This window comes from Ictidomys tridecemlineatus, chromosome 2, assembly GCF_052094955.1.
Source record: "Ictidomys tridecemlineatus isolate mIctTri1 chromosome 2, mIctTri1.hap1, whole genome shotgun sequence".
Taxonomy (NCBI): Eukaryota; Metazoa; Chordata; class Mammalia; order Rodentia; family Sciuridae; genus Ictidomys; species Ictidomys tridecemlineatus.
Window position 1 is genome coordinate 24,367,386 of NC_135478.1, and position 202,889 is coordinate 24,570,274.

Below are 202,889 nucleotides of genomic sequence, written 5' to 3' on the forward strand. Positions count from 1 at the left end.
GTTAGGCTCTGTGAGATCCAGGTCACTGCGGGAGATGGGGAAGGGGGCCACAGCTCTCTCTAGGTAACTCTGTTCTCTCCACCCCCATCTCTGAATTTGGGCTGGCTGCCCGGCACAGCCCTCCCCAGGGAATCTGATACCCATCGTGGGAGAGGCCATTCCAGCCCTTGCAGAGAAGTCGGCTCTCCCATACCTCAGGCCACACCTCCCCTGCTTTCCCACTGATGGTGGGGTGCAGGAGGTGCTGGAAATAGTGCCTTCCAGAAACTCCTAAGGCACCACCTACCCTTACCTGAGGCTACAGGCCTCAGTCCCAGCCAAGGCCCCGCCAGTGTAGGCGGCCCCTTCAAGGACATGCACTGGCCCCAAGACAAGGTTTCCTGTGCCCACTCTTCATCCTACTAAGGTTCCTGTCGTAGGGGTGAGGGGATCCAGGAACTCTGGGCCAGTCTGTGCCTAGTAGGACCACATCCAGAGCAGGCCTGAGCTTAACAAACGCAGCATCCCTGGGTCCCTATGTGTGAAGGATGCCTATGCCACAGGGTGGTCCCTGTTTCTCAGTGTGTCTGTATAATACCCACATGTGACAATACGCCTGTCTGTCCCTGGACCTGACAGTGAGCTTTTGGCCCCATCTGTCCCTACCTGACTGCCTGTCTTTGGTTTTAGCAAAATTCCGTGTCCTCACTCTCCCCACTTCCTGATTCCTCCTTGATACCCCATTGGTCTCTGTTCCCACATTCCCTGGAAGTGACTTTTTTCTAGATCACCAGTGGTGGCTGGTCCTGTCACCATCGCCCCCTCCCTCTCATTCCATCTCTTTCCTTTGGGCTTCTAAATGTCAGGGGGCACAGAGTTCCAGCCGTAGCTCCTGTCTCTTTCTACTTGCAGTCCCCAGGTGGTAAGTACCACGACCACACTGGTGTCTCTCCTCTCCCCCTCCTACTCCCAGCCTCTGTCCCGTCACATCTCTCGGGCACATAGACCCCAGGCCTCTCAGACCTACCTTCGCTGAGCCTGAGGAACATGTTCGATGGACATCCAGAGGATGGTTCAGCCCCAAACCTGGAGCTGTCCCAGGGTTCTTTCCCCTCACACCCACCCACAGGGCAGCCCCTGGACAGTTGGTTGCTGGTTCTGCATGGACCCTGTTCCAGGAGCCAGCCTCCACCAATAGGTAGCACGAGCTGCCCTCTCTGTTTCTGTCCCCCCTGGCATGATGTTCATTGTCTCACAGTAGCCAGGGGGATGTTTTTTCCAGACTTATAAAAATCATGGTAAAATAAGTCATTCCTTGGTATCCACAGGAAGATTGCTCCTGGATTCAATGGGAATACCATAACCTGTGGAGGCTTAAAACCCTTAGGTAAAATGCAGTCATAGCTGCCCATAACCTGCACAGTCTTCCCATGTAATTTCCGTGTCTCTAGACTACTTATACCTCATGTAATGTCAACATCACGGAAACACTTGTTATCCTATATGGTTTACAGAATAATGACAAGAAAAAGGCCTGTACAAGTTCAGTACAAATTTTTTTTTTTCTCAATTATTTTCTATCCAGGTTTGGTTGACTCCCTAGATGAGGAATCCATGGGCTTGGACCGCCAGATGTGTGCTTAGTAAATGATTGTTGCCATGTTCCTGTGGCTTGTGTGGCCCAGTGTGTGTGTGAGTGTGCGTATGTGTGCGTGTGTGTGCGTGCGTGCACTTTGCAGCAGGGCCTACAGTTGAGTCAGAGCTGTGATGTGGAGTCTTGTCTGCAGTCGGGCTCCTGTCCCTGCCCTGGCACCTACTGGCCGAGTGACTTTGGAGACATTTCTCAGACTCTTTGAGCTATTTCCTCCTCTGAGAGGCCACAGAGACGACACCACTGCAAACCCCATTCTGGGCAGGACATCCCACCTTGCATAGTCCCAGCAGCTTAAGGAAGGCACTAGGACCTCTCCAAGTCCCCTCCCCTCAGAATTATCTGGACCCTGGCACCCAGGGGACACCGCCTGGACAGACCTACCCCATCCCAGAATCACATCAGTAGACCACCTGTGAGCCCAGCCCAAGAGAGATAGCAGGAGGCCAGAGGGCCTGGTCTTTTGTGTCTGCCCTGAGTCATCTCTGTCTCCATCACACCTTGGCACAGAGGGGAAAACTGAGACTCAGAGTAGGCTCATAAGCAGAACGAGAGGGACGGGGCCCTAGCCTCTCCCTTTTCCCTTTCCCAGAGGAAGAAGAGGGTCCTACCGCTCTTCCCCTTGCTTGCTCACCGTCCCACGGACATCCTCCCCTATCCCAACCTCCCCTATGGAAATGAACTGGCACTGAGTACCTAGTCTCCCGACCTCTTCCTGTCTATGGTGCTTAGGGATCTACCACCAACCTCACCTGGCAGGTTCCCAGAGCTACTTTGTTCCTGCCAAGTCCAACCTGCTCTGTGTCAATATTGACCCAGGTGGGGGAGTGGTCCTGGGAAAACCCACCCCTCCCAGCCTCCCTCGGGTACCCTGGGTCCCACTCCCTAGTGGTGTCCTGGTCTTATCCCAGCCCTCCCAAGGTACTTCCCCCCCAGGAGACCCTCCTGAGGGACAGGGATGGGGAGCGGGAACTGCTGACTGGGGTTCTGGAGCCGGCTGCCTGCGGATGTCCTGGGCCCTAGCTCTGCAGTGGAGCAGCAAGGGGCCCACTGGAGGGGGGCTGCACATTGTGGGAGGAGCAGTGACTCAGTCCCCAGAGCGGGACCACCAAGGAGCAAAACTGTGGGAATCCCAGGGTGTTCAGAACAGTCCAAAGGCTGGCCCTTGGCCCCTGCAAGGGGGTGTCACTCACTTGCCCATGTGACAAGGGGTGTGTGGTATTGCCTGGCAGCATACCCAACAGACAGGCTTGGGTCAGTACAGTCACCCGCCCTTGTACAGGAGGTTCCACAGCTGGGTTCTGTTCCTGGGCAGTGTGACCAGGGCTCAGATGTGCAGTGGAAATCTGCCCTGCTATCCATCTCGTGTGACGGCACAGTGTTGTCAGAACCAGGGCTCTCATCAGGCCCCTTCCTCATTCTCACTTTGGGAGCAGCTCCGGGTGCCCAGGTGAGGCTTTCTCTACTTTTCTGGATTTCCCTAATTATTAGCAATGAACATGTATGACCTTTTAGGGAAAGCAACCCAGGCCGTTCCCCATGCCCATAGATCCTTTGCCATAGCTGGGCATCAGGCCTGGAAGTTTTAGGCAACTTGCTTTTCCTCCATATCATTACTGCAACTCTGGATGCATGATCTGGTCCTCTGAGGGGCTTAAAATAAGCACAGTGCAAGTGCTGGCCCTGGCCCTCAGAAATTTGAATTTAAGTGGTTGGGATCTGAATTTTTAAGAGCTCCAGTGATTGTGTGTGTGTGTGTGTGTGTGTGTGTGTGTGTGTGTGAGAGAGAGAGAGAGAGAGAGAGAGAGAGAGAGAGAGAGAGAGAGAGAGAGAGAGAGAGATATGCTAGGGATGGAGAGAGAGAGAGAAATATGATAGAGATGGAGAGAGAGAGAGAGAGAGAGAGAGAGAGAGAGAGAGAGAGAGAGAGAGAGAGAGAGATATGCTAGGATGGAACCCACTGTCTGGCGATTCTAACATGCAGCCAGAGCTAGAGTTTTAAAGGAGGTTTGGGTGGAAAGCTCTGGGGCCCATTTCCATTTGTCCTCCATCTGACAGCTTGGGGTCCAGTCTGTTCTGAGATCAGGCTGGCTGTACCAGTGGGTGGCCCTGGGTCTCCAGCGGCCTGTTGATCCACAGCTGTCTATGGCACGGGATTTACCACACAAGCATCCCTGATGAACCTGGGAGCTCTGCCACTAGCCCCAGTGTATTACTTATCCGTAGGTTCAACAGACTGTTGCTCAGCTAACCTGATGTCACGGCTCTTTTCCATCCTCCCCGGCTTCCTCTCATTCCTTGGTCCTATTTACAGATGAGCCGTGTTTAGTCTGGAAAATTTCAGAAGGGGACATCTAGTGTGCCCCAGTGCCAAATAAGTGCCCTCTTGTGACCTTTGATGCTTACTAGGTCATGCAGCCTGGGGCTGCCACCACTCTCAGCCATTTATCTGCTTGCATGCTAAGTCATGAACCCACCCTGGGGATGGAGCTGATGGCAGAGAAGTCGAGAGGAGGGAAAGAGAAGGCTAGGGAGCAGAGTGAAGGAAAGACATAGGACAAGGGACCCAGCCAAGGAGTTGTAACCAGAAGTGACTTCTCTCTGGCTGCCCCGCTGTGAAGACTGAAGAAGGACACAGCACAGACTAGCAGTGGGATATTTGCCGTAGTCTCTAGGAACATATTGGATTGTCTCCTGGACCTGACACACACTGGTATGGTCTAGATCTGGATGTCCTCAAAGGCTCATGTGTTGAGGGCTTGGTCCCCAGTGCAGCAGTGTGCAGTGGTGGATCGTGAGGGCTCCTACTTCCTCCATGGATTAACCCAGTGAGGGACTCATAATGGGAATGGACTACTGGGAGGTAGTGGAAACTGCAGAAGGTGGAAGGGAGGGAGTTGAACCTAGGGAGTGCTCTTGGGGACTGTATCTTGTCCCCAGCTCCTTCATCTCTGCTTCCTTGTATGGGGTAAGCAGCCTTTCCTCTGCCAAAGCCCTCTGGCCATGATGTTCTGCCTCCATTCAGCCCAAAGCAATGAAGACAGTGACCACAGAATGAAACCACTGAAACCATGAGCCAAAATAATTTTTTTTCTCCTTTCTTTTTTCTCAGGTACTCTGTTCCAGAGAGAGAAAGCTGACCAACACACATACTGTGCCTGGGTTGTCAGGGATGAAGAGAGCCATCTCTCTGTATCTGCAGGGGATTGGTATTAGGACTCCCCTTGGGTACCCAAATCAAGCCCCTTAAATAAAGTGGAATTTTTGCAAGTAACCTATGCACATCCTTGTGTATACTTTAAATCATCCCTTGATTACACCTAATATAAATGCTATGTAAATAGTTGTTATTTAGGAAATCATGAGACCTGTACAAGTTCCATACTGGTGCAGTTTTCTGAATCTTTCTGATGTCTGGTCGGCTGAACGAGGATACAACAGCCCATGGTTGTGAGGGCTGACTGGATGTGTCTGGCAGAACCTAGTATCCTGTGACAGAGCAGAGACTGCCGAGCTTTGTCTCAGTGGCTTATCTGATGAGATGGTGGACACTGGTGTTGTTTTCTGAATTAAATATCATTATGAAGAAACAAGGTCCTGAGAGTGATGAGGCCATACCAGGAGTCCTGAGAGAGAGAGAGGCCCTTGCTGCTTCTCTCACCTTCACACAGAGAAGGGCTGAGCTGAGGGTAAATCTGCAGGATGTCTCACTGTGAGCAAATTGTCTGCTACATCCCTGCTTTTCTGACTCCTCGCCATTCTTCTTCTAGTAAGCACAGTATCTCAGCTAGTGTCCTCGAGGAGTATGTGTCTGTGTATATATACAACGCCTGTGGCTCTTATGGCACAGGGGGTGGGGGACTACAAATCTCTCATGTTGTATCTAGAAGCCTCTTGGTGGTGCTGGAGTCCTTGTGGGAGGATGGTGAGCCAGACTGCTTCCATCTGGGGAGAGGAAGCCAGGAGGCCAAACAGCTGTCACTTTTTGGATGACAGGCAATTTGGTTTTCTAGCTTCCCCTGGGGTCAAGGCCTGTGGTTCCCTGGGGTCTTGCAGCCTGGCTCCCATCCACCCTGCTCTCCAGTAAGTAGCGACACTAGGAGACTAAGGCACTGGCATGAGGCTGTGCAGGGGGCAGCATGGAGGGAGGAGAGGCGCTGCCACTGGAGAAGGAGTCCATCCACAAGAGAGTGTAGTTTCACATGTTTATTTTTGGCAGGAAGGAAATCATTGCAAACCTCTTGATTGACAACACTCGCCCCTGGAAACGTGCACAGTCCAAAGTAATGCTGGATTGTTCATCACGTTCAAATGTCCATCAGAAACCCATGACTACCCAGACACCAACATCTCTGCTGCTTGCGGGGGTGGGGGGTTAGTCTGCAGAGAAGCTCCTGGGAGAATGGACCTGGAACAGACACCATCAGATTTACAGTAAAATAGGAACAGAGGCAGCCAGTCCATTTTGTACAGGTAACTGCAAATGCATCAAGCCATCTGTTCTTCTCAACCCCTGGCATGCCAACTGTCCAGCACAGCACCTTTAGAAGCAGAGGCATAAACATCACGAGTGTTTGACCATAGGGCTGTGTGTTTCTGGATTTTATTAGAAAGCCATCTTTAAAATACAGGGTTGTAAATTGTTGCCAACACATAGACTTACAGACTTCTCCTTTACACCCAAAGTTCAAATGCTGCAACCGTGACAAGTCAGTGTCATTGGGGCACCATGTCCCCAAAGTCGTCTCATCAAAATTGCACCATGTCAAAGGAGATTCCCCACCAATCATCAACCATGACAGGTGGTGTTTATTATTAGTATACAAATGCATTGTTTAAAAACAGCTAGTGTGTGAAACCACAGACCAACACATAGGATTCCAGAGCAATGGAAGACGGAGCCTTAACGTTATCAGGAGTGCCTGGGCACCCCCAGCTCTAGGCCTGGCCAGAGATGTCGTAACATCACAGTGGGCGGGAGTCCACAAACCCAAGGAATCCTGTCCCAGATCTTAATGTAAAAAATACTTGCCCAGGAGGCTACATTGTAATCTGGTACTGAGAGGACCATGGAAACTGGAGGTCAGACTTCATTGTAGCTAAAAAAAGTCTGAGCATTTGGTAACGTGGGAAATATATGGCACAGAGAAGTAGATAATAGATTTCATTAAGTTTTAAAGCCCACAATTTAATAAAAGGTAATAATTAAAAACAATACCCGTATTTACCTTTAAAAACCATAAACCCCATTTGCCTCATTTCTTGGCCTTGTTAGAATTCTATTGCTTCATTTACATGTAGATGATTAAAAATATATATATATAGATATAGATAATTTGATTATGTACACAGAGCAGAATCAAGGATTAAAATAAAAACGGAATTTTGGAGTGTGGTCAAATAAGGTGCACAGATTCCAGAACCCTCAGAGGTTTTGGTCGCCCTCTCATGACATTCTGGGTCTGTGGTGGCAGGAACTGGGCTCCCTTCCCAATAGCTCCACACTGGATTAGTGCAACGGCATGAACTGCCCTCCCAGGTGCAGGAGCTGGGAGGTGAAGGGTTTGGCTCAAGCCTGACATGTGTTTAACTCCACTTGCCAGAAGGGGAGCACTCCCCTGAAATATTCTGGAATTTTAATCCTCTCTGCCCCTCTTCTAAGTGAGGCCCTGTGCTGCCAACATGGAAGGGGGCATGGTGGAGGGCTAAGGCTCCTTAGGGCCTAGTTCTGGGTGGATATCAACACCTGACAGACACTTGACTGGAACATTCAAGACATTTAAGGCAGTGGGGTCATTTAATGACTGTTTTTCTAAATGAAGGTTTATGACATGGACAGATCTGCCATGTAACTGTCATTATCTGTGGCAATGTCTAGCAAGGGGCTGTTTCTATTTTAATTGGCATATGGATTACTGGGTTTGGAACACTTTGAATGTCAGGAGACCCGGTTGCCCCTGAATATTCTCTCCTGAATGCACAGCACTCAACAGACCAAAGTGCTGTGGGGAGGATATGACTGGCAGCTGGCTTCATTATTTTCTGAGTGGAAAGCACAAGAAGAATCTTACTCAGACCCCTAGTTTTGCGCCTTGCTAGAGCCAGTCACTCCCACCAGCACTCTGGCTGAGGACAACCCACAGAGGACTAAGGCAATGGTGCCAAAACAAAAGGGTTCTTTTTAATTATTTTGAAAAGCAATACTTTATAGACTATCTTGTTGTCAAACAAGGAACATGGCACTGCTTAAACACCAAACTGGGAGAGGCTGAGAAGAGAACCTGGCTCAGAGGAGGAGCCCTTCTTCTCCCTGGTTTGGAGTGGGTCTCCCAGCTAGACAGGCTTCCCCACTTTTGGCTCAAAATAGCTGTGCTTCCAAGGAGACCAAGAGATGGACTCGGGCCATATAAAACTGGTGGCTGGTTGAGGCCACTGGTTCTCCAGTGAAAACAGTCAGCTCATCAGAGGACCTGATGTTGACTGCAGTTCAAAGTTAAATGTTACAGCTGTGTGGTGCTCTGGCCCTTGTGCCTCTGTACACTTCTGTATTCCTGGCGGCCAGTGCCAGGGAAGGGACACAGTTGGTGCAGTCTGCCATGGGGTGGGACACCCGTTTTTGACCCTGTCCAAGTTTGCAGCTTAGCAGTGAGCATGTTCTGAGCATAGGCACAGTGGCAAAGAACAGTGTAACAGCCGCTGGTCAATTCCATTTGGTGGCAGCACGGTAGCAGCAAAGAAAATTCCCAAACAGCTCCATGTATATCCAGCTTTTAGAAAGGAAAGGAATTAAAATTCAATAAACAGGCTTTTTTTTTTGTATCCAAGGGTTTCAGAGTTTCTCGTAACTGTTCTACCAAAACCAATAACAGCAGAACAGCAAAAAACACACAGAAGATATGGCAGTAGTGTAAAAGCAGAAGTGACGTGATGTCACTTTTCAAGGGTGTGATGTCACTTTTCAATGGGAAAATGTAACCTCGAGACAAAATTTGTCATCATCAGAAATCATAATATAAAAGAATATTGTTTCCTAAAATGTTGAGCCACACAATTGCAGATACATTTCAAACTGGGTCAGAAATGAGTGGAGACAATGACATAATCACAAAAAACTCCTGTCAATGGGAGCCTGACCCTGCAGCATGCCACGGGTCATCAGAGCAAAGTCACACCTGTTGGGAAACAGGCATCAATGACTCTCCCTCCCTCACCCCCCACCCCATTATACACACACTACCAGGTTCTAGAAAATCGTCATGTTCATCTTCTCAAAGTATCTAAGACAATAAAAGGCTAAAAGATGTCTGGAAATATGTTTGTGTAGAAAAATTAACTCTCAGCTTAAAATAACATTCAAAAAGGCACTTCATCCTGTAGGAAAGAGATTCTGAGTTGGGTCAGCTGCTCTGAGCTGGGACAGAAGGGGACAGGTTGTCTGTTTGGAGGGGAGAATAGTTGAAAGGAAGTCTGATAGATATCAAGCTTTTTTACCCCCCATTTTTTTTTTCCTTTTTGGTATGTTTTAAGAAAAGCAAATCCAGTAAAATGCATGTCGCTTTATGAAATTTGTTAAAAGAGTTCTTTTTAAAATAGTTGTTTCTGTTCTTAAAAAACAAACAGGTAGGCGTGGCCATATTCACCCTGTGGCCTGGAGCATGGAGTCTCCTCACTTTCAGCTCCAGGGAGCTGAGGCCAGGCAGGTCCCCTGAGGCCAGAGGTTCCAGAGTGCAGAGGCAGGAGGCTGGCTGAGGCCGGGGCTACCTATTGCAGAGCCTCTGCAGCATGCTGTACACGTCGTCCTCACGGCTCAGGCCCTCGAAGAAGGGGATGAGGTCCAGCAGCTCCGTGTCCGTCATGTCATCGAACCAGGACTGCACAGGCACCTGGAAGACAGTGGGTGGGGCAGGTAGCACAACTGTACCCAGGGGCTGGGGCTGCTCCCAACCCGACTGGGTCCCTAGACTTTTATCATATTTTTTGGTAAAGAGGATTAGTATCTAGAAATCATCATCATCAACTTCATGACCATCATTCTGCTTGTTCCCCTGTTCAAGGTCGTCCAGAGCTATGTGGCTTCAGGATCACTCAAGAGGCAAAGTGTACCCAGTCCGTGTGCGTTTGCCTGTTTTATTCTCCTGCCACAGGAGAGGCAGCCAAAGCACTAGGCTTGCTACTTGCAGTTTCATAAAGCTCTTTATATGGCACCAAGTCAGCTCCTTGCACCTGGGAGCAAGCGGATCCAGAGGTGATGTGCCAATTCCTGAAACCAGGAGGCGCTGTCCAAGCACAGGAGGCTTCTACTTGAAGTTGTGTTGTGCTGCATGGCAAAGACAAGGGTGCATTTCCCCCATGCTTAGCAATGAAAAGGTAAAAGTGGAAGCATAAGATTCCAGGGCATTCTGAAGGATGGGCAAAGGCAGGATTTCTCCTTAATTTTAGGCTGAGAAGTAGAGGGGGGTGGTGGTTGGTGGCAGCCAGGGGTGTAGAGAAAAGATTTAAAAAGAAATTTAAGAAAACTGAAAAGGTGTACAAGCCACATTTTGACCTTTTTACAAATCAAATTTTATAAACAGAAACATAAAAATTCATGTAATTTTGAAAAAAACAATATAAGAATAGAAAAATGAACACTTCTAGGAGGAAGAGAGAGAATGGAGGAGGGCAGAAAAAACGACTTCTCTAAATGGAAGATTCTCTAGATCTTCACTGATAGTTTTGATGACAGAATCATGTAAATGTGTTACATAATTAAAAGAAAATCAAACCATTAGGAGAAAGGCAATTAACAAATGAACCTAAGTTATATAAGGCTAGTGGGTGACATGATCACACAGAGAATTACTTCAAGTGATTTTTTTTGTTCCCCAAGTGCTGGGGATCAACTGCAGAGCCTTGTAGATGCCAGGAGAGTGTCCTACTACTGAGTATATCCCAGTGATTTCAAACATGGTGTCTGACTGTACATCTCTCCCAAAACCCCTAAGCTGCATTCAATTTTTACTATCCGTAATTAATATCAGAACTGCTATTTTGACTTAAATATATAGTATAGAAAAAATCAAACACGTAATTATGTTAATATCCTTAGAAATCAAGCATTTCAGCATGAGAGAGATTCACATACAAAAACAAAGAAGTAAAATAAAAGTTCTGTAATCTTAATGTTGAATTGGAAAAACCAGTATGAATTTATAATTTATTTTTCTTTCTAAGAAATAAGTATTTTGGTTCTTTTTTTTTTTTAAAGCTCTGATTTGTAGTATGATTAAAAGTAAAGGACATGCCATCCCAATTGTGACCTCTAAACACCATTTCCACTAACGGGGACCAAGATTCACAGAAAACTGGCTGATTTCAAGACTGAACTAAGAAATGTTCAAGAACAGCCTGGAACGTCTCTTCTTCTTTTTGTGCTGGGGATGGAACCCAGAGCCTTGTGAATGTTAAGTACACAATCTACTAAGGAACTACACTCCCAGTCCCTGGCCTGGAATATCTGGTATCAGAAAGCAAAGCAGGCTATCAAATATTATTGTTATTTGGAGGAGTCTCCGTTGGTCAAAGGCAAAAATGTGAGCATCCAAAATAATAATAAACAGATTGGACTGAAACAATAAAAAAAAATCTATGAGCACATATAATACTAAAATTCACTGGCTACTTCTGGAGATTATTAGAGCTCATTACTCTAATACATACACACGTGTGTGTGTGCACATACACACATAAACTTATTAGCCTAAAACTGCAAAATTAAAGGAGAAAAACTAAGGCTTTATACTGCTTTCCCTATTCAAACATTCAAACTGTATTTTAGGGAAAGCAAACAGACAACATGGCCAGTTCTATTTTATTTTTTTAGAAGATGTCTGGCCAAAAAAGGCATAAGGAATGATAAGATTTAGAAATCAAACATTTTGCAATTCTTAATGAAATAGTGGATTTACACAACAACTGCTATGATTATGAGGTGAAAGATTAATAGGGAACTTTATAATGGATGAACCCAATGACCAACTTTAAATCTTTAGGGGCAATCTGACATTATATGCCTCCTGGTATGATTTCATAGGAAGTATGCAATATCACCTATGATGTATTTGTATTTGTAGACAAAAAAAAAAAAAGAGAGAGAGAAAAGAAATGAGCCTGAATCTAACCAAATAGTATACAGAGATCTATCTTCTTGTTTAAAGGATATAGGGCAGCTGGGAAAATATACTTAACACCACCAAACCACAGCAAATAGGCAGACTCAGAATGTAGAAAATTTCTATAAGAAAAATAACCAAACCTTCAACAAACCAATGGCATAGAAGAATGAGACAGAAAGGAAGAGATGTTCAAATTACAAAAGAATTAACCAATGCAATGCATGGGCCTTTTTTGGATCCTGATTCAAACAATTCAGATGAAATAAAACATTTTGTGATGATGGGACACAATGAATATAGTGTGAATAGTAGATAATGTAAGAAGCTACTGTGTTGGATCACAAGTTGAAGGCCAGACTGGGAAACTTAGCAAGACACTGCCTCAAAATAAAAATAAAAAGGAAGGGCTAGAGAAGCAGCTCTGTCCATCCCCAGTACTAAAGAAGAAAAAAAAATGCCTTTTTAAAAAATCTTATCTATTATCTCTTTTCAAAATCTATCTTTTATCCCTTATCTGACATATCCAAATGTACTATGTTGAATTTGATTTACTTGTTAAAGTATTATATGTAAAACAATACATTTTGAGTAAGTATTCAAACAACAATATCACACCAACTAAGTGAATCATTTGAATTTTTTTTTTGTTACTAAGTGTGGCTAGAGTTCTGGACCTGAGGAGGGGACCTCTGTAAGCCTGGATGAGTCTGAGAGGCGTGTGTGTGTGTATGTGTGTGTGTGTGTGTGTGTGTGTGTGTGTAGATTCCCCAGGGGAATCACCGGAGCAGAAGGGCTGGTTGTTGCAGGCACTGCTGAGAGGCCTGCAGTGGCTGATTTCTGTTCCTCTGGAAGAGCACTGGGCAGGTGAAGGGAGGCTGTCCCCTACTGAGGAGGCACTGGGAGCTGCTGTGCTCCAGGGGGTTTATGTAAGAACTGTTCCCACGGGGTGCTTCTCAGACATCATTATGAGGTATAAGCCGACAGTCTTATCTGAAGACCTTATTGAAGTGTTTTATTCATTCTTGTTTAAGGTATACTTGTGCTTTAGGGGTCACCCAGCCTGTTGAATCTGCTGCAGAGGTCACGAAGTGCCGGGCAGCAGCCAGCTGCATGAGGTTAACAGCAGACAACCCTCCACAAGTACCCTCCCCGGAGTACTAAGGAGAAACGGGTAGGTGGAGAGCTTACCAGGGCAAGCCCTGCTCTAGCCACTGCGTTTCACCTACTGCCCACCAAATCCCCTATCAACCCTACAAGATTGGCATTCCCAGAATTCCCACTTGACAGGTGATGCAACTGAGGCTCAGTGAGGTGAGATAACTTGACTGATGTCCTGCAACTGCTAAGAGGCTGAGCTGGGATTTAACTAAGAAAAGGCTCCCAGACCTTCTCGTGGGGGTGCTCGCCTGCCAAGACAGCTCAGATGCAGCCCTGCCATCTTGTTCTCTAGGGCTACTTACTGCATTCTCAGGATGGAAGATGTAGGAGGCAGGAGAATTGTCCACGATGATCACTTTGCTCAGCTCCCGACCCAGGCGACTCAGGTCCTTCACGTAGTTCCCACGATGGAAAACACAGGACTCTCTGAAGAGCCGGGCCCGGAACACACCCCAGCGGTCTAGGAGGTCAGCCACAGGGTCTGCATACTAGAAAGAAGGTGTCGCGAATTAAGGCTGGGTGCCCAGAAGAGCCAGAGACCCTGGCCTACTGCAGCAATACCCTATTTTTTTTAAAAGATGATTTAATAACTGGAAGTGTTTTAGGATCCCGGTTATTTTTCTCTCCATGTATTAAGATGCATTGGACTCTTCCATTTCTTATATCTAATCCACAGAATATCTTTAGCAGTTTTACCTTCAAAAATATCAGGACTCCACCTGCATCTCTCTAGTTTTACTGCTACCACCCTAGGCCAGGCTCTACTCTCTGGCCTGGGAGATGTTTTTCCTGCTGGACCTCCCTTCCTAGCCCATTTACCTCAAAGCTGTTAGAATAGTCAATGGAAAACATACTTCCCATCACATCAGCCCCTTGCTTAGCATTCTTCACTTTCTATTGCTGCATCTCCTGGAGTGAGGCCCATGTCCTCTAGGATGATGTGAGGACAGGCCTCACCATCAAGACCAAAGTGAGGGCACAGCCAGGCATTGCTGGGGATCTGTAACTTTGCCAGGGACACTGGAGTACATGCAGCTGTTGGGAAGGCCAGCAGTGAGATGCATAGCATGTGAGTCCATGGGCAAGTCTTTTCCTCTCCAAGAGGAGGCAGAGTCCAGGAACAGCTCTATCTCTTACTAACCAAGTGGGATGAGAGTTCAGCGCATTGTTCCAAAGCGGCCAAACAAGCATCAGTGGGTGGACTACTAGGGGTTGGCTCTGGATGGGAAAAGATGGTTAACTGCCTCATAATCATTGCTGCTGATGGTGTTGGCACTCATCTTTCAGGGAAGTGAATGAATCCAGGGACCACAGGCCTGAGAGATGAATGTGAAGAATGTAGGTCTCAGGAGGTCAGGGACTGTGTCTCCTTGTTCTTTGCTACATTCACAGTGCCTAGTACTGTTTGGCATACAATAAGTACTGAGTATATATGCTCTGGGGGAATAAATGGTTGTGTGACAAGGATGCGGGTCCTAGAGGGCACTGACAGCCAGTGGGGGGCCTCTGAGGCTGTACACCAATGCTTCCAGCAGGGAGCTGAACTGAGCCCAGAGCCCAGAGCTGAAGCAATGACCACCATAGTGGAACTTGGACATCAGGGAGGAAAGGAGCTGTAAGGATGCCCTTGGGAACTGATTCCGCTCAGGCAGCCTGGAGTAGCAGCGACAAAAGGACTGGAGAGACAGATGGAGGGGCAGGAAGAGAAGCCCAACAAGGATGTTTAAGCAAATACTGGGGACAATGCCAAGGAAATGTTTTCAATTTTGCCAAAGAAAAAAACAACTCCTGGTCTAGGGCATTGGTGCAAGCTTCCTGTTTGTTATTTCTGTGGTTATTACTTCAGGTTCCTCAGCACCCCAGAGCACTGTCAGAAGAGCCATCGAAGCTGCAGATGCAATTAGTCTTGGTACCTCTCATCTGAAAGATTACCCACTAGGGAAGACTTTGCCTTCCCCGAGGCCTCGCTCTCTTCTTGGTATGCAAAACTAAAGCCCACGTTTTAGATTCCCTCTCCAGAGGTGCAGGCTCTGTGCTGAGATGAGACTGGCAGAATGCTGTGCAGGTGGGGCTCTCTCTCACCTCACTCAGCACAGAGATGGATCTGGCCAGGAATGCCTAGGCTGGCAAAGCAGAGTGCCCAGGATCTGGAGTCAGAAGCTCCAACACACAGAGCAGGAGCATGGGCACCAGGGTACGGGGAGCCATCCAGAGGCTGGCCACATTGGGGCAAGCTACTGTGTGTGTTTCCCTGGAGCAGGTCTGCACACAGGCAGATGGCTAACCTAGGCCCCACAAAATGCATCTTAGGGGACACTCAAGAGTCCCCAGGAAGACACTGGTAGTGCCACCAAGTGGATGGCACTGGTCTCACGAGAATCAGGGTTTGAAAGATGGTCACGGTAAGGACCTTGGAGGAGGAGCAAGGGCCCACCCTGCCTGCCCTAGAAACAGCACAGCACCTTGTTTCATCTGTGAAGGGGGAATTGAAACCTGACCGGGGGTCTTGAGAACCCATTTAATTCCTTAAATAGTGGAAGAGGACAAAGAAACCTCTTTGGTCAGATGAAGGTAGCTGATGGGTAAGAGATTCAAACTAAGTTGTAAGATCAAAATATGTCTGAATGATTTTATCACCATTAACACTTAAGATGCTAAATACTGACCATCAGGAGCACCACACTGTGACAATGACCAGCATAGTACGTGGAGCCCAGCCAAGTGCTTGCTGAGTACTTGCCCAGCATGTCAGGTGCCCTGCTAAGCCCTTTACACAGGCAGTTTAATTTAATCCTCCCTATGAGGCAGAAGGAATTATCCCCACTTATAGAGGAGAAAACCAAGATGCCAAAAGTGAAGTGACTTACCTGAGATCACACAGCAACTTAGGGCAGAGCCAGAACTTTCACCAGCCCATGTCTCTGGGTGACTGTCCACATGTCTCTCTCATTTGTCCCTCTCCTAAGCCAGTGTAACCCAAACTCAAGGTGTGGGTTCTCTATCATTTGGATGCCAGTCAGTGGACGAGAAGGCACCAATGTGCCTGCAGCAGGCGGCCATCCTTTCACAGCCACACTGGACATTTGTGATTTTCTCATCCGTGGACAACCAGCTTCAGGCGGCTGTGTACAGCAACTTCATGGAGCATTTGTTCTAAGTGCTCCCTGTTACCATGGTAACCAGAAGCCTTTCAGCCTGGCGGTGTGCACATGGCCTGTGTCTGTCCCATCTGGGTGGGAACCTGTCACCATAAAAACAGCTTTCCCCACCTTAACAAAGGCTTGTGACAGATCAGAGTTAGAGGTGGGGGAGGGGAGTGGAAAGCTAGGGCTGGGAGTTGGGTGAGGAATAGGACGCACCTTGGCCAAGCTGGCAGTAAAGAGCACACACTCAAAGAGCTGCCCCATCCTCTGGAGGAATTCGTCCACATGTGGCCGCTTCAGCACGTACACCTGCAACGGCAGGAAGCAGCAAGCTGGTCAGTCATGGCAGCTGCTGGGATGCCTGGGCCCAAGCGCCCACTGTAGGAAGAACTGCCTCAAGGGTGTCTGCCTCCCATCACCATGTCCATGTGTGGCCTGCAGAGGCCCAGACTACAGCATCAGAGGGCACACTCCCCAGGTGGGGGTCTAGGTCTAAGTTCATTGTAGATGACCCTCTTAAGGGGGAAAGGGAAGCTGACCATAGAATGGAGGGGCTTGGGGATTTTTCAGAGCCAGTGAGTAGAATGCAGGTCCCATGTCTGTGTAAACCACTCATTCATTTCACATGTGTTTCTTGGCACCTGTTGTGGGATAGGCCCCATGTGGATAAAGGCCATGGTCTGGGTGCTGTCCTTTTGGAAACGAATGGCAGATCTAGGATTGCTCCAGCTGCCACCTTACTCTGAACAGAACCCTTCCCCTCAATAGAAGGTGAGGGGCAAAAAGGGTCTTCCTTATCAGCATGCGAGCTGCCTACTTGAAACTACAGGGTTGCTCTGCTGGGCGTGATATAGAAATACATTTTGGGAGATGTGAAGCCAGCTTCAGGGACTCATAAACAAGCCACTTTGGGGGCCTCTGAGTAAAGAGTAGCCTTTTCTAGAATGGCTGGGCTCTGGGCAGCCTTTTGGCCAGGCAGGCTGGGTGGGGCTGCACAGCAGCGAGGCTTCAGCTCACACATGAGCTCTGGACTAGGGAGCTTGAAGAAATCAGAAGAAATTGGGAGATGGGAGAGAAGGCCAAGCTGGTGAGAGGACAAAGGAAATGGAGGAACCCATTAAAACCTGAATAAATTTCTTTTGAAATTAGCCACTTCACTAAATAAATCAAACTCTTCAAAATTCAATTCAACATATTTACCGAGCTGCAGCTCTGTGCTCAGCTTGATGTGGTTACAAAGACGAATCAAACACAGGCCTTGCCCTTGAAGGGCTCACAGTCTACAGCAGATGCATGCAAAAGTATGAAAGAAAAATGGCATAATGAAAGTCACAGCAGGGGGATAAATTAGAGAGAGTTAACTCCCCATTCCGGGGAGGGAATCACAGAAGGCAACATTTGGCCCAGATCCTAAAGGATGAATATGCATTCACCAGGCCTGTAAGAATGAGAAGAAGCAAGTTTTCAGGCAGAGGAAAGTATAAGCCAGAGACCTGAAATACTTAATGTGTCAGATGATGCCCAGCTCAGCGAGGTTATGAGAGAAGACGGGGAAGTGGGCAGGAGGTGGCTGAAGACTGAGAGGCAGGTCACAGCACATGTAAGGCCTTAAATGACAGATGGAACAGGGTGGATAAACTGCAGATGTAGCAGAAGTGAGGCAGGGGGCTCTGTACTCCACGTTGGACACACTGCTGGCAAGGAATTCTACCTAGAACCGAGTAACTTTCAATATGCCAGATACAGGGACTGGGGAGGACCAGGACTTGATGGGAAACTCATGACTAACACAGTAGGGTGGACACGGGTCTGTGGCTCAGGGTCACAGCAGGGCACAGAGGAACAGGGTGGCCTAGACACAGGGTGCCAACACAGCTCTGAGGAGCTGGGAGGCTGGGGTGGGGAGTTGAGAACAGGGCTTGTGGCTGTAGTGATCCATGCCCCACAGTGCCCAGGAGATTCCTTGGTACCAGTGCCAGCGACAGACTGCAGCCTGTGGTTCTGTGTCCTTGGGAGTACTGCTTGAACAGCAAGCTGTATTACATGCAAAGGATTGATTTGGGAACTCTGGCGTTGGTGCCTCTGGCAGAGAGGAGGGTCCTGGGCCTGGATGCCGGCGTCCAGGCTCGCGTCCCCGTGCAAGTAACCAAGAATAGGCCCATTGGGACCTGCACAGCCTATCCTGGATTACTTGAACGAGGCCACGGCCTTCGCCAAGGCCTTGGTCCTCCTGCTCTTGGCGCCTGTGGCTTCCTTCCCTCAGGAGAGTTTCTGACCCCAGCCCAGGGACCCTGGGGTGTCTACTGCCAAGCAAGTCAAAGCACGGACAGGAGGGAGGCTAGGGGTGGCTCCTGTAGGTCAGGCATGCTCACAGTCACATGGTGTGAAGGATTAATTCCTCTCCTAAAGCTTGCATGCCATTGGGCAGCTCTCCTTTGTCTTATCACGAGCACTCTGCAACACGAGCCAAGATGCAGAAGTCTTAACTGCTTCTAAGATGCTGAGTTAATTCAGTTGATTTTTTTTTGCAAATGTTAAATGCCCAGGTGCTTGCAGTTTTGGCCCCATGATGACTTTTACAAGCATGAAGTGTAGAGGCAGTCCCTATCCACCCTTCCCAGGGATTGTTTCCTGGCAGGATCTCCTGGAGAACAGGCCAGAAAGCAAGGAGTGGGTGGGGAGGGGAGGGGAACCCGAGTATGAGGCAAGAACCCTGGGCCAGGAGGCAGGAGACTGGAATTCTCATTTTAGTTCTTCCCATTGCATATAACCTTGAACCAACATTCTCCTTGGCTAAATCTCAATCTCCCCATCTGGGCAATGAGGTGGCTGGGCCAGCTGGTTTCCAAGGCTGCAACAGTTTTAATACCTGCACTTGAGAGCCGGAGAGCACTGACATTGTTAAGGAAAGACATCCTGTTGTGGCCTGTGGCCCAGGTACCAAGAGAGATTTTCCTTCCTGCAATACGAGGCCAGAAACTCTCCCTTTAAGACCCTGGAGCTCGCAAGGAAGATGGTCAGATCATCCCTGTAGAAAACCTGACAAAAGTCACCCCCTTCAACCTTCAAGGCCAGTTTTCCTGCAATGTTTCCAATATGTTCACAAATGAAGCTATTTCCGGAAGAGCTTTATGCAGATAAGGGAAAAAATTACAAAGAATGAAGATGACATGCATGCCAACTGACTATGGCATCTTTATTCATAGCAGCCTGCTGATCCAAAAACCTTCTCCCTTTTTCTTTAGGGTTGGGTATTTGCTAAAGATCCACTGGAGAATGCAGGAGTGACAAGATCAGTCTGGAGCAGCTGGTATTGGAAAAGAACACCTTTCCCCAAGAATTCACTGTCAGTGGGTACCTGGTGATTTTCCTGTTGCCTGCTAGGAGAGTAGCCAAAAGCAATTACATGAGGAAGTTAATTAGATTATCAAGCTAGGCCAGTGGGGGAGATGGAAACTTCTGAAAGTCTGCATCAAATCAAAGAACTATTTGAACTTGCAGGCACATCAAATATTTATGAAATAGATATAGTTTTCCTTATAAAATCGGTACAAACAAATTCAAGTGAGTAGGAAAGAAAAGCAGAAAAATCATTGTATTTATTATTCAAAGTCTGTTTGTTTTGTATTGAATAATATTATCACTGAAATAGAAATTAAGAAATAAAGTTCATAGGGAATATAATTAAAAGAAATGCTCACTGAAACTCAAATTTAGCTTTGATTTTCTTACCTGATGTATAGTTCCATCGATTTCAACCGGAACAATAAAATCAGCATTACTAATAGGCTAGAGAGAAAAGAGACTATAATTAATATATCTGAAAGAACAAGATAAAATTGGAAATTTTAGCAAGAAAAAAGCTTGCCTGGACCAACGTTTTGATAATTGGAAAAAACAGTTCAGGAGAAGGATGTTGAAGCATGCCTTGGTTCCTTGAAATAAGCACAAGCAGGAAAGCACATTCTTTTCTGTTCTGAATGTCGTGACGTTTCCAGCATCCTGGTCCAACCTCTGGATCACCTGCCTGGCCTCAACCACAAAGGGTGGCACAGCCTGGCGAGAGAATGGGGTTCCTCAGACACTCCAGCCCTTACCCAGAGCCCTGCCAGGATGAGGGGACCACTGATGGCCACCAGGGGGAGAAGATGAGAGCCCGACGGCCAGTAGCCAGGGCCACCAGGGAAACAACTTGGACTTAAGACCCACAGTGCTGAGTGGCTAGACAGGAGATGTTCAGCACACAGACCCACAACAGGGCCAGGGACATGCGGGGCAAAGTCAGAGGCCACAAACCACAACCTTGGGCAGGTTCTTCCCCTCTCTGGACTTCAGTGTCTCCTCTCTTCCATAGCTATAGTGACAGGTTTGATGAATAACTGAGGCTCCATCCAGTCCTGAGAATCAGTGATCTCAGGCCCTGCCTGGTAGTCTGGCACAGTCTCCTGTCCTGGGGGTAGAAGTGAGGGCAGCCCTCCCTCAGTTGTTCTAAGGAACACAATACCCAGCATATCCACAAACTTCTAGATATTTAATATAACTCTTGGACAATACTAATGACACTTAAAAATCAAATACAACTCTTCAGCAGTCATTACATTCTCAATGACGAACTTATACACAGTTCTAAATGGAATTCCACAAACTAGGTAGAAATGAAGAGGCCAAAAGAATCCTCAGCCAACAGACTCTTAGGACAAGACGAGACAGAGGGAAGGGGAAGGTGTATGGGGTGGTTGCTGGATGGGGTGCAGGGTATGAAGACTCTCATAGAGCCTGAACTGAGGTCTGCCTTTAAGTCCATCACTGTACACATAAACATTTTGATTTGTAAATTGAAAAAAAAAAATGTGAAAAATGCTTGGTTGTAGCACCATTAATAAGCATGCAGTTGTTCAGAGTGCTACTGAAACTTAAGATCACAGTTTACTCCCGGTTACAAGGCCAAGGATGAGCATGGTATTTTATAATTTCACAACTGAAGTACAGAATTATACTAAAACACCAAAAAGACAAGGAAAAAACTCTCACAAGGAATTGGATGTGAAAGCCTATTTCATAGAACATATAAAAATGAGGCAACCCATTCCCAGCCCCCACAAGCATGGTCCTTAATCTCTAAGCACTGGTGTAAAGGGAGCCATAAAGCCAGGGCTCTTATCTGGGGTCCAGAGTCTGTGTGTCACATTTTCTATTGTTGTCTATTTTCTAGGGAGGGGCTCACAGCTTTCAGATTCTAAAAAAGTCTCTGATCCACCCAGAATGTTAAAAACTTTATGCTAAAGAACATGCTGCTTGCAAATAAAAAGGCAGGACTGAGGAGGAAGAACCAGGAAATGCTGACTACAGCTGGTGGTTATCAAAGCCCTCTGGGCAAGCTCTGGGGACGCCAGGGGCTGCCAAGGCTCTGCCTCTGGAGCCCAGAACCCTCAGGAACCTGCGGCAGTCTGATCAGTGTTACCCCACTCCCAGAGCTGCTTGGGAAGATGCTCTCTGTGGTGCCACAGTAACTGACCCCTGCTCTGAAGGACTTTTCCCCAGAGGGACTGAAAAGTCCTGAACATGCCCACAGGGGAGAAAATGCTTCCACTGATGTTCAGAGCACAGCTGGGACACAAGGCCATGGTGGCCCCAGAACCAACCCAGGCCCCAGCCCTCAGGGTGCTGTAGAATGAGGAGGTCCCTGCATGTGCCACTTGCCAGAAGGAGGCCATTTCTCACTGCTAGAAGCCAGTGTGGTCCTTCCTCCACTCTCTGAAGGACTCAAAGACAACCTTCTGGCCTTGTCCTATCTATCACATTAGAAACAGGCAGAAGGATGAATGTTTCTGGCAGGAAGATGTTCAGGCAAAATTTGATGGCTCTTCTGCTTGCCATGCAACCAGCCAGGACCAACAACAGTTCATGTGAGATATGAAGCCTCTCGTAGATGCTGCCTTTCATATCTCTCAGCAAAGTAAAGGGAGTCCCAGGCTGGGGGCAAGAAGAGAAATGGAGTAGCACTGGCCAGCAAAAGAGCAGTTCCTTTGCCAGAAATAACCCAAGGCAAAAAGGACCATAACTTTAAAGACCTGCTGTTTCTTCTCAACACATCAACTTCTTGCTTCACTTTTTTCATCATTTGCCTCTTTTTAAAAACAATTTATTCCATTTAAAAAATGGTTAATTATCTTTTTTTTTTTTTAAATATAAGGGATTGAACTAGGGGTACTTAACCACTGAGCCACATCCCCCAGTCCTTCTTGAGACTGGGTCTTGCTAAGTTTCTCATGGCCTTACTAAGTTGCTGAGGCTGGCCTTGAACTTTCAATCCTCCTGCCTCAGCCTCCTAAGTCAATGAGATTACACTATGTGCCACCATGCCTGGCTGGGTATCTCATTTCTTAATAGGGTAGTCACTAGTATCCTGCATAGAGGCCTTTTGGTGAACTGTCATTTTTGCTGGGGAGATGGAGAGTGAGAAAGATAACAAGAAAGACTTTCTGCACTCCATTTTGATATCACTGCAGCTCTGCACCCTTCATGAGGGTGGGTGCTCATTTATTTAGCCCACCCTCCAAATCCTAGCAACCTCCTGCCATGAAAATGGTCAGAATAAATGGCTGAATTTGTTCAGAGGCTGTTAACTTTAAAAGAGCTTCTTCAGAGTTGGATATCTTTCAAGAATGGATCCAGGAGCATTCTAGGAGAGCAAGGTGCCTGACAGCTTGCAAGAGTGCCTCCCACATCCCTCCCAATACGACACAGAGCGCTCGCTTGGTTACCTTGAGGAGTCTAGAATCCTGGGGCATAACGCGCTGACTGCCTGTGCCACCTTAAAGTACTCTTGCAGGGGTTAGTGTTGGAAAACTCCAACCTCCTAAGTACAAGGAGGCCTTGGTGGTGTTGGCAACCCAGTGCTTTCTTTTCCTAACTGATGTTAATATTCAACTACTTTAGCTAATGTTTACCTGAGTTAGTGAGCAGCTGTTGGGATTTCTGGAGAAAGAATAAAGTCATACACTAACAACCACGAGCTTCCATTCTCTTTATTTTTCCTTTCCAATACAATTGTGTCTAAATCACAAAGACCATAAAAGGTTTTTTATGTTGATTTACCTTAAATGAACTGTGCACCAAGGTTTCATCTAAATCAATGACCACACATTTCTTTCCATAGTCAAGCACCGTCACCTCTGGAAGGAGGTATTTAGCTGGTGGCTAAAGGGAAAACAAAAATTGCAATTATTACTTTTATGTAAGAGAAAAGTCAATTCCCTTATTCTTGCAGTATACTTTGTTAATGAGGGCATAAGTGAAGGCAAATATTTATATGTCTGGTCAAGTATATCATTTAATTTTATTAAGAACAACAGTAATAAGAAGTCCACAAGGTGAGTTTTACCAAACCCAACTGCCATGATATGACTAACTACTGTAAGGCTTTGGCACCAGAAAACTCTGGGTCTAAACATCAAGGAACTTTCTTGGCCATAAGTTTGGATAATAATACTTATGTGAAAGGCTGCTGTCATTGTTATAAAGGCAGTGAAATGCCCAACATTTTGACTGCAAGTGTAATGTGGCTACTGTTGTTATTAACACAGATTACACAAGAATGAGTATTTAATTAAAACAGCTACTCCGACTACACGTATTTTGCCTGAAATTTACTGTGGCATTTAAGACCTGTGTTGAATCCAGTTTTTTTTTTTTCTCCTCCTTCTTTTTTTTTTTTTTTTTTTTTGTGTGTGTGACTGACATTTTCATATATATGAAGAGAATTACCAGCAAAATTCAACCTAAAGTTACCTTTAAGACAAGGAAACAAATAAAACTGGTCCAAATACAGTGCCTGCCCCACTGTGGTATAATATTGAGCAAATGTGACATTTTTTGCCCCTTGGGGTCTTAGAGAAAGAGAAAGTTACATTTCAACCCACAGGCTATGCATTCACCAGAATCGGTTTAGATATCACTGTAGTAGCTGTCTTGTAATAAAGAAGCCATAGAGTGTTAATAAAATCTGGGTATCTTCAGCCAACCCCGCACAGTTTGGAGTACATATTTTTTTGGGCCTTGCCTCATTCCAGAAATTATTTGAAGTATTTCAGTCTACTTGGTGGCATTTTCGGTGTCCAATGTTAAATGGTTAATTTTCTGTCCTGCAGGGTCAAACTCTGTTTAATATTTGATGCAAAACAAAACACAAGAAAATATACCTAATCACTGAAGAGTGGAGAAATTACCAAGTAAGAAAACATGAAATCAAGAGGTATTCTCTTTTAAGTGGCTGGTCCCTCCCCCCTTTTTTTTTTTTTGGTTTAAATGAACATTAGTCAATGATCAAGAGCTTATTTTGAACTTTGGCTGGTTCAATAGTGAATGTAAACAGGCAGTCAACAGGGCAGGTGAATTTGCAAGAAAGTGGCTACCTGTGGGGACCAAGCACTGCAGTATCCTTTTCCAAAATCACCCAGAGGAAAAAGTCTTTAATGTTTCTCATTCTCTTGACTCTAAGTAAAACCAGGAAAGCAGTCCTTCCTGATCTTGGCAATACTGGAAAGAAAGGTGGCATGTGCCTTAGAGACTGGCATGAAATTTGGGGACCTAGAAAGGACTCCCTCACTATACATTAGTGAGTCAGTAGGTTATTTTTTAAAAATGAAACTTGCAAGAAGTTTTTAATCAAAAAGTGTTTTAAAAAGGCTGGGTATAATCTTTCTAAAGCTCTGCAAGTGACCACAACAGAGAGGGCTAGAATTATTTGTTTTCTGGGCAACAGCAAAAAGCATGTGCATGACCAGCGCAAAATTTATTTTAATTTTTATTACACAATTAAGTTAGAAAAACACATTCTCGCTGTAAAGAATACAGACACAAGACAGTAAAACACAATTATTCTCTTGTTTGTGTCCTTTCTTTTTTAGTCTAGCATTTATCCATCCAGTTCCTCCCCCATGTATTTATGTTCTACCAAAACAACATTTTAACTTAGTAATTTAATTGCTAGCATGGAAAATAAGGACGTAGAAATTCTATCCCTGGTATATCTGAAAACATCAAAGATTTGCTAAAAGATGTTCAGTTTTTTTCCTAGCCCAAGAATAAAAATTACTTTCTTAGCATATTTAACCCACACTTTACTAGCATTCTTTGAGTTAAATGTAAGTAAAAGACATCCCTAACTGTACTGTCCAACAGAGAAAAGATCAGAAAGCAAGAGACTCCTATTAGGCAAGCTATTGATTTTGCGTTTGTGCTGCAGAGAACAGGCCAGGCTGGAGGGCAATGGGCAAGGAGTTTTCTATTAATCCTCTGCCCATTTCCAAAATGCACACAGCTTTTCTGAGAGCCAGATGTTAGATAAACACAAATTCCTCAGTCCACTGGTGAGAGTTCTGAACAGCAAGGATGTCTTCAGCCAAATTTTCTCTGAGGCCATCATGAGGCTCAAGAATGAAAAATACAAGTTTTATTAAGAAGGGTCTTTTCTATACAAAGTTGCTTGGCAAATGCATGTAGGGAGCATGGCCAGCGGGTTGGGGGGCAGAAATCTATGGTGTGTGTGGGTTGGGGAGAGGAAGGTACCATGGCTTACCACCCAAGGTTTGGGAATGGTGTTCATTCCAGTTCTCTTTCTGGGAGTAAATCTGAAATTTCCTCTCCCTGGTGATAACCTAGCAGCCATAAATAGTTAACACTGAGGTTATTTCCTGGGGAGTACCTGCCCCACAAATCCTCATAAACCTTCCAGAGTTAGTACCTCTTCTTAGTACATTAGATATTGTTTTCTTACTGAAGATTTCTTTGACTCAGGGTCTGCACACTGCTCCCCAAGCCACAGAGTTCTGTGCAGAGATCTCAGGGCCTGAGGCAGAGGGGAAAGCCCAGGCTGGTTTTAACCAGCACAGTCACCCTCCTGATATGTTCTTCATAATGTTTGGTGGAAAACAGTGTACTCCCACTTTATTAAAAGCCTTAGGCAAATAGCTCAGGAACCTGTTAAAATAAATTCTGCTCTCCCCTCCCTTCTCAGAACTTTCATGGCTCAGCTATATTGCCAACCCTGAGTTTGTGAGCATCATGTGATGTGTGACTTAGGCAAGTGTGGGAACAGTAGGACTCAGGCTGCAGCTCCTACAGCACTTCTTACTGATAATGCCATCTTTTGTGCACTCACCTCAAGACATGACTATTCAAACTTCAGTAATGTTGACACTTTCTATCCCTCTGCCTCATTTCCTTACCCTTCAATACCTGACTTTAACCAAACACCTCCTGAAGCTTTCCCATGAGGAAGGTTCTAAATCCCAGCCTATAGCTGGAACTTTCAATAGTCCAGGTAAAGAGGTCACCTCCAACAGGTGAGTCAAAGATGATTACTTAATAAATAAATGGTGCTGGGACATTGGAGTAACCACTTGGAAAATAAATAAGTTGGACTGCTACTCCATGTCTTCCATGAATATTTATTTCAAAAGGATTAAAGATCTAAGTGTAATGATGAAAAACATCAATATATAGAAGAAAATATGGGTCACAGAGAATGGGGAGACCATTTTAAGCTTAAAATCCAGGAGCCATGAAGAATGAGATCAATACATTCACCCTGTATAAAATTAAAACTTATTTTTGGCCAAAATAATTACAAACAAGGCCAAAAGATATATCATAAAGTGGGGTGAAAGCACTGCTTTCCTTAAACTTAAAAAAATAATAAAGAAATTACTAGGGCAGAGGAAAGACATATGGCCACTGAACTTGTGAAAAGCTGTTCATTCTCATTCACAAAGAAATGCAAATCAACGCAATAAACCTGCATCATTCTTTACTTTTGGATCAGCAAAGGTTAAAATATTTGGTAACCATTTCAGGAGAGGAACTGGGTAATTATGAGGACTCTTTCTGGGAATATAAATTAGCATGGGCTTTTGGAAGAAGATTTGTCTTTAATGTTCTCACAACATAGAACTAGCCCTTGACCTAGCAATTCCAGTTAGAAGCGATCATACAAGATTAGCACAAAAGTCCACATATGCACAGGTTCAAGGATATTCTTTTTTTCTTTAAATATTTTTTTAATTTTTTAGGTGCAGGTGGACACAACACAATGTCTTTATTTTTATGTGGTGCTGAGGATCGAACCCGGGTTCTGTCCATACTAGGTGAGTGTTCTACCGCTAAGCCACAATCCCAGCCCTCAAGGATATTCTTAAGAGGAGTGTTTGTTATAGCACAGAAGTGGAAACAAAGTAAATGCCATCTATAATGTGTAAAACAATGAGGTAGATATATACATACTAATATTTGGAAATTCAAGGTGTCTTGTTAAAAGCAGCAAGCAATTTGCAGAATGGTGGGTACAACACAATTTCATTTGTGTAAATAGTAAATATGCTTATGTTTGTCTGGAGAATTTCTGGAAGGATACATAACAAATATTAAAAGTGGTTATTCAATGTAGTGGGATTGAGAGGGAGGTATTTTCTCTTTCTAATCTTTCACCTTTTAAAAAAAAACATTGAACTTGAATTATTATTTAGCAAAAGATTTAAGATAAAACCCCACGTTCCTAGGTTTGTGAATGAATTAAAAAAGAGGTATGAAGTAAGAAGCAGAGATGGGGGACTCTGGCTTGAGCTGTGTTGGGCACTCACAATTTCCAAGGCAGCCTTCATCTTCGGGGCCTGAGAAAGCAATCAGGAGGCTCGGGAATCTGGTGTGGAGACTCAGCACCAACCTGACTGGATTTCCAATCCCATGGTATAGAGCTGAAGTTCTTGGGTGTTCCCACACTGACCAGGTCCCACTCTGGTCCAGAAAGGCTGGGATCATTCTGCTCATGTGATCTGGGGCCTTGGCAGGTGGGTGCAGATCTTGCTGGAGACCCTAAGACTTGAATCCCAGGGCTGAGCTGTTACTAGATGGACTTCAGCTCAGTCCTGCATGCGAAGCAGGCAGTGGAGATCATATGTGCCTGTCAGCAGAACTGCTTTCTGCAGGTTATCATTCAATGATGTAAGTTACTTTTAGCAAGGCTCTGCTTTTCTGCAAGACAGTTCTAGGATTTATATAGCCTGACCCGGTGTCTCACATTTAGGAGATGGTAGTAGTTTATGGATCTAACACTGAGATAATTACACAAGGAACCTTCTTTCTCCTTGTCTGTTTTATTTTGGAACTGTGGGAAAAGGGCCAGTTTCTTTAGTGGGGTTTGAACTAGCTGGCAACTGCTTTCATGTAGCACTTAATTTTATAGATGCCCTTGAATTAACACTGAGAAAAGACAATAGTGACAGTGAAGGCAGGGATGAGGGATGATGCATACAATCTCCTTAATGGAGGCACTTTTTCAGGAAAAATATATGAAATTACTATGTCAAAGAAAGTCCTCTGGTATTAACCCCACTAGATATCTCCCGCAAACACTTGGGTGAGATAATGCAGTGCCTGATCAATCTTTTTGAGCAAAGCCAGTTTCTCTAACAAAGACCAACCCCCAGGCATGCTGGCATAATCACTCCACAAATTCTTACAACTTGTTAGTTTATGGAGAATTAAAGGTCTTTGTTTTGTTTTGGGGGAGGTACTGGGGATTTAAAACAGGGGCACTCAATCACTGAGCCATGTCCCCAACCCTATTTTGTATTTTATTTAGAGATAGGGTCTCACTGAGTTGCTTAGCACCTTGAGGCTGGCTTTAAACTCACAATACTCTTGCCTCAGCCTCCCAGGCTGCTGGGATTACAGGCGTGTGCCACTGAGAATTAAAGTTTTGAGAAAAAAATTATCAAATGCTTTTTGAGCCAGTTGTAAGTGGCTAAATGTAATGCACTACCTAAGCTTCTGGTCAACTGACACTCACAAAATCCACTCCGTACAGTGTAGGAGTATGTGTCTCTTGGATGTTCCAAAGTCCAAGCAGAAAGAGATGGACAGATTTGAGCCAGGTAATCTGAACCAGATAATCTTCACAAAGTAAAATAGCCATTTATGGACCTATCTAAAAACCTAACTCCTCCCCTGAGGATACAGAATCTTTTGAAAGGTCTTTGATAGGGATATTTCTACTCAAGTTCCTCTGGGAGTCAGGCCCAGCAGCTACTGGATGCACGGCCTCTGGCTGGATGCTCTGCTGGCTGAGCAGCGGGGAGAAGACTCAGCTGGGTCAGTGGCTGGCTGAGAATACTGGCACAGTTTCTCTCCCAAATTCCAGGGCTGAAAACAGAACTGGGGTGGCCCTCAAGTGCCTGACGGAGGCAGAGTAGCAGCTCAACTGGTCTGTGGGGTGGGGCCAGTCCTTCAAATTCAGGAAGTCTAAGTAGCAAAATTTCTCTGATACCAGAGCAACTGCCAAGCTACCAACGCTATCAAACGAGGTAGAACAGTATGGTGGCCTAGGAATCTCCACAATTTATGGGGTTAGAGCTACAAGAGGGGGATGCTCCGGGCTACCTCAGGTTATAAAGGCCTAGAGGCCCTTTCCAGAGAGAAAGGAAGGTGAGAATTTAGTTAGTACAGAAGGCTGCTTGTGGTTCCCAAGAAAGAAAACTGTCTCTGTACACAACTTCCTACTCACAGTTTTAAAGTATAGCTTCATTTTCCTTCTTCCTTTGTTTTTTTTTTTTTTTTTTTTGGTAAAAGGAATTGAACCTGGGGCACTCAACCATTAAGCCACATCCCCATCCCTTTTTTATTTTTAGACAAGGTCTTACTAAGTTGCTTAGCGCCTTGCTATATTGCTAAGACTGGCTTTGAACTTGCAATCCTCCTGCCTCAGCCTCCTGAACTGCTGGGATTATAGGGTTGCTCCATAGGACCTGGATTCATTTTTCTTAACAGAACCAAGTTGTTTATACCACATGATAAAACTCAACAATATAAGAATAGTTATTTTTTTTTAATATTACTAGGCCCAAAGCCCCAAGAATCTACCAATGTTTCAATAAAATTGGATAAATATACATACACTTGGTATGGGAATGACCTGCCTCTGGTCACCCTGAGGAAAAAGGAAAAAAAAAATCATTGTCAGGTTTGAAAAGAAAGAGATCACATTATCAAAAGAAACTTCCAAACACTCAAGTACAGCTTCCCACTCTCCATACCTTGGTGGTATTTAAGGAACCCAAGGACCTTTCACAGAGTGGGCACCAGGCCCCATGCTACCAACCAGACGCTCCTCCCCCACAACAGAGTCTCCTTGTATATTTAAATAGTGCCTCCTTTATTCCCAGGAAATTAACCACTAACTTAAACATAAAAATGAAAACTCATACTTTACTTTGATTCTTGATTTCCTCTAATAATTAGTTTGTTTCGTGTTTTAAGCAAGTTTTCCCCTAAAAAGACTAAGTCAATATAACATGCAAGGAAAGGGAGACAACTTCACAGCTGACAGGGAACTTCCTGGTTACTCGGGTCCTCCTCTAGGGGGTAGACCGGGAGAGGGGACAAAGTAAAGTACAAGAAGTGTCCTCCCAGGCCATATGCACATACAATTCCTCCTTCAAAACAGGGAACAGAAACGGTATTCATGGAGAGTGTTAAGGAAGTTCAGGGGAGGGCCTCAGATATTCCTCAGCCAGGCATGCCTGCCATTTCAAACCTGGTTCACAGAAACACCTCATTTTAGACTAGCAATGCTCATAAAAGAACAAATTTATTTTCATGAAGCATTTCTACTTTCTGTGTTGCTTCTTTTTCAGATGGTCTTATAGGGAGATGTTCTGCTTCACGCCATGACATTGAGGATTTGTGAAAAGATGTGTCCATTGCTACTGAGGTGGGGTCACCAGTGATAGGGTCTTACATCAACCTTGATGGTCAGCAATGGCAGGTGGCTGGCTAAGAACCACTGAGCACCTTCCTGGGCCTCTACTCACTTGATGCCAATAGCACTGCCCAGGGCTGTGACAATCAAGTTTCCAGAGGGAAAAATCATCCTCAGTTAAGGAGTACTGCTTCATTTATTTATTTATTTATTTAATTTGGTCTTTTTAAATATACATGACAGAATATTGTATTTATAGTGTATTTTGCCACATTATACATGCATGGAGTTTCACTGTTGGTATATTCATTTATGAACATGGGAAAGTTATGTCCAATTCATTCTACTGTTTTTCCTATTTCCATCCTCCCTCCCTTCCCTTCATTTCCTTTTGTTTAATTCACTGAACTTCTACTCTTCCTTTTCCCACCCTTCTTGTGTTGCATTTGCATTTCAGAGAGAACATGTGACCTTTGATTTTTTGGGATTGGCTTAATTTCACTTAGCATGATTGTCTCTAGTTCCATCCATTTATCAGCAAGTCATAAAGTCATTCTTTTTTATGGCTGAGTAATATTCCATTGTGTATATATGCCACATTTTCTTCATTCATCTGTTAAGAGGCACCTAGGTTGATTCCATAGTTTAGCTATTGTGAATTGAGCTGCTATAAACATTGATGTGGCTGCATGCTGATATTGAGTCATTTGGTTATATACCAAGGAGTGGGATAACTGGGTCAAATGGTGGTTCCATTCCAAGTTTTCTGAGGAATCTCCATACTGCTTTCCAGAGTGGCTGTACCAATTTGCAGTCCCACCAACAATATATGAGTGTACCTTTTCCCCCATATCCTCAACAACCTTATTATTACTTGTATTCTTGACAACTGCCATTCTGACTGGAGTGAGATGAAATAGCAGTGTAATTTTAATTAGCATTTCTCTAACTGCTAGAGACGTTAAATATTTTTTCATATATTTATTTATCATTCATATTTCTTCTGTGAAGTACCTGTTCAGTTTCTCAGCCCATTTATTGATTAGGTTATTATTTTTTGGTGTTATATTTTTTGAATTCTTTATATATTCTGGAGATTAATGCTCTATCTGAGGTGCTCGTAGCAAAGGTTTTCTTCCATTCTTTAGGTTCTCTCTTCACACTCTTGATTGCTTCCTTTGATGTGAAGAAGTTTTCAGTTTGATACCATCCTATTTATTGATTCTTGAATTTTTGTGCTTTAGGAGTCTTGTGGAGGAAGTCAATTCCTAAGTTGACATGACAGAAAGTCGGGCCTGCATTTTCTTCTATTAGGTGCAGGGAGAAAGTACAGCTTTAGTGGGAGACCACAGATACTTCCTAAGAGGTGCAGCAGCTTCAGAACCACATTTCTGATGAGATGAGCAAACCAGTGATGAGAGAGACCACAAGAACACATCTGAGAGGCAAGACAAAATGATAAGCAGGCACGGTGCTGATGGAGATAGGTTCTTGGGCTTGGAGATTCCCTGAGAGGCTGGCATGCCATGCACATATGTGTGTGTGTCCATCAGGTATGCACACACTTGTGAGCACAGAAATCCATTTTTCTCTGTCCTGGCCTTCCTTATGGTCTCTGCTATTGGCATCTTCTGGGTAAGGACTCCTTTAAGCCTTTAGAGGCTACTAGTCTGCAAGTCCGGGATGCAGCAGTAATGGTAGCAAAGGTTGCTGCTTTCAAACTGCAGAAGCAATTTGAAACCAGAAGGTCCAAATCTTCATCTCTCCAAGGCTAAGTAAATGGGCAGGGTGCCTGGGTCCCTTGAGGTCACCTGTCCCATTCTGCCCATGGCCTTCCCTCTTCCTCTCGCATGCTGAGTTCCAAGAGGCAAAGATGCCTGGGGATGTGATGTAGCAGTACAGTCAGGCCTAGAATTTCTTCCACATCTATTGGGCCTGGGCTTTGTGTTCTCTGGGTGCTGATCAGGCTGAGTGCAAGGGCAGAGGGTCCTTCTCTGGGGTTTAGTTGCCCCTCTGACATGATGGTTCTTTGGGGCCTGTTCTCACAGAGGGGCTTGTTGAATGTTATGCAAATAATGGATCCCCCCCCTTTTCAGATTTAACTGTTAACTGAAATTAACTTAATTCTTTAAAAAGCCCTTTTTGACAAATGTTAATAGAAGGAAGTCATGACTGAACACTAAGCCCAAGTGAACTCAGCTCTGCCAAAGGAAGTCCCTTTAAAAGTGTTTATCCCTGATGGAGACAGCTGGCTACTCCAGGAAACTTTGGGGTGCAACATCATTTCCTCATGTCATTTCATCTAGACAATATTACTTTTTAATTAATTTTTACCATGACAGCAGAATTCTTCTCTTGTTTTCATTCTTCTACAGTCTATCTCCCCTTCACTATGGGCAATCTCTACCCTGATAATTTTTAAGTTGAGGGGGGATTTGTGGAGAGCACACTCAGAGGAGATCCCAGAATCTGGGTCTGGGGCACAGGTCACCCTGCATACCCCACTGATATATTTGTCCACATGTATGTACAGTAAAGCTTAATGTCTGTCCAGGCAGGCAAGTTGTCTCATGGTTTTCTTTCCCAAACTTTCTCAGTTGGTCTTTGCATTCTTCTTCTTTATGAACTTAGTTTCTCTATTCAGAAGCATAGCAAGTTTCTCTGTATACAAAAGCTTCTATATCAAAATCTTTTAATGATTCTAAATAGTTTTTTGTAGACCCTTTTAGGTTTTCTATGTAAATAACCATGTCATCTGCAAATATGTTTTCCATAGTTATACCAATTGTTTCAGCTTTTGGTTTTATTCCATTAGCCAAAAAGCTACCAATGATTTTCCTATGCTGTTATTTTAGACAAACCTTTTTATTTCATTTAAGCAGTTTTCTTCTTGTATCTGGCTGCACTGTTGATTATACACAAAGGCTTATGGATTATTACATACTTCATGTATTACACTGTTTATCATTTAAAATGTCCCTTTTTGTTTAATGCTTCCAACCTTTAATTGTGCTCAGACTGGTATTAATATTGCCTTGATATTAAAAGCTATTGCTTGCTTTCTGATTGATTTGTTTTACACATTGTGCCTATCTCTTCATTTTCTTCCTTCCTTTATCATGGTATCTCAGAGGCTGTGTTGGAAGTTATCAGTCACCTACCATAATAGCTATGAGTACTATTTCTAAATAATTGCAGTTTTCCTTCTGGACTTATTACATGGTAGGATTACACTTCTGTGCTTTTGAAGTTAGATATAATCATGTGGGTTGCTCTGGCCAATAAAATAATTTGAAATGAGGTGTGTTACTTCTGGGTGAAAACTTTAATAAGAGCTTTTGTGATTCATCATATACCTTTTATCCCATTGAGACAATCATGGAAGCAAAGAAATTGGGCTTTTCTCAGTCTGGGTCCATGAATAAGGATGGGTTATGCTGGCCAATACAGTAGCTCCTAGCTACACATGGCTGCTGAGCACATGAGATGTGGCAAGTCCAAATTAAGACATGGTGTAGGTGCATAATACACATCTGATTTTGATGAACTAATAAAAATAATGTAAATTATTTCAATAAGTTTTAATATTGATTACATGTTAAAACAATATTTTGGATATATCAGATTAAATAAAACACTATTAAAATTAATTTCATTTATTGAAAAAAATTTTTAAATATGGCTAATAGAAAAGTTTAAATATTACATTAAATATTACATATGTGATTCATGTTATGTTTCTACTGGATAGTGTCATAGAAAGCTGAGCCAGCCCATGATAATTAAGTAGCAGATGGGGAAAAAAACTTAAATTGTTTTAAGCCTCTTAGATTTTGAGGTTGTTACTGCAACATAACTAAATCTGTACTGACTATCACTTCTACTCATTAGTCATTCCTCTTTATTCCTTTGTGAAAGAGCTCTGATTTTGTTAAGAGCAGGAATATGCTGGGCTAGATTCTTCCCTTCCAGGGCCCCCTTGCTGCTGTTGTGTAGCCATGTGACAGAGTTCTGGCAAAAAGACAAAAGCAAAAGTCTCCTGGGGTTTCTGAAAAAGCACTGACTTTCCATAAAAGGGACACACACACACACCTATCCCCCTTTTGTTCCGATGGCTATGGATCTGATGTCTGAAGCTTGCAATTTTGAGAGAATACACAACAAGCTTGAGGATGAAGGTACGCATGTTAAGGTTAGAGAAGCAGAAAGACTCGAAGACAGAAAAAACAGGAAGAGTCTGGGTCCTGATGGCATCTTCAACTAGCCCCAACTCCTGCCTAGCTCAGGCCTTTAATGTGGGAAAATAATCCTGTTTGATGTAAGCTACTGTTTATCAGGTTTTTTTTTTTAATTTGCTCCCCAAATCATTCCTGAATGCAGGTATATTCTTAGAAATAGCATATAGCAGAATTTTTCAGACCAATCTCTGATATAGTCTTTATCTTTGGTAGCAGAAACTGGTTTGTTAAACTTGGTCTTATGTCTATTCTTTATGTTATGTTTACTATTTATCTGTTATTTGTTCTTCCCTGTCCTCAATTTTGACAACTTATCCACATTTCTGTTTATTTCTCCTGTGAATTCTGAGGATCTATTTTCCAATTGTGCTACCTGTTACAGTTCTAGTCCCAATAATTATATTTATTCCTATACTTTCTATAATTTTATGATAACTGAATATCAGTCTCATCCAGATTTTAATTTTCTGGCCTCTCTCTGAATTATGACATGTCTGACAACATACTTTTTTTTGCCTCAATAGATAAAGACTAGCTTGGTCACATAGGGGATTTTTGCTTTGTAATTTTTTTTCTCTCAGTGGCCTGCAAACATTTTTCAAAATCTTTTGGCCTTTAGTGTCACTGATGAGAAATCTGATACTAATCTAATGGTTTTCTCAAATTAATTTGTTCTGGTAGCTTGTAAAATTTTTTTCTCTATATTGCAGAATTTCAGTAGTGTATGTCTAGGCATGCACTCCATGTCCTGCCCACTCTGATCCTGGTATGGACTTGGTAGCCGCCTTCAATCTGTAGATTCAAACATTCTTTTTCAGCTCAGGAAAAAACTTCTTCTATTATTTTTTTCTTGTTCTGGAGCTCCTTCTATTTGCATGTTAGGTCTCCTAGACACCTTTCTCCTCCCCTCACAATTTCCATCTTTGTTTCTGGTCTGAATTCTAAGATACTTCTTCCATTTGCTTTTCCAGAACATTAATTCAGTTCTCAGAAGGGGCTATTCTTGTTCTCCTTTTCAAGTTTGTTTACTGAATTTTTATATTTAGAAACCTTAAGTCTTTTAAGTTCCAAAAGTAACTCATAACTGATGTCCTCTACTGTCTGTTAAACTCTCCTCTATTTCTTCTGTTTCTTGTTCCCCAGGAGGAATCTGATTCTAGTTCTTCAACTTGGACTTTCTAATTTGAGGCAACATTCTTCCTTCATTGTACAAGGCTGTGTGTTCCGCGAGTGTCCGGTCAGGTCAGTCCACTGGGATCTCTGGGAGGCAGCAGATGGGGGAAGGTGGCAAAGCCCAGCAAGGAGTGGTTTCCATAGACCAGCAGAGGCCACGCTAACAAACCACAAAGAGATGAAGAAAGCCTCAGACTACTGGCTCATCCAGGGCACAGAAAATGAAAGCCACCTGTTCACAGGTGCAGCCCTTCAGGGCCATGCACAGCAGGCTGGCAATGGAGGCCTTTTTCAAGGGGATCCATAGGCTCCTGCTGGCTGGCTGACCTCAGGGACTGTCCATTTCCAGTCCCTGTCCTAGGACTCTAGTGGAGGGCAAGCATTTTCCTCTGCTAGTGATTCCTGGCTTCTCACTGAATACCAGGAATCAATCCTGTGCCAGCTCTTTCCCCTGGGACGTCAGGAAATGTGGGGGTCTTAATGCACTTTCCAGGCTCCACCAGCAAGACCACCTGGGTCTATGCTGAGAGGGAATTTTAATGATCAAAGCCATGTTCATAGGCTGGCATTTTCCCAGAATTCCCTTTCTTACATCCAGATGTACTTTAAAACTAAATTTACTTTATAAAAAAAAGTGATTTAAGATTATTTTATGAAAATTGTGGGGAAACAAAGGAAAAGGAGAAAATCCTATATCTAATCTCACCTCTTCATATTTTGGCATACATCCTTCTAGGTTTAGAATGCTTGTGTGAGGAAGCAAGAGAGATGATATATGCTCTGAAAATATACCCCTTTGCCATATTTTAGCCTGCTTTTTAACTAAATGATACATTTAGTTAATGCAAAAACATTTCTCTATGTCAATGATATTTAAGACATGCCATTTTTTTGGCTATGTGATTTTTAATGGCTACATATTATTTGTATGGTGATTCTGAGAGTCTTTTAACCAACTGTTTATTCTCAAACATCAGATTGCTTGCAATTACACAGTATTAAAATCTATGTTGGATAGTCTCTTTTTTTATATATATATTTGTATATTGATACACATGTACACACAAAAGCACACACACACATACACAGATATACTCCTGAGATGCTTCTTCATTTCATGTTTTTTTTAATTGGTTGTTCAAAACATTACAAAGCTCCTGACATATCATATTTCATACATTAGATTCAAGTGAGTTATGAACTTCCATTTTTACCCCAAATACAGATTGCAGAATCACATCGGTTACACATCCACATTTTTACACAATGCCATATTAGTAACTGTTGTATTCTGCTACCTTTCCTATCCTCTATTATCCCCCCTCCCCTCCCCTCCCATCTTCTCTCTCTACCCCATCTACTGTAATTCATTTCTCTCCTTGTTTTTTTTCCCATTCCCCTCACAACCTCTTGAATGTAATTTTGTATAACAATGAGGGTCTCCTTCCATTTCCATGCAATTTCCCTTTTCTCTCCCTTTCCCTCCCACCTCATGTCTCTGTTTAATGTTAATCTTTTCCTCTAGCTCTTCCTCCCTGTTCTGTTCTTAGTTGCTCTCATTATATCAAAGAAGACATTTGGCATTTGTTTTTTTTTAGGGATTGGCTAGCTTCACTTAGCATAATCTGCTCTAGTGCCATCCATTTCCCTGCAAAATCCATGATTTTGTCATTTTTTGGTGCTGCGTAGTACTCCATTGTGTATAAATGCCACATTTTTTAATCCATTCATCTATTGAAGGGCATCTGGGTTGGTTCCACAGTCTAGCTATTATGAATTGTGCTGCTATGAACATCGATGTGGCAGTATCCCTGTAGTACACTCTTTTAAGGTCTTCAGGGAATAGTCCGAGAAGGGCAATAGCTGGGTCAAATGGTGGTTCCATTCCCAGCTTTCCCAGGAATCTCCATACTGCTTTCCAAATTGGCCGCACCAATTTGCAGTCCCACCAGCAATGTACAAGAGTACCCTTTTCCCCACATCCTTGCCAGCACTTGTTGTTGTTTGACTTCAGAATGGCTGCCAATCTTACTGGAGTGAGACGGTATCTTAGGGTGGTTTTGATTTGCATTTCTCTGACTGCTAGAGATGGTGAGCATTTTTTCATGTACTTGTTGATTGATTGTATGTCCTCCTCTGAGAAGTGTCTGTTCAGGTCCTTGGCCCATTTGTTGATTGGGTTATTTGTTATCTTATTGTCTAATTTTTTGAGTACTTTGTATACTCTGGATATTAAGGCTCTATCTGAAGTGTGAGGAGTAAAAATTTGTTTCCATGATGTAGGCTCCCTATTTACCTCTCTTATTGTTTCTCTTGCTGAGAAAAAACCTTTTTAGTTTAAGTAAGTCCCATTTGTTGAGTCTTGTTATTAACTCTTGTGCTATGGGTGTCCTATTAAGGAATTTGGAGCTCGACCCCACCATATGTAGATCGGAGCCAACTTTTTCTTCTATCAGATGCAGAGTCTCTGATTTGATATCAAGCTCCTTGATCCATTTTGAGTTAACTTTTGTGCATGGCGATAGGAGGGGATTCAGTTTCATTTTGTTGCATATGGATTTCCAGTTTTCCCAGCACCATTTGTTGAAGATGCTATCCTTCCTCAACTGCATGCTTTTAGCCCCTTTATCATATATAAGATAGTTGTAACTTTGTGGATTAATCTCTGTGTCCTCTATTCTGTACCATTAGTCCACCCGCCTGTTTTGGTACCAGTACCATGCTGTTTTTGTTACTATTGCTCTGTAATATAGTTTGAAATCTGGTATTGCTATACTGCCTGATTCACACTTCCTGCTTAGAGTTGCTTTTGCTATTCTGGGTCTTTTATTTTTCCATATGAATTTCATGATTGCTTTATCTATTTCTACAAGAAATGCTGTTGGGATTTTGATTGGCATTGCATTAAACCTATAGAGAACTTTTGGTAATATCGCCATATTGATGATGTTAGTTCTGCCTATCCATGAACAGGGTATATTTTTCCATCTTCTAAGATCTTCTTCTATTTCTCTCTTTAGGGTTCTGTAGTTTTCATTGTATAATCTTTCACCTCTTTTGTTAGGTTGATTCCCAAGTATGGATAGTCTCTTATGGTTAAATTTTTACATGTTTATCATTATTAATTTCACTATAAAGTAAAATTGCTTTTGTCAACAAAATGACATTTTTTCTTAGATTTCAGCATATTAAAATGTCATATTTTTAAGACTGTAGGATAATACTGCCAAATGCTCCTATAGAAAGGTGTAATAATTCATATTCTCACCAATAATCAATATAATTCCTCTACTTTCCTTAAAGACACCTTCCTCCCTACCACCCCATGACAAAGCCAAATATTATCTTTGAAGATACCTTCGACAATTTGTTAGAAAGGGACATGTCATTGTTTTAAAAATTATTATTATTTAAAAATTATTATCATTTAACATGTTGAACATTTTTCTCCAAGTATTTTGAATTTTTTCCATGTTTGACATACTGTATTTCTTAAATTGTAAATTATGTGTTCATGTCCTCTGTTCATGATAATGGGGAAATAAAGTTTTATGACTTTTGAATTCTCAATCTTTACTCTGTCTCTTTTGGTGATTTTTACCTAAAAATTCTGTTTTGACTGAGATGAATACTGTAACTTTTTTTTTCTTTTTGGTATTGGGAATTAACATGAGGCACTTAACCACTGAGTCACATCATCAGCCCTTTTTTACTTTATTTTTTAATTTTGAGACAGAGTCTTGCTAAGTTCCTGAGGCTGGCTTTGAATATGTGATCTCCTGCCTCAGCTTCCTGAGCTTCTGGGATTATAAGTATGAGCCACCATGCCTGGCATAACCTCTGTTTTTGCCTGTATTCGATGTCTCTTTGCTTATCCTTCTAACTTGTTTCAGATGTGTCTGTTAGACCTTATTTGGGTGGATTTTGGCTCCTGACCTATTGTGACAATATGACATTTAAACTTATAAAAGAATATATAAAGCATATTGTCTATTATTAAACAAGGTAGTTAACTCATTTATACTTATTGCCAGCTCTTTTTCATGTCTCTCTCACCTTTTGTCTTTGTATTTCTGTGTCTGCTACTGGTTCTTTAACTCTCTATTTCATGCATTCAATTTCCCAAGATAGAATGTCATAAAAATGGGAAGTGACTCTTAGAACTCCTATCAAATATGTTCTATAGTTGCTAAACTGGCATGCCTGAGATAGCCTTTATCAATAAAGATGTGTGTGTATATATATGTATTATATATACAACATACATATGTAATATATATATATGTATATATACATATGTATATATGTATATATATATATATATATATATATAAAATCTTAAAGTAAATGGCTGAACACATACTCTTACTAAGGCTATCTGTCAAGGATAGGATAGATATGCCACCAATGAAGTTTTATTGCACATGCAGTTCCCCAACAGTACTGACCTTCTGAAGCCCACCATTCTCCTCCACCAGTGGCGGAAGCACACTGGGACTGCTGGATGGAGGGGCCTCCACATTATAATCACGGAAGCAACAGAAAAAGGAGCTAAGGATGCTGCGGTTCCTCTGCTTCTTTAAGCTGACATTGCACTGGGAAGCTGGAAAGAGAAATAGAGCACACTGTGGCCAACTGCAACACATACTGATGAGATGTGAATACTGGAATTGTGGTTGCCCCCCAGGACCCTGATTACAGGGGTTCTGCTCAGGATAAGGAGATGAGGGGCCCCTGCAGTCCAATCCCACTGACTGACAAAATCCTTCTGACCCTAGCCCAGTAGGAGCTGCTTGCTCATTAGCTGGACCATCTGCAGGGTCACTGCCATCTGAATTCCTGAGCCCAGCAGATGAAGTATTCTCACTATACATTAAGTATTACTTCAAAATAAATGTCTTTTAAGATACACATTAGACTTGACATTTCCTGAGAAATATCTCTTCATTACCAGAAACAAAAGTGTCAACTTTGAAACTAGCTTCTTGGACACTCCCTGCTCACTATGGAAATGATCAACTTCATGGATTAAGAAATATAACATCATGTGGTGGTGCACACCTGTCATCCCAGCAACCTGGGAGGCTGAGACAAGAAGATCACAAGTTGGAGGCCAGCCTGAGGAACATAGGGAGACCCTGCCTCAAAATAATAAAAAAATTTTTTAAAAAGGGCTGGAGGGGATGGGGTTGTAGATCAGAGGTAGAGCATTGCCTCACACATATGAGGCACAGGGTTTGATCCTAAGCACAACATAAAAATTAATAAAAAAACAAAGATATTGTGTCCATCTACAACTAAGTATTAAAAAAAAAAAAGGGTTGGAGATGTAGCACAGTAGTAGAGTATGAGGCCCTGAGTTTGAACCTTAGTACCACAGGAGGAACAAAAGAAAAATATGTAAGGGCTCAAAGGAATTCCCTTCTTAAACTCAGCCATTTGTCAGAAGTTGTTGGGGGCCTGGACCCACCAAGCTCAGGGCTGAAGATTTCCATTATCTTTAATACAAAGTCAGCATAGACAATGTGTGCTTTGGTTGAACAGGATAAAGCCCATCTTTGTGAGATCCAGGGCAATAATGTGCCCTGGTCTGTCCTGGACTGAAACACCAGAGGGAGTGATGGATGCTTTCAGTTTATCCAGGGATCCAGACAAGCAGCCACAAGTCAGAAATGGAGGAGATGGAAAACACACCTCAGGGCAGGGGACTGACAACTTGGAGGGACAGGAGCATTCTGCAGGGGAATGCAGCCAGGGCCGTCCCACTGCATACCATGGTTGGGTGGGTCAGCAGAGCTCTGAGTGAGGCACAGGCAAGGGACCATGTTGAGGGTTAATGAGAAAACTGACAATGCAGGAAATGATTTGAGTCCACAAGATAACTCTTGAGGCTTATCTCTACCAAAAAACAATTGTGGCATGATTCCTTTTTTTGTGCACTTATGAGTGATTTGTGCAGTACCTTTCCTCCCAAGAGACCACAAAATCTCTGATATAAGTTTTGGGGGCTCTTGCTAGCATCAAAACCAAAAGTGCTTAGGTAGGAATTCTGAAAAATTGTTTTTTTAAGCAACTCCACAAATATGGGTGGTCTCTATCCAGGGTTTGGCCAAAGGGTCCAGGAAGTTTGAATTTAAGATCCCCCTGAAGATGTGCTTTAGTACCCTCAATCTTTGGGAAAGCTGGCTGTTTCTATTTTCCACATGAATCCTTGGGTACGTATCACAGAGTGCTAGTGGTCTCATTTTAGGATACAAACGTTTGGCCAAGCCATGGGAACCACCAGACAGGATGGTCTTTCAGGAAGCAGTGGTGAAGAGATAATGACTGCTGCTGACCAAGGGCCAACCCTCTAGGTAACAATACAAACCTCATCTCACACAATCTTCTGGCTACCCAAGGAGATGCTTACATCTCACTGGAGTAGAAGTCACTGCTTACATCTCACTGCTGAGAAAACTTTACAGTGACTGCTAATGCCAGGTTTCCAACCCAAGTGGGCCTGCTTCCAAAATGTGTGATTTCCCTGCATGTTATACTGAAGGCATTTTTTTTGTACTGGGGATTGAACTAAGGGGTGAGTTCAATGGGCTACATTTCTAGCTCTTTTTGTTTTTAATTTTGAGACAGAATCTAAGTTGCTGAGACTGGCCTCAAACTTTTGGTCCTCCTTTTTTGGCTTCCCTAGCTGCTGGGATTACAGGCATGCACCACTGTGCCCAATTCTGCTGAAAACAATCATGGAACAATTTGGATCAGATTAAGGAGGAAGCATAACAAATGGAGAGAAAAGCACTGGCATAAACTCATATTTAATATAAATGAATGGTAAATTGTTTCATTGTTACTTTGAGTGTTTTAATTTTTGTACCACACTCACATAATTTAGCCAGGGGCAAAGAATGACTTTTCCCTAGCTGAGAGCACGTTTCTCTGCAAGCAAACACACTGTTCATGTCTTGGAGATACTGAACAGTCTGAAAAAAGCACCTTCCATGATCATCATTCTTGGATAACACAATCTTCCCCATAACTAACTAATTAACAAACTAACATATACTAAAAAAAAAAAAAATTCTGAACTCAGAACCAGTAAGCAACTTAAAATTTCCACTACATGATCCAGTACTGTATAGAAGGTACAAACAGAGCTTCAGGAGTCAATAAGTGAGTTCAAGTCACGTGGAGGCCACCATGCCCTGACAGGCAAAGAGCAGCCCATGCACATTCCTCCTCCTTTGTATGAAGAAGTGAAGCCTTAGTGGTCTCCCTTCCACAACTGTGGGAGGTGCATAGACTCTTTCTGTTAAATAAGTCTAGATCTACAGTGTGGGCACCTCCAGGAGGCAAGGGCCAAATTTCTGATCATTCTTGGGCTGGTCTACCACTGGACATTAGACTAGGTGGGAAAATGGAAGGGCTCCTCAGGACCCACACAAGACCCCCACACCCTCAGCATTCACTTGTTCCTAGGGCTCGAGATAGACCGCCAGGGTCCAGAATCCCACTGCCTTCTACCTTGCTGTTACCTCTCATCCAGCTGTAATCCAGAAAGGCCTGGATTTGCTCATAAACTGGTAAAAGGGTTTTGGCTGATAATTGAAACTAAAATCTGTAGTTTTAGGCAGCTGTTTATAACATTAGCTTAAAAAAATTAGCCTTGCCTAACGTGTAAGAGCCACTGGCACCACATAAAAATAAAAACAAATAAAATAAAGGCATTGTGTCCACTACAACTAAAAAATTATTAAAAAAAATAACTAGCCTTATAATTATATAAGTATTGGATTTAGTCATAATCACACAAAACAAGCTAAAAAAGATTATAATCAGGAAAAATTAACAGTGGTTATCAGACTATGGGTGTTTTACATTTCTTCTTTCTATACTTCCCAAATGTTTTATGGTAATTGTGTAATTGGTCATAAACAATGGGGGAAATAGTAAACAGTCTTATTAAACTTCTTTTCTAGCAACTCTGAGCAGCTCAGGAAAAAACACATACTACTTTTAAACCTAAACCTTCACCTTCAGACTTATCCTGTGCTTTTCCAGCCCAAGTCTATGAGGCAAACAAACCAGGCAAGAAGTGTTTTGAGCCTTGTAAGAAGTCCATGTGGCCTGCATCAACTGCTGGTCTATGACACCAACAAAACAGAGCATAATGAGCAGCTCAAGACCAGAGAAGGCCACATGACAAGCAGTTACCACAGAAGTGTCCTTTTACCAGTAGAATGCACCCTGCCCATGCCCTCCCCGTACCCACACAAATGGGTCCCACTGCTTCTGTTTTTAAGAATCTGCCTTTTTGCCACCTTTCCCTGGGCACCCCTTTAAGTGATTCCACTAGTAAGATGTGTCTGAGAGGTGTTCGGTTGGCCCAGGTATTTAGGAACAAGGTCTTTCAGGATATTAGAGACTAATGAAGCATGAGGCTCCCTGTTTCATTGGCTTTAAGAATTATTTTAGAGGAAGAAAAGAATAGCAACTCTGAACATTAGTCTAAATCATCTCATAAAGACTTTCATCTTTATCAGACTTAGAAATCACCACCAAAAATCATTTCAAAGCTTTCTGTCACTATGCCTGACAACCTTCCTGTTCCTATCCACACCCAGCACCCGCCCACCTCACTCCAGCTTCCTCCATGCAGATTCCTCATCCTCAGCACACTAACCTCCCTCCTTCCACATGTCCACTTCCTGGAGCATCCCTGCTATGCAGCGGTAGAATCAAAGATAACCTCTCCAGTGGAAGTGATTTGTTCCTCAGCCACTGAACTCCCAAATGCGTGTTCTGGGTGATCCCTGAGCTCATACCTCCTTCCTACCTTTCAGGCCAGGTTATTTCCTGTGTGCCTCCCCCTTGGCGTGCCTAAATGGGACTCAACATCTTCCTCTTCACCCAGGGGAAGCACCAACCTCCTAGTCAAAACACCTCACCCTCTCTCTAAGATGCTGGGTATGATATGCTAAGTGGCTCTTCAATCTTTCCTCAGCAACTCCTTGCCCCTGCCCTATCCATACTGAGGCCCTCACCACTTTGTCCCGGGACCACTGCAATATCTTCCTGACTTGTCTCTCTTGCCCATTTTGTATCCCACAATGAATTCTCAACAAGACACTGATAAAGGCTGCACAAAGTTACCAGACTGCGGTGGTTGTAGATGTCTTCTCAGGAACCCAGCCTGTAAGAGGTGAAGGCTGGCTCAACCAGAAACAGTATGGGACCTGGATAAGTTAGGCGACCTCTCTGAGTCTCAGTTTCCTTATTTTTAAACTGAGGACAAAAGAGACAGCCACGTCTTACAAGTCTGTTGTGAGAATTATCTAATTATCTAATTACTCAGAACAGTGCCTCATACAGGATAAGCAGTCCATAAATGTTAGTTCTTATTATCATTAGTCTCTTAAAAGCTTCTGCTTGGTAAAGGAATAGGGGTTCTGTGGGCAAATCCTGGATCAGAGATGAATTCTATGGGCACAGATTTTTTTTTTCTCCTAGCATATGACACTGGAAGTCATATTTACCATAACAGATTTTAGTTATATAAACTGTAATTTAAAAGCAAAAAAAACTAGAAAAATATTAGGAAATAATTCCACTCAATTGCTCTAAAAATTGGATGCAGAGATGGGGAAGGAGAAGAGAGGGGTCAAGAGCCAAATGAGCTCTGCTGGATGCTGCTTTACTTAGGAAAAGAACAATGCTCTTGGCCCAGGAGAGAGAGAGGCATCCAAGCTCCGCCAACCCCTTACTCACTCCCCTCTGGGGCTACACTTAGCTCTCCTCTGCTGGGCTCTGCTCAGGTCTCAGGCATTCCTAGCCCTAAGGTGTGTGTCAGGAAAGAGCACCAAGGAGGCTGGCTGACCCAGGGTCTCCTGGCCAGTTCCCTTACTGGGCCTTTATATGAGGCCTGACAGGACCTGCTTTTTCTTCCTTAGCCCTGCCAATAAAGACATGCCCATGGCTGGTTCCAGTAGATGCCCTTTTCTCCATACAGATGGTTGGGCCATGGGCCTAAATACCCCGCAGGGTGAGTAAATGGATGAGATCATTGACAGAGGCAGATGAAGTGATAGAAAGGCTTAACTTTCTCCATTTCCCTGAATAGACCTGGGTGGAGCAGAAATTCTGGGGATGATTGTGAACACCTGGAGATGTTAGACAAAGACTGACCTGTGGTCCTTGTGTGCACAGGAAGGACAGTGTGACACTGAGGGAAAACTGGCAGTGGCTGTTTTCCTAGGTGTGCCTGGAGATAATGCTTCTACCTAGGTTCCTGGACCTGGTGTTACCCCAGTCCTGCAAATACAGACCATTTCCTACTCCTGTGTACATCCCTCTTTTTCTTACTCCAGGGCTAGGGACTTCCTATCTCCCAGCACTGGGCTTATGAAGAGTCTATGAACAACACATTGATGACTGCCTTCTTCTCAGAATAAATCAGTCCTGGATCCTAAAGACACTAGGGGAAATACCTCCCTGATCCTATGGGCAGAATGTTGACCCAGTAGCAGAAGCCTGCATCTTTAGAGCACCAATTGCAGATAGGGAATAAAGTATATATAAGACATTTCTGCTGCCAAATCCTATTACCCTTTCTGGCAAAAGTTCCTCAATTTTCCTCTGGGGAATCACTCTCACCCACTGACTTTCGGCTTACTACCAAGGCTTGGCCATGTGATTCAACTTGGGCCAAGGAGAGTCAGCCCTGGGATTCACTGGAGGACGTGGAGATGTCCTCTTTTTGCTAGGTTTTCTAAAGTGGTAGGGTGTGAGACTAGGGCCAGCAGTGGCCACCTTTGCCATCCAATGGTAAGCAACTACCTGAGAAAGAGCCAAAGCAGAGAAAGAAGCAGCTGCAATAGAGAGGGTTTTTAGACCAGAACTTTTTGGAATTTTTTGTTCTGTAAAACCACAAATTCTCTTTGTAGGCTCCAACGCTCGGCAGAGCAGAACACAGGCATGACCCCACTGCATGAGGCCCATGTCTGGAGGAACAGACATTAGAAACGTGTAATCTGGAGAGGAAATGAATCTTGTTTTGAGGGGGTTGTGCCTGGCCCTGTTGAGGCCCAAAGAAGAGCACATGGTCCTCACTGGGGTTCAGAAGGTACAGGCATGGCTTCCTGGAAGATGAGTCTGTCCAGTGGGTGGGGCTGTAGGGAGAGTAGGAAAGTAGAGAACCAGCCACATGTAAAGGGTCTGATGCGAAAAAAAGCATGAAATAATTTGAGAAATCAAAGCAGTGACAAGAAGGGTGAGATGGGAGTGACTGACAGCAAGGGCCTTGTGAACCACTCCAAAGAATTTGGATTTGATCTTATGAAAATGGGAGTGACAGAATAAGATTTGTACCACAAATCATTGTTTCCTCCTATGATTGCAACTACTGAGATTAATTTTTTTTTTTTTGTACCAAGGATTGAACCCTGGGGGTGCTTTACCACTGAGCTACATCTCAGCCCTTTATTTTATTTATTTTGAACAGGGTCTTGCTGAGTTACTTAGGACATTGCTAAATTGCTGAGATGGCCTTGAATTCATGATCCTCCTGCCTCAGCCTCCTGAGTTGCTGGGATTACAGGCATGTGCCACCATTCCCAATTTGAGATTAAATTTTAAATCATGACTGATTCAGGTTATTAACATGTAGCAAGATGCAGGATATTTGCAAATAAGACCTGTGAGTCATTTATGAGCCTAGAATGGAACTTCTTATTTAGAAAACTACTTTAAAAGTACTTATAAATTACATGGAAAGAAAACGGGCTTTGGGATTACACTTGTGTTCAGGTTCCAGTCCTGACACTTGTTAGCTGGTATGAGGTGGCAATAGTAACATGGGAATAATAACACATATCCCACTGGATAATTGTATGGATGGAGCAAAAACACATATGTTGTGTAAGAGAGAACATACAGGCATCTTAAAATATAATAACAAAAAATTATAATCAGTTTAGATACAGTGCAGTGTCTCTAAATTCTCTGGGAACACTGAGAATTTAGCTTGTATCCAGACAACCATCTTCACAGAAATGCTTCTTTCTAGGTTCAGCCTGCCTTTAGGAGAACACATGCAGGCACACCCATTTGGGTTTGGTTATGTGAATCCTAAACTTAGAACATTGAGTAGCTCTTTCCAACTTTACCTTCTATCCAGTGAAGGTTTCTCCATGTAACAATAATAACAATGATACAAACTAAACCAATAAAACACAGCCTCACATGTGAGATTTAAACCCTAAGGATCAGGCCTCTTCTAGGAAATCTTGTATTAAATATGGTTAGAAAGGAAGTATTGTAACCACAAAGCACCCACAGCCAAGTCCACCAAGGCCGACAGCGGAGTTCGGTCCTTCAGTGGCCCAAGAGGACCAGTCTAAGAGCACATGATCAGAGCTCCTAGACATGCTGATGCCAGCAGATGGAAGCCACAATGGAGTGGCACATGCATAGGGGGGCGGGTGCATTTTTGGTCATCCTGTTGTACTTCCTGACTTTACTACTTTCTTTCAGCATTCAGAAATTGAATGTTATCCCTAAACAGCCAATGTTGCTTAACTAGTGTGATACTGCCCATGCCACATAACCAGTGACCTTTTACATTCTCTTGTTCTGACCTGGTTTAGAGTCAAGATAATAGAGGCTCTGGAACCATTCTAAACCTCTGGGGTCTGCCATGATTCCAAGCTCATCTTCCTGAGCATGCCCCCCACCTCCACTCCCCAGCACTTTCTTCTGTCCTCTGGTCTCAGTCCTTTTCCCAGGGTTCCACAGCTCTGTGTAATCCAGAAGTAACTCAGGACGAAGATCAGATTGTCTGGAACATAGGTGGAATGTTTTCTCCTCACTGTAAATCCATCTCTAATCATTCAAATTCCTCGCCAAGTGAAGAAATTGCCCCTTAACTTTACAGAAGACAAAAGTTTGCCTTCTATAAAAATTTGCCTTTCCATGGTACAAAGTGAACTTCTCACTAGCACAGGAGCCAGATCACCAAAGACTCAGTACAGTATGATTTTTAGGATATTGACGAACACCTTTTGCTTAACCAAACTTCAGTTGGGCTCCAGAACCTTCTCTTAGGTGTACCTATATACTTCCTTATAGAATCCAAATTCTAAATTCTAGGACTCTAGACCATCTGGGTTAGTTTAGCAAGAATCCCCATTCTCTTTATTCAATCACTCCTGATATGGCTGGGTCTTCACTTTCCCTCTTCCCCCAGGTAATGCCTCATCACACTGGCCTGAATTCACCAAGACCCTGTTTGGGCAGTTTATCCAGAACAGCCTCTTATTCCTGATGTTTCCTCCCATCAAGTTTCTATCCATTGACCTCCAACATGCTCCTTGGCTATAAATGCCCACTTGTCCATGATGTATTCAGAATTGAGCCAGATTCTAGACTGAGGTATCTTTTCCTCTATTGTAATAGTCTCGAATAAAATCCTTTTTTTGCTGTTTTCACTACTGTCCAGCACTGGTTTCCTTCAACAATGCATCAAGTCTACTGGCAATTTGTCAAAGCTCCAAAAACCTTCCCTCAAAATTCACTTCTTTCTTGTCACAAAAGCAAAATTTTAAAAGTATTCTATAGCAGATTTACACTGTTTAAGTACTTACAGCAGAACATCAAAAACATATCCTGTACATAGCATCAATGGGGACATCAACACCATTAAGACTATAAAATAGAACAATAAAATTGCCTCAGTGCATTACAACCCTAAAGAGAACATACAGCTGAATTCATAACTATATGATTATGGAAAAAGCTAAACACCTTCTTAAAAAAGAGGGGCAAAGGGGTGTTCTTCCCAGAGGCAAACATTTAAATGAATGCACCATTTCTTCTCTTCTAGAGTTGGGCTCCTATCTCTGGAATGTATCCCAGGGCAGTGGTTTGGAATGGGTGTCTAACAGGAAATTCTGGGCGGTCTATGCATACATTACATTCCTTTCCCACCCTGAAAGAGTGGTCAACAAACACAACTTTCCTCTGTTCGAATAAGAGGGGAGTGTTGGGTGTAGGGAGAAGCCAGGGCATAGACCGCACAGAGTTCAAAAACAGACGTGGCTGCTGAGAATCCAAACAACTTCTTTGCCTAGAAAAAAGACTTAGTTACTAAGAGTCACCTTTTGAGATATCCAATCAGTCCCTATTTCATTTCCATGCAATAAAATTCCCCAGGAACTCTATGGGGCATTCTGAAAGCAATGACCCCTTGAAAGCTCATATGCCCTGCAGTTTGGCAGGAGCGGCTCCAGCAGGGCAGAGAATGGCTGGAGCAAGGCTGCGGAAGGCTGGGCAGGAGGAATGCGATCTCTTCCTTCCAGGGTTACCCTTGTCTACTGTTGGTTCCTAACAGTCCACATCTGTTGAGTGTCTCGTTTGTGTGAGGCCCTTAATGTAAATCATCTCTGGTTTCCACAGTGTGCAGTGCTAACATGACCACCCCACTTTCCCATGAGAAAACAGACTCTGTATGTACATCCTCCTGCAGTCACACAGGGTGCTGGGCTTCAAAGTCAGAGCAGCTGACTCTGCTTTATTGCCATCTTCCCTGCGGGGCTCTGCGCGGCACTCTTCGGGTTTAGGTCTCATTTCCAGGGAGAATCCTGGAATCTGAGGTTCTGTGCCACCTGCCTTCACTCCAAATGCCACACATTTGAAAATCCAGAATGAACAGGTAATACTCAAGGGCAATCTCACCATGCAGCCACACAGTGGGTTGAACCACTGCACTTTGCATGTTTCGGGGCCACAGGCCTCTCAGTGACAGCTTCCCAGGACAGCCCCTCTGCTGGGAATGCCCTTCCTTTCCTCAGCACTCTCTCAGCCCAGTGGCCAAGGTCACAGAGCTCCTAAGTAGCAGGGCTGGATACAAACCATGTCTGTATGAGTCTAGAGTCCAAGAGCTCTAAACCATCACTACTAAGTCCGTTTTTCACACCAAGAGTCAAAATAAGAAATGGAAAAAAGGATTCAAACAGATAATGCATTGCAGAGGAAGTAAAGGTTAAAGTACAACAGTAACCAAATAAATGACTGTTTAAACAACAAAGCCCAGTTTCGTACCCATTTGGTGAACACAAATGATAAAAACATACAGCCAATGGTGGTTAGGCTTCGATGACACAGGTTATTCATTCATATGTTTCTGGTCAACCTAAACCAGAACAAGTCATTTGAAAAAAGGCAATCAAATGTCAAAGACCATGAAGTGTTCACATAAACAATCTGAAAGTCCAATAGAATAGGAATGGTTTATAAAATTAATGCATAGCAACAGACAGGGTACTATGCACACAGGAGGAGCCATCTTTATAAAGACATACAGGGCAGTATCTGTAGTCTGTATTAGATGAAGCATCTCACAAATTATGGAAGCTGGGCTCCTAAGAGATTTTACCTATCTTGTTCATGTCTGTGTCCCTGGACCTATAAACATGTGTGCACAACACAGATCTAACATAATAGATGTTTAATGAATAAATGAGCAGAGAGAAACTCTGAACAGTGAAAATGACTAATTTAACCAGTCTAGCTCCTGCAATCCCTGAAGACAGAGTTTGGACAAACTGCACCCCTTGAACCCCTCTTGTCCCTCGTAAACCTTCCTTCTCCAAGTAGTTTTAACCTGTGCCACCCACATAGGGTCAGTTTTTCCTCTGCAGAACCAACTCATAGCTCCTGATACTTTTAGCAAAGATGATTAACTGCCACTTCCTGTAAAATAACTAGTGCCAGTTTTTAGAAGGAGAGATTATGTAAAATACATCAACCTGTTCAGTGTGGCTATCTCTAGACTGTAGGATCTATTTCACACTTATTATGGAGAAAATCTAGAGAATTCTATTAAAAATGTTAGTTTCTACTTCATAAATATATATGAACATTTTCACCTATCATTAGACATCCTTCTACAACCTGATTTTGATAGTTTATACATTGTGTTCCACTGTACAAATATGCACTGTGCCATAATTGAATTACTGATGTTTACACTGTGTCCTTCAAAAATATGTGTCATAAGAAACACTGTACTTTGTTTATATTAGCAATGCTGCAAACAACATAGTTGTATATCAATATGGGACTGATCATACAAAGCAGAATATATATTCATAGCCTGGAATATTATACAGGTCCTAAAATGAAAGTTGAAGCTCCACATGTATTCCTAATAGCTAACACTCAGGTAAGATGTGCCAGGTACTGTTTTATATACTTTGCACATAGTGATGCATTTAACACAGTAATCCTATGAGGTAGGGACTATTATTTTACCCATTTTCTAGATGGAGAAACTAAGACAGAGAAGTTAAGAAATTTGCCCAGGATGACATAGGTAATAAATAGTAATTTGCTCAAACCCAGGTAGTCTGTGTTCTCAGCCTTGCTTTGCATTGCTTACTGAAAATGGAGCAAAGCAAGGGAAAAAAGTGAGAAAAGCAAGGTGTAAGTGATGCATATAGCATGCTGCAATTCATTTCTAAACCAAAAATTAAGTACATAAATAAAAAGCACATGCATGTGTGTTCTTATATACACAAAGAGTATCTCTGGAAGGATTTATAAATAACTAGATGCCTTCTGGGAGAGAACCTGGGGGAATAGAGGACAGAACTGGGATGGGTAATGATTTTTCACTCTATTCTCTTTCGTATCTTTTGAATTTTGTATCATGTATTAACAAACTATAGAAATGATCCCTAGAAAGCATAGTATTGCATCATGCTAAAATAATAATTCTGTATCAGGTGTCATACATTATACCAAGTGAAAATTCAAAATGCCAAAAATAACACTACAATGAGCATTAGTGCATTTCAGATTATTTCAGATTATCAGTGCATGTCAGATTATCTCTTTAAAAAAGAAATTCCTAGAGTACAAGGGCTGGGACCAAAGTCTTTGAATAAAAGGTCAAGTCTCTTGATGCCTTTGGGCAACGTTCCACCCAGACAGGCAGTACCAATGCATACTCCTCCCAGAGGCAACCCAATGGGAGCACTGGTACCCATGCAGAGATCAGACAGCCTCTACAAATCCAAAGGTGAACCTGGTGGCTCACTGTGGGTGTTTTTTTGTTTTTTTTTTTTTGTACCAAGGATTGAACTCGGGGGCACTCGACCATTAAGTCACATCCCCATTCCTATTTTGTATTTTACTTAGAGACAGGGTCTCGCTGATTTGCTTAGTGCCTTGCCTTTGCTGATGCTGGTTTTGAACTCATGATCCTCCTATCTCAGCTTCAGATTACAGGTGTGTGTGCCACTGTGCCTGGCTCACTGTGGTTTTAATTTACATTTCTTTGATTGCCATCCAATTTCTACAATCTCTTGTGGCTTTTTTTGGCCATTTCTACTTCTTTTGAGAACTGTGCTTATATCTTTTTTTTTTCTCTTTTTTAATTTGTTCTACTTGTTGTACATGACAGCAGAATGCATTTTAATTCATCGTATACAAATGGAGTGCAACATTTCAATTATCTGGTTGGACATGATGTAGAGACGCACCATTAGTGCAATCATACATGTACCTAGGGTAATGATGACTATCTCATTCCACCATCTTTCCTACCTTCATAACCCCTCTCCACTTTCCTCTTTGCTCAATCCAAAGTTCCTCCATTCTTCCCATGCACTTCCTCCACCATGGATCGGCACCCACTAATCAGAGAAAACATTCGGCCTTTAGTTTTTTTGGGATTGGCTTACTTCGCTTAGCATAATATTCTCCAACTCCATCCATTTACCTGCAAATCCCATAATTATATTTCTTTTAATGCTGACCTTTTTGCCTATTTTTCCCATTGATGGTGAGGGTTCCCTTGTCATGTATTAGAGGCATAATCCCTTGACTGTTCTGTACACTGGGAATAGTATCTATTTTAGGCTTTTAATTTTGTTTAGAGTGGTTATGGATGTACAAAAGCTTGAAGTTTTTAGGGAGTCAAATCTAACAATCTTTTAAAAATGGTTTTTTTTCTATCCTAATATACTTATATTTTCTTTTGGTAAATATCTTTAATGTGAATATTTTATGTTTGGGATTTGTTCTGGTACACAAATTACCATTTTTTTTTCTCCAAAAGATTAATCCTAGTATTTACTGAGCAACTCACCCTCACACACTGATTTTGGCATTCCATCTACTCTACACTATTCTATTCTATTCTCTGCTTGTGCCAGTAAAATAAAGCTTTGCTACTATAGATACTGTTTTATACTTCATATCTCTAGTCCCCCTTTATTATTTTTTTTCAAAAATTTCTTGGCTAGTCTAATCCTCCAGAATGTTAAAGGTACTTCATTAAGTTCTTTAATACCACTGGGATTTAGCTGCATCAAACTCATAAAATATATATCTTCTAATGATAGTTCTATTTAAAATAATTAAATGAAGGTGAAAGTGAAAAAGTTTAAAAAGTCTATTTGTTGTACCTTATGCTTAAAAAGATGATGAGTGGCCTTGTATATCAACCTAAAATAGGTGATTATTACTGTAAAACGTTTTATTTAATCCCCATACTAATCACACATAGAAGATAAATGAAAGAAAATGAGAGAAATTAAATCATGTCATCACACACACACAAAAATCAATCAAACACAAGACAGAAAAAGAGGCAACAGGAACAAAAGAGCTGTAAGATAGATAAAAAACGATTAACAACATGGCAATAGTAAGTCTTTTTCTTCCAATAATTACATTAAGCATAAATGGATTAAACTCCCCAGTCAAAACACATTTGAATGGCTAAATGGAGGGAAAACAAGATCCAATTATCCACAGGAGACTTGCTTTAGACATAAGGGAACACATATGCTGAAAACAAAAGAATGGGAAAAGGTATTCCATGCAAAAAGTTCCAAACCAGAGTAGGGTGACAACACAGATTTGACAATGGACATTATATGATGATAAAAGGACAAATTCACTGGGAGGATATAACCATTATATTTGCACCTAACAAATACAGAAGTGAAGAGAGAAGTAGCAACACAATAATAGATTTCAAAACCTCACTTTTGATAATGGAAAGAACATTCAGACAGAACATAAATAAGGAAACAAAGACATGAACAATATTTACAGACACACACAGGACATTCCAACCAATACTGATTATGCATTCTTCTCGGATGCATGCAGAACATTCTCCAGGACAGATCACATGTCATCACAAAATAAGCCGTAAAGAATTTAAGAATGAAAACACACCAAGTATCTTTTTTGACCATAATAGAATGAAACTAGTAACCCACAGCAAAAACAAAACCAAACCTGGAAAATTCATAAATATGTGGAAATTAAATAACACATTCTTGAACAACCAGTCAAAGAAAAAAATAAAAATAACTCTAAAATATCCTAAAAGAGTAACACAAGGCCACAACACACTGAAAGTTATGGGACGCAGCAAAACCACTACTGGGGGGAATTTTATAGCCATAAGTGCCTGCGTCAAACTAGAAGATTTCAAATAAACAACCTAACTGCATTTCTAGGAAGCAGAAAAAGGACAACCTAAGCCCAGAGATAGCAGAAGGAAGAAAGTAATAAAGCCTTAGGAAGCTGGGGGTGGAGCTCAGTGGTAGAGGTGTGCTTAGCATGTGTGGTGGGTTCAATACTTGGCATCAAAATAAACATCAGAGTAGAAACAAATGAAACAGAGAAAACAGAACAATAGGAAAAAAATCAATAAAACTAGGCTTTTTTGAAAAGATCATCAAAATTGAAAACCTCTATCTCAACTAGAGAGTGCAGAGAGACTTTAACAAACAAAATCAGGAAAGATGAGATATTACAATTTGTAACACAGAACCTAACAGGAACCAACTGTATACCAAGAAACTGGGCACTCTACTTCCATTTTGCACCATGATAAAAATACAGCCATTAGCATGTTCTGCTCTCTATCTGGTCCAAAAATTGTTTCGGAACTGAAAAAAGGAATAGCTGCCTCAAATAATGTCTCAAAAATCCTCAATAAATCCTCCTCAAAGACTGACATCTCCTAGGCCAAAAATAAAATTAATTCTTTAATTGATGGTTTGTTTGCACTGTCATGGGGTCCATGGTGGGGGTAGGAGTGAAAAAATTCACAGAGGTCCTTGTGAGGCCTGGAACCCTATGATCTTATCCACCAGAGCTGCTGCTCAGGTTCCCTGGTGTGGCTTAGGTTAAGGGCTCGAACTTGCTCAGCTGCTCTGCTCATTTGGGCTCTCCTAGTTTAGCCTTCACTTGTATGGTGACTTTCAATTTCCCCTTGTCAGCCAGCCTGCTATCTCCTCTGTGACTTTTCCATGGTCTCACAGACCCCTCCCCAGCTACCACTGTCCCTCCTTTAGTCACCTCAATTGGCAGGACTTTCCTTCCCACAGAGCAGAGAAGTCTTCCAGTGCTTGTTTATCTAGGGTTTACTGTGTGTCAGGGAGTGTTCTCAGTACTGGGGATCAGGGTACTGAACAAGCAAACAAATATCCCTGTCCTCACCAAGCTCACATTCCACTGAAGCGAAATGATAAATAAAAACATAAAATGTTATGAGAGTATGTTATATGGTGCTAAGTTTGGATCAAAGGATAGCAGGAAAGAGGTTCTAGCATGTGTATGTGTGTTGTTTTAAATAGGGTGTTCAGGGAAAACCACACTGACAAGTGACATCTCAGGAAAGGCCGGAAGGAGGACAGGGTGGGTTGTCTGGGGAAGGGTGACCCAGGCTGAGAGGAAGCTGATGCATATGCCCTGTGTGGGGCTTTCCTGCTGTGTTCAAGACCAGCAAGGGGGCTGGTATGGCTGCAGCAGAATAATCAAGGGACAGTGATAGCAGAAGAGGACAGCAGCAGCAGGTCAGATAAGACCTTCAGGCCACTGGAAAGACTTGGCTTTTCTCCTAAGTGACACAAGATTGTTGGAATAGTGCTGTAAGGCAGGATTATGATGGCAGGCATGGCTGATTAGGGCTAAACTCAGGTCCTGTGCAGTCACCACCCCTGAGGAACCTCCCCTCCCAGCAGCTTTCAGTACAAGAAAACTGTTCCCCCTGCAAGGAACGTGCTTCACTACAGGTGCATCCCCTCCATGTCTTCTCTGAGGCTGCTGCTCACTCCCCATTGGTCTCCACATGTACTTCACCCAGCATCCCTTCTGTGACATTTCTCACCCCTCCACCAGCACCTTCTCTGTTCCCAGGACTGAGTGTTTCATTTGTGGGATTCAGCATGAATGAAAATGTAGGTCCAAAAAGGTAGGGAGAATTTCAGGACAGTAGAAGCAGAGTATTAAACCAAGGGTGGGACCCTGTGTAAAGCACAAATGGCATGCCCACACAGCCAGCCCTGCTTGTTCCTACTTCACCTGGGAAGGCAGGTGAAGGCCAGGCCCTGTGTGTGCAGGCACCACTTCCTCCAACCAGTCCCAGTGGGAGATTGAGGCTATCAGCTGCTATTGCCCCATTCTACAGAGGGCTGCATGATCTGAGTAGAGGAAAAGGCCAAGTCCAAGAACCAATGCTGGGAGGGCATGTGGACAAGAACCTGATGCTGAAAGGGAAATGTCTCCTAGGCACCTTGCTTGTGCTGGGCATTGAGGGAAAACAACAGATGGACAGTGCAAATATTCAGACTGGCTTCCCTTGGGCTGGGCACTCTCCCCAGGGAAATGGGACTACAGCTGAGCCTGGAAGGATTGTCAGAAGGGATAGGGAAGGATGTTATGTAGGGAAAAATTGAAAGTTACATTGTGTTTAGGAGACAATGAGGAGGCCACTTTGGCAAGTGGTGTACCACCCAGGGAGATCACAGCAGTGAGAAACTTTGGCTTGAAGGTGGCAATAGGGGGACGTAGTCAGTGAATTCTTTGAGGAGGAACAGCAATAGGATGAGAGTTGTACTCTTGGAAGTCAGCATCTGAAGGCAGATGGTGGGCTCAGCTCATCATCTGGTGAGGGCAGGGGTGGAAGCCTACCAGAGTTACCCAGGCAGAGTCTTCCCAGTAGCAGCAGCAGGTCTGCACCAATGAGCAGACACAGAGGGGGTTCAGCTGCACATTTCCAAGCAACAACAACAACAAGGAAGAGAGCTGCACATCTCTGAGACAAAGTTCTGCGGCAGGATGCCCCAAGCCACGTGCATCCCGCAGCATTTCTAATTTTAGAAACCAGACTGGAACTTATCTGACCAAAATAAACCTGGCCCCAAATATTTACTTTTGTCATTATTTTCCAGTTGTAGAAGCAGGAAGATCAACATGAACTGCAGGGTACTTCATGTGTTACCCACCAGGATTACTTCTTATGGTCTCCTCTTGCACATCCTTGTTGGGAAAGCTGGCAATTACTGTTTTCCAGGCTCTCAAATATCAACCACCTCTGGACTCCACAAACCTCTTAATTTCCTCTTTTACATGGATAAACAAGTCTTCCAATCATGGGACAGTAACCAAAATGGACAAAGGAGCAAATGACAAGCTTAGAGACATTTATTTTCATCATATAAACAGGACACACAGTACTCTTTTCTGTTTAGGACAAATTATAGAAACAGCCTTACTAAGAATATAATGAATTCTGAATTCTTAAAGCAAGAATTTTAAGACAAATAAAATCCCATTTGGGGATTAAGGATGCAGCTCAGTGGTACCCACTTGCCTACCATGCACCAGGCCCTAGGTTCAATCTCCAGAATAGAGGTGGAGGGAATCCCACCTTGAAATAGTTTGAATGCTCTAAGACAGGAGGCCTGTTGTCTTTATTCCCAGTTTTGAAACACAGAAACACTTCCCTGTTTTTTTTTTTTTTTTTTGAGAGAGAGAGAGAGAGAGAGAGAGAGAGAGAGAGAATTTTAATATTTATTTTTTAGTTTTCGGCAGACATAACATCTTTGTTTGTATGTGGTGCTGAGGATCGAACCCAAGCCGCACGCATGCCAGGCGAGCGTGCTACCACTTGGGCCACGTCTCCAGCCCCCCCCCATTATGTTTTGTTTCAACAAGAGTAGAAGAGTTTATTCTAATTCAGATAGACATCACCTCTTTTGAATATGCATAGATATTTGCAAAGATGTTAATTTTGAAAATGTCATCGGATTATGTCTTTGTGTTCTTTTCTTCCTGCTATCACAGTTTTCTGACAGACTAAATGAGTGATTTCCTATTATTTGGATATTTGTGGCATTGGTTTACAAGTATGTTGTTTTATTTTAAAAAACAGAAAAAGTATTCTAAGACATACTTAGAAGGCTTACATCAACTAGCTAACAGGCTAATAATTCAGATGGAAATATGCATTAAAATGTCACCAACAGCCTATAGTTTTTAATCTGTATAATTTGGATTCTCATAAGAGTATGACATTTTAAGAAATGCTATAAAGTCATTTGTTTCTTAAGCAGGAATTTTCTAGGAAGTAATACTTTTATAAATGGAAAAATATATTAACAAATGACCCCAAGAAACCTCTCTAGATAAAATTGCATAAACCACATATTTCAAAATAGATACCACACGTTGGGACCAAACATGGCATAAGAAGTACCACGTGATTCTTCCTACACAGAGCCCCACTCTGCCAAGGAGATCAGATATTTTAAGAACACACTTGAACTATCGGTTGGGATGGCAGTTCTCTGGAAGTCTTCAAAGCATTTGCAGGATTTTCCAAAAGAAGAGCTCAAGATTCCTCTCTCCAGCTGACAACTTCAATGTCACTCCAAGAACACTGAGTGTGGATGCCACCTCAGCTTTTCCTCCTGCATCCCCAGCAGCCAGCCACCAGGCCAAGGCTCTGTTCCCAGTCTGCTCTATGGTATCCTGGCCCATGCTGCAGTCCCTCCCTCCCTGGGATCTTTTCAACAGTCTGATTGCAGGTCCCTCCACTCTTCTAAGGCAATGTTTTCTGAAGAGCAAATGTGGCTGGCTCCCTTAACAGATTTCAACTCCTTGGTTTGGCCTGGGCTGTTGTCATGGGACCATATAGGGTGGGAAAGGATGGTTAGTGACCTTACCCTTTACTGTACATGGTGGCAATGCTGCCCTGGCCTGTCAAATATCCAGAGGCCTGATTATCCCTGCCAGGCGTGTAAGCCCAGGCGGAGTCGGGCTGAAGCCTTGCAGGCAGCCCTCATAGAGAAACACATACTTAGCACTGCAGGCTGAGTAGGATGTGTTCATAAGCCTTGCTTGCCAACCACTTGTTTGCAACCTGGAATGCTATTTCCCATAAATACCATGCGATAAAGAGTAATGAGGTGCCATGCTGGCCCAGAGGGGCTGATTAACCCATAACTCAACAGAGCCATATTTGCAAGGAGAAGAAACAGCAATCTCTTCAGTAAAGACTAATCTTGCACCTGCTGCACGTAAACCTTGCTAGCTCCTTTAATAAAATAATGCTCCCATCTTCCCACCATGGGCAGAGGACAGAGCATGTCCCCTGAGGTAGAGCAGGAGAAGGTCTTGGTCATTCACCATTCCTTAAGGAATCTTACTATCACTGTTGTCTCTGCTTTCAGGGCTTCAGACCACCATTTCCCAGACTATTCAGGCCAGATCTGGCAATAGGCCCTACAGGCTCTATAGCACTTCAAGCCTTTAGGTGAAGGACAGAATCCAGGAGTCAAACTCAGAGAGTAACTTATGGGGGCTGCTAGACATGTGGACCTCTCCTCCCCACAGCAGAAGCCTTCATTCCCATGACCTGGGACAAAGTCCTCAAGCAAAATTGTGGAGGCAAGGGCCAAGAAAACAGGACCCAGGGAAAGCAGTCTGTGTCCTTGTCCCAAGATGACCAGCATTGGTAATAACCTTCCCTATAGGAGGTCTGCTCCTTACCATAGGGGTTAGGACTCATACACCTTAAAAAGTCACAAAAGGTCAGCATCAGCACAGAAGCTGCTCACACTGATTGTGTATAAGCAGGGTGGTAGGGCTGAGGATTCTCACACCTACTATGTTCCAGGTGTTGACCTAGGCACTGAGAGATTAAAAACAGTAAACACCCTAGCATGGCCCCAAAATAGTGAAAGGAGACTGACACACATCCAAGGACCTATGATAGCCTCTCACTTGGGGGTGTTAACCATGATGTGGGTTGAAGAAGTCTGGCAGCGCAGGTACTGTGCCCTATGCTATGAAAGTCACTAGGCCCAGCTAGAGGTGCCCCCTCTTCAGATGGGAATAGGGGAAGAAACTGGACAGCATGTACTCTCCAGCATCCTTTTCCTCAGGCAAGTCGCTGAGTCGGTCAGAGGCTAACCTGTCACCTGGTGGAGAAAAGACCATGGGCTGCCCACCTCCAGAAGATGGAAGAAAATGGTAAGACAATGGGTAAGAAAGTCCTAGGACAGCTATAATGGGCATGGGTGGAGGAGGATGGCAGCTCTGCTCTTTCTCTCCTGGCTGCCCCTGCCCCATGCTGTCCTGAGGGCACTGGCTTGCTGAGGCTCACACAGGCCCTGGAGCCAATGGTTCAACATCATGGCTGGCACAGAGGACTCAGCATGGCCAGACTCTGGCCCTCAGGGCTGAGGAAGTGCCCAGAGAAGTAGGTCTCACAGGTGGTTTGGAGGCAGGGAAGAACTGTGTTATTAGATCAGCTTACACTTAAGTGAACTAAAAAGACTAAACCATTTGTTTGCTCACTCCCTACAACCAGTGGAATGCACCCACCTTAAATCCCCTAGAGTTTCTGAAAGTTCTGCAGTAAAAGGGTCAAAGCGCATATAACATGTTAAACCAGATGCTATTCTTCCCTAACAGAAGGTCACTTTTTGAGAATACTCTTCTTTAAGATGATGTTTCAAATTGAAAATGCCCTTAGGACCTGGCTGTTCACCATCCATAGCCCAGGTGGGAAAGCAAGGGATTCCCTCACACCTCCTGCAGGGCACCTGGCAGGAGTCTCCAGCCCCCTCCTGGTATGAAACCATCAGGGCAGCTGTTGCACAGCCTGGAGAAATATGGTTAGTTGGAGCAGAAGCAGACCTATAGAACAACCCGAGCTGTCAATTAAAGGAGGAGAATAGTTTCCTTTTTAAGCAGCTCTAGCAGCTCACACCCCTGCTCCCTGCCCCAGGCAAGCCAGTTGTGAAGGGAGCTGCACCCACATGCTCAGCCTTACCAAGACTTGGTATATACCACAGAATAGTCCATCAGCTGGAAGGAAGGTCTGGAGACCAATGGCAACAGGCCAGCTCAGTCTCCAAGACAGCGCACCCTAGCATGGCCTCAAAGAGCTCAAGCAGACATCATGAATCCCTCTTTCATCTACAAATTTTTACTTTGAACAGTTTTAGGAGACTAAACCCCTCTGTCAGATGGTAGGCTGAGTAACACTTCCTCTCAAAGACAGCTACATCCTGATCCCCAGAACCTGTGAGTGTTGCTGTCTATGGCAAACAGAACTTAGAGATTTGGTTAAGGATTCTGAGAGGGGGAGATTATTCTGGATTAGCTAAGTGGGCCCTAAATGTAATCACAAGGGTTCTTGTAAATGGGAACCAAGGTCAAAAAGGGAAGTAGGAGATGTGAGATGGAAGTAAAAGGGTGAAGTGATGGGAGGAAGGCCATGAGCCAAAGAATGCAGGCAGCCTCCAGACCTGAGTAAAAGGTAAGGAAATAAAATTCTTCTGGAGTCTCCAGAAAGAGCTGGTCCTGCCCATATCTCAGTTTTAACTCAGTAAGGCTGCTTCGACTTTGAGCCTCTAGAACTGTAAGATAAATTTATGCTTTTTTAAGTCACTGAGTTTGTGGTGGTCTTTTCTAATAGCCAGAGGAAATTTAAGGCCCCAGGGAGAGAGAAGACTCACCCACAGGGCTTCCATAATTTCCCATTCTCTTAAATTAGTTTCTGGACCTCTGATTGCTCCAGCTAGCCCCCTTCTCCCACTGAGCTGCAGGCATGGGGTTCATGCTTGCAAACCAAACATCCTTCTCTGTCTCCCCCAGGGCTCTGCCAAGCACTGTTCTTGGAACCCAAGAGAGGCCCCAGAAACAGAGTAAGGGGAGCCCTAGCTCCCTTTCCCATTTCACCCCTGCTCATCCTTCTTCATCTACAGGCTCTGACCTGCTAATTAATTCTCCAACTCTTGCAACCACTGCTCCCACCAATTCCTCGACTTCTCTAGGACCTAGCTTTGTATTAGAAACAGTCTCCTTAAATAATCTGTCCAGAAACAGCTCCCAACACCTGCCCCACCTAGTTCCTATTCCGGTTTCTATCTCACACTTGAATTTTTAAAAAAGATGGAGGTGAAAATATATTCAGAAAATCTATCCTGTCATGTTGTATTAATTATCAGTTTGAGGCAAAATTCTAATACTGTTTTCCCAGAGAAGAGAAAGCTTAAATTCTATGTTGGGGAAATCATTCTGTATGTCCAGAAATGAGGGCTCTCAACTCAGAACAGCCCCTGGGAAGCAGGTTCCTCTGCTCACAAGATCCCTAAAGGCCATTTCCCAAGGAAATCCACAGCAAAGTGTCTGCAATAGGAAAGAAGTTTTCAAACTTTACATGTAATCTTTTTAATGGTAAATAATCCCATTTCTGCAAATTCTAGTATAGTTGGAGGCCTCTGCTACTTCCCAAAATGTCCCTTATATTTTCTTCTTCTTTTTTTTTTCTAAATTTATTTTTAGTTGTAGATGAACACAATACCCTTATTTTATTTATTTTTATGTGGTGCTGAGGATCAAACTTAGTGCATTGCACGTGCTAGGTGAGCACTCTATCACTGAGCTACAACCCCAGACCCCCTTACTGTTCTTTTCTTATCATCCTATGGGGTCCAACTCCCTGGGTAAAGCAGGAAAAACTCCCTTGGGGCAGGGAATGGTGTCTGCTTCACTGACTGACCTAACTATGAACAGAGAACCCAGATCACAGACAGTTCTTAATGTTTATTGGCGAATGAATCGATTTGTTTCCAAGCTGCAGCCACTGTCCTTTATTTAAGCCTATGTTAAATGCAAACAAACAAAAACCAACCCCCCACAGGGTATGGTGGTACACACCTGTAATACTACCCAATACCGACTAAGGAGGTTGAGGCAGGGAGAACACAAGTTCAAGGACAACCTGAGCAACTCTGTGAGACCCTATCCCGAATCCAATGACTTAGAGTTACTGTAAGGCAGTGTAAGAGAACCATTAAGAGAACTGACTGACACTAAAACAATGTGACTGGAAGGACAGAATGAAAGGGGAGTGTCTCTAATAATGTCAGTCCAGATGACAATCCTAAAGACAGATAACATTTGTAGGCTCCAGGGCTCCAGGAAATATACTAAATGCAAGAAGACTTGGAAATATCTCACATGAGGCCAGAAGGACCCCAGCTATCTGGAGCAGATAGAGGGTCTTATGAAGGTGACAAAGGCCTTGACTGATGGCAACGGGGGCAGACTGGACCAGGGCAGAAGGAGTTCCAATAAATTACTCTTTGAGGCATTTTCTGATGCCAGGTGGATTTTTGAGTTCCTTAATAAAGGCACAGACAAACAAAGAAAGCTGCCCTGTATCAGAGCTGATCAGAGGCAGACAGTCGAGTATAACTTGGATCCAGGTACTGAAGCACGTTTCTTTATTCAATGAGCAAGAATTCATGTAACTGAGTACATCAGCATCTGTTCCCCCTGGAGCACTCTTCTGTATACTTCTGGGTTCTTCCATGACTCTACATCTGCTCCCCTTCTCCCCTCAATTAGCACCCCCAGGCCTCCCTGGATCCCCCACCTGTTCTTCCCTCTTAAGAATTAGTGCTATGAAACTTGGAAATTTCTCCCTGAAAACCCCACCCCATGCTTCTCTTCCCGTTTCTATTATGCCCTTGGGCCCTTGGCTCATCCAGCTCTTTTCTTGAATATCTGCTGTCAAACACAACAGCAATGAATTTCATACTTTACTCATTCATGTATTATTCAACACTGTATCTCCAGTGCTTAGATGCTTAAATTAAGGTTGAATGAATTAAAGAATGAAGGCTTCATTGCTTACAGTTTGTCAGGCTAAGGGGAGAAACTGCCTTTACACCCCTCTGGAAGTTCTAAATAAAAATTTGATGACTGAGTGACACTATGCACTAAATGGAAACATTTAATAGTAAAATTATATCATTTGCTGGTAAGGCTACATTTTCAATTTAGATGACATCAACTTCATAAGGTCTAAATTTATTCATCTATATTGGGCTACAATTTAGAACATCAGATCAGCAGATAATTTTCCAAAAAATTACAATGAAAGTGTCTCTAACACTTTAGGGCAAAATATGTGCCATAAATATTAAACAGATATATAAATACTTTCTTACTTTTCATTTGTATATAAACCATAGGAAAAATCACTTTATATTTAGAAGGTTGTTCATACTCTGCTAAATTCTAACTTAAAAGCTAAAGTATTATGTCTCAGTGGTACAGAAAGAAGCAAGACATCCAGACTTTGCCAGCTCATGGCACCAGAGTGTTGAAGCCTCCTCTCTGAGCCTCTGTTTTTCTCTCTTTTTGGTACTGGGAAGTGAACCCAAGGGTACTCTACAACTATATTCCCAGCCTTTTTTATTTTGAGATAGGGTCTCACTAAGTTGCCTGGGCTGGCCTTGAACAATCCTGCCTTAGCCCCCTAAATCACTGAGATTACAGGCATGTGCCACCGTACCTGGCTATTTCTCTAACTCCGATCTCACCCAGCACTCCCTGCCCTCTTGCTTTCCTGCCAGAATATTTGTGCAGAACAAACAAAGTGGTCTATGAGAAAGTACTTTGTACACTAAGAAGCACTGTATTAATTTCCTAGGTTTGCCAAGCAAAGAACCACAAGATGAGTGACTTAAATTTACTGTCTGACAGTAGTTCTAAAGGATATAAGTCTGCAATCAAGCTGTTGGTAGGGTCAGGCCTCTTCCTCGTCTCTCCAAACCTCTGGTGTTTGTCTGCCATCCTTGCCATTCCTTGGCTTATAGGCACTTCACTCTAATCTCTGCCTCCATCACCAAAGGGCCATTTTTCCCCCTGTGTGTCTCTGTTTCTGTGCCTCTTCTCTTCTTTTTGTAGTGACTGAAAAGTCACCTGGGATTGAGGACTCATCTTATTTCCAAATGATCCTACCTTAACCACTTTCATCTGCAACAAACCTATTTTCAGACAAGGCCACCTTTTAAAGGACTTCTACATATCTTCTTGGAGGACACAGTTCAATCCACAAGTAGCATGGAATAAAAGCACCATATTTAAACCCTACTGAGAAAATGTTAGCCAAGGTAATTCAGACTAATCCTACTGGGAAGGAGAACAGCTAAAAAAAAAAAAATTAAAACTCTGCTTGAAGTTATAAAGAATTAACAGGTAGTAAGGAATAATGGGGCCAAGATTAAGGAGAAGAGAGAAATCCAGAGACATGAGTCTGATATTTGGAGATACTGTTCCCATGTGAATGCCTGACACTTCTGGAAGGAATGGCTGAGTCTAAGAAGCTGAACGGCATTTCAAACAACTTGTGAAGTCAGGCAGACTAAAACTGGAGTCTTATTCCCAAAGGACTATACCCTAAGCAGACTGGTTCTCACAGGTACAGAAGCCCTCTCAATCCCTAGATTGAAAGGCTAGATTATAGCCATACCAGTTTACTGGTACCCTAGGTGCCTGCCAGAAGAAAGTATAAATTCTGCTTAAAGGAAGATAACCTCATCAAGGCCTCAGGTTATGTCTATAAATTGTAATCTATGATATCTGGCACTTAATCAAAAATTACTAAATATATGAGGATATAGAACAATACAAATGTACTCTAAGTAAAACAACAGGTAATAGAAACAGCTCATAAGGGCTACAAATAAATGTGATCAGATGCTAAATTAAGGGGAAAAAAGAGTTTGAAGAGGTAAAAAATAAAATTAATATGTTTCTCAGGCAACTAGAGTCAGAACAGAACAAAAAGAACATACAACAATTCTAGAGCTTAAAAAAAACTAAAATTAAGAATTCAATAGGTTTAATAGCAGTTTCAGTACAATTACAAGAGTAAATTAGTGAACTAAATGATAGAAATAAAGAAAATATATGGTTTGAAACTCAGAGAGACAGAAGGACAGAAAATAAAGAAGAGAGGTTAAGAGATACAGAGGACACAGTGAGAAGGAGTGACAGATATGCAATTACAGTCAAAAGAGAGAAAAGACAACTGGGCAGAAGAAACAGCAGCCAAGAATTTTAAAAATTGAATAATACCACCAAGCACAGATTCAAGATTTAAGTGAGTGAATCCCACATAGAATAAATAGAAATAAAACTAAATCTAGGCCCATCATGGCAAACTGCTTAGAAACAAAGACAAAGAAAAAATGTTAAAAGAAGTGTGTGTATATGGGATTAACAATAAGATCAACAAATTATTTCTTAATCAAAATACTAAAAGTCAGAAGGTACTGAAATATTACCAAAATATAAAGAAAATATCCAAACATTTAAAGAATATTACCAATGATAAACAAATTCTTTAGAAAGAAGTAATGAATTTTATACAAACTCTTCCAGAAAACAAAATAGAAGGTACTTTCCAACTCATTTTCTGACTTAAAGCTATGATCTAAAAACATAGCAAGGACATTACACAAAAGTAAAATTATAATAAAAAATCCTTTTCATGAGTAAAATACAACATATTAGGAAACTGAATCCAGAATATATAAAAATGATAATATATCGTTAATAAATCCGTTTTGTTGCAGGAATGGTAGTTATTATATTAACAGAATGAGGGGGGAATCAAATGATCATATTCATAGATTCAGGGAAAATATTTTATGAAATTCAACATCCATTTATAACTTCTTGCAAAGCAGGACTAGATAGGAGCTTCCTGAATCTGATAAACGGTATTTATAAATAACTCCTACACTCATCATACTTGGTGAAATAGTGAAGGCTTCCTACTGAGATCAAGAACAAGACAAGGAAGACTGCCTTGCCTGTTTTCAACAGCATGCTGGAGAAAAAGAGGTATAAAAGAGTCGAGGAAACCACACATACATAGATGTTTTCATACTGCACATTGAAAGTCTGAAAGAGTCTTTATATGAATTTCTAGAATCAGGGCCTGGAGTTGTAGCTCAGTGGTTGTAGCTCAGTGGTAGAGCACTTTTCTGGCATATGTGAGGCCCTAAGTTTGATCCTTAGGACCATATATAAACAAATAAAACAAAAGATCCATTGACAACTAAAAAATCTTAAAAAAAATTTTTCTAGAATCAACCATCAGTTGGGAGCTATGAGATTAGTTTGAAAATATAATAAATATCTAGACAAGGAAAACATTTTAAAGTTGTAATATACACGAATGTCAAAATATAAAATATGTAGAATGGAAGCAAACGATATGCAAGACCTCTTACATAGAAAAACTTTAAATGTTACTTGGAGAAGTTTTAAAAATCTATAAACAAATGAAGGGGTATAAATTTGAAGATTCAAAATTATAAAGAAGTTCATGAATTTGAAGATTCAATATTATAAAGAAGTCTATTCTTCCCCCTACACTGGTCTACAGTTTCTATATAATCTCAATGAAAATTCTAACAGTTTTTGTTTGTTCATTTTTCTGGAACCTGGGGCAGACAAACTGATTTTAAAATATATGTGGAAATAAGCACAAAAGACCAATAATAGACTTATTCCAGTGTCTAATAAAACTCACCACAGAGCCACAGTAATTACAACACTGTTGTTTTGGCAAAATAACTGACAAATAGAGCAACAGAATGAACAGAACAGAAAGCCCAGAAACTGACTCAGGTACAAGTTGTTTGCTACTGGAGCAACACTTCAATTCTCTACAAAATCCCAGGCAAGGTTCTTCCCTCCTCTGGACCTTGGTTTCTTCATCTCTACTGTGAGGCACTTGAATTAGCTCACCAAAATTCTGATTATAAATCAGAATTAAACAGATTAATAAACATGTATAGATTGCAAGTTCTCTCCATTTTTCACTTTCACCCCAAAGCAAGATAGTCTTCTAGGAAATCAATCAATGTTCCCTATTTTCCAGGAAAAAAAGAAAAGTAGGAATTTTGGCCCTGTGTCCTGCCATGTACAGATCTTAGCCCAAAATATTGCAGGTAGCCTAAGTCTAGAGGGTCTACCTGCAGAGTCTTGCCTTGGTTGTCCATTTGGAAGGCATGTGAGGCAGAGATGAATCAGATAGCCCCAGGTTTTCAAATACTGGTTTTCAAATACTGTTTTTCATTTACACGTTTAGCATGTTTCTAACCAAATTACATGAGCTAAGTCTCAGTTTCCTTATCTGTAAGAGGAAAGTTACTGTGAAGATTAAATGGAACAATGCTTACAAGGCACTTAGGACAGTATCAGGCACATAGTAATTATTTAATACCTGGAAGCCATTATGGACAACATAATGGGGCTGAATGTGGGGCTACAGTGAAGAGGAAGACAGGATAATGGGAATAATGAACTAGACTTATTGGATTTATTGCATAGTGACTAATGTGTGGTTGAGGCTTTAATAAATATTTGTGGAATGGAAAGTTGTCAATTCACCACGCACTCTCTAATAGAGTCAAGGTCCCCTTGTTTCAAGTGTTAGACTATCTTCAAAATGATAACTGGATCCCTAATATATATTTACTCTCCATTATTACTAAAGAGAGAGATTACTCCCATGTCCCTGCCACTGCATGCACACCCCCCACTGGCCCCAACTAACATCCTTTCCCTCCCTTCCCACCTGTCTCTTGTTGTCATATGCAGCTGGGCGAAGCCCTAGTTGGTTTGATGAGCCTGACTCCTTAACGCAAAATTGCCTATAAAGAAATGATCTCAAAACCAAGAGGCTTGATTCTACAAAACCTATTCTAAACCTTATGCATTAGGTCTAAAACACCTGTGTGGAATAAAGATGGTGGCCAGGGATTTCTGCAGGAAGGCGCTGGCTTCCTCCCTTCCAGTAAGAGAGACACACCACTCTCAATCACCCCCTACTGGGACAGTGGAGTCACTTCAGAACTCTATCAAGGGGGGCTGATTAAGGAGGTTAGGTCCCCACACCCCCTCTGAAGACACCATAAATCAAGATGCTTTTGAAGTCACAGATGAATATGCTAAACTGTAATTAACTGAAGAGGTTTTCCCGTACAGTTTTTGGCTTGTAAGCACATCAGAATCCTGCCCCTCCCTCTCTCTGTAGAGAAGGTTACAGCCTTCAAGAAGGTGCTGGGCTGCCTCCTGATTCTTGATACTACTCCTGTCTTCCTCATCCAGGTAAGAAATCTGAAACCTGTCTTAGAAATTCATTACCATGTAAAGCCAACAAAACAAACATTTTTCTCCCACAAATCTCTTGGGTTTTTTTGCCTACATGTCTTCCTGTTGGGTGTTCAGAGGAATCAGAAGTAGCTAAAGTGCACTCTGGAGACAGTCTTCTATCATTCCCTCATCTCTCAGTCTTCCAAGTTCAATCAACACTGCGACTTTACTTCAGCAAGGTTCTTTCCTCCCAGATCTTGCTGGCCCTGCTCTGAATCCTCTCCCTGTTTTCAGAGTAACAAAAGGGAAGTCATCCCTTTGCAGCTTCAACTTAGTTCTTAAGTTTCAAAAACAAACTGCTACTTAATGTTGTGAACTTCCCCAGTCTGTAAAATCTACAGAATACTATCCTATGATGCACTATTCAGTCACCTTGGCCAACTGCGCCATACAGAAGTGAACACAGCAGCCACTATAACTGCACCCAGGGCTCACCCCTGCTTTGACTTCCTGAGCACAGCAGTAAACCCAATCAATCTTCTGTGAGAAAGAATTCTGAAGGAAGCCAGGGCATGAAGTGATTTCAATGATGGTGCCTGCTCTCTCTAAGCTCTGAATCTCCGCTAGCATCCTTGAAAGACATGGGACAACCATTTCATCCAGCAAACATGTTCAGTTATGAACTAAGCCCATAGTCTGATTTGCCACAGCAGGGCAGGAGCCTCAACTCTGAGACCAGCCAGAACTTGAGAAGAGCTGTCACCTGTCAAATGTCACTCCCTCAGAGAGCAAGGACCACATTCACGTGTGGTGAGCTCACAACCTTGTGTCCTCATCCCTGGACCCCACCCTGTGGAATGGAGTAAGTCAGCTTCTATGTACTTCCTTGGGACAAAGGGACATTTATTTTACCAGTAAGCCAACTTTTCCCCTGAATTTTAAAAACTAAAGCAGACAGAAATATTATTTTATATTTTAAAACTACCTTTTTAGAAATTCATCTAATAAGCTCTTGCAGATTCAATAACTGTGTACTTCTCATGAGCTGAGAATTTCATCCAATTATCTTTAAAATCAATTTCCAGATATCTGATCCAAAAAAGGCAGGTTAGCCTCTGAAAGCCATGGATTTGAATGGAGTTTATCAAGTAAAACCTTGGAGTGCATGCTAACAATTGTGTGGTTGGTTACTATGGGGCTCAAAACTTTGTTAATACTTACTCATATTATCTTGTTTAATCCTCACAATAACCCTGTGAGGGAGTTACTATTATTCTCTCCATTTCACAGATAAGAAAACTGAAGCATGAAATGTTTAAAGTCACTTGCTCAAAGTCACTTATCTAATAAGTGGTGGGGGTGGTAATTGAACCCAGGCAGTCTATAACCCCATTGTAACTACTCTTTCAAGAACATGAAAAGAACAGAAATGACTGATATATTGACTTTGTGGGAAATAAAAGTTTAATGTTTAATCAGCATTATGTTTAAATACCATCAGTGTTAGTTCATGGGCACCACTAGTTTTGAATTGCAAGCAATGATGATGTGCTGTCCCTTCACTCCCTCCCCATGTGCGGGACCTGGCGTTGTAGCCCTGCTCAAGGTCACAGAACCCCTTAACTGCAGAGTCCCTGGTAGAAAGGGGCAGACTTTCTTGCAGTGGGAGGATTAGGGAACGGAGGCTGCCCATGCAGGACTGTTTCTCTCCCTCCTGCTGCTGATTAAAAGAACACCACCACACCAGGAAAAACAGGAAGCTGGTTTCCAGATAGGCCCAAACAACAGCTCCACTGTTCGGAGCTACTGGCAGGAGGCACAGTCACTGCCTGTCCCTGGGCCTCCTGCCTGGAAGGAAATGGTCAGCCTCAGGGCAGCATTGGGAAGGCCACAGGCAGGAGGGGTGAGCACTGCTGCCTGCTTCTCCTATCCAGCCACTAAGTCACCCCGCTTAGCCGGAGGCTGGAGAAGGCAAGGAGCCTCCAGGTTACTGAAAACCCACTAAAGTCAGTGTCTGCTCATGGTCCCAGTCCCACACCTGGATATTGGGTATCTTAACTTTCATGGTACAAATGCAGACAGCAAGGCTCAGAGCACTTACATGATCTGCTCAGTGAAGACATCACAGCAGCAGGGAGTAGAACTTGGCTATGTCTACCTCCAAAGCCCCTAATTTTGATGCATTTTTCATTATGCAACACTGTAAAATTTCTTTCTTGAATTTATCCAAAGGGATATCTTGATTTTTATTTTGCTAACAAAATAGACACTCCAATGAATTGGTATCTGTTTCACCATAAAGAAAAACTCAATGTAAATTTTCAAAAATTCTTAAAGAAATAAAGTAGTTGTATCAGTTATGACAAAAACAAAATGTCAATACTGGATAAAGTCTGCATATAAATTGCAAAGAAAAACCAATAGTAATCCCTCTAATAGTAATTTCAACAGAAATACTAATCTCTAACAAATGTGGAAAAAATTTCCACTTCATTTTAAATCAAAGAAATGCAAAAAATAATCTCATATATATGTTAGAGTCTAAAGAAGTTGATCTCATGGAAGCTGAGAGCAGAATGGAGGCTGCCAGAGGCTGGGGAGAGTGAGGGCATGTGCAGGGATGGGGAAAGGAGATCAGTGGGTACTAAGTGACAGATAGACAGGAATAAGAAGTTCTGGTGTGCTAACACAGCAGGGTCACTACAGATCACAATAATGTCCTGTATATTCCAAAACCTAGAAGGATTTTGAAAGTTTTCATCATAAAAAAAAAATGGATGAATGTTTGAGAAGATAAGCTTCATCTGATATAAACATTATAGAAGGTATACATGTACTGAGACATAAAATGGCTTCCATTAATATGCATAAATTTTTATGTTTTCATATATTAGAGAGAAATTTAAAAAATTTTAAAAACCCAAACAAGTGCAAAAATACTATTAACATCCATTAGCTAGTATAATGACAAGAACTTATAAAACAAAACATTGGTACAAGAGCAGATTACTAGTGGAAGTTTAAATTGCTACTATTCTTTTGAGAAGCAATTTAGTAATCTGTACCAAGAGTCAGAGATGCTTTTATATATTTCTTTACCTAGTAGTTCAATTTCCTGAGTATCCTAAGGGATTAATTTAAAATATGAAGAAGCTGTATGTAGCATGGGGACCTTCCTCTGTGCATTACTTATTCTGTAAGCAGGATAAGCAGAAAGCAGTCTAAATGTCATACAGAGAGAGCATGGCTAATAAATGCGGGCATATTATTCAGACATTAAAAATGATGGTGGTAGAATCTACAAAGCAAAACAAAAAACAAAAAGGCAGTTTGCTGCAACATTGGGAAGGAATAATTGGGATAAGGGTGTAGAAATGTGGTTTGTGATGTAGTGTAGACATGTGATTTATTTAAAAAATTACACGACAAGAAACTAGAAAAAAATACACAAAAGAGAGAAAAGAGAGTATATCATTCAATATATTGTACACAGTCTCTTCTTGTAGGTTTACAAACATTTGCCATAGCTTCCACTTTTATCAGGCAGTTTTTTGTTTTGTTTTGTTTTTTTTTTAACAAAAGAGAACTGCATTTGGAATACTCTCTGCTGTGATGGACATTCGCCCACTTGGAGGGTGCTCCCAGGTGGTGAGCTTCTAGAAGCAGGCCTGAAGGGCGGCTCACAGCATCCCTTCTTTCATGCGGTTTCTAGGCAGCATTTGTGCTGTTTGTGTTCCCACCCTACAAAGGGTACTTTTGTTCCATTAACCACTTCTGGTTTAGCTGCTACTCTAAGGGTTATGGGGACTACCATGCAAATCAAACAGTAGAAGCTTTCAGGTTTCTTAAGAAAAACTCGAGGACTTTCTATTTGTTAGTTTTGCACCTCAGGAATAGAGGCTGCATTTACCATGGTTCCTAGCATATCACTGACACTATCTAGGCAGAAGCCCTATGTGTACATAATGCTTTTCATTTCCTTTTATCCCTATAGCCTGCTTCCATCCGCTTAGTCCATGGGAAAACTTTATAATGTGCTTAAATATTTGTGCCAGTGCTCACAAAATGTGCACTGTATACTCTTATGAGCACCTATTTTTAACTTACAAAAATAATAGTTTGTGCATCTTATTCTTACTTTTTCCATTAAGCACTGTTTTCAACATTGACCCAAATTGCTATATGCATAATTCCTAATGTCTGTGTAATAAATATCCTGTGATGGGCATCATTCATGGCATCTCTGGCCACATCCTTTCCAGGCCTGGCTGTCACTCTGCAGTTTTCTCCTTTAGTGCCTCTACTTACCCTACACACATAACACTCACGCCCTATTTGCATATGGCCTAATATAATCCTAACAGTATCAAATGACGAGGACTAAAATTCTTCATTTTTGTTTTAAAGAGAAAATTTCATGTAACATGTAATTTTCAAAAATGTCTTTTTCTTTGTGTCAGGAAGTCTCTGTGCAAACTTTAATAATTAAGAACATATCAATAAGAAATCGTTGGTTTCCTTCATCCTCCCTTAGACCTACTTTGAAGCAGCTGCTTTCCGAAAGGTCACAAATGGCCACCTAAGACCCTCAAGATCAAAATCTAAATTCCAGAGATGTTAGAAAGTCCTCACTGCCATTCGAAGTCATGATTTCGTAATCTGATCTCTCTGAGGTCATCCTTTGATCCTAAAATTGACACTGTGGGAGCCATGTATGTCTTAGCAATGCACATATCAGGGAAGAGGAAAGGAGGCAGGGTTTTAGCAGGAGTATGTACAGGGGTAATGGCCTTACTCAGCCAAATGCCCTGTGACCCCTCCATAATATGGGTGCTTGTGACTGAAATGTTCTTCATTTTGCACTACACAAATGCAAATGAAATGCTCTTCATTTTACAGAGCCACACAAACTTCATATTAACAAAGCAGTTACACATACCTTCACCTAGCCCTCATGGCCAATGGGCATGGCGCAGGATGGGTATTACCCACATTGGGTCAGGAGGGAAGAAGGTAAGGCTCAGAAGGTGAAGTGACCTGTTCACAATCACAAGTTCAGAAGGGGGTGGGAGTGACGACAGTCCAGCCTCAGTCGGTGTGATGGATGGTCCCTGCCCTCTCCCCTTACCACAGTGGACAGCACCCTTTCTAAGCCTTCTTTGGAAATCAGATTCTGCCAATCTGTGACTACTAGGGCACCAGGGACTCCTGTCCTAGGAACTCTTGCTCTGAAGATCATATTTCTAACAGTCCCTCCCTCCCAGGATCTTGGTGAACCATCAGGGTTCACTGATCAGGGAGGCACTGATGAAAAATGGGAGCCCCAGAGGGCTGGCTCCTCCTCTGTGTGCAGTCATCTCTTTTCGGAACGGAAAAGATCTGAGGAACCTTATCCACCAGGGTTCTGGCAGGAAACAGATGGCACTCCCCAAATGGGTAATTTGAGAAGAGTTTAATAAGGGGACCATTTATAGAGGGACCAGAGCGCAATGCTCTGGGAGCAATAACAGTGATGCACTCACACCCCTAGGCCCAAGGGGGTGAGGGAGGAGAGGCCACTGAAGCACAGTGCCCCAAGAAGGGGCACAAGACCTTTGGTGAGGCCAAAGGGTGGGACAAGGAAAGTCAATACTTCTTCTGATCCGTGCTCCCCACTGGGCAAAGAGCACAATAGGGGGCCAGGAAGCAAGGGAGCCCATTCATATAGTCTTACTGGTCAGCTTCCAGGGCACAGGGAGGGTGGGGAAGAGTTGGGAGGAACCCTGGAGGGGCAAACAGAAAACATCCTGCATAAGACCCAACTAAACCAAACTCTTGACTTGAAAGGCAAGGGGAGGGTTGGTGGGGGCGGGGGGGGGGGGATGCTGGCCCAGAAAATCAATGGAGAGTTGCAGAACTGGACAGGGAACTTAATTCCTGGCTGCCAGTCCATACTCTTCCCCTCTCCATTTGATGCAAGGATATCTTTTCCTATACGCACTAATAAAGCCTTGAAAACTAACAAATAGACTTTCATGTTAGCCAGACTTTGTAGGTTACTCTGTTTTATGGATGGTACATTCTGAAGCTATTCCTCTATGGTACAGTCTATACTCCCCCTGAGTGACTCCCCAAATGCCTACATGGTTTACATCTAGGTGCTAGGCTTTTGACACAGGAGTCAAGAGTCTCTCAGTTTAAAGGGAATACAACTCAAGACAAAAAAAAAAAAACAAAAACTGAACGAAGTATAGGTATGTAAACACACGTGGGTCTGGAGAATGCATCTGTGGCTCTACAGAGAAGCCCAGCAGCAGCAAAAAAGGGAAGCAAGGAACACTTCCAACCAACCACCCAGCTCAGAAGACCAGGCCCCTGACCTTCAGTGCACTGATGGCACTCTCCCACCCCATGTACATACAGAAATAGCTGTGCATTGACCCGCGAGTCGCCCAGGCCTGGAAAAATACTCCAGGATATTTTAAAAATCACATGTTCTTCCAAGCCTTTTTAAACTTGACTGGAGAACAGGCTGGCTAAAAAAAGAACGACTCATTGAGATCCTTTTTGTAGGCATTATCTGAGCTACAAATTCAAAATGAAATATCTAAATGTTGATTATCAATTTTCTTTATGAATTCTATCAACCTTGCCCCCTTTATGAAGTAAGGCACATTTCCCAATTCTTTGGTTAACAGGTTTTTGTCAAGAAAACTCTGAAAAAACTATTGATGATTAATCTCATACAGATATTAGCATGACAGCTCTATAACTACAAAATCAAAAACCAGAGAATTCTTGTTTAGCTTTCTAATTTTTATATTCAATTCTTTCCATCTTTAAATGTTTCCCAAGTCCCTGTGCTTGGAACTGCGGGCAGAACAAAGTAACGAGTTAGCAAGGCAAGTGGGGGCCAATCACTAAGGAAGGTTCTCCCACCTTCTTCTGTTTCCTGTAGGCAGTGAGGAGGCACTGATGGCTTCCGAATAGAGGAGTCATTAGACCACATTGTGTTTTGGCAAGTTATACTTTACAGGATGACGAGGAGATCCAAAGGTAGGAAGCCTGGTGAAGCCTGTTGAGGAGGCTGTTGCAGTTCGGATGTGAGGATGCACACAAAAAGGATTTTCTCAAATCAGAGATTTGGACCAGGTTTTCACAATGCAGAAGGAAGATGTGTCCCAGACACATGGGAATAAAGGGATTTGTGGCCATGAATGTGTTTTTTTCCATAACGAGGAGGCAGAGCAGAGAGCCACTGGGTGAAAGTCAAGACAACAGGAAGTTGTGTCATTCACAGGTTCTAGTCTTGGAGTGTAGTACCCACAGTACTTATGCTTGGGGACCTGGGGTGTGGTAGTTCTCTGGTTAGAGATGAAAGGGGACATCTTGCATGGCAGGGCCCCCTGTCTCTGCTCTGGTAGGTCACCACCTCCTGAGGAGTCATTTCCCCCTCTGTATAACTCTTTATACTGTAAGGTTCCTTCTTGGTGGGGGTGAAACCAGTACCCTGGGGTTTTCTATCTATAAGGGTTAGGTCCTTTTCTCTAAATCCTGATGTAATCCATTACTTCTGCTGGTGTGTTAGCTTCCTGAGAAGGGGTGAAGTGCAGACCTTCCCCCAAAGGGAATTAGCCCTAAACAACCAAAATAAATAAAAACTCCATAACAACTTGGTGCTTCTCAGTAATCAGGCTTTTTTTTCTCTGCTTAAGTTGTAAACGTCACATAATCAAGTTCAAAGTTTCAGTGAAGGGCTGTCCAGCTGGTAGTATAACAGGCAGCCAGCCCAAGGAGTCAACTTCACTCTACAGCATTCTTCACCATAAGATTTGTTCTGCAGCCTCTAGCCCTACACAGGTTGAAAGAGTCCTACAGGCATAGGAGTATGTGGCAGGGATCTTGTAAAGTTATTTTCTGCTTTAATCTGTTATAGCCCTTGCAAAGACTGTTTGAATAAACCAGTAACCTAGTGGAAGTGGCAGTGAAGGCTGCATTGGGGACTGGAACCAACCAGAAGCAACTGCACATGGAACAGGCAGGCAGGAACTCTGCCCAGCAGTGGCAGCATCCTGACCCATTGCAGTTTTTCTGGAGGAAAATATAAACACAAGGTGGACGAGAAGAGGGCCTACCCAGCTTTCACTCAGAGAGGCTCTGAGCTTGTGCCTGGTACTATGAAGCCACCTCAAAGTCCAAACTGAGAGGAGTCTGGTGGAGTGTGTCAGGCTGTGACATTTCTTTGCTCAGTCTGTTTGCCTTTACAGGATTGTGATATCCCTTGTGATAGCAAGGACACCTCTGCCTGCTGCTGGCACTTGACCCTGAGGGCCCAGATGTGTTATCTGCATAAAAAATTGCACAAATAACCCAAAACCACTACTGAAGAAACAGAGGAGCATTCTGCATCAGTCTTTCTTATGTCCCCTTCCCTGATCACTGAATGCAAGCTCTCACATCTGTGTTCCAAAAACTTTCCCTCACCCCCTCAAAAGTCAGCCTTATACCTCAGGATTCAAAGCCATTTTGCAGCAGCAGCAGCAGCTGTAATAACAGCAACAAGCAGGCCTCTCAAGTGAGTCACTGTTTGGAAGTATATGTGCACACATTCCCTCATTTGTCCTAACGACTTGCACCTTACCTCTGAGCAGCTTGAGATGAAGGATATGCTAACAGCAGCTTCCTTTTCTAATGACAAGGTCTGCCTCAGGAGTGCCAGCACTCTTTCTGCTCCCTTTCCAAGCTCTCTCCTCCATCTTTGCATAGAACCCACACTTTTGACTGTGCCTGGGGTTGGTAGACCAGTTGGTTGGCCCAGGCTTATGCTTGGCTCTCTATCAGTCAGAGAAGAAGAAGCCCAACACCATCTCAGTCTCCAATACCCCAGACCCACTGAGGACCAGCATCATCATATTGCTCAGCTTTAGGGGGATGGTGTTTTCCTGAAGCACAAACAGTTTAAGTTTAAGCAATGCTTAAGTTGTGCAATGCTATGCACTTGAGACTCTGCAGTAATGCACTGGGGAGGCACTTTCTACAGCAACAATGATGGAGAGCACTCACAATGTGTGCTGTGGCCATGGGCAGCCTGGTGTAAGCCTCTGCCTGACTGTTACTCAATGGTGGCTACAGACTAACCTAGACATAATCTTTTCTTGGAAGTCTTAATATGAATTGCAGTAGCGGCAGCAGAGACAGTATTTGGGGTGAGACAAGAGGAAGAAGTGGGCAAAGATACCTGGAAGAATCCCTAGGGTGGGAAGCCATGGGTGCCCAATTCTAAAATGATGGCATGATGATGGGTCCCCAGAGCTCCCAGCATCTGAACCGAGACACCAATGGGCCCACTAGGAAGTACAGAGACCCATGTAGACTCTAGTTTCCCCACATCCCAAGGAGCTCCCATCCCCTGAGGCCAATGAGGTATACTTCTGGTAAGCTGCAAGAGCCTGGCTAGAATAGGGAGATTATTACTGGAGGAAACTGAGCTTCAAAGAGATGAAATGGCTTGTTAATTCAGACACCGAAGACTGCTAACCCATCACACATTCCCTCTGCTCCCTTCCTGATAGAGCTGATATCTTCAGGGATGGCAATATGCCCTGCTAAAACTTCTCCCTGGCTTACAGGTGACCATGTGACATGATTTTGGCCAAAGAGGCTTTTGAAAACAGTGTTTGCTCTCCTGAAACAGAGATTGCCCTTTCCCTCTTTCCTACTTTTTAGCTTGGACCATTAGGAAAAAAGGCCTCAGAATACACCAGCCACCCTGTACCATGGAGATGAAAGTCATCTGCCAAAGACAATACAGGTAGGAAAATAACAGATTTGGTCTCCTATGAGCCCTGGCCTGGTTTCTTCCAGAATTCTCATTGTGTCATAAAGATAACCACCTACTGGTTTATGCCACTTGTTGTGGTTTAGATGTGGTCTGTTCCCAAGGATTCATGTGCTGTAGGGTAGGTCCTCAGTGAAGCAGTATGAGAGGTGATGGAACTTTAAGAGGTGGAATCTAGTGGGAGGTCATTAATCATTGGGAATGTTCCCTCAGAAGGGATTGTGGAACCCTAGTCTTTCTGGTTCCCTGTCTGGTGATGTGATTTCTTGTTCCTTCATGTATTCCCACCATGACAGCATCTGCTGAGGGCCTCACTAGAGGCAGAACCAATGAGGCTGCCTGATCTTGGACTTTCAACCTCCACAACTGTGAGCTAAAACAAAACAAAACAAAACAAAACAAAACAAAAAAAACACTTTATACATAATTAGCCTGCCTCATGTATTTCATTATAGTAAAAAGAAAATGAACTCATATACCACTCCATTGGTTTTTCTAATTTTTGCAGCTAATCCAAATACCTGCCTATACAACAGAGTTGCTGGTAAACAGCAGATCTGCAACTCTATCGAAGGTCTGTAGAACTCTAGCGCTCACTTCCCTTATTTCTAAGGGCAACACTATCTTCTGTTCTCAGAACAAAAAGGTCTGCAAATTGAACAAGATGCTATACGTAAAGCACATCTCCATGAACGCTCAATGAATATTAATCCCTGTTACCACTGTCATCATTTGGTAGAGTAGGGTCTACGCCACTTAAAACTCCGGTTTTAGCACCTTACATACCACAAATACAAACTCAGAAAGTGTTATCTCTTTCAGAAAGAGAAAACAGAGAAGGGCGTGCTAGATCCTTTGGCTTAACAGGGTTCCTGGGAACAGAGGGGTTGTCCTTGAGATAAACTTCTATTCCCATAGCCTGCTTGTCCTCCTGGGAAGAACATGCAGACCCAGAGGCCAGAGTGAACCCTGGCATGATCAGTGGATCTGAATATTCCCTTCCTGTTCCTTCTACCTGGTCTCAGGCCCCTTCAGAGAATGCACAGAAAGTCAGAGCCCATGAAAAGGGGCCAACCAGGTTCAGTTAGGGGCATCAGATACCCTGGCAAACTCACACACTTCCTAGGCACAGAAGTGTGTCACCTGAAACAAGGGATATTGCCTCTTTTACAAGAGGGAAACAATGAAAACAAACTAAATGTCTAATGAGGTACTGTTAGAAAAAGTGATGTTGTGTCTATAAAATTTAGGGGATACATTACATCTTTGTATATGATGTTCTCTACAGATTTTCCATAATATGAGAAAATTCTTGTGGTATGTATAAAATAGCTGGTAGAGGAGCTGGGGGTGAAGCTCAGCATGCACAAGATCATGGGTTCAATCCCCAGCACCACAAAAATAAAACAACAAAACAAAACAAAAAGATGGCATCATAATCAATATCTGTGGCATATTTCTGATGATTGCTTTATGACACTATATGCACATACATACATATATAAGAGAAATTAAAAGGTGAGAAGAAAAAAATCTTTTAAAAACCAATGGTGATTAACATCTTTAAGTTGTTTTATCATGGATGTCTGGGTTTTTTTTTTAAACATTTTTCTACATTTTATAATATTTCAATAGTACCTTTTATAACCAAAAAAAATCCTCATAAACTAGCAATGTTATGACTTGTCATTAACATACTCCCTTTTCTCTCTTCATATGCTTATATCAATAGAAGCTAAATGTTGTCAAAAGTGACCCTTATTAATCTCAATACAGCATAAACTTCCAAGCTGACTGGAAGAACTGCTGATACTGTTTTTTCACCTGATCTGATCTAAGACTTCTGACAAGGTGGAGGGGATATGATCTACCTCACAGTCTCCCCATTGGCAGTAAGGAAGAGAGAGTCCTTAAGTTATTTAAAGAACAAAAACAGCTAACACTTTTTGAGCATTTTCTGTGTGTTAGCAACTGATTAAATAAATCTGTAAATACTATTATTATCTCCATTTTATAGATGAGGAAACTGAGGTACAAATACATTAGGTAATTCACCCAAGATTACTTAGTAAGTGGCAAAGCTAATGTTAACATTCAAAAAATGTAAATCCAGAGTCCATGCTTTTAACAATCTTACTTTGCAATATCTCATTTCAATTGCCCACATGGTCTGTGCCAAAATTGGAGAGTCTCTGGGAAGCAAGGCCTCCTCTGAGTCTTTGCTTCTTCTGGCACATCTATGATGACCTGGCTTCCTCACTTTCTTTTCCACTGTCATCTGTGATCTTCATGTCTTTGGCTTGTGCCTGTCCTCTGCCTTTCTTGGCTCACGTTTTTCTCAAGGCCCACTTCAGGCATAGTAGATGCCTGAAGCCTAGTCTTTCAGCATCTCAAGACCAAACTTCAGAGGAAGCAACCTGACTCTTTCTGTTTTTGCCCAGACCACAGGATGGTCACAGTTCAAGCTGTGAGCTGGCAACTCCTGCAGGTGGTATCCGCCTTGGACCAGACCCTGTGGGTGGCTGATGGGGGCTGTGGACTAGAGACTGTAGCACTGGCTCTTGGTCCATAGGAACTGACTTCCTAAGGGGCAGGGTCTCCAGCTTTGGAGTGGGCTACTGAAAGCTTGGAAACTCACTTTACAATCTAAATGGCAGCATTCTTTAGGACTGTTTACTCTCTCTCCTATTTGAGGGCCTTCATTCCTGTGAATTTAAATATCATCTGTGCTGGTGGCCTCAAGTTCATATCCCCAGCCTAGACTGCTCCTGCAGGTTCCCGCCCAGAATTTCACTGCCTACTTAGCACCTGTCCCGGAAAGGCTCACAGACATCTCAACCCCTAAGTGTGTAAAACAGAAAGGCCTGCATGGCCCTCTGTAAAAAACCTGACCCCGCCTACCTCTCCAAGTTCACCTCAAGTTACTTTCCTACTCACTCACTCACTGGAATTGAGTTGGCTCCTGGATCACATCAAGTATTTTCCCACTGCATGGCTTTAGCACCTGCTGTTTTCTCTGCCCTAGAATGCTCCTTAATGGTAACCCTCCAAGAGGCTTCCCTGACCACCAGGCAAGACTGAGGGCCTACAATAATATCTATCATAGTTACTGGTTTACAGCTTTCCTAGACCTAATTATATCTGTAATTAATTAGTTAATTAAATTTCTGTTTATTTGCTATCATCTTCCCTCCCCACTAAATAGTGAAGTCCATGAGAGCAAGAACTCTGTCCCACTTGTTGTGTATTATTTGGCACACAGCAGGTCCTCAGTAATTACTGCTGAATGACCAAATGGAATGTGGGTCAAGCCAGTAATTAAACATATTTAACATAATTGGAATAAGTGAAAGCATTTGTGTAAAGCTCTTGGCATGGGGTATATAGTAAGCACTCAGTAGCAGTAATAATATGGCCACTGCTATTGTTGTGTCGAGGCATATGATACAATTAATATTTGAACTTTACCTATAAAACAGCAATTTTATATGGTTCAACCCAATATTGTTACTGTTTGGACAGTGTGACTTCAAACCACACTTTCTGCTACCAGCCAGGAAGCACACACACAATTCAGTGCAACATTTTTCAAATAGAAGGCAGCCTCTGATGCAGCCCTCTGTTTCCTCAGAGAGGTAATGTGCCTTCTTCCCCAACTGGGGTCTGCTAGTGGTTTGAACTCACCTTGATCTGAGACCCCTCCCTCTGGGGTTTTCTAGGAAAAGACTTTCTTTGCCAAACACCCTGATGCTTCTGAAATCCCTGTGGATTCATCCAATCCATGAACATGAATATTGACTATCTCTGTCCAGTTCTTAGAAAATAAAGAGGTGAAGTTTTTATGTGGTCTTGTATGATGAAGACCAAATGGAAGTGAAGACAAATGTCTTTTCCACAACAGGGATTTCTCTTCTTTATAACCAACAATCCTTAAAGCATCAAACTCGAACTGAGTCTAAGCTAGTCATGAAGCAGAGTGGTAATGGCAAACTTACTAATGGCAGTGCTCTGGGCTACTTTTCTTTCTATTTCCCCTCAAAGATTCTGTGTTTTCACATCACATAATCTTTCGATTTTTTCAGCAATATTGTTCCTTCCCCATTGGATGCGTGACCAAGTGATCTGAAAATATCAGTATTTCCAATGCCTTGCCTTCATTCTTGACACAAGCATATGTCCACCTAGATCTTGATACTTAAGAAATGAAAACTAAAACTAACTTTTCATTACTTATCCAATGGTTCAATACATTTTTGGGACTTACAGTTCTGTGACAAGGATCAAAACATTTATTATACTACAGATAATAACATTAACAAAACACAGTAAGAGCTTTTCTTTTCCCAAAATGAAATGGTGCTTTCCTATACAATTTTAAGACCCTACTTCCTTGCACTTGGGAATTGGCAGAACACTATAAGAATTTTGTGTTGAGCATCACTTTAAGCAGGGATTACTCAGACTCACCTAAGACATGTGCAGAACTGAGAGGTCCTGCATGAGAGAAAGAGTATAAGCTTTCCCTACAACCCCTGTCCAGATGAACAACACAGGCAGCCTTTCTCTCATAGAGGAAGGTTCTACAGTTTGAAGTGGCACAGCTCTGAAAAGCAACGGCTGCCCAGTGATGGCTCATGAGCTCTGCTTTGAATATGGACTTTGCAATATATCTAACAGTGCAATTCCAGATCAACTATGGAGCCAACTAATGGTGAAGCTATATTACAAGTGGAAATATTTTATATGTCTGAGAAAGAAATTTTAAGTAGTCATGTAATCAAAGAATGCTGTTGGAAAGACCTGGAGACCCTCGGGGGCAGCTCCTTCAAGTCATAGCCATCCAGGCATCACATCAAAAGGGTGTGTTGTAATAAAGCCTCACAGCAGCATGAGAGCAGTCTCCCTCCTGTGCTTCCTGCATCTCTATGTCCCAGCTAAATAACTGTATTACAAATTAGAACAAATTTTAAAAATAAATAAAATAACTGCATGTAAAGACATTCATCAATGTCTCCCACCTCACTTGTGAATAAAACCTGAACCTGTCTTTTAAGGCCCTGGTCCCAGCTTTCTAGGTCTATTTTGCATTACCTCAGTTACACAAGTCCTTTCTGCACCTGAGCTGCTCTGCTCCTGTTGAAGCCTTCTGTCCCACTAGTCCCTAAAACACCCTCTCTTCCACTCTGCGCCCATGGTTCCTTTACTATTCCCTTACTCTCCTGAACAACACATCAGCTTGTTGGCACTTCTGAGTGGACGAATCACACTCCACATTCAATTATTTGTATATTTGTCTTATATCTTTCATAAGATTGCAGATTTCCAGAGGGCAAGGAAAATATTTGATTCATATTATCATACTGCTTATAGTAGTTCCACGAAACTAGGAACAAATGTATTCATGACACATTTTTCTTATCCATTTATAAAAGCAGATCCCAATGACATCTCAACCAAATGCATTTCAGTGATTCTGTGTATGCAGAATTAACTACCACTCTTTTTCCTCATTTCTTTTCAACACTTTTTATGAGAAATTTCAAACATACAACAAAGTATGCCTAAGGCCACCTAGACTCTACCATTAACATTTACTGCACCTGCTTTATCACTTATCCATACATACATCCATTCTTCTACCATCAATCAATCCACATAATCTCACTAATGTATCTCAAAACAAATTGCAGATATTATATAAGAAAACAGCCTAAGTGCTGCCCAAGAGATAGGGTTTGTGGTTTTCATTTCACCAAGCTAATTGCTAATACCTAGAACATACAACATCTTAGTCCCCCTAAAAACCTCCTCAGAGAAATAAAACAGAATTCAGAGTCTCTACAATAGGATATGCACAATGTCCAAAATATAATCCAAAATTATCCAATATGTAAATAGGAAAATGAGACCCATCTTCAAGAGAAAAGGACAGTCAATAGAGATCCCAAGATAACTCAGATGTTGCAATTAACAGATAAGAATTTTTAAAGCAGTTTTATAATTATATTCAGTGGCACAAAGGAGTACACGAAACATCTAGGAAATTTTGGCAGAGAAATAAACCATAAAAGAGAACCAATCAAGCTCTATAATTAAAAATTACAATATATGGAAACTTTTAAAAATCATTAGGCAAGCTTAACATGATAGAGATGATTATGAAAGCATCAGTGAATGTGAAGGTAGACCAAGAGAAATTATCCTGTCTGAAGAACAGAGAGGTAAAAAGATAAAAACACCTCAGACCTGTACGGCAACATCAAAAGGTCTACCAAGAAGAAGTGCAGTCCCAGAAGAAGGGAACAGGAGCAGAATGGAAAAAATATTCAAAGAAATAATGATGAGAAGTCTTTAATTTTACAGAATCAAGAAGCTCAATGAATTTATAAGGAACCTGAATTAACTCCAAGTAGGATAAATGCAATGAAACCAATGGAAAAAAAAAAAAAACTAAAGAGAAGAAAATCATGAAAGCATCCAGAGAAAAATTACACAAATCATAAAGGCAACAATGATTTCAGGGACTATTAATTTCTCATCAGAAACCAGTGATGCCAGAAAATAGTATTTAAAAAATCTTCAAACAAAATTGTATATCTAGTGAAAATATCCTTCAAGAATGAAGGTGAAGGGCTAGGGTTGTAGCTCAGTGATACAGCACTTGCCTAGCATGTGTGAGTCACTGGATTTGTGAAGCACTCAGCACCACATATAAGTAAATTTTAAAAAAAAATAAAGGCATGGTATCCATCTACAGCTAAAAAAAAATTAAAAAAGAATGAAGGTGAAGTAAATATACTTCATGGTGTCTTTTTGTCAAACTTTTATACTAAAAGTTGGTTAGCCAAGCATCAGCTTGCACACCAATTCAAACAAACTTTAAAATACATGTTTTAAAATTGATGGTAACTAAAACTATGTGGGCTGGGGAAAAAAAAATCAGCACAACAATCTGCCTTCAGTTTTTCCTTTAATAGTGAATATATGGGCAAGAAGTTACTTTGATGTGATCTGAACTAAGACTGAGACTCATTTACATTCTGCTAAAGTCTCCTGGTCTAGACTATCCTGACTACCTCTTTCCTCCCCTCTTTTCTGCAATTACATGTTAAGAAAATGAAGGAATAGTTGTATTTCCTCCTCTAAATGTTATTCAGGCCTAGAGAAAGAATGTAGAACTGACCATTAAAAAGCCCACCTGCTAAGAGTTCAAAATAAAGGGAAGGCAAGTGACCAGACATAAAAGAAAACAGAGAGGCCAAGATGTCCTGAAAAGACACGTTGAAATCAGAGAATTAACTGTAAAAGTTGAGACTGAGTCAATATTTGCATCAGAAATCTCAACCTGAATTAACATGTTTGTTGGTCCAGGAACAGCTCCCCTGAGAGCTCTGGAAGTGTGATCTCCTGCACATCTGCTCTGGCCTTTATGAGTTCTCTTAATACTTTTTAAAGCTGCTGCGAAGTGTTAATTTTTGTTCAAAGAAGGATTACTAAACAACCTGTTGGGAACACAAAGATTCCCTTCATACTGTTCTTCTGGCTTTCCTTAAACCTAGAGGCAGACTGTTTTCCAAACTGTTAACATCCGAATTGACTGCCAAACTGTTATTAACTAGCCCCTGACATCTAAACAACAGCTGTGTTCTGTCCTGTGAAAGGGCAGCCTCACCCAGACAGTGACTCTCCAAAGGTCAGCTGTGTCCTGCAGCAGGAAGTCCACTCCACGGTTGGTGGCACATGCCGGCACAACGGAACAGTCTGTGTTTGTCCCAATTCCCTTTCCTCCCTTTTGGCTACTCTTCACTGGTCATAAACGTTCAGCTCGCCTTGCACAGGAAGTGGGGGCCTTAAACTTCATCCTGCACGTTCACTGCTGCTCTGGCTCTCATATTAAGGCTTTTCACCAAAGACGCCACTGAAATTGGTGCTGATGGCGAAGGACCACAAAACAAAGTTAAAACTCTCATCTCAGAAGTAAGCATGCTTACTAAGTATTTACTAGCTGTCAGGCACTATTCCAGGGTTTTCTTACACTATCCTCTCACTCCTGTAAGGACCAGCCTTCCTATTCAACAGGTAGGAAACAGGGCTCAGTGTTTAAATGAGCTGTCTGTAGCCATGTGGCTTTGGAGGGATGCCAAGAGAGCCTCCAGTTCTATAATTCAAGTTCAAGGGTCTTTCTACACTGGGAACTTTCAAAAGTAGAGATACCATTCACAATTCCAACTGGAGTTTAAAAAAAAAATGTGTCCAATTGATATAAAGTTGATGTACTGATGATTTTTTAAACAATTTTTTTTAGTTGTTCATGGACCTTTATTTTATTCATTTATTTATATGTGGTGCTGAGAATCAAACATAGTGCCTTCACACATGCTAGGCAAATGCTCTGCCACTGAGCCACAATCCTAGCCCTGGTGCACTGCTGATTTTAAAATTTAACCTGGAAGAGTAAATGCATAGGAACAGCAAAAGCCATTTTAATAACAATGATGATGGTGCCCTTGTCTTTACAGAAATTAAGAAATATGTTATAAGGCCAAATCACAAACAGGGTGCTATATGTTTACCTACATAATGACTGGTTGATAGTGAGAACCTAATAAATATCAGTTATCACTAATATATTATGTTAAATGCATTATACGTATTATCTCACTTAGATTTTTTCCACTTAGGAACACTGTGAGAACAGTTTCATTCCCATTCTATAAATCAAGAAACTAAGGCACAGAGGGTTTAAATAACTTGCTAATGGTCACAAAGTATATAAACGAAATGCCTAAAATCTGAACTAAGTCTGACTTCAGAGGTAAGCATGTTACTGTAGCAATGACACTAACATCAAGCTCTGGGGGAATCTAAATGCTCATCAATAACAGTGACTATTTAGACAAATTGACATGTATAAGAATAAAGAACATTCCTGAGAATGAGGCAACCTGTAAGTTCTGATATGAAAAAATATCTATGTCAACAGAGAAAACAAGTTGCCATGATATCATTTTTAAACTTGTGAATCATCACAGACATCTGTGAAGGTACACAGTATGCATTCATATGTTGCATTCAAATGTTGTGCAAAGTTGCACAGACATATAGACACACTATCCTTTTCCTCTATGAATTTTTTTTAAATGGGTCCAATTGATAGGACCTGCAGGGCCACCCTAATACTGTACTTTAAATGCATTTTTGTATTGTTTCAATATGTTACAAGCATGCCTTCTGTAATAAACAAGATTTTTTAAAGTGATTCATTACTTAAAAAAAAAAAGAAAAAAGAAAGGAATGTTCTTTTCAAAGGAAAATGCTTCCATGAAGAAGTTGAATAGCTAACTGACAGTACAGGGGGTCCTCCCCCAGTAGGAATTCGGTACCATAGTTCCCACTGTAAAATGGCACTCCATGCCTAGAGAAGAGGACAGTCTGGGTTTTAATGCAGCCATTACCACAAACAGCTGTGTCCTAGCTTGTGGCTGGCCCACTGCCCTGCACACCTGTGCGTAGGAGTAGAGCAGCTCTTCCCTTTACAATCACTTCTTTCAGACAGTGAGGTCAACAGGCGTAGGGGATACAGATGCGAAGGGCTGCTTGAATGTCCTGTGGTTGGGAGGGGGAGGTTTGATCATAACTGGACTCAGTGAGCCCAGACATAGATCAGCCTGATCTGGGATAGGTCAAAAACTCATGATAAGGCACTGCAGTCAGCAGTAGTGATGAATGGAGAGAAGGCCAGCCCAGGGGAGGGGGAGGAATGGAGCGGAACCTAGGACATTCTATGTTCTTAGACTGATTGTTGACCACATCCAATTCCCTCTTGCAACAGGGGCAGACAGGGGAGATTCCAATGTGCTCATGGTCAGCTCTACTCCTGGAGCTGGTCTAGAGATACATATTAAGTCACAACAGGCAAGTTTTGGATGGTGAAGAAGTGGCATTGTCATCTGATGCTATATTCAGCTGGTTGGCACATTTTGGATAGAATTTCCCTGGAGTTGTCTCAATAACAAAGTGACAAATTGTTTTCTAAATCCATCTATGAAAGGAATTTTCTCTTTCCTTCCTTCCTCTTCCCTCCCTTCCTGTTATGAAGCATATACCACACGTGATATGACTCTAACAGGTGATAGTCCAATCACCTCTCAATGGACAGGGAATATCCTTATGACAAAGAATCTCAAGACAGAGAACCTAGATCTGGTCAAGACTTTTTGTGCAGGGGATGCCTGTGGTGGCAAAAACTTTGTGGATGATTTAGGCTTAAGTTTTATAGGGCCAAATTTTAATCTTTTATTTTAAAAATTATTTTCACTTTTATCTCAGTAAATAAAATCACATGGTTTATATCAAATTGCTCAAAAAAAAAAAAAGATCCTGAAGCAAACTTTCAACAATTTTAGCTATTTTTAACCAAATAATATGCTGGTGTCACCATTTCTTGATTTATCTATTTTATTCTTCATCTGTAACTTCCTGTTACACTTGTTTACATTTTAACTCTTTATTTGTTTATTCATCTACCGCATTTCTCTTCCCTTATATTGCTATAATTAAGAACTGGTCACTAAAAAGCCAATAAAATTTCTTTTATTTTTCCTTAAATAATTTTTTCTGTTAGCATTAACACTTGTTCTTTATTTGCCTAACATAGGACCTATATCCAAAATTTCCAAATATTCTACGTCAACTATTTTATATATATATATATATAAAATACTTATTACATATATTATATATCTAAAAAATACATATATAATTTCCCAAATCACCAAGCATATCAGATCATCTACAAATTTTAGAGTAGCTGGTCTATTTTACAAACCACTGGGCTGCTTTTGGCTGTTTTCCTAGGATTGTTCCCTGCCTCCTGGTTCTGTTTCTCCCTCTTTGTTGATTTATTTCTTCATTTTGTTGAAGTACTTATTCCCGTTACTTCCTAGAAAACGATCCACAGAAAGAAAAATTTTGAGTCCTTGCACATTTAAAGATGTGTTTTTTCTATCTTCACACTTGATTGAAATTTCAACAGAGTATACATATAGATGGAAAATAATTCTCCATCAGAATTTTATGTATTTTATTCTATATTCCAGTTTCCAGTACTGATGTTTGGAAACCTGACAACATTCTGGTTTTCCTTTGTGTTTGTGACAAGTTTCCCCTAATTCAGATGCTTTTATAATTCATTATTTCTAGAATTCTGAATGTCAATCATAAATATGCCTAGGTATGGGTTATTTTTTTGTATAATGTATTGGGCTCTAGATTGAAAGCATTTTTCAAAAGAAAGTGACTTGACTTTCAGTTCTGAAAAATTTTTTGTATTATTTATTATTTGTCTTTTCTCTATTTTCTGTGTTCTTTCTCCTTAGAATCCTACTACCCAGATACTGAACTTCCTGGATATGCCATTTAAGCTTTTTATTTATTATTTCTTCTCTATTTTTTTTTAATTTCTTCAGCTTTTCATTGTACCTTTTATAAATTCCCTGATTTTGTTTTCTGGCCTTGCCACCATTTTAAAACTCTTTGGTCAGTTGTAGTTTTTATTTTTCAACATTTCCTTCTTGTTCTCAAATATGCTGTCACCCTTTTTTTTTTTTTGTAAATTTTTATTTTAGTTGTAGATGGACACAATACTTTTATTTTGTTCATTCACTTTTATGTGGTGCTGAGGATCGAACCCAGTGTCCCACATGTGTTAGGCAAGCCCTCTACCACTGAGCTACAACCCCAACCTGGCTGTCACTTTTTAAAAACGTTATTCTGAATAATTCAAACAGTTTGATATTCAAACTAATTCCCTGCATACATGTGCTCAGCCAGACTATTATGGTCACTGTCCTTTCTCTGCAGCACAGTGTGGCCCATGCCCCACACTAAGGAGGCAGTCTGTGATTAAATAAAAACCTGCAGCGAGCTCAGGTTGCCTACCCACTGCCTGCCACCCAGCCTTCCAGCGAGTGCTCTGATCTCCCACACTGCTTCAACAAGCAGCAATGAAAAAGAAAATATTAATTTTGAATTTTGCTCTCATTTGTAAATACTAAAAACTGTTTATTTTATACGACCCAAAGGTAAGATTATGGGTTTCAATCCAACAAGACTTTTCTGGGCCCCATCCATTCCCAGAGACTAATTCCACAGCAGCTTCTTGCTAAGGCAAATGGCAGGCTGTTTCCTAGTGCTGGGGCAGAGCCAAAGCTTTCAGCCCAGCTCTGTGGGTCACCATCCCCTTAAGTACCCTCCTCACCTGGCTTACAGGGCCCCAGCTTAAGAATCACCTCCAAAAAGGTTTAGCAACAATTGGACTGTTCTAGCTACTCCTAGGAGTTGTAGATGATGTTTGGCCTAAAGATTGTTCCAGAAATAAAGCACTTTTCTGTTCTCTGAAAGTTTGAGCCTTATGCGACGATAACGCAGTTTATTTAAACCAGTTGGTTCTTTTTGAGGAGGTACTATATGACTCAGACAGGGCTAAGTATTTTAGTGATCAGCAGACAGGATCACTTATAGCTAAGTGCTCAGATTTGCATCTCCTACCCCAAAAACGAAATAAGCCAAGGGAGCCTGCTTCCTGACACCCTTCCAGGGCTTGAAAGCCAGAGTCCTTGGAATCTGGAGGCTGGCATCACTGAGTCTGAGGTATCAAGGAAGGCTAATTTGGCAATCTGATATGGGAAGATGATGCTTTGGCGACACATAAGTTGAGTGCTTTACAGGATTTTGATAAAACAATTTATTAGATTAATTGAGCTTTCTGTCACTTTAGAGACTGATGTAATCTTAACTGTAGCTTAAAAACATGACCAATGAGTAAGAAAACACTGGTAATATGGCAAATATAAGCACACTTTCATCCCTCCCCTTGGTATTTGCCTGACAGTAAATGTCAGGAGATGTCTTCCCTGCCAAGCCAACTCGTCTAATGGCACGGGGCACGCATGGATCTTCTAGACCCACACTTTACTAAGACTGTAGCTGCTGTCTGTCCCTCATCCATCACACCCTTCACCAACATGCGTTTCAAAGCATCCTTTCCCCGACCTTTGGTTCTGCTCATCTGCGTGGTTGCAGCCTATTATGTAACTGCCACCTTATCGAAGCACCAAAATGCAGAAATGCTGTATATGTCTTAAATTATGCAAGGCTTGACCTTCTCACTGGCAAATGCCTAGCATTTTTTGTCCTCAGAGGTCTAGGCAGCATTGTGAAGAGCTATTACTACAATGCTCATCATTCCTCTGATGAATGCTCACACAACAAGCAGGGGATTGATGATTTCTAGATGGGTACTGTGTAGTGCAGTGAGTCATCTCTTTAGAGTCTCATCATTTCTCACAGTCTTCATGAAATAATTATAATAGTAAGACCTCACGGAACACTTACAATGTGCCAAATACCTCACATGCATTAATTTGTTATTATTCTACCTTGCTAGATAGAAATTATTTTATTTTTATAATATAACTACAATTATTTTATAACTTTTAACCTCATTTTATAAATGAGGAAACAGAGGCAAAGGGTCAAAGATCATGCTGTTGGAAATGGGGGCACTAGAATACAAACCCAGGGAGTAGGCCCCAGAGTTTACCCCCATCACAACACAAACTATGTCCCCTCCCCTTGGTTAGGGTTGCTTTTGCTGGACTTGAGCTTGAGGCACATATTTGGGTCTGATTTACTTGGCTATGCAAGAGTGCGATAGTTGGCAGACCAAAGGCTGGGGCACCCACACCTCAGAAGGTGCTTACATATAACTGAACAAATGGGAGGTTTCTAACAAGAACTCTACTATACTCAACACTTGGCTCTGGTATGGTTAAAAATACTTTGAAAAGTAATTTGGCTCCTAGAGTCCCTAATAACAGGCAAAGATAGGAGTGGGCCCAGGCCAATTTGCCTGAGAAGGTGCAACTCGGTTGTTCATCTGTTTGGGAATATGGTTGCAGAGTCACCCAGAGCTGCCCCCATGCACTGGGAATGTTTCCAAAAACCTTAACAGAGTCTGCAAGGGCAGTGAACAGAACCAGAAACCAAGGTTAATCTGAGACCTCCCTATATCAGGATCATCCAGGGAAGTTGTTATGTTTGCAGATACTTGGGTCCCACCTTAGACTTTATGAATCAAGGTTCTTCTCTATTGTGTTTAGGCCTAAATTGGTAGAAATCTCCTCAGGTAATCCTGATATACTCTAAACTCTAGGGCTTCATAGCTAGGCATCAGAAAAAAAATGTATTACAAATGTAATTTTCAATTCAATAAATAGCATTCAGGTTTGAGAATCAGGGTTCTGGTCTCAGCAATACTAACAGCTTGCTGGTTGACTTTGAGAATGTCCCTCAGCCTTTCCAAATCTCAGGCTTCCTATCAGTGGGATCAGGACATGAGGTTCTTCTCAGCTCTAAATCCTGTGCCTCCCAAGCATTTACTGGAACAGAAGTGATAAAAGTCTCAGGAGTGATGAGTACCCAGAAGGGTGAAGATCAAGGAGTGGTCTGGAAGTGGGTACAGGGCTTTGAGGAACTGGGAGAGTCTGCCCTGGGGTGGTCATGGCGTTAGGGAGGATGTCCTAGCAAGGGGACAGAAACTGTTGTGAGGCTGTGGGAGAAGTAAATTGGGAAGGAAAGGAGAAGGCACAGCTAAGTGGGAAAAAAAAGGCTCAAAACAAGAGTGAGAAGGCAAGAAGGCTCCGGGTTACAGATGCCCAGGCAGCCAGGGAGGGGACTTGGAATACAACAGAAACTAAGAAGGGTGACAAAGGAAAAGTGGTGTTTGGGGAAGGTGACTGTGGCCACCCACACATGACAGGAAGCCTGGGATGGGGAAAGGGGCACGCACGTGGGCCTCCTAGTTGGGTACAGACGCTAGTAAGCTGGAGGAAAGGCTTATTCTAAACCTGAAGCTATGGCAGCGGACGCTGGAGGGAAAGAACATGTCAGTGGGAAAACCTCCAGGGTGGGATTGTGGGGAATTCTTCCTGCTTTTTTGTTTACTTGTTTTTGCTTTTGCTTATCTATAATTTCTCTGTAGTGAGCAGATACTGCTTTGTGATTAGAAAAAGAAATATATGGTTCAGCATTTCCTTTAGAAAACCTGCATTACAAATCTCTACCCTCTGCACTGTGCAGCCCTTCCTCCCATCAGTCTGTTTCCATTTAGAACCCCCTCAGTCCTCCCTACCCCACTCATTTGCATCCCACAATCTTTGTCCCTTTGCTAAGGAGTTCTGCAGAGCATCCTCTTTTTCTAGACTATTCCTCCTTCCAGCCTCCTGGACTGCAAACTTGGCTTTGCCCTTTGGTGTTAAGGGGAAATTTCTTCCAGAGCTCTGACTTTGGACATATGGGAGTGGTAGCCCAGCACTCTACCAGGTCTCTTCATCAAGCCTTCTCTGAGAAGTCAAGCTTCTTTTCACCTTTGTAGCTACTCTCTTAGGATCTGCCTCAAAATCTTCTCCAAAAGGATATCTATCAGTCACCTGGAAAATGCTCCCATCCATGAGGAAGAACACTGAACCTCCTGCATCTTGAGCCTCTAGCCTGCCCAACTTCTATCACTGCTCCTTTGCTTCCTAGCTGACTTGGTGCCCCCCCCCCTCCCGATTCCTACAACATAGCAAATTCTGACTTTGACCCCAAACTCCTAACCTTTGGCTTCTTACATATGCATATCCTAACAAAATTATCCAGTCCTTGGCACTCTCTCTAATTCACTTTTATCCCAAACATCTTTGATTCAGAGGCAAATCATTTCAATTGCCCTCATCAGTATCCTGGATTCTCTCATCCTTGGAAGCTCTGCTAAGCCTGCTGTGCTCTCCGCCAGCAATCCAGAACCAGTCATGCTCTTCCTCCAGAGAAAAGCTGCCCAGCTATGCTGTTGGGCTCCCTTACAAATGCAAGGTTTACAGTTCCAGTAAAACCCCCTGGTCAGCTCAGCTGCCCACACCCCACTGAATTCCTTTCCTGCTGTCTGTCAGTTCTACTGAAGATCCTCAGCATCCTGTTCTAATCTCACTGTCCCCACACTTGGCAAATAATCACATCTCTTGATTTTCACCAACAGATAGAAAACCAAGTACTCTCATTTCCCCTTCTCTCTAGCTCTGAACATCCCTGTATCTTCAATCATTTCCCTTCTGGAAAGAAATGGTATCCTGCCCCTTTAAGGCTGACTTAGGTGCCTGATTCCAGGCCCTCGCCTCTTTCTCAAGCCTTCACTCAATTGATTATCTCTTCTTTCTTGCAGCTTCAAATTTTCCTTCCCTGACTGTTTCCCACGAGGTGACAAAAATGGTGTGACACCCCCCTCCTCTACCACCCTCTCATCTTCTTGCTCTTGCCAAGCTCTTTAGAAAGTTTTGCTATTTTTGTAGGAATGATGCATGCTCATGCAAACATTTTAAATGATACAGAAGAGCAAAAAGAAAATAACCATTACCCAACATCCTACCAACCACAGATAACTGCTGTGAGAATCGTGATCATGCTTCCAAATCATCCTCTACATGCACATTTGTGTGGAGGATGTATCCCATTTCAGAGAAGAGGCTGCACTTTGTGACCTGATTTTGTAACCAAGAAGGAGTCCCTAGTGCTCTTTCATGTCAATATGTTACATTTTGTGACTGCAAGTTATTCAAATCAATATAAATAACAAAATTACTTCCTTGTCCCTATTGATTTCCATTTCTTCCTACTGTAGATTACGCTGTGTTGAATACTTTTGCATCTGAGATAAATAAATATTTATGAAAAAATCCTTTAAAGAGGTTGTTTAGACAAAATACACTCACATTTCATGTTTGATAACACTATAGAAGAGTCTTCTAGAAAAGCTATACTAATTTAGACTCCTATAATGGTTACCATTTCCCTAAACCCCTAAGAATTCTGATATTTATTAATGTTTATGGTTTTAACCTAAATAGAAAATAGGATAGCAGATTCTATAGATGGGAAAGATAAGAGGATATTTTGAACAATTTTCACCTATTAGTTTTAAAATGCATATGAACTGTATAAATTCCTGTGAAGAAACTTGCCAAAACTGATACAAGAAGAAATAGAAGATTTGAACAATCTTGTATTCATTAAGTAAATTAAATGTCTATTTAGAAATCTTTCCACAATGAAACTCTAGGCCCCAAGGGCTTCATCAATGTATTCTACTAAATGTGTAAGGAAGAAATAACATTGACTGTACACAAATTTTTGCAGACACTTAAATCCCCCAATTTGTTATCTGAGGCCAGCATAGCCTTGACACCAAAACTTCACAAGGAATTTTTGTTGCTGTTGGTAGTGCTATACACAGAACCAGGGCCTTGCGCTCTCTAAGCTATATCCCCAAACCCCAATAAGGACATAAAAAGAGGAAAATCTCAGGCCAGTCTCTTTTGAACATGATGACAAAGTTACTGGGGTTATTAAATACTATAGTTGGTTGTTGCCTACCTTTAAAATGAGAAAAATGCTAAAAATTTAGTCTGGGTTAATGAAAATTAAGATGCAATATTTTTTCTGTCTAAATTCATGGACTTCCTGAATTCTATTCATGGACCAGTAAGGGAATCTGTGAACTCCAGGTTAAAGATACACAGTGCTGGAGACAGCCTAGACCACTGGGAACCAGAGTTCCAATCCAAACAGAAATCCCACCAGGTGGAAGCCTTAGTGGGGCTTCTGTGCTAGGGTTGCCACACACCTTCAAACACTTTTCCAGCTAGATTTCTTTTAAGATGACTCCTCTTGATTCTGCATTTTACATATTTCTTTGTTCTCTTTCCAATATGATTTTACTTTGATTAATATAAAGAACTAAAACATTTCAGTTCCTTTATCCCCAAAATTAATTCCCATGATAACAGGGTAGAATTGGCAAATCAAGCAAACCCATTTCCTCTGACGATACCTGTACCATTTAACTACATACTTGTAAATAGGACATTAAAAACCATTTTGTGGCTAGTACTCTGTACAAAGCCAATTTAGCTTCAGATTAAACCTTCAAGCCACCCTTAGAAATTCACTTGGAAGAAGCACACCAACAGTGGGGCCTGATGTGGCTCCAGCCTGCACACCTGGCACAGCCTAATGAGCACCAAGGACCTCTTGAATGCCCTTCAGAAAGCTCCATTACTTAGCATTTTTGTTATCTTTCTGGACACTCTCCTATTGGTGAAAAACCAATTAAATGCAGCAACTGCATTTTTACTACTACTTTTAAACTCAGCTCTATGTAAAGGAGGAAATATTTTTAAAAATTTATGCTAATGTTCAACTAGAGTCCAGAACTCATATTTTTCATTATGAAATATTTAAACATACAGAGAAATATAGACAACACATTTAACAACTACGCATTGGACTATTCTACCACCTAGATGTAGCAAATTTTAATGTTGTTTTTTATTTGTCTTAAGAAAAACTCATAAAAAAACAAACATTAAAGGTGCAAATGTGCTATATAGAAAATATTTTGTATATTTTCAAACTTTATAAGTATGGTATCAATGTGTCATGATGAACTTGTTTTTTGGTTCACCATAACATGTTTTAGTTTTAGCCATGTTAACAGACATGATTCTAATTTATTCCTTTAATTTCATTGGACATGATTTAATTTATTTATTTAGGATTTTGTTCTTATATGATTTCTTCTAAGTAGATCTCAACTCAGCCCTTCAAAAGAGCATATTCCTAAAGACAATCAAGTCAGCCTGTAAGAATTAGTCTTGTTTATTTGTAATAATTAAGTTATTTCACTTCTAATAACATAAGGATTAACAGGGAGATACTTTTAAGTTGAATCATAACCAGTTAAACTATTTCACTAGAATAGTTCCATGGTGTAGCTGAGCATATTTTATGGCTGTAGAATAGCCATGTTTGATACTTTGGTCATACCAAAAATCTTCGGAAAAAACTTTTTTTTTTTTTGGTCTAAAATATAGTTAAGTGGATTCCATGGTTTTCAACTAAGAACCCTGACCAATATAACAGAATTCAAGCATCTTTAAGGGCCTCCTTAGTATGTTTCCCTTCTAAAAGCATTTTAAAGCTCCACTTTTATTTAGTTATACACCCAGAAATAGTGTGTGAGTGAGAAGAGTGAGGCCTAGCATGTCTTTCAGTGCTACTGAATTCCTGACTTTTGCAGGAAATTTTGAATTCTCTCACTTCTAGTATTCATAATATAAAAGTGAGCATGAAGAGTGTCAAGAGTTAACAGCAAGACTCAAGGAAACAGGATTTATTATATAAATAACAGAACAACATGCATTGTAAGAAAATGTAGCCTGTCATCTTGGACATGCCCTAGAATATCTCCTGTTACATATAGTGCCTATGGCAGAAACAGAAAGAGGCATCCTTTGGGAAAACAGTTACTAACTTTCAAGATGTAAATATGAAAGGGCTTGTGACAGTCTCCAAACACTCCTTGAGTTTCCTTGTAACAGACAAACTAGGTTTAACTCCTGGCTCTACTATTTGGTAGGCATGCAGCTACATCATTGGCAAGTTAACCTCTCTGGTATGTAATTTCCTCCTCTGTACAATGTGGTTAAATAGCACCAACATCTTAAGGTGAAGGATGAAATGAGATACACATGTAAAAAACTTGGCATATGACAGTTATAAAATTAGAGCCCCTGTGGCACTTAGAATGTTCTTGCCTTAGAGAACATGCTTAGGCACTTCAAATGCAATGGTCAGGTCTCATTCATATGCATCCCAGGCATCTAGTACAACTGATATGTGTTGCTCAACAAATGTTTACTGAAAAATTGAATTTGAAATAATATTAATTAACATTAGCTAATTAATATAATAGTAATAGGAAGTGTTTATGTGCTTTGATATGCATTATATATTATAAATCATAATAATAACCATATAAGGTATTTACTGCTATGAAATTAAGGCTCATAGAGATTCAGTAACTTGTAAAATTCATGTAACTCATAGGTGATGGACGGATGGAATCCATATACAAGCCCATGCCCCGAAATGTTATGCTCTTCTCATCATGTCCTGCATAGATGAGGCAGCAGGTGTCAAAAGAAGGTGACAGGAGTTGGATCTTAGAGGATGACTAAGAATCCATCAGCACATAATAAAAAGGCATCCCAGGAAAAAGAACCAGTACATATAGAGTGGAGTGAAGAAGCACAGTATGTTTGGTTTCAATAAGTGTTCACTATGGCATGGAAGGAGATTCCAGGACAGGAGGCTGGACAGGTGGTCTTGGGCTAGTCAATACAATGAAGAACAATGTAGTGTTTATTGGTCGGTGAACTGTGCAACTGCATGTTTTTATTTTGGGGTCACTGAGAAACAGCTTTAGTCAGACAGCAGCATGATCAGAGCTATGCTTTAGAAATTCCCGGCCAGCAGCCACAAGAATGAGAGCCATGATAAGGTGGGAGGATAGGTAGAAAAGAATGTTAGCCATTTGCCGAGTCTTTGCCATCTCAGAGATTCTGGCTGTCTCTATGTTATTTTTTAACATCTGTCTTCAAGCGGTAGAAATCGTAGCTCCATACAAACTGGGTCACATTTCTGATTGAGGATACATTCTCAGGAAAGTTTCACCTGGTTTAAATACCTGGTAGTGCCAGAACTCAAGCCACGGAGAGGATGAGCCTGGTTCTTGTTCTTCCCTTTTCTTTCAGGCTGTGATGTAACCACTTTTTTTTTTCCTGCAGACCTTTGTGGACAATCTGAAAGGTGCCCCACATGCCCTCAAGAGCCCAGTCCCTCTCTGCAGAGCTGGGTTTCAGACATTTATTTCTGTTCTAGTGATATCTGATTCCTTCCTTCTCTTAGACCCTATCAAGACAGTCACTATTTTTGTACTATTGTATAACGATATTTAAACTCAAGTGCCTATTTATCTTATCTTTTACTCTTGTATTAATATTCTACAGAAGGATACTCAAGATTAGAACAAATTCTCAGCCCCAATGTTAAGCCTGAAAAAATATACTATTACAAAATCTGTTTGGGTAAATTCTCAAAACCAAGAATGGATAAAGTCCTAAGTCTTGCCTTTCAGAATCCCCTCACTGCAAAATGAATAAATCTGCCTTGTCAGATTATAAATGTCTTTGTTTTTATTTCTGCTTAAATCATGAACAAAAATTTACTCAAGAGGGGAAGCTGGGACAATATTAAGTTTCACAGCCCTACACAATAAGGAAGGTAACCATAACTGGAGAAGAGAGTTCATAAGTACATCCACATATACATATAGACAATTGATTTTCAACAAAGATTCAAAGTCAATACAATGAAGAACAGTGTAGTGTTTATTGGACATCCATGTGCAAACAAATTTATCTTGACCTCCTATCTTAACCAAAACTTAATCCAAAATGGAATAAATGTAAACCTCCTTTCCCTCTCCCAAAAAAGCTTCTAGAAGAAAACACAGTAGAAAACTTTGCAATCCTAGTTTAGCAAAGATATCTTAGATACAAAACCATAAACTTGATCCATAAAAGACAAAACTGGTAAAATGGATACCAAAATTAGAAATTTCTGTTCTTCAAAAGATATTATTAACACCCCATTAGGATGGACACCATAAAAAACCAGGAAATAAGAGAGTGGTAAGGATGTGGAGACACTGGAACCTCTGTATACTGTTAGTGGCAAGGCTGTGAAAAACAATATGGAGGTTCCTCAAAACATTACAATCAGAATTACCATGAGGTCCAGCAATTCTATCTATGGGTATAGACCCTAATACTGAAAGCAGGGACTCAGATGCCCATATTCATAGCTGCGTAATTCACAAAGGCTAAACTGTAGAAGTAACATTGACCAATGGATGGACAAGCAAATTGTGGTATACACATATAAAGGAATGCAATTCAGCTTTAAAAAGGAAGAAAATTCTGACATATGCTACAGCATAGATGAGGCTTGAGGGCATTATGCTAAGTGAAACAAGGAGTCACAAAAACACTGTATGAATCCACTTACATGAAGCAACTATAGTGGCTGAATTCACAGAAACAAAGTACGGTAGTGGCTGCCAGGGCTGGGGAAAAGGGAAAGGGGGAGTTATTGTTCAATGGGTAGCTTCATTTTTGCAATACAAAAGAATTTGGGGGCTAGATGGTGGTGATGGTTGCACAATAGTATAAATGTACTTAAAATCTGTGAACTTAATAATAGTTAGGATAATAAATTTTATATTAGGTGTTTTTTAATCACAATACAAAATAGGAAAAAAAGACATTGCTAAGAGAATAAAAAGACAAATCAGAGCCTGGTAGAAAATATTTGCAAAATATATTCAACACAGTACTTGTATGCAGAATTATGTATTTTTTTAAAACTTTCAGTAATAAGATATCAACAATCCAATCAAAATTTTCTTTTACTTTTACCAAATAAGTTGTATGCATGGCAAACCAGCACATAAAAAGAATCTCAGTACCATCAGGGCCCTGGGGTGGAGCTCAATGGTAAAGTGTGCGCTTAGCATGCACAAGACCTTGGATTCAATCTCCAGCAGGGGTGGGGGGTGAGGCATGGCACTAACAGATATTTAGGAAAGACAAAAAGCTGAAACAAACAAAACAAACCATGACAAGATACCACTGGACAGCCATTAGAATGTCTAAAATATTTTTTTTATCTAAAATAGTTTTAAAAAACTGATAATACCAAGTTCTGAAAAGCATGCAGATCAGCTGGAACTGTCATAATGGCTGATAGAAATGCAAAATGGAGAGCCACAGAGAATATCTTATGGGTGATAGACACATTCTATCTCAGTTGTGCTGGTGGTTATACAGCCATGTGAATTTGTCAAAACTCACAAAATTTTGCAACCTTGGGTTATACCAAAAAGAGTGATTTTTTACTTTGAATCTATCTCAATAAATATATTCAAAACATTTGAGGATTTTACACTTGTTTGTTGACTGCTATGAAATATATTGCTGTAACAAAAACAAAATAAATATGTTCAGCTATTTCCTCAAAAAGGGGAAAGAAAATATGGCCCTGATTGAGGTCTTTGGAATTGTCCATGGTTTTTGACTTGCACACAAGGAGCCAAATACTTAGAACAAATTTATGATATGCTAAGCATGAAAGCTAAATCTTGATCGGAACAGAGAGAGATATACAATTTAAAGCACAGGCTTAATTCTTATTGGTACTAAAAGGCTATATTTATTCAAGCCATGTTGACAAAGTGGTGCAGTTTGTTTAAGATACTCTGCAGCACTGAAAGCTTAGGTTAAACTCTAATTTTGAAGAGTAAGAATAGCATCAGTCATCAAATGTTAAGCTGCTTCTTTTCAATTTTTAAAGTGATTTTGTACCAGGATTTTGGAACATTTTGGCAAATAGCCTTAATACAAAGTATAATTACAAAGAAACCTTTCAGTTTTTAACTTGAAGCAGCTACTTAGAATCAACATGAACTGTTACTTATGTGATTACATAATCCTTAGCACCCATAAAGACCACTGTTTATTAGGCCCTGGTTTCAGAGGACTATACCACCAGTGTTTCCAGTCCTGATCCCAAATACAAAAATGTCCACATGCCAATTCAGTGCTACAAGCAGTTCCTGAGCCTTGGCTCCACTGAGTGCTGTTATTTTAGAGCCATAAAGACAAACAGTTGCTAAATTTTATTTTAAATAAAGCACTGAATATGCATTTCCATTTCTTAAAAAAACACACAAGAGAATGTATGTTAGGGGATAAAGCAAAGAGAGAACTATTTGAAGAAAGTACATTTTAAAAGAAAGACAGGTCATTTAAAAAACTTGAACTTTTTAAATGTCTGAAGAGTTAGGATTTTAGATGTGGAAAATAAGTTCTAAAGTATACATTATCCCTTCAATATTACCTAAGAGAATTCCTTCATTTGCTTTTTCAGTAGCTAGATGCTGCTGACCTTAGGATATTACTGCCAAAGGAGGTGAAAAAAATTACAGACGCTGTACGTGTTTCTGGAATCATGTGTGGCCAGAGTGTTTCCTGTTCTCTGCCAGGGTAGGGCTAAAAAGAAAGGCCCAGTGAACCCAAGAGCACTATCAGGTAACTCCCTCCCTCCACCCTACTGCCCAGGGAACCAAAAGAGAAAAAGCCATTGAGCCTTGGATTAAGCCTGAAGTTGTGTTGTCCTTTCTAAAAAACGCTGCCCTGCCTATCTGAAGAGGATTTCTCCCCATCCTGAAATGCTCTAGTTAAGTGTAGCCTGGGGTAGGTTTCTGGAGCCCACAGATGTGTTTCCAGGGCAGTTCGGACTAGAAGTAGGCCTTTCTAGTCACTGGTCAGCAAGCCCTGTCTGTTTAAATCCAGAGGCAAGGTCTTTTGTTTACCCCAAGAAAACATTTCTATTTACTTACATGGATGTTTTCTAACTGAGAAATAAAATGAAAGATATCAGGTTGGACATATTTGCCAAACAAACAGAATAACAGATCAAAATGCATTTAAGTTAGGATACTTATGAACTTGAAGCTAAAATTTTGGTGTTAAGACCAAAGCTTATGAGTGCATCCTTTTAAGACTGGTGAAATAACAGTTGTCACTGAAGCTCTACTGATATAGACTTGATTTCACTATTATTTCTCTTTTGAGGAGATAACCAAGAGTCTCAAAGCATTAACTGATTTTGATTTTTACATTGGTCATTAGCTCAATATTGAAATAAATATTTAAAATGACAACTTTCCAGCCCTAGTCTTTAAAATATTTAATTTGGATAGATCTAAAAATTAACCAAGGGATTAAAAAAATGGAGCAGACATACTTCTTTCTATTCTTTCCACTAAGTGCAACTAAGAACCCTGGACATTATAAACTGAGCAAACATAACAAGACTCTGAAAGGTAAAGAGAAGAAGACAGATCAGCTATGGACCTGTGGCCCAAGGAACAACATGACAGTGATTTCTCTGGGTTTTCTCAAATGTAGATCTGAGCCCTGGAGTTGAAGAAGTTGGCTATGAGGGAAAACCAACAGTTGCACACAAAAAGCTTTCTCCCTATAACCAAGGGGCAATCTAGCAAGACTGAAATCTTTCTGATAATAACCACTCTGCTGCAACCAACTTCCCCGCCCCAGAACTGTAGGCCCATCCTGACCGAAGCCAGCGAACACTTCAAGGGTACTAAGAATTCCACCTTTCTCACTGTGCAACAAGGTATCCCACCACCCCTGCTGGAGTGCTGTCAAAGAAGGTCTAGGTGTCAGAGCAGGCTGGTGACAAGCCCCCTCCTCTGGCAGCAGTGTTAAGTGGAGAATGTATGGTCAGCTTGGACTTCTACCCCCACATGGCAGTAACCATGTTCCCTGTCCCACTGAGATAGTGTCAGAGGAGGCCTAAGAAGAGTCAGGGCTTTTGCAGCACCATTGGCAATGAGATCAGTACCACTGCACTTTAGTAGAAACCTTATGGAGGCTGAACTCCCTTGCCCACCCAGCAAGAAGTCAGAGAAGTCCGGGGTGGGGGTGGGGGTGGGGGGCCTTGAGGTCTATCTCTACCTGACAGCAACAAGGCAGGGCTTCCTTTCTCTGCTGGAGCCACGTCAGAGAAAACCAACTAAAAACAGAAGGTTTAAATAAGCCCCAGAGTCTCATGACATGATACAAAAATATCCAGGCCTCAATTGTAATTCACTTGTTGTAGCAAGAATGGGGAAACCTCAAACTGAACAAGAAAGGACAATCAATGGATGCCAATATTAAGATGACAGAGACACTACACTTATCTAGCAAAGATTTTTAAGCAGCCAGGACAAAAATGCTTCAATAAGGAATCAGGAGCATTCTTAAAACAAATGAAAATAGAAAGTCTTAGCAAAGATACAGTTTTAGTAAGGCAGAAGGCATCAAGAATAAACAAATAGAAAATTCAGAACTTTAATTGAACTAAAAAATCTCAGGGTATGAATGCAATAATAAAAAATCAGGAAAAAAAGAAAGAAAAATCAACAAACTTGAAGATAGAACAGAAATTACCCAATTTGAACAAGAGCAATTTCTTCCAAAACTAAACAAAATACTCTTACCATGTAATCCAACAACTGGCTACCTGGCATATAGCCATATGAGTTGAAAACTTATAACTACACAAAATTTGCTGATAAATTTCAATAGCAGAACCTTTATTTATACTTATTAAAACTTAAAAGCAACCAAGATGTCTTTAGGTATAATAAATGGTTGCACATCCATATAATAGGATATTATTTAGCACTAAAAAGAAATGAGTTATCAAATCATGAAAAAACAGGAAACTGAAATGCATATAAATGAAGAAAGCTAACCTGAAAAAAACAACATACTGGATGATTGCAGTTTGTATGATAATTCCAGAAAATGAAAAGTCAAGCTGGGTGCCAAGGTGCACACCCATAATCTCAATTACTTGGGAGGTTAAGGCAGGAGGATTGAAAATTTGAAGCTTACCTAAGTAAGTGATATGAGTTCTCAAAACAACAACAATAAAAAAATGGGTTGGGAATGTAGCTCAGTGATAGAGAATCCCTAGGTTCAATTCCTAGTACTAAAATAGTGGTTGCTGGGAGTTGGGAGAAGAAAAGGATGAATAAGTAGAACATGGGTAATTCTCTGAAATTATTCTGTATGATTCTATAAGGGTGGATATATGTCATTATACATTTGTTATTACAGAATGTATAACATCAACAATAAGCCCTAATAAATACTTTTGGATGTTGGATGTCAGTGTAGATTCATCAACTGTAATAAATGTACCATGCAGGACAGGATGTTGAGAGTTGGGGAGGCTGTGTGGATGTGGGGTCAGGGGCAACAATGAATCCTGCTTTCTGCTCAATTTGGCTGTGACCCTAACCTGCTCTAAAAAATAAAGTTTATTTTAAAAAATTCACTGAACTGAATGAAAATGAAAATACAATGTATCAAAATTTGTGGGACACCAGCTATGGCAGTACTAAAAAATGTGAGGCACTAAATGCATATATTAGGAACCAGAGGAAGTTTCCAATCATCTGAGCTTTCCTCTAAGAACCTAGGTGTGTGTGTGGTTGGCGGGGGGAAATAAATCTAGGGGAGAAAACAAACCCAAATCAAGCAGCAGAAAATAAAGACATAAACAAATCGATAAAATTTAAAACAGAAATAATAATTAAACAAAGAGCTATTTTGTTATGAAGATAAAGAAAATAGAGAGGCTTCTAGTAAGACTAACCAAAAAAAAAAAAAAAAGGTGGAAGACACAAATTACCTATGGGCTTATTACTACAGGTCCTAAATGCCTCAAAAAATAATTACTTAATGAAACCACAAACAACTGTATACATACAAATTTGACAACTTAGATGAAATGGATCACACTCAAGAAATAAAAACTGTCAAAGACAAATGCCAAATGACTCCTTTGATATAAGGGCAGTAACCAAGGACAGGGTAGGGACGAAGAGCTTGAGAAGAAGATCAACATTAAACAGGAATGAGAGGTGGGAGGGAAAGGGAGTGAGAAGGGAAATCGCATGGAAATGGAAGGTGATCCTCAGGGTTATACAAAATTACATATAAGAGGAAAGGAGGGGTAAAACAAGATAATACAAGTGGAAGAAATGATTTACAGTAGAGGGGGTAGAGAGAGAAAAGGGGAGGGGAGGGGAGGGGAGGGGAGGGGAGGGGGGATAGTAGAGAATAGGAGAGACAGCAGAATACATCAGTCACTAGACCGGCAATATGTAAATCAATGGAAGGGTAACTGATGTGATACAGCAATCTGTACACAGGGTAAAATTGGGAGTTCATAACCCACTTGAATCAAACTGTGAAATATGATATATTAAGAACTATGTAATGTTTTGAACGACCAACAATAAAAAAATAAAAATAAAAATAAAAACTGTCAAAGTGGTACAAGTTTGTAATCCCAGCAGTTTAGGAGGCTGAGATAGGAGGATCATAAGCTGAAGGACAGCCTCAGCATCTTAGTGAGACACTAAGCAACCTAATTCTCAAAAAATAAAAAGGACTGAGGATGTAGCTCAGTGGTAAAGCATCTTTGATATAGATCAGTATTTGGTACAAAAAAAAACTATTGCAATATACAAAATATAAGAGATTACTTGAAAAGCTCTATAAGTATTTTGAAAACTGAATCTGTAGTTTTAAAACTCTCCTCAAATCTGTAGTTTTAAAACTCTCCCCAGGCCAAGATGATTTCACTGAAGAATTAATGCCAATTCTACAAAATCTTTTCAAGAAAATAAAAAAGGAGGGAACAAGTCCTCTTTAATTCCTCTTTAACTGGCTGATATCAAACCAGTTAAAGACAAAGTCAAAACAAGAAAAGTGTTGACCAATACCACCCACAGATGTAAAATCCTTTAACAAAATACTAAGAAATGGAGTTCACCAATTTGTAGAAAGAATTATATACCACAACCAAGTAAGACTTATTCCAGGAATGCAAGGCTGGTTTGATAACCACAAATTAGTTAGATCTATTATATTAAGAGACTAAAGAAGTGGAAAAAAAATCACATTATACTTATTTAGGCAGAAAAAAAGCATGATAAAATTCAACATCCGTTGTTGATAAAACTCTCTGAAAACTTGGAACAGAGAACCTCCTCAAATTGGTAAAGATATTTAAAAACACCCTAAAGTTGACATTATACTTAAAGGATTGAATGATTTCCCCTTAAAACTGGGAACAAGACATGGATGCCTACTCTCCCAGTATTATTCAATATACTGCTGGACATTCTAATCAGTGAAAGAAAGAAAAAATAAACAAAATCAAGGCATACAAATCAGAAATGAAGCAATGCAATTGGTCTTATTGATGACATGTTTGCCTACATAAAACTCCCAAGGAATCTACAAAAAAAACCCTCTTATAACTAGTAAGTGAGCTCCACAAGAATACAAGTATACAAAAATCTATAGTATTTCTACATATTAACACTGAATAATGGAACATCAAAATTTAAAATACAGTACAATTTATAACTGTTGGGGGGCATATCCCAGATGTAAATGTAACAAAAAAAATTAACAGGACTTGTTTAATGAAAACCATACAACCCTAATGACAGAATCAAATAAGATATAAATGAATAAAGAGATGTGTTCATTGATTAGAAGACATAAAATAATAAAGATATCAATATTTCTCAAACTAATATACAGGTTTAATTCAATTCTTATAAAAATCTCTTTTTTAAAAGTATAGACAAGTCTATTATAAAAGGTGTATGAAAATGAAACAATTTTTACAGCTAAAATAATTTTGAAAAAGAACAAGAGTTGGAGGGATCAGTTTACCCTATTTCATGACTTATTACTTAGATACAGTAATCAATATTGCATGCTACAGAAAGAGGGATAGATACACAGACCAGTGGAGCAAAATTTAAAAACCCCAAAACAGAACCACACAGATATGCTCAATTGATTTTTGACATAGATTCAAAAAAATTCAGAGGAGGAAAGATAGACAGTTTTTCCAGATATGCAGATGAAGCAACTAGAAATACAAGGGGAAAAACTAAACCTAAGTTTCATAGCTTATTAAAAAACAGACTAAGAAGCCAGATGAGGTGGCACACGCCTGTAACCTCAACGGCTTGGGAGGATGAGGCAGGAGGATTGTGAGTTCAAAGCCAGCCTCAGCAAAAACAAGGTGCTAAGCAGCTCAATGAGACCCTGTCTCTGAATAAAATACAAAATAGGGCTGGGGATGTGGCTCAGTGATCCAGTGCCCCTGAGGTCAATCCCTGGTATCCCTCCCCTGCCGCAAAAAAAAAAAAAAAAAAACAGACCAAGAAATGACTTGGAGGTTCAGACAGGAGAATCGAAAGTTTGAGGCCAGTCTCTAACTTAAGGGGCCCTAGTCAACTCAATAAAACCCTGTCTCAAAATATTTATTAAAAATAATAAAATACAAAGGGCTAGGGATATAGTCCAGCTGTAAAGTGACTGGGTTAAATCCCCAGTACCAAAATAAATTAAACAAACAAAACGGACTCAAAATGGATCATATGCTTACATGTAAAATGTAAAACTACAAAACTTTTGGAAAAAAAGAAAAAAAAAACAGTAAAAAATCTTTGGGATCTGGTGCTAAGCAAAGAGTTCTTAGACTTGACACCAGAAGCACAATCAATAAATTGCACCATATCAAATTTAAAAACTTTTGCTCTGTAAAAGACTCTGAAAGAGGAGGAAAGACAAACTACAGATTAGGAGAAATGTTTGCAAACCATATATCTAAGGACTAACATCTAGAATATGTGAAGAATTCTCAAAACTTGACAGTTAATAAAAGAAGAAAAATCCAATTAGAACACAGGCAAAAGATAGGAGGGGCCATCTCACCAAAGATGATATTTAGAAGGAAAATAAGCACACAAAAAGATGTTCAACAACATTAGTCATCAATGAATTGCAAAGTAAAACCATAATGAGCTACCCCTACACATCTATTAGGTAGCAAATGGTACATTTACGCAAGAAAACATTTTGGTAGTTTCTTTAAAAAGTAAACATGCAGCCACCATGTGACCCAGTAACTGAACCGTACTCACTTGTGATCATTTTACCTCAGAGAAATGAAGACTGGGGTTCACACAAAAAAGTTTATACCAATGTTTATAGCAGTTTTATTCATAGTATCCAAACTCTAGAAAATTAAAAAAAAAACACACACACACACACAGATATCCTTCAAAGGGTGACAGTCAAATAAATTGTGGCATATCCATATCGCTGAACACTACTTAGCAATAAAAAATGAACAAATTCTTAATACAAGTAACAAGCTAGATGAATCTCCAGAGAATCATGCTGAGGCAAAAAAAAGCAATTCCAAAAGGCTGCATATTGTTTGATTCCACTTAAACAACATTCTTAAAATGACAACATTTCAGAAATGGAAAACAGAATAATTGTTGCAAGTGGGTTAGGAAGGGGTTAGGGACAGGAAGAGACCAGGTTTGGCTAGAAAGGGCAACAGGAAAGATCCTCCAGGTGGGGAATTTTTCTGTCTTGGCTATGTGAATGTCAACATCCAGACTATGATGCTGTTAACTATCGTTCTGCAAGACGTAAACACTGGGGGAAACTGGGTAGAGAGGATAGGGGAATCTCTGTGTGATCTCTTATAACTGCATGTGAATCCACATGATCTCTAAATTTAAAGTTCAACTTTAAAAAGTTAAATCAAACTGAACCTACTTCAGATCTGTTCTGTCATCTGAAATAATTTTTACTTCTAAGAGTCTTCTCTTTGCTATAATTTTGTTGGCATCCAGATGTTAAAGGTTTCTGGTTTAAGGTTAAGAGCTACAAACATTTGCTTGTACCTCCCACATTGGACCAATGTATCAAACAAACTTGCCTGCAGAAATCTCATCAGGGAAATGTATTAGTTCACCAAATAATTAGCTGTTTAATGAGCACTGATATGTTCTTGCTAATATTGCATACTAATTGAGGTTTCTTGGCTTTGTTTTATTATTGTGCAATTCCCTCAAACTATTTCTCTCCAAAGAACTATGGGAAATTTCCTATTTATTTATTTATTTATTCATTCTAATGTGTTATACATGACAGCAGAATGCATTGCGATCCATATTACACATATAGAGCACAATTTTTCATGTCTCTGGTTGTACACAAAGTAGAATCACACCATTTGTGTCTTCATACATGTACTTAGGGTAATGATGTCTATCTCATTCCATCTTTCTTACCCCCATGCCCCCTCCCCTCCCTCCTCTTTTCCCTATCCAAAGTTCCTCTATTCCTCCCATGCTCTCCTCCCCATCTCCATTATGGATCAGCATCCTCATATCAGAGAAAACATATGGCATTTGGTTTTTTGGAATTGGTTTACTTCACTTAGCATAATATTCTTCAACTCCATCCATTTAGCTGCAAATACCATGACTTTATTCTCTTTTAATGCTGAGTAGTATTCCACTGTGTATAAAGACCACATTTTCTTTATCTACTCATCTATTGAAAGGCATCTAGGTTGGTTCCACAATTTAGCTATTGTGAATTGTGCTGCTATAAACATTGGTGTGGCTGCATCTCTGTAGTGTGCTGTTTTAAGTCCTTTGGGTAAAGTGATGCAGCCAATATGGAAATTTCCTCTTTAAACTAAAAAAAAAAAATTAAAAAAAATAAAAAGTCAAACACAAGTATATTTTCATTAATATTTAAATAAAAAGGCAAAGTTCTATCACTTCCCAGCCCAGTTCTGTCCCCAGAGATAATGGTAGTTGTCAGTTTATATCCTTCCAGATTATTTTTGTGTATTTCTTGACATATATTCAGTTATGAGTGATTTTTTTTACAGATAGGATCATATTGTTTATATCATTCTTCAAATTCTTTCTCTCCCTTTAAAATGTCTTGGAAATTCACATGTCAGTATGTTTAGATCTAATTTAACTCATTCTTTCCAACAGCCTCATAGTAGTATGAAGAACTGAGGTACCATGGTCTAATTATTTGCCTGTTGACACAGAACGGTTCCAGTTTTTGCTACTGTTAAGCAATGCAGTCATCATTGAAAATCCTTGCACATACTTCTTTCAGTGAAAATGAGATTATTTCTCTGAGAAACTTAGAAGGAGAACTGGGGCTTCGAAGCATAGCCAACTCTGTCAACTGGCTGAACCTGCAATTGTTCCCTCCCGTTTCTAACTTTCTCTCCTGCCTCTTATAAGGAAGGGAAAGCTGGAAACACTTTCCTCACTTTGCTTGCAGCCAGGGGAGGCCATGTGACCCATGAACAAAAATTTGCTGGGCAGTCTCTAGAAATCTTTTTGCATTCCAGAAAAAAGGGAAAGAGATGACTAGCACTGTCTTTTCCCCTGCCCTGAAGGTGGCTAGTGTTTGGAGGGATTGCAGCCATGTTACAACTTGAGGGAAAGTCAAAAGAGAATCACTGTGACACTGGTCCTGAGAGCAATGAGCTACTAAACCAAAGCCAGCAGCACCCTACTTCTAGACTGCTTATTATATGAAAGGAAGAAACAACTATTGGTTTAAGCCACAGTTAAGTCTGGCTTTCTATTACTTGCAGCCAAATGCATTCCTAACTAATTCAAAACTAAATTACTCTTTTAAAAGTCTGTACTTGCTTTATTTTATCACAAACGTTTATTGAGTACCTATTTCACAAAACTTTATCTACTGAACATTGACAGGTTTGAATGTTTATCCAAGCTGACACATGAAAAACATTTCACATGAACAGAAGGCCATATATTTATTGCCCTTTCAGATTTCCTCCCCCATTATTTTTTCCTTCATATCTTTTGTCTACTTATCTACTGTACTGTTTGACTTTTTCTCATTGATTTAAACAGGAAATTTTCAGATAGCAAAATAACCTGAGTTAAACTTTTGGGAAATTCATCTTTGCATTTTAACTCTATCAGCCAAATCAAACATGACTGTAAGAAATAAATCTTGCATGACAGGTGAGGCTGACAGTGACTGTCATCTCTGAGCGGTGCTACCACCATGTGGCAAAGTGTCAAGAAGAAATTCAACTCATGCAAAACACTATAGCTTGTACTTCATACTTCCTTTGTAAATCTACACTGACAGAAGGGTTTACAGGGTAGTGACATATTGGTGAAATAGGCACCGTCCTCAATGGACACATCTCTTTTGACCCTCACATGAAACTCAAGAGATGGTCACTATTATTCCTATTTTACAGAATAAATGATAAAAGTAATGATTTCAAACCAATTGTTTCTTTCCCACCACAAAACTTCCAAACATTTCAGGCCCAATATTTAAATAAAATATTAATATTAAAATAAAATAATTGTTTACTTCCATTTAAAATAATATAAAATATATCATGCCTGTCTGGAGATATAATATACTTAAGCTAGAAACATTGCTGGGCCTGTTCTTTTTTTTTTTTTTTTTAAGAGAGAGAGAGAGAGAGAGAATTTTTTTAATATTTATTTTTTAGTTTTCGGCAGACACAACATCTTTGTTTGAGTGTGGTGCTGAGGAGCGAACCCGGGCCTCACGCATGCCAGGCGAGCGCGCTTGAGCCACATCGCCAGCCCTGAGCCTGTTCTTATTAATCTGAATAAACTGTTTCAAAATTTCACTCAGGTTTATTGTCACACTACATATAACCAAAATTATACCTACTTTTGAAAGTAAAAATTTTACCTCTTCGACTGAGTAGAATTGTAATGCTTCAATAAGAAGTATCTACTTAGCTAACCACCCCACCCTCAGACAGCAGGTAAGGAATTCCCCTAATCAGTTAACAACCAACCAGTCTGACCCTGGAAAACAAAAATAGGCTATTAAAGATATTTAAAGATTGTTATGAAAAACAATGTAAATATGCTGAAAACAAGCCCTATAGAGTTTGGATTGACTGACTCTGCTTTTAAAATCTTAGCTGTCAGAGGAAAAGGGAAATGTGGCAAAGCGCCTGCTCCTGGAGTCAGGTGGGGGCAGCAGCAGGGCTCAGGTTCTAAATATTTCCCTGCATTATGCACACCTCTCCCAACAAGACCTGAGGATCCTCTGGCAAAGCATCACACAAAGCACTCAATCCACACCGAGTAAGGAGCACAGGCAGCAAGCATCCTGCCAAACCTTTCCTGGGAGAAACACCCACCTGGGTTCCCCACAACACAGCCTCTGTGGCAGAAGGCCAGACCACCCAGGTGCTACCCACATGGACCCCAGGGAGACATGGGCTTCACCCAGAGCACCTTCTTGCAAAAATTTTTAACCTATCTCTAAAACATAGAAAACTACTTGGGAGAGTTTTAATTCTTTATTTTGTATGAAAGAACACCAATCTGCAGACACATCTTTTTACAGTCTACAAAAGTGCGAATGGGTTGACAAATCCCCATCCTGAGGGCATCTCTGAGAGTTCCTTCTATTTCTCCGGTGGCTTGTCTAGGGGCCTCTGCTTGGGAAGAGGCAGTTCAACATTCCTCCCACCCCCACCCAGATTCCTAGTAGGAGACACACTCCTAGCTCACTGGTACAGAAAGGGTGGAAGCATGTGGAAAGAAATCTGACTCTTTTCCAAAGTCCGCTGTGGCCAGGTCAGCCCTGGAGAGGGCAAGGGGCCCTGGAGGGTCCAGGTGTTTGCACAGCACAGGGCAGGAAGAGTGAGGCAAGCTTTAGTCAACAGGACAAAAAAAGCCAGATTGCTTGGCCCTTCAAAACAGTCTGTCCAAGCCTCAGGACACCAGAGGGACACTAAGCAAGGCACTTGAGAGAGGGGGGCACCAAGTCTCTAAAGAGGCAGAGACAAACATAAAAAGAGCAGGAAGAAAACAGAAGTGGGGGACTGGGGCCAAAATCAAACCAGATACTGCAACACAGCACTGGCTGAACCCTTGGTCAGATCTCTGGGAGGGGATACTTCTGGCACCTTAAGGACACCCCAAGTGCTTGTTAGAGTTGGGTCAATAAAGGACTGTGGGAGGGTTAGGCCTTGTAGATCCTCCCAACAGACTGGTGGCCCCCAGACAAGAGCCCAAAAGAAGGTATGGCTCAGCACTACCCCTTTCCCCCCACACACTCTAACACTTCCACAGCCAACTAAATATACACTGACACATGGCCTCACTGTCTGATGTGCACATACATCTGTATGCACAGGTTCACAGTTAGGCATGTAGATGCATATACAGCCTCACTGTGGATGAGTGTTATACACACCCTCCCAGTGAAGGGACATAACACATTCAATCTGCTAGTCAAGTGTTGGGTGGTACAGGCATACAATCACACATACACAAACTCTGTCAGAAGTGAACACACATACAATGTCTCTGTAGGCTCCCACTACTGAACACACATTGCACAAGCTCTTCGACCAGTACATTCAAACCTCTACATAAGATACACGCACAAACTCTCAGCCTGTCAGGCAAACATGCACTCAAAACCTGTTAGGTGCGAGCCCCCCCCCCCACCCCACCCCCGCGCGTGAATGCACGCGGACACACACACACACACACACACACACACACACATCCTTACAATCTCTATTATGGCATGTGCAAACACACATGTAAGTGCACATACTCAACCTGTCAGATGCTCAGCACACCCACAACCTCTCTGTTAAGTGCACACACACCCTTTCCTATGGTTCTGTTAGGTACACACATGAAATCTACCCGGGCACACACACGATTGATCACAACTTCTCTGCCAGCGCATGCACATGCACACTAGCTCAGTCGGCACACGCACACTCTGCTCCAGGCGCATCCCACACCCACGCACCCTCCTGGCCGGGTGCACCCTCCCCCAGGCCGGTGCCGGCGCACACAGTGAACTCCGGCAGCGCGGGTGTGCACACGCCCCCCATCGCAGCTGCCCGCGCCCCTCCTCACCTTTCTCGCCCGCGCCAGGCGCTCGGCCGTCGTCCTCCTTGGGGTTGGTCACCTGGGTGATGATGGCCGGGCCGTCCATGGGTGCGCGGCGCGGCGGCCGCCCGCAGGCCCGGCCCCCCGCAAGCCAGGCGCACCGGGGCGCGGCGCGGGGGGCGCGCGGGGGCGCGGCGCGGGGGGCCGCTCGCCGCCGCCGCCTGGGCGCGCCCGCCGCCCGGCCCCGCGCTCTGGGAGAGGCGGCCGGGGCCCGCGCCCCAGCTCCCGCCGCCGCCGCCGCCGCCGCCGCCGCTGGGCTTGAGCGGCCGCCGCCTCGTCACCATGAACCCCGGAGCCGCGCCCGGGAGAGCCGCGCACGAGGAGGCGGAGCGGGAGGCCCGGCGCCGCGGGAAGCGGGAGCCGGCGGGCGGGCGGCCGAGAGGGAAGGAGCGAGCGAGGAGCGAGGGCGGGCGGGCGGGAGGGAGGGAAGGAGGGAGGAAGGGAAGGAGGGAGGGAGGGAAGGAAGGAGGGCGGGCGGGTGGGTGTATCCCGGCCCGGGGACCGGCCTCCACCGCCGCCGCCGGCGCTGCCCGCCGGCCCGGGGGGAGAGGGGCGCGGGGCCGAGACGCGGGCGGTGAGTGGAGGCGGGAGGGGGCGTCCCCGCGCAAGGGGTGGGGTCTGGGGCAGATGGGTGGGGCGCAGGCTTGGGGTGAGGGGGCGTCAGAGGGGTTCTGGGATGGGTGTCGGGAAACCTGAGCAAACGAATGGAGTGAGGGCTGGGGGATGAGCCTGGGGCAGATGCGTGGGACGAGGGGCGTGGGGATGGACTGGCAGAGGCCCGCTGGTGGGTGGGTGGCATTCGGCGCGGTGTGGGGGCCCGCGGGCTGAGGCGGAATCTCGAGGAGGCAAGAGCGACGGCACCCGAGACCGGGTGTTTACCCGAACAAGGCCAGAGTCTCGTAGACATCTGGGGTCGGTGGGGGATGCTGGGTGAGGGGCGTCCTGGCACTGTAACCGACCCGCCAGGTGCGTGGGCGCGGAGGCCCGGGCTGCAAGGCAGTGCTCCTTCATACCTAGGCGGCCCGCGGAGGGACCCTGGGACGCTGAGCATCAGGGGAATGCGGGAAAGTTTCGGTGAGACCCGGGAGTGACGTGGGGTGGTAGAAGGGTCCCCGGATGCGAGGGCGAGAAATGTCCCGCCGGGAAGTCTGTAGACCCGGGCAGAACCCGCATCAGCACTCGAGCCAAGCCCACTTGCGGGGCGGCAGGACTTCGAGGATCTACGACACCGAAAAAACCTGGGCAATGGGCATTTCCGGGCGATTCGCAGCTAGGTGGTCTGGGGGCCCTGTTGAGGGCTGAAGAGTGAAAGGGGCCTCTGGTGGGCCGCGCTGGACAAGGAAGGTGCATGTGCCGGGAAACCGACCACAGTCAGGCCTGGGTCGACGGCCAGAAAGTGGACAGGACAAGAAAGCGCCCCCTCCGCCTCGGAGGGTCTCATCCCTAAGGCATCAGCGCATTCTCGTTCCAACTTGCGGGCCACATTCACTGCCCAGTAAGCCAGTGGGCGGGGCAGTGCCGCAGGAGGGCGGGTGGTGTGTGTGGGGGGGTGCGCTCTCGCTCACTCTCCACCAATCAAGAGAGCTTGGGCGGGCCGGCGGAGCGTGACGTAGGTGGGCGGGGCTGAGTGGGCGGCCTGGCTGAGAACTCCAGGCCTCCTCTCGCTGCCTAGAGCGCGCGCTTTGGGCCTTGAGGGCAAGTCCTCCCTGAGCCCTGGGACTTTCAGCAGGCGAGGCTGACAGGACCTTTCCAAATTTTCCGCCTCCCGCAAGCCTGGATCTGGACTCAGTCCGGTCATGTGCTTCCCCCGGGGGACCAGTGAGCCAAAGTTTTAAAGACACTTCCTGAAGCGATTCTGCTAGAGGTCAGTCCAAAGACCTCACTCTCCTCTTTGGAGAGAGACCTGGGACAAGGCTGCAGAGATTAGGCAGGTAGGAAAGCACTTAAGCAGACCTGCTGTAAAATGTAATTGTTAGTCAAGAGGTGGGTGTTTTGCCCTCAAATCCAAGACCACAGTGGCATTCTGGCACTGCATGGAGGTGGGGATGGATGGCTAATGACAACTGCCCTTGAAGTATGCTCACCCATGAGTAGCTGTTCTTCTAAGGACAACTTTGGGATCCCAGTGAGTAACCTGGGGCAGCTGAGCCAAGAAGATTGAAATGCCCTTTTGGTTAGGAAGAGAAGCCTAGGTTTAAGTAGACAAGGCTCAAGGGCATGACCTCGCTAACCTTCCCAATTACAAACTGAATTAGGTGCGGGACACCCAGGACTTCTTTTGTCCCAGCTTTTGATGCCCCTTCATGTTCTGAGGGTGTGACTGGCGGCCTGGTGAACTCAGATGTTCTCTGAATTAAATTGAAAAAGACTACTGAATTCTAAGGAGTCAGAAGGGGACCTTACAGAGATAGGTGTTTGGGGAGGTTCTAGGGATACAGTTCTACAAGTTTTGGTATATCTCCACAGAGATCAGTGTCTCTGCTCTCTGGTTGATGAGGCATCCCAAATAGTCCATCAGCAAGAGTCAGCTGATGGGAACACTGGGACTCACTGTCCATGTGGATAAGGCTGGTATTCCTTTGGAGGCAGGAGGGTGAAGGTACTTCCAAAAGTTCTGTTCAGTTTACCAAGGGTAGGAAGGAACTCGACAGTCCTTAGGAGTACAGAGCCACAGGAAGTGATTTTCACGTGTGGAGTCTGTATGGTTTGGCCTTTTCTGCAGCAGTGACTCCTTGGAACACTTTAGTAACAATTTTCCCTCACCTGCAACCTCCACCATCCTCACCTTCATGAGATCACCTCTCAACCTTCATCTCAGGCCCATGCAGGAAAACAGCTGTCTTTTAAAGCCCTTGTTCCTTTCCATATGCTTCATTTAAAATTTCAATTTATTATTTACTTTATAAATATTAATAGAAATCAAAGAAAAATCTTATCCTATCCTTAAATCTATCTTTATTTTCCTCCATTTCCCTTGTCCTTAATTGTATGCTGACTAAATTTTTATGTAGCTATAAAGTGTTTAAAATTCTTGGTTACATTTTTCCATATGGTGACATAATCGTGGTTAAATGTCATTATAAATGATTGCACCTTACTAAAAGGTCATTATAAATGATAACACCTTACTAAAAGGGTCTTAAATAACACAACATCTTGGTTTTATACGTGAAGGAAACATTTAAAATTTATTGGAACAACTTGATTATCCATGAAGAGAAAATATGTCATTACTGTAGTTCTTACTGTATATTCAAGATCAATCAAATAATTAAATATAAAAATTAGCAAATATACCAAAATAGATTTCAGCCAATTCTTTTTGATCTTGGATGAGAAAGACCCAAGAATGATAAAAATTCCAGAAATTTTAAAGGATATGATTGACAATTGTTCATTCAATAAACATTTATTGAGTGCCTTCTGTGTGGTAGGTTCTGTTCTAGGCACTGAGAATCTTAGCATTGTCCAAAGTGAGAATTAAGGAGTTGAGCTTATTCCCTCACACAAGTCAGTCATCATGGCTAAGGGTCATTTGGGGCCTTAAGCCTCCAACCATTTAAGGGCTCTCTGGGAATTTGAGCAGAGTGGCCCCAGCAACTAGAAGACAGCCATTGGAAGTCAACACATAACAATCCCCAGAGAGGGAGGCCCAGAAACAGTAAAAAGGGTCTGAGGGATCTAGAAAGATCACCAAAGTGTTGGTGAAAGTCACAATTCCCAGACTCCCATCATACAGTGACCTTGCTCCACTTGTACAAGAACAGGTGTCATGTTTAACTTAATTTTTATTTAAATATATTTTCAAACTGAAAACTAGCAGATAACATTTAAAAAAAAAAAAGGCAAATAGAAAACATAGGAAGGACCATGACCCTATAAAGAAAGTGCTGCAAAGAGTGACAGAGAAGAGATTGGGATGCCAAGGACAGGGGAACATAAGGCTAGGGCTGGTGAACTTGGTCCCAAAAGGCCAAAGATAGGAACAGATAGGAAAGTCAGACATATTGGTGATGACATCCTGGACTAGAGACTGTTAGAGCCCTAGAGTAGAGCTCTGATTTGGGTGGGATAGGTGGACTATTAAAGTAGAGATAAGACTCTTGTAAGGATACTAGGGTGAGCAGTGAGTGAGGTTGCCCCTGAAGACTGGACATTGGGATCAAAATTTAAAATGGCTAGGTTTAGGGTTTTGGTGATGGATAGAGCCCAGATCAAGCAAAGCCTTCTACACCAGGAAACACATCTGGGCTTGATTTAGGGAGTGGGGAATGGAAGTGACATAATCAGACAGTGTTTAGAAAATTCCTGCAGATTAACAGAGTGTGTTGGGACAATGCAAGAGGCAGGGAAACATACAGAAGATGCTGCATTAATATATAAAGATGATGACATTTGTGGGATGGAAAGGGCTGGGTAGACTCCTGATATATTTTGGAGGGAAGATGAACAAGTCTTGCCTACAATTGGGTTTGAGGAATGAGGGATGAGCAAGGAGGAAATGGCCTCCTGCTTTCTGGCTTGGGCACCCAGGTAAAGAGTTGAGGGTCTTCTGAGATGCTCACTGCATCTGTCATTTCCAGACTGCTCCTGACTACCCTCCATACTTGAATTTCTCCTCCATGTTGTTTTTTTCCCCTCATCCTGCTATATTTTCTTTAATTAAGTACAAAGGCATATCACCTAGAGATCATTTATTTCAGCCACTGCTCTGCTTGGTTGCCAGTCTCTTGTCTCTTTCTTCAGCAATAGTAAGGCAGATTCCTTTTCCTCATGGAAGAGAAATCCATGGTTTGTTTCCTTTGCTAATAACAAAAACGTTGGAGAGCCGGGTGGCAAAGCTGTTGCCACTGGCATCTTTCACATGAACCACATCAAAATAGCCAGGATCAATCTATTTATTTATCTATCTCTATATCTCTGTCTATCTATCTCTTTCTCTCTCTCCTTCCCTGCATCCCCCTCCTCCCTCCCCCCTGCCTTCTTCCCTCCTTCCTCCCCCTATCCCCCTCCCTTTTCTCTCTCTCTCTCTCTCTCTCTCTCTCTCTCTCTCTCTCTCTCTCTCTCTCTCTCTCAGCAGTCACACCAATTCTTCCCAAATTAGCACCTCCAGTTACCATACACATGTTACCAGTGTCAAACTTGATGAAATCGGTAATCTTGCCAGTCTCCAAATCAATCTGAATGGTATCATTCACTTTGATTAGGGGATCAGGGTAGCAAATGGTTTGAGCATCATGAGTCACTAGAAGAGGGATTCCTTTGTGCCCACAAAGATAATTTCTCACTTTGCACAATGTGTACTTGGCCTTCTCAGGTGTAATATGATGAACAGCAAAATGACCCTTGGTGTCACAGATCAGACAGAAATTCTTTCCAGTCTCATCAATGCTGATGACATCTATAAAACTGGTGTGGTATGTTATATCAGTTTGGACTTTGCCATCAATCTTAATGAAGTGCTGAATGCAAATCTGTCTTACTTCATCTCCTGTCAGGGCATACTTAACTCTGTTCCTTAGAAAAATGATGAGAGGAAGATGTTCTCTCAGCTTGTGGGGACCAGTGGATGGATGAGAAGCAAACACACCAGTCAGTTTAATCCAGCATCCAATACTTTGGAGCTGCTACCCACTGCTTCAGATGCTTCTTGGGACCGTGAGCCATGGCGGCTCTAGGCACAGAAAGAGGCCTCCTTCTTCCTGTGTGCTCCATGCTGTTCTTGATCTGCTTTGTCTCTTCTCTGTTTTTTTGTGTGTGCTACTCTGTCTTTGGATCTCTGTTTTTCTGACTAGCTTTACTAGACTAACTAGCTGGATTAGTCTTCCCAGATCCTTTCAAGAGGAGGCAGCAGGTCTCCTGCTGAGAAAGGAGGGAAGTAAGATCTAGGCAGAGACTCCTGGTGGTTAGTCAAGTGGATACACAACAGATCCTGCCCACAGGTCTCTATTTTGGAGTCACTTTTGGACATGAATGAGGTTCTGTAGATAGCAACCCTGCTCTCCTGTTGTGCACTAGGCCCAGAGTCTGCAGTCAGTCCCAGAGGGATATGCATCTGGTGCCTTCAGTATGCCAGGCTTGGGTCAAATACAGTGCACAAAGCACTCAAGGGGCCCACAGCTTAGTGGATAGAGTAGGCAGAGGAAAAAATCAGTGGGCAGTAGAGTAGAGCTGATTTATTCTGGCAGTTCAGGGAGTCACCATAGAAGAGATGATGCTAAAAGTCCTTTTCAGAGGTCTCAATTTTCTCAGTGAGAGGAATTTTTCATCCAGGATCCACAGAGAAGGCTGCATCAAGGAGCAGTACAACATGATAAAGGAAGAGATTGGGGTCCCAAAGATCCAGTTGACTTTAGAATTTAACCTGCATAATATGGAGCCTCTGATGATTTCCTGAGCAAAGAACAGGTACCATTTAAGAAACTAGAGCAGATCTGTGGGTTGAAGTGAAAACTCAAATCAGTTAAGCAACCATGGGGATGCTGTTAGCTCATGTCACCAAAGAATGGTTATATGCCAGGCTGGAATGGTCTGGAAGTAGTATACCTGAAACAAGGAAGTGGTAGTCCTTGGTGGGTGGGTGAGGGGTGAGAAATTAACTCCAGCTGGACCAGGAAGATTGAAGTGTTGCTAGGAAACCAGACGGATACCTAGATACCTAGCTCCCACTCAAGATTCTATAGGACATCATCTCTAAGGGGTCTCCAACAGCTATTGTTTTGCCCTTGAAACCTTGTTTCTTCAGTATCCCTATCCTTCCTTACCAATACTAGCCCTCACCATCACATACGGGTTCTTTCAATCAAATGCCTATGTCCACGGCACCTAGGGCTTCCTATTTATCTTCTCCTATCCTTATCACCAAGGATGTCATCCACCTGACCCCAGGTCTTACTGTTGTACAGCATCCTTCCCACCGACTGATATTATCAAAAACAGGGCCTCAAATGGGTCAGTGGTCCAGCAGGTACAGCCTGCCCCCTGGTGGCTACCATGTTGTAAGGTCTTTTTGGTGTTTAGCTGGATATGGAAAAAGACTTGTCTACCCGCCAGCTCTTTGGGGTATGTCATAGCCAGAGTGGGTCCAGTCATATCTCCCACTCCACCCAGCTGACATGATTTGCTCATCTTGTCAGTTTTCCCCAGGGTATTAACAGGAAAGACCTCAGGAATGTGAGGACCTGTGTGCTTGTCTGGAAGGTTAGAGAGCAGGGGACCTGGAGTGATGTGCCCCATTTGGCAGCCAATCTTGGAAGAGGGAGTTGAAAAGGAAGAGTGGACGCTGGCTACTGGCATAGGAGAAAAGGGCAGCCAGCCAGGACTCCTGAGCACTGAGGAGAAAAGGACATTTGGTCTAAAGTTGGTGGTTACAAAGTGCTTTGGGGAATTTGAGAGCAAGACAAAGTCTGATCTGAGATAGACTCTGAACCCTTGGGACTGAGATGAAACATTATCAGGGTACCCCAAAACCCAAGAAGACTCGATGGAGAATATGCTTTTCTCTTTCCTACTACCTGCAAAATTCCAGCCTTGCCCTACCCAGAGAACTTTTGTACAAAAAAGAGCACTGCTCTAGACTCAGCCCCAGGGATCCTGGGTTTGGGGGAAGACATGCCCCACCCTGAAACCTTATTACAAAGGAATAACCCCTGGAGCAATGTAGGAAGGCCCTATGTGCCCTCAACCCAGGAGTGGTTTAATCTCTTGAAAGAACGGAGTCTTGGTCTGGGGTTGTGGCTCAATGGTAGAGTGCTTGCCTGACATGTGTGAGGCACTGGGTTTGATTCTCAGTACTACATACAAATAAATGAATAAAATAAAGGTCTATCAACAACGTTTAAAAAAAAGAGTCTTTAGTTGACTCTGAGCCCCTTGAGGTGGGACCTCATACTTTTAGCTACCACATGGATTGTCCTTTAATGCCTCTTACATATCTTAGGTACCAGCTATCACCTGGCCAGGATGATAGAGGCTACTGTTGCTTGGCTACTAACATCTATGGCCTCTCTCACCCAAACTTCCCAGGTCCTGAGGTCTGGCTCAGTCATAGGTTTCTGGTGGTCTCTGCCAATATGGGCTGTGTTGGATTGCAGGTAGACAGAGCAGATAATGGCCAAAGTTTGCATCATTCCCAGGCTGCTGATAAAGCACAATCATAGTGCCATGTGTGTGTGTGTGTGTGTGTGTATGTGTGTGTGTTTTCGCACGCATGCACAGCCCCACTGGAAGGAAAGACTGCTGCCTTCTCAAGTCATTTATAGTACCAGCTTTGACAGGAGGCTGCCTGTGGCAGAACCTCCCACTGGCACCATTCCCATGGGTGGGGCCCTGGCCAGGCAGCTTTGGCCTTAGATGCACATCTTGGCACATGCGGCTACATGCTCACTTGCACACAGGCTCATATACATGTCAGGACACAAGGTCCACGTGATAACGTCGAGTCTGCCCAGGCTGGTTTCTCTATGTTGGTGCTGCCTGTTTCCCTCCCATCTTCCCAAGTGGCAGACCTGACAAGCACTATCCTACCCCTTCGGCTGTCCTCAAATGTAGCCTCCTGCCCTCTTAGTTCTGGACAGACTCTCAGAGCCTCCCTTATGAGCATAATCACAAGTGAGAGCAAAGGAGCCACTAAAGATAATGTCTACTTTTCACCAGGACTTACTGGGAGATCTTAGGGAGACCTCCCTAAGACCTTCCTATTAAAAACTGCATTTTGGAGAAATTGAGATACTATCCATCTGGATTTTGCTAGACCCAGAGCTTCATAATGTCCACTGTCTATGAGTCCCTGATGGCTTTTGATAAGATAAATGAAGGGAGGTGTGGCCCCCATCTACCAGCTTATTGTATACCAAGCTCTGGCTGGGTACCATGTGCCCCCAAAGATGAGAGGCCTCCTTGGCTACAAGGAATGGAGACTCTCAGGGAAGGACCAGTAGGAAGGTCCTGCAGCTCGGGTCTCTGCCCATCCAAGGCCTCCCAGCAACCTAGCACAGACCATGGAGAAACCTATTACCTGTCAGGCTTCAGGGTGACCAGGCCCCACAGCTGAGCTCTGGAAACTGGGTCATTCAGGGCCAGGGCCACTCCTGACCAGAATTCCTGATACCCCAGACAAGTCATTTGTAATGAATGTGACACAGCTGCATCCCGCATCTCTGCTTCTCTTTTGGTCTGACCATTTATCTTCCTGTTAACAATTCAGTAATTTTCCTACTTTAAATTCTGGAGAGAGAGAAAAAAAATTAGTTTGGCTAAATTCATTACCATTTTTCAAGTGATTATGGATGTGCAAAAAAAATTAACCCCAAAATTAGTGCCTTAAAAAAAGCAAAACTATTTATATGCCTATGGGCTTGCAATTTGGGCAAGGCTTGGTGGGGATAGCTCATCCTGCTCACCTGTGGTGCTGGGAGGCTGAGTGCTGGAATCATCTGAAGCCTTACTTTCTCACATGCCACGCTGATGCTGGCTCTCAGTTGAGACCTTTGGACATTTACTGGGACACCTACAAATGATTGTGTTTAGCCAAGTCTTACTTTTCATATGCTGATGTTTTAATATCTTGCAAGTCTTGCTGACCTTGGAGATATTATCCCTTTCAGAGATGATTCCTGGCAAACAACTCACCTGTGAGGGTGTCTTTCATATGAAAAGCAACCAATCTAGAGCTTCACCAAACAATTATGTTCCAGGGACCCCTATATTCTTGACCTAGAAACCCCAGAACTGGATAATTTGGGACAACCCCTATGCCCCAGGGCTGCTGAAATGATTTAAACTTGCAGGTCCTGAATCTGTACCCTGTCTCACCTGTTCCTTCCTGTGGAAACTGCAATAAAGGCTCTTACCCTGATTTCCCCTCCTCTGGCTTCTGGATCAATCTTGATACTTCTTTCCTTGGAGGCCCCCATGGCGTGATGTTCCCTCTTCTTTCAGTGTGTAACATACTGTCTCTTCAATGTCTCCTGTTTTCCTATTGACTTCACCAGATCTGAATAATAACAATAATAAACACTATGTTTTTAAATAGGGGTTTCTCCAGTGGCCTGAGCTTCCTCATGATCTGGTGGCTGAGTTTCAAGGTGGGTGTCCTCTGAACAAGAGTCCCAAGTGGAAGCCATATCACATCTTATAATCAAGGCTCAGAAATTACTCGGTGTCATTTCTGTTGCATTCTGTTCACCAAAACAACCACAAAGCCCTGCCTGGGTTCAGGGGAAGAAGTAGCCTCTACTTCCTGAAGGGGTGTGGTGAGGCGTTAGAAGAGCATGTTAATTGAAATATTTGGTCAATTTTGGAAAATACAGTCCAGTTCTCCACTTTTCCTCTCTGGGCAGAGCTCTTCATGCCAGCCCATCTCAGGGATCACAGGTCAGTTGGTGATTGGGCTGTTTACAAATTAGGTGACTAATCTGATCCCTAGTGTTGCTCTTAGACATGACCAGGAGGGGTTCATTCAAGCCTTTGTCCTCTTCTTCATGGAATGAGAAATTTGCAGGATACTATGTGAAGTTTATGCAACCACAGTCCTGTTATAGAATGTACTTTGGGTACCCAGACTCTAGAAGCTCCTATCCAAACAGCTCTGAACCCACTTCTAAGAGGGATAGGAATCTCTTCAGCAGATCTGTTTCTTGAAGGCAAATCATACTATGGTGAGGAGAGGTTAAAAGGTGGTTATTCTCAGAGTGGAGTGGGGTGAAGATGCAGCTTGAACATATCTGCTGTGGAAGAGCCTACCTGCATGAGCATAGACTCACATGTCAGGGAGAAGGGAGGTTGGTGGTAGACCAGGAGCTGGGCCTGATGCTTTCTATGTTGTCTCCCAGTGCAGCACTCTTAAGAAGTCTGATCATTTTAAGTTTGAACCTGGTCTTTCAGCCTCATTAGATTAGATGGTGTGGGGGGGTCCCACTTAATTCTCTCGTGCCACAAATGACAGAGGTAGTCCAATCAGCATGGTTCAATCAGCTATGGGGAATGGGTGTAGAGAGTATGCTCCCCTGGTTTGGATAGATCCTAAGGCAGCTGGAGATGTATAAAGCCCTGTCACGGGACTCAGCCTTCAATACCCCTCTTGGAGACAGAGATGAATAATGACATTTTACAGATGAGGACACAGGCTTAGTGAGGTTAAGTGGCTTGCTCAGTCACACAACTGGCGTGTGGAGATGAGATGACAATGACTACCCTCGTACCTGGGTCTCCTTTCTGTCCAGGAAGCCGCTGCTCAAGATTATAGCCAGGTCTCTGGGAGACTTTCCAGATCTTGCCTCTTAGCTCCTGCCAATATTTTACATTTAAGTAGGTGGCTTAGAAAAGGATTCTACTAGATTTGTTTGAAGAAGGGATGGCATTGACAAAAATTTAGAAAATTACTCTGGGATAAATAATAATAGCACCCTTCAACCTGAGTGGAGATGTGTTTATTTGGGGTGAGTAGCAGATAGTCAGGCTGAGATGCATCCTGAAAAAGTCGGCCTGAGACCCAAAATTTAGTATATATGTGCTCACTGGGCTTCGATATCCTCAGGAAGCAAAACTCACAACTCTAGACTGCATATCTGTTGAATTGTCCCCAGAGAAATATGAAGAGAGAGATCTGACAGGCTCAAAGTTATATCCATTGTGTGCTTAGTTCTTGGCATCTTCCTTTCCCTCGGTCAGGAATGCCCTTCCCTGCCTCCCAAGGCCTGGACCATCAGGGAGCCTGGTCTGTGCTCTCCTTGGGCTATGAGCTTGTTAATAAGCAGAAAAGAGTGATTGAAGTCTGGGAAGGGGGAGGTAGCATGGACATCCCTTAGATCAATGTGCAAACTTAGTTAGCACCTCCTAGCTCTGGCAAATTGGGCTGCATGCACCAAGGTAACCATCTCAAGCTGCACAGGGGCCCTGAAGGAGGCCCTGCTACTCACCTGGGTTTTCTTTCCTCCTTGAAAGGCTTGATATGCCAAGAACAACATTTCCCTTTTCAATAATAAAAACTACTTTCTTTTTTTTCATAACTTTATTCATTCACTTTATAAGTTAAAGTTTCTTTTTCCCCTTTATTTACATAAACATTTTTTTTTTCTTCAACAGTGGGGCCCTGAAAGATTGGGAGATACCCCTCTAGCACTGTGTGTGTGTGTGTGTCTGAGACCAGAAACCAGAAGGGCAGATTGCTTGCACCTTTCTGAGGCAGCTAATGAAATGCAGGCCTTCCGTGGGGGAAGACTGTCTGGACCACAGCCGCTTGTTTTCATCCCTGAGGACTGGAGCTGCCTTCAGATTTCAACTGCTTTATTGTCAAATTGATTATTTATATAAGAGCTGTCTTTGCTTCCTCACTGATGCTAGGCTAGTTTAAAAGTTCCAGATGCAGCAAAGCATGCACTGGCAATAGTTGTTATCAGCAAGACTGCTTAAGATCAAATCAAGAAAACAGCTTGAAACCAGAGACTGCCACTGAAGCAAAATCCAGCCCAGCAGTCTGTACTAGTAGCAGACACAATTTGTTGTTGTTCTTGTTGTTTTTTGCCTGTATGGTGCAGACTCTCACAGTGTTTTGTTGTCATTATTCTTTGTTATCTGTTAGCAGAGCCTCAGACATGCTAGGCAAGCACTCTACCCCTGAGCCACACCCCTTTTAAACAATAATAATAATTACAGACCAAAGGAAACATTATGAAAATAAAGAATTCCTATAAACTTTAATTAGATTCCTCAAATATCAATGTTTATTCCCCCAGTTTATTATTGAAACTGCTTGAAAATAAGCTGTGGACTTACCCTATTTACTTCAAATTTTCCTAAAATACAAAAACAGCCTTTATGTAATCACAATACAATTATCAAATCAGGAAACTGATGCAGTTTGATTATCTAATCTATAGACCATATTCCCATTTCACTAATAGACCTACTCTGTCCCTTAAAGCAATAGAGAAAATTGATTTTTTGTGGTTTAGGATCCAATGAGAGATTCTGTTGCCAAATTTCTTTGTTTTCCTTTAATCTGTATTATTATTATTATTATTATTATTATTATTATTATTATTATTATTATTTCTTCATGACTTTGATAGTTTTGAAAACTACAAGCTAGTTATTTTGTAGAATGTCCCTTAGTACGGGTTTTTCCATTGTTTCTTCAATCTCATGATGACATTGAGGTTGTGCATTTGGGCACAGACACTCAACAGTGGTGTGTCATCCTCAGCATTGCGTGGTCTGAGGAGGCACACGTGTAGCTATGTGGCACCAACTTGATCACTTGGTTAAGGCAATGTCTTTAAGGTTTCTACACTGCAGATTCTGTCCCTTTGTATTCTGTCCTTTGTAGCATTTTCTAGGCATGGGGGAGGTACTTTGAGATCACACAAAAATCTTTGTTCTCATTATTCTTGCCTGAATCAGTTATTGTTACCAGATTGACCCAGTTTGTCCAGAGAAATTGGATCAACTTGGCTTTTGAATGTTTTTGGAGTATCCCCTTTCTTCTTTGAGTTCATCCTTACTCTCTGCTATGAGATGCTCTAAGCTCATATTGTTCTTCCCTTCTACTAACCTGGAATCAGTCATCTCTCCAAGGAACCCCCATTCTGTTTGATGGAGAATAGTATTTAGAAACCAAGAGCTGGGTACTGGATATGCTCATGGCTACTGCAGTATCATCGATTCTAGGCTCACTTGATGGACACAGCTATGTAAGTTTATATATCATCTATCTGTGTCAATCCATCTACCTGTCTACATCTCTGTTAACCAATCATCTATCTATACTCTACCTCCTAAAACCATGAATTTATAGACACCTCAAATTCCTATCCCCAAACATGTGGGATATAGCTACCACTTTTGCCTTATTTGTAACTCCCTTCTGATAGTGAGAAATTGATCCCATTATCTATGGTATATTATTTATACATATACATGTATACTCAGTCTTACTTACAATGTCCAGAAAGTAGCTTCAGAATTGCTAACCCATTTCACCACATAACAAAAGCAAATCCAAAAAAAGTCAACTTGCCTTTTGTCAAAATAATGTATTCAAATGTTATTTGCTTTCATTCTTCTACACTTAAACTAGGGTAACTTTTTTCTGTTTATATTCCATTTTACACCACTGCCCCCAATCCTATTGATGATTAGTTTTTAGGTAATACGAACTTGATTCCAAAAGTGAGAGCTACACAGAAAGGTATTCCTAGAGAAGTGTTGTTGCCCTTGGACCTCAGTCTCAACCTCACCACCCTCTCTACCCTGCTTCTACCTGACCACTTTAGGTAACCAGTCTCATTAGTTTCTGATTTATCTTGCCTGTGTTTTATTTTGTTGTTGCTCTTCTTATTTCTCATTTCACACATAAAAGGTAGCATACAATAGATATGCATTTGTGCCTTTTTTCACTTAACAATACAATATAGCCTGAAAATCACTCCATTTTAGTCCAGAGGGATTTTCCTCTTTCTTTCTCTTTATCATTGCATAGCACATACTCCACTGTGTGGATTTACCATGGTTTATTCAACCACCCTTCCATATATGACATTTTGTCTGTTTATCAAATTTTGCATTAAAAACAACACTGCTAGTAATTACTTTCTATGTTGTTGGAAGAGGATCTTAAGGGTAAACTTCTGGAAAACTGGGTCAAAAGGTCAACATATGTATCTTTTCTAGGAATTGCATTTCCTCCAGACATGTTCTGTGGAGTGGCATTTTCACCAGCCTCATAGCAGAGTGCCACTTTCCCCATAACCTGTAGAATGTGTGGTTATGTTAATTTTTTGCCAATCTCCCAGGAAAGATTGGCAAAAGTTTAAAATTGCATTTCCCTTGTAATTTGAACCTTTTTTAAAAAAATAAGCTTAAGCCTACGTTAATCTTTTGTAGTGAACCACTGATTCATGTTGTTTGCTTATTTTCCTATTCCTTTTAAAATCTCACCTCTCCCATTTTTGAAAGTTTTTTTTCCCCTATATTAACGATTTAGCCCTTTATCTGTAACATAGACTGAAAATATCTTCCATTTGGTCATTTGATTTTTGATTTTGTTTATGGTGTATTTTGCCCAGAAAAAAGTTTTACTTTTTTTTTGTGGTTAAATCAATCTGTTTCTTTATTGCTACTAGATTTGACTCATAGTTAGAAAGTCTTTCTCTATACCCAGATTTTGCAGGAATCCATACCAGTATTTGTACATTTTCTCTTTTATAGTTAGATCTCTGTTCCATTTAGATTTTATGAGGTATGAATGTGGTTTTATCTGTTCCATGGCTACCCACTGTCCTAGTACCACTTATTAGAGTAAGTCTTTGAGATTGTACCTATATCGTATGCTACTCTTCTATGTTTTGGGGTTGAGCTCTAGACTTTTTATTTTGTTCTGATGCTCTGTCTATTCATGAACAAATACCATACTGTTCTAAGTTTAGAGGGTTTAAAATATGTTTTAATATATAGTAGGGCTGGTCTCCTATCTCCATGGTAGCTTTTGTTTTTTTTAATTTCCCCTCACTATTTTTGTAAATATTCTTGCATATTTGTTTGTTCATACAAACTGTAGTATCACTGGTGGTGTGAAACTCCACATCATATAAAAACCACAAGAATGGAGATCTCAACTAGAATAAGTTATACTCTATGTATGTATAATTTGTCAAAGTACACTCTTTTGTCATGTATATCTAAAATGAACAAATAAAAAACTTTAGTGTCAACTTGTCTATTCTATTTAAAGAAATAAGTTGTCCTTGAAGTGTTTTTAAATTTTTAAATTAATTTCCAACATTTAAAATGGGAGAGACATCACATGAAAATCTGGATTTCTGGTTTTTCTTGAAAATTGAGAAGATCTATCAACACAGACCTTTTCTCTCCTCATGACCTAATAGCGTAAGGCCATTAGCTGCTGCAACCCTCACATGGGCCTTGTGTCTTCCGTCCTCCAGTTCCTCTGACTTCTCACCTTGATCCCTCACACATTTAAGGTCCCTTGTGGCATCTGAATTGGTGACTCTGCCTTTACATGATCGGGAAAGAATACTCCATGCCATCCTTTAGTCCTCCGCCTCTCTATCTTACAATACAGATGTTATAAAGGGGATTTGTATAAGCTTTGTTCACTGCTGCATCTCCAGGGCCTAAGAAGAGGGCATGGCGCATAGTTGGCACTAGGTCAATATGTGTTCAATGACTCAAAGTTTATAGATAGGAAACAAGTAATGGTCAAATGTGTTCTATATCTATAAAGTCATTGAAAACATATCAAATAGAACCAGAACACTGTTGGTGGGAGTAAGTCAGTATAGCCCTTAGAGAAGGCAATTTGGCATTATCTGTCAAAATTACAAACGTATCAACCAGCTGTCTTCCCAGTTCCATTTTTAGAAATTTCTCCTAAACTATGTTTGCACTCAGGTAAAATGACAATGTACAGGATTAGTTATTGAAGTAGTAACAAAAGATTGGAAAGAACATAAATTTTCCTCAAAAGGAGGCTGATTGCATAAATTATGGTTTGTTTACATATTAGAACAATACAATATTACAGTAGTGAAAAAGAATGATGATCCCTGTGAACTAAGAGGGAAAAACACAAAGTATAGAATAGTATACATCATAGGCTACTTTTTGTATATAAAATGAACACAGATCAAAAAATCCATATCATATTTGCTTATAAGTATATAAAGAAAATCTGGATGCATTCACAGGAAACAACAGAGAGAGCTGGGGGTGTAGCTCAGTAGTAGAGTGCCTGTTTGGCACACATGAGACCCTGGGTCAATGACCAGCACCCCCACACAAAGGAAACAATACGGAGAGAGGATGATGAAGAAACTGGGCATATGGAGACACACACACACACACACACACACACCGTGTAAGTACAAATACATACACCTATAACAACTGTTAAACTAAAGTGACACCAGAAGAAGCCATCAAACTCTGGAGACAACTATCCAGCTGGGACACTATAGACAACGAGATGATGGAGACTCTGAATCACACACTGGAATGTTCATCCACTCATGCTACAAGATGATATACTATGCTTGCTAATTCTAGCTGGACAGAAAAGACAATGAAATATGTTTCCACTCCTATTATCTTGCATCAGATAATCCCAGAGAGCACTTTACAAATTGACAGTTAATAAACCACTTCACCCAGTGGAGAGAGAGAGAGAGCAGATTCCAAGATGGAATGGTGATACCCTTGCCACAGGGGATGGCCCTCCAGATGCTTTATGATAATAAAGGGAAATATCCAGCTAGTGAAAACAGCACTGGGAATTTAGCAAAGAAATAATTTATCAAGGAACTATAAATCTAGAATGATAGAAAGCAAGATTTTCTAAACTATTGAAATGCAAATTTAAGAAACCTAAAGAGAATATGTTGTACAGAGTCTAGCACATGGCATATGATGAATGTAAAACAAATAAAAAAGAAAACTTATTAAATGGAGTGCCATTGCTCCAATAAATTAAGTAGATGGATCTGTCTCTGTCATAGCATATATAAAATATTTTAAATTGGAAAGCCCAGAGAATAATTAGAGTAAATATTGTGACAGATAATATTTTTTGATGTATGTATGTCTCAATAACTTTTGTCCTTTTGGAATTTATAATTTAATTTTCTTCTGGGATTGCAATAGTTTGTTTGGTGTTACTAGCTTTAAAAAAAACAACTCTCAAATGTCAAGTCATACCTTTGCCATGGTCCAGTAAAAACAAATGTTAACATTTTTGATAGGCAGAATTCTGGCATTTTAATTCATTATGTCACATCTTAAGGTCATATTGTCAAAATAAAATATTTACATAAAATCAAAAGTATTTTAAATGGATAGGCTCAGAGCACACAGTTAAGTATCCATACACACACAAACTAGATGTCTGAAGGAATCTGCACTGAGCACATCAAGAAGAATGTAAATAGCTGAGAATCAAAGTACATCTCTTCTACTTCATGAGATGCATTTAAAATTAACATTTTAAAAGTAATTCCAACAAAATTGTAGAGAAAATACTGCAAAGAGGTTCCCATTGATTTAAGGCATTTTGCCCATTGTTACAAGCAGATTAAGAATGAATCCCCTTGACAATGATAAAATTGGTGGGGAGGGAGCGGGAAAATAGGTTTCACAATGGTATATAGAAAATGGTCTGTTTTCAGAATGGATCATATCTTACACTTCATCATAATTCTGCATTTCTCAAAGAGTTCTGCAACTTGAAATGAATGCCCCGTTTTAAATCTGCTTTTATAAGTTCATGGTTGAAGTATCTTGTTCTTTTAAAAGATACTTGCTTTCTTTTCTTTTCCCCGTTGCTACCACTAATTGCATAACTTCATTTTCTTGACTATTGTCCCTCAGCGTTACTTCACTGAAGTTTTAGAAAGTTAACCCATTATGTTCCACCGTCATATATGTAGGACACCTATAAAAACATCTATAAAATTGCTCGATTTGAGTTTTTATAGGTGTCCTATATACAGGATGACAATGGAACATAATGGGAGAATTTCCGTTCCCATAAACACCAAACATCCATACAATTGGAAAAGCTGCACTGAGTTGTCCTGGCCACCAGGGGACAGCTGATAGTCAGATTATTTAATTGATAAGGCACTGCTTTTGAACAGGCAGGGAGGTCCTATCTTTGCAGCCTCCTGCTAGCATCAAATATGAAGTGAAGGCCTGGGATGTTATCCTGGGAAGTCCTGAGCCTGTCCTGGATGGACACACTCCCACAGCCAAACTTAGAATAAACATATGGACTAATAGAGGATGTTTTACAGGGAAAGCCATGACAATCAGTAGCAACTTCGGTGGCCATGAAATTTGGATGCAGAGGTTTAAGGCTAGATACATCTGTTGCCGATGTAGAGGGCTACACCTTGGAACTCAGATGCTGTGGTTAATGAGCCAAGCTCTGTATCAGACACCTCTTCTGTGTGGTCCTCCAAGACACTTCTGTGGGCCCTTAGCTCATCAGTGTAGCTAGCACCTGGCTCTGGGTTCTGATGAATACTGCAGTGACTTTGTGAGGACTTTGTCTTGCTACTGCTGCTGCCTGTCAATGCTTTAGGACTTAGGCAAGCTTCATGACATAGGACATGGGATCTGACTCTCCAGCAGCTGGTAAAGGAGCTCATATCATCATTTACTCCCAGAGGAGGGGAGAGTTAACTTCCAGTGAAGCAGACTGTGACCACTGGATCCAGGAAATGGAGGAGATAAATTACCTCTATTTCAAATGCCCACTGAGCTCCATTGTTAATGCATTGAGCAGTGGCCACCTCTGTTTATTGCTTTCCTTTCTTTGTGCCACACTCTTTTCCCTTCACGTTTTCTTCCCTGGGATCACACTCCCAGTAAAATGTTCACATATAAATCTTTGCCTCAAGTTCTCTTTTCTGGGGAATCTGGGCTAGGACAGCCCCGCCTCCACACACACTGCAAATGCTCCCTTGCAGAGCTCTCCTGTGACTTGTCCAGGCTCCCAACACTGCACTGCACCTCCATCAGCCAGGCACGCTTTCTTTAGACAGTGCAATTGATTAGACTGACCCTTATTTCATTATAACCACAAATCTGTCCTGATTCTCAGAGACTATGTTAGCCTGTTATAGATAATTCCTTTAGTTTTATTATTTCTTCAGGTAGCTGATATTATCCTTCACAAATGATTTTAAAATTTAGTTATTAACTCTTATCAAAATTACAAATCACAAAGTTTAAAGAATCAAGGAATTCTATAATGTCTGGCACAGATGCCTACCTGTTGTCACTCACTTCCATTCCCCACTCCCCAGGGGCAATCATTTTCAACTAATAGTTAGGTATTTGTGATCATCCTTCTAAATAACAATAGGCATTACCTATTGATTTCCCCCAAAGGAATAAGATCTAGTTCATTTTTACAAACCACATGTCCACCTGTAGGGCACACATGCAGACTTCCTGTCCCCTTTCCTCCTAATATTGCAGTGTAAGTTAGATCAATATTCAGTGTTTGCTTTATTATGACTATAGACAGCTGTTCAGAGATGATACAAGTGGTAAACTACGGATTATTTTCCCTATTCTGTTCAAATTTTGTTTTCCTTGAAATTAATAATTGTCTATTTGGGGCTCTAGTCTGGACATTTGTGTCCTTCTAGAGTTCATATGTTGAATAGCCATGAGAAGAGCTTTCATGATTGGAATTATAAAAGAAAATCTAGAGAGATGCTTGTGTCTTTCACCATGTGAGGACACAGCTAGAAGCCACCATCTACAAACCAGAAAGTGGGCCCTTACCAGACACCAAATCTATGGGTACCTAGAATTTGGATGTCCTAGGCTTCAGAACAGTGAGAAATACATTTCTATTCCTTATAAGCTGCCTGATTTATGGTTATTTGTGGTGTTTTAGCAGCCCAAATGGACTAAGGTACTTGTTTTTTCTCTGTAATTCATCCTTGAATTTAGCTTGGGCAGTATGTATCTTTCTCCTGCCTTTATATCCCACGTTAGGCATTCTTTATCTTTGATTTCCTGACGAAACAGCATCTCCAGAGCCTCCTCACCTGCTCAGTAGGACTGCTTAATTCACCATAGTGCCCGCTACACAGCCAAATTGGTTATGGTTCTTCCTCAGCACACTGGCCTTTTTCTAAAGAATTTTTGTGATTGATGATGTGATTGGCCTCCAGGTAGATTTGACTTCTCCCAGAGATTTGAAGGCATTGGAGGAGTTAGATAAGAGGGTCACACAAAGAATAGGTAACTGCATTGTTATTTCAGGGTCTTCAGGCAAAATAGGAATGGCCTCATCATACAGGGGCAGAGGAGGCTCATGGAATCCTCTCACAAATCCCCATCCCCAAATCCCATTCCCACTCATGGTCCCACTCATTTTTTTTTTTTAAATCAGTGGCCTACATTTCACATGAAAGATCTGAGGACCTGTGGATTTAAAGAACTTTACAATTTGACCACCCATAGGATTCAGAGTCTAACTTTTGCCAACTTCAATCCTGTGGCTGCCTGAGAGATTCTTTTAGCCCCTTCATACAAGTGTCTTGTTCCCTGAGCTCACCCTGAACCAAGAATTTTGAATTTGAGCTGCTTGTTCTTTTTCATTAAGTTGTCCAGGGCAATTAGAAATAACCAGGCTACCCTATAGTCTTTCAGATCCTGGCACTCTCCCTGGAGTTCAGGATAGTGGCCTCTCCAAGCCTTGAGCCCTCTCCAAGCCTTGCCTTCATTCCAGTGGGCTCCTATTTTGATAACCTGCTTCCGGCTTCTGAAACATCACCCTTTAACATCTAATGGATCCTAACTGCTTTCAGGCTCAAGATAAATAACAAGTCCAGATCCCCATCTCCCTGAGGGGCTATCATGTGCCATCACTCCTGGTCCTAGCCTCCAGGTCAGACAGGATTCTGAATTGCAACAAACAGAACACACTTCTGCTAGGTTAAGCACAGAATGATTGTTGACCTAGAGAAAGCGTCTTGATGGCTCCACAGATAGTTCCAAGACCTCGGTTACGCTGCTGAAGAACTTGAGATTTTTTTTTCCTTTTGCCAGTGCTGGATTTGTGGTAGTACTTCAGGAGCCTCTGCCATCGCCAACTCTGAAGGCTTAGTGCTTCTCCACCTTGACCCCTCCTTCCCTATCACCTACTTCCACGTCAAAGCTTTCTCCAGCTATATTTCACGGGCAGTGCCTGGGTCCTTCAGCTTTAAGAGAGGCTGGAAAAAGTGAGTATCTGGCTTATAATTTGTAGAAGCAACATATAAGATGGAAAATCCTCAATGCATCATAAGTAGTTGAAAATCTTTTTTTTAAACATATTTATTTGTAGATGGACACAACACAATGCCTTTATTTTTATGCGGTGCTGAGAATTGAACCTGGGTCCCCCATGTGTTAGGTGAGCTCTCTACCGCTGAGCCACAATCCCAGCCCCAGTAGTTGAAAATCTTAACAAAATTTCTGCTGTGGTTTAGATTTGGAACATCCCCCAAAGGTCCACATGTGAAAGGCTTGGTCCCCAGCCCATGGTTCTGTTAGAAGTGATAAACCTTTAGGAGGAGGTGCCCAGTGGAAGGAAGATAGGCCATTCAGGGTATGCCCTGGGAGATAGTGGGACCCTGGCCCCTCAGCTCTCTCCTTTTTTGCTTCCTGATCACAATGAAGTGAACAGGCTTCCTCCTCCATACTCTCCCCACATGCTGTGCTGTGATGCCACAGGCTCAAAGCAACAGGGCCATGAAACCCTGGACTGAAAGCTCTGAAATAAACCTTTCCTCCTTTTAAGCTGACTATCTCAAGTACTTTGTTACAGTAACAGAAAGCTGACAATCACATACTTCAAGGGCTATATCCTTTCAGGTGGACTTATACTTGGATAGAGTGATGTAGGTCTAAATTATTTGCTAAAATCACTGAAGAGCAGATAAAAATCTTTGTGGCCATCACAAGAAAACTGCTTAGCTAAATTACGGTTCATTCACTCAGTGGAATACTGAGTAGTTGTAAACCGTGAGCATGATCTCCAAGATATGGTATTAAATGGAAAATTCATGGTGCAGGACAGAGTCTAGAGCAGGCAACTCTGTGAAGGAAAAATGGAAATGAAGAAAAGAATAACCATGTGCAGTCACTTATTTAGGCCTAGAATAATCTTTGGAAAGACCTTAGAAAACTGGTCAGGTGTGACCTCTGGGAGCTGTGGAGCATCTCACTGATGAAGCCACTGTTTACCATGATAAAGAAGCTATGGCAGTGGTCCTTACACTCTCCTGTGGTCCCTTCCATGAGGTTCTGGGACATGGCAGGTTTTGGAGGTAGTAAGGATTGTATTTCCACTGATCAAGGCTCCTCCTTTCTCCCTCAGGGCCCTGGTGGGTGTGGCCCTCTGCTGTCCCTGGGTGCTTCTCTCCTGCTGGGCATTCTCCCATGATCTGATTACTTCAAAAGCTCATCCTCTCACTCATCCCTATGCTGTACACGTCACACATCTTCATGCCAACAGGTTTGGTCGCAACCTGTGACATGAGAGAATATTTGATATTGCAAATAGCCTGGGAAGGTCTTGGGTGGAGAGTCCATGGATCACTTGGGAAACAGCCTATAATTCTGTTATAGAAGGGCTTACTATGCATTTCAATATGTCTTAGAGCTAACGCCTGTCCCAAGAATGTGTGGTCCATTTAGGAAGCTGGATCACTCCTAATACTTGGGTTACGTAATATACATTGTGATTCCCACAACTCAAAGGAGCTAACCTAACAGGCACCAAAAGAGGACAGAGAAAAAGTCTAAAAATGCAAACATAACCAGCAAATCACCTCTGCTTGATCTTTGACACCTTTCAGAGACCTGACCACCATTCACTAGTTGAAGAACAATTCAACACAGAAGCAAAATCACATAATCAGATAACTGTATTCCAAGATACATACTCATTTTCAGAGGTATAGAGCAACCCAATCCTTGTGGTCCTGAATAAATATTGTTATACTGCCTCAAGAACCTTCAAGGAGCACTCAAGAAATTATTTGGCATCTATAAGGGTATACTTTCTTAACCCCGTATAGAGAAAGCATACATTTGTCTGAAATTATGTACCTTTTTCAGATCCCACCCTTCTTAGACATTTCCAGTAAATTTGGGTTTCCAATATTTGCTATGGCTACATGAGCACCATAAAAATCTATCCTAATAATTATTGTTGCTGATATTACACATTGACAAGTGGGATTTTAATTTATACCCTGTTTCCATCAGTTCATATGTTCACATGCATTTCAGCACACAATTAATCACAAGTGTAATATAAAATTAGTTTTACTACAGAGAGCTACTGCCAATAGCTACATCAAAAGCAGCATCATTAATAAAACCCTTCAACTAAAAGGCAGAACTCTAAAATGAAAAACCCAGAGGAAGCAAATAATTTTAGAAATGTTATACAGTTATTTCTCATCTTCTTTGCTTTTGGAATCTGATAAAAATCAGTTTTTACACGTGGAAGTCAGAGTTTTACTGAGTAAGCTCTTAATAGGGTACGTGAGAATTACTTGATACTAGAAGACATTAGTAGGTTTTCCTTTCATTAGATTAAAAATTATGACATCTTCAGATTTATGGAAAAATACAGACTTTCAGCTCTGACTTACTTGCTGAAATCATCTAAAAGTGAAAGATAAAATCTTTTATATATTTTTTTCTTAAATTCCTGGTGAAATGGCAAGGAAATAAGACATCTCAAGCTAAGCACTCAGTTAAAGAGGGTCCCGGGTGGGGGTTGGAGGGGGTTGGTAAGCAGAATGCTAGAGCCAACTTCTGCCCTGGGATATTGCAGGACTGAGCAAACCCGAGCGTCAGTTTTCACATCATGGGGCACAAGGAGCTGAGATGCAGTCCTGGAATCACTCAAGGAGGGGAATCTTGAAAGTAGTCTCTTCTTTCCAGAGGGTTGCATCTTCAGTGTGAGGGCAAATCAGAAATAAGCTTCTTGCCACTCCACTTCTAAGATGTATACCATGGAAACTGCCAAACTAGAACCCTGGTTTTGAACAGAGAGGGAATATCTCCTGAGAGAATTCGAAACCTCAAGCCTTCTCTGACCTCAGTCTTCAGACTGACTAAACATGTCCTGGGTGGTCTGAAAAACCTCAAGGCAAGAATTAAGTTGAAAATGGTTTCAGCTTATTAATTCTCTCAAGGCACTTTGTAGAAGTAAATGAAAATCTTCTATGGAGAAAACTCTCTCAAATTCCCACAGATATGTTCTAAGGAAAATGAGCAGTTTATATTAAAAAAAATTTATAAAACATGAAAGGAACAAGGCACTGAGAGCCACAGAATCCAGCAGACAATGACCCCAAAGACATCAGTTCTTGGAAATAACATACATGACGTAAAATAATTAAGCTTAATGTGCTTAAGGCAATAAAAGAAGGGCTTGGGTATAGAGTTCAATGACAGAGCACTTGCCTGGCACTGCAAAAAATAAAATAGAATAAAAAAAATAAATAAAAGAAAAGCTGAACACATGTGCAGGGCAGAAAAACAAAACAAAATAAAAACCCAAGAAGGGTAAAAAAGAATCTTTAAGTTACAAAAATAAAAGCTATGATTGCATGAAGAACTCAAATGGATACATAGAAACACTGACATTCAGAGGAAACTACATTCCACCTGAAACTTACTGATATGCATAAAAACAACATAAATGAATGGGTGGGGAGAGGGATGTCTAAATCATGGCAAGTCAAATATGATAAAATTTTGGTAGATGCTAGACGCTAAGTACAGGTGTTCACTGTAAAACTCTTTCAAATCTTCTGTATACTTGAAAAATTTTGTAATAAAGGAGATGATGAAACTAGATATTTGTAAAGCAGATATTAAGATTTTTTTGATTCAGGAATACAGGTAGACCAATCTCCCTAATAATATCAACAACCCACTAAAAAATTAAGAACAAAAGATTTTAAGCCACATGTTTTATTTATTTATTTGTTTATTTATTTGGTAGCAGGGTTTGAACCCAGGGGCACTCTACCACTGAGCCACATACCCAGCCCACCCACTCTTAAAAAAAAAATTTGCTCCTTTTCTGTTTGCAGCTTCGCTTTTTTTTTTTTTTTTTTTTTTTTTTTTGGTACTGGGGACTGAACTCAGGGGCACTCAACCGCTGAACCACATCCCCAACCCTATTTTGTATTTTATTTAGAGACAGGGTTTTACTGAGTTGCTAAGTGCCTCACCATTGCTGAGGCTGGCTTTGAACTCACAATCCTCTTGTCTCACTTTTTTTTAAACATTTTTTCTTTTAGTTGCAGTTGGACACAATAACTTTATTTTTATGTGGTGCTGAGGATTGAACCTCATACATGCTAGATGAGCGCTCTACCACTGAGCCACAACCCCAGCTCATCCCCAACTCTTTTTATTTTTTATTTTGAAACAGGGTCTCACTAAGTTACCAAGGTTGACCTTGAACTTGCAATGCTCCAGCCTCAGCCTCCTGAGTTACTGGGAGCAACACATTCTTAAAAGCACTGAAGAGATAACAAAACTGAATTTCTCAAGCCAAAACCGGATGAAGGGGGCCATGCTGAGACCAAAGTGGAGAGCTTCAGTCCCTTTAGTGCTGAGCATACATCAAATCTACCAAAATTGAGGTTTGGTTTGCACAGCTTTGCAGGACCCAGGGGTCATAAAGTGCCACTGTAAGTCTCAACCCCAAATAGACATGCCATTCTTGCCAGCACTCCTAGAGGACCAAGGGACTTTGAAGAAAGTTGCCTTGGTGCTGAGTCAAGGGTAGGTGGCTGTGGTGAAAGGAAATTCCATCCCTGGGAAGAACCCACCAGGGCAGGTCTTGACATGGATTTGTGGCTCACATTACAGGGGTCCATACATGCTCAAGGTTTGATGCCAGATGGGGACCTGGCAGAGGTGGAGGCAAATGATCCCTAAAGAAATACATTTCATCCCAGGCCTCAAAGAATTACCATGAATAATTTCCCAAGCAAAACAAACAACTGACAGTAAGCAAAGAAACAATAACCCACTAGGAACAAAAGGTTAAGAAAGCCCCCTGAGTGAGAATCCTCAGAGAATAAAGCTCTGAAAATAGACTCGCACAGACTTTACTGTGCTTAACCAGACACAAAAATAGAAACTATGATTATCATGTTTAAAGAAACAAAATTGAATGGAAATTATAAAAAGTGAGAAATAAAACACAAAGAATTTCCAATTGTATTTGAAGGAGAACTAATTAGATCGTTTTGTTGTAAGAGTAAAATAATTGACATTCAAATATCAATAACAGGTCTAAAAGCAGATTTGACACAGCTGAAAAGACAGTCGATGCAAAAATAGGCCAGATAGTTCAGAATGCTGCAAAGAGAGAAAATGAGAAGAATTAGGAACAGAAGGTAAAGAAGCAAGAAGGAAAGCAATAATAGAATATTTAATCAGAGTGAGGGAAGGAGAGACAGTGGAGCAGAGATAGTATATGTTTATTTATTTTCATTTTTAAAAATATTTTTTATTTGTCCATGGACCTTTATTTTATTTATTCATATGCGGTGCTGAGAATCGAACCCAGTGCCTCACACATGCTAGGTAAGGGCTCTACCCCTGAGCCACAACTCCAGCACCCAGAGATAATTTAAAGAGATGAAGCAAACTGATTAAAGACATCACACCACAGTAGCCCAGTGAATCTCAAGCAGAATAAGTAAAAACAAATTCCACGTGTTTATCCCTCTGCCTCATTCCCCTCTTATTTGCTCTAGCTTCCACATATGTGAGAAAACATTAGACCCTTAACTTTCTGATCTTGCTTATTTCACTCATCATGATGTTCCCAGTTCCATCCATTAACCAGCAAATGCCATGATTTCATTCTTCTTTATGGCTGAATAAAACTCCATTGTGTGTGTACACCACATTTTTTGTATCCATTCATTTGTTGATTGGCACCTGGGTGGGTTCCATAACTTAGCTATCATGAATCATACTATCAGAAACATTGATGTGATTGTATCACTACAGTATGCACTGGAGTTCTTTTGGATAAATGCTGAGGAGTGAGATAGCTGGGTCATATAGTAGTTCCATTCCTAGTCTTTTGAGGAATCTTCATGAAAATAGAAGAGAGATCAGTGGAGTAGAGGAAGGGGATGGAGGGGAGGAAAGAGGCATAGAAAAAAGGAGGAAGGATGGGATAAAATTGACAAAACTAGCCTATGTATACATATGGATATGCTACAGTGAATTTCACCTTTATTAAAAATTAATTTGAAAAACTATAAATTGATAGAAGGAGTAGAGTATAGGAAAGGAACATGGGGAGGTGAAGGGGAAGTACTAGGGACTAAATCAGAGAAAATTATATTCCATGCTTGTATAATTATGTCAAAATGAACCCCAATATTATGTATAACTATAATCTAATAATAAAAAAATAAATTCTACCTAACACATCAGGGTGAAACTATAGTGATGAGAGAAAGAGAGAGAGAGAGAGAGAGAGAGAGAGAGAGAATGTTTTAAAAAGCCTAAGAAAGAAGGTAGGCGAACCGGCGACCCACGGGCAGGTCAGGCCCAGCAACCTGCCGAGTGACAGAGCTGCCACACGCGCCTGCAGGGAACGCGGACCTGCGACCCACCAGCAGGACAGGTCCAGCGGCCTGCTGAGGGGCAGGCCCGTCCCCTCCCCCAGTGCCTGCAAGGTAAGCGGGACTATGACCACCGGCAGATCAGGCCCAGCGGCCTGCTGAGGGGCGGAGCCGCCCCCTCCCCCCGCACCTGCAAGGTAGGCGGACATGCGACCCATCAGGAGGTTAGGCCCAGCAACCTGCGGAGTGACAGAGGTGCCCCTCGCGCCTGCTGGGTAGGCGGACCTTCGACCGGCCAGCAGAGCAGACCTAGGGCCCGCCAGTGTGGTAGACGGATCACACCAATTGGAGAAGGATCACAGCCACTACCTGCCCTGCAAGGGAGATTTTTCAACTATACAAGAGCAATATAAATAAATAGAGGGAAAATTTCAAAAACACAACAGTTTCACCAAGCAGAAAGAAACGCCAGCAGTATGAAAAGACAAGGAAAGAAAGGACCACAGGCAATGCAGGTCAACTCAACTTTAGAAGAGGTAATAGCTGCAACAGATGGAATGTCAGATAGAGAGGTCAGGATATACACGCTTCAGATGATCTGGAGTCTCAAGGAAGACATGAGACAGCAAAATCAGACAATGAAAGATCACATTGACAAGGAACTACATAAACAAATCCAGGAAGTAAAAGATCAATTTCACAGGGAGATAGAGGAAATAAAAAACAAACAAATAGAAATCCTAGAAATGCAGGAAGCAATAAACCAACTTAAAAACTCAATTGAGAATACTACCAGCAGAGTGGATCACTTAGAAGAGAGAACATCAGGCAATGAAGACAGAGTATTTCAACTTGAAAAGAACATAGACAGCTCAGCAAGTCTGCTAAGAAACCATGAGCAGAACATCCAAGAAATATGGGATAATATCAAAAGACCAAACTTATGAGTCATTGGGATACAGGAAGGCACAGAGCTCCAAACCAAAGGAATAAACAATCTATTCAGTGAAATAATACGAGAAAACTTCCCAGACTTGAAGAATGAGACAGAATCCCAAATCCTAGAAGCCTACAGGACGCCGAATGTGCAAAATCATAAGAGATCCACACCTAGACACATTGTAATGAAGATGTCCAACATACAGAATAAGGAGAGAATTTTAAAAGCTACAAGAGAAAGGAAGCAGATTACATTTAGGGGTAAACCAATCAGGATAACAGCTGATCTCTCAACACAGACTCTAAAAGCTAGAAGATCCTGGAATAACATATTTCAAATGCTAAAAGAAAATGGGTTCCAACCAAGAATCGTGTATCCGGCGAAATTAAGCTTCAGGATGGAAGATGAAATTAAAACATTCCATGATAAACAAAAGTGAAAAGAATTTGCAGCTAGAAAACCATCTCTTCAAAAAATCCTTGGCAAAACACTACAGGAAGAGGAAATGGAAAACAACAATGAAAACCAACAGTGGGAGGTAGGACAGTAAAGGGGGGAAAATAATCAAAGAGGAAAACAAATCAGGTTTAGTAGCATTAATAAACAAATATGGCTGGAAGAACAAACCATATCTCAATAATAACCCTAAATGTGAATGGCTTAAACTCACCAATTAAGAGACACAGGCTAGTTGAATGGATCACAAAACAAGACCCAACAATATGCTGCCTACAGGAGACGCATTTGATAGGAAAAGATATACATAGACTGAAGGTGAAAGGTTGGGAAAAATCATATCACTCATATGGACTGCGGAAACAAGCAGGAGTGTCCATACTCATATCAAATAAAATAGATTTCAAGCCAAAGTTAATCAAAAGGGATAATGAGGGACACTACATACTGCTCAAGGGAACCATACTCCAACAAGACATAACAATCATAAATATATATGCCCCAAACAACGGTGCTGCTATGTTCATCAAGCAAACTCTTCTCAAGTTCAAGAGTCTAATAGACCACTATACAATAATCATGGGAGACTTCAACACACCTCTCTCACCACTTGACAGATCTTCCAAACAAAAGTTGAATAAGGAAACTATAGAACTCAATAACACAATTAACAACCTAGACTTAATTGACATATATAGAATATACCACCCAACATCAAGCAGCTACACTTTTTTCTCAGCAGCACATGGATCCTTCTCAAAAATAGATCATATATTATGTCACAGGGCAACTCTTAGACAATATAAAGGAGCAGAGATAATACCATGCATCTTATCGGATCATAATGGAATGAAACTGAAAATCAACGATAAAAGAAGGAAGGAAAAATCATGCATCACTTGGAGAATGAACAATAGGTTACTGAATGATCAATGGGTTTTAGAAGACATCAAGGAGGAAATTAAAAAATTCTTAGAGTTAAATGAAAACACAGACACAACATATTGGAATCTATGGGACACATTGAAAGCAGTTCTAAGAGGAAAATTCATTGCTTGGAGTTCGTTCCTTAAAAAAAGAAAAAACCAACAAATAAATGATCTCATACTTCATCTCAAAATCCTAGAAAAAGAAGAGCAAAACAACAGCAAAAGAAGTAGAAGGCAAGAAATAATTAAAATCAGAGCTGAAATTAATGAAATCGAAACAAAAGAAACAATTGAAAAAAATTGACAAAACGAAAAGTTGGTTCTTTGAAAAAATAAATAAAATTGACAGACCCTTAGCCATGCTAGCAAAGAGAAGAAGAGAGAGAACTCAAATTACTAGCATACGGGATGAAAAACGCAAGATCACAACAGACACTTCAGAAATACAGAAGATAATCAGAAATTATTTTGAATCCTTATACTCCAATAAAATAGAAGATAGTGAAGGCATCGATAAATTTCTTAAGTCATATAATCTGCCCAGGTTGAGTCAGGAGGATATAGACAACCTAAACAGACCAATATCAATTGAGGAAATAGAAGAAACCATCAAAAGATTACCATCTAAGAAAAGCCCAGGACCGGATGGGTATACAGCAGAGTTTTACAAAACCTTTAAAGAGGAACTAATACCAATACTTTTCAAGCTATTTCAGGAAAAAGAGGGAGAACTTCCAAATTCATTCTACGAGGCCAACATCACCTTGATTCCGAAACCAGACAAAGATACTTCAAAGAAAGAAAACTACAGAACAATATCTCTAATGAACCTAGATGCAAAAATCCTCAATAAAATTCTGGCGAATCGGATACAAAAACATATCAAAAAAATTGTGCACCATGATCAAGTAGGATTCATCCCTGGTATGCAAGGCTGGTTCAATATACGGAAATCAATAAACGTTATTCACCACATCAATAGACTTAAAAATAAGAACCATATGATCATCTCGATAGATGCGGAAAAAGCATTCGACAAAGTACAACATCGCTTTATGTTCAAAACTCTCGAAAAACTAGGGATAACAGGAACATACCTCAACATTGTAAAAGCAATTTATGCTAAGCCTCAGGCTAGCATCATTCTGAATGGAGAAAAATTGAAGGCATTCCCTCTAAAATCTGGAACAAGACAGGGATGCCCTCTCTCACCACTTCTGTTCAACATAGTTCTCGAAACACTGGCCAGAGCAATTAGACAGATGAAAGAAATTAAAGGCATAAAAATAGGAAAAGAAGAACTTAAATTATCACTATTTGCAGATGACATGATTCTATACCTAGCAGACCCAAAAGGGTCTACAAAGAAACTATTAGAGCTAATAAATGAATTCAGCAAAGTGGCAGGTTATAAAATCAACACGCATAAATCAAAGGCATTCCTGTATATCAGCGACAAATCCTCTGAAATGGAAACGAGGACAACCACTCCGTTCACAATATCCTCAAAAAGAATAAAATACTTGGGAATCAACCTAACAAAAGAGGTGAAAGATTTATACAATGAAAACTACAGAACCCTAAAGAGAGAAATTGAAGAAGACCTTAGAAGATGGAAAAATATACCCTGTTCATGGATAGGCAGAACTAACATCATCAAAATGGCGATATTACCAAAAGTTCTCTATAGGTTTAATGCAATGCCAATCAAAATCCCAACGGCATTTCTTGTAGAAATAGAGAAAGCAATCATGAAATTCATATGGAAGAATAAAAGACCCAGAATAGCAAAAACAATACTAAGCAGGAAGTGTGAATCAGGTGGTATAGCGATTCCAGATTTCAAACTATACTACAGAGCAATAGTAACAAAAACAGCATGGTACTGGTACCAAAACAGGCGGGTGGACCAATGGTACAGAATAGAGGACACAGAAACCAACCCACAAAACTACAACTTTCTTATATTTGATAAAGGGGCTAAAAGCATGCAATGGAGGAAGGATAGCATCTTCAACAAATGGTGCTGGGAAAACTGGAAATCCATATGCAACAAAATGAAACTGAATTCCTTTCTCTCGCCATGCACAAAAGTTAACTCAAAATGGATCAAGGAGCTTGATATCAAATCAGAGACACGGCATCTGATAGAAGAGAAAGTTGGCTACGACCTACATGCTGTGGGGTCGGGCTCCAAATTCCTCAATAGGATACCCATAGCACAAGAGTTAACATCTAGAATCAACAAATGGGACTTACTCAAACTAAAAAGTTTTTTCTCAGGAAAAGAAACAATAAGAGAGGTAAATAGGGAGCCTACATCATGGAAACAAATCTTTACTCCTCACACTTCAGATAGAGCCCTAATATCCAGAGTATATAAAGAACTTAGAAAATTAGACAATAAGATAACAAATAACCCAATCAACAAATGGGCCAAGGACTTGAACAGACACTTCTCAGAGGAGGACATACAATCAATCAACAAGTACATGAAAAACTGCTCACCATCTCTAGCAGTCAGAGAAATGCGAATTAAAACCACCCTAAGATACCATCTCACTCCAGTAAGATTGGCAGCCATTATGAAGTCAAACAACAATAAGTGCTGGCGAGGATGTGGGGAAAAGGGTACACTTGTACATTGTTGGTGGGACTGCAAATTGGTGCAGCCAATTTGGAAAGCAGTATGGAGATTTCTTGGAAAGCTGGGAATGGAACCACCATTTGACCCAGCTATCCCCCTTCTCGGTCTATTCCCTAAAGACCTAAAAAGAGCATGCTACAGGGACACTGCTACATTGATGTTCATAGCAGCACAATTCACAATAGCAAGACTGTGGAACCAACCTAGATGCCCTTCAATAGACGAATGGATAAAAAAAATGTGGCATTTATACACAATGGAGTATTACTTTGCATTAAAAAATGACAAAATCATAGAATTTGGTGGGAAATGGATGGCATTAGAGCAGATTATGCTAAGCGAAGCTAGCCAAGCCCTAAAAAACAAATGCCAAATGTCTTCTTTGATATAAGGAGAGTAACTAAGAACAGACTAGGGAAGAAGAGCACGAGAAGAAGACCAACATTAAACAAGGAGGAGAGGTGGGAGGGAAAGGGAGAGAGAAGGGAAATTGCATGGAAATGGAAGGAGACCCTCAGGGTTATACAAAATTACATACAAGAGGAAGTGAGGGGAAAGGGAAAAATAATACAAGGGGGAGGAATGAATTACAGTAGTGGGGGTAGAGAGAGAAGAGGGGAGGGGAGGGGAGGGGAGGGGGGATAGTAGAGGATAGGAAAGGCAGCAGAATACAACAGACATGAGTATATCAATATGTAAATCAATGGAAGTGTAACTGATGTGATTCTGCAAGCTGTATACGGGGTAAAATGGGAGTTCATAACCCACTTGAATCAAAATGTGAAATATGATATATCAAGAACTATGTAATGTTTTGAACAACCAACAATAAAAAATAAAAAAATAAAAAATAAATAAAAAGCCTAAGAAAAATGACACATATCTTTTAAAAAAAAGTGACAAATGGGCTGTCTGATGACTTCTTTTTATTTTTTTATTTTTATTTTTTTTTAATGTGGTGCTAAGGATTGAGCCCAAGACCTTGCACGTGTGAGGCGAGCGCTCTACCACCGAGCCACAACCCCAGGCCCTGTCTGATGACTTCTTAACAGTAAAAATAGGTACCACAATGATATATCCCATCCACTGAGAGAAAACTGCTAATCTAGAATTCCATACAAGCAAAGAGTCAAGAATACAGGCAAATTAAAGACAGCTTCAGATGAAAGTGAAACATTGTCCCTAGCAGAGTCTCAATGAAGGGAGCTCTAAAGCATATAATAGGCATGAGGAAAATGATCCCAGGAAAAATTATCTGAGGTGCAAGAAGCCATTAAGAGCAAAGAAAGCAGCAAATACATGGGCAAATCTAGCCAAACTCTTATTACAGAAAAACTATTAAAACAACAGTGTATGTAGCTTAAACATAGAATTTAAATACATCAAATGATAGCAATTAACTTTAGATTGTAGTCTGTTAAATAAGTGACTGTGAACCTTCAAGTTCTAGAGTATCTGGTGTCTGCTTAAAGAATAAAAGGAGAAGAAATAATGAAGGTGAGGAATAGAATGTGAAAAAAGAAGAGAGGCAGGGAAAAGAAACACAAAAAGATGAATGAAAGTAAACACAAAACAAGATAATAGAAATAAGTCAGATATTTTCATTAATAACAATAAATATAAATAAACTAAATATTTTGGCAAAGTGACAAAGATTGTTAGAGTGGATTTTTTTAAAAAAAAAATCCAACTATATACTGTTTACAAGTGACATATCCAAAACTTTGGAATGTAGAACTGTTATAATTAAAAGTATGGAAAAAGACATGTTGTGCAAATAGTACCCAAAATAGACTTCAAGACAAGAAAGTGCTACTATATATAAGGAAGGAAAACTGCAGAGGGATAGAATGATCAGTTTCATTTGTCAAAAATAACTAATTCTAAACTTTTAGATACACAAATAAAAGGCAAAAAATAAAAGGCAAAAAAATGGACAGGATTTTAAAAAAGATAAAGAAAAATCCATAGCAATAATGGATACGAACAAAGAAACAGGATTGTGGCTGAATGATCCTGAGAGCTCCTCAGGGCCTGGCCATAAGTTGAAAGGTCCAGATGCTCTGTTTCCCCCAGGAGGAGGGTATCATGGCCTGACTTCTCCAGATGCCAGTAAAGGGTGTTCTATTGTGCAATTCCCCTGAACATTTGTCTCTCAAGCTTGCTTCTACCTCCACTCCCTACTTATATATGGACTCTTGATGGTGCTGCAGAAGGCAGGCGGGTTTGTTCTCCAGGAGCACGATCCATTATTCTTTCAGCCACACCCAGACAAACATGCCTCTTCAAGGGAAGCAGAGAGCCTGGGAGTCTGTACATCCTCTGCCCTCGCTGTGCTACGCCCCAGGTCCTCCTCTCTCTTGTAGGTGGGAGATTTGCACACATCTCTCTGAGTAACTGATAGATCAAGCAGACAAATAGGATTTTGAAGAGTTGTTGTAATAAGCACCTATAGAGCAATGCATCCCATAGTGGCAGGGTATTTTTTTTTTAAGTACTCATGGAACAAAGATGAAAATTGACTACATATTGGGTTATAAAGTCTCATTCCAAATGATTGCTGTAATACAAATTACCATTTCTAACCACTATGCAATTAAATAAAAATGGCAAACTAGATAAAACCATATGTTTTATGTTTAGAAATTAAGATATTTACTTCTAAATAACTCATGGAACAAAGAAGACGTCAAAAGGAAAAATTAAAAAAAAAAACATTTGGAATGAGCATATCCAAATGTGTGAGACACAGCCACAGAGACATATGTAGCATTAAATACCCAATATAGACAAAAAGATGGAAAGTTGACGAGTTAAGCATTCATTTTAAGTTAGAAAAAGAATAAATCCACCAATTCAGCCAATTGGCACTGAGTACTTTGATGTGCCATATGCTCCACAGTGTCCTGTGAATACAGTTGTGAACAAAGCAAGGTAGTGGGGTACACCAAGATGGGAGCCATCACCTGGCTTGAGCAAAGGAACAACATGGTGTGACTTGCATCACCAGGGCCTGTTGGCTGCTGTTGAGAACACATAGAAGGAGCAGTAGCACAGAGACCACTGAGGAGGTTTGCAATGACCTAGCCAAGGGATGGCAGTGGCTTAGTCCAGAGCAGTCATGGTGGATCTAGTGATGTAGTTAGGTTCTGTCTCTATGATTACAGTAAATTTGGCAAGAATTTTCAATGGATGGGATATAGGGTGGAGAGGGATGAGTCAAGGATGACTACAAGGTTTTTGGCCAGAGCCACCAGGAGAATAAAGCTGCTGTTTCCTGAGATGGGGACAGAAGTGGCTCAGTTTAAAAGTTCTGTGGTCTGAGTGAGCAGTTTGATAAGTGAGTTGAGAGTTTAGTCGCAAGGGCCAGGCTGGGGACCCATATTTGGTGACAGTTCAGGCCAGGAGCTTGGGGGTGGGGATGTGTATGGAACATAGATAAAGAAGTCTTCAGGACCGGGCTGGGATGTTCTCCCAACTTAAGAGACTAGGAAGAAGAGTAGGAGCCAGCTGAGAAGTGGCCAGGAAGCTCAGAGGGTGGGTGATTCTGGAAATCAAATGGAGAGAGTGTTCAAGAAGGTCAGAGTGTTTCCAGAAGAGGAAACCCAGACGGCTAAGAAGATGAAGAGACGTTTGTGTATGGCAACCAAAAATGCTCCAACCGAACTGAACTTCATACTTTATACACGGGACTGGCACAAGAGTCATATAATTCATGTTGGGAAAGGATGTGGGAACAAGCACTGCTGCTTGGAGTGTCTACTGTATGGTCATTTGAGAAGGAATATAGCAGAAAAATGACACCTTAAGATGTAATACATGTCACATGTATCAAGAGAGATCCTGGCTCCATGTACCTGAGAGTCTCACTCCCCATCTTCACCCTAAATAAAGGTTTTCCTCTTGCTTAAATCTTGCCAGACTTAAAGATTTAAAGGCACATGTTTAGAGCTTAGGGCAGCTATAGATTCTGAATATCTTGGTGGGTGTGGTAACTGTTAGTCGTCTCCAATACGTACTCTCCTCTTAGTCTTTAATACATTGCCCACCCTCCTTTGTGGATGGTGCATCTATGATTAATTTCTGACCAATTTATACGAGACTCCTGGGAAGGCTAGTTAAAAAGAAGGGAGCACATGCTATTTTATCCTCCTCTGCTGTAGGCTTGAAATGATGGTTGGTGCCCTAGTAGCCGTATGGAACCAAGAGGCAACCTTGAGGATGGAATCCACATGTGAGAAAGACAGGAGCTGGTGTCCTGATTACCCCTGAGATGGCTATACCAGAACCTGATGACTCACATCTGGTCTTCTTTTATGTGAATGAGGGATACCATCTGTGTTTAAACCATTGTTATTTTGGAGTTTTATCTGGAGCCAAATATTCTCCTAACTGATCAGGTGGATTCTGAATAGATGTGGGATTGGAGAGAAGTTCATTTTTTCCTCCTCTGCCATTTCTAAGAAGAAAGGTTTCCTAGAGATCCTTTGTGAAATGCCTCCAATTTCTTCACCAGATTGGTGTCTTCTAGAGGCAGTAGTTAAACCTCTACTGAGATTTGTTTTAAATTTTAGAATTTTTTCAATTACTGAAGAGTCAAAGTATGAAATAATTTGGGTTAGACTCAGGTGAAGCAGAGTCTGGCAGCAGGCCCAGATTCCAGAGCAGAGCTAGCAATATCACATTATATACTTTCTAGTTGGATGTGTCTGTAGAGTGATCCAACATGATCTTAGGGCCACCTAATAATCTTGCTGATGGAGGGCCACCTTTTGGTTTGCTAGTGTAGACTCAGCTCTCAGTAAGCAGTTGTGTGAATTCTATTACTAAACGCAGTTAACCTGATGAACAGAAGGACTTTAAGGGTGAGAGGTAACCTGGTGGTTAAAATTCCGACTGATCGGGAAGCAGAACCCTAATGCATGACTTCTCTTCTTTTTAATTTTGTATCTTTTGATTCCTTTGAGTTTGTTGAGGCCCTTTCCTGGTTTAGGAAAAATGAACTGGGCCAACATAGAGGAGCATGTTTAATTAGTATTAGAGAGGGAGGCAGGTTTGTTAAGCCCGGAAGCCCCCGGATTTAAAATGCTTGAAACTGTTCACTAGATCAGTGTCCTGAAGGGTCAGGCTCACCCGTGCTCTTTGCTGAAGCATGTTTCCTTTCTTTCCAGACCTACAATTTGGGGTCTCTTTTAGCTCAGCAATTCATATTCTCCTAGATGTAATTTTCTTTCTTCTTTTGAGGATTGAATCCAGGGCCTCATTCCTATGAGACTGAGCCATGTCCACTGAGCCATGTCCCCAGCTCTCCTGGATATAATTTTATTTTTATCCTGAATATACTTCTGTTTAAATAAGACTTGAGATGGGAATGTCATACTTGGTACTGAAAGGCAAAAATCAAATAGGCTTCAAAAGGGAGAGAAAGGTATATTGTCTATGGTTCAAAGGATTCAACCAGAGATAAAAGATACACACAAGCATGCATGTAGCTCAAAAAATAAATAAAAATAAATAAATAAATAAATAAATGGATTATTCTAGGTTCTGACTGCTTGTTGGCTTCCTCTCCATATGCATTCCCTGTGCCATTCTGTACATAGGATGAACCAGAACCAAGGCGGTACAAATGACCACGATATTTGGCATCATCAATGTTTTTCAAACAACATTTCTCTCCTTTTGAAAAAAGCCATTCTTGTAAGAAATGGATCGGATCCTGTCTGATGTTGTGGTCCTATCCAGCTCTAACTTTTGAGCAACTTGCTATAATCCACTTTTAAGATTTTTTTGCAAAAGAGGTACAGTAGTGAATGCCTGTAACCCCAATGGCTCTGGGGGCTGAGGTAGGAGGATCGTGAGTTCAAAGCCAGCCTCAGCAACTTAGCGAGGCCCTAAGCATCTCAGCAAGACCCTGTCTCAAAATAAAAAGGAATGGGGATGTGGCCAAGTGGCTAAGCTCCCCTAGGTTCAATCCCTAGTATTCCTCCCCCCCCCAAAGAAAAAAGAAAAAGATTTTTGCAGCTCTTCATGAGTTACTTCACCTCATAAGTGACATAAGAAAAACAATCAAAGGATCTCAAAGAAGTCAAGTTCTTCTTTGTGCAAATTAGAGTTGGTCAGGATTTCTGTTCAATTGCCCAAGTCAGTCATGACTTATGAAATGATAACCACTGGACCCCTTTGCAGAGGACCACTCCTGAAATCATTCATAAGAAGTTCTGCAAAGTACTGAGTCTCAACTCCTTCCTTCTCATGTTTCCTAAACTGGATACTGAATGTTGTTAGTAGCTCTACAGAGCCATCAAATTGAATTTAAAATTAAACCGCCAGGTTGAAGTACCTGGAGGGTAATGTCAGTCCTAGCTGAATTATCTCGAACAAGTCTACATTACATCACAAAAGCTGGTACCGATAGTCAGCATTAGTCCTGTATCCCCTCCTGGCTCTTGCAACCACACCTGGCACCTCGGTGCCCATAGCCACTTAATTATATTTTTTGATAACTTGGCAGATTTTCTTCATCTAGGGTACAATCCCAAACTTCACAGATCCCTTGACCATGATCTACAGTTGCTGCTGGCACACTGAGGGCACAGGGGAGTCTAGATGCCAAATGGCAAAATGTTCTATTTGATTGCTGAATTGTTTGATAAAATACTTTGTTCTTCATTTGTGTACTTGTGTCTCTGAACTTGCACTCCTCCTCCTCCTCTTTCTCTTCCTCAAATAGAAGCAGCATCCAGCAGTGGGTGGCAGTGGGTGGCAGTGGAGGTATTGGTGGAGTAGGTGCCCCACAGACACTGCTTGCCCAGCAACTGGGAAAGGGGAGCCAGAGCTCCACCACACCGTAGCTTCTTGCACATCCTCCTGGATGCAATTTTATTTAAAAATAATTTGCTTGTTTCATTGCTACAGAATAAATGCTTACTATAAAAAACTAAAACTCAGATGAGTAAAAACAAAACATAAAGCAAAAACATTGACAATCCTGCCTACGTAAAGACAACCATGCTTAAACTCTGTGTACCTTTTCATACCTCTTTGTGATGTATGTGTGAATTTTAAAAATAAAGGCAGTTAAAGATTTTAATTCCTATAAAAACCATTTAGTGATGAAACAAAGCAAAAACCAGTAGATTTTTTTGGTACATACAGCCAAAGGCCTATTCTTGAAAAAGACTAATGTAACAGATGGATTTTGTTGGTGCCATCTAAGAAAAAACAAAAACAAATGAACAATATTTGTGTTAAGAACAAGTTATAACTAGGCAGGTGGAGATTAAAAAAAAACTGGAGAAGATGCAATAGCTATAAATGTGTAAGATTACTACCAAAGAGCTTCTGGAGAAATGCTTAGTGACTGGGGGACACACATAGGAGAAGTCTATGAAGAACGAGGAAATCTGTGCATTTAATTTGGGCATATTTATCTCCAGATCCAGATTCCAGGTGTAGCCCTTGGGTGGGAGGAGGGTGATAAAGAGAAGGTGGTGGTCACAGCAGGATTAGGGCAAGGATTAGGAACACTTTAGCCACATCAAGAGGGTTGTTCATGTGGAATTAGATGGACATTGAAGTGCTCTTGAATGCTCCTGTTTTATTACACCTTAGAAAGTTCTTCTTAGCAGAGAAATTGCAGACTGAACGCCTGAATCATTTGCAGCCATTTTTTTTGTTTATTCCAAACATGTATTTTTGTAAACCTGACATTTCCCAAACAGTGCAAGTGAATTAGAAGTGACTGCGTAGACTTTAATAAAGGAGACATCATACAGAGGAACACCCTTCCCACCCAAATTCCTCCACAGAAATGTACACGGATGCCTCAGTAAAGTTCTGTAAGTGGAGAGAGCGTGGGTGCACTGCCATGCAATTAATCACTCTGAAAGCTTTTTAACTTATGCTGCCAATCACACCGTGCACATTAGAATTAAAAACAAAACACCTTAACAAAATCTGAAATCTAGATCATTGTGCTATAAAGCATTGCACCATGTTGGGAAATTTGCTCCTTATCCCTCCCATGTGCTGAAAAGTCAGAAGACATTCTAGAAGGTTCAGTTTGGCCCTATGGGCTCCGTCTCCTCCTCTCAGTTATTGTTGCAGAAAATATTCTCAACTGTGTATATTATTACCCTATAGATCAAAACAAGACCAACTAAAACATCAGTTAAAACTGCATTTGTGGGGCACGTCTGAAATAATGCTCACTTCCTGCCTTCTGTCTGCTAAAGGGGCCATTTCTCCCAAATGGCAATTTCTGATGTTGTTGTTATGCTGGGGATTGAACCTAAGGCCGAGTGCATATTAGACAAGTGCTCTGCCACTAAGCTATATCCTTAGCCCATTCCCCAAATGAGAATTCTTTGTAGCACCTATATATCCTGGGAAACTGGAACCAGGAAATCAGGACTGGTTTACCAGGTGTACATTTCACAAGTAATCAGGCATAACTGCATTACCTGGCCATAATGCCTCACCCCAAAATAAAAGTCATGAATGCCTTTTAAAAACCCACCATGCTGGGGTTCAACAGGTGGCACACAGCACCTGGGTCATGGGAAGTCCACCTTAATTAATTGTGCATGGAAGACAAGCCCCAGGTGTTTTGGGAGTGCCACGGCTTGCCAACCTCCTTGCCTTTGCTTCTAGAACAGCAGACTACCCATGACTCCGTGGAAGAGGACTTTCTAAAAGTTTGCCAAATCTCTGAAAACACTAGTGGTGCCAAGAGAGGTTTCCTGAAGCATTGTCAAAGGAAATCTCAGTGGCAGTGATTCTGAATGTGCCTGTCCATAACCACAAAGCCAGTGGACCCTGCTCCTTCCTACTAGTGTCTCCTTGCATCTGAACTTCATGGATACTTCTTGATGACAGGTCCAGGGATCACTGTATGAACTGAGCATAGGGGAATCTATTCTTGGAAAAGGGGCATTATCTTACTCAATTTCTCCTAAGGTTTTTTTTTCATATTTAAAAAGCATGTTAGTCCTTCAATAGCTGATTAAAACCTGAAGCAGACTGGAATAATGGTACCCAAGAGAATATGTGAAGATTCCACAATAAGCCTATCCATAGAAGCAAGAAGGGTGGAATGGGATACAGGGTGGGATTTGGAGAGAATCCTTGGAGAGGCAATGCAGACACACTAGGCAGCCCTGTCTGCTTCCCAACCCCAAGACTAAGGAGAGCTATGGGGTTGGAATGGAGCAGTGAACTGTCCAGAGCACTTCTTTCTCCATCAATGTGCTAAATGACTACCTCCCGGTCTCTGTAGTCCCACCAGCCACTCAGCAGGATCTGACAAGCAGAGGTACCATCCTTTCCCAGATGGGTCCTTGGGTGGCTTCCAGTATTTGCTCCTGGTGGTATCAAGTATAGTTCTCCTAAAAACTGCCTTATGGAGTCTGAGTGACCTCCTGAGTATGCAACCACTCAAGTGGGTCTACTCTTCAGAATCAAGCAGAAGTGTGCGGATCCCAGCTCCAGGACTGCCCACAGGGGTCCACAAATGGGGCTTGGCAGAACCATGGACCTTGTGAGTCACCCTTCTACACTGTGATGGATGAGTCTGAACCTTTCTCAGGAAAAGGTTAGTGGCAATAAATGCATTTGGCCAAATCTGATAATGGAGCTGTCCTGGGTTTACCACCTAAGAATCTTAAATGATTTGCTAAAGGAAAACATGGTAAAATTAATGAGAGTCCATCCAAGGAAAGTTGCAAATGGAGTCTCATAACAGAATCCACACTCTACACCCATTAAGGGAGGACCCGACATATCTGTGATAATCTCTGGGGACCCTCTGGACCATCTGTATGTAGCTGGGGCTTCAGCAGGCTCAAATAAGTCATTGAGACCCTTTGTCAGACTCTCTGCCTAGCCCCAATTTCTGTCTTGTTCGATGGTTATCCAGCAGCAGGGACAGCAACCATAGCTTCTAGTAGCTACCGAGCATTCATCAGGGGCCAGGTGCAGTACTGAGCATGCTCCATCCAGCATCTCAGTGCCCTTTTAGAAATTTGCACCACACTTAGAACTGGGCAGCACAGTGTATCTGACACCAAATACCATCAAGTAGACAGTTTGAATACTGATGGCCATAACTCAGCATTACCGCATGTGGGAGACCAGGGGCACATCGGTACTCTGCTCAGATCTCTGCATACTTTCTTTTGCACCATTTCTATTTTCCTGGGCTGGGGGTGCACCTGTAGCTCTCCTGGGGAGGCGAGAGCCATCTACCCCCAGCCGTAGGCTGTGGAAATACCAAAGCCCAGCTGGCTTATCTCCAGTTGGGACAACTCTGAGGCATCATTTGCCCTGACATAGCCCCTTTGCCTGGCTTCCTCCCTGCCTGGACCTACTTCCCCTCCTCCCTCACTGGCATTCACCCTCCTGCCCCCAGAACACTTCCTTAATAAGTTACTTGCAAATGAATCTGATTTTAGGGTCTACTTCTGGAGAATTCCACCTAAAACATTTGAAATAATAAAAACAATTTTAAGAGAACAGTTGAAAGTCATCTCTAAGAAGGAATCTGCAATCAGCATGAGTTGGGAAAGCAAGAGTAGCAGGAAATGGAGTCCTCTGAACCAAAGCAACCATGGAAAGGCAATGCCTCAGAGCTTTCAGAATCATGTCTTTGTGTGGGGGACACTGACGGAGTCCTGGTCGGCCGTGAACACTGATGCATGGTGTCCAGGAGAATATGCCACCTTGAGGTTTACCAGATGACCAGCTGGCATTGCTCCAGGCTTTCATCCATCAATTCAAGCAGAAAGAGGGGGAGATGTCTGCTGCATAGAGGTGATGCAGAGTAGACTTGCTGCTAGGAATCAGGTTTTCCATCCAAATTCCTGTTGAGAATCTTCCATTGAAAGGTACAGTTGAAAAAGCAGTTATAATTCTTTAGCACAGGACTCCAAAACTTGACTCCAGGCAATAACGATGAGAAGTGTCTTGGGAGGGTCTTGCCACATCCACAGTTTCTATGCGGTACTGCTCATTCAGTGGATTTGTTTCATGAGGTTTCTTCAGCTTATTTTATCTGCAAGTGGTTTCTTTTTCTTTTTCTTTTTTTTAACAGCAAGTTCCAAAGTACAATAAGATCTTTGTCCTTTAAATTTTGTATACAGGTACATGTATTTCCAAGATTTCAGGCCAGATATCAGTGCTTGAGTGAATCATATAACTATTTAATAGAAATAATAAAACATTGATACAAATATAAAGACATAATCAGTATAAAAGGCTTATATTTATAAAAATACTTTTAGGTAACAGTTTTCCCCTGAGGGTTGACCACGCATGTTGCATCCATAAATATTGCTCGGCTCTGTAGCTCCTTTCCAAAGTTCAGAGTTCATCTTCAGAAGGAAGTGGTGGTGGTGGCTCCCGGTCACGGGACCTGGCTGAAGTGGCTGCTTGGGCCTGACACCTGGGCTCTGTCACAACGAGGAAGAGAACAGCATCAGTGGGGCCTCCGAAAAATCTGGAGAAGATTTTTTTTTTCTTCCAAATATGGAAGATACAAAGATCAAGGATGACAGGCCCGTGATTGGGTCATGCGAATGGTGTGGCAGGTCACTGGTTTTTCTGGACCCAGTCCCAACTGTCTTCGTTCTCTTTCCGGTTCTTCTCAGCTTCAATTATTTCTTTGTACCTTCGGCGGAAGAAGCCCATCTGAAAGGCAGAGAGAGGAAGAGCCGGATTAGTAAATGTGGGAGGATTGACTCTTTTGATTCCAAGACATCCTGGCCTATGACTGATCCCCTAGGCCCGGGAAGCCTTGAGTACTCCTCAGATGAGAAAACACACTGGCAAGTGAAGCATTATATGGAGCCACTTTTCAAAATGCACAGACATTCTGCAGGCTGTTTTGTGGCAACCTGTTCGGTCCTTGAAACATGCTTCTGGTATACAGTTTCCCAAACTGGGTGCCGGGGAACACTCGTTACTCAGAGTTACTCACAGGAGCTTGGGAATAAGAAAAGGTCTGATGGTCAAATGAGTTTGGGAAATATTGCTTCCTTTCTTCGAGAGATTTGCAATCTATAGTAGAAGAGCAAAGGATCTGGGGGGGGGAGGAAGAAACCCAGGGGCCTAACATTTCCTCGGCTTATTCAATTTTTGACGAACTTACCGATATCTTGAGAGTTATTACACGCGTGTGGGACAATTTGACAAATAATGCTCTGATATGATAGGCTTTTGAAAGCATCTGCAGGTCTGCATTCTGCCTTGCTGTCATCTAGATCTTTCTCTCATGCCTGTAGAGCTCGTGGGGTCTGTGCAGCAGAGTCATCAGTGTGGACTCCCTAGAGCTGATTCTAGCTGTGGGGGAAAAACGGCCCCCTCCTCTGACGTCACGTATGGTCTTCTGACTTGTCACATATGCTAAGACAGTTTCCAGTTTTTTCCTCACACGATCATCATAGGAACAATGGCCAAGCATTTAAACAACTTTTTGTAGACCAGATCTCACCTTTTCTCCCATGCCCAGAGAGATCTGGCATCTCTTGTCCTTTGTGAACCAGCATAAGAGGTCTCTGTCTCTCAGGTCAGACATCCCTCCCTGTATCTGCCCTTCACCATGACTCACTATAGCGGGCACACAAATACCCCAGCCTCCCTTTCACCTGGGCTGGCAGAAACCTCCTCAGGGACATGTTCTACACGTTTTCCCAGTGACACTTGCCCACAGTGGTGGCCAGCTCCATAGAACACCTTTATTGCTTCCTTCCTGTCCCTGTCTCACTCCCGTCTTCCAGCAAGTGTTTTTTGAGCTCACTTCCTAAATAAATGAGTTGCATTCAAAGCCTTGTTTCAATGCCCTTGAATAGGGAAATCAAACAGTGGTACACACTTGACCTGCTTCTGGCAGAGCTGCTGCACCACAGCATTCGGCTCCACAATATCATTTAGTTTGTAATTCCCATAGTCATATTTGAAAACCCTTGAGACTAACCATCTCTGCAATCTGCTGCCAACAGTGAGTGCAAATAAAAAGCCTGCCCTCAACAAATCATGCAGCAAAATCAGTTCTCACAGGCACACTTAGCCTCTTTGTTGTGTGTGCACGTGTCCTCTAGCTTCTGCCTTATGAGCCAGGAATTCAAGGAAGCATCCATAGTCACTGTATCGGTCCGTTTTTCCTTGCTATAATGAAATACCTGAGACTAGATCCTGGGTAAAGAAAAGGGGTTTATTTAGCCCATAGTTTTGAAGGCTGAAAGTCCAAAAGAGGGTAGAACCATTGGTTCAGTCTCTGGCAAGGGCCTCACGGTGAATGGGAGCCCACGCAAGAGGGAGAGATTACGCAAGATAGGAAGCCAGAGAATGAGTAAGGGTCAGGCTTATTCTAATAACCTTCTGATGAAACTAACAAGCGTCCCACAGGAACTAAAACAGTTTTTTTCAAGGGCAGCACCCCCACTGACTCAATCACCTCATTAGGTTCCACCTCCCACCCACCATTTTTTTTTTTTTTTTTTTGGTATCAGGGATCGATCCCAGAGGTGCTTAACCACTGAGATTCATCCTCAGCCCTTTTTATATTTTATTTAGAGACAGGGTCTTGCTGAGTTGCTTAGGGCCTTGCTAAGTTGCTGAGGCTGGCTTTGAACTCATGATCCTCCTACCACAGCCTCCTGAGCTGCTGGGATTACAGACATGTGCCACCACGCCCGGCAGGTTCCACTGCTTAAAGGTCCAAATACCTCTTAACCTTGTCATACTGGGGACCAGGCTTCCAACATATGAACTCTTGGGGAACACACTCATAGCATATATCCAAACCACAGTAGTTACCCTGATGGCCACAAGTTCCCCCAGAGTAGAGAAGCAAGAGATTAGGAATTGCCTGGCTGTCCCACCTCCCCATCATTCAGAAGGGGTGTCACTGGCCTAGCTAAACATGAGAACTATCAAGAGGCTGCCAGGTACTTCCCACATTGCCAAAGGAACCCCGAGCATTTTCTTTAAGTAGAGTTGCCAAGGCAGCACAATTTGAAGGACTCAGGGGAGCAGGGACAGAAGCCTTCTTAAAACATCTGGCCAGAGTCCCATGTCTTGAGCTTTAAGAATGAGGTCATTTCTGTAAAGAGACACTGAATTCCTGGTGTCTCCAGCCCTAGAGGTTCCTTCCCAGCATAAGAGCACATTCGTCAGAACCCTACCTTCTGTTGTCCCCACTCATACACTTTTCTCTCCTTAAACCTCGACCACCTTCTCTCTTCTGCAGGGGATGAGGGAAGGGGGCTTGACATGAATATTCTGGATCATTAGCAAAAGTTACCAGGTAAGGAACCAGAAATAAAGATCAAGACTCAATGGGTAGAGGAAAAGGTCTCCCTAAGAAGCGCCTGCTGGAATTAAAAAAAAAAAAATTGTAGTTGTCGATGGACAGCATGCCTTTATTTTTATGTGGTGCTGAGGATCAAACCCAGTGCCTCACATGTGCCAGGCAAGCACTCCGCCACTGAGTTACAGCCCTAGTCCTTGAACTATTCTTTAGAGATGGAGATGTGTCTAATTGGGCACCTCCTCTGATGAGAGGAATATACTCATGAAACTTAGGCTCATACCTCTGGCTGCTGATAGTGTAAAGTCTCAATAATCCCAGCTGACTCAGTTTTAATTGTAGAGAAATAACATATACCTACAGTGGCATCAATTAAGCCAAATGGCCAGAGGCTGCTCCCATGTTAGCTTCTGCATTTGTCTTAGGATTCCTTGAGGGTAGGTCTTAGATCATGCTGTCATTGGTACCAGTGATAAGTTGCAAAAATGCCCACAATCCTTCATTCTCTGGCATCCCTGCCCTTGACCATGTATCTGCAGCTATTTCCAAGGGGCTCCTGACTTGGGCCCAACCTTGATTTTTCACCAAGGCTTGCTTTGATAATTGGATGTGAGGCAGGTGTTGCTGTATCTGAAGCACCAAGGGGCTTTGCATACTTCCAGTTACTTTCTCAGAACCTTTCCCTGCTTCCCTGCAAACAGAGGGGTCAAGCTGTTGCAAGATGAGCCCTCAGCAGAGGCCCTCCCAGACCAATCAGCCTCTAACTGTTTGCAAGCACACGTGGGAGTTCAGCAAAGACTGAAGAGCTGCCCAGTTGAGCTGGGTCCAGATGGCCAACCCTGGAACTGTGAGTTACCTAGATGGATGCTTCTTTCAGGCCACTGGACTTCAGGGTGGCTGGCTGTGCAGCAGAAGTTAGCTGGTACAGAACTCAGTTATTTGTTGGTTGACTCACTGAATGAATTGGAGTATTCTAGAAGGAAAGGGCATCAATGTGCCTTGTCCTGCAGAACCAGAATTGTTCATCTTTAGGAATGAAAAAATTGGCTCACTTCTAGCCATGCAAGTGAAGGGATCTGCTATGGAGTATGTGAACCACCAAGTGAGGATTTAGAGCACTTACTTAGTCTAATTAGTGCTTTCACGTGGCTCTCATGTCTCATGCTTTTCTTTCCATCCTTCTTCCTTTCTTTTATTTGTTTTCTTTTTTAAGTGCTGGGGATTGAACCAGGACCTCATGCATGCCAGGCTTATGTTCATGTTTTTATGGATGTCATTTTTGTTTCCAACACAGTGAAGGCCCTGTCATCTCTCATACGCATACAGAAGCAAGCTCTCTTCTTTAGTGGAATGACGCTGGCATTAGGCCTGAACACCCCAGCTGGCAGTGCTCTCAGAAAAAAAGCCTTGTATGAGGATGTGGGGGGAAATGTACACTCATACATTGTTGGGGAGACTATAAATTAGTACAACGACTCTGGAAAGCAATATGGAGACTCCTCATATGGAATGGAACTACCATATGATCCAGCTATCCCACTCCTTGGTATATATCCAAAAGAACTAAAATCAGCAAACTTTGGGGATATAACCACATTGGTATATATAGCAGTGCAATTCGTGATAGCCAAGTAGTGAAATCAGCTTAGGTGCCTGTCAACAGATGAATGGATAAAGGGAAGAAATATGGCATATTCACAATGGAGTTTTACTCAACCATGAGGAAGAATGAAATTAAATCATTCACTAGTAAATGAATGGAATTGGAGAATATCACGCTAAGTGAAATAAGCCTGACTCAGAACACTAAGGTTCGAATGTTTTCTTATGCAGAAGCCAGAGAGAAATAAGGAATTAACAAAAAAGAGAGGGATCTCATCTCATGAAAACAGAAGGCCAATAGAGTAGATGGGAAAAGGGAGGAACAGTGGAATGAAATTAACCAAACGATGTTATGTGTATGAACATTTCATAATGAATTTCACTTTTATGTATAACCATAATGCACCAACACAACACACACACACACACACACACACACACACACACACACACACACACACACACACCATCCTTGCAACTTTCATATTCCACTCTAGCACTGAAGGGTCTCAAGAGTCCTGTTCCCAAACAACCTGCATGTGACCTCTTGGATGGAAGTTTCTGCTGCTGATGTACATCTGTCTTTGAAACCGAAAGATCATTTCTCAAAATAGGGTGCACTCTTGTGAGTAGAGAGTGCAACCTGGCAGTATAGTCTGAGCACTGTGTAGGCTGGGTGGGGTGCCACTCACCTTACGGATGTATACGTTTGTTACAACTGTTTCCCAACAGATGGCAGTAGAGTGTCTTATTCTAACAAAATCAGTATATGTACTGATTTTTTTTTGACAGATGGAAATAAAGAGTCTTGAAGAAGAGGTTGCTATTGACTACCTGGCCCAAAGGTGCCATTTGGTCTAGTGGTGGCCTGTCAAACTAACATTGTTTCTTATGTGATAAAACCAATTCTATTTCAGGAAAGGAGTATGTTACTCTTGTGCTTTGGTTTAGAGACTGGTTCTGGCTTTGGTATGGAGCCCATTGACAGAGAGCATTGGTTCCCCAAACATGGTCATCGCAGGCTTACCTGGTACCATGAAGGCCAAATTACAAGGGATGTAGGAAAAAGATGTGGCAAAGGAGCGCAGAGTCCTGATAACTATACAAGCTCCAACTAATCCTCTCTGCCCCATAGGAGAGGTCGTTTTCTTGAGTCCTAGCATCTTTGTTTCTGCCCCCAGAGGTCAAGGGCATCTTCAGACCTCTTCCATCCCTGAAACAGGATGACAGCTCTTTCTGTTGCCACCCCCCCAAAAAAAAAATTCAGAGTTTCTGATTGTAGGCCATATAACTATATACTCTGGACTCACACAAAGGTTGGACAAGAACCTGGTTTAGCGGCTGGGGAGGCTAAGACAGGAGGACTGTTGAGTTCAAAGCCAGCTTCAGCCACGACGAGGCACTAAGCAACTCAGTGAGATCCTGACTCTAATCCTGGTAGCCCCCCCCCCAAAAAAAAAAGTGGGACAAAGTATAGAATACTTGACCAGTATGGATTTTTCTCAAAGATTTTTAGAAAATTGAAATCTCAGTTTTCCAAGAAAACAAGTACAACATAGTTTAATGATATTTTAAGTAATTATGAGGCTTTTGAATTCATAAAACATATGCAGGTATAGTCATTAACTTTTATAGGCTTTTGAATTATAGTGTTTTAATCTCAACTTTACCAACGAGGAAAGTAGACAAGCTTTGAAAGAGCTGAAGCTCTTGATCAGATATAAGTGTCAGAGTCCTATGTAAGTCTAAGACTCTTAGGTAACAGTGACCTATGATTTCATCAGGAATGGGGAAAATATCAATCCTTTTGTAAAAATGTTAGAATGAACAACTTGTGAGAACAAGCCACCTAAAGTAATGTGCAAGAACTGAAGAGACCTCTAAGTCCCCTGTAGGTGTAATATTGTGTTCAACTGGTCTTAATAAGCACAAATCAACAAATCAAGAACAGATCTGCCCAGCTAACATTTTCTAATAAAATGTCAATTAAGAATGGGGCAGTGGAAAACTAAACTTAGCAAGCTTTTGTCATCCCTTGAGATAAATGATAAAGATAAATGACTTCGGCCAGGTTTGGTGGCACATGCCTGTAACCCTGGAGACTTGGGAGGGATGCCGAGGTAAGAAAACCACAAGTTCAAGGTCAGCCTCAGCAACCTAGCAATTTCATGAGACCCTGTCTCAAAATAAAAAATAAAAAGGACTGGGGATATAGCTCAGTGATAATGCTCCCGTGAGTTCAATTCTCAGTACTAAAAAGAAACAAACAAACAAAAAAACCCAACTCTGAATCTAATCATCTAACAAGTACTTACACCTAAGAGACACTTGTTTTATATCATAGCTCTTAATCTACTGCCAGAGGAGGCTCACAAGACCCTTTGACCTGCTATAGTGTCTCATAGCTACTGCACAGCCATCCCCACCTATTCCAGTAGTCAGTACACCCCAAAGTCAAGCATTTGAGAAAGGACATCAGTTCACCTGTCAGGCATGTGTGACTAGAAATGTCACCTCCTTCCTTTCCTTTAGCCATCTTCACATCATAAAAGTTTACAAACTGGCTTAGGAACTTATAGACAGTTCCTAAGGATCATAATCAAGAGAGTTCTCTGATAAGCTCTGAGAGCTGGAATATTAAAAGAAGACACAAAAATTAGATATTTATGAAGAGGGAAAAAACTGTTGCTAATAGGTAGAGAATCAGGAACACCTTTGTCTTCCACAAAATCATCCACCTGCTTTACTGAGGCCCAACTGATAGTTTTTAAAAGTGTAAAATGTGTTGGGCTGGGGATGTGGCTCAAGCGGTAGCGCGCTCGCCTGGCATGTATGCGGCCCGGGTTCGATCCTCAGCACCACATACAAACAAAGATGTAGTGTCCGCCGAAAACTAAAAAATAAGTATTAAAATTCTCTCTCTCCCTCTCTCTTAAAAAAAAAGTATAAAATGTGATATTTTGCTACATGCATATATTAGGAAATAATGAGTCCAATCAAGATAATTAATATACCCATCACCTCACATGGTAATCCTTTTTTTGTGTGTTTGGTGACAATATTTCAGATCTGCTCTCATAGCCAATTTCCAGTACCTATTTATGAGTTATCATCTTTTATATTAAAGTATCTATGTATTATAAAGCAGGAAGAATTGTACAATTCTTAACAATGATGTTAAATCAAGACTTGAAGTACATTTCCCTCTCCCAGGCCCCTCTCAGCACACACAGCGGCTTCTGTTAGTATTCTTGGGTATTTGGGAGAAAACTTGGAGAAGTGCTGGGCAAATCTGCCCTTGCTGCCAACTGAGCCTGCACCAAGGCTGCCAGGAAATGATTAATAATGAGGTGCAGTTGTACCCACAGCAATCCCACACTCGCCTCCAATCCAATGGAGTCAATGTTTTCCTGAACTTTTTTTTGGAATCTTTTGGGGCTTGTTCTGCTGCTTGAGGGGCAAGAGGCTCTGTTTATGACGATTCTGTTTGTAACAGAAGAAACAGAAACCCTAGATGAGAAGCCTCAAACCAAGCTTTGCTAGGCTGGAGGCCCAGGGAGCAGTGAGCTGATCCTAATGGGGGCCTGCAGCCCAGAGAGCAGCTTCCTGAAACGTCCTGACTTACACGATTTTCTGGTACAATCTTGTATTCAAAAGCCTTCCAGAAAACTCCTTGAGAAACAGCAGGTTCCCCCTGAATAGCCCCTAAGGGTGGCTGCTGCCTGAGGCAGGGGACCTAGGAGATGTGGCCTGATGGGATTCTGGGGGTGCTGGCCTTGGAGCATGAGCCTCTTCCTTCCCAGTCTCCTCTGGATGAACAACTACAGGACATCTGGTGTCTTGGGGGACACCCCTCCTCCGCTTCCTGGGCAGCCGTTTCAGGAACCTTGGCTTAGTCCTTCTTTGGACTAACTCAAGGCCTCGTGTTTACCAGTCTCTTCAGTTACTCGACTATTTACACAGCATGTCTCTGTCTAGAGATGTTGACAATGCGACATCAGAGCAATATTTACTTCCAAACATAAACAAGCTCCCGCTGAAGGCCTTTGGCACATGGTTTTAATTGAGGCAGTGTTAGGGCATATATGCACGTGAACACGTGTGTGTGTGTGTGTGTGTGTGTGTGTGTGTGTACATGCGTGCGTGTATGGTTTCTCTCTGGGAAAAAAGCTAGGATAGCTTTTCACAGGCTGGTCTGGAGGTAAGGTGATAACCTTGGTGACCCATGCAGGGGTCATCAAGCCTTGCACATTCTCTGGGCCATTCCACAGAGGCAGCTCACTAAGGATTTTTTTTGGTTTTGTTTTGTTTTTGAGGTCAGAAGTAATGCTGTCAAATACAGACCATGAGCCCAAAGAAAGCCCCATACACAGCAGGCACTTGGAAGGGCTCCAGCGGATAGAGAGCTGGAGGCAGCCTCGTGTGAGCATCGTGAACATGTTCCACAGCCTGCCTGTTCGCCACTTAAGAAGTAGGCCCAGGCCTGTGGGGAAGATGGCCACAGAACTGGCAGAGCAAAGGCAATTGGCTCTGTTGCAAGCCATCTTGGTTTGCAAAAGGGTGACGCAGGAGAGAGGGAAAGAGATGGAGGGTCTTTGGCTAAAAGCAATAGAGGAGGATTTCTCTTTCATTGAGTGAGGGCAAACTGCACACAAATGGGGATAGGAGGAAGAATAGATGGAGGGACAGAGTGGGGGAGAAAGGGGGAAAGGGGTCCCCCAGCATCTCTTTGCTGTATTGCCATAGAGCTCAGAGGCTGGCTGGTGTAATGAGCTGAAAGCATTTCTTAATGGTGCAGATTACAAAGTTCTCCTGATACTTTTGAGCCATTAAACTTTCTCCTCATAAACAGGCCTTTATGAAAGAGGCACAGGGCGCAGGCATCTTCAAACCCAGTCAGGAGCTGGAGAAAAGGAGAGGGGATTCATCTGGATTTTTCTCCCGCAAAAGAGTTTCATATTTCAAAGTTTTCTTCCTGCATGGTGGTTTGGCAGGCTACTGTAATCTTTGCACATAAAATTTAAATTATGGCTCCCAGTGTCTGCTAACATCTCGGCTTTGGGAAGGCTGATGAGGATCCATTTCAGTATTTGAAGAAGGTTCTGGTTAGCTTGGGGGCCCAGTGTGGATTTTGTGTGAAAGCCAGGGATAGTGGACGCCAAGCATGAGAGAGTGCCTGAGATGCCAGCAAGAGGCCTTCTGGAAGGTCCTGGGGGAGCTGCAGAGGCCAGGGGGGAGGCCGGGCTAGCCTGGAGTTCAGCTCTGAAGAAAGCATTTGCTGACCCTACCCAGGGGTTTCTGTTGTAGATAAACATGTGTACATGCAGGACGGGTCAGGAACTGGTGTCCCAGGCCAATTCCTGTTTGCCTCTCAGGTCTCTCTGGTCAGTCACCATCTCTAGTCATTAAACTGCCTCTCAGAGGTTTTCAAGATTGTATGAAGCTCTGCTATTCATCTCTGTCCCCTTGCCCAGGGGCTGCCACCTGGCAGGGGCCAAGTACTGTCTGCTGAATGAAGGCACCAGCCATCTTGTGAGCATCAGGTGTGCAGCCCTGCAGGCCCGTGCATACTCTGAGCGCAGAAGCATGGCCGGCTGCTTTGCTTAGCATTACTACCGCATCAGGATTCACTTTTTTTTTATGCCACGCTTTTGGAACAACCACTTGTGGCTTGACCATGAGGTCAAGGCAGTGGCAAGCAACCACAGGTGGCAATGTTATGAGCTACTCTGAAAGGAAATTTAAGAGGTGTGCCCTATGAAGGGAGGAGGACTTGAACACTGGCCACCAAACTTCACATCCCCTCAGTGAAGCCTTCCCAGGTCGGCTGCGGCAGTTGGCTTCCCTTTGAAAGGAAGGGAGGGAATTTGATACACAATAAGGTAATAAGCCAGAACCACTGAGACCACCCATGTGAGTCAAATACCGGGCTGGACTTGAGCCCCATTAGTGGGCAGGTTTCAGGGCACTTGCTCTGTCTATGTGGGGTTGGATCTCTACTCGCTGCACATGATACATCATTCTTAAACATAGAAATCAGTGTTGACGAGAGGTCTGTAGCTAAAGCTTTAGGAATATGCAGGTCTTTAAAATAATACTGCATTTCATTTTCCCTTGTCGACCTCTTCTAAAGTTGTTAGATAGCTGGGCACAGCGGTGCACACCTGTAATCCCAGTGGCTTTGGAGGCTGGGGCAGGAGGACTGTGAGTTCAAAGCCAGCCTCCCCAAAAGTGAGGCACTAAGCAACTCAGGGAGACCCTGTCTCTAAAATAGGGCTTGGATAGGGCTCAGTGGTGGAGTGCCCCTGAGTTCAATCCCTGGTACCCATCAATCAATAATTTGTTATTATATTTAGCCCTTTAAGAAATTTTTTTTTTTCTAAACAGCCCCCTCTGTCCAGCCCCTTACCACCTTTAGCTGTCCCTGAACAGGCTGCCCACTCTGACAGGAATGCTGATCCAGGACTCACTCTCTTTCTACCTTGTCCCCAAAGGAGTTCAATTATGATCTTTGCCTTTGACACTGTAGAAGACAGGTGACATCTCATCTACTTAAAAACAGAATAAAACTGGTAGTTAGGTGAATCTTCCTTTATAATCATGACTTCTAAAAGAGGAAGACGTTGTCCCTGTTGCTGGACATGATGTTTGTAACAGATAAAAGATGACCACAAAGCCTCTGTCACTCCTCCCATTGAGAAGCGGGCCACTGTCCCTTCCCTTGACTGGGCTGGCATGTGACTGCTTTGGCCAAGAGAGTATGGCAGAATGACGCTGAGCCTGTTCCAGGCTGGCCCGTGGAGAATGGGCAGCTTTGACTGGGCTCTGTTGGAAGGTCAGCCACCATATACTCTGGGGGAGGACCACCTGGAAGGGCCCCGAGTTGACATGGACAGGAAGAAAGGGCCTGGTGGTGCCCAGCCTTCCATGGACCCCACCAAGCTACTAGGAACATGAGGTAAGCTGTATTGGACTTTAAGACCATCTTAGCCACAGGGAAATGCACTAAGAGACCCTACTTATTGCCATGTGAAGACTCCTAGCCACACCCTTCCTGAATCCCTGGCCCATGCACTTGTGAGATATGACATTATAATTGTTTTAAGCCACTCGATTTGGGGGGCAGGTTGTTATGCAGCATTACTAACTGGATGATATAAATGCAGTGGCCCCACCACTGACCATGCTGTCCTGCTGGAGTGAGCACCTTTGGAGGCTCTGTCTTAGTTTCTCTGTCTTAGTCTTTCCAGAGAGACCCCTGCTATCCTGTACTCTTCTCTGACTCCAGCCTGAGCTGTCTGGGTTTGTGGGAGATTGGCAACCCAAGCTGGGTGACCCAGGCAGATTCTGTCAACTCCTACCTCTAGCCACAGTTGGCAGAGGTGGACAGTGACTTAACCTGGACCAGAGAGATCCTCTCTCCTGAACATGTGGACCCAGGAATCAGACACGGCTGACCCTTTTGTGTCTCTGATTAGGAGTTGCTGAGATGTAAATCAGGAGGGCTGGAGGTAATCATTTTCTAGTGTGTGTAGGGAAATGAATGCAGAGAGAGCCAGTGTGCTCTGGGGGAAGCATGATACGGTGTGCAGAGTAGAGGGGAGGAGCTGGCAGAGAGAAGCAAGCAAGGGACGCAGGCAGCTGGCTATGGGTTTGGATGTACACATTTCCTTGGGATCTGTAGGGCTGCCCCTGAACCCTTAGAATCCTCTTTCTTTCTCTTGCTTGAGCAATTGAAAGGGTCTTTTTTTTTTTTTTTTTTTTTTTGCAATTGGAAGAAATGGCCTCTGTGATGTCTGAGGTAAGTAAGAATGCTCAACCCTGGAAACAGAAGTGAAGACTGCCCAGGCCAGCGAGGTGACAGCAGTGTCCTTCTGTTGGCCTTCCCTCTACAGGACAGGGGTAGTGGTGACTGGATGCAAATCAAGCCCTGGTGTCCTGCAGTCGCCGCACAATAGGAAAGCACAACACCACATTTGTCCTCTTCCCAAAGGCCTTCCAGTCCTACCTCTGTCCTCTAGGGTGGCTGTCTACTGTCTGAGCTAGAAACAGGAATAGCTGCTACCTTTCAAGTTCAAGTGGTCACCAGACCTAGGACCGCAAGGCCCCAGCTCTCATCCACGCATGCTCCCTGTTGTCGAGGTGGGGACTTGCAGCACCTCCTCTATTTCCAGAGCAGCACTTGCCACTCTCCATTGTGTTCACTAGTCTACCTGGGGAGGGTTCGAGGGCGGGGCAGGGACATAGTCACCCATGCACCCCAGTGCCTTGTCCAGTGTTTGGGTCAGAGCCAGAGTTCAAAGAGCACGGACTGAAACGAAACACTGCTCTCTGATGACTTGCAAAGCTATTTGACCCACGCGGCCTCATGCGACAGCTTCCTCAAAGCTTTCCTTCCACCCTTGAGCTGTGGCAAGGTCTTGTCAGGGTTAAGGCACATAGGGTGACCTCCAATGGCAGTGACCCTGCTCTTTCTCCAAGTCGGCCTCAGTAGGTGATGTCTGGCTTCTCAGATCCTCCCTTTTTGGATTTCACTCAGCTGAGGGACCTCAAGGTTCTGGTCACACTATGACCGAGATCTCTTGCAATTACCCTTTCTTCAGCAAATGTGACAAGAGCAAAGCAAAGCAGATGGCAGGTGGGACCAGGCAGGACAGCACCCACAGGAGATGGGACACCCCTGAGAGAAAGGGGCGTGCACTCCACAAAACAGAAGTGGGACATGGCCATGATGTTCCCTGCTCTGTGTCCCTTTCTGGTCCCCTACGCTCAGCCATGGGGAAGAAAAGCACTGCCTCTCATTTCAAGAACCCACAGAAAGACAGAAGGAAGTCTCCTTCTCTGTCTCTCTCTCTCTCACTGTTCAGCTGGAAGCCTGTCTCTGTGGATTCCAAACACTGAGCAGGCTTTGTTCTCTACCGCAGACCAGAGGCCCTCCCGGCGGGAAGGAGTTGGAGTTGAGAAAAGGGAGAATTCAGAATCCATGTGGCAATGAAGATTAAATAAACAACCAATTAGTGGATTAAAACAAAAAGGTAATAATATTCACTGTTGGCAAGGAGGCAGGAAAATGGACGCTTCAGACACACGGCTCGTGGGAGGGAGTCTGTAGAACCTTTCCAAAGGGCAATTGGCAACATAAGATAAAAGGCACAGTCATTCCATTTCTAGGGTTTCGTTCTAAGGATATAACAAAGTATTTGTGCAAATATTTGGCTCCAGAGTTATTCACTCTTAAAGGAAGTGTGCAACCAGGAGCAACCTAGATTCCAGCCCCAAGGGACCAGTTGAATAAACAGCAGACTCTCTGTAGCTTTAAGATGTGGCTGGAAGTGGGCTCTTCACGGTATGGAAAGACAGTCACACTATTATCTTCAGGGGATAATAGCTTGCAAAATAGCACCCGAGTTGCCTAAAAAGCATGGGATATGCATTTTCAAGTAATATGCTTAAAATTTCTTCCACGTCAAGACACCTTTTCAGATGAAGTAACCTTAAGTTTAAAGCAATGGTCTGATTGCTAATCGGAGATAAGTACAGTACATGCATTAGTTTTTCCCTGTATTTCTAGACATTTTGGTTACGCTTCTGAAATATATTTATTACGCTGGGAAAATCTAACTAAAGCATTATTCAGAACTAAGTTGATCCTATGAGAACCCCTGGTTTAGGTCTGTATATGCAGAGGAAAAGGTCAAGAGAGACAGTGCTATACTCTGTGGTTATTTCTGGGATGTGGACATATAGGTATTTTATATTTTTTCCCTTAATGATATGTTATTATGTTTGATCAGTACATAATCCCAAAGAAATTAATAATTTGAATTTAATGTACTCATCTATAATAATCTAGGATAACCTGAGAGTTAGACACTGGAGAAGTATGGGGGCTTTGGTGTCACGAACTCCCAGTGATGGTCCCTGGTGCTGTTTTGGATCTGGGGACACAGTGGAAGTAAGGACAGACAGGCCCCACTCACCTGGCCCCTCACTGCCCCATGGAGGGGACAGACCTTCATCAGATGTCAACTCTGATACCATTGTTGATAAAGATGGAGACTCTGACATAAAAAGACTCCAGATCTCAGAGAGTGAAGCAAAGAAATCACCCTAGACTTGGGGTGAGGATACCCCTTTCAACTTGAGAGAATGATGCTTGACATGAATGATGAGTAGGTGTGCCCTGGTGACAGGGACAGGGCGATTCTATACCCTGGCTCAACTCCAAATGGACCACCACAGAGTTGGGGGAACAGAGCTCTAGACCTGTGGCCATCTCAGTTACTGAGTCTTCTGGGCAGAAATCTTTCTCATATTCCATGGGGGAGGAGGAGGTGGGAAGAAAAAATAAATAGCTCTGTGGTTTCCTTTTTTATTCTTTCTTCAAGCAAATGGTAAACCACCCTTCTCCCAGATGGTACCTCCCAAGGTTGTTCTGGAGTTGGGTTCCCAACATCCCACATCAGGACTGGTGTAACTCTCTTAGAAAAAAAGAGGAGAAGAAACTGAGACCTTTGTTCTCTCTCTAAAGTGGTCCAAATCCTCAGTTATGCATGGCCTCAAGAGCAGCAAGATTCCATTCCCTGCCTGAAGAGGACACTGACGTCCCCTGTACCTTCCACCACAAAGGGAGTTCCCTATAAGAAACCTCTTCCAAGGAGCACCCACCCTGGAGAGGCAGGAGAGCTGGGTGTCTACCGATGGCGACTCCATGGAGACCTGTGATCTCCAGACTCACCTTCCAGAGCAGCACAGCCAGCAGCAGGAAGATGAGGATCCCCACCAGCAAACTTATGGCAATGATCCACCCCACGACGTAGCCACGGGGCTCCAGATTGTGCAAGGCTTCAAAGACCACCTAGGAGGCAAAGCAAAAATGAAAACATAAAAAACAAGTCCCAGGTCTTGAAGGCACTGTAATGACAACCACCTTGATTTAAGTATCATGGAGTGAATACCAGTGTACTGAAAAACTTAAAAACACATGCTACTTTTTTTTTTTTATTTTGATATTGGGGATTGAACTCAGGGGCACTTGACCACTGAACCACATCCCCAGCCCTATTTGTTGCATTTCATTTAGAGACAAGGTCTCATTGAGTTGCTTAGTACCTCTATTTTGCTGAGGCTAGCTTTGAACTTGTGATCCTCCTGCCTCAGCTTTCCGAGCTGCTGGGATTACAGGCATGCATCACCGCACCAACTACAAATTACATTCTCAATTGAGAACAGACGACAACAGTCTACCTTGCATTTTTTTTTTTAAAGAGAGAGAGGGGTGTGTGTGTGTGTGTGTGTGTGTGTGTGTGTGTGTGTGTGTGTGTGTGAGAGAGAGAGAGAGAGAGAGAGAGAGAGAGAGAGAGAGAGAGAGAGAATTTTTAATATTTTCATTTTTTAGTTTTTGGCGGACATAACATCTTTGTTTGTATGTGGTACTGAGGATTGAACCCTGGCTGCACGCATGTCAGGTGAGCGCGCTACCACTTGAGCCACACGCCCAGACCTGCATTTTGGTTTTGAAACAAAGAACATAGGGTGCACTCCATGCAAGATAATACTTCTTTTGGGGCATTGAACTCAACGTGTAGTTTAGTGGAATTATCTGACTCATGCCAGTTTACCCAATAGATTTTGGATCCTTCCAGGGTCTGAACGCATTCTGTCTTGTGTCTCATGTTTGTGCCTAACAAACGGAAGGAACTCACTCAGGAAGCCGTGCTGTCTGTGGTTTCTAGTGTGAGCCATATACCAGTGGAGCACATGTCTCAATGAGGCAAGTATTTCCAACTTTTATGGAAATTCAGTGGCTCACATCAACTCATGAGAGCCAAGTGTGTGTCTCTTCCCTATTCCATATCGGGAATATTTACACCATGGAAATTGGCAAACAAATCAGGGTTTCCCTACCCTCCTGCCAGAGAACCAATTGCTAAGCATACATCAACTCACCTCTGACAGCATCCTTCAGCTTGTTTTAGCTCCACTGGCCACAGAGGAGTGTGGTTTGCAGAATTCAAAGCATCTATTGTGCCCTCTGCTGCTAAATAATCCTTCCCAGCTCTCCCTAGCACAGGTTCTCGTTCAAGCTCCTCACTGCTGAGGAGACGAAAATCCTAGGCCTGGGCAGTCATCTCTCTTGGCTCCGAACTGGCTGGCCTGACCGCAGGCCTCTGTCCAAGGAGTGGCTGTCCTTGGAGCTCCCATCCCCTCTCAGCCTTGCTTGATCTTCAAGGCCAACTGACCTTCCGCCTCTGCCAGGAGGCTCCACTGCTCTCAGGAGACTGGCGGTCCGGTCCTACGCTCAAGTCCAAGCAGTGATATTGCCCTGCTCCTGCTGCCCAGGACTGCTCATTTTACCTTTTTAGGGTTTGACTTCCACTTTTTCTAGCATTTGCCAAATGTTCCTCTGTGCCAGGCTCTGTGCTTCTCTTGGGATCTCTTGTCTAATTCACATAATCACCCCATGATGGTTTTTTTTTTGTTGTTGTTGTTGTTGTTTTGTATCAGGGATTGAATTCAGGGACACTTGACCACTGAGCCACATCCCCAGCCCTATTTGTATTTTATTTAGAGATAGGGTCTCACTGAGTTGCTTAGCGCCTTGCTTTTGCTCAGGCTGGTTTTGAACTCACAATACTCTGGCCTCATTCTCCTGAGCTGCTGAGATTACAGGCATGTGCCACCATGCCTGGCCCCCCCATGAGGTCTTCAACATCTATTTTATAGAGAGGGACATGGACATGGGGGGGGGACGACATGGCTGTAGGCTATGTAGCTTAAGTACAGAGACAGAATTTGAACCCAGGTCTTGCCAACATAAAACCCTTAAATCTGAAATTGTAACCAACACCATAGTACCTGGGTGATGGTGGCCCTTTTTGTCAATTAAATGGATTATTTACTGGTTCTTCCCTGGTGGCAAGGCAAGAAAATACAGATATCTTCATCTCCCTCTTTGCTTCCCTTCCTACAGCTGGGGTAGCAGGGAGTTTGTATGTGCTGAGGATTAATGGGGGCAGTCATCCATAAGATAGATAGGCTGCCAGTTTCACCTGTAGATCCTGAATCCAGAATATTATCTAAAGGAAAATGAGGCAGAGCATAAACCACACCTTGCTTCATGGAGAAAAATGAGAGAAAACTGCCTATAAAACATAGCAGGCCCTTCTGAGAACAGACATGGGGACTCTTTATAGAACTTACTAGCTGGGTGATCTTGGGTGAAGAACTTAATCTCCCTGAGCTTCAGTTCTCTCAACTGTGCAACAGGAACACAATAGCACCTCCCCAGTGGATTAAAAGGAATGATGTGTACAGGCCCCAACAGCACTTGGCACAGAGACCATGCTGACGAGTGAGATGTGCTCCTGTTAGCATCATTATCATTGCTTTTGAGGTTATGCATGCCTTGCTCTATTTTTTTTTTTATTTTTATTTTTTTAAAGAGAGAGTGAGAGAGAGAGAGAGAGAGAGAGAGAGAGAGAGAGAGAGAGAGAGAGAGAGAGAGAGAGAGAGAGAGAATTTTTTAATATTTATTTTTTAGTTCTCGGCAGACACAACATCTTTGTTGGTATGTGGTGCTGAGGATCGAACCCGGGCCGCGAGCAAGGCAGGCGAGCGCGCTACCGCTTGAGCCACATCCCCAGCCCATATTTAATTCTTAAAAATTATTGAAGTCTACCTAGAGAAAACCTACAATTTACTGTGGGGTTCAGATAAGCAATTCCTGTCTTTAAAGGTTCCTGTCATTGGGTTCTTGCTGTGGATCAAATCGCCTCTCCCACGCTCAGGATCCCTCATCCTGCCTTGTCCAGATGAGTCTGGAAGCACTACAACCAAGTGAGAAGATGTGGAGGGAGGAGGGCCCGCCTGGACCCTGTCCTGGTGTGACCGAGGGCAACTGGGACACTACTTTCTTTCCTTGTGAAACGGGGGTCTGGAGGGGAAAATACCATAGTTCTACTAGAGTGCCTGGAGCCTGGTGGTGAACATAAGCCCGATAAGCCTTCCCATCAACAGTGCAGGGCTGGGCCAGGTTGCTGCTTGGGCGGGGGAGGGGGTGAATTGTAAAGCAATTCACCATGTTAACCCAGATGGCTCAGGGACACGGAAATGCCCGCCCTGGCAAACCCGTGTTGGAGGTCTGGCTTTGTGGATACAGAGACAGAGTAGCTGCTACAGTTTAGTCTGGCCAATTCCACCAGCATGCCCTGTCACTCCCCTGGAATGCGCCTCATCTTTTTGATTATTTTTCAGTGATGTCCCCCATCCTCTTGGACGCGTGCTGTATGCTTTGGCAAAGCCCAGACTCTCACATCACGACTCTGGCGAGCTCGTCTGCGGGTGATGATCTGAGTGTCTTGCAGTTCTGAGAAGTCATATCTTACATTGAAACCAAACCAAACAAACAAAACATAGAAGGGTCAGCAGCAGGGACCCCCCCCAGGTCCTGACTCCACCACTAGGGAGAAGTGATCCTGGCCAAGGCTCTGGGCCTCTCCTCCGCTCTCTATCCTCTGGTTTCCACCCCCAGTTACTGCCCCAGTTCAGGTCTGGTCCTTAGCTCACCAGCGCTATCTCAGGAGCCTTGGAGAGGCTACCTGCCATGAGAATTGTCTTTCTAAAGCACAGGTCTCACCAGCTCACTTCTCTCAGCTCACACTATTGATGGCTTCCTTTTTTACTGAGCATCTAATTCAGGACACAAGGCCTTATGACCTGGTCTTCTTCCTTCCCCGACGGCCCCTCCCAGGGCATGAATTCATATTCCAGCGATCTTCCTGTGAGGCCAGAGGTCCCCTGCCTCTCTGCAGGCTTCTTTTGCCATCTGGAATGTCCTTCCATCCTGGTCCCTTTGACAGGCTCCATTATAGCTCATCTTTAAAATGTTCATACTTTTCTTTGTTTGGTACCAGGGATTAAACCCAGACCTGCTTACCCACTGAGCCACATCCCCAGCTCCCCCCCCTTTTTTTTTAATATAGGATCTCACTAAGTTGCTGAGGCTGGCTTTGAACTTGTGATCTCCCTGCCTCAGTCTTCCGAGCCTCTGGGATTATGGGTGTGCATCATCAAGCCTGGCAATGTTCGTATTTTCTGATTCACTAATTCTGTACTTGAAAACATGCCCCAAGGCAAGAAATATGAACTATAGAAATATAAAACTGCAGAAAAATTTTAATGCTCACTCCAGAATTATCCATACTGATGCAGAATCAGAAATATTCAAAATAATAGGGCAATAGATGAATAAATGTATGATCAATCAAAATGGAATATCATAAAATGAATAGAAATGACAAAAAACTGGCAAAGCACATTTTTAACAAGTTAAAAACATGACAAATATACAGTGAATGCATGCTAATGATTTATATAATTCATTATGGAGGCAGTAAAATGGTGAAACTAGGTCAAAGAGGGATCTGAAAAAAAATGTATAGTCATAGAAAAAAAGAGAGTTCTGAAATCAGATACAAAACTGTCCAATACCCTACAGGGTGATAAACTATAATCTTTGGGATTATGTTTTTGGTCAGACAGAAATTACTTTTATTTTTACTGGCAAGAGTCATTTATAACCTATTAGTATTCTACAAATTAATGTGTAACATCACAGAATCTGAGCCCCAGAGAACTGGGCAGGCTTGCTAGACCAGTGCTTCTCAAAGTTTACTGTTTACGAATAGCATGAGGTAGCTTGTTAAAATGTAGATTCCGGGATAGGCACGGTGATGCAAACATGTAATCCCAGTGGCTTGGGAGGCTGAGGCAAGAGGATTCCAAGTTCAAAGCCAGCTTCAGCAACTTTGATGAGGCCCTGTGCAACTCAGAGAGACCCTGTCTCAAAATAAAATATAAAAGAGGGCTAGGGATGTGGCTCAGTAGTTAAGTGCCCCTGGGTTCACTCCCTGGTACCAAAAAGGAAAAAAAAAAAAAGGTAGTTCTGAGTTGGATGAGGCTTGAGAGTCTACATTTCAAAGAAGTTGCCCATGAAATGGATACTATTGGCCCATGGTCCATGCTTTGAGAAGAAAGGGGACAAGAGAATGCTCCAGTATGTCCATGTAATCATTGTTTTGCTTGATTTCCAAATTTTAGGTACTTCTGAAACCATGGAAATAATGTGGGAAAAATGATTAGTGTCATGATAATAAATTAAGAATCAGAAACATCAATATATAAAAGAGTTTTAAGAAAATGGAATGAAATTTAAAAACTAAAAGGCATGTTTTGAGATTGTAGGTAGTTTTTCTCATAATTTGTACTATTTAGCTTTTTTTTTGAATGGATCATTTTAAAGTCAAGGCAAAAAAATTTTTCCTTTGAGACTCTTCTCTAAGGCAGTGATGACCTTTTTGTCTGTGGGTTCTAGGCAACTGTGCATTCTTACAAGAGGAGGACTGCATATATTCTTGTCTTCTGGACCAATATAGTGATTTATAAATGAACAGATTAATAAATGCAACATCCTTTCTATGGTAACATCAGATGAAGTATGACTATGACCCAGTCTGCAACCAAAGAGATGATAAGATCTGAAGGTAGAGTATCTGGGTGTGATTTTTTTTCTCTCTCAAAATCTATTTGGTTTTTCTTTTGAGGATGGAGTTTGACCATCCATCTTCTGTCCATCCGTCCCTCTATCAGTCCATCCATTAGCCCATTCACCCTGTTCATCTAAGTATTTGTTTGTCCATCTGTCCGTCCGTCCATCCATCCATCCAACAAATGTGTGTGAGGCTCCTATGTGCCAGATACTGTGGAAATTCACCAATGAATAAAACAGGCAGTCTTCAGCCTCATACAACCTGCAGCTCCCAGAGAATACTGGCCAATCAGGCAAATAAATGCAAAATTACAATTGTGGAAAATACAAACAGGGAGAGGATCGTGGCTATGAAAGACTCTGAGATGGGCATGCAGGTCAGAAGAGTTCCTGGAGGAACTGCTTGAGAGATGGCTAAAGGAGAGCAGCAAGTTAACCAGTAAAGAGAGAAGGGAAGCTCATCCTAAGGGAGGGACCACCATGTGCAGAACCCCTTCGACAGGAGCGAGCTTGGTAAGGGTGAGATGCTGTTCTCAGCCAGCAAACAGAATAGACAAGAAGCCACAGGACGAGGTTCAGAAGAACTGGAAGTGGCATTCAGAATTCTGTTTGAATGGGAGCTGTGGCTCAGTGGCAGAATGCTTGCCAAGCATACACGAGATCCTGGATTTAATTCCCAGCACTGCTGAAATGAAAAAAAAAATGATGTCTATCTGGGCATGGTGGCACATGCCCATAGTCTGAGTTACTTAGAATTCTGAATGCCACTTCCCTTGAGCGTACGAGCTCCAGGTCAGCTTGGCAACACCATAAGACCCTGTCAACAACAACAACAACAGAATTATATGCTTTATCTTAAGCAGGATGGAAAGACAATGGAGGGTCTCCAATGGCCAAGTAAGGGCATGGCATGATTTCCATTTTGCAAAGCTCACTGCAGCTGCAGAAAGAATCCAGGCTAGAAGGGAGAGGTGGGTGTGGGGGTCCAAGGAACAAGCAGCCCAGTGAGAGGGTTGCAGGGAAGTGGTTTCCCCAGGGTAGGTTTCTGCTTCCAATAAGAAAGGAGGTAGTATGAAAGGAGATGTAGGGCTGAGCATTGGAGTGGGGTGTCTGCCAGCACTGGGGGAGCAGCTGGGAGCACGGTAGGAGGCTGAGAGATGGAAAAGGCAGAATTTTGAGTAGCGAAGACATTGATAATGACATGGTCATGGACTGTAGCTGAGGGCTTATGGACTGGACACAAACAAAATGAGCAGCCTGAGGCTGTCTCAATGGAGTCTTAGAGGAGCCAGGCACTGGGCATCCTGCCAGCCGCTGTAAAGTTTAATCCACCTGGGATTGGCAAGCTGCTGTCAGGGAATGACCACAACCCAACTTGCAGCCGGAGGCAGCTGGTGAACCTCAACTGTAGCACTTGGTTTACTCCTGTGTTTCTGGGAACTTTTATGTTCTGATCACTGCAAATACATTTCATGCAATCGCTAGTAATACCCAGTTCTCCATAAGGCCTGAGAACACGAGCAACATGAGGGTACAGCTGGACAGAGAGTTTCCAGTGATGGAGAAGACACCATGGACAGCATTGTCAGAGGGGATATTCAAGCCCCATGCCAGGCCTGCCAAAGGTCAATTACAATGGCAAGATGCTCTCAGTGGGTGAACATCACATGCTTGTTTCAACAGAAATCAGGAAATCGGATAATTTTTTTTTTTTTAAGTAGAAAGAGAAGAATATCTGGGACAAAAAAAAATTGACATTTTCACCTGCTTCTGATTACATCCAGTAGCCAACGGAGGTATCAGGGAGGGAGGAGGGAGAAAGGGCTGTGGGGGTTGTAAGAAATGTCAGCAGAACAGGTCTTCCATCACTCTCCAAACACAGCTCAGAATGCATGCCAGCTGAGAGGCAGAGAGAGATTAATGGAGATGATATGAGTGAACTGTGCCTCTGACTAGGTGGACCCTGTAAGTCTCTGCCATGATAAGTAGAGACATACCCTGTGCCTGCCAGGTCTGGGTTTTAGAAATCTCTTGTTTGGTTAGAATTTGTCAAGGAGTGATCTGATCCTTTGTTATGAACCACGGTGGAGCCATTTGTGAGACCCATTACTATGCGCCAAGCTCTTTGCTGAGAAGTTTTATATCTATGACCCCTGATGATACTCATGACCACTCTCTAAAGGAAAAAAGGAAAGATGAAGGGTCTCCCAGGAGGGCTGATTCTTCTCTTGACTGTGTATCTGGAACAGGCCACAAAAGAAAGAGTTCCACAGTCAACTGGCCATTGTGTCGGAATGTGACGTGCTTCTGAAGCCACCAGAACCAAGGAACACAGTTGTGTATCACCCTACGATTCCTGCTGCCTGCTCAGGAAGGGGCTCCCATTGCATGGCACACTGAGCAATAGGAGCAGGGATTCAAGACAATTCAGGGCTCCTATGTGGGCCATTTGGGTGATCAGTCCTGGAACATCCAATGACAAGCTGTGAGATTATAGGCAGGGCCCTTCACGTCCCAGAGCCTCAGTTTCCTCAACAGAAAATGGAAGTAATAGGAGCTATTAGAAAGTGACAGGAGATAATCACATCAGAACCAAATGGTTTGTGAACCAAATGGTTTTAGAGAACAAGCAGTTGGAGCATGCTGTTCTGGTCACTGAGTGCTTGACTGGGCAGGTTTCTTTAGACGTGAGAGCAGGAATGTGGTGCTGAGGCTAATGCTGGGCTCGAATGCAGACTTAGAAGGGAAGCCCAAGCTAGGAGGAGAGCCACTTGCAGCCTGGAGGAGCTGGCTGGGCTACACACACACCTAAGGAGTTTGAACAGAGAGACTTTAACACAAATCTCTTTCCTTTCCACATTGGACACTTTTGCCTCTGACTAGCTCCTTCATCCGGAATGGCTCAGTGCCTTCCTAGGTGACCGAGTGGCTGCAGTGAAGAGGGGAAAGGACCAACACACTGGGAGTCCAGAGTCCTACCTTATCCTTGTCTCAGCCACGGTGAGACCTTGGGCAGGTCATTTCTTCTCCCCATATGTCAGAGACTCTGTGATTCCCTAGAGGAAGGGGCTTAGTGGTTCTCACCAGGGAAGGCACAGTGGACTCTCTTAAAATTATGCTTTCTTTCTGTGCAGAGCAAGGGCGACTGATGGCATGTGATGCATGAAGGAAGCAAATATCTCTCTAGACATATGGTCCCCATGACATTAAAACTTATGAATTATTTATTTCTGGAATTTTCTATGTGATATTTTCAGATTGTGATTGACCACAGGTAACTGAAACTGTGAAAAGTGAAAAATTGTGGATAAGAAGGGACTCCTGCACCTTTCTGAGATGAATTCCTACTCTTCATGAGGACCAACTTTCTGGGGCATAATCAGATGTTTCCCTTGTTCTTAATCTTTATGATATTTGTGAACTCCAATCAGTACTCAGACAGAGGGCAAAGGCCCTCAAATGTTCGCTCCATTAAATGAGAGAGGAGGCATTGTTCATTTAAGCACATTGCTTCTTAAAAGAGAACAAAGAGCTTGTACCCTCCCCAACTACCTTAGGACAAAGATTTTTGTGTTCTCTCCTTAAGATTGCAACTTGCCCAGGAAGCTGCCATCAAAAAAGAAAAAAAAAAAGGTCGAAATGATTGAACAAAGACTTTCACTCAGGCCTGCTCCTGAACTTCACTAAAACAAAAAGAATGTAAACCAAAAAAAAAAAAAAAAAAAAAGCCCCCAGCATGTCAGAAGAGACAACTGTCACTTTTCAGCCTGGTATGCAAACCCATTCTGGTGTTGGAGAATCCTCCACTGTGTAAGACACAGGGAAACGTAGGGTCCCTCCTCCCCACTACAAAGTCCAATAATGCTGGTGACCTGGTCCCCCAGGGACAGAGGTCTAATTTTAGTCAGCAAGAGGCTTTAGCCTGACTCTGGAGCAAGAGGTCCAGAGAGGCCAGGATAGCTGGGTCTAATGTCTAGGGTTCTGAATTCTTCTTGGGGCTGGACCCAGTCTGTGGTCCTGACCTCCCACATTTCTTGACCCCTCTTCGTGACCCCCCGTCTGGTTCTCTGGCAATTCTGAGGGCTCCCAGGTATCCTTCTAACCTATTCTGATTCTGCTCAAGCAAGACAGAGGGGATCTCTTCTCTTGTACCTAAGATCTCATATGGTTCTACTCCCATGGCCACAATCACTTAGTCATCTGTGGACTTACATGTGTATCACACCATCTGCTACTGGGAAAATACAAAGAAAATAGCAAGAATTCATGTCAGTTTCTAATACAGACTGAAAAGGGAATTTGAGATGGTGTCTTACGCTGCTTATTAGAACAAAAATTCTATAGTACCAGACTACAAGAGTTTGCGTGGGTGGAATTCCTGGCCGCAGCTGTTGGTTGCTCTTCTTAAAAATATAGGGTACTTCCTGAGTCTCAGTAGGCAATTCAGGAGTTAGAGAAGTCCCCTCCCCAAATCTTTTGATGCCTTTTTAATGACTGTATGATTAGAGCTAAACATTTTTGAAACCCATCCTTATTTTCATTCTGTAGGACAGCTGTCTCCTTCTCTAGGACCCCCAGTGGGTGTCTGAAACTGTGGGTAGGACTGAACCCTATATTTACTATTTCTTTCCTATACATATATACCTATGAAAAAGTTTAATTTATAAAATAGGCTCAGTAATATGAAAACAATAAAATAGAACAATTATAACAATATCGTATAACAAAAAAAATTTAAAACTTATGAATTATTTATTTCTGGAATTTTCTATGTGATATTTTCAGATTGTGATTGACCACAGGTAACTGAAACTGTGGAAAGTAATAAAAAATTGTGAATAAGAAGGGACTCCTGCACCTTTCTGAGTTGAATTCCTACTCTTCATGAGGACCAGCTTTCTGGGGCATAATCAGATGTTTCCCTTGTTCTTAATCTTTATGATATTTATGAACCCCAACCAGTACCTTTTTCCCTTTTCCCTCAGACCTGTAACTCATTCCCTGTCATTTGGATCTTCAATGTCCCCCAAGAAACTCATGTTAGGTAAATACAGGAATGTTCAAGGTGAAATGATTTGATTATGAGAGGTGTAACCTCATCAGTGGATTAATCCACTTGATGGATTCATCATTTGAGTAAACTAGTGGGTAGTAACTGTAGGCAGGTGGGGTGTGGCTGGAGGGAGGTCACTGGGGATGTGGCCTGGACTACATCTGCCATGGCCCCTTTCTCACCCCCAATCCTCCCCTCCTTTCTCTTTCTCTCTCTGCTTCCTGGCTGCCATGAGCTGAGCAACTTCCCTCCACCATGCCCTTCTGCCATGACATTCTGCCTCACCGAGTTCTAGAGCAATGGAGTGAACCCACCGTGGACTGAACCTCGGAAGCCATAAACCCCAAATAATCTTTTCTTCCTCTAAGTTGTTCTTGTCAGGTATTCTTTCTGGTCACAGTGACAAAATGCTAGCTACAAAATTCCCTGAAAAGTCAAGTCAGGTTGGGTTGAATATGACATTCAATGAATTATTGGCACCTAACCACCAGTACTCACAAAGGTCTTGTCTGGAATTCTCAGGTTTGGGTCTGTATGAACCAGATGAACTTGCTGTGGTTGGGCCTGAACACATGCTAACATGCTACCTGGGAAGTGCCCTGGATGTATATATATTAATAAATAAAGCAAATCTAAAACTATGACATGTTTCTATTTAGTTATCCAAATGTAAAGCACTACTTGTACCATGGTATTTTTTATTAAAAAAATAAAATAAAGGACCCAAGAATTACAGGAAAATTATTTGGTTTTCCCATCAGTTAAATTTACCACCATGTCACTTTTTTGTAATTAAAAAAAATCCGATTGTTTTCCTCTTCTCACCCACACCCTGCTCGATACCATACACAAATACATTTCCTGTTCATTCCAAGGCCGTAACAATTTGGTGCCTAATCTGCAATCTTGTGAAGCTTTGTCTGATTTGAATCTGGTCGCTAGCCTCTGTGGAAATTCCCCTTCGGATGGCTGACAGAGAGCCAGGCATTCAGAAGAGTCACGCAGGGAAGAACGTGCTTGTTCTAAAAATGAAAGCCTTACTACTTAGAAATGATTTCTTTTTTTTCCTGCTAGGAAAGTTGAGAACAGATTGCAGAACTTCACCTTAGCTCGCAGATTGAAAATGTATTTATGCAAAGGAGGGAGAAGGGGGCATTGTGGGATTCCTGGGTATATTGTTTCTCGGGAGCACAGAGGGGGAAAAAAATAATCAGCTTCTTCCCCAGAACTCTTGATCATAAAAATATCACCACGGTGCTCAAAATGGAAGAGAAACTGATGGAAGTGGTATTTTGGAGGCAGATAGATGACTCAGAATCCTACAGCGGGATGTTAAGCAATGCTTTCCTGGATCCCACAGCTTAGTCCTCTATTAGAAGGCAACGTGCCCAGTGATTTTCATTCAGCTAGCAAAGAATTTCATCTGTAGGAAACCTGTTAGTTATTTCCATTGGCACTTTTTTTTGGGGGGGGGGGGTACCAGGGATTGAACTCAGGTGCACTCAACCGCTGAGCCACATCCCGGCCCTATTTTGTATTTTATTTAGAGACAGGGTCTCACTGAGTTGCTTAGCACCTCATTGCTGAGGCAGGCTTTGAACTCATGATCCTCCTGCCTCAGCCTCCAGAGCTACTGGGATTTCCGGCCTGCACCCTGTGCCTGGCTTCCATTGGCTCTTGTTAACACAATTAGGGACATTTTAAATCTCTGATGTTGGGCATGTATTTCATTCTATAAGACTTTTTAACCAGAGCTATTGCGACAAGCAGGGAACCACTGATGGCCTTAACTTCACAGGTGATGGTCCCCATCGGTAGTTAAATAGCCAGAAGGTAGGAGGAAAAGACAAAAGGCCAACTCCAAGCGACTGACCTTCCGGAAGAACTGATGCTATGGGGTGAAGGTCTTGGAAGGCCACTCAGTTCCGTTTCTATTAGTAAAACTAATGCCTGGGCAGCCTCCCCATGTGAATTAAGGAGCACATGTCAACAAATGGCCCTGCATTCCTGTACTGAGCTTGGAGTATCTGTCAAGCAGCACTATCGCACCTCACCTGCCCAGGTGTCCCTGCTCATTCCAGGTTCCCTGACATTCTCCTCTCTTACTCACCGACCACAGGAACAGAACTAAGATTTTACTGGAATCTCCAAGGGTTTATTTTCGGTAGGAATCCTTCCAGCCAGGGTCTTAAAAGCATGGACTTTGGTTGGCTCTGGATCCTGATATTTTAACATGTGGAGTCTCCAATGTTATCAGCAAATAAGTCAATAACCTTTTTGTGGTGAGTTCATGTGTACGTACCTCATATTTAAGAATTTATCAATTTTGTAAATTTGCCATAGCAACACTGACTCTTCCCAGAGAAGGCAAATCTCTCTCTCTCTCTCTCTCTCTCTCAAGAAGGTAAATTCCAGGGAACGGGATGAAAAACAGAAGTGCCCTGGCAAAGCTGCTCATGGGTTTCTGCGCTCCCCTTCCTATTCTCCCAGGATCTGTGTGTGGGGGTCAAACAACAGGAGAGTCCCCCTGTCTAGGAACAAGAATAAAAGCAGAATTCCAAGGCCATCGTCTTCTTCCAGCCTCTCCCTCACCCCGACATCTAAGCCCCGAGGTCTGCTGCACCCTCCCTTGTCCCTGATGCCTGTGTGCCAGTTGCACCTTATGGAGGTCAAGGGGACAGGGAGAAAGTGTGAAAGAGAAGGTTCCAGGTCTTGGCAATGTTGGATGTGACCTCTTCAAGTTAACCAAACAGCTTTAAGACAGTGTTTATCCATGGGGCAATGTGATTGGGAAGGCAGATGAGATTTTGGGGAAATGTCTAAGACACACAAAAATAGTCCTGGCTTCTGGGTGGAAATCCAGGCCCCACCAAGGGCACTTCCAGACTATATTTCCTTTGGCCCATCATAGCAGGAAACTTTCACATAACCATGGCGTCCTACAGAACGTGCTAGCACAACAAGAACAAGCCATAGCTCTGCAAGGGAGCCTGGAGGCCAAGGCAGGCACGGTCCTGGGTCTACCACTAACCCGACACCTTGGCTCGGAGACTTTCTTCTCCTTCACGTTCCAGCTCCGGTCTGCAATCACCCAGCTCCCCTGCCCTCTGAGGAGGGCTATCACCGGGGAGGTGGTACACTCACCGTCATCTCTTCCGGGTTCCCGTTAGCTACTTCCACCACCCTTAGGGCAGGATCCACCTTCACCTTGGCTCGAGCCATGAACTGGATGACAGACGAACTGTCCTGTGGAGGAAACACCAGCTCACCGTAAGATTTTCCAATGACAAGGACAAATGATTTTTCCTTGAGAGGGACTGGGCAGAACTAAAATTCCAAGATTCCTTGTAGACCAGACAAGATTTTTTTTTTTTTCACTGAACTAAAAACTTCCCCATCCTGGGAATCCACATAAATGTATACTTCCAAAGTTTCTCTTGAGAATTTTTTTTTTTTTCGGATAGTGGTAGATGCAGAAAAATGACAGTGTTTGCCAGTAATCAACACAGGCAAACTTGTGTGCTGTGGTTTCCAAGTGGTAAGACCCAGATATTTGGATGTTGATACTGATGGATTCACAAAGAGCTGAGGATAAATGAAGCCGTTTGTGTACAGCAAGCCCATGCCTGGCATTCCACTGAAGCCATCTGATTCCTATTTTATAGAATCTTCCTGCCCTGACCACAGCCCTCAAGCGCTTCCTTATAGGAGTTTCTTTTAACTCTTTGCTTGCCCTTAAATGAAGCCGTTTGGGGGACAAAGCCATTAGACATTAAAAAGAGGGCATCTGATGGAGAGATTCAGAAGGGAGACACATCTAGCTTATAAATTAGGCCTACTAGAAAGGGAACCAGGGGCAGGGGCCACATCTGAGACTCGGGAATTACCTGCTAGCAGAAACAGAAGCCTTTCATGGGCTCAGATTCAAAGCCACCAATCCAGACAACCAGAAAATTTTGGCTCCAAAGCAGGGATAGAGAGGGAATTTGGAAAACATCAAGAAGAGGCAAAATCACGGCCCAGAAAAGGTCCAGGATCTTGGGGTCAGTGGTACAAATGGTGCTGCATTGACTGTGGAGCCAAGAGGTAACTGGTTGCCATTGTGGAAATAAAAGGCACAGAACTAGGGTATTTGGCCTCCCCCACTGGGGTGGCCTGTGCTCTGCCAGCAAGATGCTTATTGACATGTCCACCATATTTACTCAGCTTGCCTGTCACTCTGGAGGCTGCCATGGTTTGGGGATGTCCCCCCAGAATTCCTGTGTTGGAAACTTAATTCCCAAAGTCACATATTAGCAATATTTGGAGGTAAGACTTTGGGAGATAATTAGGATTAGATAAGGTCATGAGGGTGGGGTCTCCATGATAGCATTAGTGGCTTTGTAAGAAGAGATCTGAGCTTGCCCACTTGCTCTGTCTTGCCATGTGATGCCCTTTGTGCCAGGTTATGATGCAGCAAGAAGGCCCTCACCAGATGACAAGCAGATGCCAACACCTTGCTCTTGGACTTCCCAGTCTCCAGAACTATAAATAGGCTTTTACTCTTCATAAATTACCCAATCTCAGGTATTTTGTGACAGCAACAAAGGATTGGACTAGTCAGAGGCTCTCAGATGCCAGCTTTGACTCACATCTGGCTAAACCTACAGAGAAACAGGAAAGTGGAGGACTATTCCTCTAGCCTAGTTCCAAAAGGTCTCTTTTCTCATCTCTGCCAAAAAAACCACAAAGGATCTTAGTTTGTGTACTTTAAATAATTGTTCTTTTTTAAAACATGAGACATATTTCTAATTTTTTATAGACATGTATTAACTGTGCATAGCAATGGGGTCCAGTGTGATATTTCTATACATGCACATAGTATAAACTGATCAAATACAACCATTTTACAAACTCTCCTGCAATTAAAAAAAAAGTGTGTGGGCGCACACGCACGCGCGCGCGCACACACACACACACACACACACACACACATATATGAATACATAAAATACTGGAGATTGAATTCAGAATCATTTGACCTCTGAGTTACAGCCTCAGCTTTTTTATTTTATTTTGAGGCAAGGTCATGCTAAGTTGCCCAGGTGGGCCTTGAGTTTGTAATCCTTGTCCTAAGAGACTGGGATTACAGGTACGCACCAAAACATATTTTAATGCTTCTGGGAAGCTAGTTGTTCAGAGGATTTGCTCCAGTGAACTACTTTAAGTGGCAAATAATTTTACATGCAAGTAATCTTTTAGCAATTTAATAGTTTTATAAACATGCGGTTTTAGGTATAGGGCAGACTGTATTTACAACCATGGGTCATCATTATCACTTCAGGTATTAATTATGATAATAATGATGATGTTTGGCCAAGTCAAAGGCCAAGTCGATGAGGAGCCTGGCAGAGAACAGGCCCCTGGTGGTTACAGAGTCAGTGAAGGAAGCCTCAAGGACTGAAAGAAGATTTTCAAAGAAATCTGAATCCCCTGAAGCTTTAAAAAATCAGACCCTACATTTCAAATAAAAACTTAAGGTCAAAACAATAAAACCTCAAATTCCCTTGTCGAGGGCCAGACCTCAAGGTCAAAAGGAAAATAAACACAACTCCAGGCCCAGGCAACACCACAAGGCTGGAGCTTTTCCCTGTCCTCAGGGAGGCTGTGACGGTCCCTGAAACATCTGGCTCAGCTCCCTGTGGGAGCTGGCGTCAGGAGGACCTACACTTTGCATCTCAAGCTCCAGGAGCAGCCAGGGCCCCATCTGCCTTCCAGGTCAGCTGCATTCTGGGCTCTCCTCTGCACCTGGAATCTCTGTTGAAAGGGCACTTAGAGAATAAACCTCCATGGGCCCACGTCCTCAGCTCTCTTTTCTGGGGCTCCCCTGGCATGAATGACATGGGGACAGCAGTCCGTGAGACATGTTCCTTGGCCAAGGATCATCAGAGGTCACTAGGAGAGAGCTGCAGAAGACCCAGCCTGCATAGCTGCACACATGACTGAAGGGCAAGTAACAGCCATATGGTACAAGGGTGTGGAAGCATCATGGTGGTTTCTTGCCATCAGTGCCACGAACAGAACTCGGTGGACAGTGGCAAGAGTGACATGGGAAATTCAACTGTCAGCAATGTCATCCATCCAGAAGATGGACAGAACAGATAAGTCTACAGAATCACAGGCCCTCCGACCTCAGCTGGGGACCCATGCCAGGAAGGGACACCTGTGACATGGGGCTTCCAGATGATGTTGCGGAAGCCGAGGACGCTAGCGGAGTTCTAGTTCATATCTGGTTCATCCCTAACGCTGTCCTTTATAAAGGTTTCACCATGGAAGCACTGTGTGCGAGCCAGAATCTTACCCAGCTCTCCGTGGGCTTGTGGAGCCTGCAACAACTAAACGTAGGGAGAAAACATTCCCCTTTGCCTGTCTTTGCAGGTCAGCATGTTATTGCTGTGTTTAATTTAAAAATGACCACAGAAGGACTACTGTAAGGATATTCATTTACCTGCTGATTGGCTTATCACACTAAACACATTTAGTCTGCCCAAAGGAAAATAAATAGAATCTTTGTGGCTAACATGCATATTTTGTTTTATCTTCATATGCAATTATTTTTTAGAGCTTCTTGTTGGAAGGGATTTCTCATAATCGGCAGCACTTACCTTAAAAAAAATCAGAGTAAATTTATATGATTCTTCAAGGGCCACCAATTCACTGATATAAAGATATAGATATAGATATGTCCCCCCACTCTGCAAAAATAATTTAGATTTCTCTGAAACAAGGACCACCAATGCACTGATATATAGATATAGATAGATTTATATCCCCCTGCCCTGCAAAAAAAAAAATGAAAAAAAGAAAAAATTGGATTTCTCTGAAACAAGTAGTCAGCAAACTACATCTCATGGGTCAAATTTGATCCTCTGCCTGTTTTTGTAAATAAAGTTTTATTAGAATACAGTTATGTCCATTCATTTGAATATTGTCTGTGGCTGCTTTTGCAATGTGACAGCAGATTCGAGCAGTTGCAAGAGACTATATGGCCTGTAAAGCCTAAAATAGCTCCCACAAGCCCTTTACAGAAAAGGTTTGCCAACCCTTGATCAAAAAAACATGTTTGCCAGACCAGCGGTACTGGCATCACCTGGGACCCTGTAAGACTTGCAAAACCTCAGACTCTACCCACAAGGAATTAGACATTTTTTTCCGGGTAATTCTGATGTAAACTAAAGAATGGGGAACAAAATACTTGGGAGGCTTGTTAAAGTCACGATGCGGATTCAGTAAGTCTTGGGGGAGGTATTGGGGGTGGAACCCAGGGGTGCTCTACCACTGAGCCACATCCCAACCCCTTTTATTTCTTCTTTTGAGACAGGGTCTTGCTACCAAGGTGCCCAGGCTAGGCCTTGAACCTTCGATCTTCCTGACTCTGCCTCCGGAGTTGCTGGGATTATAGACATGCATCACAGCTCTCAGTTATGATTCTAACAAACTCCCCGATAAAGCTATTGTCCTTACAATACACTTTGAGTAGTGAACATCTGATATTTTCCCCTTGCACCATCTGGAGAATTACTGATGGCACATGCCAAAACAAGTTTTAAAAGGAGCAGCCAGAGTGTCATGAGGAAACAAATTCAAATGCTTTTCAACGAAGCCCATGAGTGCAGGTCCTTAGGACTCACCTTCTTTAATATTTCTGTGTTCAGCAGCATGTAAATGTCTAGAGTGCGACTTTCCTCTTTGGTGAGAGCGCTAAGGTTACAGTGCATTGTTAGGCAAGAAATTCCTGGCTTTTCACAATCCTGAGAAGAAAAAAATCAGAGAACAGTCAAATGATATAAAAGCAAAGTCAAAGCCACAACTATTTGTAGAGCAGCAAGCTCTAGGGCTTCTGTTGTGGTGACTAAGTCAATTCCAGGCAGAGGAAATCAAACAGAAGATTCAGGGCTGAGGGTGTAGCGCAGTGATAAATCGATTGCCTAGCAATGTGCAGGGCCCAGTACTACAAACAGACAAAAAATAATAATGATAAGGATGAAGATGACAGTAACCATAATGATACAAAAGGCAATTACTCTTTGTCACCACCAGAGGGCATGCGAGGGATTCCAGTCTGACAGGCACCAGAGCAGGATTCAAGAGTCAAGCAAGTAGGGAAAAAAGCATGTCCAAAGTTAATCCTACCAAAAAGTTGGATTTAACAAAGAGAATAATTTTTTTTAAAAGAGAAAGAAATTTCTCTTTTACATATTCTGATAGTATTGATAGTTTGGAACACAGGCGTATTTCCTACATTATGTAATTTCTGCCTGTGCAGTAGCTGGTGTGTGTCTGTGGCAAATTTTTAGTTAGGGGAAATTAGAGGGATTCCAAAGTTATGTGACTCTTGCTCAAGAAAACACAGAAATTATGTAAAAAGAAATAAAAATAAATTTAAACAAAAAGAAATAAAAACACATGAAAAGAAAGGTCAACTCCATTTTCTCTTTTGTATTGAAGGATCATCTGCCTTCATGATGCTTCAGTTGCAGGTGAAATTTATAGTTTGATACAGAGTTGTGTCTATCGAGAACACTTGGTGCTTTATCACTACATCTAAGGATTCTAAGGGCTTTTAAAAATAGAAGTACCAGGTAGTGGCACACGCTTGTAATTTCAAGCTCCGGAGGATCGTGAGTTTAAAGCCAGCCTCAGCAACAGCAAAGCGCTAAGCAATTCAATGAGACTCTGTCTCTGAATAAAATACAAAATAGAGCTAGGGATGTGGCTCAGTGGCTGAATGCCCCTGAGTTCAATCCCTGGTATCAAAAAAAAAAAAAAAAAAGAAAAGAAAAGAAAATGAAAAATAAAAGTACCATCCTCACTTTGTGAAACAATCCAAACCTTTCAAGTGACCAATAGTTGTACTTCTCCACTGTGGGAGAGAGTGAGGAAGGAAATGATAAATGTGAGATGTGCCCAGGATGAAATGAAGAGCAAAAGAAACATAACCAGGGTTGGGGCTGTGTGCAGCACGTGCCTAACACATGTGAGGCCCTGGGTTCAATCCCTAGCAAAAGACTAAAGATATAGGGAGAGGAGGAACTGAGAAAGCATTTCGGTTCCATCTCTACCACCTTCACTCTTTAAAAATGCAGTAAATAGAACAAATCTCAAGTGTCTATCTTGATACATTTTCACATATTTTCATACCTAGAGAATCACCTGAACACAATGTAGAACATTTCTGTCAGCTAAGGGGTGCCTCCACACCCCATCCCCCTGGTACTCCTCCAGAGGAGCTCACTGCCCCGACTCCCACTGCCACTGATAGGCAGGCCTGCCTGCTGGCCTTCCCTCCTTCCTTTATGGTACGGGTGCCTGAACCCAGGGATGCTTTACCACTGAGCTACATCCTCAGCCCTTTTTGAGATGGGGTTCCACTCAAGTTGCCCAGCTGGTCTGTGATCGATCCTCCTGCCCTAGCCTTTCAAGTAGCTGGGATTACAGGCATGCACCACTGCATCCACCTTAATTTTTTTTCTATTCCTGAACTTTGTGTATATGAAATGGTCTAATACATTGGTCCTTTTGTCTTTGGCTTTTTTCATTCAGTAGCATTACTGTGAGATTTACTTAAGCTGCTGTGTGCTGCAGTAGTTTCATATATTTCATTGGTGTGTGATATTCCAGGGCATGGATATACCACAACTGTTTACTCATTCTCCTATTGATACTTAACTGAATTGTTCTCTGCTTTGGTTATTATAAAATTGCTATTAACAGTCTTCTCCTAATTGTTCAGAAGATGCATGTACTTATTTCCCTTGGGGATAGACCCAGGAATGGCAATATATAGCTGTGTGTGTGTGTGTGTGTGTGGTTTTCCTAAGTGGTTGCACAAGAACAATTACTCTTGTTTAGATTCAGACTAGTTGGGGAAACATTTTACTTTGTGCTTGGAGGTTGAAAAGGTTCTCCCTTTGCCAGGCAATGGAATTTGGAATATAAATTCAACATTAGGATTGAAACCTCAGGCTTGTGATTTTATAAGTTGATTGATGAGAAGCAGACTTGGGAAATAACAAATATCAAAGAGAAAACTGGCCTCTAATCTCAGTCTTGCCTTCTGAGGAGGACCACCCATGTTACCCCAGCCACTGGGCAAATCCTTACCAAGACTTTTCTTCCAGACTTTGTGAAAAAAGCAAATATTGTGTGGAAGATATTTTCTTGTTCTTGAGGGATGATGCAGGGGGTTGGGTTTTTCTGGAAAGAGCAGTTTCCTTTCTCTTGGCCAACCTGAAAATGGAAAGAGGCTTGTCAGTATGGCTGATCCCAACATCAGGCCATGTTCCTGGAGTCCCGTGTCATGAAGAAAGTACCAATTGAGGTTTCTTTTTTTTTTCCCCTCCTTGTTCATTCTCTAGTGGGCAGGAATGGCTAAAAAGCCTTTTATTTTAAAGATATGTATTGCCCAGATTGGCCTGGAGCTCCTGGGTTCGAGTGATCCTCTGCCTCAGCCTCCTGCCTAGCTGGAAGGTGCTCACCCTGGGAATGCAGGTGCACACCACTCCACCCGGCTCTGGCTGAAAAGGCTTTAAGGCAGAAGCTGAAGCATCAATAGGGCCAAATAATAGAAAATGTGGATCTTACGTCCCTAAATCATTGAGAGGAGAAGGCACACAACATGTGAATGAGGTGCGACTAGGAAACAATAAGACTTGGAACACAATAAACTTTTTATGCTTCATGATTTCCAAAGTACATTTACAAACATCCTTGCAACAATTCTGTTAGGCACTGATATTAGAGTAGATGAGGAAAAAGAAACTTGAATCAAGTCACCTGCCAACACACATACAGTCAAGAGCCCAGGTCTAGAACTCGGGTCCTCTGAGACCTTAAGATCCATAAGAGGATCTTTGCCAGAAGACAGTCCTCTGCTAGAAGTCTTCCTAGAGTCCTCAGGGTGCTAGGAGGAGCCCTTCTTGGGAGGGAGAAGGTGTACTAAGGCTGCTCTGTGCCCTATCTCTCTGCTCCAACTAGAGTATCAGCCACATATGATGCCACTTAAAATCAGAGTTCTGATTAAAAAAAAAAAAAAAAAAAAAGCTGGACAGACACTGCACTGAGCCAGACAGGGACTTCAACACTCGTTGAGCTCTTGGTGAGTCATCTGATTTTATTTCTGACAGCCATGGCAATGGTGCTGAGCAACAGCACTACGAGAAAACAAAACACACCCAAACAGTGGTGTGCAGCCTTTCAGGTGGAGTTCTTGAAGAGCAGCGCCTTTTGACATTCACCTGGAGGAACCGTTGTACGAGGTCCTCTTTATCCATCACCATATACCCTGGTGATAGCTAAAGACTGAACGGGATGTTAGGCCAGACCAGAATGTTAGTAATTAGTAATCCATAATTTAGGACTGTGTTTACAATCCCCTTGCTAACTAGAATCATCTGTTTAAACTTTCCTATCTTTGATGCCTGCGAATAAAATATAGTGTGTTTGAACTTTCTCAAGAATGTTTCAACTGTCCCATTTGTGCTAGGGTGCAGGGTTTAAAGTTTTTACATAAAGAAACTTCCAACGTAAGAATGATAATCTTTTAATAATGCACTATAAAAATGAGACCACCAAAATTCGCTTAATTAATCTCCGCTTTATCTCTGGTCTGAACACATTCCAAAATTTACTATACATGTCTGAAAATAAACAAAATGAAGTTTTATTTCCTCAAGATTAACTCTGAGAAAAATGAACGTTGCCTTTGAAAATGTCTCGTCCTTTGGGACCCTCTTGTCCTTTAAAAGTGCTCACAACTTGGGATTCTTTCAATTATTTTATTTGAAATGCAAAAGTTGGGGAATATATATCAGCCAGGAATCTCAGGACTCAATCTTAACACTGGTTAGGGATGATTTTAGAAGTTACTAGAGGAAATAATGAAAAGGAGGCACTGAAGTTTAATGCATTTTTGATGATTATTTCATGGATCCGATTGTTTAAAGTTATGATAAATATTTTAAAGTTCATTTTAGAAAGCAATACATATGTTGTTACTGGGGTAAAAATCATGAATATTTGCTTATAAGACAAATGAGAAAAACCACCACTGTGGGGTAAATGAATATTTGTGTGTGGCAATGAAATTTCAGACATGAACTCAAAAAATTCTGCATTTCAAATAAGATAGATCAAAGATGATATATTGTGGAAAACTTGTCTTAAAAAAGTGGCCTAGCAACAGTGCTCTCAAAGGATGCACACTTGAATAAAAGTATTTGTGAGATGTGAGAAAATGGCCAGATTATTATAAATGAACGCTACTCTTCTACGATTTTGAGTGCACGACAACATAATTAAATATTATAAGTAGTTGACTATTCCTTTTTCGAACACTTTCAACTGAAATAAAATTTAGATTCCCTCTAATGCAAAGATTTTAAGTGCAGTTTGATGAACTTTGACAAATGAGATCACCCATTAACCACCCCCCCCACACACACACCCATGTAAGTACGGAACATGTCCACGACTCCAGAAAGTTCCCACTGGCCCCTTTCCAGACTCTTATCCAAAAGGCAACCACGGTTCTGATTCTTATTAAGGGGAAAAAAAGGTAACGTTCCCTTTTCGAGGAAGGGAGAGGGTTGTGATACTTGGGGGTGACACTCTGTTCAGGCACATGCAGTACCTGCTGGATGGAAAGCATTTGTTACAGGGCACTGAAAAGTTGGGAAGTGCATGCTCTGGCTCTTAAGCCCCATCCTCTTCCACTCTGAAGCATATGGGGCTCCACTTTCCCTGTTTGACCTCTGGAAGATGGTCTTCCGCAACCCTGTGAAGATCACCAGGCCTGGCCACCCAATCCATTTGGTCAGGCAGAACTTTACAGGATGCATGCGTCCCTAATTGAAATCAGAGGTGGGGCAGAGTCCCTCCTTGCTCTACAAACTGGTGCTTTGGGTTTCCAGGCAGAGAGAGGAAGCAGAGCCCCAGCGTGGCCAGCTTCGCTCATGTGCTTTGGGTGTGCAGAGCTGGCTCTGCCATCTGTCCCAGATACCAGCAGAGAAGGACAGAGAGCTGGGAGTGGCGGGGGTGGGGGTGGACTAAGCCCAGCATCAACCTGGAGAGACAGAGACAGGCTCCAAGTTTACTTTTCCTCTTCCACGGGGAGTTTCGATGGGGAAAGAGTGGCTGTCAAGAGGGAAGTGACCATAAGGTGACGTGATTCCACATGACAATCTGCCCCTGGTGGAATGGAGTTTTGGCGGGTTGTGCGCCTGATTGTGGTTACACAGGAATCATTTTAATTGGGGAAAACTTTTTCTTCCCCCTCTGTCAGGTTCAGGGTGGTCCCGTTTCACAGGAAGACTGAAGGCTGTTGGGTATTGTATGGGTGTTATTCAGACTGAAACTCAGTCCTTGACCAGGGTCATCGATGGGAGGCACTCTTCTGTGTGCCGGACAGATCACATGACAGCCAAGATGCTGACATCTAGCACCTGTCCAGCCCTTCCTTCCTGCATCCTGGCTCTGGATTGCTTTCCTCACATGCACATTCAGTCCTCGAAACCTCCCCGAGGCAGGGGCCTTGATCTCCTGGCTTCCCGTTGTGGAAACTGGGAGGAAGGAGAGGCCAGGTGAGCAGCAGAGGTCTTGCAGCCAGCAGGCTGCAGAGTCCCGCTGGGACACACACCATCCAGCTCTGGACCTGCCTATAACCACCCTCTTGCACTGCCTCTTAGGTCAGAGGCTGAGAACAGGGCTGCTGATGGGGTCTCTTGCTGTTCTTACCCAGGTCAAAAGAACTATCAGCTGAGAAACCGGGAAACACTAGAGTCCTCCGTTCTGCCACATTTCTCCCACTGTGTCCCCCCTCCCCCACCCCACCCCCCCAAAAAAAAGAGAGAAAAAAAAGACTTCTACCCAGACCATGGGAGGTAACAGCGCCTGCAGGCTGCTCTATCGCTAGAAGTCGAACAGAGCACCCTGGAATGTTGTTTCTGGAAGGCCGCTCCGAGATCATGCAGTCCCATGGCCTCAGCTGACAGATAAGGAACCAGAGGCCCCCCGAGTCCAGTGACTTGTCCAAGGTCACGTGGTTGGCTGTGAGCCTCATCCGGCACCCAGTGGTGGAATTCTTGGTGAACACTCAAGGGTCCCAGGCTGCAGCCTAGCTGTGCCGACTCAGGTTAGGGCCTCACATTCCTTGTCTATAATATTAGGACGGTGGCCTACATGGTTGTCCTCAGATGCTAACTGCACATTTTGATGACTCTCTGTGCATTTCATTTTCTTTAGAGCATGGGGTCACTTCATCTCACATCCCATACATAAAAACAATGGCTGACTACTCTCCCTACAACCTAGTTTTAACCAGACTCGGCTCAAAATCAAATGAAAGTAATCCTTTCTCCCCATATTGCAAATAATCCAAGCGACACCCAGCTAGCCGTCCACAGCTTCATTTCCTTGGTGGGCCGAGAACATGGTGGCATTGCCCCCACGGTCATCTCAGCCGGCTGACTTCTCAAGTATTTTCCAGATTGTTTGAGTCCAAATGCTTCCCATGGCAGCCTGCTTATCTTGCAGGACCCCTGGGAGCTGGAAGAGGCCTGTGGCTATTGGAATTTGAACAAAAGAACCTAACTGAGCATACAAATGAGGACAAGAGGACCCAGGACCCAGGGACAAGGCTGAATTCTGCCAAGGCAGTCATTAAGGGTTTTCTGTTGGTATCTGTCCTTCCCTCACCCCAACCCCATAGAAAACATTGTGCAAGTTGAAACCAAGAGATGGTGGTGATTTGGGAAATTGTCAGGAGTCCTGGTTATGGGAGACCAAGGAGAATTATGGACATCATATGGTGGCAGAGTCTGGGTCAGTCTTGGTCAGGGGAATCTTTGTGGCCAGAAGCTGCCAAAGTGTCAGGCCTATTTGCTCCAGGCCCGACAGGATGAAGTGCCCCATTTGCTCCATGTGGTCTTACAAGACCCGGCTTCCCAAAATACCAGCTTCGAAGCATGAACTGGGGCTTGTGTTGCAGGGATGATGCTGCAAAGTCTCCCTTTTTCCTTTTTTTTTGGTGGGTGGGGGGACAGGGGATTGAACTCAGGGGCACTCAACCACTGAGCCACATCCCCAGCCTTATTTTGTATTTCATTTAGAGACAGGGTCTCACTGAGTTGCTTAGCACTTCATCATTGCTGAGGCTGGCTTCGAACTTGCAATCCTCCTGCCTCAGCCTCCTGAGCCTCTGGGATTACAGGCATGGGCCACCACGCCCAGCTCCCTTTTGCTTTTAATGTCACCGTCACCTGCGCCCAGGTGGGAAAGGGAAGCCTTGAGCTTTTATGGAGGCCTCTTCAAGCTCTGGTGGCTACAGAAAGAGATTGGGAAAACAGGGGCATTGCCCCTAGGCTCAGGAGGTGGAGCTTCCTTTGCTGACCTGGAGCACAACAGCAGACACAGGTCT

General features: G+C 42.4%; 2 protein-coding genes, 1 long non-coding RNA gene and 2 pseudogenes across 9 annotated transcripts in view; 1 reads left to right on the forward strand and 4 right to left on the reverse strand.

Annotated features, from left to right (window-relative positions):
• Nucleotides 1-5,821: 5,821 nt before the first annotated feature.
• Nucleotides 5,822-116,932, reverse strand: Ctdspl (CTD small phosphatase like). 6 transcript variants are annotated; one of them, XM_078038143.1, is made up of 9 exons: nt 116,774-116,932; nt 40,700-40,854; nt 30,037-30,069; nt 23,184-23,285; nt 19,818-19,874; nt 16,302-16,394; nt 13,245-13,430; nt 9,392-9,513; nt 5,822-8,397 (listed from the first exon to the last, which is right to left on the reverse strand). In XM_078038143.1, exons 1-9 carry the CDS (start codon nt 116,850-116,852, stop codon nt 8,331-8,333), a joined length of 894 nt encoding a protein of 297 aa, XP_077894269.1. In that variant the 5' UTR covers nt 116,853-116,932; the 3' UTR covers nt 5,822-8,330. The 6 variants fall into 6 exon arrangements, with proteins under 6 accessions (XP_077894269.1, XP_077894270.1, XP_077894266.1 ...); XM_078038144.1 differs by lacking the exon at nt 30,037-30,069; XM_078038140.1 differs by having other exon boundaries at nt 5,822-9,513.
• A 368-nt stretch (nt 116,933-117,300) lies between these two features.
• LOC144375042 (uncharacterized) lies at nt 117,301-132,516 on the forward strand. Of its 2 annotated transcripts, none has more exons than XR_013434348.1 (2): nt 117,301-117,380; nt 128,891-132,516. It is a non-coding gene; the product is annotated as an uncharacterized LOC144375042 (long non-coding RNA). The 2 variants fall into 2 exon arrangements; XR_013434347.1 differs by lacking the exon at nt 117,301-117,380 and adding an exon at nt 122,376-126,891.
• On the reverse strand, nt 121,397-122,743 carry LOC120891454 (small ribosomal subunit protein eS4, X isoform-like; annotated as a pseudogene).
• A 22,756-nt stretch (nt 132,517-155,272) lies between the features above and the next one.
• Nucleotides 155,273-158,396, reverse strand: LOC101971162 (CCR4-NOT transcription complex subunit 7-like; annotated as a pseudogene).
• Nucleotides 157,580-202,889, reverse strand: part of Itga9 (integrin subunit alpha 9) — a 321,363-nt gene continuing 276,053 nt past the window's right edge. The window contains exons 26-28 of the mRNA XM_005317430.4: nt 190,580-190,681; nt 176,572-176,691; nt 157,580-161,611 (exon numbers count right to left, since the gene is read on the reverse strand). Of these exons, the coding sequence (XP_005317487.2) occupies nt 161,513-161,611; nt 176,572-176,691; nt 190,580-190,681 (321 nt within the window). The 3' untranslated portion in view covers nt 157,580-161,512. The remainder of the gene's footprint in view (nt 161,612-176,571; nt 176,692-190,579; nt 190,682-202,889) is intronic.

Bases quoted from the DNA above. Each gene is read 5' to 3' on its own strand.
- Ctdspl (XM_078038143.1), bottom strand. From the start codon at position 116,852: ATGGACGGCCCGGCCATCATCACCCAGGTGACCAACCCCAAGGAGGAC. The intron at 13,431-16,301 runs GTGCGTCCTATT...CCTTCTTTCTAG, and splicing joins TTACTGCCAGCTTGGCCAAG to TATGCAGACCCTGTGGCTGA. The intron at 8,398-9,391 runs GTAGCCCCGGCC...CCTTTCTAAAAG, and splicing joins CTGCAGAGGCTCTGCAATAG to CTGGATATACATGGAGCTGT.